The following is a 269,054-nucleotide window of genomic DNA, read 5'->3' as shown; positions in this document are numbered from 1 at the left end:
TCTGCTATATATCTTGGCTAAGAAAAGGTTCTAAAGACTATGTACTCTGGTATTATTGTTTCACATTATTCTTCATGGATTGCTAGGCATTGTGAGGAACTGAAAATTTAGCAATAGCTGCAGTGTTCTTAGATCAGGGGTAGAGAATAAGGTATATTTCATACATCTTTATTGCTCTTTATTTTATTTTCATTGTCTTGATGCAAAGCAACTTATAGGATAGTGTCACAGATGTTTGTGTCTGTTATTTTTGCAAACAAATCAAGGTTTTTTTTTACTACATAGATATATATTTATATTGAAATGGTGTTATGATTACTATGAATCTAGACAATGTTGTAAGGCAATTTCCACTATCGCTGCAAACTTAAGGCTCCCTTAGGCAAACATACTAATACAACTTTAAACTGCTAAGGAAATTTTTATATTGTCCTATAGTAGTTTAGGACAATGAAAAAAGCTTATAAAATGAATTTATCTTTGTAAGGTCTGTGATTACATATCTATAATAAAGTTATTTGATGAGGTAACAGCTTTACTACATGCATATTATCCCTGTACTGCTTATACAGTAATACATATGCCTATGTATGTAGAAACTGTCAAAAGAAATTCTTAATAATGTGATCCTGTTACACCCTATTTTTGGAATTTACAGATAATTATATATGTGTAAGATAGTGATTCAGTGTATTAAATTTGTTTTAGAAATCAGCTATATTTACTGTGTTTTATAATGTTAGAAATATAAGCCTTGCTGACAATTATATATCCATACACATTTCATGAATAAACTCTGAAGATTTGAGTAGCAGGCAAGTCATCAAAACCGTGCCTTTATTTTAATCAACTTGCAATTAGATGCACAACAGATAATGCATGAAAATAGGAAATAATAATTATTAATATTTCTTAAATAGGTAAAATGCATGGTCCCTATCATGTCTTTATAAAGACATGTTTATTTATAAAATTTATTGGCCATACACTCTGCCATTATATTTAGGATGGCTACTTTCTTATAGACTGTTTTTGAATGCTGAAATGCTCATTTATAGATTCTGGTGTATTTTTGTATTTTATTAGTGAATTTTTCTGTTTGTGGTTGTTAGTTAATAACAGATGTGAACTGCTAATGATAGACATTTTAAGCCAGATACCATATCTCCTTGTGATAATTGAAATTCAGCTGAAAGATCCCTAAATGGTCTTGAAATGTTTTGTTCAACTAAAATTTGTGGGTCAAAAATACAACTGATTTAAATTTAGATCTGGTATGTATCCTATGTTTATTAATTTTGAAGATCATTTGAGATGTTCTTTGTGGTCTGGAAGATTTTTGTCAACAATTTCTCTGAATGAAAGAAATGAACACTGTATTTAAAACGGTGAGTACAGTTTTTCCCTCTAATTTGGCTGAGGAACTTTTGGTCCTCCTAATGTTGCTGAATTCCCAGTATCCCTCAACATTGTCTATTACTGCTAGGAATTGTGGTTCATTAGTATCTGGAAGGAGGATTGTCCACTTCTCCTAGAATAATTTCTAGTACACAAGAAGTTTCATTAAATTTTGCATTAGACCAGATGTGTGTTTCTATTTGGCTGAGTAGGAAAGTTTTGTTTTTATTAAGAACTACATTAAAGTAAGATTTTTAAAACAATCATCTCCTGCATAGGAGAGGAAAAGAATTATTTTACCCTTCTATCACAGGTAACTATCGGGTGGGATGGGGGCAATAAAATATGCATCATAGTATAAAATGTGATTTATCTCCATGTATCAGGTTGGGAAACAAGAACATAATGACAGAATTTACATCAAGATATCATTACTTGAACTGTGCTATCCTTTTTTAACAATCTGAGTTTGTTGTGGATGTTTATGTCCTTAATTTTGAAAACAAATTCCTTTCTTTTATATGTACCCAAAAGGCATAAACAAAAAATGGAAGCAATCAAGAATCAGCTGGGAAATTTAGCTCTATTTAGCTTCTTGACCTACCTTGATTGTCATAGAATAAGCTATCCATTTTAATATTTATAAATTAGCATAAGCTAATTATTAATCCATGTGATCTATGATTAAGACTAGTTAACTTAAGGACCAAGATGATTCTCCTTAATCAACTTAGTCTTTTAAATATTTGAATCAGTATTAAAATCAGGTTATAACATCACGTGGAAGAGGACATGGAGTGCCTATGAATCTACTGTCTAAAGCACCTTGTGAGTAGATCTGTTATAGTGATTAATGCCAGGAGTTAATCAAATTATACTCAAAATTGTTCCAGCATTCTTGAATGAGATCTTGAGGCAGGTTTCCTGAAATTTCAAAAGATTTGTTCTTCTTGGCATATTTGAAGCAAGTGAGGAGGCACTTAGTACTTGTGAGAGGTTTGCATGCTGAACTTAGTGCCAGAAAAAAGTAACACTAAGATTCCTAAACTGTGCTTAACAATGTTGTACATGGAAACATATACTACAAGAAAGCTGTTTTGGCTTTGAGATAGTAATAAATTTAGACTAATATAAAACAGAATTATTGATGAAATATTGGCTGATAAGAGTATGAACTTTAAAGATAAAGGAAACTTTTTGGGAAATTCATTGTAACTATAAATAATTTGCTTCATGATGAAATGTTTTCACATTATTAACATCCGTACTTTAACAGCATTTTATCCAGACAAGTTTTAACTGTATTATTCTCAAAGCAAATCTTACGTTTTAGAAGAAAATAACATCAAAAAATTGTTAACTTTCCTGGCTATAAAAAAAGCCTCCAAATCTTTCTCTCCATCTTCTTATCACTCCCTGAAAAAATAATTTCAGATGCTGTTGTTATCAAAACAGACAACTCTAGATCTTGTAGAGTATTACCTTTTAAAAAAAAGCAAAGAAAAGGAGTAACATTACAAAAACATTCAAAGAACTGAACATAACCATTAGGCATGTAATTTTAACAGCTGCTTGGAAAAGGGAAAATCAAATAGCATCAGCTGGCAGCCTTCCCCTAAGAATTGACAATCCACTGTAATGTTGAGCCAAACAGCCAAGAGAAGAATAGCAACTTGGGTAAATAAATAGCAATCATAGCCATATTGGCCAGGGTAAAATGAAAAAATCTATACTTGGGTGATGCCTTCAATAGTTTCTCCAAAATTGCACAAAATGATATGTTAGCAAGCTTTTGAGCTCGCCAAACATCTGTGTTAGGCAAAAACACACGTGTGATACAAGGAATTCTTTTGTATCAGAAGTAGACCAAATATAGCCCCAGGGTTTTTAAAGTTCTAAGAATGTCTTTAAGTATGACTGCTAAAAATCAGTGGCATGGTTTCCCACTATTTTGGAGTTAATGTACAAATTACTAATGTAATGCTTAAAATAGATTCAGAACAGTTTAAGAAAAGGGATTGCCTTAAACCTAAAAAAAATGGATTTTTTTCTCTTTATATAAAATATGTCACAACTCACAACTTTATGGTTTCCTGCTATCAAATTGTTGGTCACCCTTGCTCTGTAACTTATTTTTTTCTATCCTAAGGTAACATATCATGATACAGGTAGTTCTCGAGTTGAAACAGTTTGTTTAGTAACAATTCAAAGTTACAATGGCACTGGAAAAAGTGACAGGACCGTTACACTGTTGCATCATTCCCGTGGTTACTTGATCAAAATTCAGACACTTGGCAATTGTCTCATGTATAACTCTTGCAGTGTCCCAGGGTTATGTGATCACCTTTCACAATCTTCTGACAAGCAAAGTCAGTGGGGAAGCCAGATTCACTTGACAACTGTGTCACTAACTTACCAATTGCAGTGATTGTCTTAATGGTGGAAAGAAGGGTTATAAAATAGGGCAAAACTCACTTAACAAATGTTTCACTTAGCAACAGAAATTTTGGGCTTAATTGTGGTCACAAGTCGAGGAGTACCTGTACATGTCTTAAAGACAGATTCTTCACCTACTAATGCACTCCTATTTGCATTAGATAGGAAGATAGAGGTATATATTGAATATATAGGCTATGATATAGATATTCAAAGACAGCAAGAGCTATGATTTAAAAAATGTGAGGCTTTCCAATGCAAACTTGATCCATTTGAAGTTATATTTTTGAATTCTTATATTACATTTTATGTATTAGGTGTATTATTTGCATTGAGGCTCACTCTAGAGAAAGCAGGTAAAGAATTTCTGGCTTAGTATTCAAGTTAGATTGTAGCACTCTACTCTTTACTTTGGAGCAAGCCAGTAAAATCTGCTTCTGAGTAGTTGTGTTTGGTAAACATTTTGGTTGTCACTGAGCTCAACATAGCTTAACCGTAAATGGCAAATCACATTGATTGAATGGGTCCTACGTTTATTTTAGTTGGGATAACTAATCATTTATTTTGGTTATCAATTCAAAATAGTAAATATGCAGTAAATTTAAACACTTGATTTCTGAAAACTGGAATGGGCAGTATGTAAAGTTACCACTTACCAAATTAAATCAAGCAAAACGTGGCAAATTGCTGGTTCCCTGGTATCAGTTAATGGTTTGTATCTGACAGCTTTCATTAAATTGCTAAGATCATCTCCCAATGGAGATCATGTCATTTAATATGAAAATATTAATGGCATTACATTGTTAGCCAGCTGAGAGTATGAGTTTGGGTGTATATTGAACCCTTCTGATTTAGATAGATTATGGATATTTGGATTAAGTCAACATCACACTGTGTCTATCCCACCCCAAAAAAAGTAAGGCATTTGTAGTATTTTAAGCTATCTTTTTGTTAGGAAAAGCAGATTGTGCTTTTGTTAGATAATGCATATCACTAAAGAACAGCATGGAGACAGAAAAGCCCTATGGCAGGGGTAGGCAACCTTGGCTCTTTTATGACTCGTGGACTTCAACTCCCAGAATTCCTGAGACAGCTGTGCTAGCTCAGGAATTCTGGGAGTTGAAGTCCACGAGTCATAAAAGAGCCAAGGTTGCCTGCCCCTGCCCTATGGAGTGTTGAGCCTAGCACGATGTTACAAAGTGTTACTTCACAGGTATACTGGAAGCTTGGAACCAACTTCCAGTGGAGGTAATGGATCAATCATCAGTAACTGAATTTAAACATGTTGGGATAAACATTTGTCCATTATCTGACAAAAAAATTAAAAAATAAAAATAATAATTAAAAATAAAAAAGAAATATATTAAAAAGAAATCAAAACCAAGGGAAAAAAACCTCAAAAAGCAGTCGCAATGAATTACTAGATCTTTTTCTGCCATCAGATTTCTATGTTTCTACAGTATTGTGAAATAAATTTTGAACTATTTTCAGAATTGCTCAGAATAAGGGAATACAGATAGTCCTCAACTTATGAATGTAATTTGTCCTGGTAATGACAGTTGTAATTTGTGTCTATTGTTAAGTGGGTCAGCATGTGACCACACTCAATTTTGTGAGGTTTTTTTTTTTTTCAAATATCACAGTCTATTCAGAATTGGCCTCCTTCCCCCCCCAAAACCTGAAGTAAATGCTGATTTCTGGCAAAACATGTCATAAATTGCAGCCATATAACCCCATGGGATATTGCAAATGGCTGTAAATGTGGATTGGTTGCTGAGCATCCAAAATGATCGCATGGGAGGATTTTGGAATTTTGAACCTGGGTTTTTGGAGGTCTGTCATAACTTTAGATGGCCACTAAGTGATAAATCATAAGTCGAGGACTACCTATATATACACATATATCCAGACATTTTGAATGTAACTGTTTTAGAATATAACAACAATCATGTTTATATAAAGGTGTTGAAAACTTTTATTAAAAAATACTGCCATAACTGATGTCTGATGTGGAGGAATCAGGCGGTCTTGAGCACGTTATCTGGACTGAGTTCGACCCTGTTTCCCCTGATGATGTGGACAGGATCATGGGGAGACTGAGCACCACCACCTGTTTGTTGGATCCGTGCCCCTCCTGGCTAGCTTATGCGGCTCGGGAGGGAACACGAGGCTGGTTCCATGCAGTAATAACTGCTTCTTTGAAGGAGGGTGTCTTCCCTGCCGCCTTGAAGGAGGCGGTGGTGAGACCCCTTCTCAAGAAGCCTGCTTTGGACCCGGCTGCTTTAAACAACTATCGTCCAGTCTCCAACCTTCGCTTTCTGGCGAAGGTTGTTGAGAGTGTGGTGGCGCATCAGCTCCCTCTGTTCCTGGAGAAAACTGATTATCTGGACCCGTACCAATCGGGCTTCAGGCCCGGACACAGCACGGAGACGGCATTGGTCGCGCTGGTGAATGATCTCTGGAGGGCAAGGGACAGGGGTTGCTCCTCTGTCCTGGTCCTATTAGATCTCTCAGCGGCTTTCGATACCATCGACCATGGTATCCTGCTGCGGCGTCTCAGGGGGTTGGGAGTGGGAGGCACCGTTCTACGGTGGTTCTCCTCCTACCTTCAGGGCCGCTCGCAGTCGGTGTTGACAGGAGGGCAGAGATCCGCCCCGAGGCCTCTCATTTGTGGAGTTCCTCAGGGGTCGATTCTCTCGCCTCTCCTGTTCAACATCTATATGAAGCCGCTGGGCGAGATCATTCGTGGTTTCGGGGTGGGGTATCACCAGTACGCTGATGATACCCAACTTTTTCTTTCCACCCCGAACCAACCCAGTGATGCCCTCTCAGTGATGTCCCGGTGCCTGGAGGCGGTTCAGGTCTGGATGGGGAGAAACAGGCTTCGTCTCAATCCCGCCAAGACTGAGTGGCTGTGCATATCGGCATCTCGGGTTAACCAAGTTATTCCACCTCTAACGATGGGGGGTGAGGTGTTACCCCCCGTTGATAGGGCTCGCAACTTGGGCGTCCTCCTGGATTCACGGCTCAATTTTGAAGATCACATAGGAGCCGTGACCAGGGGGGCTTTTGCACAGGTTCGCCTGGTGCGCCAGTTGCGTCCCTATCTGGACCGAGACGCCCTACGCACAGTTACTCATGCGCTTGTGACCTCCCGTTTGGACTACTGTAACGCTCTCTAGATGGGGCTGCCCTTGAAGACCACTCGGAGGCTTCAACTGGTGCAGAATGCGGCCGCGCGAGTTGTAATGGGGGTTTCCCGATACTCCCATGTAACACCTCTACTCCGCGAGCTGCATTGGCTTCCGGTTGCCCTCCGGGTGAAATTCAAGGTGCTGGTTATTACCTATAAAGCCCTACATGGCCTGGGTCCGGGGTACTTGAGGGAACACCTGCTGCCGGCTTCAAACGCCCTTCGCCCAGTGCGCTCCCACAGGGAGGGTCTGCTCAGGGTTCCGCCGGTAAGAGATTGCCGGCGGGTGACACCAAGGGATAGGGCCTTCTCAGTGGGAGCGCCTGCCTCTGGAACCAGCTGCCGGTGGAGCTGAGGACTGCCCCCGACCTCCGATCATTCCGCCGGGGCCTGAAGACCTGGCTCTTTGAGCTCTCGGGCCCAGGCTGAGGAGAAAATTATTTTAATTGGGGTTTTTAATAGCACAGGGTTGATTTAATATTTTTTTAACTTGGCTTTTAACTTTTGTATGTTTGATTTTTAACTCCCTGTAAACCGCCCTGAGTCCTCAGGGAAAGGGCGGTATATAAATGCAATAAAATAAATAAAATAAATAAATAAATAAATAATATGGATCAGACATGTCAAACAAAAGGCCCGGGGCCCGGATCCGGCCCGCAAAGTGGTTTCATGTGGCCCGCGAAGCCATCCTGGAAACAGTGAGGGAACGGCCCCCACTGCCTTGGCCCTGGCCCAGAGACCCTCCTTCCACCAGAGACCCTCAAATCTGTCCCACTCCTGCCCAGGCCCCCATAGGCACCCTTGATGCGAACGATGTAGAGCTGGCCACGCCCACCCAGTAGGCCATATGTACTCTAGCCATGCCCACCCAGTAGGCCACGCCCACCGTGGCCATATCCACCCAGCCCCCTGAGGGCAACCACAATGCTGATGCGGCCCTCAATGAAATTGAGTTTGACACCCCTGATATGGATAGTCAACAGCATCTCTGATGTAAACACACACACACCCGCTACAGTGCCGGAATAGCCATATAATTTTAATTTAGAATTTTTTACATTTGAAATTTTTCAGGTATTCATTCATTCATTCATTCAATTATATTCTGCCCATCTTGTCAGGGAGTGACTATAGGCACCTTACAATCATTAAAAATCAATTTAAAACATTAATGCAATAAATAGTAATACTAAATTAGTTTAAATTTGACAAAAGATGGGGAGGAAAGGAACAAGATATACGTCGAGGGGAAACAATGTCTTATTTCAATCCATTAACCACATCCAGAATGATATGCCCCCATTGGGGCCCTAGTCTAGTTGACGGAGCCAGGTCTCCAGACCTTTTGGAAGGCCAAAAGGGTGGGTGCGGATCTAATCTCGTGAAACGTGAGCAGAAGCCATGGTAGAATTTAAAATGCATGCAAGCCACATATAACTCTATATGTAGATACAGCAAAAATGTAGATATTTCAAAATGGGGTATTCTTTTATAGTTTTGAGATTTTTTAAAAATTTGCAGGCTTTGAGTGCTTATTTTCTCTCGAACTTCATGTATTCTGTGATATCTTTTAGAAGCGTACAGATAGTCCTTTATTTACAACTAATAGTTTAGAGTTGTTCAAAATTACAACAGTGCATATTAGACTCATGACCTATGGCCACAATTATGGTATTACATCACCCCCATGGTCTTGTAATGAAAATTCAGGCACTTGGCAGTCCCCAAGGTTTGCTACAAACTCCCCTCACCTGCCTGTCTGTCACCCACCCAGTCCACCACAAAGCTGCCACTCTGCCCATCCAGGCCTAAGCGGCCTTGGCCAGTTATAAGGCCCACCAGCATACGCAAAGCACCTCACTTAACTTTGCTCTTTTTCTGAACTTGCTGACAGGTGATTTCTGTCTGCTGACAGGCAGCTTCTGCAAGTGGGTTTCATTCTCCTGATCATTCAGAAGGCACCTTCTGGCCTTTTGAATGATTGCAAGAATGTTACCGGTATATTCTAAGAAAAAAGCCTCCGAAGAAGAGCGGGCACCATTCTCCCAATCCTTTATTATAAATCTAATTAAGTTTAGATTTAATATACATTTTAAAAATAACTATATAACAAATATTTCATGGGAAGCAGCAGTAAGTATTCAGGCAATAGTAAATTATTCTACACATTTTAAAATTACTTTTACAAACTTTCCACTTTTTTCAGTATGTGTTGCTTCTCCCATTTGTGTAAGACATAAGGGCAAAGCATTTTAGTTAAACACTGGGTTTTTTGCATGACAATCCTTTGTGTAGAAAGCTCTATTACACATCATCTGTAGATCTCCTAAGTTTCTGTGGAAACCATTATTACCAACACTAACTTCTTTGTGTTTTGCAAATGGACTAAACCTCTGAAAACAAGCTGGCGTCCTTTTTTGTAATATATTTTCTTAATTGGGACTTCACAGACCTTCAATTAATGTCATTCAAATTGTACAGTACTTCCTTAAAGAGTCGCAGCTAAAGCAAATTTAAAAATACCACATTCTTTCATTTTTATTTTATGTATTAAAAGTTCAACTTGAAGCCTTCTTCCAAGAAAAGTGTAAATCTGTAGATTGCATCATAATTAATTTGCAACATGGTGCTCTGAAAAGCTTTGTGCTTGTATTTTCTCATCTCAAACAATAAATTTTGAATGATAAAAGTAATGTTAGTTATGTGACTGTTGGAAATAATGTATTTTTTAAAATTTTCAGCCCAATATGACTTAGTTGTCATTTGAAGATTGCTTTTTAAAGATAAAATATTTTACATGGGAATAAGCAAGCTATTTGAAACACTTATCTTGATATTTATCTTCTGTGGGAAGTCAGCTCCCCAGAGAAGGAAATATTAAAAGGGCAGGAAAATACATTTCCTAAAAAGAAGTTAAAGAGCCAGAAAAGCATGCCCAGTTTTTCTTAATAGCCCCAGGTCTCCCTCCCCCAAGCAGAAACCAACTGCCAGCGTCAACGTCCCTCCGTCCAGTGCGCTCCCACAGAGAGGGCCTCCTCAGGGTGCCGCCGTTCGGAGAATGCCGTCTGGTGGCTCCCAGGGGGAGGGCCTTCTCTGTGGGCGCGCCTGACCTATGGAACCGTTTACCGGTTGAGCTCCGGATGGCTCCCGACCTTCGCTCCTTCCGACGCGACCTAAAAACACATCTGTTTAAGCAATCTGGTCTGGTCTGATGGGTTCTTTTGTAATTATTATCTTAAGGTAACTATCTTCTACATTTGGGCTAAATTAGGGTTTACGGTAATTTATTTTCAATATCTATATTTGTACATTCTATTATTTATGTCACTGTTCACCGCCCTGAGTCCTTAGGGAGAAGGGCGGTATACAAATCAAATAAATAAATAAATAAACTCTATAGAAATGCAGATGTGATAATCTTGTCAGGAGACTGGGATTAGGAAGAAAGATCTCTAGAGTCAACATCAGCCACAGCCACAGGGAAGCAGGGGACATAATAGGACATACAACCAGCAAGAATCCTAGAGGGGCACACCTAGGCTCAAGACAGAATACGTGACAAAGGAAATACAAAGCTTGAAACAGGAAATAACTCCAGACAATAGAGTCCAGGGGGTATAAAAACCCACTAACCACATGTGCTCAGCCCTTCTTTTTCTGCTGGATCCATCTTTCTGTCTGGCTTTCCTCTGCAATAAACTACAGCCTTCTTCCCAAAGCAGTTGCCATGTTTATTCCCCGCTTGGAGGAACCATGATGAAGACTTTTCTTCCTACACTTCTAAAAAGTATTAAAAAACAACCAAACAAGATAAGCATCATTGTTTCTTTCATTGGTTTTGCCTAATTTTCATTGCAGCAGCACAAAATTTGGCTACTGAAGAAATGATGGATTTAAGTCCTGCGAAAGATGGGGTCATGTAAAAATTGTCTGATTTCCCCAGAAATCTCTCTATTAAAGGGAGGGTGTATATTATAATATTTTTGTATTATTTGCAGTGTGATAAAACATAGATGTTTCAATCTTCTTATTGGCACATGTACATATTTGCTCTGCTGCAGGTTTTTATTACACTTGCCTTGCAGGAATGGGAGAATGTTAAATATGGTTCTAAAAAGTGCTGTTCTGATCTTTGGTAAGGCTATGACTTTCAGATATCTTGCTGCACCCCATGTTATTCAATTTCTACTATGTGGTGTTATCCTATTGACTTCTAATTGCAATTCCATATCTTTTATTCTGTTGAAAAACAGTTGCTTGGCTTGCTCATAGCCTAATTAGATTAAAAACAATGGAGAGGGCCCATATAATACCAGCTTATGCTCTGTTGCCTGTTTCCAGGGACAATAGAAGGTTTCTATCAGAACTAAAGGAGGCAAACCAACCAGGAAGAATTGAATATTCAGCCAGTTTATCATCATCTTCCAGGACTTAACCTGATTTTGAGACATTCCTGTCTCAATTTTCAACTGTGCATTTGCTGTTCCGCTAGGTGCAACTAAGATTGAATGCAGGAATTTCATTTGCATGATTTCCTGTGACTCTTCCTTCAAAAAACAATCCTTGTTTATGACTCATAAAAAATTGTGTCATTATTTTTGTCCTCAAAAGATTTTAAGGCTGCAGGGGCTAATTGACTTCCTCCTGTATAAATTTTTTTAATGCCATTTGAGGGTTAAAGAAAAGTGTTTTGCAGCCATAAAGTCTGCTTATATTGAAGTATATTTGAAAGTAGACTCCTCACTGGAATGCTTATGTTGTAATCTAATAAGCGATATTAATCAGAGGTTTCAAATTCTTCTGGGATTAACAGTGTCTAGTCAACACTTTAAGGAAAGAATTCTGACACTTTATGCAGATTACTCTTTACAATACAGATAAACTATATGGGAATAAATTAAGTCTTCTCCTTGAGAGATTTTGAAGCAAAAATAGTCATATGATATGTTAATGAAGTTTCAAGAGACACCACCATAACTTTCACAGCTCTTTTCTAGATGGCTTGGATAATGGAATCTATGAGAGATCCAAAATGAGAGAAATAGATAATTAAGGACAAGCCTAACATTAGATATAGCAACAGAGTTTAACACATAAGGATCATAATTGATGGTAGCCCATAAGTCTTTTTTAAAATTCTGTCTGGATTTAACAACTTAGTATCCTTTTACATGATATTTTTCTCCTAAAGACAACAGTGCCCACAAGATATTTGCAATGGTACCACATATTTTAATGTCTTTGGCATATAACTCTTGTATGACTGTCCACCTATTTCCTTGAGTTTACCAAATGAACCCATCTCAGAAAAATCTGTAAACGTAAATATTTTGCTCTACCAATGAGGAACAATGGGGAACAATGACCCTTTTATGACTTGTGGACTTCAACTCCAGAATTTCTTAGCCATGTTGGTTCAGGAATTCTGGGAGTTGAAGTCCATAAGTCATAAAGGGGCCATCATTCCCGACCTCTGCTCTACAGTGTCTCAGAATTTACTTAACCCAGGCACTATATGTAGTTCTAAAGTTATTTAATGGGTAAAAAAGTTATAGATTCCATTGGTTTAAAAAGTAAAAGTTATCTTTATATTTTCTTTTACTGCATATCCCAGATTATCTCAAAAGTAAATAATGCAGCTTGATCTCAGCTAGTATTCTAAATATTTATTCCACTGACTTTTAGATTTTTTTGTTTTTGCAGTGCTATATATTTCTTCCCACAGAATTCCAGCATAGAAAATAATGTAGAAACAGACAATATATTTCACATAGTTGGATCTTTTTGATATACTTTTATTAAAATAGTCTTTTAGAGTATTGGTCTGTGAGATATCTCTTAAGAATGTTTTCTTTTATTTGAATTGATTTTATTTGAATTCTTATAAAAAAAATATAAATACTAATTCTGGAATCCAATGAAAAGATCAGCAGTCCTTAACCGTTATAGCTCCATCGACCGGCAGCAGCAATGGGGGAAGAGATGTTTTGCATTTGCAGCCTAGCTCCTATGCATGTACAAATGAAGCTTTGCGTGCTCACCCGCTACTTCTGCGGTTCAATTCCTAATGGGCCGTGGACTAGTACATTCTGCAGCCGGGTAGTTGGGGATTCCTGTTCTAAAATAAGATAAAAACGTAGGGAGTCAAGGATATTTTAACATATCATTGCACCCTATCCCTAATTTGCCTACTTAACTGAAATGTCTTTCAGAACATTACTCTCTTGGAAAATTGAAAAATATATTTCTTCCTTATTTTCAATTTGAAAGGTGTCTGTTTCCATTTGGAAATAATTGACCCTGTTGGAATGAAATATAAGGAAAATCTTCCTTAATACAGTACTGAGTGCAGTAGCAGTTTATTAATAAAATGGCTCAGGATGGGAAGGCATTTGCAACTGTAAAAATACTTTTTTTATAGTAGGCAAATATTGATATAAATGTTCTTTTGAAACTGGAACGTGATAGAGAAGCAGTCATCGCTAAACTATATTTTGCTCTTTGGGCAGCCAGCCAGGACAGAAATGAAGGAGCGTACTTACTATTCTTGATTTGCAAGGTCTCCCAAAACAGCATATCTAGTTAACTCTCTAGGTTTCTAATGTGTAAAATCTCTTTGCTCTTTCTACTCAGCCTCTTAAAGCAAACCATTAATTGACAGGAGAATAAAGTGAAGAGAAAAGAACTCTTAAAATACCTGTTCAAAAGTTGACAAAAGCCCAGTATGTTTCAGATAATTTCAGATTAAAAGACTGCAGGTTACTGGGATGATTGTCATCTCAAGGTGAACTAATGAGAGCTTTAATAAACATAAGGAAAGCTTATATTTGAGACTGTAACATAGTTTTGTAAAGTTTTAAGATTCATTGTGGTTTGTAACTAAATGTGATGAATCCATTTGGAGTATTCAAAATACATGTCTTAAATTTGGTGACAATGTAAAATGATTCCTATTAGAACAAACCAAATCTTAAAATTTAAATTCCCCTTTCAAGCTATGATATTTTTATTAAACTTTACTAAACTATACATTACTTCAAAGTGTTTAAAATGACCTGATGCAAGAATATTATATGCTTTTTATTCCAAAGCCATTTGATTTTTGGCTAAATAAGTTTGGGAACATGCTTTGATGTCTAGAAAACTTTATATACTAAAAGTAAATCTGACTCAAAATTCAAACTAAACGAAATTATTTGTAGATTAAGACTTAATCCATGAATTTGTACCACATCTAAAATTTGGGTGTATTGTGCATAGATTCTAATTAGGGCATTTAAGATGCTGGGCCTGTAAGCTAGAAAGCCAGTGGCCCAGATTTGAGACCCGAGCGCCATGCAACTGGATTAGCTCACGTCCTCGCACCAGCTCCTGCCAATTTAGCAGTTTGAAAACAAATGTGAATAGATAAATAGGTACCACTTAAGTGGGAAGACAACAGGGCTCCATGATGTCATGCTGGCCAATGACAGTGCTGGTTCAATGGCCTTGAAACGAAGATGAGCACCATCTCCTATAGTCAGCAATGACTAGTGGAGTAAAATCCACAGGAACTCCTTTACCTTTTTTTATGCATAGAGTCTATATTTCAGTTTTAAGGATTTCTAAGTTACAAAGTATTCTCAGTAATATGGATTAAATTTACTGTAGCTCAGGGGTGTCAAACTCAATTTCATTGAGGGCCGCATCAGCATTGCGGTTGCCCTCTGGGGGCCGGGTGGGTATGGCCTACTGGGTGGGCGTGGCCAGCTCTACATCGTTCTCATCAAGGGTGCCTATGGGGGCCTGGGCAGGAGTGGGACACATCTTAGGGTCTCTGGCAGAAGGAGGGTCTCTGGGCCAGGGCCAAGGCAGTGGGGGCCATTCCGTCACTGTTTCCAGGATGGCTTCACGGGCCACATGAAACCACTTCGCAGGCCGGATCTGGCCCCCGGGCCTTGTGTTTGACATATCTGCTATAGCTGATACTTAGTGAATTATAATATGTTGAACACTCTTGTTATTTATATTTTAACTTAGAATCAGATAGGGACTTTTAGTCATTAAAACAATATAGTCATTAATGATGCAGTATTCATAACATTTTAAAATCCTTGTCCACTCACTTATATTTTACTTTTTACTCTCATTCTCTGTAAGTTTTTATATACCTTCTGAAAACATTGTTTGTAAAAATACAAAAGAAACAGACACAAACGGGAAAGAAAGTACATATCTGTTTACTAATATAAAGTTTGATAATAGCAATACATTACTTCAGTGTGAAAAAAATCAGTCCCATGAAAACGTGTATATAACTCACTATTTCTGTTGATTAAGATTGTTAGGTATGTCTGTGGCCTAACTGGTTGGGTTGGCAATATATATGAATTACGATTGTATCATTGTTATAGAACTGTAATGTATCACTTTAACTATGTAATGCATTGCATCATAACTTCTAATGATTGGCCAGCGTTGTTTCGTACAGCCATAAGAGGGAACTAGAGACATAGCTTCTCTCTGTCTGTTACGTTCACTCTCGCTTGCTGTTACTTGCTGTTTGTCGTGGTTTGTGGGTTTGCTACTGTTTTGCTAAACCTGTAGAACTGTGTTTGACTTACGGACTGGTAAGAAGACTCTGTATCGGATAATCCTTGGACTGTTGTTATCTGCTGTCTTTTTTATTACTCGTGTATGACCTGGACTGTTTTTTCCCTGGACTGTGCTATTGTCTTATCCCACAAGTAAACTTTTTTTTTGTACACACCTCAGTGTATCTGTGTGGTTGCTGTGTAAACCTAACTACTCTCAGTATCCTCTTTTTTGTGCAAGCTCTCTTTCGCTCAAGGTTGCTCTGCTCATCCTTGTCAAAGATATTAAAGTATTCTTAAAGGCCCCTATTGAACTGCATCTTTCCTTTGCTTTGGATTGATGCTTCTGGCAAGATAATTCCATTTTGGTTTGGTTATTGAAAAAGGAGTCCCCTTGGGCCCTCTGATGGAAATAGTGTTCCAAGCTGTGATTAATAATAGTTGCTTCATAATTTACACTGTAAAAATATTCAAGCATAACAAGATTGTTTTTTCATGAACAATGGAATGTTAACTGTTCTTTTCCTTCTTACTGATCTGATTTAAACATTAGGAAGTTTCTGTAAGATTGAAATTAAATTTTCGATTGGCAAGATAACACTCGAGTTAATAGAGGAAGCTCCACTTTAAAGGAGAAGATTTGTGTTCAAAAGATGAATATAATGTATAAAAGAAAAAGCTATCTACAGGGGCATTTGGTTTATATGCTGTGTGTTTTTTGTGTCAGAAAAAATTAAAGGCAACTGCCACAACCTGATAGTTTAAATCAGACATGTTAAACTGGCGACATCACATGATGTCGTGAGATGTATCAGGACTGTTTTGCCATTGCCGCCAATGGGGTGGGCGTGGCTTCCGGATGACGTGTCTGGCTCATGGGCCGGCAGTTTGACACCCCTGGTTTAAGTCCTTCCCCTTTTTTATATGACACACCTCTGCTTAGCTGGCCTTAAAATGAAATTTCCCTGAGTAGCTTAATTGTTCTAGCTGACAGAAATTCAAAGCAGAATGAAATGGCCAGCAGATAATATCATGTTTTTGATCACATACATAAGTCAACATTCCAAAAAATTGCAATTTGCTGTTGCATATATCAGTAGAACATTGGGAAAAGAAACTTGCATGGCTTGGCAAATATGGTCATCGTAGATCTGTGACCGTTGGCAATTCCTCAGGATCATATTTCAGTTTTCATTTATGCTAACACTAGTCCACAATGTTTAAAATTTGCAAATGCTTAAAGATTTCAGCAGAATTACAGCCCTAAAATAGAATGATAAATAAGTTATGACATTTGTGATGTAATTTAAAAATATTTAAAATCTCATTAAAGAATATCTTAGTGGTTCTTGGGGAAAACTATTGAATATATTTACAATTATACTGTCTTTTAATGGTTAGAAATAAAGAAACTAGTTCATCATTTTCAACTTTTGATCTGGAAGTAAGATTTTTTAAATAACGCCAACTAGACAACATTCTTTTGTACCTTGACCTATGATTATTATATCTCTATTTCTGGTGGGAGGACTGCAATGATGATAACTGATGGATAAAGTTCTTTCTTGAGTGAGAAACAGGAAGAAATTTTCCAACATAGATGACAGCAAGAACTGAAGCAGCTGTCCCCTGAAGTTCTAAAAGTTAGGTAAACAAAGCTTAATTTATTTCTGCTGAGCAGCTTAAAATAGATGGTTTGGATATCATGTGAACATTCCAAATTAGACATCTGTTGTTAATATAAAAAAACCTGAAAGATGGAAAGGCCTTTTTCCCTTGCAGCTCTAAAGTTCTTTATTGTAGCAAATAATCCATTCATAAAATGTGTGCTTCTAACTTTGTTTTAATGTTCTTTACTTGCATTGCAACAAAACAGAAAAACCATCTTTGCAAATAAAATCTGTTTGATGTGATCATCTGTAAAACATTATATTTAGTCCTTTATTTCATTGTATTTATCTAGACAACTGGACACCAGGAAGCCAGTTCTAGCAGATTTTTTTTCATATGACAAGCATTGAGGAACAGGTTACTCTTAACCTATGGGCAGTTAGATGAAGCTGTTGTTTTAGTTATTTAAGAGAGAAGAGATTTTAGCACAGCACTCTGATTTTCATAACAGGCTTGTCTGTATCATGCTTAGCTTCACTTTGTCTTTATCATGCTTATCTCAACTGTATCTATATCTATATGAATTTGCCCATGTCTTAATTGACCATATCTAGCAGCCTTCTTTATGTACCTCCCCACATGTAAAATGGCAGTTCAAATCTACATTGAGCATTGGATTAGATTATATGATCTCTAAGGCAACGATGATTCTGTAGAGACAAAGCTCTTTTCTCTTTGGTTTTAAAAACCAACTCTTGCTGATTGACAGCTCTTGAATGAGAATGTAAGATATGAATATCAGTTTGTTTTTAGCTGAATTGAATTATTTAGTAATTGTCACCAATGTATTCTTGAATAATATTAGTCATTGTTATCTAATATTGGCTTTGGTATTTTGATTTAAATGCTGATGTTTATAACTTTTAGAAAATGAACTACTTTAAGAGGACATTCTGCATAGAAAAAGTGGCATTTAAAACCATTAAAACACATGTATGATATTACTTATCTGAACTGGTCCACTGAGACCATCTGGAGAAACAGGAAGCACATTGTGTTTTCCACATATGCTAAAAGCTGAAACTTTATATGTGATATGAGCCATGTAATATTTGAGGATATGGGTCAAAAAAGGTCATTATAGTGCTGGAGGAAAGTTCAAATATTTGCACAGTAACTTGTCCTCTGACTAACGTGTCATGAGAAAAATAAATCCTGGGGTATTTTGAACTTTTTTTCTTTCTGAATTCTATCTTAGCTTTTAAATGTACAATAATGCTGATCTTCTAGTAACAAATTGCAGCTAGGTATACTTACATAAAAGAGCATGCATTTATTCAAGTTCATCAATTTAGGGAGTTCTCTTATAGTCAAAATTGATTCTTTATACATTTAAGATGAATAATGTACTCAAATACAATTCTTTCTATTTTATCTTGTTCTCCAAGAACTGAATTTACTGTATTTGTATCTTGCAAATGCATTAAACTAAAGTCACAGTTGTCCTGAGCTACTATAAACTTGGAGTCTGGAAGTGATGGGACTGATATATCTGAGAATTGCCAACTTGCAGCAGGCTCTGCCAAAGATTTTTGTTTCTCAGTTCTTATCTAAATTGAAATCATTGATTTTAATTACCGTAAAGGTTTGACAGTTGTACTAGGCAAACTTTACTCCTTGAAGTATGGGTGGTCACATTCTCACCATATTTTATTTGTGAAGATATTCTTTCAGCAGGCTAACTGTCTGGTATTACATTTAACACATATGCTTATGTTTTCTTTCTCTGTGGTCTTCATTGTGCTTTTATGGAATATATTTTTGTATGATATTTAATCAAGTATTGTAAATTAAGTAGTATAAAAGGATAGGATAGAAATCCCTTTATGAATTTGATAAAAATTATTTCACAGTACATGTATTTAAAACTGAATGAATAGTATTATCACAGAAGAATGGGAGAACCTCTAATATAATAGTAAATCCAGACTGGCAGGCTTCCCTGTCTGGTTTCAGTGGTCATTGTAACTTGAGGATTACTTGTAAAGTAGTTCTCAGATGTACAATATAAGAATAGAAGTTTAACATATTAAACAATGGCAAAAGATATTTATTTTGGCTGTTCAAAAAATAGACAAGATAAAGACCAAATAGAGTTCCCAAGGAGGTACATTCCATAACCAATAACCCTCTGAGAACAGAAGCATACTCAGAAGGATCTCCTTCGAAGAATTGTAATCAGAATTGATTCAAAATAGAAGAGGTAGGTTTTCTGGTAGGTTTTAAGACAGCAGCCCCCAACCTTTTGGGCACCAGGGACCGGTTCCGTGGAGAGAGGTTTTTTCGTGGACCGGAAGTGGCATTCCACCAATGGAGCTCCACATATTTGTGCAGCCTGATTCTTGCCATGCCGCGGCCCAGTGCTGATCCAAAGACTGGGGATTGGGGACCCCTGTTTTAAGACATTTAGGATTTTAAAGGGTTAATATCAGCACCATAAATTATATCTGGAAATTCATGCATTGGGAGGAACATTAGGCTTCTTTTTTCTTGTACTGGGTAAAAGTGTAGTTTCAGAACTCTTTTTAAGGAGAGTCCCACATGGAATATATTGCTCCTGGCTCATTAATTATGCAATAAATTATCCATACATTCATCATTTCCTTCCAATGTAATTATTCCATTCTTTCGTTTCTTTACTTGCATCTATGTTATAATTCTTGAATAGTTGTATTAAGGTTACAAAAAGAGAGATCTGATGATCTTGATCTCATGGATGTATGACAAAAGGAGAAAAAGTATCCATTATTTCTCTATAGCAGGGATGTCAAACTGCCAGCCCACGGGTCGGACGTTTCATGAAACTGCGCCCACCCCATTGCTGGCAGTGGGGAAAAAGTTAATCCCGTGATGTCATGTGACGTCACGAGTTTGACATATCTGCTCTATAGTGTCTGAAATATTTATTTCATTGACAGCCTTTTGGTCACTGTCTTGGGGTGTTTTTTTCCTTGTTAAGTCAAAGACAATACATTCTAGATTATGTTTCAGGATATTTTATTCACATATGGTATATATATAATATGAAGGTTTTTAACAATAATTGACTAGAAAACAAGTTTGTGTTTCATATTAGAGTGGATTATTTTTTATGCAAGAAATAAAAAAATAGCCCTCTCCACATTACCACATGATATTTGCCTCTCCTCAGTATTCTGTCTTAGGGAACATGAAATGCAATGGAAATATCTCCAATCTCACCGTAAGAATGCCTGCTTTCTTCCTTCCCATGTTGACATTTTCATACCTCACTTTAGTTTTAAACTATATCTCATGTCACTGTCATTCATATAAACCATACATTTAGCGACTAACATAGGTTTTAACTTGATTTCTTCTTTGAGAAAAAATGAAGAATTTATATAAAAGAAAAGGAGAAAAAAGATTGAAGCAGGAGTTTCATGGGATTGGATGGCAAGTCATCCACATTAATCAGTATTGAGTTGAGATGAACAATAGAGAGCAGCATTTTTAGACCTTGGGTCATAAAAAGGGAGTTTTTTTAATTAAGGTAGAGTGCAAGATTAATTTCAGTATGTATTGTATTTTTCTTCCTCTGTTTTCTAAGATGCTTTGGGAAAGTGAGGGGAGATGAGCAGAGCCCTGATGCTGGTGGAGTGAGGCAGTGGTGGCCAGAGTAGACCCTTCCCCATCTCCCCTCGCTTCCCCAAGGCATCCCTTCACTAATCTCTGTCTGAGTGGAAAGAAGTGGAGGCACAGAGCGGGATTGCTGTCAATAAGATCGGTGCATATGAACGAGCAGCACACCCGTGTCTTCTTGCGAGCAACCCTCTGCACCTCCTCTTTCGGACGGGATGGAGAAACTGAAGTGGATGCTGCTGCTTGAGTGGGAAAGATGACAAGGAGAACAGCAGTCAGGATTTGTGTCACTGGCCAGTCAGGCAAGGAGTAGGTTAGGTGGGGTGGGTGGTTGGCTGGGAAGGGGAGATCTTGGCCACTCAGGTGGCCGTTGCCATTGCTGCCAGCAGCTTGGACGCAGGTAGAAGGATTCTTCCTGTGATGCCTCCTCGCTCAGTTGAAGGCTTCATTCCTGCCCTCAAACTAAGGCCAGCGTATGCAAGTGAGCATACCCGGGCCATGGATGGCTTTGGTTCCTGTGCCCAGCCGACTCTGATTCTACACTTTGCCCCTTAGGTATGCAAACGAAGCAAACACTCCCCCCCCCCAAGAATGGAAGCTTCCAGGGGCCATGATCTCTTTTGCAGAGAATTTGTGTTTGAACTCACACAATATTATGGCACCCAGGAGCTTCCATTGTCAGTGCAAAAAGCTTTCCAATCCGACTCTTCTCTCCCTCAAATGGAAAGAAACCGCAGCAGAGGGGAGACAGATTTTGCAAGGTAAGTGACATGGCAGGAGGGGAGGGGAAAACAGTTGTGGGGAGTAGGGGGAATAGAGTGAATGTTGCAGAGCCTCTGCGATCACTCGTAAGGGCGAACGACTGCCGTGATATTGCAATATTTGTAATTTTGGGACTTGCTCATATACACTAGGGAGTGCTGATCACATAACTTTGAATGAGTGTTAAATGAACGCTCGTAACTCGGGGATTACCTGTATTTGTAGCCCAACAGGAAAACAATTTGTTAAAGTAATCAAACATTTTTTGAGATTTATGTACAAGCCTGAAACAGAAATACTCCTGATTTAAAAAAAAATCCATTCATTAACATTAAGCTGATTTGTGGAAAAGACCAAAAGCAACTCATAGTTATTGCAGAATATGCAGTGCAAGCAAAATTGCTTAGCTTACTGTCTTAATATTAATTAATCTTACCTTGTATTTTAATGAATTGATTAAAAGTTAAATGCAGAATCATAAAATAAACCCCAAATTGTCCATAGAACTGCAAACTTAATTATGCATCCCTGCTTACATATCACTGTTGGCAATCATCAAGCAATTGAATAGACTATGATTTCAGATAACGGTTAATAAGCCTTGGTTTGTTCACTCTTTTTTATGAACTATCAAGCATAGCATATTATATTTTAATAAAAAGTATGGCCCCTGCTTTTCTCTCTTATGGATTATTTTTTGAAGATATTTGTGTGAACTGAGTGTGCATGTCACTGATAGAAAGCTGGTTGTACAGGCTAAATAGCTTTAGAATAATAGTTCATTGTTTTTAGAAGTAATACTAAAGGTTTGAAACCTAGATTTAAACCCCATTTGCCACAAAAATGCAAATGGACAAACATAGCTTTATTTTCATTTTTATTTATAGTTTTCATTAGTTCAGATTTAGTATAACTCATATTTTACCGAAGGTAAGAAAATTGGTTTATCATGCAATTTAACCTTCAAAAGCAATTTAACACACAAGACCAGTGTAAAAAGCCTAATCCATTAAAATAACACAGTGCAAAGAAGAAATACATTTGTTACCACATCATGACTCCATATATATTTCATTCCCCTAACATCCTGGCTTAATGCTGTAGAGCAGGCATGTCAAACTCACGACGTCGCGCGACGTATCGGAACTTTTCCCCATTGCCGAAAATGGGATGGGCGCGGTTTCTCCGTGATGCTCCGGCCCACAGGCTGGCAGTTTGACACCCCTGCTGTAGAGGAAGGTTTGATGGTCTTCAAGGGGAATAATGTTCTTTCTATACAGCCGGCATTGCAGCAGAAAAGGCATGCTTCCTTGGTCCCAGAGAATGGCATTGTTTGACAGTGGGGATCTTCAATTTGTACATGTATCAGATCTAGTGAAATGGGGAAAAAACCCTTCAAGACAGTCAGTTCTGCAAGTAATCTGGCTCTGTGATGTGTGGGGTTTAAAGGTTTTAACCACTACCTTGCGTTGCACCCAGAACATGCTGGAAGCCCATGCAGCTTGCATAACAATGGAATTGCATGGGTGAACTTTGAAGCACCAAATATTGCATCCCTCCTGCCACTCTGCAACAGTTGAAGCTTCTGAATGCCCATCAAGGGCAACCTATATGTTAGGTCCATTGCAGTAATTTGACTGGGAAGTAATTAAAGCATGAGTGACAGAGAGTCACTTCTTGAATAAGTTGATTAAATAAAGTTCTTGAATTAATTTACATACTACACCCAGATTGATTGATACGTTTTTCCTGTATAAATTCACTCCAGTTAATTTCCTCTCCAGATCTTGCTTTAATTGATTGTCCTGTTTGCATTTTCAAAAACTATTCTCCACTGAGAGCGTACGAATGATGATGGGTTGAATTACTGCTGAATTTAGAGCTTGCTAAATATTTAAAAACTGGAGATTATATAATCAAAGGTGTGAGGTACAATAAATTACCATTGTCATAGCCTAATTTGGTGGAACCTGGAGACTATGTCTCCCTATCTGAGACAAAACCAGTTGGGTAAACCTGAGCCCATTCCTCGGTGCTGGGAAAGAGGGTATGGCAAGCTATCCTGTCCCCCAAAAAACAACCTATCTGATTTTGCCAAGAAAACTGCAAAGTCTAGTCCAGGTAATTGCTAGAAATTTTTTAAAAAGCCTGAGAAAAAAAAGAGTCCGCTAAGGAAAGTAGTATATCACTGTTTTTTATACGATTTGTGTGATGAAGTCATTATTAATTTATATGAATGGATGCAAATAGCATAATCATAAATTATATTGTGCAGTTTGGTTATTTAGAATTTAAATTGCAATGGAATCTGCTGCATTGCTCTGGAAAAATCAGAGTTCCACTTTGCTACAATTTCTTTCTTTTTGATGCTGTTAACCTTTCTGCCTTGGTTGAGATAGCATTCTGTATGGCAGAATTGGGATTGCAGAGTTAGTAGTAATGTGTGAGATTTAGAAAAGGATCTTTTGAGAGGATATCCTCAAGATTGCAAAGGATGAAAACTCATGGCTTAAACACTCAGCAAAAGTGAAGCCAATAGACATCTATAATCTTTTTCGCCTTCTACTATTCAAAGGCATGCTATGAGACACCTGTGTGTATCCTTGGGAAATACAGAATGACATTTGTCCCCTTTCTCCTTTTTGACTCAACCCTGATGGTCCACAGAGCTATTATTAGCTTCTATCAGTAAAAAGCAATCCATGGCAGACTGGCTGTGATTGAAGCACTTGAGATTGGCTAGGACTGTATAACTGGAAAATATATACAAAGCAAAAATTTATATTATTTTGGCAGAATCCAGAGCTTTGGGGAACAAACTTAGAAAGCAAGAGAGAACTGTGTAATCACTGCCTAGAATAGTAAATAACCTCCAATAGGTGTACTTCAGATTTGGGAAGAAAAACACATTTTTTTAAGGAAGCTTAGAGGTTGTAGCTGAGCTATAAAGCTACTTTTGAAGGGCTCAGAGTGACATAATAATAAGGCATTCAGTCACTTTTCAAGTGTATGTAACTATTGTTCTATTGTTTAAAAAAATCACTTAAAAAGAAAGTGATGAATTACTGTGTGTATATATGTAAACCAAAATTATATGATTTATGTTTTACTCCAATCCCTTGTGCTAGAATTGTTGTAAAGAAGGTATATATGGACAATTTTTAAAATTTAAAAAGAAATGTAATCCATATATATATTAGGTTTTTAAACTAAAACTAAAAACTAAAGTTTTAAAATATTATAGTTTTGGCTTCTGCTGTTTTGATAGCATTATTTTCTTTATTTTGTTTTGTAATCTTCTGTTGGGTGCCCATAGTCTAATTTTACAAGTTGGAGAGCCATATAAATCAATTAAACAAATTAACAAATCAACCAAAACATTGTAGTCTTAATGAGCATAAACAGTTGATTACATTAACTAGTTAATTATCATTATGTTTATATGATGCAAAATTGTGCTTTAGGTTAGTAAATATTGTAGTTCTTCAGGTTCTCTCAGTATCATAAAAAATAGAGGTAAATTAATCTACCTGATTAATACCTGAGCACCAAAGAATTGAGGCCTTTGAACTATGGTGCTGGAGAAGACTCCTGCAAGTCCCTTGGACTGCAAGGCATTCAAACTGGTCAGTCCTAGAGGAGATCAACCCTGACTGCTCTTTAGAAGGCCAGATCCTGAAGTTGAAACTCAAAATACTTTGGCCACCTAATAAGAAGGAAGGACTCACTGGAGAAGAGCCTAATGTTTGGAAAGGTTGAGGGCAAGAGAAGAAAGGGACGACAGAGAATGAGGTGGCTGGATGGAGTCACTGAAGCGGTAGGCGTGAGCCTAAATGGACTCCAGAAGATGGTAGAGGACAGGAAGGCCTCGAGGAACGTTGTCTATGGGGTCACAATGGGTTGGACATGACTTCGCAACTAACAACAGCATATCTACCTGAAATTCTGAGACGTGGAAAAATGTGCAAAAATAAAAATGCCCAGAGTATATAACAATACCATCCAGTGTATGCTCAAACTGGCATCTTAGGACAGGGCTTTTCAGCCAGTGGTACGGGTACCACCTGTGGTACATTGGCATCTGGCAGGTGGTACGCGACCATCCTAGAAAAGTAGTGGGGGAGGGGAATGAGCTGAACCGAGAGATGGCTGGAGCTGCAGGGCTGTCAAGACTCAACGGAAGCGCCAGGATCAGCACTTCTTCGGGGCTGTCAGGGCTCAGCGGAAGTGCCAGGATCAACGCCAGTCTCCAGCTGGAGCTTGGCACTGATCCTGGCACTTCTGAGCCCAAAGGAAGCACCAAACAGTTGGAATGTTATAGCATCTCTACAGTCTTGTGATTTACATTCAGATGCTTGGCAACTGGTTCATATTTATGACGGTCACAGTGTCTCAGGGTCATGTGAAGTGACCAAAACCTTCTGTAACCACCCAGCAGATGGGGGGGAATAAAAACAAAACCCCACCCCCGCTGCCAATCCTCAACAGAAATGCTCACAACAATGAAAACCTCGGACAGGAGGAAGAGCGCCACCAGGCGGGCAGGCAAGTATCTTGCTCAGCTGTGGCTTGGGGGGCACTTTTTTCAGTGCCATTGTAACTTCGAACAGTCACTAAGTGAACTGTTGTAAGTTGAGGACTACCTGTACTTCATCACTTTTTTCCTTTTTTTTTTGTCATCAAGTTTTTGACACCTTGCTAGGCGACTTGTGGTAACTCCATCATTTAAAAAAATCTGGACTATTTTTATGGAAGTGATACTTTCCCTACTATACAAATCCTTGCATGGAGAACATGAGACCTTTATAGCATATAGTCAAAGTTCATTTGAAATGAATATAAAAGCAAGCCAAAATTTGACAGCTGCTGCTAAAAATAAATAATAAAGCCAGCCAGCCAGTAGTCTGAAGGCACCATTTCTAAATTAGATTGCTTGACCTTTGTAAGAGATCATTAATATACTTCTCACCATTGTGATAAAAGTATTCTGCAAGTATCAGTCATTACCTAGGGTCCTAGGGCATATTTAGCCTAAAATATTTTTGCCCTAAATGCATCTAATTTACATGTCTATGAAGATTCTCAATAATCCAAATGTTCCAAAGGTGCTGTTCAAAAGGCAACTGGATTTTTTTAAAAATTTGAAAACGTTTCACTTCTCATCCATGAACTGAAGAAGTTTCTTGGATGAGAAGTGAAATATTTTCAAACAAAAAACCAAGAAAGTCTACTTGCCTTTTGAACAACACCTTTGGGACATCCAATTTACAGTCTGATAAAGTAACTTCTAGGAATAAAGCCATATAAACTTTTTTTTCTTTTTTGTAGCGTACAAACGGTGGATAAAAAACAGTAGTCTTTGGTGACTTTTTACTCGAGGTTTATATAATGCCAGCAAACTATCATGCATAATCTATAGTAACACTTCTGTTGTAGAAAATTATTCATACTGACATTTAGCTATGTTCTGTCTAAAGCTTTGTCTCATTTTTGTTTAATCTTATAGCACAATAGTTTTATGGTATTTCATTGTTCTATTGTTTCAAAGAGAAACAGTCTTGTCTCTTTTCTCCAGTGATGGTAGCCTCTGCTGGCTATGAATTTCAGGTATTGTATCAACAAGTCTAAAGTGCAACAGATTGAGTACACTTGTCTGACCTTGACTGCATATCTTTTGGTTTCCTTCCCAATGACTGGTAGGCATTCTACCCACCTGATTTTTTAAAAAATGTAGTTGAAATCCTGAGCTTTATTTGGAAACATACTTCCCAGAAGGAGGCTATATGTAAGCAATGTAGGAGGGAGTGTCCTACAGGAGAATAAGCTAGGGAAGATGATAACATTGTGGTAAGTGTGATTTTTAACTAATTACACTCCCTACAGCAGAATTTTGTAAATACAACATACCATGGTCTACTTTTTACATGTGCCCACTTGCTCAAAAAATTGGAGACTCTGGCTCTAAATTCCCATAAATTAAATTGCTGCATTTTATGTGGAATGTACAAGCATCTACATGATTGGAAGGCATTTTGACCCTTCAGATATTCAGCTGCTTTGAAGGTGCCTAGAATTTTGAATCAAGAACTGATTCTAATAAAACAAAAAGAGGAAGTAGCTGCAACTGGCCAATTTAATATCATGTGAGTATTGCACAAGAAGGAGTTATTTATAGCATTGCTGGAAGAATCTAAATGAGGCAGGAGATGTGACACAGATGTTACAGAGAATATCCTTTATCATTGAAGGTCATGAAGAAGACTGTCTTTTTGGAAAGTATATTGGTACATTTATACTGTAACCCTTTTAGCTTCATATTTTAGGCACATCTACACTATGTTGTGGTTTGGCTATATATGTTAACATTCTGTTTATTTGAAGCTAAACTATCTTGCAAGGTCTCTGAAAGCAATTATATAACATGCTTTAAGAGCTCTCTCAGAATGTTTTTCTTCTATTGAATGTAAACTTTTTTGTTTCTTGATACAATTTTCTCCACTCAATTATTAGCTATAGTAAGAAAAAAAATCATAAGAATCTAATCCATGCATCTCCCAAGCCCTAATCCATTGCTTACAAATCAGAGTAGCAACATTATATCAGACATTATATTCATTTATAAGGATTTGTGCAATATATGAATATAATAAACTATAATAATATTAATAGGGAGAGATTAAAAGTGTTCAGTGTGTGGCTTTGTTATTGAGAGCCATATTTCTCCAGGAATTGGGAACCATCTGATATGTAGATGGGAAGTGATAGAGGAGATTGGAAGTTCATAGTGAGGATAGCTGTCCTCTTGGCCATTTTACTTTTTTTTTCCCTCTTACATTTTTTTTCTCCCCTGTAGTTTACAGGAAAGGACTAGATAAACCTTAGTGGTGGTTGAAATGAAATTCTTGATTTGAATCAAACAGATAATTGCTAATAGTCTAAGGTTGCAGGTTGCATATCCCATATTGTGAAAATCTTTCAAAAACCTCAGTGATTGTAGGCCACTCTCAATTTACCATACAGTCTTATTTTGTTTTCCTTGATCTTTGAAATTAAGTATGGCAATAAAATAGTTCAAATTATTTTTTTCATTGCTGTTTTGTGTAAATATTAGGGATAGTCCTCCATTTACAACCACAAATGGATCCAGAATCTTGGTTGTTGAGTGAAGTGGTCATTAAGTGAGATATCACATGACTGTTTTGCTCTAAAACTGTAATCCTGGCTCTGTCAATTGAGGTCTGTTCTACTAGTGCATTGAGGGATTTCCCTTTGCTTGGCATGCTGGAGAAACAGACCTCCAAATCTGGCAAATACTAGAGCAGGAGGGAGGGGAAATCTCTCAGCACACTGGGGAAGTGGACCTCAAGTCCAAAATAACCTCCATTAGGTTTTTTAGGAAGCCAGCCAAGAAGATTGCAGAATGGTGATCCCATGATTGGAGGGGATTTGACAACTAGTTGTAAGATTGCCCCCATCCAAAATGACATTCTGTGACCAAGGGGATGGGGCTTTGTGTAATATTTTATGATGGTTAGAAGTGCTTTGTAAGCTGTAAAGAACTAGCTCCAAAACTTGTGAGTGGACAGTCATTGAATGAAGTCATAAGCTGAAAACTACCTATATTCCACATAGAAAGTAATAAAAACCTTCTTATTCTAGCACTACATTTGTATTATTTTTTAAATTGTTTTACTTGAATCTGAGTATAGCTTCAGACATTAACCAGTAACAATATACTTTTTGAATACCATAGATAATAAGAGAATAATCTAGATAGAAAATTTATCAGTTAGAACTTGAATATCTCTGTTCCATCATGAGGTTATTAATGGCTTCAAAACTTGATGTTACATCAAATATGTTGAAACAAAGACTGCAGGCTCAAATTCTAGTTCCTAGGAAAAATAGTTGAAAAAAATCTCTATAGGTAGTTCTTGCTTAATAACTATTCGGTTAGTGGTTGTTAAAAATCCTGGTGGCATTAAACAAATAATACTTATACCCACTTCCTAAATTTAAGTGGCTGTTAAAGTGCCCATGAGATCAAAATTCAGGCAGTCTACCTGCACTTACACTGTAAGGGTGTTTTAACTCCCCCACCCACCTAACTCCTCCCAATCTCTGTCCTTTTGGCTGCCCTGCAGGCAGCATTCCTCAATAGCAGCGATGGTTTTGGGACTGAAGTAGAGGGCTCAGAAGCTTTCCAAAGCATGAGAATGATGAGCGCAATTTGGAGAATGGTAGGTTCAGCCTTCTCGCAAGGTTTCAAAAGGCCACAATAGCGTTCCAAAGCATTGCAAGAACAGCACACACTATTTGGAGAAGAGTGTGAATCACCTCAGGAAGACGATCTGGCATGGCCAGCAGCTGCCTCACATAGGGCCAGGTCATCAGCAGCAGCAGGTGGGAAAGGGACAAAGGTCCACTGTGCATGGCAGTTCCTGCAAGGGCAAGGTAGCGGGCATGGCTGGGACTCTGTGCTAGGATAGCTGGTTGCAGTACAGATCTTGAGGTGGCATTCCTTGGTAAGAGTGCTACTGATTCTGACTAGAGGTCCAGGGCAGTAGTGGCTGACTGAATCTGCTCAGATTCTGTTGCTGCTACTGCTAGGAGTACCACTGTGCAGGGTGCCAGATTGACAGAGTTGAGGGAAATAGATGGATAGGGAAAGATCAAGAAGAGGAAGCATCCTTACAGGCTTGCATCTGGAAAGGACCAAGTCTGAAATGGAATGAATCAGGATGGCTTTTTTGCCTAATGACTGGTAGAATTCAGTTAATGACAACAGCATTGACTGCCGGGATTATCATAGCTAAGCAATAAGGTATCAAGATTTATCATTTTATCACTTAGCAATGAACATTCCATAGTTAGTTACCATTGTAAGTCAAGGAGTATATGTTCTTATTAGACTCTTCTCTATCTGTATCATCTGATTGGCCTCTGTGATACTGTATGAATTCAAAAGATGGGCCGTAGCCAGATCCATCATGATTATTCTATTCTATGACAAGAGTTCTCTTTTAGGTTACAGACCATTGTGTCCACTTCTATTGTGCTACAATTCTTTGGCATATCACCATTGACTCTCATAAGATGTAGCATAATGGTGGGGTATTGGAATAGGATTTTGGAGCCAGAGGGAGTTCTAGATTCAAGCTTACCCTGAGTCATGGAACAAACTGGGCTTCTTTGGATCAGTTACTCTCTTTTGGTCCAACCTACTTGACAGGATTATTATCTGGTAAATTGGCCTGGGGAAAAAATAAAGGCTAATCCCCCTGTAAGCTTCCTACAGCTTCTGAAAAACAGTGGATATAAGTCAGATAAAAACAAAGTAAATAATATTGATTAAGGTTGACATAAGGAAGATCCTAGCATGGTACTGCCAATGGGATTTTGTGGGCAAATATAATTGTAACGGAGTGACAATGCAAGAATTGCCATTTTTATGCAGTAATTTTGAAAATTCTTATCTTCAACACTATTCCAAGTACATTGCTTAGTTATACTATAGCCCGTTAGAAATACTGTGGGCAGAAGTTTATCTGAGCAATGACTGTTAAAAGGATTTAAATAGCATTCCCAATACATGAAATTTGATCAGTTGGAGATTGCATTTAACGGTTTAAGGATATTATGTCGAAGTGTATACAGTGTATACAGTAAATAAAGTATTGCAAAGTGTAGACTATAAAATGTCTAGAATTATTGTGGAATGTTGTAGACACAAGTGTTATTTTTAACACAAAAAACAGTAATCTTAGTTTATCTAGCTACATATGGAATGCCTGATAAAAATGAGATGAGTAATGAGTATGCTTCAACTATTTGAATAACTTAGAAAACTGATATGTTTTTAAATTGAACATAATTTTTTAGCTTGGCATCTGTGTTTTAAACTTGATTTATATTACATTTTAGCATAATTTTTAGTTAGCAGGTTTATAGTCTTGCAGTGAATCGTGGATGGTTAGGTGAAACTGATGGAAGTAGTTCCATTGGTCCCCTTGTCAGTAGAATTAATATTGTTGTAGAAAAATGTATCGTTAATATTTATAGTTCCTAAATTCTCTTCATATCCTAGTTATTTTTGTTTGAAATTGTGAACTGATGACCTCCAGAAATTCTGGCAGTATTCCCAGTTTTTATCCTTTTGAATTTGTTTATATGTACAGGTCTTAAAAGATACTTAGAAGTAAAATAGAGACTATTTTATGTTGCTTCTCAGTTGCCTGTGACATTTAGAAAATGTACCTTGGGATTACTACTAAAGAGCGAACACTTTTAGAAATTTGTTTTGTTTACTTAGATTTTCTTTCTTTTGTTTATGTATTATAGATCCATCAAGGAAACCAACAGAGGGAAGTTTGCATCGCCAATCTCAGTCAGACCCAGTCTCCTGCTTTGGCCCTCTGATGGCAGTTGGCATTTCGCTGTGAAACTTGCCAAGCTGGACGCCACAGTTTTGAACGACTACTCTTTGGCAGCTGTTGTGCCCTCTCCTGAGACAACTAATCATGCAGTCCTAGCCTGTAGTACAGGCATTCATGAAGAGCACTATGTAAGTGAAGCTGTGGAAAACAATGTGTCAGACTGCAGGGAATACAGAGATGCTGGCACCATTACTGGTATGTAATAATTTTGACCTTTCTGTCTTAGTATTGACAACCTGTCATCTGCAATGTCATTTGGGAGGAGTTTAAACCTTTGAGTCCCAAAGAAGCGAACAGAGACTTTGGTACTGTGGATACAGCCACTTATATTTTAGATCTGTGCCCCTTTTGGGTAGTTAAAACCTCCAGAGAGGAGGCATTGAGTGGATCTATCAGTGGTAAATGCCAGTTGGATATTACAGAGGGAGGGGTTCCTTTGCCTCTGAAAGGCCCCCCCACATCAAGAGACGATTTCTATATCCCTCTGACCTGCAAAAATATATGAATATCCAACCTTCCTATGCCCCAGATTTTCTCATTTCAATATTGCCATCTCATGGGGCAGGGAAAGCATAACGTTTTGGTCGCTGCTCTCTGGAACAACTTTCCCACAAATATATCATTTAAAAGATCTGGCTCTTTCCAGAGTAGTTTGGGTCTAGAGTTCCTTGTTGGCTGCTTTAAATCATTTCATTCAGGACTTTGTTTTGCTCATCTGGGATCTGTGTGTGTGTCTGTGTGTGTGTGTGTGTGTGTGTGTGTGTGTGTGTGTGTGTGTGTGTTATATAAAATTGTATTTTTCCTTAAATGTTTTACACTGCCTAGAATCACCTTGGTTGATAAGGCAGATAAATACATGCGTGACATAAAGTGGGCAATACAGCACTAATTATTATACTATATTTTGTAAATATAAAATGAACCGTATTAATTTTTAAACTGACACAAGAAGATCTTTTCTTGTAGTCTTAAGATATAAGGTTGTCCTTATGATCTGAGAACATCTCATGAACACTTAGATATAAATTTTAGGTTTAGCTGGAGGACTAATATAAGCAAAATCTGTCATTAGCTGGTATACTCATACCATAGAAACCTATGTAGATCAGCTTTTATATTACATGTTGAAAATACATGCTTAGTATATGGGAAACAGTGAGCAGTTTCAAGGATAGTGATTAGAATGTGCTGCTGATAATAATATCTGTAATGAAAATATTTTTAAATCCATAATCTGTATAATATTGGTAGAATCCATATGTAAGTATTTTGTGGTACTTCAGGTCCAAGAAACTAGCACAACACAGGTAGTTGATCAGGATGGTGTGTTTATTGCTACTTGCCTGTTGACAAGAATCTTGCCAGACTAATTTACTCAGTAAGGAAACCACTAGTCAAATTCTGCCAGTTTTAGGGAGGATTTGCTTTCCGTTGCTTCCTCCCTCTTAATGATTCCAGGATAATCATTCTTTTCATTCCACCCTCACTTCAGCTCCAGATTCCACCATACAATGCAATTCAATGACTAAAGGTCAGATATAACATAAAAATAAGGCAAATGGGTATAAACACAGGTATTGGGTTTTCCTAATAGCCAAACTTTTGCAAAAAAAGTAGTTCTTTTTCAAAGGCATGTCTAATGCAGATCTATCAAAAATGGAACATTGCTGGCATATATGCCACTTTTTTTACTCTACTTCCTGAAGGAAATATTGCAGAAGTTGTCATTTTGCAAGAACTGACAAGAATGTAAGAAGCCCCAAAATGTTAGGGAGTATTTAGGAATTTATAGCAAAAATGTAAAAAGCATAGAGAATGGACTTGAAAGGAGGAAGAGCTGCTGTTAAAGCAGTGATCAAGCCAAGAAAATAAGTTGAAAAGATTTATCAGATAAACTCTCCCCTAGTTCACGTAATTGTTCCATTGATTAATTGTTCTTACTATCTTAGTCCATTTTGTTAAGCTGCCTAAAGTTTATATTTGGGTAGGTATGAGATTATGCAGGTATGTCTGGTCTGATAAAATTATGTTCAGAATTGATAGAGATTGGGTATGTATATCTCCATTTAATACGATAGTGTTCTTTTCCTTTAAATTATATTTTATCTTGACAGATAGCAACATATAGATATACTTTTTACTGCCAACAGCCCCATCCCCCCAAAAATTGAATAGGCAGCATTAAAAAGATATGTATTTAATACATTAATAAGCAGGAAAAAATATTGATTATCCTGATGAATAGAAAGCAAATTATTTTTTACTTTTTAGATTCAACTTCCCAAATTTGGAAGCAATAAGTTTCAAAGAAATAGAACTGAATGAGAATAAATTAAGATCCATTTATTTGTACAAGGTATCAGATCATCAGAAACAGCATAAATAACAAATCACATTATCTTTACAAAAATTACATATCAATATAAAAGACACTAACCCAATCCCAGTTTGTATATGGTAGTTTTTCAATGGCATTTTCCTATTAAATATGTTCCTTTCTTGATAAAATGTAATTGTTGTTTTAACCTTTAACCATTTACTCGTGTCCAACTCTTGTTGAATTTATAGGCAAGTGCTCTCCATGCTACCCTGTATAAGTTGGATGTTCAACTTTGTATTTGATGTTATCAAGCCAGCGTATTCTTTGCTTGCCCCTTCTTCTTGTTCCTAGCATCATTGCCTTCTCCAATGAATTTGCACACATACATAGCCAAAATAAATTAGATGTAATCTTATGATTTTAGCTTCTAGTGATGTGTCTAATTTTACGCAATTTCCATGTTAATAAGCAATAATTTATGCCAGTACCACAGTTCAGAGGCATCAATTTTTCTTCAATTAGCCATTGTTAAAGTCCAACTCTCATATCCATATATCATTATAGGAAAAAAACTATTGTTCTAACTAACTTACTATTTGTATTCATATCAATACCTTTGCTTTTCAAGATCTTATTCATGTTAATCATGAATATCCTGCATTTGATTTCAGGACTACCTTCATGAACAGCTTTGGATCCAAAGAAGATAAAGTCTCAAACTAATTCAATTTCCTCCTTGTTGATTTTAAAACATCTCATGTCTATCTGCAGCTGCTGTCATTATCTTTGTTTTCATGTTAAGACTCAATCCTACTTTTTCACCTTGGGCCTTAATTTTCCAGGTCATTTGTTCCAAGTCTTCCTTATTTTCAGCTATTTTCAGCTACAAAAATATAATTACAGTTTGCATAATTTACATTGTATACATTGTATGAAATCAGTCATAATCCTACAGTTCTGAATGCCATTGTTAAGGCATAGAATTATATACAGGTGAAACTCGAAAAATTAAAATATCGTGCAAAAGTTCATTTATTTCAGTAATGCAACTTAAAAGGGGAAACTAATATATGAGATAGACTCATTACATGCAAAGCAAGATAGTTCAAGCCGTGATTTGTCACAATTGTGATGATTATGGCATACAGCTCATGAAAACCCCAAATCCACAATCTCAGAAAATTAGAATAGTGTAAAAAGGTGCAATATTCTAGGCTCAAAGTGTCCCACTCTAATCAGCTAATTAAGCCATAACACCTGCAAAAGGTTCCTGAGCCTTTAAATGGTCTCTCAGTCTGGTTCAGTAGGAATCACAATCATGGGGAAGACTGCTGACCTGACAGTTGTGCAGAAAACCATCATTGACACCCTCCATAAGGAGGGAAAGCCTCAAAAGGTAATTGCAAAAGAAGTTGGATGTTCCCAAAGTGCTGTATCAAAGCACATTAATAGAAAGTTATGTGGAAGGAAAAAGTGTGGAAGAAAAAGGTGCACAAGCAGCAGGGATGACCGCAGCCTGGAAAGGATTGTCAGGAAAAGGCCATTCAAAAGTGTTGGGGACTTTCACAAGGAGTGGACTGAGGCTGGAATTAGTGCTTCAAGAGCCACCACACACAGACGGATCCTGGACATGGGCCTCAAATGTCGTATTCGTCTTGTCAAGCTGCTCCTGAACAACAAACAACGGCAGAAGCGTCTTACCTGGGCTAAAGAAAAACAGACCTGGTCTGTTGCTCAGTGGTCCGAAGTTCTCTTTTCTGATGAGAGCAACTTTTGCATCTCATTTGGAAACCAAGGACCCAGAGTCTGGAGGAAGAATGGAGAGGTACACACTGCAAGATGCTTGAAGTCCAGTGTGAAGTTTCCACAGTCTGTGTTGATTTGGGGAGCCATGTCATCGGCTGGTGTTGGTCCACTGTGCTTCATTAAGTCCAGGGTCAACGCAGCCGTCTACCAGGAGATTTTGGAGCACTTCATGCTTCCTTCCGCAGACGAGCTTTATGGGGATGCTGACTTCTTTTTCCAGCAGGACCTGGCACCTGCCCACACTGCCAAAAGCACCAAAACCTGGTTCAATGACCATGGGATTACTGTGCTTGATTGGCCAGCAAACTCGCCTGACCTGAACCCCATAGAGAATCTGTGGGGCATTGCCAAGAGAAAGATGAGAGACATGAGACCGAACAATGCAGAAGAGCTGAAGGCCGCTATTGAAGCATCCTGGTCTTTCATAACACCTCAGCAGTGCCACAGGCTGATAGCTTCCATGCCACGCTGCATTGAGGCAGTAATTGCTGCAAAAGGGGCCCAAACCAAGTACTGAGTACATATGCATGCTTATACTTTTCAGAGGTCCGATATTGTTCTATGTACACTCCTTGTTTTATTGATTGGATGTAATATTCTAATTTTCTGAGATTGTGGATTTGGGGTTTTCATGAGCTGTACGCCATAATCATCACAATTATGACAAATCACGGCTTGAACTATCTTGCTTTGCATGTAATGAGTATCGCATATATTAGTTTCCCCTTTTAAGTTGCATTACTGAAATAAATGAACTTTTGCACGATATTCTAATTTTTCGAGTTTCACCTGTGTGTATATATATATATTTATAATAGCAGTTGCAAAGTGTACAAGACTTTCATTTTCTTGTTCTTTTAAGATTGCACAGGAAGTTGAATGGTATAGCAGCTTATACTCATAAAAAGTCTGGAAGTGAGTACTACTAGTGTGTTTTGTTGAAAGCACAGAGATATGGGATTATTTATGTATGTTTGTCGTATTCGTATTTATTTTGCTTGTGAAACATTAAATAGTAGTAGATGGTTTCCCACAAACATTAAAGCTGTGCAGAGGCCTGGATTTAAATGGTGGTGCACATGCAGCCCTAGTCAGAAATATCTGAGATCTTCTGAGAGATGTGCATTCTCCTGAGATCATGGGGCTGCTGCAGAGAACAGCTACTCGGGAGAAAGCTGAGACTACTTTAAAGATAAAGAAACTGAATTTGTCATTCTCACAAGAAATTATATATGCTCTGGGCATGTTGTAACAAAACTGTTCTTGTGAGTCATTTTTTTAAAAAAAATTTCCTTGAGGTCAGGAAAAAATTAACTTCAACTGTTCCGGTTTGTGTGCAAGAACAGCTCAGCTCTTCAAATATGATCTCTTAATAATGTTCCATAGAATGAAATGTAGGTATCTTCCTTATTTCATGCTCTAACAATTGAAGAATAAGAAATTGTTCCTATAACATATATCCATAAATACACTTTTTTCTTCTACAAAATAGGCAACAAATCCATAAAAGGTACAAAAAACCCCCACTTATTTAGGGCCATTATATAGAATGGGATATTTGTAGCAAATAAGCCAGAGGGATAGATTTTAGATGTTTAACATAAAGATCTTGTTAAATAATTGAAATCTGTTTCTGTATGAAGTTACTCTTCCCCCCCCCCCATATTCAGGTAATATTCTATATTATTTATTTGCAAAATCTGAAGAGAGAAACTTTTATACCTGCTGCAAAAATCCTAACTCAATCAATCTGATTGTTACTGGCTTTCCTTATGTGCTATTTCCCCCTTCTATCAGTTCAATATTTTGTTTTTTTTTCCTTCTACATACTGCTATTATTGTCTTCACAGTTTTTGAACTAACCTCCTTGCTGTCCTCAAATCAGTCAGTTTTGTCCTCTTGAACATGCTGCCTCGCAATCAGTAGTTCCACATGAATAAAACTGTTAATAGATATTACCACTTCGTATTGCTGAAGGTCAAACTCTGTGATTGTTGCCATTTTGGTTAGTATTTGCTTGCACGAATTTCACTTTCTTTTTTTTTTTTTTCAAAATCAAAATTTCATTAATTGCTTTCTGTCTTTTTAGAAAACTTTTCCTATCTTATTACCTTAGTAGAGCTTCCTTTGCCCCATATCTCTGCTTCATATTATAGAATTAGAATCAAATTTAAGAAAATGATTGTTAACTGTATTTATAATAGGTAAGGGAAATCTGCATACCTTTTTCTTGTTATTCAGAGAATCTTATTTTTTCAGCTGCTTATTAATTTTCTGTGGTTTGGAATTCCTTCTGTGGAACTTCTTAGAGCAGAGGTCCCAAACCTATGGGCTGTGGCCTACTACCTGGCTGTGGCCTCTTGGCTACCGGGCTTCATGAGTGGCTGGTTAGTGCACCCCCTGCCCTTGCGTCAGCACTAGCCGAACTGTGAGCTTCTGTGTTAGAGCATCTTCTAGGTAACGTCTTTTATCACGTGGCAAGCGTTTGAGGTTATAGTTTAATAACAGTTGGGACCAGAATTTCCAGTGCTAAACAAGTCAAGTGAGTTATGCCTGATTTACAGTATGGGTTTTTTTAAACCACAATTGTTAAGCAAATCAATGCAGTTAAGCCAATCCAGCTTCCTCCCATTGACTTTGCTTGTTGAAAGTGGAATGGAAAGGTCTCAAATGGTGATCAGATGAATCCAGGAGACTCCAACCATCATAAATACATACTGGTTGCCAAGCACTGGAAATTTCATCATGTGATTATAGGGATACTGCGATGGTCATAAGTGTGAGAACTAGTTATAAGTCACTTTCTTCAGTGCTGTTGTAACTTTGAAGAATGGTTTTAAGTCAAGGTACCTATAAATATCTACCCCAGGTAAATGCTCTTAAAAATTAAAACAAAGCAGGAACAAAGAAATATCAAATATATGCAGCCAGGGTGTTACAGTATTTGGGTAAGAGTTTATAGGAGCTCTGCTGAAAAGCTACTGCTTCTTTTCCATCTTCTAAGGTTGGAAAGTAAATGACAGAGAGCATATGTCCCTTGACATAACCTTCCAACTCATTTAGACAGATACAAGTTTCTTACTAATTTAGGAGCAGAATATGGATTACCGTATATACTTGAGTATAAGCCGAATTTTTCAGCCCACTTTTTGGGCTGAAAAATTCCACTTCGGCTTATACTCCAGTCAACAAAAAAACTTACCGAGGACTTGTGCGCGGCCGAGGCTTTGGTGCTTCCGGGATCGCGCGCACCTCTCCCAAGCCACCGCCGTCCGAGACCTGCCGAAGTTTGGGGAGGTTTGGGGAGGTGCGCGCGCACCTCCCCAAACCTCCCCAAACGTCGGCAGGTCTCCGTTCCTCCGCGCCCTGCCTGCCTGCTTCTTTCCGCAGCGGAAAGAAGCAGGCAGGCAGGGCGCGGAGGAACGGAGACCTGCCGACGTTTGGGGAGGTTTGGGCGCCTCCCCAAACCTCCCCAGGTCTCCGTTCCTCCGCGCAGACCTGCCGACGTTTGGGGAGGTTTGGGCGCCTCCCCAAACCTCCCCAAACGTCGGCAGGTCTCCGTTCCTCCTGCCGACGTTTGGGGAGGTTTGGGCACCTCCCCAAACCTCCCCAGGTCTCCGTTCCTCCGCGCAGACCTGCCGACGTTTGGGGAGGTTTGGGCGCCTCCCCAAACCTCCCCAGGTCTCCGTTCCTCCGCGCAGACCTGCCGACGTTTGGGGAGGTTTGGGCGCCTCCCCAAACCTCCCCAGGTCTCCGTTCCTCCGCGCAGACCTGCCGACGTTTGGGGAGGTTTGGGCGCCTCCCCAAACCTCCCCAAACGTCGGCAGGTCTCCGTTCCTCCTGCCGACGTTTGGGGAGGTTTGGTCGCCTCCCCAAACCTCCCCAGGTCTCCGTTCCTCCGCGCAGACCTGCCGACGTTTGGGGAGGTTTGGTCGCCTCCCCAAACCTCCCCAGGTCTCCGTTCCTCCGCGCAGACCTGCCGACGTTTGGGGAGGTTTGGGCACCTCCCCAAACCTCCCCAAACGTCGGCAGGTCTCCGTTCCTCCTGCCGACGTTTGGGGAGGTTTGGGCGCCTCCCCAAACCTCCCCAGGTCTCTGTTCCTCCGCGCAGACCTGCCGACGTTTGGGGAGGTTTGGGAACCTCCCCAAACCTCCCCAGGTCTCCGTTCCTCCTGCCGACGTTTGGGGAGGTTTGGGCGCCTCCCCAAACCTCCCCAGGTCTCCGTTCCTCCGCGCAGACCTGCCGACGTTTGGGGAGGTTTGGGCGCCTCCCCAAACCTCCCCAAACGTCGGCAGGTCTCCGTTCCTCCTGCCGACGTTTGGGGAGGTTTGGGCACCTCCCCAAACCTCCCCAGGTCTCCGTTCCTCCGCGCAGACCTGCCGACGTTTGGGGAGGTTTGGGCACCTCCCCAAACCTCCCCAAACGTCGGCAGGTCTCCGTTCCTCCTGCCGACGTTTGGGGAGGTTTGGGCGCCTCCCCAAACCTCCCCAGGTCTCCGTTCCTCCGCGCAGACCTGCCGACGTTTGGGGAGGCGCCCAAACCTCCCCAAACGTCGGCAGGTCTGCGCGGAGGAACGGAGACCTGGGGAGGTTTGGGGAGGCACCCAAACCTCCCCAAACGTCGGCAGGTCTGCGCGGAGGAACGGAGACCTGGGGAGGTTTGGGGAGGTGCCCAAACCTCCCCTAACGTCGGCAGGAGGAACGGAGACCTGCCGACGTTTGGGGAGGCGCCCAAACCTCCCCAAACGTCGGCAGGTCTGCGCGGAGGAACGGAGACCTGGGGAGGCGCCCAAACCTCCCCAAACGTCGGCAGGAGGAACAGAGACCTGCCGACGTTTGGGGAGGTTTGGGGAGGCGCCCAAACCTCCCCAAACGTCGGCAGGTCTGCGCGGAGGAACGGAGACCTGGGGAGGTTTGGGGAGGCGCCCAAACCTCCCCTAACGTCGGCAGGAGGAACGGAGACCTGCCGACGTTTGGGGAGGCGCCCAAACCTCCCCAAACGTCGGCAGGTCTGCGCGGAGGAACGGAGACCTGGGGAGGTTTGGGGAGGCGCCCAAACCTCCCCAAACGTCGGCAGGAGGAACAGAGACCTGGGGAGGTTTGGGGAGGCGCCCAAACCTCCCCAAACGTCGGCAGGAGGAACGGAGACCTGCCGACGTTTGGGGAGGTTTGGGGAGGTGCGCGCGCACCTCCCCAAACTTCGGCAGGTCTCCGGACGGCGGCGGCTTGGGAGAGGTGCGCGCGATCCTGGAAGCACCGAAGCCTCGGCCGCGCACAAGTCCTCGGTAAGCTCCGGGCGGTCACTTGCTTCGCGTCTCCTGAGGGAAGGGGGGGCGACTGGAGCGGGCGTGTTTCCTCGCCTGCTGGGCGCCGCGATTTGCCCGGGGAACGCGCGGGCCCCGAATGGCAGCGTGGAGCGAGGAAGCGGACAGCCAGGGCTTCCCCGAGAGCCGCGGCCACACAGGGTATTCCTGTGTATTCAGGCTTGCAAAATGGCGGATCGAGCCTCTGCTGGCGGCAGAGGCTTGTAGAGCGCGGATCCAGCCTCCGCCGGCGGCGGAGGCTTGCAGAACAGCGGATCGGCTTATACTCGAGTCAACAACTTTTCCCAGTTTTTGGGGGTGAAATTGGGGGTCTCGGCTTATACTCGAGTCGGCTTATACTCAAGTATATACGGTATACTAACAAGCGGCAGCTTCGGAGACGGGCCGCTACAGCTTCCTCAAAGAGCGGCACCTCTACCCGTTCGCGCGGAGGTACGCGCGCACCTCTCCAAAGGTTTGGGGAGGTGCGCGCGCACCTCCGGTCGTTCGGAGAGGTGCGCGCGCACCTCTCAGAATGGGCAGGGGCGCTGCTCTTTGAGGAAGCTGCCACGGCCCGTCTGCAAAGCTGCTGAAAGCGGCAGCTTTGCAGACAGGCCGTCGCCGTCGGGCAACCGGGAACCGGTTCCATCTCACTTTTTTTAAAAAATGGCAACCGCGTGAGTCCGCGCATGCGCAAAAAACCGTTTTGCGCATGCACAAAACTTTTTTTGCGCATGCGCGTGCATGGACACACACACGCGGCTCCCACTTTTTTTAATTTGTGATGGAACCGGTTCCCAGTGGCTCTTTTCCTTTTTTAGGTTGCCGACCCCTGATTATATATTACTGTGGTCTGATTACTTTGTGATCAAATTGTATCTTAGACCTCTGCAAGGGATGAGACCCTATTAAAATGGTCTGCTTCCAGAACCAAATAGACCAGGGTTTCTTAATAACTTGATGAGCAGTATTGTTGCACATCTGGGCAGTCTCCAGAACACAGAGCAAGCTATGTTGCTAGATGAAATCGCCTTTGGAAGGTTTTTACTCTGACCCTAATCCTAAGCAACTCTTTTTTTTTCCTGAGGGGGAGTATGAAGAATCAGAAAAGATGCTAGTTGGGAAGATGAGTAGGACAGTATCTTGAGTTTCAATTTATCCTGAGCTTGCAAAACAGGGAAAACAGGGTATCATCGTCTTTACTACTGGAGACGATGCTACCTGTGAATTAGATTTCTGACGTACTCACCTCCTTCAAGTTGCTAGATAAGTCATTTGCTGCTGGATACTATAGATGGTGAATGCTTCTTTTCAGATGCTCTGCAACCAGCCTTGATGAGGGTGGTTTTACCCCCTCTCTTTAAGAGGCCATATCCTGCTCTGACAGTATTTGATAAATTTCATCCAGTCTTCCTTCTTCTTTAGGAAAAGTTGTTGAGAAGGTAATTAGGACGTAATTGCAGAAGATTCTAGAGGAAACAAATAACCTTGACCTCTTTCAATCAGTATTCAGACTTGGACATGGATGGAAATAGCATTGGTTGCTTAGTGGATTGCCTTTATTTAGCCTTGATAAGGAGGCAAGAGAAATGAAATACTTTCTGAGTGCTGGAAAAGGCAAAAGAAAGGGGGGGGGGAGAAAAGAAAGAAAAAGGCTGAGAAGTGTCCCATCGTTGTCTTTAAAAAGAGATAGTGGTTTTGGGCAGACCTTAAGATTCTGTCAATATACCCTACATAATAAAGTAGCATTCCTGAAATTTCTACAATGTCTTGTTTTTTTACCTGATGTATCTTGAAGGATTCATTGTATGGGGAGAGTATGTGAGATAATAGGAGATCTATTCAGCATCATGGTGGCATTTTGTACTATAGTATGCTTCTGGATTACCTACAAGGATTAGCCACTGGGAGAATTATTTTGCAGTAATTTTATTCCAATCTGGGTAAGTACTTCCAGATTCTAATTATGGGATATGAATGTCAAGTCTTTAATTGCTTCAGTCAAGGTTCCACTGATTCCTTTTCTGCACAATATGATCACAGAGATCATGGTTCCCAAAAAATCCTCCATCAGGGAGGTGAATGACTTTTGACTAGATGTTATGACATCTGTAGTTATGAAGACCTTTGAGAAGTTAGCGCTGACCCACCTGAAAATCATCACAGATCCACTGTTTGAACCCTTGCAGTTTACCTACCGAGCAATAGATTGGCTGATAATGCTGTGAACATGGCACTGCACTACATTTTGCAACATCTTGAATCTCCAGGGTATGCACGGGTCCTTTCTATAGACTTCCACTTGGCATTCAGTACCATCATTCCAAAAACTCTTCACTCTAAACTGATTCATCTAGCTGTGCCTGTCCATACTTGTAGGTAGATTACTAGCTTTTTGACAGACAGGAAGCAACAAGTGAAGCTAGGGAAAATCACATAGAGCATCCAGACAATTAGCACAGTTGCCTGTCAGGATTGTCTGCTCTCTCCATTTCTCTTCTTTCTATATACCAATGACTGCATCTCTAAGGATTCTTCTGTTAAAGTACTGAAATTTCCAGATTATAAGTCATTGGTCTCATTTGAGACAGTGATGAGTCTGTGTATAGATGGGAGGTTGAACAATAGGCTCTGTGATGCAGCTGGAACAGTCTAGAGCTGAACATGTTTAGAACTGTGTAGAGATGAGAGTGGATTTTAGGAGGATCCCTTTCTATTCTACCATCTCTTACTAAATTTGGGGTTCTATAATCTCCCATAATTTGAAATGGTCACCTAACATTAGAACCATCATCAAAAAGGAACAATAAAGAATGTTCTTCCTGTGTTAACCTAGAAAGTTCAGACTGCCCCAGAAGCTTTTGATACAGTTCTACAGAGGAATTATTGAATCTGTCATTTGTACTTCTATAACTGTTTGGTTTGATATAGCAACCAAATTGGACAGGTACAGACTCCAAGGACAGTTAGGATGCAGACAAAACAATTGCAACCAGCCTGCCTTCTCTAGAAGATTTGTATGGAATAAAACTATTATGGTTCATCAGACAGTCAGACAGATGTTCAGACTGGTTTTGGCATTTTTGTCCATCTATTGAGTCATTTCCAAGGACCCGAGAAAAGCAGATCTGGATGTTTGTATGATATTGTTGCAGCTGCCTTTTGCAATTAACTGATGGTAAATTTTTCGATGCCAATGGTGTTCAAGTGGTGCTCCAGTTCTTTTGGGATTGCACCCAAGGTGCCTATTGCAATTGATACTACTTTTGCTTGCTTTTACCACATAGTTTCTTTTTGTATGTTTTTGCATTTTGTTATCTTCTCCAGTTCTTTCTCTTCTCTTCTATTATCTCCAGGTACTGCCACATCCACTATCTCAATTTTTTTGTCTTTCTTATCAACAATTGTTAAGTTGGGGTGTTATGTGGCAGGTGCCTGTCTGTTTGAATTCTAAAGTCCCAGAGCAATTTAGCTTCTTCATTTTCTATGGCTTTCTCTATTTTATGATGCCACCAGTTCTTGCTTGTAGACAAATGATATTTCTTGCAGATCTTCCAGTGCACCATTGTTGCTACTTTGTCATGCTGTTGCTTGTAGTCAGTCTGTGTGATCTTTTTGCAGCAGCTTACCAGATGATATACTGTCTCTTCAGCTTCTTTGCAGAGGTAATACTTACTGTCTGTTGCTGTCTTCTCCATTCTGGCTTTGTATGTGTTTGTTTTTAATGCTTGTCTTGTGCAGCCAGAATTAGTCCCTTGGTTTCTTTCTTCAACTTTCCTGCTCTTAGCTATTGCCAGGTCTTGTTATTATTTGTTTTCCTGCTTTTTTTAATGTACTGACCATGTAGTGCTTTGTCTTCCCATGTCTCCATTTGGCTTTATAGGCCAGTTTGATCTCTCCAGTAGTCAGTAAGCTTTCCTGGCATACTAACATCAGTGCATCTTCTTCATTGTCCTTCAGATATTCTTCCAAAGCCCTTTTTTTCTTCTTCAACCATATGATGTACATTCCATGCTCACCTATTTTCCTTGGTAGGTAGAGTCTGTAAATGTTGTTGCAGGGATGAAGGGCATGATTTATTATCATTATTTTTCTAGTTTTCCTATCCATGGCTTTTAGTTCTGCTTGAGTCCAGTCCACTATTCCAGCTGTGTATTTAATGAGTGGAATTGTCCAGGTGTTGATTACCTTGATGGTATTTCTTCCATTGAGTTTGGGCTCTGCTTCACTCTCTTTATGTATTCATCTCTAGGTTTTTTTTCTTGACTTCAGTGTGCTTGATGTTGTCAGCTTGAAGGATATCCAGGTATTTGTAGTAATTATCTTCATCCAGACTCTTGAGATTGTTTTCATAGGGCATCTTGATTCCTTCAGTTTTCACTATTTTCCCCTGTTTGATGGTGAATGTGGAATTTGTCCAATCCAAACTCCATTGCAATATCTTGGCTGACTATACGGCAGCATTTTTATTTCAGATGGTGTTTTTCCCTATAGTTTCAGTTTGTCCATGTAAAGGAGGTGGGACCCAGATTGTTGGGGGCAATTAAGCTGACTTTGTAATAATGCCGCTTGGGGTGTGTGTGAAAGCCCTAGTAAGCAGGCATATACATAGAATGAAGGCTACTGCTAAGTTTGTAAGCCGCCCTGAGTCTTTGGAGAAGGACGGGATATAAATGGAATTAAAATAAAAATAAAATAAAAATAATCTGGCAATTGTTTTTGATGTTTGATAGCCATGGCCCGAGTTATTCAGTATGGTTAACAGAGGAGTCAGTGCAAGGACAAATAGTGTTGATAGTGAATCTCTTTGAAATATTGCTCTCGATATTAACCCCTCTCAGTATCTCACCATTGTCCTGCAACTGTGTCTTCCATTGTGCCATCAGTCTTTGTACAAAGCTTCTGATATTTCTTCTGACTCCTGTTATTTCTAGGCACTTGATTATCCAGCCATGTGGCAGGGAGTCGAATGTCCTTTTGCAGTCATTCTATGCTACATTCAGGTTGGTCTTCCTTCTCTTTCAGTTTTCCAAAATCATCTTGTCAAATAGGACTTGATCTTTTGTTCCTTTGAAATTGGGGCAGTTTCCTTTCTGCTCAAATGGAAAGAACTTGTTTTCAACTATATGCATTTGGACTATATCATCTACCTTACCACTTAGCAATTTGATTAGATAGGTTCTACCAGATGTTAGCCACTCTTTAACTTCATCTCCTTGTACTATGTTGTTAAACTGCTTGACAACGAGTGGGTATAGAACAGTTAGATGTTTTAACCAAAATCCATGCAGTTCATCTTCACTTGGTCCTCATCAATTCTTGATCTTCCGTACTCTTTTCTCTACAGTTTCTGCTGTTATTACTAGTTTTTTCATTTCAACTGCTTTTTTATTTTTATCCATGTCTTTTAACCAAGCTGTGTCTTTGTTGTATTTCTTTGGGTTATCCCATGTCTGCTTGGATTGAAACTGCAGATTCTGCCTATAATTTGCAATTCAAGCTTTGTATCTGCTGATCTTCTTGGCTATAACTGTTATTTGCTGCTTTATTATTTCCAGCGTTTCCTTGATCTTCCTTATTTTTAAGTGGTATTTCTTGATTATTCTGTGGTCTTCTTGTTCTTCAGCTTTTATTTTTCATCTGTTCTAGCTTGCTTGCATCTGATCTCAATTTGCCGTTCTTATTTTACAGTCTAATCTTCCATTTTGGTGGCACACTTTGTTTTTGTTTGGCTTTTTTTCTTAGGTATTCAGTTATAACTGCAGCTATGCTGTAGATTAGTTGGTTTGTTTCTTACAGTGAGTTAATGCTTCTATTTGATATTACAGTATTTGCATCTTTTTATGTTTGTGCTAGTTGTTTCTTTGGAACAAGCTTCAATGTAGGCTGCCTTATTCTGATGTTTTTGTGTTTTTCTAGATGCTCAATTATTCTTTGTTTCAATTCATTTACTTCTTTAGTTAGAGGGTTTTGTTCTTTCTGAGGCAGAGGAGAGGGTGCCTGGTTTCCAAATGAAAACAATTAATTCCATTTATATTGTATATCTTTGTATATCTCTGCTGTATATCTCTGCTGGATTCTTCTACTGCCAACTCCCCCTGGTTTGCAACTACATTCTGAGTTAATTCTGGCAAGGCTTTGATTTCTTTGCCCTAGGTAGATTTTTGTAGTTCTTCCAGTTCTGCTTCTGTGAATATTTATTTCATATTATAAATCAACATTGATCTGCTAGCCTCTGTTCTATTATTTCTAATTCTGGATGTTGTTCTGTTCAGAATTGGTGCATTTGTTTCAGATAATCCTCTTCTTGTTGGACTTAATTTGTAAAAACAGATCATTATTTCTTCTTTTCAATCCAGTGTGGACCTTGTTGATCCAGGTGATGTCCGAGAGTGGTGTGGCTTTCTGAAATTTACGTCTCAACATATTTTTTATGGGAGAGAAACTCTTTGTCTGACCCCTCCGATAAGACTTGTCCAGTGTGGTTGGACCTCTAGCATAGCTCTCATCTTCCTCAGAGCACACAAGCTCCACAACCACATCAAGATAGTGCCTCACTGGGGGAATGATGATGATGATATATTGTGGAAATAATCAATTTTTGGTTGATCTTCTGGTATATTGTCCAGAGCTGGTTTGATTGGGCCAGTATAATAATAGCATAGAGTAAACAAACTAGGAACTTTGGTTTTGTTTTCAGAATTTTTTTCTGTTTTATTCAGAAAGCTTGTTGAAGAACAGTATTCATGCAATTAATAATGGCATACATAATAAGTAACAAAACAAATTGGAAATACAACATACTCATTATCATGTTGTAGTCATTTGTTAAATATTACCCTCAAAATTTGGGCTGTCTGGTTTATTCCCAAAACAAAATGCTACTTTTATATGTCCCTAATTATGCCTTTCCTTAGCTTAGTGATGTCATGAAATAGCAATCCTCTTTCTTACAAAGAAACTATATCTGACTTCTCTTTATTTCTTTTAGCTTCTTTCTCTTCTTTTTTTCAACTAATCACACACAAGCATAAGGACAATATATGTGACAAGTAGTATTTAACAATACATTGCTAATTTTAGCAGGTTCAGCTAAAACTTTATGTGTATTTTTGTGGGATTTGTGTGTATTTTTCAAAAAAAAATATAGAATATAGAAATGTGAAGTATTTTTGTTTTTTAAAGCTTAGAGCTGACTCCTAATTTAAAATTAGATACTAAAACCTTTTCCGAAGAAATTATTAAAGTTATGGTTCTTACAAAAAGAGATATATTTATCAGTGCGTTTAAATTTGTTCTGCCAGCAACAAGATCTGACTGGTGGCCCAACGACGGATTCTATTGCAAATCAGGGCTGTTTCCAAAGGAGGCAGAGGAGGAGAGGTCCTGGGGCTTATGGATGAGACAAACTGGATGAGGCTGTCAGCAGGCCCAGAGGAAGGGAGAGAGGCTTTTGGAGGAGATGGTGGCAGGGGCAGCATGCTCCAGGGGTGAAAAGAAGCAAGGTCTCTTTAAGGAAAAGGTGGAAGAGTCAGGATCAGAAAAAGGAAAGGAGGCGAGGTTATCGTGCAGGAATACAAGCTAATTTGAGGGCTAATCCACATGGAGCTCCTTTTCCATTTGTCCTGTTTGACATCGTTCGCTCCCTAGAGATTAAAATGATTGATCTGAAACGAGCTGGCCATGAACAAGGAGTGGCCCTTTGAGACCTGTATGCAACGAAATTTCATTTTGATGTATGCTGATTGGTGTATATTCAAAGTGACAATAAAGTTGTTATTATTATTACAATCTAGTTGTTAGTTATATACATAGATCCTAATATATCTAAATACCAATTATTGAGGAAAGGTAGTAGTAGAAAATTATTGTCTTGTATATTGGTAATGAGCTTTAATACCTGTCTGGTTAAGAATTCTTACATCTTTTTGGAAGAAGTAAACAGAAGACAAAGCAAAAAAGAAAAGTATGTTTTTGAATGAAAATATGGAGAATGGAGAATATAAAGTGATTTTGGAGAAAATCCAAAATATTAGGGATACTTCAAACTAGTGCAAATTTAGGTACAGTGTAATCCAGTGCCCATTTAGCCAGGAATAAGCACCATTGAAGTCACTGAGATCTACTTTATAACTTCATTTGGAAATTACCTAGATTTATGTGCAAGAATTAAAAATAGCATCATTGTCCTAATTTGTACTTTTCCAGAGAGCGAACTTTATTCATCTGTTGTATTAACAGATTTATGGAAGAGAAATGTACTTTGGCAATGTGAGGAATTATGATTTATGAAATGATTAATTGAAGAAAGGCTGATAAACCTGCCCCCTGCTGATAGAAGTAGTCTGTCAAATCATTGGGATTGCATAATTCTGTGGGAAGTCACACCCCCCCAGAAGGAAATATTAAAAAGGGCAGAATATTATATTTTCTCAAAGGATCTTAAAAGAGGCAGAAAAGCATGCCCAGTTCTTCTTAATAACCGCAAGTCTCCCTCCCCCAAGCAGAAACCAGCTCTGTAGAAATGCAGATGTAAATAATCCATTCAGGAAGGTTGTAGCCCTCCAGCTAGAAGCTTAGGAAGACAAAGACATCCAAAATCTACATACCCCACCCAAACTCTAGGACAGGACATAATAGGATTAACCCACAGATGCCAAAGAGGCACACTCAAACTCAGGTCAAAGTACATGACACAGGAAATACAAAGCCTCAAACAGGAACAGGAAACAACTCCAAACAAAAGCCCAAGAGGGTATAAAACCCACTCCCTACTACGTGTGCTTACTCTTTTCTTCCAGAGCCATCTTTCTGTCTGGCTCTCCTCTTCAATAAACTGTAACCTTTCTAAAGCAGTTGCCATGTTGTTTATTCCCGGCTTGGACTGAGCCATGATGAAAACTTTTCCTTCAACAATTCCAATAGCTTTTTCTTAACAAAATAAAATGGGTTTTGTTTTTGAGAGTTCCTTGATCTCAACAACAAACACCTTCCTGTTGACAGCAAGGAATTGTTTTATAACTAGACTACACTTTTCAAAAGAATATGGCTCATAGAAATAAAGTAGGAATTCTACTGAGCAAACAAAAATGAAGAGTTTTCATGAAAGTAAAATTCTGCTAGCATGATAGGACTTTGAGAGGAGTTCTGTTTGCATCATCATTGTCATAATTATCTGCAAACCTCATAACTGAGATTGTATATTAATACAGTCATACAATATTCAGCCTTATGTTTAATGTTTTGTGACAAAATGACATTAAATTTATCTAAAAAGTAATTTTTTCCTTAGTATGGAAAATAGAAAGAAATGAAACTTCTTTTAATCTGGTTCTTTCCTACTTCTTTTATGTCATGGTTTAGAACTTCTCAGATCTCATTATTACATTGAGGGACAATCAAGTTAGAGATAAGGATATAGCACCGTGGTGGCAAACCTATGGCACAAGTGCCACACGTGGCATGCAGAGCCCTCTCTGTGGGCACGCACGCTGTCGCCCCAGTCCTAGACCTTCAGCTGGGTTTTATAAAACATTTTCGCTTTAGGCCTCCACCGCTGTGTGCCCCCCCCAAAAGGTTCAATCAATCAATTTCAACTTCTTGCAGGGAAAAAAAAGATTCACAAAGTTGGAATTGATTGATTGAACTTTTTAGTCTCACCCAGTCTGCCGTTACCACCGCAGCCACACCCACCCAATGGGCCACGTCCACCCGGCACCTGACAATACATAAGTGGATTTTGGGTTGCAGTTTGGGCTCTAAAAGGTTCACCATCACTGATATAGCACCATCTAGTGTTCTTTGGTTCTTGGTGGGATTATACAGTTGTAGCAGAAAGATTGACAAGTTTTCATTTGTGTAAATGTATCCACAAATCACCAAAAAAATAAAAGCATTCTCTATCAATACAGTATGTGATAATCATGCTTATTTCATCTTGACATTCTTGAAGATCATCTTTATAATGGGATCAAACAAATTGTTAGGCATTCAGAGCTATATTTTAACATTTACATCAGGCTTTATATCATAATACATTTGTGGATTTTTGAAAGATCAGCTTTTACCTGGAGATTAATTTTAGTTTCTTCCCTTTGTGAAGACATTTAATCTTTTTCATACACCTTCAATGTTGTTTTGCAATTTGATTTCACTGTTTAGTTAGGCCACAGGTCTGCAACCTGCGGCTCCGGAGCCGCATGCGGCTCTTTCAGCCGTCTCCTGTGGCTCCCAGTCCTCTGCCATGTGCATTCCCCCCCCCAAAAAAAAAAGTGGGACTAAAAACGTTCAACCAATCAATTCAAATATGCAGGGTAGGTGCATATCTCGCCTTGGCTCCACTCTTCAGTCAAACCCTGTTCTGCGCATGCGCGCATGTATGTGCATGTGCACACATTTTTTTGCGGCTCCCAGTTTTTCCTTTTGTGAGGGAACCGTTTCCGAGTGGCTCTTTCACTGTTTCAGGTTGCTGACCCCTGAGTTAGGCAGTTGAATAGATTCATTGTTACACTTACATGCTTTCTTTTTATGAACAGCGTATTTGCTTTTTCAGCAATTCCACCATCTGCCTGGACAGCGTGGGCTGTAGAACCAGTGATGGAAAACAAAAGGCTTTAGTCTTTGGTAGTATTGCAATTTATTTTGTTTTGTTTTTCAGCGGATGGTGAATATGAAAAACATATTCTTTTTGCCACAGAGAAATGGTGCTCAGAAAAGTCTTCCATTCCTTTTCTGAATATGATATTTTATTATATTTCTTTCTGATCAGAGTAAAATTAAGTGTACAGTAGTACTCCAAGCAAAACTCTGATCTGCCATAACTCACCTGTTTCATTTTCTGGAAGTGTTTATGGGGTCCCTATGATGATCAGACATTTCTAAAATTAATGTTAATTGGAGCCTGGCATTTGGCTTTGTAGCATGGCAGCTCCCCATTTAATTTAAGAGGCAGAGATCATGGCAGGCACCAATTAAAGTATATCAGGACTTAGGGACACCACTCTAGGGACACTTTTTTAATATATTAAAAAGCAACATGCTTCTTCCTTTTCTTAAGTTCTCCATCATAAAGTGCATCATGACAGTGCATTATCAGTAAATCATGCTAAGAAAGAATTGTCAAAGCATCCAAAATCCCAGACTTGTAACATTGGTTAGCTATGTACCAGTGGAGCTTAAAAAATCTTATTATATAGATGAAACAATTTATTTGGGCAGTATATTATGGGTTCAGTGCTACCCCGTCTTCCTCAGTTTCCTGATAATGAGAGTGGCTATGTCATCATTTAAAACAAGATGGACGCATCAAGTTTCAAATACATTGAAAGAGAAGCTAACTACTGATGGTATAATTTGTTCCTGCATCTTTATTAGCAAACCTGAGAGTTTTTGCTTCACTACTAAAATAACTAGGTTGGTTTGGGGTGCAGTACACCTTGGTATAGTGAGATAGAAGAGCACAAATTTTATAATTGTTTATCACTGAAGTGGTTTGAACTGGTCCTGTCTCAGATTGTATCTGTATCTACTATTTATGGAGGTTTTGGCCACTTTGTTGTTGTTAGCTGCGAAGTCGTGTCCGACCCATCGCGACCCTATGGACAACATTCCTCCAGGCCTTCCTGTCCTCTACCATCTTCTGGAGTCCATTTAAGCTCACGCCTACTGCTTCAGTGACTCCATCCAGCCACCTCATTCTCTGTCGTCCCCTTCTTCTATTGCCCTCGATCTTTCCCAGCATTAGGCTCTTCTCCAATGAGTCCTTCCTTCTCATTAGGTGGCCAAAGTACTTGAGTTTTAGCTTCAGGATCTGGCCTTCTAAAGAGCAGTCAGGATTGATCTCCTCTAGGACTGACCGGTTTGATCGCCTTGCGGTCCAAGGGACTCGCAGGAGTCTTCTCCAGCACCACAGTTCAAAGGCCTCAATTCTTTGGCGCTCAGCCTTTCTTATGGGCCAACTTTCACTGCCATACGTTGCAACTGGGAAGACCATAGCCTTGACTATACGCACTTTTGTTGACAGGGTGATGTCTCTGCTTTTTAGTGTGCTGTCTAGATTTGCCATGGCTTTCCTCCCCAGGAGCAAGCGTCTTTTAATTTCTTGGCTACAGTCCCCATCTGCAGTGATCTTGGAGCCCAGGAAAATAAAATCTGTCACTACCTCCATTTCTTCCCCATCTATTTGCCAGGAATTGAGAGGGCCAGATGCCATGATCTTGGTTTTCTTAATGTTAAGTTTCAACCCAAGTTTTGCACTCTCCTTCTTCACCTGCAACAAGAGGCTCTTTAGTTCTTCTTCACTTTCTGCCATTAGAGTGGTATCATCTGCGTATCTTAGGTTGTTGATATTTCTTCCGGCAATCTTAATTCCAACTTTTGATTCATCTAGCCCTGCCTTTCTCATGATGTGCTCTGCATATAAGTTAAATAGGCAGGGCGACAGTATACAGCCTTGCCGGACTCCTTTCCCAATTTTGAACCAATCAGTGGTTCCGTGTCCAGTTCTCACTGTTGCTTCTTGACCCGCATATAGGTTTCTCAAGAGACAAATAAGATGGTCTGGTACTCCCATCTCTTTAAGAACTTGCCACAGTTTGTTATGATCCACACAATCAAAGGCTTTAGCATAGTCAATGAAGCAGAAGTAGATGTTTTTCTGGAACTCCCTAGCTTTCTCCATGATCCAGCGTATGTTGGCAATTTGATCTCTAGTTCCTCTGCCTCTTCGAAATCCTGCCTGCACTTCTGGTAGTTCTCGATCCACATACTGCTGAAGTCTAGCTTGTAGGATTTTAAGCATGACTTTACTAGCATGAGAAATGAGTGCAATGGTGCGATAGTTTGAACATTCTTTGGCACTGCCTTTCTTTGGAATTGGAATGTAAACTGATCTTTTCCAATCCTGTGGCCATTGTTGAGTTTTCCAAATTTGCTGGCAAATTGAGTGTAGCACTTTTACTGCATTGTCTTTTAAGATTTTGAATAGCTCAGCTGGAATACTGTCACTTCCACTAGCTTTGTTGTTGCTCAGCTTTTCTAAGGCCCACTTCACTTCACATTCTAGGATGTCTGGCTCGAGGTCAGTGACCACCTCATTGTGATTATCAGGGACGTTAAGCTCATTCTTGTATAGTTCTTCTGTGTAATTTTGCCACCTCTTCTTAATCTCTTCTGCCTCTGTTAGGTCCCTGCCATTTTGGTCCTTTATCATGCCCATTTTTGCATTAAACGTTCCCTTCATTTCTCCAATTTTCTTGAAAAGATCTCTGGTCCTCCCTATTCTATTATTTTCTTCTATTTCTTTGCACTGTTCATTTAAGAAGGCATTCTTATCTCTTCTAGCTATTCTCTGGAATTCTGCATTCAATTGGGTGTATCTTTCTTTTTCTCCCTTGCCTTTCGCTTCCCTCCTTTCCTCAGCTATTTGCAAAGCTTCCTCAGACAGCCATTTTGCTTTCTTGCATTTCTTTTTCTTTGGGATGGTTTTGGTTGCTACCTGTTGTACAATGTCGCGAACCTCTGTCCATAGTTCTTCAGGCACTCTGTCTATCAGATCTAATTCCTTAAATCTATTTGTCACCTCTACTGTATATTCAACAGGGATATGATTTAATTCATACCTGAGTGGCCTAGTGCTTTTCCCTACTTTCTTTAATTTAAGCCTAAACTTTGCAACAAGAAGCTCATGGTCTGAGCCACAGTCAGCTCCTGGTCTTGTTTTTACTGACTGTATAGAGCTTCTCCATCTTTGGCTGCAGAGCATATAGTCAATCTGATTTCTGTGTTGACCATCTGGTGATGTCCATGTGTAGAGCCGTCTCTTGGGTTGTTGGAAAAGAGTGTTTGCTATGACCATTGTATTCTCTTGACAGAATTCTATCAGCCTGTGCCCTGCTTCATTTTGCACTCCAAGGCCAAACTTGCCTGTTATTCCAGTTATCTTTTGGCTTCCTACTTTAGCATTCCAATCCCCCATGATGATAAGAACATCATTTTTTGGTGTTAGTTCTATAAGGTGCTGTAGTGCTTCATAGAACTGGTCAATTTCATCCTCTTCAGCACTGGTGGTTGGGGCATAGACCTGGACTACTGTGATATTGAATGGTTTGCCTTGGATTCGAACTGAGATCATTCTGTCATTTTGAGGATTGTATCCCAGTATTGCTTTTCCTACTCTTTTATTGACTATGAAGGCTACTCCATTTCTTCTGAAGGATTCTTGCCCACAGTAGTATACCTGATGGTCACCCATTCCTGTCCATTTTAGTTCGCTGTTTGGCCACTAGGAGGAGCCAAAAACAGGCAATCACTTTGCAAGGATTTATTCTAGCTGTTTTTGGGCAATCTCTTTGCAAGTTGTGCTTTGCTTGCCTTTTCACATTCTGAGTTCTTTCGTAGTTTTCTTTACCTCATGGTTTCTCTTTTTTCTTCCTTCCTGAGTTTTAATCTCTCTTCCCTTTTTGTTCTGCTTGTCCCCAAAGCTTGTAGTTCTTGTTTTCATTATTCTCTATTCTCCATCCTCTTTCCTCCAAGTTATTGCCAGATCAGTAGATCAGTGTGTCAAATATCCAAGATATGCAGAGCAGTATAGATCTACTCAGAGGTAAGTCCTAATCAGCGGGGTTTACTCCCAGATAAGTAGATATGGCATTAGAGCTGAAGAAATGAAGAGGTAGGCAAGAACTGGATTAGCATTATGAGTGGTCTAACAGGATTGCTTAAATTCTTGGCTGGGTAGGTGGCATCTAGACTTTCCCTGAGACAGCAAAATGCCTGTCAAAATAGCATTGCTTTCTTCTGCCTAATGAGAAGAAGTTGTTTTACCTCGAAGCAAGATGATTTCTAGGAATTGTTTGTCTTGGTCATTTGCACCAAAAAGGTATCTTGAGATAGTACCTTAATTCATGCTTGCCCCCTCTGGCATTTAGAATACAATTTTATCCTAGACAGCTACTTTTTATTTGATTTGGATGATAACAAAGTTCCTGAGCTCCGGATGGCACTAATTAGTTCTCCTGAATTAATATTAATAGAAAGAGATCTTCAGTGGGAAGGTAAGATTTTCTTCAAAATATTTTTTTTTTTCTAAAACTGCTCGTTCTTTGTTAAGATGACTTAATAATTTCTGAAATATTTAAGGTATTGTTGAATAATTTTCAACTCTTCATGACTTGGTAGATATCATTTCACCAGGATTACCTGCCAGTAATTCCTTCTTTGAATTATTGCAAGCCTATTTGTATCACCAATGATCATATTTTGTGTTTTATGAAATGACATCCATTTGCCCTCAATTCAGTTTTCCCAGTCAGTGATTCTTGCTTACATGGTGCTTCCAGAATATTTAAGTTTTAATTTCATTATTAGTGTTTCCAATAGGCAATCTGATTTTATATAATATGAAAGAATATGTTCTTGTGGCCTTCTGTTAAGTTATTTGTAATGGTCTTCTCTAATACTACAATTTAATTACATCCACTATTGCAATATTTTATAACGTAGAAAGGTTAGAATGCTATTTATAGTTATACTTACTGTAAACTTATATTTTACTGTTTCCAAACAATTATTTGTATAGGATTTTCCAATGATATTCCACTTTCTGTGCAACAACATTAAATACTGAATTGGGAGTAAGCTTTGTGTTGATAAACTAACGTTTTCCTTGTCAGACAACTTAGAACAATTATAATGTAATAATAATGGAATGACCATAATATCTTTATTATGGCAGATGTTATGGATAGCAATTGTCATACGCCTTAGCCTATATAGCAGGCATGTCAAACTCGTGACGGTGCGTGACGTATTGCGACTTTTTCCCCATTGCTGGCAAAAGGGTGGGTGTGGTTTCAGTATGATGTATCTGGCCCATGGGCCGACAGTTTGACATGCCTGCTGTATAGTGAATTCTCACAACTTATCCAAAACATCCAGAGGGTACCTGCCTCTGCGGATGTTTTCTGCCTCTGTTTTAGATATTCTTCAATTAATATTCAGATTTTACTAAATATTGGAGGAGATAAACCCTTTCAACTTGGATTTTTGGTATAAATTCTTAATTTAATGGAAACTATCCTTCTATTAGCATTTTTCTAGCAGGGAAAAAGTATGAATGATAATTTCATTTAAAATGTGTATGATTATTATTGAGAATTAATCTGCCTCAGAACAGTAGCAACCCAGGCAGATTGTTTTGTCACATCTCATAAAATTTGGTTGTTATTAGAAGGCCATAATTTTGTACCTTGGTTTTTTTTTCTTCACAAAGACACAGAATGTATTGTTTATATTTATGTGCAATATTTAATAATATTCCCTCCAGTTGCCTTTTAGTTGTTGAAACTAAGGGATCAGTAAATTAATTGCCACCCATACAGAAACAATCTATAAGAAATCTTATCTTCAGTGTACTGGACCTGTTAGTGCTAAGGTGCCTTTTTGTAATGGTATTGGATCCCAAAATACATTGTTTTTAATAGTTTAAATTACAGTAATTGTTTTTTCTTCTTCTTCGTTTCCTTGCAAAGCCTGGTACAGTAATAGTATTTCTACACTAGAAGCCTGATCTGTTTCTCAAAACTGTTCATCTACTTTGGGGTGTTTTTTTTTTTAAAGATACAGTCTTAGTTCTTTGGAAGTGCCAAAGATAGTATCAAAGAGTGTACGCCAAATTCACTAAAAATTTCTATTATACTCTAGTGAAAATCATGTGGGAATTTTAATGCTCAACTTATGACCATAGTTGGGATCAGAATTTAAGTTGCTGCATCATGAAGTTAGTAACCATGTGATTAAATCCAAGTTTATGATCATTTTTACATGGCCATTAAGTGAATCACCCAGTCTTTGAATCTGCTTATCCTATTGACTTCGCTTATTAGAAGCCCTCAGGGAAAGTTGCAAATAACGATCAGTTGATCATAGGCCAAGTACCCAAATTGCGATCACGAAACCATGGGGTGATATGATGGTAACTTTAAGGATAAGTTTAAGTCACTTTTTTGAGACCATTGTAATTTTGAGCCACTGTTAAACTAATAGTCATCAGTCCTGGCCCACCTGTACATATAGCTTCAAGCATGATGGAAAATATAGGACTGGATTTGGTTCATAGAATTGAAAGTATATTTTTTTGTAAAAATTACATCAATATCCAAAATTGGTTCCTAAAGTTATTCAATAGTTCTCTTTCTGCATTTCCAGCTTAAACAATTGAGACTTTAGACAACCAGTCACACATTTGGTCATTTTTCTTTCACACGTAATATAGGCTTGCACTATTTTCTCTTCCTCATGATCTTCAGGTAAAGGCTCCTCCTCCTCCTCCTCCTTCTTCTCCTTGGCCCTCTCCTCTCCTCTCCTCTTCTCTCCTCTCCTCTCCTCTCCTCTCCTCTCCTCTCCTCTCCTCTCCTCTCCTCTCCTCTCCTCTCCTCTCCTCTCCTCTCCTCTCCTCTCAGAAGCTGGCAGGAAATTGCAAGTTCAAGCCAATGGGCAAGTGAATGAGTATGGGGTCAATGAAAATCAGGAAGGATGTGCAGGAAGTTCTGTGTGATTCAGGAAGGGCAAATGGGAGTGTAGGTCATGAAGGGTACACAAAGATGTGGCATGGGTAAGAAAAGGTGGACAGGGTCCATGAAAGATACCATGTGAGTTGGGAAGAAGGTGTGAGGGTGTAACACAAGTCCAGAAGGGTGGCAGGGGTGTGAAAGAAACATGGTAGAGGAAGACTTATGTAACTAGGTTGGGCTAGCCCAGTAGCACAAGGATGCAAGAAAGATTCTGCATTGATTAGGACGGGCATACAGGGGATGCTGCAGGGGTGCACAAAACATCAGCGTGATGTGAGCACAGAGAAGTTTAATAGATAATGTTGGTGGAGGAGACTTACCTGAACAACTTGGAATCTTCCATACTGGCTTCCCCAATGTTGACACTCGTTACCAGCTTCCGCAATGAAGTCCTTTTTTGAAAAAAACGTATAGGATGTTGATAGTGAGTTTCGGCAATCACAATCAAGTTTAGATTTGCTACCAGCTTCCCCATTGACCTGTAGGAAACTGGTGGGGAACATTATAAATGAAGATCATGGAATCATGACAGTCCTGAAACAGCAGTGGTGCTGAAATGGCCACAACTTTCCAAAATTTCAATCCCAATGAAGTAATGGGTCCCATATTTTGGACACACTCTGTTACCTTATGATGTACTGTTTCACTCAATTGAAAGTTACAAACTAGCAGACACAATAGGTTTAGTACTACATAGGTAGAAGGAAAACCTGTATGGAATTAGTTTGAATTACAGCTAGTCCTCAATTTACGACCACAATTAAAAGTAAAAATTTAGTTGCCAAGTGATGTAGTCATTAAGTAAATCATTTGACCAGACCTGATTTTATAATCATTTTTATCAATGTTCATTAACTGAGTCACATGGTCATTAAGCAAATCCAGCTTCCCCCATCAAGTTTGCCCTTTGGAAGCCAACTGGAAAGATTGTAAATGTGATCACATAACCTGAAGATGCTGTGGCCATCATAAATGTGAGTCATTTGCCAAGAGCCTGAATTTTGATTACATAACCATTGTAAGTCACTTTTTTCAAAGTTGTAACTTTGGATTGTCCTTAAATAAATAATTGTACATTGAGGGCTACCTGTACTTTCAGTAGAATTTCTAATAGTTAATATAACAAAGCTAATGAGTAAAATGTCTTGGCACATCACAGTTATGATAAAACCTTTCCTTTTTGAGGTATATCTGACTCACATGATGGCAAGGTTACTAATGACAAACAGCATTGCTTTGTCATAAAGGATGAAACTGACACTGCCCTAACATACTTAGTGTTGATAAGAGCCATGAATTGGGATAAAGATGCAACTAAGCATCAAAAGGTAAGAATTTTATTGGGGCATTTTACATTAATGTTTGATTTATGCAACCAAAAATAGAACAATATTTATCTTTTTATCCTTTGTAAGTGAAATAGATTGCAAAATTTAAGGACAAAATTTTTATCACAGGATAATTGTAAAGCACAATGTAGTAAGAAAAAGTGTACATACAAATTATACTACAGCATGTAAAAAGGTACAAGTTCAGGATTATAATCACCATAATCCCCAGCCATCATAGCCAGTGGTTGATTTAATTGGCGTTATAGCCTAGCACACCTGGAAGGCAGCATGTTTCCTATCTCTAGTTTCCATTCTCAGAATTATTGTGATATATTTTATCATATATATGCTTTCATATCTGTGTGGCCAAGAACATTAGGGGTTTCCCAATATTTTTCTGTAATTCATATGAAGTCTGTTCTGGATGTCTTGGTTGATGTTTTCTCAACCCTAATTTTCAATAATGGTTAGGCTTGTGGTTTCTAGTTTTTAGATATTCATTCTGGGTCAGCTGGAAATATAATTGTGATTTGCAGATCAATAATAATTGGCTTTGATAGCCAGGTGTGGTTAGTTATTTTTTTTTTCCTAGCAAAAAACAAGATTTGACATTTGGTACTGGTAAAATGAAACTATTTGATATAAATTCAAGCATGTTTATATTTTAAACAAGTGTTTCACGTTTATTGCTAAGACAATAGAAAAGTTAAAAAAAACATAGCAATTATTTCAACTTTTGATTTTACTACATTGTTTATCCTAAAAACAAAGCAGGAAGTTTTGTGACCATTAAGAATTAATACAAGTTATAGTTAATGTAATTAAATGTAGTTTTTCACTGAAATATTTCAAATGAACACAGTGCAAGATTTCAGGCTGTGTCTGATTTTCATAATAGACTTCTTCATATGAACCTTATTCCAAGTGTGTGTGTGTGTGTGTGTGTGTATGGATGGATGGATGGATGGATAGATAATTGGCATTGTAACAAGTTGAGTTCACAAGAATAAATTTATGTGTGAGTACATTGCAAGCATATTTTCATAAAATGTATTACTTTCTATGTTTTTTCTAAAGATACTAGAATTTATTGAATAAAACATTACTTAGTTGGATTGTACTAAATTTAAAATGCACTTTTTAAAAATATAACACATTTGTGTCTTGTTTTTCCCCTCCTCTTAGATGTGTGCAATAGTACTGATCTTCCCGAAGTTGAAATCATTAGTCTGCTGGAAGAGCAGCTCCCCCATTACAAGCTAAGAGCTGATACAATCTATGGTTATGACTATGACGATTGGCTTCATACTCCTCTCATTTCTCCTGATGTGAATATTGACTTAACAACTGAGCAGATAGAAGAGACATTGAAATACTTCCGTAAGTCCAGATATGTTCATTAGTATTCAAATAATTCAGTTATCTTTGAATAATCTTTTTTCCCCAGATTCTGTGCAAGGATTACATTATAAGTAGAACCATTTAAAATGTGCCTTTTTTAACAGCATTTTGTTGCAAGTGGCATAATTTCCATCTAATAAAAATAATTAGAATGTATCTTGCATATTTCAATTTTTAATCTAGGTGTTTTTTTTGAAATCAAGTTTTAATAAGATAAATACTATCACCATCCTGTATGACAAGATCTGAAATCAAATAATTTCTTCTGATATTATTATCTTCCTTGTTTTTATACTTAAAATGTATGATAAGGCTGTGTAAAACATTTGAAAGAAGTACTTTCTAGAGTACATTAGGATGAACAAAACCCAGCTCGTTGAAATACTCAGACATACTCTTTGGAAGTTTTGCAGTCAGGGGCACAATTCATAAAACATTCATAGGTGGAGATAGGTGCTTCTCATCGCTTTGCTGATTTAAGGACCCAGAAATAGGAAAAAATCAAAGAGCATCCTTCATAATTACTCCTTCACAGGTTAATTTAGCACCAAAAATTAACTGGTACAACAGCTATTTATTTTATTCAGACTGTATGTATGACTCTATGCTATTAAATCAGTGGAACACATAATTCTTATATAAAGATTAATCACAAGTACTTTGGGGCTGTTAGTTTTAACCAGGAACAACCTATGACTTTACTGACAAATCTTCATCTACTTACTCTCGTATAAGTATAACATTTTGAGTGCCTTATGCACTATATTAAGCAATCTAAGTGAACGAAGAGGGTATAGCAAATGTGCATTCTTGTTCCACTCCTTTTTTTAAAATTTGTGTATTGACTCTAGTTGAACATTTAATGATTTGGCACACTAATCCCCAAGGCTGATAAAAGTCTTGTAGTGCAGATTTATGTGGCAGAATACTTTTAGGTGAATATTCTGAAGACATTCCATGTCTGAAGATGAATCTTACGCATGATTCATCAAATCTCCTCAACTCTTTTCATGGAAGAGATTGGTTATCTTGACTTATTAAATAACATACAAAGTTCAGCTCCTGCTATAAAACTTTACAGTTGCTGTAGATCAGAATTCCCTAACCTTTTTGACTTTGCAGACCAGCTGGGCAGGTGAGGGGATGGTTCCATGCATGTGATGGACAACCCCGCCTGCATATATCTCCATTTGCACAATTGCTCATGTAAATGGAGCACATTTGCCTGCTGCTCGCGCAGGTAGGGATGCTCACGTGTGTGCATGCCTGCCACTTCCATGGCTTTGTTCTGAAAGAATCAAAACCCAGTAGTGAGTTGCAGGCTGGGGGTTGGGGATCCCTGCTGTAGATAGGTGAGAAAATTATCTATGAATATTCAACAGCCAATGCACACAACAACTTTAAAAGGCAAATAGATAAATATAATATAATATAGGTGGTCCTCGACCAACAACAGTTTGTTTAGTGATTATTCCAAGTTAGAGTTTAACTGTTTTTACACTTAGGGCCTTTGCATCATCACCATGTCATATGACCAAAATTCAGATGCTTGGCAACTGGTTCCTATTTATGATGGCTACAGTGTCCAGAGGTCATGTTATCACCTTTTCTGACCTTCTGAGAATGAAAGTCAGTGGAGAAGCCAGATTAATTTAACAACTTTGTTACTAACTTTACAACTGCAGTAATTAATTTAACAATTCTGGCAAGAAAAGTCATAAAATGGGGCAAAACAATTATCTGATTTAGCAACAGAGGTTTTGAGCTCAATTGTAGTCATAAGTCGAGGACTATCTGTATAGAATTTTGGCTGTAAATCATGACAGTTGTAAGTCAAGGTAGCCACACAACTGCACCTAATTTTATAATCATTTTTACACTAGTATTAAGTCCAAATCTATTACCCTAAATGGGTGTTTTTTGCCAGAAATTGGCAAAACACTAACAAATTGTGGTTGTATGACCGTAGGGCATTACAACTAGTAGTTGATGGTTGCCAGGTATCTGAAATGCAGTAATGTGGGGTGGGGGCAGTGCAACATTTTGGGATAGCTAGAAGTGCTTTATGGCTCATAAAGGCTATTGCAACTTTTAAATGACCCTTTATAAGTTGAGCACTACCTATAGTAAATTTTCAAGAGTGGATATATTTGCCTCCTCAAAATTGTTACTTCATATTTTAGCAATGTATAAAATGTATTTACAAAACCAGGTTGTATTATTTATTGAATTTATTTGCAGCCCATCTTGTAGCAAATGACTGGGTAGATTAGACTATTGCTAGGAGTATCACTTTCTATTACAAACAATTTCTTTGCATAATAATAATAATAATAATAATAATAATAATAATAATAATAATAATAATAATAATAATAATAATAATAATAATAATAATAATAATAATAATAAAGTTGGAAGGACCTTGGAGGTCATCTAGTCCAACCCCCTGCTCAGGCAGGAAACCTTATACCATTTCAGGCAAATGGCTGTCCAGTCTCTTCTTAAAAACCTCCAGTGTTGGAGCATTCACCACCTCTGGAGGCAGGTTGTTCCACTGGTTAATTGTTCTAACTGTCAGGAAGTTTCTCCTTAGTTCTAGGTTGCTTCTCTCCTTGACTAGTTTCCATCCGTTGCTTCTTGTCCTGCTTTCAGGTGCTTTGGAGAATAGCTTGACTCCCTCTTTGTGGTAGCCCCTGAGATATTGGAACACTGCTATCATGTCACCCCTCACCCTTCTCTTCATTAAACTACACATACCCAATTCCAGCAACTGTTCCCTATATGTTTTAGCCTCCAGCCCCCTAATCATCTTTGTTGCTCTTCTCTGTACCCTTTCTAGAGTCTCGACATCTTTTTTACATCGTGGTGACCAAAACTGGATGCAGTATTCCAGGTGTGGCCTTACCAAAGCATTGTAAAGTGGTATTAGTACTTCACGTGATCTTGATTCTATCCCTCTGTTAATGCAGCCTAGCACTGTGTTGGCTTTTTTGGCAGCTGCAGCACACTGCTGGCTCATATTGAAGTGATTTATTTTTTTATTTTTTTATTTTAATAATATTTCTATACCGCTCTTCTCCCGCAGGACTCAGGGCGGTGAACAGGGCAAGAATAAAAATACAAATTACAAAAGTTAAAACTAAATTAAATAAATGCCCACATACTAAAATAGATATTTAAAACCTAATAAATAGCCCCCGATCCCCCCATCAGGCCAGGCCAGCTTGTTCAAAAAAGTATGTTTTTAGCTCGCGGCGAAAGGAGCGAAGGTCGGGCGCCGTCCGGAGCTCAACCGGGAGCTGATTCCATAGCTCCGGGGCGCCCACAGAGAAGGATCTCCCCCTGGGGGCCACCAGTCGACATTCTCTGACCGGTGGCACCCTGAGGAGGCCCTCTCTGTGGGAACGCACAGGGCGGAGGGAAGTCGATGCCGGCAGCAGGTGTTCCCTCAGGTACTCCGGCCCCCTGCCATGGAGGGCTTTGAATACCATTACTAATACCTTGAATCTCACCCGGAAGGCAACCGGCAACCAATGCAGCTCACGGAGCAGAGGTGTAACGTGGGAGTATCGGGAGACTCCCAACACAACTCTCGCGGCTGCATTCTGTACCAGTTGGAGCTTCCGGGTGGTCCTCAAGGGCAGCCCCATGTAGAGAGCGTTGCAGTAGTCAAGTCGAGAGGTCACGAGCGCATGAGTGACCGTGCATAAATCATCCCGGGTTAGATAGGGCCGCAACTGGCGCACCAGGCGAACCTGGGCGAAAGCCCCCCTAGTCACAGCTCCTATATGGTCTTCCAGGGTGAGCCGTGAATCTAGGAGGACTCCCAAGTTGCGAGCCCTATCTACGGGGGGTAATAATTCACCCCCCATAGTAAGAGGTGGAATGTCCGAATAAACCCGGGATGAAGGTATGCAAAGCCACTCGGTCTTGTCGGGGTTGAGTTGAAGTCTGTTCCTCCCCATCCAGACCCGAACCGCCTCCAGGCAACGGGACATCACGTTGAGGGCATCACTGGGGTGGTTTGGGGTCGAAAGGAAAAGCTGGGTATCATCAGCATACTGATGATACCCAACTCCAAAACCACGAATGATCTCACCCAGCGGTTTCATATAGATGTTGAACAGGAGAGGCGAGAGGACCGACCCCTGAGGAACTCCACAAATGAGAGACCTCGCGGTCGACCTCTGCCCTCCTGCCAACACCGACTGCGAACGTCCCTGGAGATAGGAGGAGAACCACTGTAAAACCGTGCCTCCCACTCCCAATCCCCTGAGACGCCGCAGCAAGATACCATGGTCGATGGTATCGAAAGCCGCTGAGAGGTCTAACAGGACCAGAACAGAGGAATGCCCCCTGTCCCGAGCCCTCCAGAGATCATTCACCAGCGCGACCAATGCCGTCTCCGTGCTGTACCCGGGCCTGAAACCCGATTGGTACGGGTCTAGATAATCCGCTTCATCCAGGACCAGAGGGAGCTGATGCGCCACCACACTCTCAACCTTCGCAAGAAAGCGAAGGTTGGAGACAGGACGAAAGTTGTTCAATACAGCTGGGTCCAAGACAGGCTTCTTGAGGAGAGGCCTCACCACCGCCTCTTTCAAGACAGCGGGGAAGCTACCCTCACTCAGAGAAGCCGATATAACTGCCTGGAACCAGCTGCGTGTCCTCTCCCGGGCTGCATAGACCAGCCAGGAAGGGCACGGGTCCAATAAACATGTGGTGGTGCTCAGCCTCCCCATGATCCTGTCCACTTCCTCCGGAGTCACAGAATCAAACTCCTCCCAGGTGATATCGACAAGACCGCCCGCGTCCTGCTCGACAGACTCTGCCCAGTCAGAGTCCAAACCGGTCCGAATCCGAGCGATTTTGTCCGACAGATGCTGGTTAAACTCCTCGGCACGACCCTGCAAGGGATCCTCCCTCACCTCCTGATTCAGGAGGGAGCGAGTCACCCTAAACAGGGCGGCCGGGCGATTATCTGCGGACGCGATAAGGGTGGCGAAGTGGTTAGACCTCGCCTCCCTTATCGCAGCGAGATAAGACCTAGTGTAGGTTCTTAGTCGCAATCGGTCGGGTTCGGATCGGCTGGATCTCCAACCGCTCTCTAGGCCCCGTCTCCGACGCTTCATCTCCCGGAGCTCCGCGGAAAACCATGGAGCTCGACGGGATCTGCACCGGGTCAGGGGCCGCAGGGGTACAACTCGGTCAAGGGCCTCAGTGGCTGCCCTTTCCCAGGCTTCCACTAAGGCATCTGCCAAGCTGTGAGCAAGGGAGGCAGGTGGGGACCCCAGCGCCGCCTGGAACCTCTGGGGATCCATTAAGCGTCTGGGGCGGTACCATTTAATTGGTGCCACACTCCCACGGCGGGGGGTGGCAAAATGGAAGACCAGCCGCAGGAGATGATGATCGGTCCATGACAGGGGCATAACAATTGGGGAGCCCCCACCAAGATCATCTAACCACCGTCCAGATAAGAAAACTAAGTCAAGAGTGTGGCCTCCCTCATGAGTGGGTCCCGTAATTACTTGCGTCAGGTCCATGGCCGTCATGGAAGCCATGAACTCCCGAGCCAACTCAGATGATCCTCCCAGCGATGGTAGATTGAAGTCCCCCAAAACTATAAGTTTCGGGAACTCAATCACCAACCCAGAGAGGACATCGAGAAGCTCAGGCAGGGCTGCTGCTATGTGACTAGGCGAAAGGTACACCAGCAGCAAGCCCAACTGCGCACCAGGGCCGCATCTCAAAAAGAGAGACTCACACCCGACTATCTGGGGAACGGTGGCCTCCCGCGGACATAAGGTCTCCCTCATGACAACAGCCACACCCCCACCCCTACCCTGAGCCCGAGGCCGGTGTAGCACCCGGAAACCTGGTGGGCAAAGATCAACCAGAGGAGTCCCTCCCTCTGGGCCCAACCAAGTCTCCGTGATGCAAGCCAGGTCCGTCAGCTCACCCTCGACCACATCACGGACGAGAGGAGCTTTATTAGCGACAGACCTGGCATTCAAGTACACCAGCCGGAGCTCAGGGGGCTGCACTTCCTCACTCCCAGAGCCCTGGGGCGGAGCCAGAGGGTCGGAGTGCCCCACCGCTCTTAAGCAGCGGAGAGGCCTTCCCTGAGGACGATACGGCCCTCTGCTCCTACACCTGCTGCCATTCCCTAATGTCGTGGGAATAGGTATTCCCACGACCAGCCCTGGAGCCCCGGAGGCAACCGGCCCCCGCCCCTCCCCCCCGCGAACTACCTTGGCACTGGCCTGAACAGAGGTTGTTGGACTGCCCCCCTTGTCCAAACAACCAAAAAGAGTACCCTCCCCCCTCCCTAGCCCCCTAAAAAATTTGGAAAGAAAACTAATCAGGGGCCTCCTATTGGGTTTCCGTCGAAGGCCCCTACCCGTGCCCAGCCATCTCTCGGGGTCCCAATAAATGGGCCCTTCCTCGAGATCGTAAGCGACTAGAAAGGCGGGTCGCACCCAGGAAGGGGGAGCACCCCTGAGGGCGAGCAAGTCCATGCAAGAATATTTAAGGGAAGGCATAAGGCGTAGTCCAAGTAGAAGGCAGTCCACAGTTGATGGTCAGTCAGTAAGGAGGATCTAACAGAGGTGAATAGGTGTCCCAGACCTCCACCCAGCTGCTGCCACTCAGCTGGGTAAACTCCCCCGAGCAGGCCGACCACCGTCCTCTCACAACGGCTGCCAAGCCAATTCCCGGGGAAAAGGTGGTGGTCTGAAACAACCACTCCGGATATGGCATGCCTCCTAGAGCTCTCACCTCTAGGGGCAGCAGATGTAAATTCAAGCCACCCTCTCACGGTGGCTAATATCCAGGCACCTCTGAGTCCTTTGGGGATAATGTGTAAAAGGCAAGCCATCATCATAGTTATCATAGTCTGGTCAGCTAATGGCGGGATCCCCCGCTGCTCCGCCATTCCAGAAAGATGTACCTGACCACAACTCCATGGGCCCTCAGTTCTATAGTCATTGGGGCCTTCCAGAGTGTGATCAATGAAGACTGATCCCCCCAAGTCTACTGATGTCCCCCGCGTCCTCACAAAATCCAACAGCACCAACCAGGTCACAACAGGTGCATTGGAGGGCGTAGATCTTCCAGGATCCTCCAAAATAACCAGGATCCACTGGGCTCCACTGGGTTCCACCGGGGTTAACCGGCTAACCCAGGAACGTTCGGGGGCACCAGGAACAGTGGGGGTGCCAGACCATCTGGAGCATGCGGAACAGCCAGAGGAGAAGACAGGTCGGGCAATACCCCCGCCGAGCCATCGGGGCCGCTGCCATTGCCGGGGCGCCGCTGCAGACGCCGCCGCCGCCATCATCGCTGCCACCAAGGCGCCGCCGAAGCCACAGACGGTCCCGAAGAAGCCATCGTCGCCGCCGATGTAAAACGGGCCGAGAAGGTCCAGGCGGCCGCGGGACAAACAATCCAGGCAGAACAGGCGAAACCGAAGCAGTCGATGACCAGGCGGCCCAGAACGGCCTGAAAGCAATGCCGCCGCCGCCACCGCCGCCATTAAAACGGGCCGAAGCACCGTCGCCGACGAAATTGGGAACAGGGCCGAAACGATCGAAAAACGGCCCAAAAAGTTCACAGAATATCTCCGGCGAGGCCAGCAACAGTCGGGAGCCATCCAGGGACGCCAGCTCCGTCACTGTCAAGAACCCCGCAGGCGGCCGCCAACAACGCCAAACGGCGCCGGAGAAAGCTCGGAAATCCCCGCCGCCGCGATGGAACGCCGCAAAAATCCAGCCCGGCTAGATTTTTGCGGCGTAGACAATCCGATTGTCTACTAAGACTCCGAGATCCCTCTCACAGTTAGTACTATTGAGCAAGGTACCACCTATACTATACCTATGCATTTGATTTTTCCTGCCTAAATGTAGAACCTTACTTTTTTCACCATTGAATTTCATTTTGTTAGATAGTGCCCAGTGTTCGAGTCTGTCCAGATCCTTCTGTAACTTAAGCCTATCTTCTGGAGTATTGGCTATTCCTGCCAGCTTGGTGTCGTCTGCAAATTTGATGAGTTCCCCATCTATCCCCTCATCCAAATCATTAATGAAGATATTGAAGAGCACTTGGCCCAGAACAGAGCCCTGGGGCACCCCACTACACACTTCCTTCCATGTAGATGCGGTTCCATTGAGGACCACACGCTGAGTACGGCCTGTCAGCCAGCTACGAATCCATCTGGTGGTAATGCTATCTAACCCACATTTTTCTATCTTATCAAGTAGTAGGTTGTGATCTACTTTATCACATGCCTTACTGAAGTCGCAACTTGGGCGTCCTCCTGGATTTACGACTCAATTTTGAAGACCATATAGGAGCCGTGACCAGGGGGGCTTTTACCAGGTTCGCCTGGTGCGCCAGTTGCGACCCTATCTGGACCGAGATGCCCTACGCACAGTCACTCATGCGCTCGTGACCTCCCGTTTAGACTACTGCAACGCTCTCTACATGGGGCTGCCCTTGAGGACCACTCAGAGGCTTCAGCTGGTGCAGAATGCGGCCGCGCGAGTTGTGATGGGGGTTTCCCGATACTCCCTCTACTCCGCGAGCTGCATTGGCTCCCGGTTGCCCTCCGGGTGAGATTCAAGGTGCTGGTGATGACCTATAAAGCCCTAAATGGCTTGGGTCCGGGATATCTGAGGGAACACCTGCCGCCGGCATCAAGCTCCCTTCGTCCAGTGCGCTCCCACAGGGAGGGTCTTCTCAGGGTGCCACCGGTAAGAGATTGCCGGCGGACGACACCCAGGGATAGGGCCTTCTCAGTGGGCCTGCCCTTTGGAACCAGCTGCCAGTGGAGCTGAGGACTGCCCCCGACCTCCGTTCATTCCGACGGGACCTGAAGACCTGGCTCTTCGAGCTCTCTGGCCCAGGCTGAGAATTCTAATTTTAGCTTTAATCTTATTTTAACTGGGGTTTTACTTATGCAGGGACGAATATAATTTTTTTAAATCTGTTTTTAACTTTTGTATCTCTGTTTTTTAATCACCCTGTAAACCGCCCTGAGTCCTTCGGGAAAGGGCGGTATATAAATGTGATAAATAAATAAATAAATAAATAAATAAATAAATAAATAAATAAATAAATAAATAAATAAATAAATAAATAAAAAATGAATGAATGAATGAATGAATGAATGAATGAATGAATGAATAAATAAAATTATATCTACAGCATTCCTCTGGTCCACTAGTTTTTTCACTTGGTCAAAGAATGTAATAAGATTTGTCTGGCAAGATCTGTTTTTGACAAACCCATGTTGACTTTTAGTGATGACTTTGTTTGCATCAAGGTGTTCGCTGATTTGTTATTGATTATCTTTTCCAGAATCTTCCCAGGTATTGAGGTCAGGCTGATAGGTCTGTAGTTTCCTGGATCTATTGTTTTTTCCTTTTTGAAGATGGGAACTACATCAGCTCTCTTCCAGTCCTCTGGTAGTTCCCCAGTGCTCCAGGATCTTTGAAAAATATAGTTCAGTGGTTCTGAGATCACGTCTGCCAGTTCCTTGAGAACCTTGGGGTGTAATCCATCTGGTCCTGGTGATTTGAACTCGTCTAGGATGGACAGGTGCTCACTTACCATTTTCTTGCCTATCTTAACTTGCGTTTCTATTCTGTTTTTTATGGCACTGGTTTGGGTAGGTTGGACTGTTGTTTCCCTTTGTGTAAAGACAGATGCAAAAAACGAATTAAATAGTTCTGCTTTCTCCCTATTGCTTGTCACTTTCTTGCCACTTTCCCCCACTAATGGACCAATCATTTCCTTAACTTTTTTCTTGTTTTTTATATGTTGAAAGAAGCATTTTTTGTTATTTTTGACTTTGGTCGCAAGCCTTAGTTCATTTTGAGCCTTAGCTTTCCTCACTTCATCTTTGCAGGCACGGGCTATTTGCTGATATTCTGACTTAGTTATGTGCCCCTCTTTCCAATTGTTATACTTGTCCTTTTTATCTTTCAATTTATCAGAGAGTTCTTTATGCAGCCATGCTGGTTTCTTTTGAGAGCTGTTATTTTTCTTCTTTGTTGGTATTGTACTAGACTGAGCCTTTATTATCTCACTTTTCAAAATTTCCCAAGCTTTTTGAGTTGTTTTCCCCTTTAGGATTCTCATCCATGGAATTCTTCCCATGGTCTCTCTAAGTTTATTTAAATTAGCTCTTTTAAAGTCCAAGACTCTAGTTTGGCTGTGTTCTATTGCTTGTGCCTCCAGAATGTTGAATTCCAATATTGCATGATCACTTCCCCCCAAGGTTCCTGTGGCTTCGACACCTTCTATAATTTCATCTCTGTTTGTGAGAATTAAATCCAATATGGCTAATCCCCTAGTTCCCTTCTCTACTTTTTGGGAGAGAAAGTTGTCTGCTAGGTTTGACAGGAATCTGTTTGATCTTCCACCTGGTGCAGAGTTTGTCTCCCAGTTGATATCAGGGTAATTAAAGTCCCCCATTACTATTGTGATGTGCTTCTTACATACCTTAGTTAGCTGACTAAAAAGTTCATCTATTTCCTCTGCTTGGTTGGGCAGCCTACAGTATAGTTTACACCTATGGCAATGTCATTTCTTCCTAATCAAAACACATAAAAGGTTTTCTTAGCAATGTTGTTGTTGTTGTTGCGAAGTCGTGTCCGACCCATCGTGACCCCATGGACAATGTTCCTCTAGGCCTTCCTGTCCTCTACCATCTTCTGGAGTCCATTTAAGCTCACGCCTACTGCTTCAGTGACTCCATCCAGCCACCTCATTCTTTGTCGTCCCCTTCTTCTCTTGCCCTCAACCTTTCCCAGCATTAGGCTCTTCTCCAGTGAGTCCTTCCTTCTCATTAGGTGTTACTTAGCAATATTCTTGCTTAAAAGGTCTTTGCATCATAATCTGGCTTAACACTGAATAAGTAATGATCAATTGTGAAAAAACCTTATAGTTAATAGTATAACATCATAAAGGTATAGAGGCTGTGGAGAACTGAACACAACACTATTAATATTAAAGTATCATATTTTAGTTACGAAAAGTAGAATATTTAATTATGAGACATCAATTTGATCATGTGAAAAAATAGTGTATTGTATGGATTGAAAATCTCTTGAATGTGCTTGTTAAAAAAAAGGGAGATTCACTTTCTTGGTAGGTGCTACTATTTTTATTTCTTTAATTGTATAAATGTGCATATCCTAGATCATTCTTTGTAAAATAAAATTAAAGAAAAATGCAAGCTTAGCTATTGTACAGTCAAAATGATCTTAGAATGGAACATCCAGATTCAATGCTTTATTTAAAAGAAAGGTATAAAGTATTTCCAAGATGCTGGGAAGATTGCCAAAAATGTATTCATATAGCTGTTTCTAGAACATTTTGAAGTTTCATCCAAATAAACATATGTATGTGCAAAACATTCTATGCACTGACTGTCATGTACAAGACTTCATCATGCAATTGACCTGATTTTATGACATTTTTGTGGCATTTATTAAGCAAATCATCATGGTATTAAGTAAAGCCATGGTCACCATTGAACATTATTTTTATTTTGCTGGAAACCAGGGGTAAGATGCCTGTTTTTAGCAAAAAAATAAAATAAAATCATAAATTGCAATCATGTAACTATGGAATGCTGCAAACAGCCATAAATGTGGGGTAGTGTCAGAATCCATTTATATCACATTCATATATGCAGGGCTTTTTTTCTCATAGAACGCTCAGAACGGAGTTCCGGCACCTTTTTTGGATGGAACCTTGTAGGGTAGGCAAGGCGGGTTGTATGACATGTGTGAGTTCCGGCACCTTTTTCTTTTACAAAAAAGCACTGCATATATGTATGTTTAAAACATCTCCCCCTATGGATTCTGTCATCTCCCGAGGAAGGAGGAGCGTATGTGGATTCAGCCTGCCTTAGGTTATTTCAAAGGCCAAGGGAACCTTTTGAACTGGGGGGAACAAAAGGGAGGGTTAGAGAAGAAGGCATCTGGCTTGTGTCTTCTTTTAGTTCTAGAGAGGAAGAAAGCAATAACCATAAAGATTCGAAGTTCCTTTTTTCCCCCACGAAAGGGATGACATGAAGTAGAAGGATGGGGGCTGACCAAATGGGGTTGAGGGAAGGGGGGTTGAACCGGGTACCCTTTATAAAATTTCAATTTGTAAAACAATACTAAGTCCTGTCTTGTATTCCCACAACCAAGCATGTCCTAGTAAAGATTCCTTTTGCACTAGAACTGACTCCAAGAGTTTTTGTTTTTCTAAGACGTGGATTGGTGTGGGTCCTGACAGGTAGTTCCTGAATACCCAAAATGAGATCACATGTCTGTGGGGAGGGAGTCTGCATCAGAACTTTGGATCCAAGTTGTAAGTAGTCCTTGGGCAGCCCATTGTAACTTTAGTGGTTGCTAATCAGCCAGTCATAACTTGAGCTCTACCTGCAGTGGTGCGTGATGGGGCTAAGAAAAGAAAGCTGAAGAAAGGACCTGGAAAGGGAGGGATGAGCAAGACAGTTGAATCCTAAAGATACTAACAAAATTTTCTCACTTCCTATATTCAGATATAGAAAATCACGTATTATAAAAGGTCTAGAGTTAGCAAGTGGTCTGTATTAGTAATTTACCTATAATAAATAGCAAAAATTTTGTATTCTAGAAATTAATATGTATGCATGCTGAGAAATTATTTTACCGAATGTGTTTTAGTTTAAGAAGATTTTATTTAAAAAAATTGTGCCTGAGAATGACTCACAAAATGACAGGTGAAGGTAGGTAAATATAAATACTAATTTATATAAATTCAATATAATATAAATTATAAATTTATGTACAGTTTATAAATAAATATAAATTTAAATATATAAATTCCTCTTATGTCAATATAAATTCCTTGTTAATAGCACATTATAGCCCAATAGCCTTTTAAAGAAAAATTATATATATATATATATATATATATATATATATATATATATATATATATATATATATATATATATATATATATATATATATATATATATATATAAATAATGTGGCAAATAGCAATTATTTATAGAAATATGGATGTCACAGGTTTATTTCAGATTAATTCTTTGTGTCATCTATACAGTTTTTAAAAGTTGTGTGTATTTGTAGAAGATCTATTCTTCTTTAGTAAATATGAACTACTCTTTAAAATCAACTATGCTTATTTTAACTGCACTGAAGTTGATTGTGACATGGCTTTAAGAATACCTCACACTTATTTTTAAGATGCTATAATGATATTGGATACCAAAATAAAGTATAATTTATCACGACTTCCCTAAATGGATTAACTTTAGATGTGCAGATCAGAATATACTTCTACAATCAATACATGCATATTTAAAAGTGATTTTGATGAGATTGACTTTCTGATGTTCCTCAATATAAGCTTCTCTTTATATTTGTATATGTAATTTTTCCAATAATACTAACCTATTAGTATAGTAGCTTACATTGTCTTTTTTTCTAAAGAATATATAGAAAAGTCAAGGTAATATTTGACAATACTCATGTTTTATTATTTTAGTTATAGGAGATTCCAGTGTAAAATTTGAGGTAATTATGATTGGAAAACATACATTCATTGAAGTTTAAGCTTAGATTTAGAATTTTGTGAACATAGGAAATGAGCATGTTTATTCATTTCCCATGTGTACAAAATTCTAAATGATAATTGTTTGTTAAATTCCAATCTCTTTTCTATAAAATCAATACAAATTTGTATATTTAGCAGGATTTAGAAAGAATGATGGCAAGCAGTATGGAGAGAGATCAATGTTTTAAGTTATACAAAATGGCTGTGGCTTGCTGCAAACATTTCTATGCTTGTCATAGAGGTCAGATATTTGGAAGGTGGATCATTGGTTTGCAGAATAAGCACATAAGCGCTTAAGCATTAAAGAGCTTAAAGGGGTTATATTAATTTTTCTTAAGAATGTAGACATTTAGATGTAACAAGGCATTTGCAGAGTTTTGTTCATCTAATTTGGGCTGTGGGGGTTATATTAGGGCTGCATTTTAATCATATCTTATAAATTATCAATATTTATGCTGCTGCTTAATGTAAGAATATTTTTCTTATGGAAATGAAAGGCGTTTTTCTGGGTATTGCTCTCTTTAGTTAAATATCCTTTGCTAGCAGTCACAAGCAGCAGTGTGTATTTCCACCCTCCATCTCTGCATCTCGTTCAGAATCAGCCAGTCTCCATGGCAACCTATTAGACTGAAAGAGATGTGAGGAGCAGAATGGAAAAGAAATGAGTTAGAAACCCCAAGTGGTGGTGTGTGCTTCCAACATCAGCGTCTAAGCCTTCTGATTGGATGATTTTGTTAGTTCCCACCCCCACAGCTTCTCTATAGAGCTTCTGTATTAGAATAACCTGGTGCAGCAGCTTCAACAGCCTCTCCCTTTTGAAGTTACATTTTCTTTTAATTTTTAATTTCGACATTGATTCCTCTTTCTGGTAGAGGATGTTTGTCATATTGTTAGTAATCCCAGAGTTCCTTTCCAACATGGTGATCGGTAAAAGCAAGCAGGCATGGCTGTATTTCACTTGACCTCTGTGATATTCCTGTAAAACCTCTTTCAATGGTGCCTAAGGAGAAGAGACTATGCAGAAATTCATTGAAGCAGACTACTACGAGCTGGACTGGTATTATGAAGAATGTACAGATGGTAATTACATAATTTTGTAATAATTCTGTTTTATACTTGTGATCTAAGCTTATCTATCATTGTAGCAGGAGAACTGAAAGAAATAGTGAAGTGATATTGTAGTTAAAGTTGACAGATTTTAGCATTTCTTGGCATAAGTTTGAAAGATGCTATAGGAAATTGTAATTAGGACTTTTGGCCAGTGGGAGTGGCAGCAGAAGATTGGTACTAGACAGTCTTTTGGGGAGAAGGAAATTGCTTCTGAAATACTTATTGTGTATGGCTGTTGGTAGAGCTTATACTTAAATCCGTTTCTTTTGCTGAGAAGAGTATATTTTAAGAAAACTGGCTAATCATCACATATTATTGTGTAAAATGGAAATCTCTCTCTCTCTCTCTCTCTCTCTCTCTCTCTCTCTCTCTCTCTGTGTGTGTGTGTGTGTGTGTGTGTGTGTGTGTGTGTGCTCGCGCATCTGAATATATAGACTGGGAGTTAACATCTCAGTTTGGGATTAAAAACTTTATTGAAGGAAATAGAACAGTTCCAGCTAAATTATCAGAAGGTTAAATTTGAGAAGTCTGTCTCTGTCACAAGCATCTCTCGAACTTTCTGTTTTCTGCCACATTGTTAATTCTGCTTTCTGGTAAAGCAGGATGTGATCACCAGTCTCATGATAAAGCAGAGTGCAAGGAGGATTAACGAAAACTGCGGCACATGTCTTGCGGGAAATTCAAATCTTCTAATTTGGCCTCAGAAAAGAAACCCAAAATGAATCATAATTCTGAATAATATTTCCTGTCATAGCTTTATTCAATTCAAGTGTTCCTCTTTATAAATAAGAGAGATGAATTTATAGGGGAGCAAAAGAGATGTAGCCATTATTATGAATTTAGCATAAAATATAAATTTTAATATTAGGATTTAGAAGGATTAGGATAAAATGGAAAATAAATACAGAAATGATACACTCTTTGAATACTCTTCTGAATTTGACAGTGTTTATTACATGCAAGGATAACAGTGGTGACTGACATGTAATTTGGGAAATGCTTATTTAAGATAACAGTTGTTTATTGTATGATTTTCTGGTTTATCAGAATGATCTATTTCTGGCTTAATTGAATGATATAGCACTTTAGGTTGGATGGTCCAATGTAGAATATAAAGAAAAAGACTACTTCCTTATTTAGCTTTCAGTTTCATAAGCTGATCTTCAAGAAGTTTCTAAAATTGTTAATTCTAAGCCACACATCGAAAAATAACATTGATAGTGAAGAAATTTTAGTAGGATTCCATATTGCTTGTGTTAATCTGATAAAGAAATCAAATGTTTACTTCTTGACTAGATTTTTCTTTAAGCAACATTTACCATTTTAATTGCTGATATGCTGGACATTTTAGATTTTTTTGATGCTTTAATACTTTGTATACTTCTGTTTTTTCTGTATTCAATACTGCTTGGCCTTCTTGTGAAAGAAAATAGGACAGAATGTTAAACAAAAAAAGATATTTGCATCCAAATCTGTTATTAAGTATTCAAAATTAGAGAGAACATCACTGATTGTATTAGTTTTCTGATAAAAGAAATACACCCAGACATCATGCAACTTTTAACCAATAAATAGTAGCTTAACTCTGGGAAGAAAAAGGATTGATATTGACCATTAACAAAAAAAAGAAAGAAAAGAACCAACTGCTGTAAGAAGTCAAGCAAGGTGAGCAAAACAGGGAAGTATTACTTCTTGACTAGATTTTTCTTTAAGCAACATAAATCCTCTATGGAATTTAGTAGCTGATACAGAGCAGTGAGGAATTGTTCCAGCCAGAGGAAGTTGTGCCATCCTGGACATGAAAGGCAAAATAGAAGGAAGGAACAAAAAGTACATGAAGTCTTAACATAGTATATGGGTTGGTAGTCTCCAGCCATCTCAATTTCAGCCATATACGTATGTACACAGCTGTCATGAAGTATGTAGCCCCTAAACTATTTGTATCTGTAAATATGTTATATATTGGAAGTAGACTTATAATGAATAAAGTTACAGTATATAAAAGGTTATTTTAGATCAGTTACCAAAGTTTGTCTTTCCCCAAAGAGAGCGATCTTTGATCTGGCATGTATAAAACCTCCATACATAGCTTTTTAAAACAATACTGCTTTTTTCTTAGGTTCTCCCCCGCCCCCTAGCAACTCCAAAATACTATTTTGGAGTCAAATCCAAAAGAATACAAAAGTCTAACACTGATTCTAAAGTATGTATAAATATACCGTGGATGAAAATTTTACCATTATCTATAATAAAAAAATATCTCAGTCATGTTTATAATAAAGGCATAAATCGCATGTTTCTAAAATAGGATCCTGACAAATCCTAGTTAACTCTGAATTTTCAATGGGAACGTATAGTGGGAAAAGGTGGTAAGGTAAGATGTTAAGGGAAAAAGAATACATATTAATTTATTACTGGGTTCCTAGGTTGAAAATTTAAAGCAAACATTCATAGCCAATATTCTCAGCCTATGAGTAAACCTGAAATTCCCAAATTTCACATTTTCCTGGTTCCATTTGTTTCTGTCTATTAGCAATCAGTACTATAAAGATTATGCAATAGATTGCAAAATAATTTCACGCCTCACTTCAAGGTATAGCATTCTTTGTACCTATGTTTACTTCCTGGTATAGTTGCTATGAAACCTATAGGAAACTACCATTTTTATCTATAGTAGGGAGGATTCTAACAATTTAACTTTTAAATTTTTAAAAAATCTGCTTTAAAGGGACAAAATTTTTAAGTTCAATTCTATTATGAGAAACATTCAAAGAAAGAGGATTATAATTTGCTGCTATTTATATTATATGGATAATCTCTAGTAATGAATAAGATATTCTTATGATCTTCCTCCTCCCCTGTTCTGTATTTTGCCTCTCCTTTCATGATGATCATAGCATACAGGTTATCCAGCCATACCACTTGAAGAATGTTAAACAAGAAGATTGATTTCTTCTGTATGGAAACCTCATTTGGTTGTACTGCAGATATTGGGATGTTTACCTATTTTATAACATTATTTTACAAGATCTTACTTGATGATGATTTTTAGCAATGTCACTGAAAGAATCCATATATCAGGATGACAGCTTTGATTCCAGTTGTAACAATGAATGTAAACACAGAAGTTATGAGAACCTTGATTTCTTGGAAGAAGGTATTTTGCCTTGTCTATTATTTTCATAAGAATGCATAAAAATCAGTTGTGTGGTAGTAAGACACCATTGATAGATGCCACTGGTTTGTCATTTTAATGGTTTAGCATAGTAAATTTAAATAATATTTTCACTTTTCTTCATTTGATAACTTAAAAGTTCATTCTATCAGTGAAATGCTACTTTATTCTCTTGCAACACAGGGTTAATGTCAGATTTAAGAAAAAATATATAATTTATATACATATGTTTAGTATTAATAGGAAATATCCCAAAGTAGACCAAAACCATTGTAATAACCAGCTACTATATTCTTTATAGTTCCTTGAACTTGAGATGCAGAAGGAAAAAAGAGAAATAAGGAACTATAGAAGCATATCAGAAAGTTCCTTTTCCCTTGAGGAGGTGCAAAATGAGATGGAATTTATACTCTTCTTAGAATACACTTTTTTAGTAAGCTCTGATCATTTTGATGTTGTTGCTTCCCAGCAAAGATATGACTTTGTAGTTGTGGGTTGTAGTTCTGCTCAGTGATATTCCCTTAGCAATGTTGTTTAAGTTGCCATCAGATTGTTCTAAAGAGCTACTCTTGAAAGTTTTTTGCCTGTGTGACTTTGTAATTAACACTGCAAAAGGACAATTAAATTCTGTAATGCATAGCTGTTTCAGCAAATAACCATTCTGTGGCAGAATTGTTTCCCCAGCTAAACAAAATAATGACTTGAAACTGCAAAATTTAAATAAGTAAGGAACATTAAAGCAAATTTCTAAAGAACTGTTATTTGTTTTTATAATAGCGTATGGCATTTAAAAAAGTTATTCCATAGTCTGCTATTGTTGGAAATCGATAATTGATAAATAATCTGATTTTTTTTCCTGAACACTTTTTTGGGTAAATAGTTACTTCTAATTAATGACTGAGATGAGTGTTATCTTCCTTGCACATTCTTGTGGATTTTGGGCACTTTTTAAAGCTTTGATTGTGCTTTCAGCTCAGTTTGGAAAGATCTGAAAAATATACTGCTGGAAGACTCTTCTAAGGATATTACATCTTGTTTCTCTTCTTCTTGTTCCCCATCTGTGAATTTCATAGCTAATATTTTCTTCCTATATTTCTTTTAGGGTTGTTTTTTTCTATTTCTGCAGGTTAGGTTTCTCCTCTGACTGCAGTCTCCCTAAATTGTCTGGATAGCCTGTTATTACTACATAAAAATTGAACCTTAGAGGTTAAATGTGTTTGTTATATTATACGATTGACACTATATGATAAAATAGAGCTTCTTATGTTTTAGAAAAAAACTTCCTCACTGGTCTTAAAGGAAAGAAAGGGACCATTTTTTAAAATCTAAATGGTCAGAGCTATTGTTGTGATTCAGGGTCAGCCTGTGGGTTCGGCAGTTGGGTCAGACGATTCAGAGGAGGAGGAGGAGGGGGGTGTTGGAGAGGTTGCTGAGGGGGTTGGAGAGCTTGCTGATGAGAGCCCTCAGCCAGGCCCCTCCCACCTGGTCACGACACAGACCCAGCTGTGTGAGCCTGACAGCGTGGATGAAGATGACCCACAGCTGGCCCTGTTCAAGGACGCCCGACGCAGGAGGCAGTCAATCAGGAGTAAACAGAGGAAGGCAATGGGGCACCTCGGAAGGAGGGAGAGAGAAGCCACGCCCTGAACTGTATAAAAGGGGAATGCGTGGGAGGGCTGGTTTGCTGAAGGCAACCGCTTGAATAGCTCCTGTTTCATGGTTCGTGTCTTGTTCTGTTTGCTTTTGTGTCCATAAATTTGGCAGGCTTAGTTCCAGCCTCTTGCCTTCTTGTAAAAGGGGTTGTCCCTGCCTTTTCTGCAGGGCTGGTAGCAGGCTGGTACAGAACAGCTATAGCTTCCCCACCTCCATAAACAAACACACCAACAAACAAATAAATGCAAAACTAACTCAAGCTGGACAAGTTTGCTTGGTACTTTATTATGAAAATTAATAAAATTATGTGAGAGGCCATTAAAATACTTTCTAAAACAAAAAGACTGATAGTCCTTAGTTCAATCATTATACCCTCTTATAAATATATTTTGTTGGTATGTCTAATTGGTTAGATAAAGAGCTTGTTGGCAAATCCATGCTTTTAAGCCCTAAAGTCTTTGATATTGTATTAGGACTAGGTAAGGTAAAGGTTCCCCTGCACATGTGTGCTAATCGTTTCCGACTCTAGGGGCCGGTGCTCATCTCCGTTTCAAAGCCGAAGAGCCAGCATTTGTCCAAGGACGTTTCCGTGGTCATGTGGCCGGCATGACTAAATGCCAAAGGCGCACGGAACGCTGTTACCTTCCCACTGTAGTGGTCCCTATTTTTCTACTTGCATTTTTATGTGCTTTCGAACTGCTAGGTTGGCAGAAGCTGGGACGAGTAACAGGCGCTCACTCTGTTACGCGGCCCTCGGGATTCGGCCTGCCAAACTGCCGACCTTCTGATCGACAAGCTCAACGTCCTAACCCACTGAGCCACCGCGTCCCTAGTGCATTACGACTAGCCTGTTGAAATCCCCTTTTTTGCCTAGTAAACATGTTAAAATAATGTTTTGATTCCTAATCTAAAAAGCTTTTGTTGAATAGAGCATATTTCTATATTCTTTTAAACTGTTTTACCCTGAGAGTTTTTCCTCATTGACTTGTCAAAGACTCCAGAGGGTCACAAATGAAATTTTTATCTGTGAGAGACATGTAATATATAAACTGAGGTGTATAATGGTTGATACAAGAACTTTGTTGGGCTTAAATGGCTCATATGCCTTAGAATCCTGCCCAGCTTTCTTGCTGGAATGGCTGTTGGTATTGCCAGAGTAGGTAACCATGTTATCTTCCTGAAAAGAAGCCAGTAGACAGTACTTAGAAATAGTCCTCAACTTACAACTGGTTGCTTAATGAGTGTTTAAAGTTAGAACAGACTAGAGCTATTTATGTCCCATTTTGGGAGTTACAACCTTCAGCCCCTCCCCCACCCACATCATGGTCATGTGATCACGTTTTGAGAATTTGGCAACTAACCTTTATGGCCATTTGCAGCATCTTGCGGTCACGTGATGGCAATTTATGGGGTTTTTTTGCCACTTTCAGCATTTACTTTTGATTTTCAGTAAAAAAAATGCCTGTTTGGGGAAAGCAGCTTCACTTAACAATTGCTGTGTTCATTTAATGATTATGGTGTTTGAATTAATCATGTGATACTTCAACTTATCGTTGCAATGGCTTACAACTGTAATTCCTGGCTCAGTTATAAGTCAAGGACTACTTATATTGACTATAAATTAATTGTCTATTAAATGCTACATCATAGCTAATTGGCTATTAAATGATCATCATAGCTAATTAGTAAAACATTTAAGTACATTAGTTAAGGAAAAAAATCAATGTATAAACCAGGTCACTCTGAAATCATGGGGAGAGATATTAGTCAATAATTACAGGTAGTTCTCAACCTACAATCACTTGCTTAGCAACTATTTGAAGTTACAACAACACTAAAAAATGACTTTCAACCTGTCTGTGCACTTGTAAACTATCATAGCACTCCCCAAGATCATGCAATCAGAATTAGGATGTTTGGCAACTGGCATGCATTTATAATGGATAAAATGTTCCAGGGTCATATGTGATTGCCATTTGTGACCTTCCAAGCCAGCTTCCAACAAGCAAAGTCAGTGGAAGCTGGATTCACTTAATGACTACTTGATTCACTTAATAACCATAGCAAAAAAGACCATCAAATTGGACATGATGCACTTAACTCCCTTGCTCAGCAGTGAAAATTCTGGTCCCATTTGTGGTTGTAAGTTGAGGGCTACTTGTGAAGTCCTCATTGCTTACATGTTAAAACCCTGGTGTAAGAAGACCTCAGTAAACTCTACTGACTCTACTTTTCAGAATTTAGTTTTATGTGCTTACAGTGTATGTTTTAATGAGACTATACATTAATGGGTAAGGTTTGTTTTTTTTCAGAAGTACTTAATCTCTCCAAACCCAAGTTAGTATCCTTTTAACTACCTCAAGCATGCTTTCTTTCCCATGTAAGTAATATTTTTCTAATAACTCAGTGTCCAGAGATCATTTCTTGCTGTCTGTTCTCCAATACTTGTTTTAATATAAAAATCTCAGACCAAAGAGAAAAACAGCAGTTCTGTCTAGAAGAGCAATGTAAGAGAAGCAAACGGCAGAAATATGTTCTTAACTATTTCTAAATAGATATCTGTCATGACTATTACATAGGCATGGCTCTTTTATTGAACTCCTGCTTTTAGATCTTTTGGTGCCCAGGCAGCTCAGGTGTATTCTTCTTTCAAATCCAAAAATAGTAAAATGCCAAGTCAATCAAAAGATTGATGCTGGGAACTTGGGAGAAAAGGCATTTTGCTGAATGAATGCTTGCTAGGGGTTCGTGAGCTTTGGCATTGTGCTCCTGGGGTGGAAGCATTTGCTGAAGAAAGTCCCTAGGATAGGATGCTGGCCCCAAGTCTGAAAAGGAGATAGCAAAGGCAATGAGGCACTGCTTTGGTTACATCACTTGGCATGAAAGGTGAAAGGTCAGTGTGAGGGACAGGGAGAGAAGGCACTGGGTGAACAATTGCTTGCTGGCACAGACTGGGCTGGCTGTGGCTTCCTGCAGCATGGAAAACAGCCCCAGCGCTAGGCACTTCTGAGGCTGCTTGCTGACTCATAAGGCAGGATGCAGAATAGCTAAAAGGCAGACATGGCAAGATGGGGGGAATTGAGGCAATCCCTTATCAGGGCTGGGGGGACAACCAAGCCCAGAATGGCTTGAATTGGGGTGTACATTCATTTAACCACCCACGACTTGGTAAACTACCACAACAGGGAGTGCTGGGAGCCATTGTATGTTGATGCAGTCATGTGACACCTCACTTTATAACCTTATTAACTTCCCTATTATGGTTGCAAGTCAGGTTTGTGTGAAGAGCAAATATTTACTCCCCAATCCTTCTTCTAATTATTACCACTAAAGTTTGTCTTGTTCTCTGAGATTTCCTAAACAAGTTGACTATCATGCCAGATAAGCTGTGTGTAGCTGGCCCCTCATGTTTTACTGATCTTCTAAATTCTCCTGAGATTGTGAAAAGGATATCTAATCTTGGCTCCTCCCTGTATGCAAACTGTAGAGACACTCAGTCAATAAAACAGTAATGGCAACATTCTTTTAAGATAAGGTGGCAAGCAAAGCCAGCTACAGTCTACAAATAGCAATTGTTCTGTCTTTGTGGTGAGCTTTTATAAGTTACATAATTACTTTGAACAAGAAGGTGGTGTTTCCATGGAATTAATTTCATCATCCATTTATCTGCATTGTGATTCTGATGCATGTGTTTATATACTTATATGATGGGACTAGAGCCAAAATTACATTGAAGTACTAGGAAAAAATGCCTAATGGCGGTGAACCTTCTTTGAGATGGCAGAAAGTACTTCAATTCACATGTTTTGTATATGTAATATGCAGACTGACTTATAATTAAACTAAATATTTTTCCCTGAAAATGGTAGACATTAACAATGGTAGTTTTATTTACAGTGTCAAAAAAACATTAATTTTGCAAGTAATATTTATATAAGAATCAGGGTTAGGGAAACCAGATTTATTTGGCAACATATACTTTGTATTGATTAGTTTGCTTCTTCAAGATGGCATTTTACTGTTGCCAGATGTCTTTTAGGAATGTGCAGTATTATAAAATGTTATTAGCCAGTTGCTTTCTAAGTAGAAGACTGCTGTAAGGTAGATAGTTCTTCATATTGAATTTATCTTTTACAGAATTTTCACTAACAGAAAATAGAATTAAGTGGAGTGAGCAAAGGGCAAATAAGTAAGCCTTGGTGTAATATTTGAAATATTCCACAGTACAAGTATTGCATGGTACATATGCCCTCTTGAGTCTAGTAGAACTCAAATCTAGCCAAGCCAGCTAGACTAGTTGAATAATATGCATGGTTATGTGAATGTATGAGAGAGTGAAGTTCCAAAATAAAAAATAGTAAAAGTTGAAATTTGCAATTGTTTCAGTATGAGTCAATGGATAAGTAACAAATACTACTGGATGTATCATAAAGATACAAGTAATCCCCGAGTTACGAGGATTCACATAGCGCCCATTTGAAATTATGCGACATGTGCCCCCTAGTTCTTACGAGCAAGTCCCCAAATCACAAATCTTGCAGCACCACGGCAGGCACTCACCCTTACAAACAACTGTAGAGGCTCTGCAACATTCACCCTATTTCCCCCTCCTTACAACTGCCTTCCCCTCCCTTGCTGCTGCTCCGGACTCACTCACCTTGCAAAAATTGCTGCGGTTTCTTTCCCTTTGCGGAGAGGAGAGTTGGCTTGGAAATGCTTTTCGTGCTGAGAATGGAAGTTTCTGGAGTCCGTGATCTCACACAAGTGTTTGAAGTTGCGCCAAATCACGGACCTCAGAAACTTTAATTCTCTATGCAAAAGGAGTTTGTGATACCTGTCTCCTGCTTTTGCTCCCAACTCCTTTTTGCCTGAGGGCAGGCCTGAAGCCTTCAACTGAGGGAGAAGGCCAGTCCTCTCGCACCTGCATCCAGACTGCTAGAGCTCGCCACAGCGGGGGAGAAAGTGACCCCATTGACCCTGGAGCCCTCCTCCAAGCCACCCGGAATGGAGGCTGGGGAAGGCTTCTGCTTACCTCTGGAGGTCAGATCCAGTCCTCGGAGGATTGCTCTAAGCCGTTTGCGCCCGAAATGGAGATCGGGGGAGGCTTCTGCATGCCTCTGGAGGTTGGATCCAGGCCTGCCCCACCCTGAGATACTTCATGTGCACTTAAACGAGCCACATGCGTCTTAACGATCAGGGAGTGATCTCGTTCAAGGTACGAGATTCACTTCCACGAATTTTTGAGTTACGAATGGAATGGGCAGGCTCCATTACATTTGTAACTCGAGGACTACCTGTAATCTTTAGGACTTCTAATATGTCAGTTGATCTAGGCCAGGGGTATCAAACTGCCGGCGCGTGGGCCAGATGCATCACATGGAAGCTGCACCCACCCTATTGCCGGCAATGGCAAAGCAGTCCCGATATGTCACATAATGTCACGAGTTTGGCATGTCTGATTTAGGCAGACCAGATCACCAAATCAATTCTATAGGAAGACTAAAACTATTTGTATTGTGTTTGGCTGTAATAGCAGAATCTTGCAAGTTTGATTGTTCTGTACGTCCTCCTCCTTAAATATTAGAGCAGGGTGTCAAACTGCCAGCCTGCGGGCCGGACACATCATCCAGAAGCCGTACCTACCCCATTGCCGGCAATGGCAAAACCAGCCCAATACGTTGCGCGACATCACGTGATGTCGCAAGTTTGACATGTCTGCATTAGAGAATTTGGGAAGCATCTGTTTGAATTGCTTCTGAATGTTATTGTTCTAGACTTTAAAATGTTTCAATAGTCTTTGCTTAGGAAATAGTTTCTGCATATTTTTAAGACCATTTCTTTATGTCTGTACAATATGACATCACTATAATGTATTGTGTATGTAGACCATGAACCATGTCATGATGTTTATGACCAATCTGCTACTTCACCAATTATGTTATGGTTTGCTTATCTAGAAATCCTAAAGAATCTTTTCCCAGGTCAGTGCTCCACAGATGTAGTTCTATAGCCCATCCATTTGGCTGAAACATTTTAAGATTTGCAGTTGAATACATTATCACTTTGGGGAAAACATATTAAAGCTATGATTCGCTGAACATTGAAAAACTTCTTAATAGTTCATTCATAGTATAATTACTGACTGAAATACTTTTTATCTTTATCTTTTGTTTTGTTTTTGTTGTTGTTGTTCATTTGGATGTGTGTATATTTCCTGTGTAGAAAAAAAAAGTTCACCTGAGTTTTACTATTAACCCTGGAATGCACAGAATCATAGGGTCAAGGCATATCATAAATATTTTCATAGGTTATAATGTGTCGTTCTTCTGATAATAATTGAAAGAAATGGTATTTTTTTTGAAAAAGGACATTGAAAGTGTTATATTCAAAACAAAAGTTGTCTAACCAAGGACACATTAATGTAAATACAAGTTTTCCAACCTAGTTATTGCCCTAATACACTTGGGACTATGCTTTCTTGGCAGAATTTTACAGATTTTATTGAATCTGCAAAATTGCATTTATGTTAATTATCATCTCTTCTGAAACAAACATGCAAATTCTATTATAAATCTCAAAAAGGAACAAAATTGCAATATTTCATAGTGGTAATCCAAACAATTAAGCACACTGCTGGCATAACTCTCATAGGCACTGAAAGGTCAAATTTAAGAAAAGATATAAGACGTATGTTTTGTTAGATTTTTATGAATTAAAAAAATGCTTTTGGAATATTTACATGTAAGATTAAGTATCAATATGCAACAAAGGTCTTTTACTGAGATAAAGAAATAAAAGGAAGTAACAATGTGGCTTTAGTACTTACTGACAAAGCCACTTTCTTTAATTGTTTCTATATTTATTGAAAATATTTGCCAGGCCACCTATCTTAGAGCATAATTCTGTGTGGTTCACAATACCAATAAAATTACAAAACAAAAATTGAAAACCTAGCTCCTCAGTCATTTTCCTAGGATGCCCAACAACCATCCATAGTTTTGATGTCCAGTCTGTAGGATAGGCAGATCACTCAGTTTTAATAACATGTGCCACTCTATCCTAGGACCAGTTTCATTGGTGAAATTAAAGATAAACATGAACATCACATATGCTTTTGTTTCTTGTTTATATATATATAACTTTAGTTACAAGATTTTGTAAGTCTTCAGGTGCTGTAAATCCAACATCCTTTAATGCTGCTTTATTGATAACAAAGTGGTGTTTAATCTAGTACAAACTTTGGTCTATGTAGCAAACAGTGACAATTTTGAAGATATAAATTAATTTCATGCATGATTTCAACATGATGGAGATAATAACATAAAATTTAAATGTTAAAAAACATACTTGTATTATACTGTTTGAAATATGAAAATACTTCTCCTTTTGCTTTTTCCATTATACTGATGAGAAATAGAATAAAAACAAACCTTTATTGGATCAAAATGGTTGAGGAATATAGAAACTGGTCTTAGTGGAAATTCTCTCTGGAATATTGGTCATCTGTTTCTAAAATTGCAGGTCCTAAATTATGTGCAACAGTAAACTCAGTGGTATGCCACGGAATATTTTGCTACTTAATGAAATTGTTAGTGAGTTCATTATGGTGCCCCGAGGCATATTAAAGCATAGTTTGAGAATTGCTATGTGCACCTTGCCCCGATAAAGTTTGGGAACCTCTGAACTAATATATATATATTTTAAATATTGTATACTAAGTTACATTTACCCTATGTATATCATTTTGTGGTCAGTCATATGCAAATCCCAATATTTTAGTGGGATAATAGAAGTGAGATATTAATTTCAAGATTTTGAAATCTTGTTAGAACTCTTGGAATTACTGGGAACATAAGGTGCTTTCTAAAATGCCCCATCGAATATAATATTAGATTAAGTGAAGCACACTCCACAATTTAACATGATTTATACCTGTATATGAATGAACTCATACAGAATTGATTATCTGAAAAAATAATTTTGTCTTTTTGGTATATTAGATTTAAATTTATTTTTGTATAGTAGGTAAAACATTACTGTTTTATTTCAGTTTTATGTGCTGAACGAGTGGGCCAGATGACTAAAACATACAATGATATTGATGCTGTTACACGTCTTCTTGAGGAAGTAAGTACCCTATGTTCATATGGTATGGTAACATGGTTGTAACACAGTAGTCAACGTTTGAATCTTTTCAGGCTTCATGAGGTATGCAGGATATTGAAATAATCACCACATATTTGATGCTTCTTTAATTTAGCTCCTGGTAGAAGTATTACTGGAAAACTGCTCAATGCTTAATTCCCAACATGCTATTTATTTATTCAATTCTATTTCAGTTCAATATAATTTATTACTCTGGTGATGTCCATAAGGCTTAATATTAATAGGACTCTTTTGATTACAGGATTTCCTTAAAATAGTCCTATTGAACAGCTGCAAGTAACTATTGCTAGAATTCAGAAAACGTAATTAGAAGATGCAAGGCCACTGCTTCTGTTCATAACTTTTATTATAGCTGTTTCTTATTTTAAAAAAAGCTGTCATAAGATTAAAAGTATGTTTTGATCTTTCTGAGCATAGTACTGACTTAGGCTCAGACCTTAAGATTTAATTGCTTCTTGATAGAGGTCAAAGTAGGAAACTATAAACCAATCTAAATCACAGTTATCAGGATTCTGCTAGAAATTTGTGCCAAACTGATCCGCTGCCCTTTTTTTCACTATGTTAAAGGTCCAACCTTCACCTTTTATCTCCACTGAGAAAATCAACATTATGATTGCTATATTGGAACCAATGCTTTGTTTGTGTTCAAATGCATTATTGAAAGAACATTGCTTTAGCTCAATTAAGTATTAGTTGTTGGACTCCAAACCTTCAGTATCTTCTGAAAGTGAGAGGACCACACCCATGATTGTACCTTGTAGATTAAAAGAAAGTAAATTATATTAAAGCAAAATAAAACTTCTTTCAACTTACATAAAGTCTCTTTCAGTTCACATAAAATTGCCTACAATATCTGTTGATGGATGTGTCCATCTAACTTTTTTCTATTTGAAGTTTGCCATCACCATCTTCTGAGATGTTTTTTTCAATTTCCTAATTAGCCTACACGTCCTTGTATTCCCTATACAGTAAATCTCCCACCAATTATTGAAAAGGTAAAGGTTTCTCCTCTCTAGTCATTTCTAACTCTAGGGGCCGGTGTTCATCTCAGTTTCTTAGATTAGGTAGCCAATGTTGTCTGAAGACATTTCCGTGGTCATGCGCTTAGCATGACTACACACTGAGATGCTTAGAACTCTGTTACCTTCCCACCAAAATGGTAACTATTTATCTACTCGCATTTGCATGCTTTTGAACTGCTAAGTGGGCAGAGTTGGGGCAAGCCTGAAGCTGCTTCACTTTTAAGATCAATTCTGATCAGTCAAATCCTATATAGCAAACGTATAATTTTACTTTAAATTAACTTTTATTATATGCAAATTAAATCAAATTTAGTCTTTGTTCTGGCACTGTTCATTTTTTTGCCCTAACCTTTTCTAGTTTTTGGAGTATACGCTCCAGCATACCAGTCAAAGCCTAAGGGCATCATACAGATAAAACTATGTTGCCAGTCCTTGTCTACTAAGTTTATTCAGGGCCCCAAGCTTTGGTGGTTTCTTAATTTAAAAAACAAAAAACAAATTCAAGCATGTTTGAATTATTGGAAGTATCCCTTGAATGAAAAGAACAGTTTGTCATGTTGCTATGTCAGAAATGTTACTATATCTTTTTGCATAACCATCCAGAAGTTCATTTATTAGAAACTTTACCAGAAATATTTGGTTCCTATAGATATCATTGAAAATAACTGCCTCAAATATATGTTCAAAAATATTTATTTGTATCCTGCCTTGATTATTCTTAAAAATAACTCAAGGTGGTGAACTTTCTTCCCCAAACAAAACCCTGTGGGGTGACTTGGGCTGCGAGAGAGTGACTGGCCCAAAGTCTCCCATCCCAGCTGGTTTTCATTTAAGGCAGACTAGAACTCGCCATCTCCTGCTTTCTAGTTTGGTGCCTTAACTGCTAGACCAAACTGGCTCTCAAATGTAATACAGTGTGCTATAAATATAAAACAAAGACAACTTCTTAAATGACAATACTTACCAGAAACATTGATTCTCTAAAGCAGGGGTGTCAAACTGGCAGCCTGCGGGCTGTATGTGTCATGGTGAAACCGCACACACCCCATTGCCGGCAATGGGGAAAAAGTCACAATATGTTGCGACACATCACATGACGTTGCGAGTTTGACACCCCTGCTCTAAAGCTACTGAAACACCTAGATTCTTCCATAGTTCTTCCAATTCACTAATTTTCTTGTAACTATCGATATAAGACATATTCTAGCATATGGCTTTTACTATTGCCTGAACATAGCCATTGCACCACCTGCACTACAAACGAAAAGACTTATAGGATTATAAGGACTTAATCTATGTTGTTTAACCTTAAGTCCCTTTTCAGTGCTGAGATATTACTTTGCCTTTTGTCATAGGCAGGTATTGAATATAGAATGTAGATTTTACACTTTGACCTCTAACAAAAAATACATAATTTTGTTATATCTTCTATAAATGCAGTGGTATCTAAGAATTTGTGAACATCCATTTGCCACACAGAAATCTGAAGCTTTGGATCATTTTTCCCAATGGTATAAATTATATCCCTCAAATTAAGTGGGTGTCTCCAGCAGAACACAAAATTAAAGAGAAATGACAGGCTGGTTTCAAAAATAGACAAAACAAAACTGATTTTCTAGTTTTTCTTTAGAACATAGATTCAACCTAATTGTACTTTCCAATGATGGTCATTTCCTTTGTGAGCCATAACTCAGATTTCCTTCCTTCCTTCCTTCCTTCCTTCCTTCCTTCCTTCCTTCCTTCCTTCCTTCCTTCCTTCCTTCCTTCCTTCCTTCCTTCCTCCCTCCCTCCCTCCCTCCCTCCCTCCCTCCCTCCCTCCAACAGAAAGAACGAGATTTAGAATTAGCTGCTCGAATTGGACAGTCATTGCTAAAGAAGAATAAAACTCTTACTGAGAGAAATGAACTTCTTGAAGAACAAGTAGAGCATATCAGGGAAGAGGTAAGAATAGTCACGTATGCATTACACAGAATATTTTTCCTTGTTCCTGCTTCAAATGTAACCTGCTTGGCTTTACTTGCTGGTATATAAGTTTTGATTTAAGCAGGTAGTAACAATAGATCCAGGAACTGTTTGACTTTCCAACATTATTTATTTATTTATATCCCATTTTATTGTTTTTATAAATACAGTTGCAAGAAAAAGTATGTGAACCCTTTGGGATTACGTGGAGTTTTGCATGAATTGGCCATAAAATGTGCTCTAAACGTCATGTAAGTCACAACAATAGAAAAACACAGTCGGCTTAAAATAATACTACACAAACATTAGCTCTTGTCATGTTTTAATTGAACATAAGATGGAAACATTCACAGTGCAGGGTGGAAAAAGTATGTGAACCCCTAGCCTAATGACTTCTCTAAGAGCTAATTGGAGGCAGGAGTGAGCCAACCTTGACTCCAATCAGTGTGATGATATTGGATGTGTTGCTGACAGCTGTCCTGCCCTTTAAAAACACACACCTGTTTTGGGTTTACTGGTCTCAAGAAGCACTGTGATGTGAACCATGCCTCGCAGAAAAGAGCTCTCAGAAGACCTACGATCAAGAATTGTTGACTTGCATGAAGCTGGAAAGGGTTACAAAAGTATCTCCAAAAGCCTTGAAGTTCATGTGTCCACGGTAAGACAGACATTCTACAAATGGAGAAAGTTTAGCACTGTTGCTACTCTCCCTAGGCATGGTTGTCCTGTAAAAATGACTGCAAGAGCACAGCGCATAATGCTTAATGAGGTAAAGAAGAATCCTACAGTGTCAGCTAAAGACCTACAGAAATCTCTGGCACATGCTAACATTTTTGTTGACACATCTACAATAAGGAAAACATTAAACAAGAATGGAGTACATGGGAGGACACCACAGAGGAAGCCATTGCTGTCCAAAAAAAATATTGCAGCACGTTTGAAGTTTGCAAAAGAGCACCTGGATGTTCCACAGCACTACTGGCAAAATATACTGTGGACAGATGAAACAAAAATTGAATTGTTTGGGAAGAACACACAACACTATGTGTGGAGAAAAAAAGGCACAGCACACCAACATCAAAACCTCATCCCCACTGTAAAACATGGCGGAGGGAGCATCATGGTTTGGGGCTGCTTTGCTGCCTCAGGGCCTGGACGGATTGTTGTCATTGATGGGAAAATGAATTCCAGAGTTTATCAGGACATTTTGCAGGAAAACGTACGACCATCTGTCCGCCAACTGAAGCTCCGCAGAGGATGGGTGATGCAACAGGACAATGACCCAAAGCATACAAGTAATTCAACAAAACAATGGCTTCAACAGAACAGAATACGCCTTCTGGAGTGGCCCAGTCAGAGTCCTGACCTCAACCCGATTGAAATGCTGTGGCATGACCTTAAGAGAGCGATTCACACCAGACATCCCAAGAATATTGCTACACTGAAACAGTTTTGTGTAGAGGAGTGGTCCAAAATTACTCCAGATCGTTGTGCAGGTCTGATCTGCAACTACAGGTTGAGGTTATTGCTGCCAAAGGAGGGTCAACCAGTTATTAAGTCCAAAGGTTCACATACTTTTTCCACCCTGCACTGTGAATGTTTCCATCTTATGTTCAATTAAAATATGAGAACAGCTAATGTTTGTGTAGTATTATTTTAAGCAGACTGTGTTTTTCTATTGTGACTTACATGACGTTTAGAGCGCATTTTATGGCCAATTCATGCAAAACTCCACGTAATCCCAAAGGGTTCACATACTTTTTCTTGCAACTGTACTTCAAGACAACAAATGTACCTAATACTCCTTCCTCTTCTTATTTTACCCACAACAACAAACCTTTGAGATGAGTTGGGCTGAAAGAGAGTGACTGGCCCAAAGTTCCCCAATCGGCTATCATGTTTAATTAAGCAGGGACTAAACCTCACGGTCTCCTGGTTTCTAGCCCGATGCCTTAACCACTACACCAAAATGGCCGTTTAACTCTTGGATATGTTTTCCTTCCTCATTATCAAACTGTTATTGTAATCCCTGCCACACCTTTGTGGACTCACAGGTTTAACTCCTTTTTCTACCAGCTTCTTCTGAGTCATACACGTATGTCAGAGCTTAGGAGGGAAAGGAAATATTCTGAATAGCAGGATTTTTTGAGCTCATTCTGATTCTTCAGCTCTTCTCCATTTACTTTTTATGTCCTATATACTATATGTACTTTTTATAAGGTATGCTGCAATATTAATTAAGATTACAGGTAGTCCTCAAGACACAATCAGTCATTTAATGGCCATTCAGTGTTACAACAGACTCCCAAACGTACAATTCTATTTCGAATTTAGAGTGGCTGCAGCACCCCGACAATCATTCGCCCTGACGACAGACCATAGGAATGCTGCAATTATCTTGACATATTTATATTTTTTTACTTAGTTTTTAAACATCTGGCTTTTGTTTTCTTTCATATCATACCACACGTTTATGAATATAATTCAAACTCTTATTTCTTTTCTTCTGTCTCAAAAAGAGGATTGTTTCCTTTCCCAGCTTTAAATAATTGTATTTGTTACTTTACACAACTCTTTCCCATGGTATTAATTATTAAAATTGAAACATACATTTTCTAAGGTTAAAAAAAGAATGTATGTACCAGAGAGTATATTTTATTACCATGTACTTCAAATATAATCTATGGTTTGTGAATTGTAAATTGATTCTATCAATTGTAAATTTACTTTTTGTTTATCATCTCACAAAGCACTATTGCTAATACAGATATAATGTATTCTTTCCTTGCACAAAGGGCCTAATTCTGTTTCAATCAGCAAGTATGGCCCAGCATTTTAAAATTTTATTATTTTGATTTATTATAGAAGATGTTTTACAGAGGATTTTCTGCTTCTTTATGTGAAATTGCTCTAAAGGTAGATCTTGACTTTTAATTTTAATTGAGCCTGGAATTATAAGTCATAAGTTGAGGCATTACATGAATGGACCTAATTTTTCAACATTTTTTTGCAATGGTTGCAAAGCAAATGACATGGTTATTAAGCTAATGCTGCAGTCATCAAGCAAATCCATTTTCTCCAATGGATGTTTTTTGTAAGTGATAAGTCATAAGTTGAGGACCACCCATACACAAATACTTTAACTTTCATCTTCTTTTGTAAGTTGCCCAGAGTTGATCCAATAATGAGATGGGTGGCATATAAATTTAATAAATAAATAAATTTCTGTAGCAACTCCTTGTATACACTTAATGCTATAAAATAGACATTCTGCATATCAATTAAAGCACTAAGGCTTTGTGAAATTTCAGTCATAAAGTAAATTCACTTCACAGGCTTTATATTTGTTCAAAATGGATTTGGTCCTGGTTCTTTGCTTCTCATGATTAAAACAAAACAAAATCTTTTTAAAAGTACAGTAGGACATAACACAGTCTCTACAGTGCTACAGAAAGGTCTAGGCCTTCAGAAAGCTGTGGAAACCACATTAGGGAAGCAAAATAGAGTACTTTGTTCCTTATTTGTGCGGCAGCCTTGTGGAAGTGGACGGCATTTTGAACCATCCACAAGTGGAATGCATTAGGGCTGTTAAATGGAGTGTTTATTCCTTTAGCCATATGGCCAATTCCAGAATTGTGCCATGCTGCTACGTGACAAGGCAACCAATCCCTGTGCTATGGAAGGCTTTGTTCAAAAGTAAGTGAGGAGGAGTTTGTGACAGCGGATGGAGTGTGAAGCAGGCATAATGCCAGTGGGGAGCCATTGGGAGATGGAAACGCTTGCAAGGACCTGGTGCAAGGGGAAAAGTCCAGTAGAGAGCAGTTGGGGGACGGTAAGGGCCTCTGGGAACCCAAGGGGTTGGAAGTAGAGCATGGGATGTCAGAGGAAGTGGGGGAGAGCCAGGGCAGGTGGGTCTGACCAGTTCTGGGCCTCCCCCACTTCTGAAGCATCCTATGCTTTGCTTAATAATGTGTGTTCATTAATGGCTGCATCAGGGAGATAAGTGGATGGTGTGGTTAAGTGAGGCCATTTCACTTAATGGCTAACACCACATACGACCATAATGGGCAGGCTCCATTACAATGATCTCTTGAGGAGTGCCTGTCCTTTGCTAAAGCTAAGTTGGTGGATCAGTGGCCCTCCAGATGTTACTATTAGTAGTAAAATAGTCTGTAGTGAGAGATGCTATGACTTGAGGCATGGTAACAGTAGAGGTACAGGTTTTCTGTTCCTGTGCTAAAGCAAACACTAAAGAAACCTTTTTAAAGATTTGGGTGATTTGGCATTTTGAAGCCCATTCTATTAATGTTACTGGGCAGGTATCATACTTGGTTTATGTAATCTAGTTTGAGGAGATGAATAGATTTTATGATTAGAGTTACTCTGAGATAAGATGAGCAACCAATAAAATTTTATAAATAAATAATTAAAATAAAACTGCTAGTGCTTTGTACATAGATATTGTACAGTAGCAATAAGAAGTCTTATATTGTGATTTGGCACCAAACTATGGCAAGGTTCAGTTGGTGTACTATAACCTAAATAGCTACAAGTATACAGGTAGTCCTTGATTTATAAGCCGATCACTGAGTTATGACCTATTTGAGAAAGGGGTCTTATGGCCTGGATGCAAAGTTGCCCTCTGCAGTCACATGACCACATTTCAGGTGCTTGGCAACGTGTCTGCATTTATGACCATTTGAATGCCCCACATTTTACAATGGTTTTACAATAGTTTTGTTGAAAACTGGAATTTCACAACTCAACAAAACCGCACACATAGTAAATAATGGGTAGCATTTACCACCATTACATTTGCTTAATGACAACTACCAAAAACTTATAAAATTGGACCAGTCAGATGCAGGCTCCATTACAATTATAACTTAATTGTATAGATAAAACACGGTGATGAATTAACTGCTTTGAATGAAAAGTTGTGGTAACACTGTAAGTATAGTCTTGGAATTCCTGATCTAAACTTTTTTTCCTGATTTGGAACAGTTTTCTGTTTCTACTTAAATGTAATCGCTTATTGGTATTTTTCCCTTTAATTTGTTTAGGTTTCTCAACTGCGTCATGAGTTGTCCATGAAAGATGAGCTGCTTCAGTTTTATACCAGCGCTGCTGAAGAGAGTGAGCCAGATTCCATCTGTTCAACTCCGTAAGTCTAGGATAGGAAACTTAGGTTACTTAGGTTGTGTAAAACTGTTTCAAGTATGAAATTTCATACAAAGCTCAAAACACTTTCAAAATGTTTGAAACAACTTTATATTTAGTATAGGATGCTTCAGAAGATTCGTTGCCCAAAACAGTTTGAAACGTTTATTCTTATATATATTTGTGCTATCTCCTTCATTTCTTTATATTTGCTCTATTATACGAATATTGTTTTTAAAGATTTTATGAATTCTTTTTTATAATTTCATGTAGTAAGCAGAAATTGATTTTTTTGCTATTTTATAACTTACAGTTCCACATTAAAGGTGTGTAGGAAAAAGGAAATGATATAAATTTACCGTATTTTCCGGCGTATAAGACGACTGGGCGTATAAGATGACCCCCTACATTTCCTGTTAAATTATATGGTTTGGGCTATACTCGCCGTATAAGACTACCCCTCTTCCAACGCACACCAAATAAAAATTAAAAAACATCAGATTTGATTTTAATATGGTAATTTTAATTCAAATGCTTATGACATGCAGGTGCTTAGTAGGAAAACTGTCACTTATAAACATAAGGCTGTTTGTCATCAAACATGTAAACATAAAACAGTGCAAGTGGATTAAACTATAATATAATAATAATAATAATAATAATAATAATAATAAGAAGAAGAAGAAGAAGAAGAAGAAAAGAAGAAGAAGAAGAAGAAGAAGAAGAAGAAGAAGAAGAAGAAGAAGAAGAAGAAGAAGAAGAAGAAGAAGAAGAAGAAGAAGAAGTAGTTGGAGGGGACCTTGGAGGTCATCTAGTCCAACCCCCTGCTAAGGCAGGAAACCCTATACCATTTCAGACAAATGGCTGTCCAGTCTCTTCTTAAAAACTTCCAGTGTTGGAGCATTCATCACTTCTGGAGGCAGGTTGTTCCACTGGTTAATTGTTCTAACTGTCAGGAAGTTTCTCCTTAGTTCTAGGTTGCTTCTCTCCTTGATTAGTTTCCATCCATTACTTCTTGTCCTGCTTTCAGGTGCTTTGGAGAATAGCTTGACTCCCTCTTCTTTGTGGCAGCCCCTGATTCCAGCAACCATTCCCTATTTTCCTAATTCACTTTTTCACTTTTCCTAATTCACTCTAAAGCTTTCCCTGCGCAGAGCCTTAAGTAACACCAGCTGCCTGCAATTAGTGCAGGTTCGCATCCCACCAGGCTCAAGGTTGACTCAGCTTTCCATCCTTCCAAGGTAGGTAAAATGAGGACCCAGATTGTTGGGGGCAATAAGCTGACTTTGTAATAATGCTGCTTGGGGTGTGTGTGAAAGCCCTAATAAACAGGCATATACACAGAATGAAGGCTATTGCTAAGCACATTGATTTGTGCTTTAAATTGTAAGCCACCCTGAGTCTTCGAAGAAGGGCAGGATATAAATGGGATTTTTTTTAAAAAAAAAAAGACCAAATGGGAGATCCGCTCCAGGTTTTCCAGCTAACCCGCCCAGTTCCTGAGTCAAATGTGTCCTTAGAGCTAAGCCGCTGCTCTGGCTGCTGGCTTCCCCACCTGCCTTTCAAGTTGGGATATACTACAGCTGGTCTTCAACTTTAGAAGAAAAGACGCCCAAACCCCAGCCTGTAAAAAATCACAGACTGCAGCTTCTTCTCCAATTGGTCCCGCTTTCCCTGCGCAGACTAAATGGGACATCCGCTCCAGGTTTTCCAGCCAGCCCTGTCCCTAAATGTTCAGCACCCAGCGTATAAGACGACCCCTGACTTTTGAGAAGATTTTCATGGGTTAAAAAGTAGTCTTATACGCCGGAAACTACGGTAGTTAATCTACCAAAATTCTATGAAACTCTTGAATTTTAAGCAGTATTATTATTGAAAAGTTATTGTGCAACTCTACAGGAATTATAGAGACTATATATAAATGCTTTAAAATATATATTTTACTAGATTGAAGAGGAATGAATCATCTTCATCCGTCCAGAATTATTTTCATTTTGATTCTCTTCAAAAGAAGCTGAAGGATCTTGAAGAGGAGAATGTTGTCCTTAGATCAGAGGTAAGTTTCATTGCTCTTTAGCAATTATAAATTTGTCTTCGGTTTTCCTGTACATATTAGCAGCTTGACAAAAAGACATAACTGATTCTTTAATAATACATGTCAACATCCTTATGTATATATTGTCTTCTATTTCTTTTTACAGATGCAACTGTTATAGTTAGGGAAATCAAAATGTTGTTGAATAACAGACTACAGAGGGATGTGTATTATTTATAGCAGAATTATGGGATTTTTCTCCAGATTTAGAATGGGCCAAATATGTGCTGCATAATAGAGAACATAAACTCACAGTTGAAATGCTGGAGGAAAAAGATACTGAAGAGAAAGAGATTTGGAAAGTATGATTAGAAGGATAAGTCTGAAATAGAAACCTGTCTTCTAGCTATCTGAATTATAAGATTAAGAATAGTTATTTATTGTCAGGGAAGGCGAATATAATTTGCTAAGAATCTTCTTGTTTTAAGAGCTAGGAGAATAGTCTAAAACATGGATGATCAACCTTTTGACTTTCCTGGGCTGCACTGAGTGAAAAGCAATTGTCTTGGGCTACATATAAAATATATAATATACACTTTAATAACATTAAAATTTATGATCTTGTGTGGCTGCATTACTAGCTGCCTAGGGTCACATGCATCCTATAAGCCACAGGTTAGTCACACCTGCACTATTTATCTAAGTTGTAATCTTAGGAGAACCTTTAATAAAAGTTAATTTGATTCTTTTTTCAAATATAAAAAAGAGAGAGAGGACCAATGACTATGTTGTTCCTTATTGTCTACATTCTACCAACTTACATTACCTGATATAAATATAAACATAGATACAGATACAAATATATCAATACAGATATAGGTATATATCAATAAGAACCAATGATAATAATAATTAAATGGTAGTGTGTAAAGTACTGAACTAAAAGCAATGAAATCTGTGTTTCTTGTTTTCCCTTAAGCATAGAAGATAGTTTGGAGACTTTGGACCAGTCATTATTTCTTAACTGTAGACTGGGAAATTGAAAATAATCAATCTATTAGCCTATACTGCATTGATGTGATAGATTATAACTGATACCATTTATTGAAGAGGCTTTCATTCTGCAGTGGATTGATTCAGGTTCATTTCACACATGCATGTGCATGCGTGCACATGTGCGCGAGAGCACATATACATGCACACATACAAAATTTTCAAATCAGGAAATGGCTTGATGGTCGCAGTTAAAGGAATAGATCCCTTAAAACTCTCCCTACCATCATTTAATTATGAACAATAAATGGTAGAAAGATAGCTACAATATTTAGGATATAAATCTCTCTGCTTTGAGATTTACCTTTCTTCACAATGCAGGTAATCCTTGACACAATTGGAACTAAAATTTTGGTTATTGAGCAAAGCAGTTGTTAAATGAGATGTCACTGACCACTTTGCTCAACATCTACTATCCTGGCACTTCTGATTGTTATGAGTCAGAGTCCAATGTAACAAATCTGGGGGTGCCTCAGGGGAGTGAGGGAGGTCCTTGGAGATCCAGTGCAAGCTACAGGGCCCACTGGTTGCCAAAAACCTGCCATGGCCTAGGAGGTCTAGGCTCACTATCCATACCACCATAACCAGGAGGCCTTGGCCAGATACAAATGTCCCATTTGCATCTTAAAACAAATTGTCTCGCTTACCTTGTGGTTTTTCTGCAACCTTTGACAGCACACCCTGCATATTATGAGGCATGATCTTCTGACTTAGATTGTCATGTGCCATTATGCAAGTGAACACTATTCTTGTGATTGTTTGGAAGGCTCCTCCTCCAAATTGTGTGAATTGGAGAAGGAACCTTCTGAGTAACTGTGAGAATGATGCCTGCTCTCATGGTGCTTTTGAAGCCTTCTTCTGAAAAACAGTTGCTATTCTTGTGATCATTTGGTAGGCTAAAAAGAACATAAAAAGAACCTTCTGAATGATCACAAGAACGGTGCCCACTTGCAAAATGGTTCAAACCTATCTTAATAGGAAGCCCATACCTTGCAATAGTCAGAAGCATTGCAAACATTGTAAGTGGGGCAATTTGTGCTTGCAGGTGGGCCCTGTAACCCTGGGCATAATGGGATGGGGAACAGGCTGTGACCTCCAGGGTTCCTGCAGCTTTGTGCAACTATTGGTTGGTCTGGATGGGTAGCTGAAATGGCAGGAAAGACAGGCGGGTGGGGGGATTGAAGTGCCTCTGCAGTCTTGAGTGCAGGCAAACTTCCAAGCACCTGAATTTTCATCAGGGGACTGCAGGGGCCCTCCAGTGGCTGTAATTTTAGGCACAAATTGTAAGTCACTTCGTTCAGCACATTAGTAATTTCAGACAGTCACTGAACAAATGATCATAAGTCAAGGACTACCTGTATCATTGCATTGACTGATATTGAGCAGTACATTTAATTATCATTACTATTTTATTGCTATATTGTAGGAAAAGTGTTGCTTTGTTCCTATGGTAAGCTTTAAAATGATTTGGTCAGTCTAGAATGATCATGTGATGATCACTTTACAAAATTGTGTAATTCACTTTATATAATTAAATCATCTTGAGGTTTATTATAATTTACATCCAGTATAACTAAAACATAACCATTTAAATGATTCTTGAACATGTTGGCATTTTTTCAGGTTTGTTAGTGAGCATATTTTTCCCTTTAAGAATTTGTGAAATCACTTTAATCTCCATTAAAGTTTCTTCATCAAATAGATTACATTTTTATATTTCAATTATCCCTGATGTCGAAATTATTTTTATATATTTCTCTTTTTAACATTAGTGACAGTTTGTTATTAATTCACAATATTTGCAGAGGAAAAGGGGAAGAATGAAAGTTTTGGCTGTCCATGAATATTCTGTACTGTTATGAAAAACCTATTTTTTAAAAATCAAATAGCAGTGCAACAATAGCAAGATGTTAATTGAGTTTTTCATTTCTTGATATTGTAAACAGGCCTGCCAGCTGAAGACTGAAACCATTACTTATGAAGAGAAAGAACAGCAACTTGTAAATGATTGTGTAAAGGAGCTCAGTATGTTTTCTTCTTTGCTTTCTGGCAGAGTGGATAGACTTTCAGATAATGGGGTTTTGCCCGAGGTGGTGGATTCTATGCCATTTAGTTATGTATCTTTTAAAAAGCGATGTGATTAATCTAGTGTATATTGCCTACAGTTTATCTTCTGGCTGTGAGGGAGGGAGGGGTAATGGATGGACAGATAGATGTAGATAGATAAATAGATAAGATGGATGGATGGATGGATAGATATTTGATTATTTAGTACTTCCAGATTTGTATTTTAAACATGATTCATACTTTGCTTACTTATCTTTTAAGCTCCACAACCTTAAGTTTTGTTGGAGAGGAAAAATTAAGTGCATTCTAATTTAAATACATTTTAAAATAGTTAAATGGCCTCATGCAAATTAAATGGCGGTGGAAATTCCAGGAGCGTCCGGACTATGTTGTATCAAATATAATTTGCAGTGTTAACTTGAAAATGTATTTTTCTTATAGATTTGACTCATTCTTGATTTATAATAGTTCATGTTCACAGTTGTTTAAATGGCATAATTAAATGAGTGCATCTGTGGATTATGTCAGGTATTATTTTATCAGTAATTAGTACAAATGTAGTGAATGTAATTAAAATATTTTGTTGTGGTTATAACATGGAAATTCTTGGAATCTAATGTTACTTTATTAAGTGAAGCAAAAACTATTTCATAATACTTAAAATCAAACTGTATCTTCAAAATACCATGTTTGCTTTAAATTTTAACATCTGCAGTTAAGTGATTGGAACTATGTGTGATTTGAAAATCATTGGTATAAACTGTACTAGACATAGATTTCTTTGTTCAAATGATCCAACTTTCTCTCAATATAATTTAATCAAAATATTAATATGGTATGAACTTATTTTTTAAAGATCTGCAGTTCATCTTTTTTGGAATTATGCAAAGACTAATTTATAATAGTTTTATAGTGGGCAAAAACTAAGTTTGGTCCAGTGAAATAACACTTCTACTTTATTAAATAATTGTTCAATAAAGTGTCCCTGATTAAAATATTTCAAAATATAGTTTAAGTACACAAAATCTGCTTCTAATGGAATAGTTTTGCCAAACAAATTATGTCTGGATTCAGAGAAAGTTACTCATGTATCTTATTTTCTGCTTAATACAAAATTGCATATTTTAATTTAGGTATAAAATTAGGGATTGTATAAAATATTTTCCAAATTGCTATATCTTATTTTCTTGATAGACCATAAATAACCAGGTTGACTTTTTTTGTTTTTGTTTTTGTAGTCTGGGATTAGGATCCCTGTAAGTTAATTCTTACTTTATTTTTTAAATCAGTGGAATTTTATTTGAAATATGATAAAAAAGTAAAATTCTGCTCCATTTTTTTTATTTTACTGACTTCGTGAAAGAGTGATAGAAAAACATCCCATCCAATTATACTATTGTAGGAAAAGAGCCTAATAAATAGCAGCCTTGTATTTAAACATAACTACTTTAGGAATTCAGAAAATGCATTCAGCGGAGCACCCACCATCTTTTGAAGGCAAATGAATAGGCTGACTGAGAAACTAGGGCTAGAATTTAAGCAGGCTACACAAAGTGGAAAGTAATTTCATTCCCAGCACAAAAATTGATTGGACTGTTTCAGGAAGCACAAAACTTTCTGATTCTTATTAGTTTCTTTATATGGCTAAGTTACAGTAATGTTTACTTTATCAGTATTTTTATCCATGACCGGTTCCATTTGGTTAAAAAGTGATATTGTTATTTCTTTAAGGAGATGCAAATCTTCAGATTGCCAGTATTTCGGAAGAGTTAGCTAAGAAGACTGAAGATGCTGCCCGACAACAGGAAGAAATCACCCATCTTCTGTCTCAGATAGTGGATTTGCAGAAAAAGGCAAAAGCTGTAAGTTGGTGATGTTTAGCCACAATATGATACAATATTCTTTTTCTATTACTTACTTTTGAATAAGGTCCTTTAAATCTTGAAATAGAAAATTCATGGAATGATGACCATGTTCTAATGCTTTTGCTGCTGATCCTTTTTCAGTGTACAGTGGAAAATGAAGAACTTGTCCAACATTTGGGAGCAGCTAAAGATGCCCAAAGGCAACTCACAGCTGAAGTGAGTAATAATCAGGATTTAAAAATAGGACCTTTTTTTGCTTAGTTACATTTTATTTTCATATCAGAATAATAATTTTTATTAAAAAGTAATATTTATATGTTTTTTGCATTCAGATTTTCTTGATTCCACACTGGAATGAAAACCTTTATTGTGAGCATGCCATGCCATATTTGTTTTGCCCTTATCTCTTTATTTTTTTCTTTTTCTCCCTGACTTTGGATATATTCAGAGAGATTATTTTATTTGGCAGGGTGTGCAAGTTTTACAGCTGCCAGTTGAGAGCCAATTAGACCTTTAGGATTCAAAGGCAGTAGAGTAGAACCAGTGTAAAAAGATTTTATTAAATAAATGTTAAGATAGTTAACAGAAAAGGGTATGGCAATCCACATTCCTTCAGCATGTTGTAAACATCTGGAACTTTTGCTACGTTTGATTTTTTTTAACAAATAAGAATATAAACAATAACAGCTGGGCATCATAACAATGATGCAGCCTTTAAACCTCACTTATTATGGAGGAATACAAAATTTGTCCCAGCTAGCTAAATAATCATTTTGGACTTTGTATGTTTTGTATGTATGTAGAAAGGGGAAAAGAAGACCACACCACCAACTTCTTGCCAAATGTTCATTTTGTCAATACAAAGGGACAGTGATTTTTGGAATGAATAGCAGCTTTCAAGTAATGAATAATTTTCTTGGGAACCAACTACTTTATTTAATTGATTTGATATATATACTACCTATCTACTTTTCTCTCATTGTTTAGCTAATGCACTACTTAATAGTGCAGTAGCACTAAGAATTTGCTTTCTGAACAAGAAATAATTATGAAAAACAATTATTATGTGTTGAAGAGGATGGGGGAATAAGGATCCTTCTTTCATTTATTGTGTTCTTATAACAATATACAGAAAATCTATTCCAGTCTTTATGTAGAAAAGAGAATTTACAAATAAAAACTAAAACAAAAAACAAAATGAAGGATATATATTCTATGGAGTTGTTTAAGAACTTAATATCCTTCTCAGAGTCCAAATACAAGATTTTGCTACATTAAATACTTCATAAATCTTTTAAAAAAATAAAATTTAATTGGTATAAACATTGGATTTTTTTTCACATGTGTGTGTCTCTGTGTATATCATCTGAAAATTATTTTAATTTAACTGTGGGCTGTTGTTTATAAGATGAATGTATTCAAACATCAAATAATTAAACATAATATTTTGTATTAATGGAACATGTTATACTGAAGAAGAGTGAGATTTATTTTAAAAGTCAGCATGTCTAGAATTGTGTTACCATTAAAATAGAGATGGCTCTTGTCTGATATTAGGTCGGCCGCTGCCCTTTCTTTCCCAGCTTGGTCGGATTGGGAGAAAAGATGTTAACGGTTGGTAATATAAAAGCTCTCCTTGAGGAACCAAGGCGCAGTTGGCAGCTAGTTTAAGCTTCAGCAGTCGGTAGCTCTCCTCTGCTTTTTCTTGGGGGGGAAATTAAAGCCGCCGTTGCAAATTTGCTTTCGGAAGAAGAAAATCCCCATTCTTTTCTGACGCCAAAGGAAAAATTATTTTTATATTACATACTCTTGATTCGTTCTTCCTGGCAAGTGTTTGCGTCCGTGTACCGACGAATAAATATGTTCAGGGTTGCCGCCCTCCTCATTCCATCTTGAGGAGTGAAGCCAGAAACCCCCTTTTGGGAGGCTTTGTTCTGACGAATGAAGGCAAATATACGTGTCTCACGATAACGTTGCAGGATCCAATCTGGGTGGGTCACCGTGGCCAAAGGTTTAATCCTCTTCTTTAGTTACACACATTCTGGTGAGAGGGAAGTTCCCTGAGGATGGGCTCCATCATGAGTCCAAAAGAGCCTTGGTGGAGCAGTGGGCTGATGCCTCCTTAAGTAACACCAGCTGCCTGCAATTAGTGCAGGTTCGCATCCCACTAGGCTCAAGGTTGACTCAGCCTTCCATCCTTCCGAGGTAGGTAAAATGAGGACCCAGATTGTTGGGGGCAATTAAGCTGACTTTGTAATAATGCCGCTTGGGGAGGGCGGTGTGAAAGCCCTAATAAGCAGGCACATACATAGAATGAAGGCTACTGCTAAGCTTGTAAGCCGCTCTGAGTCTTCGGAGAAGGGCGGGATATAAATGGAATTAAAATAAAATAAAATAAATAAATAAATTTGCTTTCTTGCAAAAGTCGTTGAGAGCGTGGTGGCATGGCAACTCCCTTTGGTCCTGGAGGAAACTGAGTATCTGGATCCGTACCAATTGGGTTTCAGGCCCGGATATAGCACGGAGACGGCATTGGTCGCGCTGGTGAATGATCTCTGGCGGGCCCGAGATAGGGGTTACTCCTCTATCCTGGTCTTATTAGATCTCTCAGCGGCTTTTGATACCATCGACCATGGTATCTTGCTGCGTCGTCTTGAGGGGCTGGGAGTGGGAGGCACCATTCTACGATGGTTCTCCTCCTACCTCTCGGGCTGTTCGCAGACGGTGTTGGCAGGAGGGCAGAGGTCAACCCCAAGGCCCCTTAGTTGTGGGGTGCCTCAGGGATCGGTGCTCTCGCCCCTCCTGTTCAACATCTATATGAAGCCGCTGGGTGAAATCATTCGTGGTTTTGGGGTGAGGTATCACCAATATGCGGATGATACCCAGTTGTTCATCTCCACCCCAAACCAACCCAGTGATGCCCTCGATGTGATGTCCCGTTGCCTGGAAGCGGTACAGATTTGGATGGGAAAGAACAGGCTCCGGCTCAACCCGGCCAAAACTGAGTGGCTCTACGTACCGACATCTCGTTTAGTTCAAGAGGTTCCATCTTTGATTATAGGAGGAGAGATATTACCTCCCGTTGATAGAGCACGCAACCTGGGCGTCCTCCTGGATTCACGACTCAGTTTTGAAGATCATACTGGAGTCGTGGCCAGTGGGGCATTTGCCCAGATTCGCCTGGTACACCAGTTGCGCCCCTTTCTAGACCGAGATGCCCTACGTACAGTCACCCACGCACTTGTTACCTCCCGTATAGACTACTGTAATGCTCTCTACATGGGGCTGCTGTTGAAGACCACCCGGATGCTTCAGCTGGTGCAGAGTGCAGCTGCACGGGTAGTGATGGGAGCACCCCGATACTCCCATATTACACCCCTCCTGCGTGAGCTGCATTGGCTACCGGTTGCCCTCCGAGTGAGATTTAAGGTGCTGGTTCTTACCTTTAAAACCCTACATGGCTTAGGCCCAGGATACTTGCAGGACCATCTGCTGCCGGGAACGAATTCCCATCGCCCAGTACGCTCACACAGAGAAGGCCTCCTCAGGGTACCGTCGGCTAGACAATGTCGGCTTGCAACCCCCAGGGGAAGAGCCTTCTCTGTGGGAGCGCCAGCCCTGTGGAACCAGCTCCCCCCTGAGCTTCGGATGGCCCAAGATCTCCAGTCCTTTCGCCGCGGCCTCAAAACACTCCTTTTCCACCTGGCTGACCTAAACTGACAGGGATTTTAATTATATTTACAATTCTAACTTTATTCTTTAATTTATTTTAATTTATTTCAAATTTTATTTTTTAATTTACTGTACAGAGAACTTTAAGTTTTGTTGTTGTTAGCCGCCCTGAGTCCCTCGGGAGATAGGGCGGGATATAAATCCCATTAATAAATAAATAAATAAATAAATAAATTAGGGCTTCACTCTTTGACATTGCTTCTCTTAAAGATTTCTAAATCACGTGTTGTATAAATTATTGATGTTTCTGAATACAGTATGTAAGAATCAAATCTTATTGGCAAAGCCTTATAAATTCAGAAGGCAATAAAAATGGAGAGCCTTTATGATAGATGTTTCATCTACTGTGTAGAACTTACATCTCTCCATTCTCTACAGATAAGAATAAATGTAATATAAAAGCATATATATATGCTCTATATGGTATTTGTGTATGTATCTTTGTATATATTTCAACTTACAAAATTCTGTCATATCAAGTCTAAATAGGGTTTACTACATTCATCAATAATGACAGTTGAATTACAGGTAATGACTCCGGTACTAAAACTGCCAGTAGATGGATGTGCTAAACGTTTTGATGTGCTTTTTAAAATCTGTTCTTCAGTTGATGAGAAGTAGCTGTCAGAAAGATTGTGTTATTCTATTTGAAAGGGAAGCCTGTAGTGAATACTTATTTGGGCACTTTAAGCAAAATACTGTGATTGGATGACTGAAATACCTCCAGTTGAAATTCAACTGTCAAGCACAGGAAATCAAGAGTTCAGTCAGTTCAAATGAATATATAGTTTTATTGTATGCTAAAGCTCTCTACAAGAATCTGAACTACTAACAGTGAAAGCGAATTGGCGGCAGATAAGAGTCAACACCCCTTCATGGATTACTGCCTTGTCGTGGCGAAGGGGCTTGCGTAATTCAATGAAGCTATGAGCTATGCCGTGCAGGGCCACCCAAGACGGAAAGGTCATAGCAGAGAGTTCTGACAAAACGTGATCCACTGGAGAAGGAAATGGCAAACCACTCCAGTATCTTTGCCATGAAAACCCTATGGACAGTACCAAAAGGCAAAACGATATGATGCTGGAAGATGAGCCCCTCAGGTCGGAAGGCGTCCAATATGCTACTGGGGAAGAGCAGAGGGCTAGTACTAGTAGCGCCAGAAAGAATGAAGCGACTGGGCCAAAGCCGAAAGGACGCTCAGCTGTGGATATGTCTGGTGGTGAAAGGAAAGTCCGATGCTGTAAAGATTTTTTCTCCATAGGAACCTGGAATGTAAGATCCATGAATCAAGGAAAGCTGGACGTGGAGAAACAAGAGATGACAAGACTAAACATTGACATCTTAGGTATCAGCGAACTAAAATGGACAGGAATGGGTGAATTTAATTCAGATGACCATCAGGTATACTACTGCGGGCAAGAATCCCTCAGAAGAAATGGAGTAGCCTTCATAGTCAATAAAAAAATAGGAAAAGCAATACTGGGATACAATCCTCATAATGACAGAATGATCTCAGTTCGAATCCAAGGCAAACCATTCAATATCACAGTAGTCCAAGTCTATGCCCCAACCACCGGTGCTGAAGAGGATGAAATTGACCGGTTCTATGAAGCCCTACAGCACCTTATAGAACTAACACCCAAAAATGATGTCCTTGTCATCATGGGGGATTGGAATGCTAAAGTAGGAAGCCAAAAGATAACTGGAATAACAGGCAAGTTTGGCCTTGGAGTACAAAATGAAGCAGGGCACAGGCTGATAGAATTTTGTCAAGAGAATACAATGGTCATAGCAAACACTCTTTTCCAACAACCCAAGAAACGGCTTTACACATGGACATCACCAGACGGTCAACACAGAAATCAGATTGACTATATGCTCTGCAGCCAAAGATGGAGAAGCTCTATACAGTCAGTAAAAACAAGACCAGGAGCTGACTGTGGCTCAGACCATGAGCTTCTCCTTGCAAAGTTTAGGCTTAAATTAAAGAAAGTAGGGAAAAGCGCTAGGCCAGTCAGGTATGAATTAAATCATATCCCTGTTGAATATACAGTAGAGGTGACAAAGAGATTTAAGGAATTAGATCTGATAGACAGAGTGCCTGAAGAACTATGGACAGAGGTTCGCAACATTGTACAACAGGTAGCAACCAAAACCATCCCAAAGAAAAAGAAATGCAAGAAAGCAAAATGGCTGTCTGAGGGAGCTTTGCAAATAGCTGAGGAAAGGACGGAAGCGAAAGGCAAAGGAGAAAAAGAAAGATATGCCCAATTAAATGCAGAATTCCAAAGAATAGCTAGAAGAGATAAGAATGCCTTCTTAAATGAACAATGCAAAGAAATAGAAGAAAACAATAGAATAGGGAGGACCAGAGATCTTTTCAAGAAAATTGGAGAGATGAAAGGAACATTTCATGCAAAAATGGGCATGATAAAGGACCAAAATGGCAGGGACCTAACAGAGGCAGAAGAGATTAAGAAGAGGTGGCAAAATTACATAGAAGAACTATACAAGAATGAGCTTAACGTCCCTGATAATCACAATGAGGTGGTCACTGACCTCGAGCCAGACATCCTAGAATGTGAAGTGAAGTGGGCCTTAGAAAAGCTGAGCAACAACAAAGCTAGTGGAGGTGACAGTATTCCAGCTGAGCTATTCAAAATCTTAAAAGACGATGCAGTAAAAGTGCTACACTCAATTTGCCAGCAAATTTGGAAAACTCAACAATGGCCACAGGATTGGAAAAGATCAGTTTACATTCCAATTCCAAAGAAAGGCAGTGCCAAAGAATGTTCAAACTATCGCACCATTGCACTCATTTCTCATGCTAGTAAAGTTATGCTTAAAATTCTACAAGCTAGACTCCAGCAGTATGTGGATCGAGAACTACCAGAAGTACAGGCAGGATTTTGAAGAGGCAGAGGAACTAGAGATCAAATTGCTAACATACGCTGGATCATGGAGAAAGCTAGAGAGTTCCAGAAAAACATCTACTTCTGCTTCATTGACTATGCTAAAGCCTTTGATTGTGTGGATCATAACAAACTCTGGCAAGAGATGGGCATACCAGACCATCTTATTTGTCTCTTGAGAAATCTATATGCGGGCCAAGAAGCAACAGTGAAAACTGGACACGGAACCACTGATTGGTTCAAAATTGGGAAAGGAGTCCGGCAAGGCTGTATACTGTCGCCTTGCCTATTTAACTTATATGCAGAGCACATCATGAGAAAGGCAGGGCTAGATGAATCAAAAATTGGAATTAAGATTGCCGGAAGAAATATCAACAACCTAGGATATGCAGATGATACCACTCTAATGACAGAAAGTGAAGAAGAACTAAAGAGCCTCTTGTTGCGGGTGAAGAAGGAGAGTGCAAAACATGGGTTGAAACTAAACATTAAGAAAACCAAGATCATGGCATCTGGCCCTCTCAATTCCTGGCAAATAGATGGGGAAGAAATGGAGGTAGTGACAGATTTTATTTTCCTGGGCTCCAAGATCACTGCAGATGGGGACTGTAGCCAAGAAATTAAAAGGCGCTTGCTCCTTGGGAGGAAAGCCACGGCAAATCTAGACAGCGCACTAAAAAGCAGAGACATCACCCTGTCAACAAAAGTGCGTATAGTCAAGGCTATTATTATTATTATTATTATTATTATTATTATTATTATTATTATTATTATTATTATTATTATTATTATTATTATTTAATTAATTAAATTTGTATACCGCCCTTCTCCCGAGGGACTCAGGGCGGTGAACAGGGCACATATAAATAGAGGATACAAAAATTAAAAAAGAATTAAATAATCGCCCAGATAAAACAGTAACAATATAAAAACCCAATTAAAAACCCTAACTTCCCCCATCAGGCCAGGCCAGCTTGTTCAAATAAATGGGTCTTCAGACCGCGTCGGAAAGAGCAAAGGTCCGGTGCCGTCCAGAGCTCAACCGGCAGCTGGTTCCATAAAGCCGGAGCGCCCACAGAGAAGGCCCTCCCCCTGGGGACCACCAGCCAACATTCTCTGACCGGGGGCACCCTGAGGAGGCCCTCTCTGTGGGAACGCACAGGGCGGAGGGAAGTTGACGCCGGCAGCAGGTGGTCCCCGAGGTACTCCGGACCCATGGTCTTCCCAGTTGCAATGTATGGCAGTGAAAGCTGGACCATAAGAAAGGCTGAGCGCCAAAGAATTGAAGCCTTTGAACTATGGTGCTGGAGAAGACTCCTGCGAGTTCCTTGGACTGCAAGGCGATCAAACCAGTCAGTCCTAGAGGAGATCAACCCTGACTGCTCTTTAGAAGGCCAGATCCTGAAGCTAAAACTCAAATACTTTGGCCACCTAATGAGAAGGAAGGACTCACTGGAGAAGAGCCTAATGCTGGGAAAGATGGAGGGCAAGAGAAGAAGGGGATAACAGAAAATGAGGTGGCTGGATGGAGTCACTGAAGCAGTAGGCGTGAGCTTAGATGGACTCCAGAAGATGGTAGAGGACAGGAAGGCCTGGAGGAACATTGTCCATAGGGTCACGATGGGTCGGACACGACTTCGCAACTAACAACAACAACAAGAGTCAACAGAATTCAAGGTGGGCTGGACTTAAATCTCTTGTGGGCATGAGGGGACTAGAGACTGATGACATGTTTGACCCCTCCCTGGGGCTCAGCCTGATCATCTCCTACATCAACACTGAATACACTTTATTTGTGGTGGTGACTAATTAAGTAAGTAATATGCATTGTTGGGCCAAAAAAAATTAAAAAATGGTGAGCCACAAAGAGCTGGTTTGTTTGATCAGGAGTTAAATGGGCAACCTTTGACCAGTGAGTTTCACATGGTGAAGTTCGTTGAAATGATTAAAGACAATCACCAAAGCACTTAAAGAGAACTTATTATCAAGCTTGGCATTTCACAAGAAAATGTGAATCATTAGTAATGTTCTTTAGTATCAGATGGTTTGTGCCAGAAAAGTTCCTTGCACGCTGACAGCAGAGATAAAAGCATCTAGAATTGAAATTTTGTCAGCATTTGTTGCCATGCTTATGAGAAGGAAGGTGAAACATTTCTTCATAACATTGTGACAGCCAACAAAACATGGTCTCATTATTAAAACCAGACATGAAGCACCAATTCATGAAGCTTCACTACAAAATAAAAAAATAAAGATCAAGATTTGGCAGGAAAACCTTTCAGTTACATGTTTTTGGAATGCAAATTGCATTTCAACTCAGAGTACTACATTGCAGCACTCAAAACTTTGAAATAATAATTAAGCAGAATTTAGAAGCACATTTTTCCCTAGAGCATGATAGCACTAAGCTTTATCTCATGAATCACTCAAGAGACAGTTCCAAAGTTGAATATTTCCTCTTACCTAATTAACACGCAATGCAGACTGGGTGCCATGTGACTTCCACCTTGCCCCAAAATTAAGTAAATACCTTTGTAGGCATCAATTTGACTGAAATGAGGAAATGAAAAGGACTTTGAGGACTTTGAGGTTAAAGAAATAAAGTGTGCATGTCAAGGTTGAATCACTAAGAACCCTGCTAAAACTTCTATTGCTACTCAACTTGCCATAGAAAGAGGGCAGGGGTAGGAAGCATAGGGAGGAAATGAGATTCCAAGAAGTTGCCCCAGACCATGAGAGCCTACAAGAATGCCAAGGTCACTAACACAGGTGTGTGACAGAGAGGTGGACTGTTCTCATAAGAAACAAAAGATATATGATTGGGCAACATGGGGGTATTAGGGAAGCTATTGTTAACTAGGCAGATTTTCACATAGGAAAACCAGAACTGGTTTTGCTTCTTCAGTTCCAAGATGTGTATTGAATAAAGTTTATCTTTTATAGCACTTCAAAGCCTTGAAGATTCCTTGATTTTGAGTTCACTAGTCAGACAGTTGAGAGTGGAGCTTTTTCATGACAGATTTAAGAGGCTTTCCCTTTTGGTCAGTAATGTGTAGTGAATAAGCAAATACAAATAACAGAACTCATTTCACATATTATGTCCCTGTTTTAATTAATTAAATACCCATATTTAAATTAACATTACAGAGCTGATGGGATTTCTTTTCAGTACTTTTCATTACTTTCAATTCTCATAGGTGTTAGGTTTCTTAGATATCAATACTGTAATTCAAAGCAAAATAACACAAGGTTTTCTTTCGCCCAATCTATAATCCAGAGGGAAGAGATAATTGTGGTTTGTATCATTTCATCAACATTCTTATTACTCATTCATCCCAGATACATATTAAACAAATATAAGCCTACAACAAGTTGTATAATTCATCTATTTAGAATATATATTTTCCTTTTATAAAAAGTATTTTTTCTTCATTTTAATAAAGGCTACGATGAAGAAAAACATTTTTAGTTATCATTTTAATTTTTTCTTCATTACAGTTACGAGAGCTGGAAGATAAATATGCAGAATGTATGGAAATGCTTCATGAGGCACAAGAAGAACTGAAGAATCTTAGGAATAAGACAATGCCAAATGCTATATCACGCCGTTACCATTCATTAGGCCTTTTTCCAATGGTGAGAAATCTCATTTGAAATAGTTCTCAAAAATTCATTTTGTGCCAACACTTAATGCAACTTTGATTAACTGAAGACAATAGTTTTAGGGTTTATTTCAATATATATATCAAAGAGGTATCTGAATTCTTGGGTTGAACAGACAGTCTTTAGTGTGCTACTGAAGTTATATTGTTGCTGTTCCTTTGGAATATATTATAGTGAGCACTTTGTGTTCAGCGTTTATTAGTAGCATAATATTTCTTTATGTAGATGTCTAAAAGAATTGGCACTGTCATTATCAGGCAAATATTCTGATTCATTTCAATTGTATAATGGCATAACTTCAAAAAATATTGCCAAAAATGAATTTGTACTTAAGGGGGGGTGTATGATTTACTATGATTAACAAATATCAAGTTGAATATCCAATGTCCAAGATGAGTAAAGAAAAAAGATATAAAAATACAGACTAAAATTGGTAGAGACAGGAACTCTGCACATACAAATTCGCCATATATATGAAATCACATTGTACTTTATTGCTATTGAGATAAACTATAAAATCCATCTATAAGCATAAAATTCATCCAAATTTGATAGAATTTTATTTCCTGCTTCATTATTTTAATTGATTTTTTTTCTAATGTAGCAATTGAAGAAGGCACATCTCAATTGTTATCAGTAGTTGGAGATTTCTAATGTTGGGCAATTTATTTTAGCTACATTTTAGCTAAAATTGTAGATAATAAGTTCCTTATTTTTAAGTATCAGATTTGGATCTGTAAATACAGGTAGATTCTACTTACTGTATAACCATAATGGTTATCCACCTCTTGCTGTCCTGATGTATTAAACAACTATGCGGGTGGAGGAGGGAGGCCCTGAGAGGCTTAGTGCGGGCCCACATGGCCCAGGCTTACCAAAGCTTTCCCTATTCCCTGAGACACCTTGTGCTCCATTCCCACCCTTCGGAGTCCCCATAGCCATTGGGCCTGTTTCCACTCCCTCTTCACCCCAAGATCCCTGCAGGCCTTTCTCCCACCACTTCTGCCAGGTCCCCACAGCCCTTGGGCCTCCTCCCCACGCCCTGTAACCCACTTACCTTTTAAAGATCTCTGCAGCACTGCAGAGTCCTTGAGGAAGCAAAACAGATTGCTTCGTTGTAAGCCATGTGGCTTGATTCCAGAAGTGGCTGCCATTTTCCAAATGACTACAATTCAATGCAGCCACTTGGACAAAGATAGCAGTTTTTGGAATTATTCTGCATGGCCGTACAACAAAATGAGCTGTTATGAATCCCTAAGCCTAGCTCCAGAGCTTCAGAGATCTTTGAAATTTAAGTGAGAAGGAGGGTGTGGGACCTGATGGAATGGAAAGGCCCGCAGGGATCTGGTGGAGAAAGTTGTGGGGGGAGATAGCCAGGGATCTCTGAAGAATCTTTTGGTCAGTTATAAGGACAAATGACATTGAGAGCACTGCAGTGGCTGTAACTTCAGAACTGGATATATTAGTAAAGAGGTTTCTTGGAATCTGCCATAACTTCCCTCTTGTGACAATTTTTTCCAAAAAAAATTATGCCAGAAATACCCACCATAAATGAAAGACTCTCCCTTCCTTTTTTGGCAACCTCTCCAACGTTGGAAAAATAATGCTGATTATTATATATGTGCTTGTGAGGCAAAAGAAATCAGGAGCCACAGCAGTTCAAATGAATACAAGGGTAGCACTTTTTACAACAACCTGAGTTACTAACAGTCAAAGCAAAATGGTGATAGATAAGAGTCAAAGGAATTCAAGTTTGTCTGGACTTAGATCTGTTGCGGGTACAAAGAGACTTGAGACTGATGGACGTGCTTGACTCCTTACTGTGCCTTGCAATGAACCTGAAGTGCATCCATATGTCGAGGATTTTCTATACCAAATTCTCAAAATTGGTATTAGGCTAAATTGCTAAATCTCTAGAATTCCAGTTGCTAAAGCATTTGAGTTTACAATAGAATAACCATGGTAATTTAACATCAATAAACTTCTTTATTGGAAAGTTCCCTGTTGCTATAAAAATCTTTTAGTCTGCAAAGATATATTGTCTCAAAAGTTTCATTTTAGCCAGATCATAGTGATTATCCTCATATATAAATTCTTTACTGAACTAAAAAAGAAATATCCTTTATCAAAGCTATATGTTATTCTTTCAAATTCAGCATATCATTTAGTGAAAACAGTTTCCATCTTAGTTATTATAGAAAAGCATTTTTGATGAACCTGTCATTATACAATTATTTAGCTCTAAAATAGTTTTAGTTTGAATCATATTTCTGTACTTCTTGCTAATATAGTATCAAATTGGGTATGACCCAGCTTCCCTGTTTCTATGATGTATGTAAAATCTTTTTTTATTCTTAGTTGTGTTAAAACCCATTTTAGGCTTTCCATTAGGAGGCACTGAAATAGAAATTGAACCTTGCAAGGAGTTTCTTTTCCACAGCTGCAGTTCACCTAAAACATTGAAATGTTTTGAATCCCAGTTTTTCATTTCTTTGCTTAATTTCTTTCAAGTTGGTATATAATTATTAATAAAAAATATTAATACTTTGATAATAGTAATGCTTAAATATTTTAAAGAGTTAAATACTATTGGAATTCCTAAAATACCTGTCCAGTTTCTAATAATATTTTTTCAAATCTAAAGAATTTTTGCCTAATGTTTTAATCAATTTGTATAAGTTTAGTGTTCTTTTTTATGCATTATTTTTCTCATCCTCTTCTCCCTCCTATATTTGATCGCCTTATAATAATAATATTAGAATAACAGAATCGGAAGGGGCCTTGGAGGTCTTCTAGTCCAAACCCGCGCTCAAGCAGGAGTTTGACATGTCTGCCCTATACCATTTTGGACAAATGGCTATCCAGTCTCTTCTTGAAAAGCTCCAGTGATAGAAACTCACAAGATCTGGAACAAGCCATTGCCCTAATTGTTTTCTTTGATGAGAAATTTCTCCTTAGTTCTAGATTGGATCTCTCCCTGATAAATTTCCATCCATTACTTCTTGTCCTACCCTCAGGTGCTTTGGAGAATAGATTGACCTGCCCTCTTGTCTATGACAATCCCTCGAATATTGGAAGATGCTATTAGGTTAACTGTAGCCCATTTCCCCTCCCCCCCATGTGTGCTACATCTCCATGTTTAGCTCCTAATCCTACAATCCCACTTAGACTGAACCTTCCCCCCCCCACCCAAGGATCCTTTAAAGATCCATTTCATGGTCTACCCAGGGGGTGACATACTGAGATGCCTTCTTCCCCATTGCAGTCAGTAATCCCCTGAAATTAATTTATGTATTTCCTTAACTGTAATTTAATTTACATTCTTTTATTTATTTTTTCTTATTTATTGAATTTTTTTCTGTTTTCCTTTAAATCAAACAGGTCAAAAAGAATTAATAGAATCAGTATAATTTCTTTTACTCCGCAGCTCAGCTTGTGTTTGCACCTACTTTCCACAGCTCCAAGGACAAATGATATGTTGATTCTTTCACCCTTTGAAGAGAGCTCTACCAGAATTACAAGTCAAAACAGAAATTGGTTATGCACTGTTATAGCTTGGAATATACACTTTGAATATAATTACACTCAATAAACTTTTCATTACCAACATATATAGAGTTTGCATGTGGGATTAAAATAACTGTATATTTCTACATTGTTGAGTTGAAGGTATGCATATTTAATTCAGTGAGAATTTTAACCATTGATAAGAAACTGTCTTGAATTTCTTTAGATAGATTGTTGTTGTTAGTTGCGAAGTCGTGTCCGACCCATCGCGACCCTATGGACAATGTTCCTCCAGGCTTTCCTGTCCTCTACCATCTTCTGGAGTCCATTTAAGCTCACGCCTACTGCTTCAGTGACTCCATCCAGCCACCTCATTCTCTGTCGTCCCCTTCTTCTATTGCCCTCAATCTTTCCCAGCATTAGACTCTTCTCCAGTGAGTCCTTCCTCCTCATTAGGTGGCCAAAGTATTTGAGTTTTAGCTTCAGGATCTGGCCTTCTAAAGAGCAGTCAGGGTTGATCTCCTCTAGGACTGACCGGTTTGATCGCCTTGCAGTCCAAGGGACTCGCAGGAGTCTTCTCCAGCACCAGAGTTCAAAGGCCTCAATTCTTTTGCGCTCAGCCTTTCTTATGGTCCAACTTTCACTGCCATACATTGCAACTGGGAAGACCATAGCCTTGACTATACGCACTTTTGTTGACAGGGTGATGTCTCTGCTTTTTAGTGTGCTGTCTAGATTTGCCATGGCTTTCCTCCCGAGGAGCAAGCGTCTTTTAATTTCTTGACTACAGTCCCCATCTGCAGTGATCTTGGAGCCCAGGAAAATAAAATCTGTCACTACCTCCATTTCTTCCCCATCTATTTGCCAGGAATTGAGAGGGCCGGATGCCATGATCTTGGTTTTCTTAATGTTTAGTTTCAACCCAACTTTTGCACTCTCCTTCTTCACTCGCAACAAGAGACTCTTCAGTTCCTCTTCACTTTCTGCCATTAGATAGATAGATATCTATAAGAATGCACTATAAATGGTTTCCTGAAAAACAAGGAAAAATATTTAAGTATGTAAATGGTAACTCTTGGTAGCTCTTGTACACAAACCTAAATTCAAAAATCCCCTATAATAAAAATCTCAAATTGATGTTCCACCAAAAATTAAATCCACTGAATATCCATGGCATGGAAGCTTAGAGGCTACCTTCTCCATTCCTTGTTATCCTCCCTTTGCTTAATTTCTTATATTGGATTGTGTCATGGGTGAGTTACCTCTTTGCTTTCTCTTAAAGTCTTTATATATACTTTGATTTTGCATTTTAAGAGAGGAAACGTCAGATTTAATTATACCTCCTAAACAGAAGATGAAGTCTCATTTTCTTTGGCAGGTGAGGACATTTCAGGTCCCACCCCCATAGCAGAATTAGTGGTAATGGTGTAATTGTGAAATGAATCTGTTTCTACACCTGAGATTCTTGATATTTAGCTGCTATGACTTCTTATACAGTACAAGATTTTGGCTTCTTCCAAAGAGGAGCCCATTTTGCTATGATCTAGTTGCAGTTTGAATAATCTTATGGAGGCTAATGATGACAAATTATATTCTCAGATGAAATCAGATTGTGGCAGAATAGGAACAAGATTGGCTCTATGCAAACTAACCATAAAGTTATTTATATGCTGAATAGGATTATAATTACTTTGGGTTGTCATGTTATGAATGCTTGTCAGTTAAATTGGGCCATAGGCACAAGGTGCAGATCCTACATGTGTACCCACTGCCTTCCTATCCAACAGCATCTTTTCTTGGATGTTTGAACTTGGGGATGCCATTTCAAGTTAAGCCCCAGATGACATGATTTCTGTGGCAACCATAGGTTTGCCTATTCTTATTTTGGGCCGCATATACATAAGCAAAACCACTTTGGATCTTGCCTTTCCTTTGGAGCAGTTGCAGTGTGATCTGGATGTGGGGGAAGGTATTGCCACCAAGCCTTTAACATGGTCAGATCACTTCTTGGTGCAGATGCTGCAGTGGATTGCCACCCAAAGGTTCTGTGGAACCTATTTAAATAATCGTCCCCAGGAGTCTAATGGATCCAGGTGACTATTGGTGGACACTTAGGAAATTTGCTGAACAGATAAATTCTTTGAAGGTCTGGTTTGCTGTTGGTATTAGGTCTTGATTAAATGTATTTTGGGTGATCATTTCCTTATTGGGAAGAGCCAACATCACATATACTGGGTTGCTGTGATCAGTTAGCACAATATTTTACTGATGAAGTCATCAGATTTAATTAAGTCCTGACTTGCTTTAGGCAGTATCCAGGAGGGTTATGGGGTAAACATCTTGTTTACTTACCTGGAATTCCTTTCAATCTGGTCTATAAATAGCAAACTTTCTAAAGGGTCATGTGCCACCTATGGGCTTGATCTCTGTCTTTCTTGATTCTTTCAGGCAGCTAAGAGAGCAGTAATTTCCTGCATCACAGATTGTTAATGTCTTGTTGCAACAGAGGATGCCACCAATGATCTTGAAGGAAACTGTGGTCCATTGCCTGGCTCTAACCTTCCCTTTTGAGGGAAATTTTATTAAGTCATAGATGGACAGTCATCTATAGATCACACAAAGAAATTGATAATCTGGATTCTCTGATGATTCAGGCTTGGATATGGAATGCCAATGGCATTGCTTGTACAAATGGATATGGAATGCCAGTGGCATTGCTTGTACAAATGGATGACCTTTTTGGGATTTGGATGGAGTAATCGTGTCTTTTGAATCTCGCAACAATCCTCAATACCATCAACAATGATATCCTGGACTGTTTTCAGAAGTTGGGAATTAGTAGCACTGTATCGTAGTAGTTCTACTCATTCTTTGATAGTGGGTTCCAGTCAGCAGAGGTGGGGCAGCTGAGATTGCCTTAATGGTTATTTTCTTGTGGGAGACTGCAAGAGTTGATTCTCTCCCATTTCTATTTAACATTTATATGAAGCTGCTGAAAGAGATTATCCAAAGGTTTAGAGTTGGTATTATAAACAGGTTGATGATAACCAACTGTACCTCATTATCACCATTAGATTGGTGGTATCATTTAAGTCCTGTTTAAGCACATGGAGGCCTTAGGGTCTAAATGGGTGAGAACAAGCTTAAATTAAACCTTTAATAAAATAGAATTATTGTTGTGTATTGGAATTATATATCTGCTTCAGATGTTTTCCCCTGAAGGTGTAGGTTTGTGATTTTTTTTTTGGGGGGGGGGGATTTCTTCTGGAATCATGGCTTCTGGTAGACCAGTAGGTCATGCATAAGGTTATCGGAGTTTCAACCATTCTGGACAGGTCTCATCAGAGGAGCCAGACAAAGAATGCCTCTCTCATAAACAATAAGGTGAAATGTAATTTACAGAAACCATACCAGATTGGTCAGTGCCCAGGTTAAAAAGGATAGTGCTAGATGTTGAAGTTCCTGGACTCAGTGATTATTGGATGAACAACCAAGGCCAGCAGTTTCAGAACTATTGGAATAAATATGAAATAAAATGTTCACAAAAGCGGAATTGGAACAACTGCAATTATCTATCCAGGGCAAAGACATTGAAGCCATGCCAGAAATAGCTCAGATAGTAAAGGCAAAGCAGGGGAAGTGAGCAGTAGAGGAAGCCAACTTAGTTACTGAATAGTTTTAATTCCCATACTAGGCTGGCTTTCCTCTGCCTTATCCTCAGAACAAAGTTCTACTAGAGAAGAACTAAAGTAAAGAATAACTGATCATCTAGAACAGCAAAGGGACAAGAATAATGTTGCCTGAATTGAAACATGTTCCAAAGAAACAGCTAGCACAAGGATTACAAGATGCCAAAACTGTAATATCAAATATAAGCACTGGCTCACTGCAAGAAACAAGCTAACTAATGTACAGCATGGCTACATTATAACCAAATACCTGGATGCAAAATCAGCAAAGAAAAGAAAGAGTGCATCACCAAAATAGAAGATCAGGCTGGAAAACAAGATTAGCAGACTAAGATGCAAGCAAGCTAGATTAGACGAAAGGAAAAAAAAATAGTTGAAGGAGAAGAAGACCAAAGAATACCTGTTCAAGAAATATCACCTAGAAACAAAAACTAAGGAAGCATTATAAGCATTATAATAAAGCAGCATATAATAGCTACAGCCAAGATGATCCACAAATACAAAGCTTGCACACTATAGATAGAATCTCAAATTTCAGTCAGATAAAAAATATTACCATGAAGAGGCTGCAGTGGATCAGTCAACACCTGACACAGAAACAGTGCTGTTCTGGGTATAGCTAGGGATAACCTATGACATATACAACAAGAAAGCAACAAGAAGAGGTGGATAAGGATAAAAAAATAAATAATGGAGAAAAGGGCAAGTTTTGGCAACTATAAGCCAATTTCCTGCTTACCAACAACTTGCTAATTGCTGATGTCTAACAGCATCTATTTGAAAACAAGCTCTTTCCACCTGAGCAGGAAAGAAGCTGCCTTAACAACAGGGAATCGATTCCAACTTGACAAGATTATTCTGAAAAACTGCAAGAGAAGGAAGAACAACTTGAATGTAACATGTAGCATGGATTGATCACAAGAAGGCAATGGGCACCATGCCACATGAATAATCAAATGCTTAGAAATAATAGGAGTCAATAAAAACGTGGTCATACAATGGAAGACATAGTTGCTGGTCAACAGTGATAGTTCATAGAGAAGTTAATAACGAGAGAATGTTTCAAGAAGGCTCATCTCATGATTACTGTTTGTGATTGTACTGATTCCTTTATCAACATTACAGATAATCCTTGATTTATGACCACAGTTGAGTCCAAAATTTCTATTGCTAAACAAAAAAGTATGAGTTTGCTTCATTTTATGGGCTTTCTGGCCACAATTGTTAAATGAATCATTGCAGTTGTTAAGTTAGTAACGTGGTTATTAAGTGAATCTGGCTTCCCCATTAATTTTGCTAGTCAGAAGGTTGCAAAAGGTCATATGACCCTGGGACACTGCAACCATCATAAATACATGCCAGTTGCTAAGCATCTTAATTTTGATCAGTTGACCATGGGGATGCTGCAACAGTTACAAGTGTGAAAAATGGTCATAAGTTATTTTTTTCAACTTTGAATGGTTGCTAAACAAATGTTTGTAAGTTGAGGATTACTTGCATAAACAATTCAGGCCCTATCTGTCAAGCATCAAAAACATCTACCAGATTATCCCATCTCCTTTACATGAAGGATCAGAAGCTGTATAGAAAAACACATCTGAAATAGAATCACTATTCAGCATTGGCCATATATACAGCCAGGATATTGCAGTGAAATTTGAACTTGACAAATCTATATCCCTCACCATCAGCAGGATTAAAACAGAGAAAACTGAAGGATCAAGAAATAACTTCAAGAGTCTGGATGAGATCACTACAAATACTTGGGCATTCTTCAAACTGACATTGAGCACACCAAAGTCAAGAAGAAGGTTAGAAAAGGGTACATGAAAATGAAGGTTTTAATGTCCAAGTCAATGAAAGAATTACCATCAAAGTGATCACCACCTGAACAATTCCAGTTGTTAGATACATAGCTGAAATATAGTGGGCTGGATTCAAGCAAAACTAAAAGCCCTGAATGGGAAGACTAGAAAAATAATGAATCCACATAGTGATATTAACATATTCTACTTAACAAGGAAAATAGGTGGGCATGGAATATTATAAGTACACCAGACAGTTGAATAAGAAAAAAGGGTGCTGGAAAAATATCTGAAGAATACTGAAGAAGACACACCAAAGCTGGTATACCATGAACCTTATTGACCAAACTGTTCTATGAGAAAGATCAAAAGTAGAATATAAAAGACATGGTAAGGCAAAGTATTACATGGGCAGTACGTTTAAAAAAAAGCAAGCAAATAAGACCTGGAGTAAGAGTAGGAAAATTGAGGAAAGAGATAGATGGGTTAATTCTGGCTGCACAAGACCAAACCTTAAGAACAAATAGATACAAAGCCAGAAATGAAGCAGCAGACAGTAAACACTGTTTCGGCAAAGAAGCTGAAAAAACAATGGACCACTTAGTTAGTTGCTGCAAGATTGCCCAGACTTACTACAGCAATGCCATAACAAAGTAGCAACAATGATGCAAAAAAATCACAAACACATAGATCTGCAAGAAGAAATAGAATTAATATGGCAAAATAAATCTTAAAACAACTGGAGCACAAATTGAACAACATCAGCATTGACCCCACCAGTCAGTTGCAAAAGACAGCCTTTACTAGGACTAGCTTACATCCTACAATGATACTTTTAACATCGAACAGCATCTACTTATTACAGGTTCTTGGGAAAGACTAGTAGATTGATGAAAATGGCAGACTGTGCAATGAACCATAATAATACAATACAGCTAACTATTCCAGTTCAGTTACCTGATGACCAGAAGTTATTGTGTAGAAAATAGTTATGTCCACATAAAGATTTTTCTACTGTTTTTAATAATATTGCAGAGTTTGACTAGTGGTTCATTGATTAACTTTTTTATATGTATGGTACTTTGTTTGCTGTTGTAATTTAGTTTCTTTTTCAAAAATTATTTTTCTAGAGCCAATTATTAACATTATTTGAGATAATACTTTTTTCAAAAAAGATATGAATTAAAGCTGCATAGGTGTTAGAGGTTTCTATCATAATACTTCTTTCCCAAGAATGTCTGTAAATTTTAATATTGAAAAACATCTAGATTCATTTATTTACATCTAATGTGTGTTTTTGGTGCAGATGCTGTAGCAGCATCTAGAAATATTTCTAAATAATTACAGCATTTTCCAAAAATGGTAAATTGACTTCTTCTACCCCACCTTTTTGTATATTGCAAAGAAAGACAGATAAAGACAATAATGTGCTCTCACACCATTCAAAATTGTTTCAACAGGATTCCTTAGCTGCGGAAATTGAAGGATCAATGCGAAAAGAGCTGCATCTGGATGATACTGACTGCTCTGATTTAAAGTATGACCAATATATTGTAATACTTTGGAGAAAAGCTGATTTAACAGTAATAATCAGTAACCTTTGTGGTACATGTAAAATATTTAGACAATCCACTTTAATGAGCTTTTAAGAATTTCAAATCTTCATTTAAATTATTAAATATAAGAATACAATTAGATATAAGAAAATGTTGGGAACATTGGAAGGTTTTTATGGTGTTGCATGTAGAATCTTAGCTTTTTATTTGTGGAGGGTTGGTGGAGGGAAGATATGCTACTTCTCAATTAAAATAGAAAAATAACCTTTTTGAGAATAACAAAACTGAAATGGAATTATGCATCAGGAAAACATCATTAAAATAATAGAGGCATATCTATTTTCTGCATGTGAAAAAAATATTCTCTCTCCATTCCACCAGATGTTTTGCATTTCATATGTTGGTAGGCAAATGATGTCCTTCAGAAATTCTGGACTACAACTCTCATAGTTTACTGACAGTATTATGGCTACTGAGATTTGTGGACTAAAACATCTGGAGTCATCAGATACTTATCTATACCATTTTAACATTGCTGAATATGGTAATATAGGACAAATATATGTTCCATAGCTTAAACTTACCTAGACAAGTTTGTAGTAAGATTAGGTCAACTTAGCTAAAGATAAACAAGTGTGGGTTTGAGTTTGAGTCTTATCTGGAATTCTTTTTATATTGTTTTGCAACTTCTGGAAGAAAGGCAGTATATAAATGGAAGAAATACAACACTAAAATGGGGGACAGGTTTAAATAGTTCATTATTTTAATCTGTGTACCAGCTTACCATAATTATTAGATTTTTTTCCATTCAATCATATTACTCTATATTCTAGCACAATACTTATGAAGGATCTTATATAGCATACATAAATTGCCTGATCCTTATCAAAAAAGGAGAATGTTTGTAGCTCAGGGTATAAAGGGCCCTTGGTACTTTCTGAGCTTGCTTGTTTTCTTGCAAGTGTTTTCTTGTAGATGTTTCATTACCCTAACTAGGTAACATCATCAATGCTAGTAAGGAGTGCTGTTTGCTTTCAGTTTATATTCTCGTGTCTTGCCTGAGTGGGTAGGGGCGGTCTTAGGGATTCTTTGGTTGGGCTGTTTACTAAGGGCTCTTGGCAGTTTCTGGATTGGGGCATTGCTTACTTGATTGTTGGTTTGACGTTGACTACGAAAGCAATAACCCAACCTCCCACAAGAGAAGCTGTACAAGGACTTTATTTAAATGAGCCCAAACACACTGCAGCAACCCAGAACAGCAAAAAAAGGAAATGGAGCATCTATACAAAACATTCCAACAAAATGGATACCCAGGCAACTTCATCAAAAAGTCCTTGATCACTCAACCCAATACAGCACAATCAACACAAAACCTAAAAAAAAATACACTGCCATACATCAAGAATGTCTCAGAAACCGTAAATAGACTGCTACAACCACATGGAATGAGCATAGCACACAAGCCAGCTGAAGCCCTTTAAAAATCCTAAGCAAACCAAAAGACCCAGCAACCCCAGAAGAAAAAACAGGAGTTCTCTGCAACATACAGTATAAGAACTGCAGCCAACCTCTATGTAGGACAAACAGGCAGAAGATTGACATAACGCATCCATGAACACCAGCTGGCAGTCAAAAGGCATTATCATAATTTCACAACATATAGACAGATTTAACCATAGTTTCAATTGAGAAAATGTGACAATCCTAGCCCAGGCCATATCCAAAAATGCCAGGGAATTTCTAGAAGCCTGGCACTCTGAAAAATCAGCCATCAATAGACACATAGACATTAACAACATCTATAGATTATGCAAAAGAGACAATCAACCAGTCCCAAAGAGAAAAAGACTCCAGCACCTCTCCACCAGTAATCAGCACTCAGATCAGCATAGATTAACTCCAAGGTCAGCTTCATAACAACAACAACAACAACAACAAAGTCTGGATAGTGGATGTGGCAGTGCCTGGAGACAGCAGAATAGACGAGAAAGAACTGGAGAAGATAAAATATGAAGACCTACAAATAGAAATATAAAGACTGTGGCAAAGGCAAGCAAGGGTAGTGCCAATAGTAATAGGCACCTTGGGTGCAATCCCAAAACAACTGGAGCACCACTTGAACACCATTGGCATTGACAAATTCACCATTAGTCAATTGCAAAAGGCGGCCTTACTAGGAATTGCTTCCATCCTGCGACGATATCTATAATACCATCAAACATTCACATCTGCCTATACCAGGTCCTTGATAAGGACTTGATAGGTAAACAAAAATGCCAAATCCAGTCTGTACATCTGGCTGATCAATAATAATAATAAGGTTGGAAGGGACCTTAGAGGTCATCCAGTCCAACTCCCTGCTCAGGCAGGAAACCCTATAGCATTTCAGACAAATGGCTGTCCAGTCTCTTCTTAAAAACTTCCAGTGTTGGAGCATTCACAGCTACTGGAGATAGGTTGTTCCACTGATTACTTTTTGTAACTATCAGAGAACTTTTCCTTAGTTCTAGGTTGCTTCTCTCCTTAATTAGTTTCCATCCGTTGCTCCTTGTCCTGCTTTCAGGTGCTCTGGAGAATAGCTTGACTCCCTCTTCTTTGTGGCAACCCCTGAGATATTGGAACACTGCTATCATGTCACCCGTAGTCCTTCTCTTCGATAGACTAGAGAATCAAATAAGCAATATCCTAGTCAAGAAACAGTCTGACTAAAGAATCCCTAAGACCGCCCTACCCACCCAAACAGGCAAAACACCAAAATGTAAACTGAAAGCAAACTGCACTCCTTACTAGTACTGATGATGTTACCTAGTTAGGGTAATGAAATGTCTACAAGAAAATAAGCAAGCACAGAGAGTACCAAGGACCCCTGATCCTTATCCTTTAACTATTGTTAAACTACAGTTAAGTGACAGTTGTAACTTAAGTTCTCACATATCAGTCCTTTTATTTTTGTCCAGAGCCAATAAGAATAATCATTTTGTCCGCCATTTCAATATTTTCAGTATAAACCTGTTTACTGAACTTGTAATACTTTTAGGACAGATATTCAGATGACATCATTATTTCTGCAAAACGGGGGAAAATATATTAATACTACATTTTGCTATGTTTCTCTAACCATTTTGCAAAGTATGGCATCCTATGTTCAATGTAGGAACTTCTGATTCAGTTCTTCTTTTCTGTTGTGGGCAGGGGGAAGGTAGTGTTAACATTTGAGCCTGAAAACTATTGCTAGTCATCTTGGGATATTGTCTAGGCAAGTAACCAGGACAATTATATTAAAACTTGGTAGCATTTATGAAAAAGGTACTGTTATATGCCTCTTCCCTTTTCCATACATATAAATAACTTATAAATGTGTACTTCAGTGTTAAGATGTAACATATCTATTCTTCTCTAAGGCTGTTTTTAAAATATAAAAGCATTATTAAAGGAGTTCCTGCAGCTTTTACTCTGCTAATCATTGTTGATTATAGAGGCAGTGCTCATCTCCGTTTCAAGACCATTAGGCCAACTCTGTCCAAAGACATTTCTGTGATCATGTGGCCAGCATGATGTCAAAAAGCATTATTAGTTATATTAAAATATAATTACAGAAAATTTAAACCAGGCTGTCATAATATGCTACCTTCAGATATGTATTGAAATTCATAGAATTAGCTGATGAAGGCTTGTTTGAATATTTACTATAATGTGGTTTATATATTATTTGGAAGGATACTAATTATATGTGTCTTTGTCAGCCATCACAAGCGAGTGTTTGACACTGTACGAAACATCAATCAGGTAGTAAAGCAGAGATCCCTAACTCCATCTCCAATGAACATCCCAGGATCTAACCAGTCTTCCACAATGAATTCAGTCATTTCTAGCTGTGTCAGCACACCACGATCTAGTTTCTATGGAGGAGACATTTCCAATATTGAGCTAGACAATAAGACGAATAGTATCATCCTAGAAACTGAATCCACTGACTCTAGGTTAGTAATCATAGCTAATTTTAAAGTGTATCTTCTTAACAAAAACAGTTTTGTCCTAATTATTTTCTTCTACCTTCTGCTATTATATCCATTGGTTAAATCAGTGTACTACACAACATTATCTCTATATTTAGAAGGAATCTAATTTTAATTCAAGCTGTGCTTATCTTTTTTCATATTGTTGTAATTTAAGATTAATTCTTTTTATTTTAAATTATCAGATACTTTAAAAATATAGATCTAGGTTCTTCCTTAACTATATTTGACTTATAAATCATCAGAGTAATGTACAGGTAATCCCCATGTTACCAGCGTTCACTTAAGGCTCACTCAAAGTTACATGATGAGTGCCCCCTAGTGCTTATAAGCAAGTGCCAAAGTTAAAAATATTGCAGCACCACGGCAGTCATTCACCCTTACGAGCAACAACAGTGGCTCTGTAAGATTCACCCTGGTTATTCCCTCCCTCCCCACTCCCACCCCAGGTCTTCTTAGGCACCGGGCCTTCAATACTCACCCTGCAAAGATCGAGATCCTTCGCTTTGTTGTCCTTTGCTCCAGGCCTTTGGTGCATTTGTAGAGAACAGAAGCCTAAAGTAACAGAAGATCACATGAGATCAGTGGGGCGAGATATCACGCTACTGATCTTGCATAATCTCATGGTACTTTAGGCCTCTGTTCACTGCAACAAAGAATGGAATCGAAGCTGGAGGACCCTTCCATATGCCTCTGGAGGCTGGATCCAGGCTTCAGAGGCCTTTTCCAGGCCACTGCCACCCAGTTCTGAGACCGGGGAATGCTTCCTTGCTTCCCCGTGGCCCAATCCAGACTCGAGGTGTTTTCTAGGCCGCTGCCACCCAGATCTGAGGCTGGGGAATGCTTTTGCACCCCCCCCCCATGGCCTGATCCAGGCTCCGGAGGCCTTTTCCAGGCCTGATCAGGCCACCGGGGGCTGCGGAAGCGTCCCTCGCCCTCAGATCCGGGCGGCAGCAGGAACCGTGGCAAAGAGGAGACAGGTCTTTTCTAGGTGAGTCCGGCGCACCAAGAAGGGAGGGGGAAGCATGCAGTATCTTAGTGGGTCGGGGAGGCCTTGGGGCCTGTTCCATCACTAGGTCCTACATGGCCTTTCCTACCATGAGATACCTCATGTTCACTTAACGAGCTGTGTGCATTTTAACGATCAAGGGAGTGATCTCGTTCAAGGTATGAGATTCTACGAGTTTTTGAGTTAGGCGTGGAATGGGCAGGCTCCACTCGTAACTCGGGGACTACCTGTACGCCAAGCAAATAATTCTAGTTGCTGATATGAAATTAACTTTGAATAATTAAAATTTAATTTTATTCAACTAACAATCACACTGCATTTTCCTGGCATGATGATTGTTTGAATCAGTTTATGGATTTGGAATTTTCCTGAGTCATTAAATTATAATTCCCATAGTGATTTCACGTCAATTAAACAAAGCATCTTTTTCTAAATAAATACCATGATGTTTTAAATAGCTGCTATTGGGTTGACAATTTTTTCTAACTAATTATTCTACTATAAACTCATTATTTCTGTTATTTGGTAAAATTAAGGACAAAAACTTTATTGTTGTCACTAAAGATTATAGAAAATAATAATTTACCATTTCTGGTTGTAGTGCAGGCCTGCACAAATCATCAGGGGAAAGGTCCACATTGAAAACTTAAAAATTCTCATGGGCTGCAAATAATAGAAGTATTTGCCAGTCAGCTGTTCCTTGGCTAGCAGAGTGGCAGAAGTTGTAGTGGCGGGCAGCAGTGGCTCAATATTCGCTACTTTTAAAAAAATATGGGCATAAGGCTGCTTGGAGGGCCACATATTGTGTAGACCAGTTTTTATGTGTACCATTTATTAAAACTATATTAAATCAGCTATATTTCTCCTCTATGGTACATAGTAGTTTTTTTCTTTAAATGAGCAGCATGAGTATAAATCATAAACCTCAGTAAGATAAAGAAAATTCCTATTTGCCTCTATACCCCTTCTAATCTATCTAGTTATTTCTCAGATTGAAAGTGTACGTTACATTGATTGAACTGAAATTTAAAAATATTTATATTTTGTGGGAGGGAGGTCCTTACTTTCTTCTTGTCACCTATATTAATGTGTGTTTGCTCTTTGTTTTAGAAATGAAGAGAAGAACAAGAAACCAGGAATGCCAGGAACACCAGGTTCTTGTGACCTGGAAAAAGCTCTTCGAAGGTTGTCCCTTCGGAGGGAGAATTATCTGTCAGAAAGGAGGTTTTTTGAAGAAGAACAGGAAAGAAAGTTGAGAGAATTAGCAGAGAAAGGGGAATTTCATAGTGGTTCCATTACTCCAACAGAGAGTATTATGTCATTTAGAACACACTCCGGGTTTTCTGAATTTACTGGCTATTCAGGAATATCTATCAGCAGTCGTTCATATCTCCCAGAGAAGCTTCAGATTGTGAAGCCCTTAGAAGGTGATAATAAAGCTCCTCGGCCTTTATCTATTTTCCTTTGTGACTATCTGTGGTCTCTTCTCCATCAGCAAGAAAGAGGAAATCTTTGTAATACATACTCATTTTACTTTAGAGGTAGCCGTCCTCGGTGTTGGTTTGAACTCTTCTGAGGATAGAAATTATCCTTTTTTTAAAAAAAAGTAATATATGCTATGTTTCTAATATATTCAGTAGAATATTTATAGTTTTTAGGGATTCATTTTGATTTCCTATATTAATTTAGATATTCCTATATCATTCAAACAGCAAGAAATGTAAACCTAAATTCCACTGATAGGATGCAGTGATAGTGCATTGAATTTCAACATTATAGGACTATTCACTTTCATGCACTTCTGTGCAAACTAAAACTCTTGCTACATTGCAGTGTTACAGTCTGAAAGTGGTCCTTTGTTGCAAGAAAATTCAAGATAGCACTCAGTTCAAAAGCTCAAGTTGCTTTGTCTTGATCTGACAGGCCATTTGCTTCACCAGAAATAGGCGTCCATATACAAATCTTCTTTTTAGTATTAGGGTGTCATTTCAAATCAATGCTATTCTTTCATCATCTGAATAAAAAAATATCTGCAGCCAGATTTCTCTATTACTCTAATAATACATACTTATATTGTTCCGAAGCCACACACAGCATTTCATTGATTAAAATGTAAGATTATGATAACATAACCTATTTTTCAAAAGAATTGACACACGTTAAAAAAAATGTTGCAATAAATGTCACTCAAATGCTTAATTTTGGGTTTGGGGTTACATTTTTGGCATTTTATAATATGGATCTATCAAATCCACCTTACTTTTTATCTGTAAGCTATTTTAATATGTTGCAATTTGCATCAAAATTGGAAGATTCCACCAGCATAGCTGAACCAATATAAATAATCTCTTTGGCTTTTACAGAGTGCTTATTAAAAAAATTAAAATAGTTTAGAGAAGAGATAGCAGATAATCAACTTTCATCTCTTGATTGCTAGTATTGTATAGGTTTCTGTCATCCAATTTGTTTTCTTCAATAAACTTTCAGTTTCCATTTTTTCTGTTTCTCTTGATTTTTCACTTTAGCTTCTTTATGTATGTAACTTTTTCTTCTTGCATTTTGTGTTACTGATCATCTTTAAAATTTTACTATGTATATGTTATGCAGGAGATAATTTCAGAATCCTTACATTTTTTAAAGAATGCTCAATTTAAATAATGTTTATGAAATTTGCAAGCGAACTTGGGGAGTAGATAACAGTAAAATATATTTGTATCTGCTATCTAGCTGTTCTCTATTTTTCACTTTGCCTATTTTGTTAAAAAATATATAATTCCAAAGGCACATAATTTCATTACAGCATTTTATTAAAACACTTCTAATTGTAGATTAGTAATAGATAATTTGATTTATAGATGATTGTTTATTATTGTATTTTATTTAATTTATAATGGAAAATGAAATTATTTATTACATCTTAAGAATAAATTATTTATTACATCTTAAGAATAAAGGAGAGGAGAGGAGGGAAGAGGAAAGGGATAATAGACACACACAAAAAACATATGTCTAGATCTTCCAATAATATGAAGAGAGAAACCTAACCTATCCTATCCTAGCACACATTTTAGGTTATATCTCTGCTTAATCTGCACCATGGGTCCTGGTGCATGTATAGTAGACCTCTGCTTCTGTGGATCTGGTGCTTAGTGCCTGCTTTTGTGCTGCTATGGTCAATGCCTTTTAGTCTTTTAGGTCAATGTCTTTTAGTCCGGGGTGAACAAAAAGTAAGCTACTAGATTTGTTTTTGGTAAAATCAAGAGTGGGAGGTAGGCCCAATCCATAAGAATATTCCATATTACTCTTGGTGTAGTAGTTAAGGCACAGGGTTACTCATCGTCTAGTGGTCAAACCAAGATCCTGGGAGTTTTAATTCTCCCTTAAGCATGAAAGTCACCTGGATGACATTGCACAATCCCTCTCAGCCCCATCCACCTCAGAATGTTGTTCTTGGGAAAATAGAAAGAGGAAGGAGTTTTAGGTGTGTTCGTTACCTTGAGTTATTTATAAAAAATAGTAAGGGTGGAATATTTTTAAGATGGTAAAACTGACATTTTTACTTTATTGTTTAGTTGTAAGAAATGATGCTCTTTTCCCCATCTGTCTATCTAGCTAAGGTAACTTAGAAATTAAGGAATAGAACTTTTCAGCGCCCTTTCTCATCCACTTTCCTGTCTACATTAAAAAAGGCAGAAATGTCACAAAACATTTTTGAACTCAGTTCAATTTTTAAAAAATTTAAAAAACAGAACACAAGCCCATGTTCTTTGTATGGATAATTAGTCAATATCTTTCTATGTAGGGTTGATAATCATTTTTATTACATTGAAGTAAATTGGATATATTTCTTAGTCAACATATCAGAATCATTGATTGAGATGGAGGCCATAAAAATTGAATAAGCAAACAAATAAAGGATGCATTGTGAATTTGGTCTGAGCAAGTTTATGCCTTCAAGTTGGTCTTGACTCCTGGTGATTGCCTGGACAAATCCCTACAGTTTTTTGGCAAGATTTCAGAAGTGGATTACAATTCTCTGCTTGCTAGAGCTGAGAGAGTGATTGGACCAAGCTCACCCAGCTGGCTTTGTGCTTACAGCAGAACTAGAACTCACTGTTCCCTGGTTTCTAGCCTGGTACCTTAACTAGTACACCAAACTGACTTCTCAAAAACACTATTTCTATTTTGTCCTTAGTAACAAAAGTGATCTAAAACAATATTTGATACTTGCAACTGAAGCTACATTTTTATGAGGTTTACCACTATGATGATTTCTTGCAGAACAGTTTGAAGCAGTTGTGACACTTCATCTGAAATTAAGAAGTAACTACATATAATGAGGATTATAAGCATAATTCAAATTTCCATACTGACCTGTTTGTTCTATTGTTTTCCAAGGTTCTGCCACACTGCATCATTGGCAACAGCTTGCTCAGCCTCATCTAGGAGGCATCCTAGATCCAAGGCCTGGGGTTGTTACTAAGGGCTTCCGTACTCTTGATCTTGATCTGGATGAAGTGTATTGCCTTAATGATTTTGAAGAAGATGAGTCAGGTGAAATTACATACAAAGGCTTAACTACCTCGACACCGATTCAGCACACAGAGACCTCAGGTGAGAGGTCTCAGGCACAAGTGACTGTTTCAGACAGCAAGAATTACCCAAGTCGCTCTCAGGCTTTCCCAGAGGAGATGCAGGAACCTGCAACTGACGATGATGAGGGGTCTGGTGAGGGAACCTCATTAAGTCCAGCACAAGTGCCATGTTTGCAGGATGTTGATAATTGGGCCATTCTCACATCTCTCCAGAGCAGCATCCATAATGTTGCTTCATGTTTAACTTCTTCATGACAGTGCACACAAGAATTAACATTAGCCAATTTCTGAACTGTGATTTCTAACTATTACTGTTGGTTGTTGTTTTTTCAACTCAAAAGAAGTGCATGATCCCTATTTTCTTTAGTTTGATGAGAGAAGGCTGCTAAAAGGATGCAATTCATTGGTGTTCTCAGAAAAAAAGAAGCCAGTTCTTCGTTCTGGGTTTGCATGAGGAGGTTACAGTTTTGCAGATTGCCATTATTGGTGTGTTGTAATGCTTATATTCTAAGATTGTTATTTAATGTTTATCTAAAAACAGGGTAATTGAGAGTAGGTGGCAGAATTCCAGCATTGTTACCTGTAATAATAGGAATTCCTTGAAATCAACCACCTTGGTTCTTAGGATGAAATTACATATTGACTTAAATGGTGTCAGTTTTTTAAGACTATATTTGATAATTGTGGAGGGAAGACTGAGGCTAGAAGGCTTGCTGTTAAAAAAGAAATATCCAGAATACCTGATAAAAAACCTCTCCTGGGATCAACTGTAAACTGCTAAGACTTTATATATCAGTTCTTTCTTGCTAATATCTAGCTGTGAACTGTTTAAGGCCAAACAATGGAATCATTATATATTTTTCCTGCCAATTATTCTGACTTTTTGGGTCAGTCTCAGAACTATTTTTATATATTTTTCTAAAAGTTAGAATTTTTCTTTATATTCTGTATGCTAAGCAAGGTTATCTGAAGGATAAGGGTTAATTGTGTTGTCAGAATTCACAAGAAATCATGTCCAGGTTGTTGCCTTAATTTTAGCAAATGTAGCAAATGAAAAGGCAGCATAGTTGAACACCTGAGGTTTTTTCCCCCAAATCTTTGCACATTGATGACAAAAGAGTGGATGCTAAAGATACAGAGATCAAATGTATATATTGTTTTTAAGCTTTCTCAAATGAGCTTTCTAGTAGTAGTTATATTCCAATGTTTCAGTATTTTGAGGGCACTGAAATTCAGCACTTTACAAATTTGGGCATTTATAGGACAGAAGGTAAGTATATATTTGTATTCAGGAAGCCATATTTTTCATTCTTAATTCAGTAGCAAGCTACCTCTGTGTTGCCAGATATCACTCCTTGGAAGTCATCTGGCAGGTGCAGATTATGCAAGAGCAGGTTGAAATTTTCTCTACAAGGCCTAAACAGAAATGAATCAGAATAAGAAATGTTTCATTTCATTTCTCAGCAGATCTGTAGGCTACTTTATGGCTTAGAAAAACAGCAACCTAGTATTGATTGATCTATAAAATCCAATACATGGGCAATTACCTGCATAAGTGCTTGATGACTTGGGAATAGGGGTAATACTGTATGATATTTGAATTAACTGATAGAATTTAAAATATTGCAGCATTTCAACTTCTTCATCATTCTGTCTTCTGATTTACATTAGCCCATGTTCAGATGTCCTGTTTGAAAAATCTGCTGATACATTAAATAGAGAACTATGTTTGTTTCCCTTGGTGGTATAGTTGACTGCAAAAGGATAAAAAGACAAATTATGAATCAACAGTATAACACATAAGCTGTGACTTTTGCACTTGGATCCAATATTGAGACCCACGTATGAAGGGATATGTTTATATGCCCGACAGCACTTTTTGTCATGGCTGTGGATTCCTATCTTTGGTAATTGAAAAAGATGCCAGTTTCCTCTTTAAAGAAATAATCTAAAGTGAAACATTTTTCAACACTGGATATAACATGTTCCTAATTCTGAATGGTTACCATTCAAGAGCTGTATTTTTACCTATATTTCAGTAAATGTAATAATGAAAATGATTTTCATAGGTGTTCTTTTGGCTTTTTTACATACACTTTATACATAGAATTGAGAACTCTTATGAAAATGCAGTTATAGAATGGGAAATTCTTACTGAAATCTAAAATAAACTATTACTATAATTGTATTTTGGTAAGTTCAGTAAATCTTCAGTATGTGAATGAAAGGAGATCATTTTATTTTATTTAATATCACTGTGATTTTCTGCAAAAGAAAGTAATTTGAGAAATCATTTGTTGGCTGGAGAAAAGGACAGTCCTTTCAACATATACTTAAGGGTTTTCCCCCCAAAATAAATAATAGCAAAACCTCATTGTCGATCACAATGTTATCCTTTTTTATATGTTGGACCAAAGAACTTATTGAGTATTTGTTGGAGATTGTATTGGAATTAAAACCTGACATTCTTTTCATTTTTGAATTGTTTGAGATACTGATCACTTACAGGCAGCTCACGGTTTCCTGGCAGAGAATACTGCAGCCATATGAAAAGCTGATTACTGGAGGATGCTGTCCAGGTTTCTCTGAGTGGTATCTTTGCAGGATTAGTCTTTCTAAATGTTAAAAAATTATTTCTCTTTCATAGTCAAGAAAGCTCACCCACTAGGCTCAATTGCTACTTTTAGCAGCCTTTTCCTATCTTGTATATTAATAATAATGAGCTGGGTCTACTTCGCTTATTGCAACAGGTTTCTGCTAATAAAATTCCTTAGTGAAAGAAAATCAGTGTTTTTATGAAATGGGTAATGCAGACATGGAGATAGGTGAAAACGTTTATCCATTCTTTAAATAATTGTTTAATCTAAAAATTTCATACTCCTTTATTCTGCTGTCATTTGTTATCTAACACTGCACTGCTTTTTTCTCTCTTAAATTTAGCTTTTCTGTCCATATAATCTTTTTCCATTATTGATTATTTGAGATTTTCTCAAATATTTTAACCTGGTTACACTTGCACAGGGAATCATGATTGCCATAACCCTTAAATATCAATTAAATGCATTGTTTGCACTAACCCTTGAAGCAACAGTATCATGCATTCTTAAGGCGATATAAATAATTTTTGAACATTGATGCTGTATTAGGGTATTAGTCATTGGAAAAGGCAGAATATCTGAAAGTGGCTTACAGAAATGGAACATTTTTTTTATTTTGAGCCACCTCATTTTATTAATACTTTCTCTTTAAAAAATCTCCCTATTGCATATGCAATAACACTTTTTACATAATTATCTTCATTATATGTTTATTTTGCTACCGGTTTTATAGGAAATATAGCCACAATAAGCATGTATTTTTCTCAACCTTTCTGTAAATTTAAAAAGATTTTGTGATAAGATATCAGGTTATTGTATATATATCCTATCATATAAACAGTATTTTAGAATGTAGTCATGTCAGAAGAGGCTAAACAATCACAGATATGTTTCTTGTGCATTTTTAATCATGATAACGTATTGAAGGTTTTTAAACTCATCTGCACTCATGATGACTTTGCAATTGTACTGGATTGCTTCTATGACTGTTGATGGATGCATGACCTTTTCAGTTTGTGAATTGCTTTGCAACCAAGGGTTATCCATAAAGTATGTCATGTTAGAAGTGAAAAAATTGGCAATAAGCAATTTATGACACTGAAAACAAAGAGTAATGTTGACAAAAACATGGTGCCTTCCCATATTTGCTTTCTTGCTCTAGTCCTATGATCCCAAGAGGTCAGCAGGTGCTTTTCATTTTTTGTGTCTGCTTGCAATTTACACAGGAACATCCATTTTCCTTAATAATCCTTCATTTCCCAATACTCATAAGTGTTCTTGATAGGTACAGTAGTTGTAGTTATCCTTACTGTATGCAGTGCTTATGGGTTGTTTTTTTTAGAGATTTGCACTAATTAAAATTATACTAATTATACTAAAATAAATTAGAACTTTAAAGCATTATAGCTTGAAGGAATGATGTAGATCAGTTAGTAGCAATAAAAACAGTATGAAATAATAATACTGATACTCCTGACTTATGAACGTAATAGAACCTGTGCATTATGCTCTTAAGTCATGGTCGTAAATAGATCAGTCACATGACTAATCTGATTTTACAACCTTTTTTGCAACATCATTAAGTAAATACCATGATTGTTAAGTGAAACAATGGTTTGCTATGGGCGCAGTTTTGCCAAAAACTGGAAATAAATGCCGTTTTTCAGCAAAAACATTGTAAAACACATCACATGATCATGGGACATTGCAAAGGGCTGTAAATGTATGCTGCATGCTGACGTACAGTCACATGATTATGAGGGGCTGACCATTGTAACTTCAGATATGTGTCATAAATAGCCCCAAGATAGGTCTTTTTTAAATTTTGAATGGTCACTAAGCAACTATTCATAACTCTATGATTACCTGTATTGATAAAAGTGATCATATGGCCCAAGTTAAAGAGCCTGGAAAAATAAAGAAGTTTTATGAAGTTAACAAAACTATGTGCCAGACGAGCCAATGGGAAAACTTTAAGTTAGCCTGCTTTCATTCCTTGTGGCCTGCTATGCTTCAAATAGATTGTCAGTGAAATTGTTTTGATATTCAATCACAGAAGACAGGCTAACATATTTGTAGATAGTTAGGTAATCAGTTGTGATGCACACCATGAAGTGCTTTAATATCAAATGTACCAACTACCAAAAAATGGTAACTGAGGCCATAATTACTAATTTTAAATAGTACAGTATAACGACCCATGAAAGAGCTTCTCTGGAGTGGTGCCTGCTGTATGGAATAGCCTCTGTCCAGAGGGCCCCTATCTTCTTAGCCTTTTAGGAGGCAGTGAACACTGAGCTGGTCCCCTAAATGCAGGGCCAGGATATGAGTTGAACCCAGCACCTGTGTTGTTATATACTTAGGGTTATCATGGCACTTTGGCTGGAGTGTGATAGATTTTTAATTGGCAGTTTTTATTTTCACTATTGTTATAAGGAGCTTGATGATTGTTAGCTACCGGGATTATATATTTTTTTGCCATGGTTATTAAGCCAATCATGTGGTCATTAAGTGAATCATATGGTTGTAAAATAAATGCTGCTTTCCCCATTGATTTTGCTTGTCAGAAGTGTCCTGGGAAGGTTTCAAATAATGATCACATCGCAAATCAGGAGACCATGAGTTCAAGTCCTGCCTTCACCATGAAAGCCAGCTGGGTGAGTTTGAGCCATCACTATCTCTCAGCCCAACCCACTCACAGTGGTGTTGTTGTGAGGAAAATAGGAGGAGGAAGTTATGTTGGATATGATCTCTGGCTTGAATTATTTGTAAAAATAATAAAGGCAGGATAGAAATAAATAAATGACTGAAAATACACACCAGTTGCCAAACTCCTGAAATTTAATCATATGACAATGGGGACACTGCTATAGTCATAACTGGAAAGAGTGGTCATAAGTCATTTTTTCAGCATCATCATTCCTGAAACAGTTGTTAGATAAATAGTTTTTAAGTTGAGAGCTACCTTTACATGCTTGCATGAATCACTCAATTGTAAGAAAGCATAGCATGAATCCAAAATACATTCCCGTGAAAAGGAAGATTTCTGGCATTCACAAGATACTTGGCTCTGCCAAAAAGTTTCACGAAGACGAACACATGTTGGCAGAAAAGGATAGATTTTTACTGAGTATTGGTTGTCTCCTACACTACTTTCTATGCTCTTTTGGATGATTTCCAAGCGTTGTAGAGATGATTTTCAAGAACATAATGAATTACATTATATTCTTTTCAGCACTTCTCACGAGAATATATAGAATTTTAAAATTGAGGAGGTGACTTGTTTAAGATGACATACTTTATGGTCTGTTTAACTGCATTTGCACCCTATAGCAATTTGTAAATACAAATTTGGTTTTTTTATGGTTCTATAACCTGTCTTGTTGCAATACCACAAACATAAGCTATTTGTCTTATATTCAGATTGATTTAATTGCTATCTGGTACAGCAGCAGGTGTTTTGTTTCCATTTCAGATGGAGGTGGAAAATGCTGCAGATGGGCAGTAGTGGATCCATGATAATTATGCTGGACACAAAAATAATACATAAACAGTGATCCAAAGCTACTTATTTGTATGTAGCAAAGGTATATGAACCTCTAGATTATCAGTTCGTTTGAAGGGGAAATTATAGTCATGTCTTTCAATCAAAGAGATGATAATCAGATATGTCGGTGTGTCATAACTTGAACAAAGGAGATATCTAAGGACCTCTGAAAAACAGTTATTAATGTTCACCAGGTTAGAAAAGATTATAATACTATTTCTAAAGGGTTTAAATACCAGTCCACTGTCAGGCAGATTGTGTACAAATGGAGGCAATTCAACCCTATAGTTGCCGTCCCCAGGGGTGGTTTGGCAACCAAGATCACACCAAGGAAAAGGTATGAAATATTCTAAGAGGTCACAAAGAACCCCAGGGTAATATCTAAGGAACATAAGTTTTCTCCTACACTGAGAATGTCAGCGTTGATGAGAACAGCATAAGGAGAACACTGAACAGCAATAGTGTGCATCGCACTGTTGCAAGGAGAAGGCCACTACTCTTCAAAAAGATCATTGCTGTTCATCTATAGTTTGCAATATATATATATATATATGTGGATAAGCCTGAAGGCTATTGGAAGAATAGCCTCCAGCATTATCTTTGGCAAAGGGCAAATCCTGCATTCTGACAAGAATTTTAACCCATCTGTGAAATATAGACTAATATCATTTGTGCCTATTTTGCTGCCTCTGGATGAGGATGTTTTGTCACCATTGATGCAACTATAAATGCTGAATTGCACTAGCAAATTCTACAGAAAATATCTGCCCATAAACTCAAGAGAAATAGGTATATAGCGAAACCATAACTTCAAATATATAAATTATTTAACCAAAGAATGGTTAGAACAGGAAAGTTAGTATTTTGGAATGATCAAATTAAAGAGTCTTAGTCCTTGAAGTGGGCAGTTCATGTAAGGAAGCCCATCAACAACCCTAATTTGAAGCTAAGCTGAATGTCCTGCAAGCTGATGTGTAGGACTGATCAATAGTTATCAGAAACATTTAATTGATATTAACACTGCCCAAGAACAATACACCAGTTACTGAAAAGTTCACATAGTTTTGCCACATAAAAATACGTAACTTTGGATCATTTTCCTCAATAAATTGATGTAAATTGATGAACCAAGTATGTTTTTGGCTCCCTTGTTAATTGGGTTCTCTTGACCTAGTTTTAGGGCTTGCCTGGAAAACTGATTATGTTTCAAATCATATTTATGCAGAAATATTAAAAATTCAAAAAGATTCACAAACTTTTAAGCACCGTTGTATGCACTATTATTTTTGTATCCTAAATTTTTTTAGTGTCCCTGGGTCCATTACTGAATCAAAGTGATGAGATACATTTGCCTGGATCAGTGTAAAAGAAACTGAAATATACGAGTTCTAGATATTGCACATTTTTATTAAGAGTCAATTATATGTGGCCCATAGAATAAAACCGGCTAATATAGATTAAGATATTATATTTACTTTTTACAGAATTAGCACATAACTTCTTTGTCCCCATTCAGTACTTCTAATAATACAGCAATAAGATCAAATGGGTAGAATTTAAATTGTTTAGAATTGGGGCAATTTAGCATGATAAATAACTACATTGTTGCCTTTCCTAAGTGATATGTTCTACTATTGGGAATTACCATACCAGAGTAATAAGTGGGAAGCAATACTTTCTGTTAGTGGCCACCCTAAAACATTCGTATCTGCTGAGAGTCCTTACAGTAAGGACTGTCCCTGTAAAACAAAAGATGTGGCAAGTTAACAAGACTCCTCTCACAGATATTAATGTATCAGAGGAGCTAGAAAATAAAATGATTTAGATATGTCAGATATTTATTGCACAGATCACAAGTAAAGTATCATATCACTTTTCCATCTGTTAATCTGAATATATAAAAGTTCTTTTAATATATAAATGCAAATAATGTTCTCTCTTTTTAATGTAGTACATCATCCTGGGAAGTGCATGTCACAAACCAACTCCACATTTACGTTTACCACTTGCCGTATTCTACATCCTTCCAACGAGCTCACACGAGTCACCCCAAGGTAAGGGTTTTCAGAGAGGTGTTTTAGTTTCTAAAAATGCAGAAATGTTAAATAAGCAAGATACATTTAACAATTGTGTTTGACACTGTCTCAATTTAACTTACACGTATATAGCCATCCAGAATCTGTCAGCTGGTTTCAGTTGATGTACACCCGGTACAAGTAAAAAAATTAGGATGCCACTCTTAATCCATGATATTCTAACCAAAACATTTTTTAAAAATGTATTTCCATGTCATTGCAATTCTCGTTGGCAGAGTAATAGAAATTGCCTCTTTCCCACTCTGGTTTACACTCTCTTTCTGCTTCTGTTACCTTTTCTTTTCTAGCTGCCTTCCTGCTGCCTCATGTCCCTATTTGCAGGATAAAAATTGCAACTTCTCCAAACACTCCCTGGTGCATGTTAGAACGGCTGACTTCATTACATACATACAGTATGAGAAACTGGACCAATCCGATACTGCTTTTTGTTATACTTTTTAGAATAGAAAAGATTCATGACCCCCTCCTGCTTTGCTGCTCAGGTTGTCTCACTGATCTTGAGCTATAGACCCAAAGAGAGGGCTTGATTGGTTCACCTTTCTGCCACTCTTCCTCTTTAGCACTTAGAAGCAGCGATATATCTTTAAACAAAAACGCAATCTCCAGTACCATGGGATTACTACCTATCAGTATAATGAAATGAAGCCAATGAAGAATTTTCACAGTTCAGACCAAAACACTATTTTAAAAATGTGAAAACAGTGTCCCTTGTGCTCCATAAGGGAGCTCGTGAGTGGTACTTGATGAAAACAGGATGACGCACCAGTCCCTCTGACCTTCTTAATGCCACAGGAGGCTATCAGATGATGCTGTAATAGCACTGAAAAGGGTGTGTTGAAATGTTTTGCTATTTTTTTTTCACCTTTCAGGAGAGTTAAAAAATGAAGATGGGAGCAGGAATGCTTTTATTTATTAATTCTTTATGCCACCCATTTTCTCTGTATGGTGACCCTGTGCAGCTGTTCCCAACAATAAACTCCCTTTATATCCTTAAACCACTGTCTCCCAAATTTAGCCAGTTCTGTTAAATGGAAACAGCAAAATCTCAGCATGTGAAGAGGACATAAATGGAAGGCTGGGAGGATAACACCTGAGCGTAGACTTGGGCTCCTTACTTTTGTCTTGTTTATTAAAACTTAACTATGTTTTGTGCGATGTTCTCTATTAAGTGGAGACATATTACTAATTTTAATTCATTTTTATACTCTCATAGGTTTGTAACTGATGGTCATCTGTATTATTATTATTATTATTTCTGTATTATTGATTCAGAACCACAGTATTATCATGCAACTGCTGGAGAAGAGAATCTCCTTAAACTATGAATGATGCTTCTTCACAGGTCATGTGAGGAAGACGATGAAACAGCTTTATGTCACCTTATGCTGAGAGGAGATGTAGGGCACACAATATGACCAGCGTGAGAGGGGGTGAGCAGCACAGTCAGCAACCTCTATGCTGGCGGAGTCTCATAAGAGGAATGCTAGTGTTCGTGGCATCAGCTAACTCGAAGACTTCTTATCAAACTCATTCTCCCCCTTTCCATTTTAACATTTAACATGAAGTGACCTAACAAAAATTTCATAGTGCTGATTTTATAGAATCTAACAATAATTGGGGATGTAAAGGAAGGCCTTCATTTTCTTTCTTTTTTAAGAAAATATTCTGGACATTTCTTCTTTCTTGAATCCTTCCTCCTCCTCCTCCTCCTCCTCCTCCTCCTCCTCCTCCTCCTCCTCCTCCTCCTCCTCTGTATATTAGTAAAAGGACTGTTATCAACCAAGATAATATGTATGTTTGCAGGTATGCTTGACTTAAAACTGTAATGGAGAGTACCCATTGCAGTTGTAAATTGTAGTGGTCATTAAGCAAAGTGCCTACATGATCACCTCACGTGATCCCTGCCACAATCCCTGCTCTTCCCATTGTGGTCACTAAGCAGAGCATGGGGTGCCACAGGAGTGGAGAAAGCTCTGGGTGGTCTTGCCCAGGCCTTCACTGCAGCACCTCTCCATCTCATACATGCCATTGGGCTGTCCAGGAAGTGGGTGCAATTTGGGAGTGGTCACAATTCATTGGCGCCTGTTTCTAGGACGGCGCCAGACGACCTCTGTGTAAGAAGGCTGTCTGAAGACTTGGCTGCTTCCTAAAGAAGATCTATGGAAAAACTAAATGGATTGAGTTGTGACAGAGGATGGGGTGGAGCATTTGGAACCCAGCAGAGCAGAGAAGATAGGTGGAGAGCTCCTGTGGTAGTCATAAGATCAGGGGGATTGTCAAGTGCCCAAATTTTGTTTCTTGTGACCATGTGGATGCTGCATTGTAAATCCCTTTGTTAAGTGCCATTATAATTTTGAACAATAGTTGAACAAATAATTGTCAGTTGAGGACTATTCATAATGAACCAGGTTAGGAATACTTGCTACAATACCTTATGTAGCAGTATCGATGCATTTGGCATTTTAGAAAGCTGAGAATTAATCTAGCACTAAAGAGTTTAAATTTTAAATTAGCTTAGAGATTGTTGTTATTATGGGAAGGATTGCAAGAAATACTGGTGTATTAAGGTGATGTTCAACTGGGAAACATGTACACACACTTTGATTAAAAGTACAGCTGTTAAATTTTTAGTAAATACTCTGAAACAGAAAGTTTATTCACATTGGTTCTCCATCCATGGGTGACTTCTTAATGGCAATATTTGTGTACAATTATTATTTGAAAGACCTTGAAAAGTTGATTATAGGTCATTGTTGACAAATGCTTGAGGGGATTTGTGTCATGAAATGGCTTAGGCCGCAGTTCAGGCACAAGACACATAATAAAAAATAGGGAGAGAGAGAGAGAGAGAGAGAGAGAGAGAGAGAGAGAGAAATAAACTGGAATCTTTGAAAAGTGTAGGTCACATTGTGGGACCTGATAGTAAGAGGAATGGCTGAAACTTGGCAATAAACACATTCAACAGTGAATTATAATAAAGAAATGGATAGCATATTGACACAAAATTGTAATTGTCAGTTGCTCAGGACATATACAGGTGGTCCTTGACAATTGATCCCAGAATTTATGTTGCTAATTGAGAAATTTGTTAAGTGAGTTTTGCCCCATTTTACGAGGTTTTATTGCTATGTTTGTTAAATGAATTACTGCAGTTGTTAAATTAGTAACATAATTGTTAAGTGAAATTAGCTTCCCCATTGACTTTGCTTGTCAGAAAGTTGCAAAGGGGGATCATGTGACCCAGGGATACTGCAACCGTCCTAAATACGCACCAGTTGCCAAGTATCTGAATGTAAATCACATGACCATGGGGATGCTGCAATGATTATAAGTGTGAAAAATGATCATACATCACTCTTTCCAGTGCCATTGTAACTTCAAATGGTCACTAAACAAACTGTTCTAAGTTGAGGGCTACCTGTACTTCTATAATTCCAGCGAAGCTAAATCTTAAATCCTTGACCTATACTCTCTCCATTCAGAATTCACATCAGACGCCAGGACACATAGCTACCTCCCTCTAATTTGCATTTTCAATAAGAGCAGCGATTTCTTGGAATGTTTCAACTATGACTTGGTAAAATATTGTGATAAATTCCACATTGTAATTTCTCAAAGACATTTCATATAGTAGTAACTGTGAGAGGGACCTTAGAGCCCTAGTGGACAATCACTTAAATATGAGCCAGCAGCCTTCTGCAACTGCCAAAAAAGCCAACACAGTTCTAGGCTGCATTAACAGAGAGATAGAATCAAGATCACATGAAGTATTAATACCACTTTACAATGCCTTGGTAAGGCCACACTTGGAATACAGCATCCAGTTTTGGTCACCACAATGTAAAAAAGATGTTGAGACTCTAGAAAGAGTATAGAGAAAAGCAACAAAGATGATCAGGGGACGAGGCTAAAACATAGAAGGAACGATTGCTGGAATTGGGTATGTCTAGTTTAATGAAAGGGACGCGGTGGCTCAGTGGGTTAAGACACTGAGCTTGTCGATCAGAAGGTCAGCAGTTTGGCGGGTCGAATCCCGAGTGCTGCGTAACAGAGTGAGCATCTGTTACTCGTCCCAGCTTCTGCTAACCTAGCAGTTCGAAAGCATGTAAAAGTGCAAATAGAAAAATAGGGAACACTACGGTGGGAAGGTAACAGCGTTCCGTGCGCCTTTGGCATCTAGTCATGCCAGCCACATGACCACGGAGATGTCCTCGTACAAGCGCTGGCTCTTCGGCTTTGAAACAGAGATGAGCATTGGCCCCTAGAGTCGGAAACGACTAGCACACATGTGCGGGGGAACCTTTACCTTTACTTTATAGTTTAATGAAGAGAAGGGTGAGGGGGGACATGATAGCAGTGTTCCAATATCTCAGGGGCTGCCACAAAGAAGAGGGAGTCAAGCTATTCTCCAAAGCGCCTGAAGGCAGGACAAGGAGCAATGGCTGGAAACTAATCAAGGAGAGAAGCAACCTAGAACTAAGGAGAAGTTCTCTGATAGTTAGAAAAAGTTATCAGTGGAACAACCTATCTCCAGAAGCTGTGAATGCTCCAACACTGGAAGTTTTTAAGAAGAGACTGGACAGCCATTTGTCTGAAATGGTATAGGGTTTTCTGCCTGAGCAAGGGGTTGGACTAGAAGACCTCCAAGGTCCCTTCCAACAATATCATCATCACCACCACCACCATCATCACCACCACCACCACCACCACCATCATCATCATCATCATCATCATCATCATCATCATCATCATCATCATCATTATTATTATTATTATTATTATTATTATTATTATTATTATTATTATTATTATTATTATTATTATTATTATTTCCTTTTGGCTTCTGGTACTCCACAGACCCTGTTGCCCAAGCTAACCTTCACCATCTTTTTGCTCCCACTGCTGATGAAGCATGAGCAGCCTGACCCTTTGCAAAGCAGCTGCTGGCCAAATGGGGTTTTATTCCCCAGGTCGTGCCTGGTGATTTCCACAGCCATGATGCACCAAGAAGCCCCTTTGGACCATGCTGCTAGCTGGGACTGGGCTTTTGATGCACTGTAGTTCAGGGGCTTCCTGCACTTCCAGAGCTATGGCATGAGAAGAAACCTCTTTGCACTGCACTGCTGGGCTGGGCTTCTTGCTGTGAAGAGCCTTATGTTGTGTTGCAGTCCGAGAGCCACAGTGTATCTATCAAGAAGCACCTGCATCACAGCATAGCTAGCGGTCCCAGGGCTATGCAGTTTATTGCCCCACAAGGCAGAATGCAGGATGGCCAAAAGGGCAGAGATGGGAGGGAGATAGATAGGGACAGGGGAGTTGAAGCCAGTCTCTTTACCTTATCAAGGCTTGGGACTAAGAGACACTATACCTGAATAGCTTGGATTGGGTTTCTTAGCTAACAATCAATGGAATTTGGTTAATTGGGAGTTGTTGGGATTGCTACTGCAATGCAGTCTTATGAAGTTGCGCTTTATTACTGCATCATTTAGCAACATGATATAAATTTTGGTCCCAGTAGGGGCTATAAGTCAGGGACGTCCTGTACTACCTCATTCATAAGATATTTGAGAATTTATGTTGAACTTGACCCAACTTGGGGTCTTTTTATGTCTGGTTTGAGTAGTAATTTCAGTAGTTGCTCAGGCCTATTTTGAATGCACATATTTGGAGTGCAGTCACAAAGAATAAAAGCTTTTTATTTCTACCAGGGCTTGCTAGTAGTGGAGGGGGGGGTCACTTTGTATACAAAACCCTGCTTCAGGAACAGTAAAAACTAAAGGCAAGATGAAAACTGGATGACAGTTACAATTTGTGTGTGTATCGAGCCACATTTCACAATGGTATATCATTTATTATGACTTAACATAGTTTGATTTTCCACAACATAACAAAACAACTACACTTTTGTATTTTGAGAGTGTCTGGTATAAAGAAAACTGCTTCACTTTTCCACTTTTCTCCAAATACAGTGGTGCAGTGAATACCTTTACCACTGCTCCCACAGGAGAACCAAATAAAAGAAACATCCTTTCAGAAATCTCTGCCATGAGACTTGATTGTATTGACAACTACAATTGGAATTACCTGCCAAGAATTAACAGAGGGAAATGTGCAGTGTGGTGGCTTTGTTTTTGTCACCCAAGTTCGTCATACTCTGCAACTCACAAAACCAATTCAGCATGCTTATGAGCACCAATGCCAGTTCCCATGACCCATCACATTGTTTTGAAAACTTCCCCAGATACATCATTACAGATTACAGATGAATTGAACCCTCCACACAGCCATGGCTAAAACATCATGATGAAACTCAAAACCATCCCATGATATCAGTGTCACAGCTGCAGCCTTCTATAAATGCTGCCTAGCATTTAGGAGTTTTATTTTGATGGACAGTGTATTCTATAACACAGTTCTTGATACTCCTGTACAATATTAAGCCAGGAATTTTTTTGGTATTATATTACAGAGTCCTTGACTTAAACCAAAATTGAGTTCAAAATTTCCATTGCTAAACAAGACAAGTGAGATTTGCCCCCTTTTATGATTTTTCTTGCCAGTTGTTAAGTGAATAGTCACGTTGTTAAATGAATCTGGCTTCCCCATTGACTTTGCTTGTCGAGGGTCACAAAAGACGATCACATGACCAGGGACACTGCGACCATCATAAATAAATGCTAGTTGCTAAATGTCTCAATTTTGATTACATGACTGCGGGAAAGCTGCAGTGGTTGTAAGTCTGAAAAATGGTCATAAGTCACTTTTTTCTTTGCTATTATAACCAAACAGTCGCTAAATGAATGGTTGTACGTCTAGGACTATGTATGCTGCATAAGCCATTATAATTTGATATTATATAAGACTAGACCATAATAGTTGGATTTAACATCAGCGTCCCTCCCCAAAATTATAAGAAAATTTTATTGCTTTTCTAGTTTTATATTTAAATATTGGAAAAGAAGTGTGGCAGCTGAGTTGGTCAATAATTCAATAGCATACAAATTTCTTTAATACAGATCTCAAACTATTATATTAAATGTTTCCCCTCTTTTCCCCTTAGTATTTACTGTCTCATCTTTAAATTAATACAATTCTTATTATATCGATTAAATCAAAAATAACTTTCTTGCATTTATCAATAATTTTTAGTTTATACATATCCTAGTTATTTTAATGTTCAATCTTTTTAGACAATCAATGTCCTGGTTAATTTTTTCCAATTTTTGGTTTCCCATTAATATTTATATTTAACATTTAATAGTTATAATTTCCAAGTTTTAAATAATCCCAATTCCCTTTATCACAATTTATCAGAAGATCTAATGTTCATTCCGCCGGGACCTGAAGACCTGGCTCTTCGAGCTCTCCGGCCCAGGCTGAGAATTTTAATTCTAATTTTAATTGGGGTTTTTTACTTTTTCAGGGACTGTTATAATCTTTTTAATTGTTTTTAATTTTTGTATTTCTTGTTTTAATTACCCTGTTAACCGCCCTGAGTCCTTCGGGAAAGGGCGGTATACAAATCCAATAAAATAAAATAAAATAAATAAATAAATAAATGTTCAGAATACACGTCTTATCTATTTGAGTTCTCACCGTCTTACATCTACTAATTAGTAATACAATATAATATTCTTATTTTCTGGTAATTTTTAGATATCTTAAATGTAGTAATCAAAATTCCTCTTATTTCAACATTTAATGCTTCCTGTCTTTTTCTCTTAATATCTACTATCTCATAAGTAAACTAATAATTCCTATTATTACCGCTAAGTAGAAAATATTTATTACATTCATTGATTGATTTTTAGCTTATATATATATATATATTAATTACCTTTACATTTAACCTTTATCAGCAAATGAGTGTTCAAATTTAACTATTAATATTTATACTTCTAAGTTATAAATAACCAAAGTTTTCTTTATCTCATCTCATAACTATTAATTTCAAAGTACACATCTTATCTATTTGAATATATTCTATTTTAATTTGCAAAGTAAGTCAAAACCCCAATTTTCTTCAGTCATATTCTAGCTTGATTTCTTTGCCAAATTGTCTTCCATGTCTGTGCTTTAGAGTCATCAAACAAATCTCCCTGTAGTGTTATATAGATTGTTTGATGTAGAAAAAACCATCTGGTCGCCATTTTTTTGAGAGGACTAACAAATCATCTCTTTATTTTTCCATCTTGACGTAGTTGTCCTGGACTGTTTATCTTCTCTTCAATTTGTTCTCCTTGATCCTCAGGTTCTTTCTGATTTATGTAGAAAGTCTTTTCCTTTTTCCATACTGTCAATCCCTTTTCTGGGTTTTTCATTAACTGTATTTGTTGAACAGTTGAACCTTCTGTAATAATCTGTTCCACCTTTTCTGTTATAGTCTGTGTAGTTAATTTTTCAGATGTTATCAAAGTTTGAGTTTGTATATCTGGGCTGACTTCTTGTTCTTTTCTGTAACCTCTTATTTCATCAGTAGCTGTAAGAATAGTTTGATGAATTGCTTTCAACATAGAGAGAATCTGTTCCTGATCTTCATCCATATTTTCTTAGTAATGTATTAGGTTAAAAGCTTTACAATCCGAAAATGCAAAAAAAAAAAGATTTTGTCACTGAATAAGGAACACAGCTGGACTTCTCTCAGCTGATGTTCAAGGTTGCATAAGTCTTATTGTCTGGGCTGCTGGCCAAGTCTCTTTTAAACAATAACCAATTGTAGTGTCAGGTTTAGCCACAAGATGTCGCCCCTACCCTTAAAAGTTTTCTTTTAAATCTGAAGTTTTTATAATCTTTTCAGTTTTGCTTCTTTCTTGTAAGTAAAAACCCCAATCTTCAATAAGCATAGAAAATCTTCTAGTACACAAAATTTAAAAAATAGAATTCCAATTAGGATCAAGTTATTCTTTCAATGTTTTAAACTCCCTGGGTAGTCAGTCACCGCTGTTTCTAGGGGGAGGGGTAAAATCTCCCCTCTCCACAGGGGGAAAAGTACTTAAGGCATCTTATGCAGCTAAAGAAAATAGGATTTAAGAGAGGTAGATCTCACCCAGTCTCATCTGAGCTGCTTTAAAATTGCCTGGTGGTATGTGTGACTTCAGCTGTCTGCAGCCTAGTGATGAGCCATATTGTTATGGCTGGTCTTTCGTCCGCCGGTTTGGAGGATCAAGCGGAAGAGCTACCGCCCAACTGCGATCCAACTGGGATCCCCTTCTTGCTGGTCGCACCTACAGGGTGACTTTAGACCCTTTCCAGGGTCCCCCAGCGAAGTGAAACTGAATGTGGAAGATGGAGTTTGCCTTCCAGACATCCATGGTGGCTACCTTGGCAAACCAGAAGCCCCTGCCCCAAATTATAAATTTAAAGTTTAGTCCAAAGTGCAGACATGTACATATCTGTGCCTGTGTTACAAGTTGCCTGTGTGCATCTTGTAATCCTTGGCTATTTTTAAGTGCAATTAAAATTAGTTTTTAATTGGAATACACAGAACTGCTTTTTCAATGGAAGTTGTGAAACTTTTATTTTTTAAAATATTTTTTATTAATTTTCTAATATTGCAATTAACATTTGAAAAGCAACATGGCAGCTAGGTACAATAATTCCATTACATTTAAGTATCATCAATACAAATCTCAAAATATTACAACAACTATTTCCCTCTTTTTCCCCCTTTATTTATACTTTCTCATATTCAAGCCAACAAAGTTCTTGTTCTATCAATCAAACAGCTTTCTAATATTCATAAAAAATCTTCAATTTATTTATATCTTAATTAATTTAACATTTCATCTTTTAGACAGTCAATGACCTAATAATTTTTCTTAATTTTTCCCCATTAATATTTTAAAATTAACGTTTATTCTTCATCATTTCCAAGTTTTAAGTGACCCCAATTTTTATCACAATTCCCCCACAGTTTGAAGTTCTGAATACACTTCTTATCTATACAAACTTCTCACCGTCTAATTAATCAATTAATAATACAGATGCTATTCTTATTTTTAGTAGTTCTCAGGTTTCTTAAAATCTCCAATTTAATTGCCAAGATTACTTTTTCCACACCTATTTCATCACAATACCTTATATTCAAATCTTAATTGTTTTTAACATTCAATCTTTTAACTCATCAGTAACCTAACAAGCCTTTCACAGTTTTAATTTTTCCTTGGTATTTAAATTTAATATTTATTTTTTCCAGATTTTTAATTATCCATAATTCCTTTATCTCCGTTCCTCACAAAATCTAGTATTTACGATACACATCTAATATATAGGTTATTATCATCTACCTTAACAAATTGATAAAACAACATAAAATTCTTATTTTAATATTTATACTTCTGAAATTTGCATAACCAAAATTTTCTTTATCTCACACCCTTACAATGTTTTATGAATACATATTTTATCTATTTGTATATATTCTAATTTAGATCTCATGTGTAAATCAAAACCCTATTTCTTTTCAGTCTTATTCTAGCTTTTTTTCTTCACCAAATCATCTTCCGTGCTTTTGCTTTTAAGTCATCAAGCAGATCTATTTGTGTTGTTGTAGCTATTGTTTGGCATTGAAAGGACCATCCACTTGCCATTTTTTTAAGAGGCCTAGCTGATCTGGCAGGTCGTCTCCTTGTTTTCCCATCTGGATGTAGTTGTCCAAAAGTATTTATCTTCTCTTTCATTGTTTTTCTTTTAAATCTTCAAATTCCTTCAGATTTATAAGAAAAGTCCTTTCCTTTTTCTCTATTATCAATTTCTTTTCTGTATCTTCCATTATCTGTATTTGTTGAATAGTTGAATCTTTTGTCGTAGCATTTAATTGTTCCACTTTTTCTTTAGACTTCTGTATAGATGATTCTTTAGTTGAAATCATGGTTTGAGTTTCCAAGCTGTTTTCTTGTTTTTTCCTGCCGTTTCTTATTTCATCTCCAGCTGTGAGGAGAGTTTGGATAATCGCTTTTAGGATACAAAGAGTTTGTTGCTGCTCTTCCTCTGTGGGAGAGGTCCATTCCTGTTTTTCTTCCTTTACAGTATATCAAAACTGAAAGCTTACAGTCAGAAAGTCTACTAAATGAAAAACAGAGTTGAATTTCTTCCAGTTGGTGTTTCAAGGTCGAATATATCTTATCTCTTCTATAAGCTGTCAACAAGTCCCTCTTAACCAATAACAGGTTAAAATCTCAAATTCATCCATCAGATGTCACCCCAGAGTTATTTTGATCTTTTCAGTTTTTTTCTTCTTTTTTAAAGGAAAAAAACCCCAAAACTTCAGTAAAAATAGGAATAAAAATCACAGAGCAGTAAAAAATAGAAAATTAAAAATCTTATAATCCACCAATTTTAGGAAATAGAGTTCCAATTAGGATCCTAGTATTTTTTCAACGTTTTAAACTCCCCTGGGTAATTGATTGCCACTATTTCTGGAGGGAGGGCTAAAATCCCCCTTCCCTCACCACGGGGGGGGGGGGAAATACTTTAGTAGCTTATGAAGGTAAATAAGTAATTAGGATACAAGAGGGCTAGTTCTCACCCAGTCTCTTTCACACTGCTTTAAGAATGCCAGATGGTAGCTGTGACTTTGGCTGTCTGCAGTCTTGTGGCGAACCATATCTCTATGGTCAGCCTTTCGTCTGCTGGTTTGGAGGGATTTCACTGGCTCTAGCAGGAGAGTTGCTGCTCTCCCACGATCCAGCAATGGCCCCTCCTTGCTGGTTGCCTTTTCAGGGTCCCCCAGCAATCCAAAACTGGATGGGGGAGACGGAGCTCATCTCCCAGGCATCCATGGCAGCTGCGCAGCAAACCAGAAGTCTGTCAGACTTACTTTTAATGATCTAGATTAGTTCATAATCTCGATTCCTAGATTGTAGATGCTAACAGAGCCAAGAATTCTGCTGATATGTATACTATGTCCCCATGTTTATATGTTTTCCTCTGCCCTCATGAAGGCAACTGGTAAAGGTGATAATTTTATACTTAAATATAGCAGCCCAGTTTTTATACATAACTTGTTGTGAATTAGGAAGATTCTTGCTGCGAGAAATCATCAAAAAGGTATTGAAGCAAGTCATTTAGTGATTTAAAAATTGGATATGCACAGAACATTTTATCCTGTCAAATATTAACCACATACTGTAGGTAACTTGACAAAAATTGGGAATACTTTCACATAGAAATTTCCATTTAACTTTGTTGTTGTTGTTAGTTGCGAAGTCGTGTCCGACCCATCGCGACCCTATGGACAATGTTCCTCCAGGCTTTCCTGTCCTCTACCATCTTCTGGAGTCCATTTAAGCTCACGCCTACTGCTTCAGTGACTCCATCCAGCCACCTCATTCTCTGTCGTCCCCTTCTTCTATTGCCCTCAATCTTTCCCAGCATTAGGCTCTTCTCCAGTGAGTCCTTCCTCCTCATTAGGTGGCCAAAGTATTTGAGTTTTAGCTTCAGGATCTGGCCTTCTAAAGAGCAGTCAGGGTTGATCTCCTCTAGGACTGACCGGTTTGATCGCCTTGCAGTCCAAGGGACTCGCAGGAGTCTTCTCCAGCACCAGAGTTCAAAGGCCTCAATTCTTTTGCGCTCAGCCTTTCTTATGGTCCAACTTTCACTGCCATACATTGCAACTGGGAAGACCATAGCCTTGACTATACACACTTTTGTTGACAGGGTGATGTCTCTGCTTTTTAGTGTGCTGTCTAGATTTGCCATGGCTTTCCTCCCGAGGAGCAAGCGTCTTTTAATTTCTTGACTACAGTCCCCATCTGCAGTGATCTTGGAGCCCAGGAAAATAAAATCTGTCACTACCTCCATTTCTTCCCCATCTATTTGCCAGGAATTGAGAGGGCCGGATGCCATGATCTTGGTTTTCTTAATGTTTAGTTTCAACCCAACTTTTGCACTCTCCTTCTTCACTCGCAACAAGAGACTCTTCAGTTCCTCTTCACTTTCTGCCATTAGAGTGGTATCATCTGCATATCTTAGGTTGTTGATATTTCTTCCAGCAATCTTAATTCCAACTTTTGATTCATCTAGCCCTGCCTTTCTCATGATGTGCTCTGCATATAAGTTAAATAGGTAAGGCGACAGTATACAGCCTTGCCGGACTCCTTTCCCAATTTGGAACCAATCAGTGGTTCCGTGTCCAGTTCTCACTGTTGCTTCTTGGCCCGCATATAGGTTTCTCAAGAGACAAATAAGATGGTCTGGTACTCCCATCTCTTTAAGAACTTGCCACAGTTTGTTATGATCCACACAATCAAAGGCTTTAGCATAGTCAATGAAGCAGAAGTAGATGTTTTTCTGGAACTCTCTAGCTTTCTCCATGATCCAGCGTATGTTGGCTATTTGATCTCTAGTTCCTCTGCCTCTTCGAAATCCTGCCTGTACTTCTGGTAGTTCTCGATCCACATACTGCTGGAGTCTAGCTTGTAGGATTTTAAGCATAACTTTACTAGCATGAGAAATGAGTGCAATGGTGCGATAGTTTGAACATTCTTTGGCACTGCCTTTCTTTGGAATTGGAATGTAAACTGATCTTTTCCAATCCTGTGGCCACTGTTGAGTTTTCCAAATTTGCTGGCAAATTGAGTGTAGCACTTTTACTGCATCGTCTTTTAAGATTTTGAATAGCTCAGCTGGAATACTGTCACCTCCACTAGCTTTGTTGTTGCTCAGCTTTTCTAAGGCCCACTTCACTTCACATTCTAGGATGTCTGGCTCGAGGTCAGTGACCACCTCATTGTGATTATCAGGGACGTTAAGCTCATTCTTGTATAGTTCTTCTGTGTAATTTTGCCATCTCTTCTTAATCTCTTCTGCCTCTGTTAGGTCCCTGCCATTTTGGTCCTTTATCATGCCCATTTTTGCATTGAACGTTCCCTTCATCTCTCCAATTTTCTTGAAAAGATCTCTGGTCCTCCCTATTCTATTGTTTTCTTCTATTTCTTTGCACTGTTCATTTAAGAAGGCATTCTTATCTCTTCTAGCTATTCTCTGGAATTCTGCATTCAATTGGGCGTATCTTTCTTTTTCTCCCTTGCCTTTTGCTTCCCTCCTTTCCTCAGCTATTTGCAAAGCTTCCTCAGAAAGCCATTTTGCTTTCTTGCATTTCTTTTTCTTTGGGATGGTTTTGGTTGCTACCTCTTGTACAATGTTGCGAACCTCTGTCCATAGTTCTTCAGGCACCCTGTCTATCAGATCTAATTCCTTAAATCTATTTGTCACCTCTACTGTATATTCAACGGGGATATGATTTAATTCATACCTGACTGGCCTGGTGCTTTTCCCAACTTTCTTCAGTTTAAGCCTAAACTTTGCAACAAGAAGCTCATGGTCTGAGCCACAGTCAGCTCCTGGTCTTGTTTTTACTGACTGTATAGAGCTTCTCCATCTTTGGCTGCAGAGCATATAGTCAATCTGATTTCTGTGTTGACCGTCTGGTGATGTCCATGTGTAGAGCCGTCTCTTGGGTTGTTGGAAAAGAGTGTTTGCTATGACCATCGTATTCTCTTGACAAAATTCTATCAGCCTGTGCCCTGCTTCATTTTGTACTCCAAGGCCAAACTTGCCTGTTATTCCAGTTATCTTTTGGCTTCCTACTTTAGCATTCCAATCCCCCATGATGATAAGGACATCATTTTTTGGTGTTAGTTCTATAAGGTGCTGTAGGGCTTCATAGAACCGATCAATTTCATCCTCTTCAGCACCGGTGGTTGGGGCATAGACTTGGACTACTGTGATATTGAATGGTTTGCCTTGGATTCGAACTGAGATCATTCTGTCATTTTGAGGATTGTATCCCAGTATTGCTTTTCCTACTCTTTTATTGACTATGAAGGCTACTCCATTTCTTCTGAGGGATTCTTGCCCGCAGTAGTATACCTGATGGTCATCTGAATTAAATTCACCCATTCCTGTCCATTTTAGTTCGCTGATACCTAAGATGTCGATGTTCAGTCTTGTCATCTGTTGTTTGACCACGTCCAGCTTGCCTTGATTCATGGATCTTACATTCCAGGTTCCTATGGAGAAAAAATCTTTACAGCATCGGACTTTCCTTTCACCACCAGACATATCCACAGCTGAGCGTCCTTTCGGCTTTGGCCCAGTCGCTTCATTCTTTCTGGTGCTACTAGTACTAGCCCTCTGCTCTTCCCCAGTAGCATATTGGACGCCTTCCGACCTGAGGGGCTCATCTTCCAGCGTCATATCGTTTTGCCTTTTGGTACTGTCCATAGGGTTTTCATGGCAAAGATACTGGAGTGGGTTGCCATTTCCTTCTCCAGTGGATCACGTTTTGTCAGAACTCTCTGCTATGACCTGTCCGTCTTGGGTGGCCCTGCACGGCATAGCTCATAGCTTCATTGAATTACGCAAGCCCCTTCGCCACGACAAGGCAGTAAGGGTTAATTTTATCTATATTTTGAGTATCTGCCTCCTTTCGGGCCATAATAATGGTGAATTATATTATCTGCCACTGTTATTCAAACTCCAGGAGTTTTTGATTTGTAGGAAGTTTTGCACAGGCTGATAACATAAATGTTTTTGTACAAAAAAACCTGCCTGTCTATCTGTCTGTCTATCTATTTGTCATCTGTTTCTGGGTCTTTCTATCAATTATTTTATTGTCCAAGATAAATGCTCACCAGTGGATTTAATATCAAAAAGTTTCAATTCAATTGCATTTTTGTTTTGTTAAATTTGAAATATGGCCCCATTTGGAATTTACTTGGATAGGGAGAATCTGACTTTTCTTTTGCATTGTATCCATTCTGAAGGATTACATGATTCGTAACCATTAAGATATGAGAAAGGTTTATATTTCATTCTGTGCCAGAGAAGAACTGCTGTTACTCTTATCCCAAAGGAACTTTTAAAAAAGCAACTGGACTTTTTTGTGTTTTTTCTCTTGAAGACATTTCACTTCTCATTCAAGAAGCATCTTCAGTTCTGACTGAATGGTGAACACTGAAGACGCTTCTTGGATGAGAAGTGAAACGTCTTCAAGAGAAAACACAGAAAGTCCAGATGCCTTTTGAAAAAGTACCTTTGGAACAACCATGACCTGAATGACAGAATCTCCATAGACCAGTGATGGTGAACCTTTTAGAGACCAAGTGCCCAAAAAACAGCCCCTCCCTGGCCCCCACTCTGCCCCTCCATCCCACCCACTTTGCCCCCACGTGTCCCCGCTCCCCTCCGCCCACCCGCAGGGCCACTCACTGTCTCCACGGCCAGCCGCAGATTGCCCATGGGACACAGTAGCGCCATGGCAGCCATGCCCTCTGCCCGAGCCCTGCAGCATCAACCGCACAATGGAGCATGAGGGCAGAGTCTTGTCCCCACTTCCCAGCTGCCATATCCTTGGCTGCGCTGCTCCACATGGGCCGTGCCCGGGTGTGACTCCTCTGGGGGGGCTGTTGGGGAGGAGGGGCCCATGGGGGAGGCGGGGCTGGGGTGACAGTGCATGTACCCGCAGAGGTCTCTGAGTGCCGCCTTTGGCACATGTGCCATAGGTTCACCACCGCTGTCATAGACTTGTGTTGCTCTTGTCATCACTCTTATTGGAATTTACTGGTGATAGAAATCTCATTATACTATACTTGAAAGAAAAATAAATCAGAAGTGTGGAGAAAGGAAAACAACTGGAACAATAAAACAAGTCTCTAGATAACCTGCATGCAACTTAATGTGTGCATTGTGTGTTTTGCATTATTTAATAGAACTTATTTCTGGATGGCATTTTCTAACTTACTGCATGGATTTGTTTTTAAAAAATGAGAAGTAAAGAAGTTGGCTCTGAATTGAGATGAATGTCCACTAAGCACGACAATTTTAGACTGTCACCATAACATGAACTTTGCTTTTATTATATGTGGAGAAAATCATTCTCAACATTATATAACATATATAAAAAATAGAGCATAACCTCTAGGACTAAAAAACTTCTTTTTTAAATTTGTAGACATGAAAACATAATTCAGCCCTTTTCATCTTTATATTCAGGTTTTGCTTATATTTTTTTTAAATTATGTGTTAAATAACTTAATGAAATAAATGAACTTTGTAGAAAGAAATATTAAATCTTATATATCTTGAATATTTACCCTGTGACCTCACTTTCTCTTGATCGAAGCCATCTCACAGATTTGCTGTTGTGAGGGGAAGGAAGTGGCAATGTTTATTTATTTATTTTATTTTAATTCCATTTATATCCCGCCCTTCTCCGAAGACTCAGGGCGGCTTACAAGCTTAGCAGTAGCCTTCATTCTATGTATATGCCTGCTATTGAGAATGTCTTGAGTTGATTAAGATAAAGAGTTGGACGGCTATTATTCACAGAGGAATATGTCCATTCTTCAGATAGTATGTTAGCTATACTGAGATAAAATGTGTGCAATTATAGTCTACTTTGCTATATTAACAGTCCTCAGTTATGTGCACAAAAGATTAAATTGTACTTTTTAAGATCATACTATGGATGTGGCCTATTTGCATGGAGCTTATATTTAAAAACCTCTTTTGATACTATAATTTTATCTTTTGTAAACCTTTCTTCAAGTTTTCTTCATTGTTTTTATTTCAGCTGGTAAGTTGTGTTTACATGTGCCTCATTAGTTAATTATTGTGAAGCAGAAACTGATTTAGACTTAATTATTTGCTGTATCTGGGATATGCTTGTCATATCCATCTTTTCGTATTAGCCAAAAAGAGTTCAAAGAACCTGATAGGAGAGTGAATTGAATTCAAAGTGTGCCTGAAAATGGCTATTGAGAAGTTATTAATTATGTAACATGAGATAAACATGGTCTCAAAAGCCTGCAGTCCTAGGCCTGTTGTTAGATTGTAAGTATTGAAAAGGTTTTTTTAGTAGTAATACAAGTTTTCCATACTGTTTTCCATATTAATATCTGCAAAGACATTAACTTAAGTTTTGCTTTTTCCTTAGCCTTAATGCAGCACCTACTCCAGCTTGTAGCAGTGTTGGCAATTTGAAAGGCACTCCAGTGGCCACCCCATGTACTCCTCGACGCCTGAGTTTGGTAGAATCCTTCACTAATGTTCGTGAATCCACAACTACAATGAGTACATCCTTAGGACTTGTATGGTTACTCAAGGAACGTGGGATATCAGCAGCAGTGTATAACCCACAAAGTTGGGACAGAGTGGGCAGGAGCACTCTTCTGAGCAAATATTCTCCAAGAATGGCTGCCATTCCTTCCACTCCTCCAAACTCACCTATGCAGACACCTCCTTCTTCCCCACCATCTTTTGAGTTCAAATGTTCCAGTCCTCCTTATGACAGCTTCCTGGCTTCCAAACCAGCTAGTTCAATTCTGAAGGAAGTAAGGGACAAAAGGAACATCAGAAACAGTGAGAGCCAGACTGATGTGTCTGTCTCCAACCTTAACCTAGTAGACAAAGTAAAAAGATTTGGAATTGCCAAGGTAGTAAGTTCAGGGCAAACACAAGCTCTTAAATTAACTGATGAACAAGGACCTCTTTTCTGTGGATCACAAAAGCCTGGAGGCCTGCTGCCTGAGAGTTTGCCTTTGGGTTGCCCAACTGCTGTGACAACTGCTATTGGAAGCATTCAATTGAACACTGGCATTAGAAGGAATCGAAGTTTCCCAACTATGGTTGGTTCGAGCATGCAGATGAAAGGTCCATCAACTCTAACCCCTGGAATCCTAATGGGAGCAAAACTTCCCAAGCAAACTAGCTTACGATAAATGGCTTAATGTATTTCAAGCTCCTCCTTCAAACACTTTCCCCCCCTTTCATTTGCTATTAAGTTTGACAAATCAACTTTGTGCCTAATTGGAGAAAGTGTAAAATTTGTACAGGATGTAAATATGTATTAGATGTATTATAAATGAATCAGGTCAGTGTTTTGAACATTTAACATGCTAAAATTTTGTTTTGTTTTGTTTTTGCACTGAAGAAAGTGATCCTTGCATAGGGAAAAAAGAATGATCAGTTCTCCAGTTAGCCTGACTCAACACTGAGACAGGATCATTTGGCAAGGATTACTATTCATGCTGTCAGAATTGCAGGATTTCAGGATGGGTGGTGAACTCTATGAGGAGTCTTCATTTTTCATGAAGTGTTTATCATAGCAGTAGCGTAACATTTTCACCATTTTCTTTGGCCTTTGTAGTAAAGAGAGGACATTATACTTCAGGGTTCACATTTCTAAGTGATTTGATTTTTTTCCTTATGAAATAAACTTGAAATAATACGTATTGAGAAGCATTGCTAAGCGTGCTCTGTGCCTCTACTGTTGTTTTGTAGCCTGATCGTATTCCATATTATTTTATGCAAAGCTGCCCTGGTTAGAAAGTAAGAAAGTATTTAAATAAACTTTTGCTGCAGACACTGAAAAATCATGATGACACACACAAAATGAAAGTAATAGCCTTAAAATTATTCTTTGCTTTAATGAGGATAAAAACACTAAAATAAATATCTCTTTCTTTGGGAGCCAAAGTTATTGAACAAGTTGATAGTAGGCCTCTTTAAAAACCAAATTTAAATCTATAATACGAACATGCCAAAATAGCAAGTGCTTAATGTAAAAGAAATGACATTTGCAGCCACTTCCCACCTCTCTAGCTTTTGAGTTCTTGAAAGCTAATAGTTTTATAAACAAAATATAGAACATTATTAGTTTAACTGATGTACTCACCCTTTCTACCAAGGGTGTAGTTACCAAAAATTGGAGTAATTCTAATTTTTGTCCTAGGATTTTAATAGCTTTAGATTTTAAATAGTTCTTTTCTCAAGGATAATGACTTTTTGTTATTGCTAACTTATAGTTAGCTCAATAAGCCCAAATCAAACTCTGATTTCCAATTATTTGCTACTAATTACAATTGAATTAACTTGTTCTCCAGCCTTTGGAGAAAGCATAAAAGTTCTGCTTGACTGAAGAGCATAAATCTGTATTTCTTACTTTTCAACTGTGTTGCGTGGTTTATGATCCCAGGTTTCATTCATACAATGCTTAAAGCAGTCCAGTATGTGGAAATTGGGGGGGGGGGACTTAAACAGAATGGAGTACAAAAAGAACTTCACAATCTAAGAGACTCGATGTCATCAGATGCCTCTTAATTTTAGAGGAGGTTATATAGGAAGCACACAAAAGTGATTATGTAAATCACGGATATTTTAGAGTTATTTGGAAGCAATTGGTATATATGGGTTGTATGAATACCAGTGTTTTTTGGCTTTAAAAAAATCAGTTTCTGTTTATTTATTTAATGCCAGTGCATCAGTCTCCACATTATTGCTATGTATTTCAGTTGTGCCAGACTTAATTAAAATGCGCACACATACACACTTGGTAGATCATTCATTTCAGTACCACAATGACGTGAGCATGTAGATGTAGAAGAATGAAAGAAGGTAAGGTACATGCCACCAATTTTTGCATGTGTTTTCAGAGTTCTGTTTATTCCACAAACTTCACCATATTGTTATTGGCTCTACTTTCCCTTTGTGTATGGGCATTTAATTGCAAAAATGTGACATCTTTTTATCTGGATGTATCAGAAAAAGAACTAATAAATTGATAATTTTAAATAAATAAAAAATCATGAATGTCTGAAGTAATTTTCATGTATTCTCAGCCCATAATATCATTTGTGAATTAAAAGAAATAAAAAGCAAGTAAATCAGGAAGCATTATTTATGGAATAAATAAATGAGACAGTCTTATTTATCACTTATTCATAGAAGACAGCCAACTATGGGAAGATGAAGTAGTGCAGAGTTCCCCAACATTTCCAGTTTTGTGGACTGGTGAGGGGGCGGGAGAGGAGATGATGTTGTGCGACCATGCGCAAGCAGCTCCATTTGCGTGAGTGGCATGCATGCAGGCCTGCTACTCACACAAATGGAGTGCACTTGCTCGCCTGCTTGCACAGGTGATGCACATGTGCGCACCCTCACCGGCCATTTCCATGGTCCAGTTGTAATTGCCCCATAGCCCACAGGTTGGGGACCCCTGAAGTAGTGCATTAAATATATTTGTATTTTATTTAGAATGAAATAGCGGACTAATGAAGTATATATCTTTCTTGCTTTTGCTTTGTGACTACTTTTTCTAATGTCAAAAAATATGTAAAATTACACAAGAGTACTTTAACATAATTCAGCAATCTGTTTAGGCAAGAAAACATTTCCGGGAATATTTTACACCAGATATTTTATTTCATTGCTGGCTTTTGATGATTTTTGAAGTCAATTTCTAAAGTTGGCTTTGATGTATTTCCTAACAATTTGCCAAAAAACTAGTGATAAATACCCAATCATTTGTTTTTATGATATTAAATGAAAAATAATCTATGAGTTTATATATCATCAAGTATCGTGTAATTATGTCTATATTGATTCCTAGAGAATTAAATATATTCAGACTGTAGGAATATTTTGTTAAGATCCCAAATTTGCATCTAGTGCTAAACTAATTTGTTTAGTAGGAGTTTATCAAATAGAATGCTTGAGTTCGTTTAATGCATTAAGCCAAAATTAAATAACCCATAATATGGTTTGCATGATAGCTAGGGAATATCTGAGAAATGGGGAAAAAGTCTGATCAATTGTAGACTATTATTTTAACTGCAGACATTTATGAGATAGCAACTGAAGAAGCTGTGTGATGATTTCTCAGACTACATATTCTAAGTATATAATTCTGAATCCCATCTGCTCCACACATATCCAGGAAATCTTTGGAAATTGAACTGGAGTTAGCATAAATATGATCAGATTGCTACTGTTGCCAGTAAAATGTCATAGAATAAAATATCAGTTGATGTCTACTGATTGAGGATCTAATGGTTGCTCCCAGAATGGAAATGTCTTCTCTTAATGATTCATAGAAACACTGTAGGCCTTTTCTGTTGGGCTGATTTTGAATTGTTAAATTAAAACTACTGTTTTTAAAATAAGCACAATTCATTAACAACCTTCTGGAAAAATGACACCATTTCCTTCATTTATGTCATTTTTGTGCTACAGCAACAACACCAAAGACAGCATATAATTTACAATAATAATGGAAAAATGCTAAACACTACAAGAAATAAAACTTTGACTAGTAATTTACTAAGGATCTAATGAAAGAGTTATCCCTTATAAATTCCTAAAGCCACAGGGAGGTGGTTGGCCAAACAACTGAAAGAATGCACTCCAGGACTTGAAAGCGATTGCATCTCCATGTATGGCAAGTATTTTAAAATGCTTTTTCTGAGCTGGCTTCTGTGTGCAACGAAAGTGCATGGAGCTAATCTTTGCTAGCCAATTGTGAAACTTATATGAACTGAACAAGTGGGATAGTTTGGTCAATATAAATTGGGGGGGGGGAAAGAGGTAATGAGAAAGTCTTTGTAAGTGAATGGATTCATAGCGCTTTCTAAAGGCACCAGGTGCTTTTATCTACATATTTCCCCTGTTTTGTATTCATTCACATATCTGTCACTGTATTTGGGGTAGAGAATATTGTTGACACGGAATTAGGGGAAAACAGAATTGTGAATATGTGCAGATGGCCCCGCTGTCTTTGGGCACTTGCAGGGTCATGAAAGGATAGCAAGGAAAACACCCAATGTCTCAACCCACCTGAGAACATACAATGTCTTTAGGGAAACACTCAAAAGGAACATTTTTAGCTACTTCTGCTTTCTCCCTTCTTATCTATGGTGTGCCAGCCTTTCTGGGTGAAGTCTTTATGTATGTCAGGCTTTGCTGGATGTATTGCTTATATAATCAAAAAGTATAAATATAGGTATTTTCTGTAATTCAGGGCTTCTCTCTTTGAGAAGGGCCCATCTTTGTTCAGCTGAATAAAAACGTAAAGCTCTAAGGCAACTTGGTTTCCCATATTTCTTTATCAAGCAACACCTCAGAGCCTGCACAACAATATAACATTCAAATGGATAAGAAAGACATTTGCTACAATGGCTATATGGCTTTTCCCATTCTTTAATTCTATGACTAAGGAAAAGCAAATTAGAGTTAAATTCTGATTTTCTTCCACGAAAAATGAAATAGTGGATTCCCTTTAAAACCTTATAGATAATATATAGTGGATTGGTTATATTGTATATTTTATGAATTATGCAGTTCATTGCTTATTCCAGAGAAATTTGTGCAATATTTACAATATTTTTCTACTTAATAAATTATTTCAAATATTTTTCAAGAACAAACTTCATGCTGATTGTATATGTCAGTGGGATATTTCAGTCAATTCCAGATTCCTGTGATATATTAAAAGATTCAAGCATAAATTTGTCAGTGGTCATTTATAAATTTTATTTTTCAAAAGAATCTATTTCGAAAACTTTTACTTTGTCCATTCTTCTGCCATTATTGTGTCAGGAGAGGGCGCTCTAAAACCAACACAAAAAGAAGAGCAACTAGCAATATTATTAGCTCAGTAGATAACCATCCTGCCAAAAATATAGCTCAAATAAAGCTGTTGGTCTGCTTGAGACTAAATAAATCTATTTTCTTTGCATTCTGCCTCAGAATTCAGTACCAGTAAGTACAAAAATAAATATAAATAAATATCTTTCATGATCAATCCTAAAATAATAAATAAATAATGAATGAGAATCTCAATGCCCATGCATGAATGTTGTCTTTTTGTCGTGAATAGAACAATTTATTGGAAACATTTACTGAGACACATTGGACAAAAGTCTTAGTGAATTTGTATCTCATGCCGAGGATTAAACCTTCAAGATTATTCATGGAAGCTGGACAAGAGAATCAGACTCTTCCCCACAATGACAAGCCAACTTACTGCCACAGTCAGTTATCTATACCAGAGGTCCCCAATCATTTGGGCACTAGGGAGGTGTGGTTTTTTAATGATGATGATGATGATGATGATGATGATAGTAATAATAGTAATAATAGTAATAATAATAATATCATCCCAGGTCCTTGGTAAGGACTCGATAGGTAGACAAAAATGCCAAATCCAGTCTGAACATCTGGCTGACTGTGCGATGATCAACAACAACAACAACAACAACAACAACAAACAACAAACAATAATAATAATAATAATAATAATAATAATAATAATAATAATAATAATAATAATAATAATAATAATAATATAAAGTTGGAAGGGACCTTGGAGGTCATCTAGTCCGACCCCCTGCTCAGGCAGGAAACCCTATACCATTTCAGACAAATGGCTGTCCAGTCTCTTCTTAAAAACTTCCAGTGTTGGAGCATTCACCACTTCTGGAGGCAGGTTGTTCCACTGATGAATTGTTCTAGCTGTCAGGAAGTTTCTCCTTAGTTCTAGGTTGCTTCTCTCCTTGACTAGTTTCCATCCGTTGCTTCTTGTCCTCCTTTCAGGTGCTTTGGAGAATAGCTTGATTCCCTCTTCTTTCTAGCAGCCCCTGAGATATTGGAACACTGCTATCATGTCACCCCTCACCCTTCTCTTCGTTAAACTACACATACCCAAATCCAGCAACCGTTCCCTATATGTTTTAGCCTCCAGTCCCCCGATCATCTTTGTTGCTCTTCTCTGTACTCTTTCTAGAGTCTCGACATCTTTTTTACATCGTGGTGACCAAAACTGGATGCAGTATTCCAAGAGTGACCCTATCAAGGCATTGTAAAGTGGTATTAATATTTCATGTGATCTTGATTCTATCTCTCAGTTAATGCAGCCTAGCACTGTTTTGGCTTTTTTGGCAGCTGCAGCACACTGCTGGCTCATATTTAAGTAATTGTCCACTAGGACTCCAAGATCCCTCTCACAGGCACTACTATTGAGCAAGGTAGCACCTATACTATACCTGCGCATTTGGTTTTTCTTGCCTAAATGTAAACCTTACTTTTTTCACCATTGAATTTCATTTTGTTAGCGCCCAGTGTTCATGTCTGTCCAGATCCTCCTGTATCTTAAGCCTATCTTCTGGAGTGTTGGCTATTCTAGCCAGCTTGGTGTCGTCTGAAAATTTGATGAGTTCCCCATCTATCCCCTCATCCAAATCGTTGATGAAGATGTTGAAGAGCACTGGGCCCAGAATAGAGCCCAAGGCACTACACACTTCCTTCCTTGTAGATGCAGTTCCATTGAGGACCACACGCTGAGTACGGCTGGTCAGCCAGCTACGAATCCATCTGGTGGTGATGCTGTCTAACCCACATTTTTCTATCTTATCAAGTAGTAGGTTGTGATCCACTTTATCAAATGCCTTACTGAAGTCCAAGTAAATTATATCCATACTTCTGGCATCCCAAGGATGGAGTTTTGCTTGTTTGTGTGGCCCCTTGCTGGCATACTATGGACTGGTGCCGGTGCACGGACCGGGGGTTGGGGATCCCTGATCTACACATTGAACAGGATTGTTTATAAATGCAGCCTGCTTTTCATGTGCTACATTTGCATCACTTAGAGATTACAGTCTCTTTCTTCACGTTTTAGATTGTTCATTGATTTTTAACAAGGACAGTTTCTGGATCCATGACTGAATATTCCCAAGGAAATATCCTCTTGGGGATATCTGTTTTCACTATTTCACAATACAATAATTTAAGTTAATTATAATGAAAAAAGGAAGGTTTTTTTGCAGCAAAACTGTAACGTGTATCTTTTTTTATTTCTCATCCGAATACGTTTCTCTTATGAAGTCTATGCAAGACACTTGCCTATCATTCTGAAAATGTTTTTATCTCTTGTTCATTTTTGTTTTTGTGTTACTGTTAAAATTTCATGCCTGAAAAGATTTTGCCCACCGAGGCCATAATTGATAGATGTAATATCCTTGTTGTTATTAATCTGTGGGTATATAAATTTATAGGAGTAATTGTCAACCATTGATTGAGACCTTAAATCTAACTGAAATAAACAGAGGTATGTGCAAAATTCACTAGGAAGCAAAAATATTTGGTGGGCAAAAAAGAAAGAAGAACCAAATGATTTTCTCAAAACATTTGGTTCTACAAAACAGCACATTATTTGGTAAATATTGCAAGGAACTGGTAAGCAAGGAAGGATGATTAGAAAATAGGTGTGTATGGGAGTTCCCTAGTAACCTGAGAAAATAAAAGAGATTAGCCTTTTTTATAATAGATTATGTATTATATATTCCTGCATCTTTAAGTATATATCATTTAAGACTGTCAAAATAGCATCTGAAAAACTTTCTAAACTTGGGTTTCGGCTCTCTAACAAAACTGTTTTTTTAATGAGTTCAGCTGAAATAATCAAGGTCAACCTACACAAGCAACATTATTTAATAGTAGCCCCAATTGTTTACCACAATTTCTGTAAGGTTTTGTGTTAATTATTCAGGAAGCAGCTATTTGCTACTCTGTTAATTATTTTTGAAGCATATTTCAGAAAGTAACTTCAGCTCTCAATGAGTTAGTGCGAAACCCTTTCATCAACTTGGCATATTCATTATTCACTTTAAAGAACATTGTCTGATTTGGAAATAAACAAAAAATCTGGCTAACAACTGATCAGTAGCTTGTCTGTTATAGCTGAAAACCTATGCTATTCAATACTTTAAAACAGGGGTGTCAAACTCACAACGTCACGTGATGTGTTGCAATGTATAGTGACTTCTTTTCCATTGCCAGCAATGGGGTGGGTGCAATTTTGGCAGGACGCATCTGGCCCATGAGCCAGCAATCTGACACCCCTGCTTTAAAACCAAACAGATTGGGAGATTAATCTTTAAGTTAGGTTACACCATAAACCATAATCTAATCCTAATAAGGCCATTCATTGATTATATGGCAGAAAGGTTTTTTTGACTCTTAGTGACCATATAAATAGATTTTCTCCATGATGATCTGTTTCTAACCTGGTCTTTCAGATCTCCCTCAGTGCATCATCACAGATGATTGTTTTGTTTTGTTTTTTGCTGCCCATGATATTCTCCAGAGTTTCCTCCAATAAAGGTAAAGGTAAGGTAAAGGTTCCCCCGCACATGCGTGCTAGTCGTTTCCGACTCTAGGGGCCGGTGCTCGTCTCCGTTTCAAAGCCGAAGAGCCAGCGCTTGTCCGAGGACGTCTCCGTGGTCATGTGGCCGGCATGACTAGACGCAAAAGGCGCATGGAACGCTGTTACCGTCCCACCGGAGTGGTCCCTATTTCTCTACTTGCATTTTTACGTGCTTTCGAACTGCTAGGTTGGCAGAAGCTGGGACGAGTAACAGGCACTCACTCTGTTACGCGGCACTCGAGATTCGACCCGCCAAACTGCCGTCCTTCTGATCGACAAGCTCAGCGTCCTAACCCACCGAGCCACCGTGTCCCTATTCCTCCAATACCAATGTTTAAAAGTGTCAATGCTCTGCTTATTCTGCTTCTTAAAAGTCCAGCTTTTGCTTTCTTAGGGTATCCAATGGAATATCATTGCTGATCTTTATAGTTTTTATGTAGGTAGATGCATGTATAGCAACATCACGGTATTTGCATATATTTTCTAAAACATTATTTTTAAACACCCCCCCCCAAAAAAGCCCCAACCTCCTGACTTTCCTGTACTTAAAGTTTGCTTTTGCAGGGATCAGTTTGCCACAGATAGCAATAGATCCATTTTCTGAAGTATCCATTTTCCTAATTAAGAATATATTGGGGGAGAGTTGTGTTAGATCGCGGAGGAATGAGACGTGTAGTTGATGGCTGGATCATAACCTTTATTGGATGGCAAGGTTGTAGAACAAAGACTGGGGAACTGGGGTTACCTGGGTCCTCTTATACCTGTCCAGGTGGGCACTGACCAATAGGTTCAAACCTTGGTTTCCCGCCTGGTGGTCAGCCAATAGTCTTTCGTGGTTTTCCCTCCAGTGCTGCTCCTTACCAGAGCTGTCCAGCAACAGCGCCTCCTGTAGTTCTTTTACTGTAACTTGACCCATACATTACACCCCTTCCCCCATAAGAACAGACAATGCCAATCCACTTTAAAGTACCCCCCCAACATAACTATTTACACTTGTATTTTCACGACCGCACATAGTCCGTGAGGTAGGCTGGGGGCCTGTGCTCCCATCCTGACCGCCTTAGTGTTCCCCCTGAGTCCAGTGTGGTGTTATCTGCATTGCTGTTTTGCCTCGGTGTGTGGGGAAACCCTGGAACCACGTTTGTTTCTGGCGCCTGGTTCCCCTGGCCCTGTTGATGCCCTGACTGTGTTGGTCTTATTGTCCACAGGTCAGTGTCCCCGCTGGACTCTTCTGTGTGTGGTTGGTCAGGTTCTCTGTGTGGTTGCTGATACGCTTGTGCAAGGTCGAGTTTGGCAAAGATGGCACCGCCCTGCAACAACACGAGGATGCTGCTGACCATTGGGACCGGGTAAGCATGCTGATTTAATGCTCTATTTATAGTACATTTATAATCAGCACAGATCCTCACCTCACCGTTTGCCTTGAGTGGGGTGACTATAGGAGTCTCCCACTCGGCTCCCTCGACCGGTTTCAGGACTCCCTGCGTGACCAGTTTGTCCAATTCCCTCTCTATTTTTTGTTTAAGTGCAAACGGTACCCTCCGGGGTTTGATTTTTATGGGTGGAACATTGGGGTTTAATTTAAATGTGATTGGTGGTCCTGTGTACTTTCCTAGTGTCTCATCGAATACGTCTGCAAAAGCATTGCAGACGGATTCAATGTTGTGGGCCCGGGTCATATGTATCCCTGTGATACTAATGCCTAGGGCCTTGAACCAGTTTAACCCTATGAGACTAGTCCTCTGCCCCTCGACTACAAGGACATCCAATTGCCCCGGAATCCCCCATACCGCACTGAAATTGTTGCCTCCCCCTTAATTTTGATGGGTGTTTGCTGGAAGTCTGTTAGCATCCGCTGGGTTGACCGGTTGAGTGCGGTTGCCTCTGCGGCAGTCGCTGGGTTGACCGGTTGCGTTCGGCTGCTTCCACTGGGTTGACTGGTTGTGCACGGCTGCTTCCGCTGGGTTGACCGGTTGTGCGCAGCTGCTTCTGCGGTTGTTGCTTGGTCAACCGGTTGCTCGTGGCTGCTTCAGCAGTTGTCTAGCAGCTACTGAAACAGGATCCCACCTTCGTCGCCACTGTTAGATCATGGAGGAATGAGACGCGTAGGCGATGGCTGGATCATAACCTTTATTGGATGGCAAGGTTGTAGAATAAAGACTGGGGAACTGGGCTCACCTGAGTCCTCTTATACCTGTCCAGGTGGGCACTAACCAATAGGTTCAAACCTTGGTTTCCAGCCTGGTGGTCAGCCAATAGTCTTTCATGGTTTTCCCGCCAGTGCTGCTCCTTACAGGAGCTGTCCAGCAACAGTGCCTCCTGTAGTTCTTTTACTGTAACTTGACCCATACATTACAAGTTGTAGTTTTTTAAATGAAAAAGAAGAGGACAGCTCAAGTCCTGGAGACCATTTTCCTATCTTTAATTTTTTTCCCTTTCCCAAGCCATCTAGGTTTGCTTCTAATGCCAGATTTAATTAGAGGAAACCAGGTTTTGTAGAAGAGATTGGGGCAGAGTGATCAAGAGAATTAATTAGCCAAAATTGTCACAGATAATTAAAAAGCCAATTTTATGTAAAGAAGCAAGAGTATATGGTTTGCCTTTCCATATATAATTGCTCTCTGGTTATAAACTAAGAGATTATGGAAATCAGAGTTCACATCTGGAAATCACAAGGTTAGGTATATATAGGCAAATATATGTAACAGGTCGCAATGACCATCACTACATCGAGTATTGCCTCATTCATGTAAAAGAAAATTCATCATATTTTCCTACAGGTAAGGAGAGTGTGAAATGACTTATAAAAGAACTTCTATTGTGCTTTGCAGTCCTTTATGAGTAAAATATTTACAAAATCAAGATACTCTTATTGAATTGTGAAAGATTAAGCTACCATAAATTAAAATCCACCCATCATAGAGAAATATAGTTCCGTCAGTTTTTTCTCTCTCTCCATGACATAGAAACTGCAGTGGACACAGGTAGCTTTTATCTGGTTAGGGAGTTAAAGATTCTTGCATGTTAGTTGAAGCATAGTAAAGCTCAGTTGTGTTTTGCGTCCATGTCCTGCCTCAAGTTCCACTTTGGCTGTGGGCACAGCATTATCAAAATGTTTAGTTAATCAATGAAAGACCAGCAATGAGAGATGAGACAGACTTTGGAATTGTGTGGGTGCATCTGATAGAAACAAACGATTGAGAAAGCACTATACTGATAATCATGGTGGTGATTTAGCCTGAGCTTCCTCCCTAATGGCTCAACATGGTTAAGAATTGTCTTTAAAAATGCAATAAACATGTCGACAATGCCCTGAATTTTAATAGATTTAAATTCTCCTATCTATTTAACCTTTGCTTTCAAAAATCCATTGTGAATGTGTATTGTGCACTACACGATACTATCAATAAGCTCGGAAATTCAGAGATCTATCTCTCACGCTCACTTACCTGATCTAAAATGCTGCTTTGTTCAATGTATCTCTAATGATATGTGGGAATGACCTTGGGAGACAGGAAGAAGATTCACAACCCAGGCAGCACTCTGATAAAACAAGATTTGAGATCAACAAAGGAGGGGTGATGAAAGCATTTCAGAAGGGATCCTGCCTAGTTTTTGGGAGAATAAAAGCAAGGAACAGGAACAGTCCTTTCAGACTTGCAAGAATTTGTTAATGTAACCTTACAAAAGAGATAGAGGTAATCAGTGCTTTTTTTGTAAAAGAAAAAGGTGCCGGAACTCACACATGTCATACAACCCGCCTTGCTTACCCTACAAGGTTCCATCCAAAAAAGGTGCCGGAACTCCATTCTGAGCGTTCTATGACAAAAAAAAGCCCTGGAGGTAATACTGCTGGGCATGCTTCTGGTCTGGACTGGACTGCCTCTCAAGATGGACAGTCCCTTCAGTACATGTTCTGGGCACTGTAGGAAATGCCTAGGCAGCCTTATTTGTAAAAGAACGAATACAACTGAACTAAAAAGAAAACAAGTGTTTTTGAGATGAGCTGAATATGTAGATTTCTGCTTCTCTTTCTCTGTAGCTTTGTTGCATTTATCTGGAAACCAACTTTGCACTACAGTATATAGCAGGAACAGGCAGACTCTTCTGGAAGATGTTTGGGAGATTTGAAGCATATTCATGGTGATTCTTAAACTTCCCACGGCAGCATCGAAAAGAAGGCATCTCCTAATTTCTGAAATTCATTCTTTTATGAAGTTCTATGATACTGCAGCTGTGCCAATGATTAGAAATTGCTTCATAATTTGGATATCAGTGGAAAAAAAAATCTTGACCAGGCTCACTATCTCTGCCAATACTCTCTCACACAGAATAACTCAGTTATTGTCCTCATATTCAAATATTTCTTTTTTTATTTTGTCATTCTCATATCACTTCTGGTTGATCATATGAGTCTATCATTTATTATTTATTTATTCCTAAATAATATTCTGTTTAATGTGCATAAGATATGTTTGGTCTGAGATGATAGATAGATAGATAGATAGATAGATAGATAGATAGATAGATAGATAGATAGATAGATAGATAGATAGATAGATAGATAGATAGATCTAAGTTGTCAGGTAGGTAGATAGGTGGGTAGATAAATAGGTGGGTAGGGAGAGAGAGAGAGAGAGAGAGAGATATTTAAATAACATTTAAATTTAAATAAGTGTCTATGTTATTTAAATTAGGCACCAAATGATCCATAAGTATCATCCTTGAACTTGGGCCACCCTTGATTTTTTCAATATCTTTATAGTGCTAACCTGGCAGCTCATCCCTAATCTTCCTGGCACTTTTCCAGGGCTACTGCCAATATTGTCACTATCTTCCTTTCCATCATTTTCCCATTAATTGGCAATCCACCCCCTCTTCAACTATATGTTTTATAGTTATGAAATATTGCCTTTTCTTCAAGTTAATGCAGAGTTGGGGGAAAAAACCTTTAAAAATTTAACAGTGTAACATCATTTTCAGATTTTAAACAGTGTTCTAATCCCTTCTAGTTATAGGAACATATCCTTATGCTTAACTTTGTGATCAGGAGGAGAGAAAGACATAAGTGCAATTTTGCACTGCAAAGCAAATACAGAGCCACAAAGCAAGGAAAGTTCTGTTTATTCTAGTGTGAATAATTTTATCAGAATTTTCACATTTACTGCACAAAATCAAATAACCAGAGGCCATAACATGCCTAGAAAATTATTTGACCAAATTTTGAATGTATTGGCATAATGACTTTTCTATAGTGTTAATATCTAAATAAATAGAATCAAATCAAAGTTTAATCATATGTAGAGAGGATTCATTGTAGGCAATTCAGTTGATCATGACAAATTTAAAGTCTCATTGATTACAATAATGCTACTTTTGAGTGTATTTGAATCTGACTCATGGGTTGATATTTTCTAACACATAAATAGTTCAAATTAGCAAATTGCTTATGTGTTAAATTGCAAACAATTTTTTTAGAAAGAGATAGCAATATTTGCAATGACAAAATTATCAAGAAATTAACAAAATACATTCTTGAAAACTGCATATGTTTGCAAAATACATATTGTATAGTTTTGCAGACAAATTTACATCAAATACAGATATTTTAAACACCAATTTGTAAAGGATGCCAACATATTTTTTTTGTACGGAAAATTGTATTTCTGTACAAGGATTTTGATTTTCATTTCTTTTAAGCAAAGTTGGACAATCTTTAAGAGGAGTATTCATATTCTTCAGCACTGCGACGTCCAAAATCCATCCAGCCCATGTAGTCTCTGTCCCTTATCCTGTGGGTAGGGTCAAAATTCTGTAAACCCATCACGGAGACCTTTCCAGTAGAACCTAAATATTGGACAGCGACATACAAATAAACAGACTCATTTTTAATAATATGAATTATTTTATATCTTAAACTAATTATAGAACATTAAATATTGTAAAATCAATATCCTGTGATGGTGGACATTATCATCTAAGACAGGAGTGTCAAACTGGTGGCCCACGGGCTGGATGCGTCACGTGGAAGCTGCACCCACCCGATTGCTGGCAATGGAGAAAAAGCTCCAATACGTCATGCGATGTCACGTGATGCTGTGAGTTTGACATGTCTGATCCAAGATCATATGAAACCTGCATTTTTACTCCTGCTAACATTTATTGTGCTATACCACTAATTTTAAAGTCAGTTTAAACATTTTAAAGTAACAGTTTATTAGTGTATGTATGTACATATATACATACATACATACATATATATCAGTAAAATTGCTGATGCATGTCCATAATTACAGTGCCAGAAGGATGTGTTTTTGTAAAGCATCATTAGGAAACGGTATTAGCAAAATGCATTCTAAAATGAGGACCCAGATTGTTGGGGGCAATTAAGCTGACTTTGTAATAATGCCGCTTGGGGTGTGTGTGAAAGCCCTAATAAGCAGGCATATACATAGAATGAAGGCTACTGCTAAGCTTGTAAGCCGCCCTGAGTCTTCGGAGAAGGGCGGGATATAAATGGAATTAAAATTAAAAAATTAAAAAAATTAAAAATTAAAATAAAATTAAAGCACAGAATCAAGATGCACTGGTGACTGTATAATTTTAAAATTTTAGTTTCTCAGCAGTAGCAACAATGGATATATTCATTATCTTGTCCTCTCTACATTCACAAAAAAGAAAGGGGAAAAAAATCCAAGAGTGTACTGAAACAAATCACATTGGGCAGAAAACAAAAAGGCAGTTTGTTTGAGATGGTTCTTGTAAGCTTGGTTCTGGTGCTGATCAAAAAATTAATGGCTAAATATATAGCACGTTTTTCCTTTAAAACTTCATTACCCCACCTTGAACCATTATTTTGTCTCTATCTCTTACTAGTTTGATATCATGTTCCAAGTTGGCACACAGACACACAAAAACACAGACAAAGAGCAGATTCTGAAGCGTCCTGATTCCCTCATTAAACCTGTATAAAAACATACTGGTCCATTGCTAACCAACTGGAGTTTTATCTGTACAGATCTCTTGTCAAGGCTGAAGAAAATAGGGTAGTCCTGTTGATGTGCTGCCTGATTGATTTTTAAAAAACAGTTTTTTCTACCATTATTAATTCAATTTGATAAATGAGTAGTATTTGCTTTCAAAATTTCTTCTCTGCCAAAGGAAAAGAACATTTATTTCCAAGAAATTGTCTTGAACTGAGAGATGGCTGAGAGGTACATGTGAATAACATAGAACAGACATGTCAAACTCATGACGTCATGTGACATTGTGCGACGTATCGGGACAGTTTTGCCATTGCCAACAATGGGGTGGGCACAGCTTCCATGTGACGCGTCCGGCCCGTGGGCCAGCAGTTTGACACCCCTGACCTAGAATGATCTCTCCATTGGGTCTGCAGCCTCCCTGGCACCCTAATAAAAGAACACTTTCCATCTGGCTCTTTAGTAGCTGTTGGGAGTGATTGCCCTGAAGAAATTTACTGAGAATTTCTCTTTCCCAAGAGAAAGAGACTTTTGATCCATTTTTTTTCAAACATCACAAAACTTCAAAAGGTCATTGTATGCTTCATTCCATATCAGATTCCATTTCCCCAGTCATAATCAGCTAATTCAGGAAATAGTCTAGGAATGGGCAACCTATAGTCTTCCATATGTTGATGGATTACACTCTTCTTTCTCTTGAACATTGGCTATTCTGCCTAGGAGACTAGATCTTAATAAAGTTGGTAGATAGTAACCTCAATCTCTGTTAAAAGATTTTTTCAGTGATCCTTTTAATTATTCAATATTATCTTTATCTTTGAGAAATTTATCAAACACTATTTTTATCAGCTATATTATTTGGTCACCAAGGCTTACCAAGTCCTTGCTGCCACAGAGATACTGAAAGTAGATTTTGATATATGTTTTAAAGGGCTTGTTCTAGAGGAGATCTCCATCACCTTAGTACCGAGCAAATGGTTTAAAAAAACACACACAAGGCAGCTACTGAGAGGAAAATTGCCTTAAGCAAAAAAGGGTCCTAGATTACAAAATGATTGCTCTAAAATCAAACTGAGTACTTCTGTTTTATCCTTCACCTACTAATTTAATCTGCAATTGGAAAGGTATTTATTTGGAAAAAGGTTCGACTAAACACAGTTAATAACAATTCAGTTTGTTTTCAATTAGGGTTTTGGATGTATGGCTTTTCCACCCTTACCCTATCTCCAACTGGGAACTAACCTACTCCAAGGAAGATATCCTTCAAGTGAGCCTCATCAAGAATTTACAATCAAACTACATTTTATATATAGTTAGTTGCTTTATTCTTGGGTGGACTTTTCTAGTGAGGGGAATCTGTCAAACATACAAATGCATGTGCTGGGATCTTGATAATCTTTATTCCAAGAGAACTATATACTTATTTTTGTGGGGAGCAATTGATTCTAGAGAAAATTATCTGTTCAAAATAATCTTTGTTAGCAGTTGAAAGCTCTGTAGAACCACAATTCAGAAAAGGCTGAAGAATGTCTTTCTTACTATCACTTTTTACCCAAATGGCCTTTAAAAACCCCAAGTACAAGCATGTACATCAGTTCAGACATTTCAGCTAATTTGCTATGAATGTCCACTTAGATCCTAAGATCGTATTTTCTCAAGTCTCCTTAATGATTTTAATGGGAAAATCTAATCCATTGCAGTTCAGGCTTCCTAACTTATTGCCCTCTAGATATTTTATAAGGGACGCGGTGGCTCAGTGGGTTAGGACGCTGAGCTTGTCGATCTGAAGGTCGGCAGTTTGGCGGGTCGAATCCCGAGTGCCGTGTAGCAGAGTGAGCGCCTGTTACTCGTCCCAGCTTCTGCCAACCTAGCAGTTCGAAAGCACGTAAAAATGCAAGTAGAAAAATAGGGACCACTGCGGTGGGAAGGTAACAGCGTTCCGTGCGCCTTTGGCGTCTAGTCATGCCGGCCACATGACCATGGAGACGTCCTCGGACAAGCGCTGGCTCTTCGGCTTTGAAACGGAGATGACTAGCATGCATGTGCGGGGGAACCTTTACCCCTTTACCTTTACCTTTAGATATTTTATATTAATGAAGAATTATAATTCTCAAATATATTTAATAAAGTTGACTTGGAATTATGGGAGTTCTAGTTCCAACTTGTCTGGAGAACGTTGGGTGAAGGAAGATTGCCCATATTATGACATTAATTTGAGACATTTTCATTATTGTACCAATTATTTTCTTACCTTATGATAAGTCATTATTTTGTCCTGGTAATAATAAAAATTTCAAATGAACATCAACAATGGAACAAACATTGTTTTAGACAATCCTAAAAATTAACCCCAAGCAGGTATACATTTAAATATAATAAGAATTATACAAACATTTAAACCAGGTGATATATATGGACAAACATGATAAAAAATAGGGCAAACAGATGAGTAACCCAGCACTACTTGAAAGCATGTAGCTTGCATCCCAGACTCACAAACTATATCTTTATGAATGAGAGATGTATACTGTCTCAGAAGCATATTTCCCCAGCCTCTACTAATCATATACTGACTATGTAAGAAAAACATGTGATAGGTAGGAATTTTCATCCAGTTTTATTACTGTTTTTCATTTTCTTTATATTTTTGCATAAATTATAACTGGTCTGAATCTAAATCTTGATCTTCTGTGTGGTATTTATTTGCCCTCCAGGTAATTGATGATGCTGTATGAATTAAACAAAGTTACCCAGTTGATGATTCAGAAAAGACTGCAAGGTTCATTTAACTGGATTGGTGGGACATAGAATTCTCTTGACAAAAAACTCTTATGTAAGTGAAAGGCTTATTCTGTTGCCTCTGTGGAAATAAGATCCACAAGTGTGTCCCACTGATGTTCAATCAGCATTTAGTATTTAGATGGAAACAAACAATACACACACAGTTTCACCATGCTGTTTTCATGTAATCATATTAACACCTAAAATTACACCTTTCAGAGTGAAGAGCTACCCAGACTGTTATTTCCTTTCAGCTCTTCTTCCATAATGTGATTTTTCTTTTTTTCCTTCATGCAATTCAAAGTCATTAACTTATTTACTCTTCCCTAGTTATTCTCTGCTAACATGAAGGCCTACAGATGATAAGTTACAACCCATGTCTCATTATATAATGCAAATAGGGGAACAATCACATTGTCACTGATGCATCAATCATGTCATGATTTCTGATTCAATTTATATCATCCATGCCATTTGCATGATTATATTATGGTACATATAATGTCATAAGCACTTATAGCAGATGCTAATGCTTGCTTTCCTTCCTTCCTATTTGTAAAAAAAATGAAAGACTAAAGAAAACATTTAATGATAACAATTCTGCTTCCTAATCTGTTTCACATGGGCCCATCACTGATCTTTAGTCAGCCTTGCAATCAGCTTCCATAAATGGCTCTAAAGGCTTTCAGCATGGACAATCATCTCTTTCTTATTAACTACTGTGTCTTCTGGTGTGGGAAGATATACTACTGAACGTAAACTTCTCATTTCTTTATTATATCCACTGAAAGGGATTTATAGTGATATTGGTGGATAATTAAGGCAGTCACATTGGGAGAATGAAACTGAGAAAGATGTGATGATATGTGGAAGAGAAGAGGAAGTTTTACTAACCTTCTTCTGCTTTGGGGAAACAGTGATTCCTGTATGTATTTGAAGAGATTCACCTAAGCAAATTCCCATGTTGGCTTGGAATGTTGATATGTGTTGTCTCAACACTTTTGGATGATGCCAGCTTGGGATAACTGCGTTGATTGCTAATAAAAGACAACTTTAATGTCTCTGCCAGGTTCCCAAGCTAGTGTCTTCCAGAGGTGTTGGAAATGCCACATTTATTGTATTGATGTATTGAATTTTGAAAGGGGGTTTCTTTAAAACCAAAGAATGCCTGGAGCAGAAAATGACTAAAAGGTATACCTCTTCGGGCTTGCTGGAGATATTTGGCTAACAGAGCTCCAAGGTTGGCCTTTTGATCAATGCTGCCATCTACCAGCTGGGCAGGTTTTCCTGAGGTTGGAATACGGACATGTCGGTGATTTTCTAACAAACTCTGCTCAAGATTTGTCATTGTATGGTGGGATCCAGATGTTTGCTGTCCCAAGGAGTTCAGGGACAACATAGCCAGGAACAGGAAGATGCAAATCCCACTATACATAGCTAAAGAGGAATAAGAAGAAAAGATTCAAATATTCAGATTTGCAAAGATTGTGCTTTTAAAATACACTAAAATATTTATTCTAGTACTTTTGTGCTTGTTCTTTATCAGTGCATCCAATTTATAAACATTACATTATATGTTACATTCACATATGGTTCAGCAGTGGAATTTGCAGCAATACAACATTGCATTTCTTTTTTCATTATGTTTTTCAATTTTTATGGAATTCTCTGCTCCAATTCCAGATCCAAAAATGCATATGAAAATCACAAGATGAAAAATATAGCTCTTATAGGGTTTAATGCTTATTAGATGTTTAATTAGGAACAGTAATTAAAATTGGTGGCTGGGCTTTAAAAGGTGTGCCATAATCATGATTTCACCTTATTCTAAATTTGTGAGAGAAAGAAATGAAATTTGAATATTAGCTCTTAATTTGATATATTTTTTGAATATACTGTAATATAGCGTACAATTCCTAGGTATCAAAGTATGATCAATCTCCAGCTAAATGTATATAAGATCAGTTATTTTAGTGGAAGAATAGTTTATGTTTTACTGAAATAACAACAACAACAACAACAACAACAACAACAATAATAATAATAATAATAATAATAATAATAATAATAATAATAATAATAATAATAATAGTTGGAAGGGACCTTGGAGGTCATCTGTTCGAACCCCCTACTCAGGCAGGAAACCCTATACCATTTCAGACAAATGGCTGGCCACTGTCTTCTTAAAAACCTCCAGTGTTGGAGCATTCACAGCTTCTGGAGACAGGTTGTTCCACTGACTTCTAACTGTCAGAAAATTTCTCCTTAGTTCTACCTTGCTTCTCTCTTTGGTTAGTTGCTTCTTGTCCTACTTTCAGGTGCTTTGGAGAATAGCTTGATTCCCTCTTCTTTCTAGCAGCCCCTGAGATATTGGAACACTGCTATCATGTCACTCCTCACCCTTCTCTTCGTTACTACACATACCCAATTCCAGCAATTGTTCCTTACATGTTTTAGCCTCCAGTCCCCTGACCATCTTTGTTGCTCTTCTCTGTATTCTTTCTAGAGTCTCAACATCTTTTTTTACATTGTGGTGACTTAAAGGGCTTTAAGTTTTAAGTCTTTCACAAGCTTAATAATGATATGTCATAATTATTTTATTATTTATTTATTTTTATTTTAATTCCATTTATATCCCGCCCTTCTCCGAAGACTCAGGGCGGCTTACAAGCTTAGCAGTAGCCTTCATTCTATGTATATGCCTGCTTATTAAGGCTTTCACGCACACCCCAAGGGGCATTAATACAAAGTCAGCTTAATTGCCCCCAACAATCTGGGTCCTCATTTTACCTACCTCGGAAGGATGGAAAGCTGAGTCAACCTTGAGCCTGGTGGGACGCGAACCTGCACTAATTGCAGGCAGCTGGTGTTACTTAAGGAGGCATTAGCCCACTGCTCCACCAAGGCTCTTGGTGGAGCAGTGGGCTAATTACATACATTTTCTGTGGTCAGCATTGACTTTTAAGATAAAAGAAAAGTAATACAGTGCCAAATTTTGTTCTGTGTTCAATACTTCCCATAACCAAACCTTAGAAGTTAAAAGTTTATGATGATCATGCTTCTTTTAGACTACAATCCAAATATAGAAATGCATAGATAAAAATCCAAATGATGTAATTAAAAGACTGTAAATAATTAAAGCTTCCTTTATCTAGAGACTGAAGAATAACAATTACTCTTGGTGCAAGATGATTTGTATTTGAGCACAGGATTTACTGCACTGAAAAATTTGGTTGCAATCCATTGTTCCCTGACGGTATACTTTAGAATGCTCATGAAAATTCTTGCCTATCCTAACATGTAGCAAGCAATTTCATAGCCTCCTCCCCAAAAATCAAATACTGTTGCCCAGGGTAAATGTTATGAACTGTGTACAATTTGGCTAAGATTAAGAGATGCTTGTTAAGCAATCTTCCTCAATTTTGAATATTGCAGAATATTTCATTTGCAAAACTATGGAGAGAAATTCAAATGGCATAAACCATATAAAAATATTGGTCACCCTCTGCTGCTCTATTTTCCCCAATTAAAAGAGTCTTAGCAAAACGTTCCAATCTTACCTTCAAATCAAGTGCAGGTAGATCTGCTGACTAGCCAGGACAAGGAATGCTTTCCAGAATGTAGCAAAGCCATTCAGAGTTTCTCCTTAAATAGTCTGGTTAAGTACTTCAGAGGCTGTCATTTGTTTGCACAGATCTGACGCAATTAGGGAAGCACCATACATTTTTCTGTGGAGTGGAGCAAAGCCATTTGAAGGAGTGCTCACTGAGAGTTAAGTGTTGAATGGTGGCAGTGGAGGGATAGAACAGAAAATCTCCCACAGGGGGAAAAGCAGAATTTCTGCTGTTTAATCACATCCACAGCATTGGTATACTTCTTTGATGCTGTCTTCTGCTTTACAGGGACTTTAGAACCAACTCATTGGTTCATGTGCAGGCAATGAAATTCAAGCAGGGAATAACTCTGAAGCCCCAGTGACTGAATTTAGCAAAATGCTCTTCTTACAAAATAGGCATTGAATTAGACTACACAGAGTATGCATGCAATCTACATAAATATGATAGAACTGGAGTGGTGATTTTTTTAAAAAATGAAATGCTTTAAATCCTGACTTTCACTAATAAGAATGTACATCCAAATTCACACATATCTGCCACTCTGTAATCTTAAACAGATTCAATTGAAACAATAACCTATTAATATCTTGATCTGAGTACCACAGAATCTTAGCATCAGCGTTCTTAATCTGTTTTATAATTTCATGACTATTTAGCCCTTTTAGTTCACCATGAATGGCTGCTGATAGTGGATTACAGGTAGTCCTTGACTTACGACCACAATTGAGCCCAAAATTTGTGATGTTAAATAAGATATTTGTCAATTGAGTTTTGCCAAATTTTATGTCCTTTTTTGCCTCAGTTATCAATGCAGTTGATAAGTTACTAACACAGTTGTTAAGTGAATCTGGCTTTCCCATTGACTTTGCTTGTCAGGAGGCTGCAAAAGATGTTCACATGACTTTGGGACACAGCAAAGGTCATAAATATGAACCAGATGCCAAGCGTCTGAATTTTGATCACGTGATCATGTGGATGCTGCAAAGGTCATAACTGTGAAAAACGTTCACAAGTGACATTTTTCAATATTGTTGTAACTTTGAATGGTCACTAAATCAACTGTGGTAAGTCTAGGACTACCTGTATTTGGTGAATTACCAAACACACAAAGCATACATGCTTTTTTATGTGTGTGGAACAGATCCAGAGGAATATATGGACTGAATCCATAGTTACCTATGACTTAGATCTACACCTACTTATTTCAACTGAATTGAATTTCAATTGAATTGAACCTGAATTCTATTCTATATCACTCATCACAAAGTAAACTTTTTGCATTTTTTTGGATAAGAAACTTAAATGCTTTCAGAATAAGATATTGAGATCAGCAAGATTGTTATTTCCCATTCTTGTGACTTAAACATATAAAATGAGGGGTTATCATTCTTAAGTGGAAGCAGTGCCCATTGAAATCAATAGAAATTCCTAAAAGATTCATCAGCCAATAATCTTTTCTATTTCAAGAATGAATGTTTTTACTTTCAGCGCCCCGACCCAAAGTTCACATCTGTCAATATGTATTTATTGTGGACAAAAATAATAAATGAAAATGAGAAATATGGATCATATCTAGATACTGATTAGGACTAGACAATATTTTGTAAAATAATAACGATTAGAATTTTGCTTACATAGTTTCTCCTTCCAGATGTGTACCAACCAAGGGACTCCTTGGAGTGGGGCAAGGTGAAAAGTATCTGATGAAAACTAGGTTGAGTCTGTTGGCTGAGAGTAATGGAAACAAACAATAAACTGGACTCAGCTGGAAAACAGATGGATATGGCATTAGGAAACCAACCTTTTGGATCAGATTGCAAATCCTCTACTTCTAGGAAGGGGAACCTGGGGGCAAGGCAGTGCTCATATTAAGACAATTAGATCTTCTTGATGATTGATAAGCTTATTGCTTGGCTGAACTATAACATCCATTGCACTGTGTGCCATACTGGCTCATATTGATGTCTGTTATAGTCAAAAACATGTGGAGAGCACCGTTGGGTTGGGGGAGGCCATATTCCTAATATGCCTTCAGGACCTCAATGGAAATTTCCACTGTAAGTTCTTGGGGTAATATGGAGAGGTTTCTGTCAGCAAAGTAGGGGCGATAGGATGAACGAAAGCTCTTCGCTCTTCCGGTAAGGCAGGGCTCGACAGCCATTCGGTTTCTAGAAATCCGGCACAGATTTTGCGTAACAGCTGCAATGCTAAGACTTTTGATCGCGGGAGGCGAGAAGGCGGATCCTTGGCGGAAACCGGCAATCACAGTCGTCTCAGTTACAGCCGCACATTGATCAGCGTTGGCGCCGTCAGTCCATTGATCGGAAAGCTAAGCAACCACCCGTCTGGCTCACTCCTCCCGTCGCCGCCCGAAGCGGCATTGATTTGCTGGGTAGAGTAGGGTCTCTTTCGAGATCATCCCGATGGCTTGGAATTCTGAGAGTCGTAATCTACCCATAATGGTGGTCGCTATCTTAAAGTTTATCTAAAGGGACGGCCATCGCCGTCTTGGTCTATGGAAGATCGCCTTACCTTCCTCTGGGAAACTCTCAGACCCGGGTCATCCGGCTGGCGACCTTGGAGAGCAAATGACAGCCCCCCCCCCCCCACACCTGAATCTCAACTTTTCAACACAGAGAAACTTGAAGCGCTCCGCCGTAGCAGAGACGAAGTGGAAAACGGTGACCTGAAAGACGCAGCGGGCCTTTTTACTGGGCTTAATTTCAGGAAAGCTTCCAACCTATAACTGCCCAAAAATAGCCTGTAGCATCTTATAGTATAGCCCAGGGGTAGGCAACCTCGGCTCTTTTATGACTCATGGACTTCAGCTCCCAGAATTCCTGAGCCAGCTTGGCTGGCTCAGGAATTCTGGGAGTTGAAGTCCATGAGTCATAAATGAGCCGAGGTTGCCTACCCCTGGTATAGCCCAACAAGTTTAGTATGTGATGGAAACTAAGGAAGTGAGATGGAGGGGATCACAAATGAATAGAGAAGCAAACTATTCCAATGAGTTCTGTACATTATTGTTATGGATGACAAGGAAAAGTAACGTTTTCCACATGGTTTATATTATGACTCACCAATGTCTTGCACTGGTCTTACAGACTGGAGCTGAATTACTGGGAATTAAACATTTCTTCAGGGCACCAAGTTGTCTCTGCCTATGGTACAAGATTTTGAGCACAGTGACTGCATGGTAGGCTCAGAATTCATACATCTCCCCAGTAAAACTATCTCCTCTATTTGTCCCCTGGTAGTATACCTCCACTTAACCAAATTTAATAATGGGCTCCAATTTTGACAATTCCTCCCAGTCTTATCATTTCTATATGGCTCTTCTATTTGACTCTTTTATTGTTTATTACATTCTTTTTAAAAATCATTTTCAGTGAAAAATTAAAGTCTTCTTTATAATCTTTTTCTTCTCATTGTTAGATATAAGAATTAGTTAAAATAATATTTGAGTCATTTGGACTTTATACATCAAAATCCACCCAGGCAGCAGAATTCTGATTTCTTTCCTCACCTGAGCACTATTTTACTTATGAATTGGTTCACATTCCACATGAAATAAGACTGAATTTTCTGTAGCTTCAAATACAATGATATGTTAAATTTAAAGGACTGTTTCAATAAACAATTCACACAATTAAAAAAAAGAGATAACATTAAAATGTAAATACTTTTATGTACAAGTGAATTGCTAAAAACATGCCTATTGAAGTTTCCACTGAGCATCCTTAAATGTGCAAGAATGGAAAATGTTCGGTCTTCCAGACATTGCTGAAATTCAGATTTTTCATTGATGGTCATAATATCTTGAAAGTGTGCCATTGCCATTGTGGCATCTCTTTGGCACTATAATTTAAATTAAGAGAAATCTCAATGAACATATTGCTTCTGCATTAATCACCCACTGAAAAGAATTTCTGGAGAAGGTTATATACCATTGATTCATTTCATTTCAGCCATGGAAGTTTTACTTCCGACTAGATGACAATGATTTGATTTGCTGAAGTATTTGTCCCCATTTTCAGTTGACTGCAGAAAGATAGCCCTATCCCATTCATGTTCAGAAATTGTCCAGGCTGACAATTGAATTTACTTTTAACACAGGTAGATTATTGGAGAACAGCCAGATTACTTACGGACACAATGGACATCCTATAGCAAATATATATCTCCTCTTCAAAACTTCATTGCCATTTTCTGTTCCTAAAATCTATTTGGAATACTGTATACAGTTCTGATTAACATGATTAAAAAAAGGATATTGAGAGCCTAGAAAGTGTGCAGAGAAGAGCCACAAAGATGATAAAGAGTCCTGGAGACTAAATTGTATGATGAACGGTGGAGGGAGCTAGATATGTCTAGCTTATCAAAGAGAAAGATTATAGGGGACATGATAACTTGCTAGAAGAGGGGATTGACAATGACTTATTCTCCAAAACACTGGAGGACAATACAAGAAGTAATGAGTGGAAGCTTGTTAAAGAGAGATCTGACCTTGAAGTAAGGACAAATTTTATGACAATAACAATTAATCAACTTTAAAATAAATTGTCAAGAATATCTGATTCCTAACTGGGTAACAGTGATGGCAAGAAATGACTCTATAACATTATTTAGTATTGAATTATACTATGGAGATGAAGAAAGGTTAAAGTAACCAGTGGCAAATTTGTGTATGGAAGAACTGTGAGTTCCATTCATTCGATCATTAGAAATTCATTCTGGGTATCAGAATACTTTAATTCAAAATAAGTAGAGCTTGGAAGACTGGTAGAAAATTAATCTTCCTATCTTAAAGAAAATCATAGAAAGTTCAGTTTAAACCAGTTTGTGCTCTGAAGTTACAAGGACTGGTTTTTTCTGTCTCCTTTTCCCTGATCATTAAAAAATATATGAAAATCCCAGTTATTTAAATTTTGGGATACCAATCTTTTCTTTATCACCAAGGTAGGATCCCGAAAAATGTTTAAATTGGATGTTTTATCTATTACAGATAGGCAGTGCTTTTTTCCTAAAAAAAAGGTGCCGGAACTCTCTTGTTAATGTTTTATTTATATAATTTTATTTATATATTTATTTATATAATTAAAAATTATATATTCAATTCTTAACATAAATTTAATTTATTGTATTTAAGGCAAATGTTCATAGTAAATTCCAAAGTTTTGTCCAATTCTCATCCAGCAAATCTTTGAGATTTGAGCCAAATTTAATTCATAATTGCCTTTAGTTTTTTTATCTGTTTTTGGCTTAGATGAAGTAATGCATCTTTCAGGCATTCACCAAATAAACTAGAATTTGTTGTGAGCATCTCCTTAAATACAAATGGTTCATAAGGCGGACCTACCTATATTAGCAACCACATTATTGAAGGTTTGTATATATCGTTTTAAAGATACGATCACATTGGTTTAAGTGAATGAGATGCTCCTATAACCCAAAATGCATGATATTAATTCATCCCTGCCAAAATAGTTATTTTCATCAGACTTAGTTCATGATGAACTTAGAACTAAGTTCTGTTTTATCAAATTTATCATGAAGACAGCATAGTAGGTTGCCATAGGGGTGAAAAATTGTGGGATAGCTCCCCCATGTTTATATACTGCAGGTGGGTATAGTAAAGATGGAATATTATTTTTTGTCTACTTGGAAAATGATGTGTTGCACTTTAGCAAATAAATTGATATTAATACATAAGTTAAACATTTTGTTTCTATTTCTTTACAACTGCTGATAAAAAATGGCCTGGCTATGTTCAAATTATACACACAAGAGAACAGGCTTAGGTGAGGGGGAAAGTGTTACAATTCAATCTATTTATGAATATGAATGAATATATCCATAATTACCCAGTGTATTTTAACAATGATATAAAACTGTGCTATCAGGAGCTTACAATTTACATTTCTTATTCTTGGGGAATTAATGACAGAAAGAAAATGGATTTAAAAAAGTAGATGCAAAAGTAACATTAGATAAATATGAGAAAATATAGTTGCATATCCTTAAGTAATTTATGAAAAAAATGCTTAAGATTATGACTTCAGATAGACGTACAAAATCTGCAAGAATCCAGATAACCACTAAAATAGTACCCATGAGACACAGTTCCTGGCTGAGGGAGGTGACCCCCAGCCCCTCCAGGCCACAAGGGATGATGTGGTGAAACCAGGTTAAGTCAGTGCAGCAGTTCAGAGCCAATCCGTGTGAGGTGATGTGTCTCCCACAATGCACATTGATGGTGCAGAGCTTGCAGTCACCAAGCTGGACACCAGTGTGGGGCGGCAGGCGGCAGCTCCCGTCTCCTCTAGGTATCTTCAGGACTACCGTTAAAAAGAGGTGAAGAGAGAAATTGTGTCTGCCAGGCCTTGCCTCTCCATTGGGCCAAGGGTCTCGCAGAGGGCAGGGTGGACTTGACAAATGTGAGTTATTTGAGGAGGGGTTTTCTTTTCCACTGCATTTTCTCCTTCTGACTTGTGGTCAGCCTGGCTGACATGAGGTGAGCATGAGGCAGACGCACACATGTTTTCCATGCTTTGGTGCCAGGCTTTCCATGCTGCAGCATGGCATGGAGAGCCTGGCTGACACAGGTGAGCATGAGGCAGGAGTACACATGTACTCTGCTTTTTCAGCAGGGCAGAATTAAGTGCTGCTCCCCACCTCCCACTCCTGGTCCTCTCTTACTTACAATAGGAGATGGTGTAGTTGGGCAGTAGGGAGGGGTGCAAAGTTCCTGACAACTTGCCCTCGCTGCAGACAACTTGCATGTGCAACATTTGCCGGCCGGGTCTTTTGGCGTGCTCAACAGCAATTCCTATTGGCTTTCGAAAGCCAATAGAGGGAGTAGCACAGCTTGTGCCAAAGTTGAAAAAATCCATCAAAAAAAGGTGCCGGAACTCCGTTCTGAGCGTTCTATGAGGGAAAAAACCCTACAGATAGGAAAGCATTTGCTCATATGGTCACAGATAAAAGGATTATCCCTAAGTGCTTAAGTAATAAAACATGGATCAGGACTGCTACTTGCCTAGTGTTCCTTTGATAACAGCAATGTTTTTATAATACTTTATATAAAAGATCATAAAAATAAAATCTACAAACAACAGCTGTGTGTAAGATAAGCAAAGTTCTCTGGTGAATATTTAACTAAACTGCATTTCTAACAGAGGATATATAACAGCAAGTAAACATAGTTATTGGTAAACAGCGCTTTAAAAAATAATCAGGTCCTGAGGGGAAAGATGAACTACTTCAATAGATAAAGAAGGTAATGAAACCAAAGAAAGGCAAGGAAACATTTAGCTCAGATCAAGTTCAGTGTGCTGAGTCAACATTATTTTGCATTAATAAAACTATGCTTTAAGAATATTTTTTCAAGTAATACAAGGGAGGTCAATTCTAATATGTTGCTGCATATATTTAATGTATATTTTTAAGACAATTCCTCATGTTGGCAAAAATATCAAAAGCCATAGCAGAAGTTCTTACCACACTCAGTTACTTGAATGGCAAAACAGGTGAGCCCATTTAGGTATTCTACAATCAGATGTACACACTGTATTTGCAACCCTGTGTAGTATCTTAATTCTCTTTACAAAATGAACATTAAACAACTATTTTGTAAGAAAAAAAAGGTTGCATGAATCCATTTCTGCTTTTGACAATATTAGAATTTGAGTCCAAATATATACTCAGTAAATAGAGTCACATATGCTGATATACTGATCTATTTCCAAATGCATGTATGTAGGAGAGATATGCCTTTGAGAATAAACTAGATGTGGAGGTGTGGAGCTAGGGCATGGCACAATGAATAATCAGATTTTTACAGTTTTCCTATAAAGTTAATCCTTTGTATGATCTGATATTTTTGCAACTCATATGAGTCATATATTATTTGTTAAATGTAATACAACACGGTTAGAGTTCAATCAGTCACTAAGTTTAATTATAAACATATAATATGAACATATAAATTAGATAGAAATGATGAATCAAAGCAAACAGGAGTAAGAACATTTTTTCTAGCAACTGGTTCAGAATATGAATGAAACTATAATATTTACAGGCAATGAAACTAAATTCTTCATGCAGAGATTTTTTAATATAAATGATGAGCTTTATATTGGAAAATATGTATTCAGATGCTATAAAAATCAGACTACTGCAAGCAATGATATACCCTGTTGATAGTCTATGGGTGTGAAAGTTGAATTTTGAAGAAGCAGGATAGGGGAAGACTATTGATGCTTTTGAGTTTGGTGTCAGAAGGACTCCTAAGAATACTATGTATGTTAAAGTAAAATAAATGGATCATCCAACAAATTAATCCAGAATTTTCACTTGAGGCAAAATGACCAGACTCAAACTGTCCTGCTTTGAACACATTTCATAAAAACCTAGTTGTGTAGAGAAGTTTATTTCTGTTGGAAAGGAACAAGGAAAAGAGAAGACAACAGTGACCAGCAGTAAGATGGATGGACTCCATTACAGTGGCAACAGGCACACCATCCTAAGGACTAGGTTAGGGACAAATCTATGTGATTGCTAACAGGGACAAAAACTGGGTGGCACATGATTAGTCAGTCAATGATTGTTATCATTCTTACCATTTTTAGGTAAATAGGGTAAAGTTAATGTCCATTTTTAAGCAGCTTTAAAAAGAACAGAATATTTACCCCATCTTTATCCCTCCTCTTTTTATATGCACAAAGAGATATAAATATATATGTGTCATCAAAAGGAGGCAACTGTTGAAAGCCATCTGATACTCCAATGTTGTAAGGACTGAAATGGTATGAGAACATGTATGCAAGATACCCTTTATCAATAAATTATATGATTAATCTGGGATACATTTATGTTGTCTGTAAAATTCATTCCAACATGATTTAGAAATCATACTTCATGTACAAATTAACTTTGCTGGTAGAATTATATTTTTCCAGCACTAAAACTGTGTGGACTAGATGCTGTATTCCTTTGCTGAACTTTGCCCCCCCCCCGCCCAAAAAAAGGAGAGAAAGGTGAACCAAGTCCAAATACATCTTGTCTGGAAACTCATTTTGTACCATTTGAACTCCTGTAATATCTCTTTTACTTATAGTGGAAAAGTACTATATGAGCTTTACTCAGAAAGTTGCAGGAATTTGGTATTGTCACATGTAATCAAATTCCAAGTTTATGAAAGGATGTATCTTCAATTAAATTTGTTAACCAATTGGAGACAGAGTTTGGAAAATTGAATAAATCTTACTTAAAATAAGGATAGCACTGAGAACCTCATTTAGGGACTCATGTAAATTCTGGACAACATGAGGAAAAAATAGATTCCTCCTTTCTCCCTTCAACTATAATCTGAAAAGACACAATATATAGAAGGAAACAAATTAAAAAGAAAAGGGAAAAATAAGAGCCATATAGCTGAAATGCCAGGCCCTTAGACTCAAGTTGATGTTGGTGAACATCAAACCTACGTACAATAAGATTACATCAATCAATGACATACTGGTGGATGATTGTGCAGACTTGGTATGTTTTACTGAAACTTGGTTGAGTACTAATGGGAACCTGGCCATGTCAGAGATCTGCCTTTTTGGGTTTCAGGTTCTGCAACAGTTGTGATGCTGAAGCCAGAGAGAAGAGACTGCTGGAATCATCATGGAAATGATTTCACTAGCCAGAAGCTCTGCTCCACTATCTAATGGAGTGCAAGTATCTTTATGTGGAGTTGGTGATAGTAATGTATTAACTCTCATGCTGCCAGTGGTGTCCTAGATTGATTTCAAAATAGGTATTAGAAGGTCAGCAGTTCGGCGGGTCGAATCCCGAGTGCCGCATAACAGTGAGCGCCTGTTACTCGTCCCAGCTTCTGCCAACCTAGCAGTTCGAAAGCACGTAAAAATGCAAGTATAAAAATAGTGACCACTACGGTGGGAAGGTAACAGCGTTCCGTGCGGCTTTGGCGTCTAGTCATGCCGGCCACATGACCACGGAGACGTCCTCGGACAAGTGCTGGCTCTTTGGCTTTGAAACGGAGGTGAGCACCGGCCCCTACAGTTGGAAATGACTAGCACGCATGTGCTTTGAACCTTTACCTTTACCTTATTAGACTCTTTGTTCCTTTTGATCTTCAGTCTCCATTCCCTGGGAAAGGATTTCAAAGTGGCTCATGTTTTCATGATCTCTAACATGATTATGGACCTATTACAAAGGCCTAAAGACCTCTGACTATATTCAGGCATGTACTGAATATAATTTTGCTTTAGAGCAGATCATCTATGATCTAAAAATTGAGGACATTGTCATTATGATTTGCCTTAGATTACTTTCTGGTCAAATTGCAGATTGCAGTCTTGCCGATTGCATCTTTGTCAAGTAGATGGACACATTCAAATGGTCCACCCAATCACTTCATGGATAACAATGGTTTTCAGAGTATGCTTGGGGATTTTCCTGAAAACATGGTCCATGTGGCTCTTTTGCTTTGGATGCCAACTAGGCAGAGTCAAGTGAAGTGTAATGGTCTAAGTCTTATAATACAAGATGATATTCTTTTGAACTTGTGAAATCGGAGGAAGTGGACAAATACTTGTGGACAAATATTTCCATCTGAATTATATTCTTTGTTATCCAGTTTCTCACAATGTCCATACTGCTTCAAACTTCTGCAATCCCTAGCTTGCCTTGAAATCACAATGAACAATATCACCAATGTACTGATGATATGTTGTTGTTGTTAGTTGCGAAGTCGTGTCTGACCCATCGCGACCCTATGGACAATGTTCCTCCAGGCCTTCCTGTCCTCTGCCATCTTCTGGAGTCCATCTAAGCTCACGCCTACTGCTTCAGTGACTCCATCCAGCCACCTCATTCTCTGTCGTCCCCTTCTTCTAGTACCCTCAATCTTTCCCAGCATTAGGCTCTTCTCCAGTGAGTCCTTCCTTCTCATTAGGTGGCCAAAGTATTTGAGTTTTAGCTTCAGGATCTGGCCTTCTAAAAGCAGTCAGGGTTGATCTCCTCTAGGACTGACCGGTTTGATCGCCTTGCAGTCCAAGGAACTCGCAGGAGTCTTCTCCAGCACCATAGTTCAAAGGCTTCAATTCTTTGGCGCTCAGCCTTTCTTATGGTCCAGCTTTCACTGCCATACATTGCAACTGGGAAAACCATAGCCTTGACTATACGCACTTTTGTTGACAGGGTGATGTCTCTGCTTTTTAGTGTGCTGTCTAGATTTGCCATGGCTTTCCTCCCCAGGAGCAAGCATCTTTTAATTTCTTGGCTACAGTCCCCAACTGCAGTGATCTTGGAGCCCAGGAAAATAAAATCTGTCACTACCTCCATTTCTTCCCCATCTATTTGCCAGGAATTGAGAGGGCCAGATGCCATGATCTTGGTTTTCTTAATGTTTAGTTTCAACCCAAGTTTTGCACTCTCCTTCTTCACCCGCAACAAGAGGCTCTTTAGTTCTTCTTCACTTTCTGCCATTAGAGTGGTATCATCTGCGATGATATGTTACCTCTGTGGTAAAAAAACATACTCAAGAAAACAGCAACAATTGGAGAGGGTCAGGCACCTTTGTTTTTATTATTCCAAAGCAAGTAAGTTACATGGAGTTCACTGACCTTTTACATTCAGAAGAGACAAGATCAAGACTATAATCTTCAATAGATTTTATTTAGAATGCTGATCCAAAGGTAGTTTGAGCAGGCATACATTTTATACAAAACCCAAATACAAGGAATGTATACATATTTCCCTTCCACCCTCTAATAAAAGGAGCCACTAAATACTTTCTAGATTTAGCAATACACACATTGCTCAGATGCCTGAAGAATTCAAAAGAGGTGTGAAGGTGCCAGAATTCAGCCCGCAGAGCACCCCAAACACTTCCTCCAATTTCACAAGTTCAAAAGAATATCAACTTGTATTGAAAGACTTAGACCGTTACATTTCACTTGACTCTGCCTAGTTGGCATCCAAAGCAAAAGAGCCACATGGACCATGTTTTCAGGAAAATCCCCAAGCATACTCTGAAAACCATTGTTATCCATTAAGTGATTGGGTGGACCATTTGAATGTGTCTGGGGTGCTCTGCAGGCTGAATTCTGGCACCTTCACACCTCTTTTGACCCTCTCCAATTGTTGCTGTTTTCTTGGGTATGTTTTTTTTACCACAGAGGTAACATATCATCAGTACTTTGGTGATATTGTTCATTGTGATTTCAAGGCAAGCTAGGGATTGCAGAAGTTTGAAGCAGTATGGACATTGTGAGAAACTGGAAAATAAAGAATATAATTCAGATGGAAATATTTGTCCACAAGTACAGTATCTTAGGGATGTGGAGTTGTGGCTCCTGAGGAATAATAAGTAAAAAACATGGTGTTAGATACTGGGTTCGTTGCTTGATTGATGAGACGAGGCGAGTGAGTTCAGCAAAGATAATTGTTTATTTGATTGCAGGAACTGAACTGAGAAACAGGGCTGCGAAAGCAGCAATTTATACCCTGGCCTCTAGGCGGCGGCCAATAGGTTTAAAGCAACCTATTGCCACCCTAGAGGCAGCCAATGGCGGTGCTGGAGATGCGTTGTCTGAGGAGCTGGGAGCCGTTAGCCAGCTTCCCTGCTTGAGCAACCTTCCAGCAATTAACCCCACGTTATATTCCTTAGCAAGACAAAGCCCAATACATTACACATGGTTTGGGGGTTGATGGCTGTTTGGGATTATAAATCCAAAAGACTGATTCTTAAGTACTTAATGTTCTATGTTGGATGATAACTGTAAAGCCCTACATGTTAGAAATTGGTCTACATCATAGACTATCTTGTTAAATATGATGGGACAGTTTAGAGAGGGAATGCTGAAAATTTTATTCCTCAAGGGAATTAAGAAGGTTGTGAATTAGAAGGTGGCCTTTTTTTTGGTACTAGCCTTTCCATTGTGGAACTGATTACCAAGACTATTTTTTTTAACAATCCTTTGATCCAGGATAAAATTTGTGAAACAACATCTTATTTTTTATTTTTTAGATAATGTGCCATTTAGTGTCTATATGTTTGGGGATGGAAAATAAATAAATTAGTAAATGAAAGCAGAATTAATAATATTCTATGCAGTGCAAAATATTTTACCTTTGTCTCTATAGACTTAGCTAACAATGAAATCCTGCATTTGAGACTGAATCCTGAAGCAACTGTCCAGCCAAAATTTTTAAAGAGTTTTCATCTACTCCAAGAAACTGAATGTGAAAATTTCTCAGGTACAAATTCTGCTTGGAAAACTGCCGTACTTGTCCAACAAAAGTTATCAAAGAGTTTATTGTCATTTGCTCCAGTAAGTTCAATGTGAAAACTTCACAGGTACAAATTCTGCTCGGAAAACTGCCATACTTGTCAACAAAGTCAATTTGTCTATCTCTAACATTACTTCACCAGGAGCTTCCTGGGCTTATCTAACTTGACTAAGAAAAGTCATTCAGCATAACAATGTTTTTGCAAAAATTCTGACCTGCAATTTCTGAATCAGCCTAGGAGTTTGAATGACATTTTTAAAAGCTGGAATGTAGACAACAGTGACAGTCACAAAGGGAAAAAAGTCACAGTGGTCTATAGATTTCAATAGTTCCATCCTAAGAAGAAAAAAACAACCCAATTCAAAGAATTTACAAAAAGATGACTAATGTTCTGAAGTAATCTTCCCTAGTCAATTCTCCTCCAAATTACTCAGTTGGATACTCAAAAAGCCAGACAATGTTTGATTTTAAGACTATCCCTATTGGATTGAGAATATGAGGACAAATATGAGGACATGTCTTCCTTTTGCTGGGTTTTGGGTAGTCTCTGATGCAGGAGATTTGGAAGCTTCACTTGAACTGTATTTCTCCTCTGAGTCTTCTTTGGATGAGGCTGTAGCACATAGCAATTTTGGAGTCACTTGTTTGAACAGGAGACTTATTTTAAATTTCATAAGAACAAACTTCTTATTTAATTTAAGCTTTTCAACTCTCTTCCCTTTCAGATTTAGTGAGATTCTTTCCTCCTAAATTTTGGCTGGCTGTCTTCTTTCATAGATTCCTGAACTTCTTTCCCATATCATGATTTCTTCTTGAAATTTCCTCTGCTAACTCACTGCTATTCTACTAGTGATATTTTAATAGTAATAGTTTGTCAGATCTGTAAACAATGATTTATGGTTTAGCACAAAGAATTTTGATTAATTAAACCAACAATAGTTTTAAAAATAATGTTTCAGCAGGATGTGAAATTTAGCCACAGAGTGTATACTACTTCAGAAACATGCAATTTTTCTTGAGTTGAAAGTTTCACTTGCCTTTTGAATGATATGTTAGGGTAATGTTGTGTAGTGGGTTCGTTGGCACAGGAAAGAAGGCAAGACAAGTGAGTTCAGGCAAACTCATGGTTTATTGCTTGCAGACTGTGAACTGAGAACTGAGTTGTAAGTAGCCGCAATTTATAGTCTAGCCCCTAGGCGGCAGCCAATAGGTTTGAAACAACCATTGCTGCCTAGGGAAAGCCAATAGCAGCACTGGAGACTTGTAGTCTGGGTTGCTGGAGAGCTGTTAGCTGCTCCAGCTACCCACGTATTACATTTGAGCCCAATACATAACACCCCTCCCCTCTTAGATCAGACAATATTGTAGCACAAGGTAGTCTTAATACAACTATCAAGACTCATTATCAAAACTACCTTAAATAATAGTAATAAAAAACAATATAGGTTACACGTTAACTTATAGCATTTGAATGAATAGGCTTCATTGCCAGCACATTAGACAATTAACATCATAGCATCTGAATGAATAGGCCTTCATTGACAGCATACTAGACAGTTAACATCATAGCTCCAGTTTCTGTAGTACAGTGACAAGTTACAATACAACAACATTATAGCTCTTTATTTTACAACGTAATCAGCAAGATATGAAGGAGGCTTGTGTGCCCTAGTGGAACGCCTCGGAGTTCCAGTCATTTTATGGTCTACCAGCTTACCCAGTGGGCTGGGTAGACCCATGTCCCTTGATGCTCCTGAGTCAAGGGGATTAGATGCTCTCTCACTGGCTTCTCCAGGTTGGCCCACCCCAGAGTCAAACTGATCAGCAGAGTAGGCACAGCGGTTGCTGAAATTTGGTTGGCTTGCTCCTTCAGGGGATCCATGTTGCATTTCTGGACTCCCCACTTCTCCCTCTGGTTCCTCATTGGTTATGAAGGAAAACTCCTGAGAGTCCATGTGAGCACTGGCTTGGCCGCAATTTTGAGGACCTTGGGAGGGACTTATGATGTAGTCCTCACTTAGTGGCCATTCTGGAAACCATTTCCTGAGTTGATCAATGCGGTGTCTGACAACTTGCCCTCCCTCCAGCCCCACTTCTTAAGACAGAGGCCCGGATGCTTTGGTAATTTTACCAGGAACCCACAGATTCCCATGACCATAGTTCCTGGCCCAAACCCTATCACCCATTTGCAGCCCCCTAGTGGGTTTTGGTCAAGAGGCTTCTGCTGCCACTCTGTCTGGATGCAACCTGTCCAGTTTAGTGATCAGTCCCCTCACCCAACGCAATTCTGCAGGACTTTTCCCTGTAGCAGTGCAGGGCGTAGAATGCTGGCAGAGTAGAAAATCTGCCAATCTATGATGCCAGTCACCTGTTACAATGCGCTTGAGTGATTCCTTCATTGTCCTCACCATTCTTTCAGCTTGTCCATTAGAAGACGGGTGAAAAGGTGCAAACATTGCATGTCTGATGAGATTTGCTCTAAGGAAGGCCTGAAATTCAGCAGCAGTGAATTGGGCCCCATTGTCTGAAACCAAGACATCTGGCAACCCATGTGTGGCAAAGCGTTTTCTCAGCACCTGGATGGTCCTAGCAGTAGTCATGTTAGGAACTAGAATTACTTCCAGCCATTTGGAGTGGCTGTCCACCACTATGAGGAAGAGCTGTCCCTGAAAGGGCCCAGCATAGTCTATGTGAACTCTAGACCAGGGAATGTGCGTTTCCTCCCACCTATGAACTGGAGCCTGTGGCATTTCAGGCCTAGATTGCTGGCATGTATAACAACCATGGACTTGTGCCTCAATGTCCTTGTCAAGGCCAGGCCACCAAAGGTAGCTTCTTGCTAAAGCTGTCATTCTGACAATGCCTGGAAGGCCTTCATGTAATGACTGTAAGACCCTGTCTCTCAGGGAGGAGGGAATTATGACTCTGTTTCCCCATAAAATGCACCCTTTGTGGGCAGATAGCTCCTGCCTTCTGACAAAATAATTCTGAAATTCAGAAGCCGGGCTTTTATCCAACCATCCTGTATGTACCCATGAAAGTACTCTACTGAGTGTTTTATCTGTAGCTGTTTCAGCAGCAATGCAAGACATACAGGTTTAGACTCTTTGTAATGAGTTACAGTGGACTTTTCTGACAATAGTGCTTTTAAGTCCTGGAAGCTTTTATCATGTATGCCTGTCCATTTCCATGGAGCTTTCTTATCTAAGAGCCTGTGCAGAGGCTCTGCTAATGCGGCCTTGTTAGGTAAAAAGGTGTGATAGAAGTTGAGGAGGCCCAAGAATGCTTGTAGCTCTCCTTTGGATTTTGGCCTAGGAGCCATTTTAATGGCCTTCACTTTGGATTCAGCAGTGTGAATACTGTTAGCATCAATTCTGAATCCCAAGAATTCTGTTGAAGGGACCCCAATACTACACTTGCTCTTTTTTTAATTTGAGGCCTGCTTTGCGAAGCCTCTGAAGAACAGCCCTGAGCCTGCTGGCTAACATTTCTGGGGGTTCCCCAGCAACAAGAACATCATCAAAATAAAGGCAGACGCCCTGAATGCCTTTAAGTGTGCATTCCATGATCCCCTGGAAAATACCTGGGGCAACACTGACTCCAAACTGTAAACATTTTACCTTGAAAGCCCCCCTGTGAGTCACGATCATCTGAGCCGCAGATGTGGCCTCATCAACTGGCAATTGCTTATAGGCCTGTGCTAAATCTAGTTTAGCGAAAATAGTACCCCCTTGCATGGAGGCTAAAATATGGTTGACCACTGGGACTGGGTAAGCATGTTGCTTGAGTGCTTTATTGAGGGTGCATTTATAGTCTGCACAAATGCGAATTTCCCCATTGGCTTTAAGTGGGGTGATTATAGGAGTTTCCCACTCCCCCCATCAACTGGCTGTACAACGCCCTGTTCTACAAGCTTATCAATTTCTGAATCAATTTTATGTTTTAAGGCAAAGGGGACTGTTAAGTCATGGGCTCTGGTGAGCAGGAATGAAGACACAAGGCTGAATGCAGAGAAACTCATTCTTTATTCTCGCTGGAACTGTACTTGAGCTTAAGCCACACCCAGCCACAATATATATAGCCTAGCCCTACGGAAGCAGCCAATAGGATTAAACCCATGCTTGCCACCTGGGCTGACCAATTGCAGGACCAGAGACAGCCTGTCTAGGTAGCTGGGGAGCCATTAGCTCTCCAACAACACACATGGTGATGATACCACAAGCCCAATACATAACACCCCTCCCTCCTAAGATCAGACTATAATCCCCTGAATAAGTCTGACAACAGTCAAGACTTAAGAATCACTCCTAACAACCAAAATACATAATAACAAAAAATACAAAATAATAAGTAATCATGCTTTTAAGTTGAAGGTGGCTAGAATGACATTACGCGACCTTTACAGACGTGTCATTGTAGTAGGCTATAATAAGATTAAACAATGGCTAAATTGCTGGCTAATGCAGTAAGAACTACAATGAGATTGAACAACATCTCAATGGCTTGCCAATGCAGTGAGGATTACAATGAGATTAAACAACGTCTCAATGAACATGCTTACAAGCAGTACAGGCAGTTTCACAATGCCCCAATTTCTGTAGGTAGTGGTACATTATACATCACTTTATTTTACAATAAAATCTGAGAGATATGCCAGAGGTTTGTGTTGCCTGGCGGAATGCCTCGAGGTTCCCCTCACTTTGGGGTCTACCAGCTTACCCTGTGGGCTGGGTAGACCCATGTCCCCTTGTGCTCCATTGTCCAGGGGGATTGAAATGTTCTGGCTGGCCTCACCAGGTTGGCCCACCCCAGAGTCAGTCTGTTCTGCAGAGTAGGCACAGCGGTTGCTGAGATTCGGCTGGCTCGCCTGGTCAGGGTTCCCATGTTGCACTTCTGAGCTTCCTGGTTCTTCCTCAGAATCAACTACTGCTGAGAAGGTGAAACCCTGGTGGTTCTGGTGTGGGTTGGCTTGGGTACCAGTTTGAGGACCTCGGGAGGGACTTATGCCACTGTCCTCACTTAGTGACCATTCTGGAAACTGCTTTCTGAGCTGGTCAATGTGTCTTCTGACCAATCACCCTCCCTCCAACCCCACTTCATAAGACAGGGGTCTGGATGCTTTGGTTACTTGACCAGGAACCCATAAATTCCCTGGTCCTTAGTTTCTGGCCCAAACCAAATTGCCCATTTGCAGCCCCCTTGGGGGTTTTGGTCTAGAGGCTTCTGATGCCACTCTGTCTGGATGCAGCCTGTCCAGTTTAGTAATTAAACTTCTTCCCCAACGTAGCTCAGCAGGACTTTTACCTATAGCAGTGCAGGGCGTAGAATGCTGACCGAGCAAAAAATCTGCCAGTCTGTGATGCCAGTCACCTGTGATAATACACTTGAGTGCCTCCTTTGTTGTCCTCACCATGCGTTTGGCTTGTCCATTCGAAGAAGGATGAATGGTGCAGACGTAGCATGTCTGATGAGGTTAGCCCTCAGAAAAACCTGAAACTCAGCAGCAGTGAATTGAGCCCCATTATCAGAGACTAAAACGTCAGGCAACCCATGTGTTGCAAAGTTTTCTCAGCACCTGGATGGTCCTAGCAATAGTCATATTAGGAACTGGAACTACTTCCAGCCATTTTGAGTGGCTATCCACTACTTTCAGGAAAAGCTGTCCTTGAAAAGGCCCACCGTAGTCTATGTGAACCCTGGACCAGGGAGTATGCATTTCTTCTCAACTGTGAACTGGGGTCTGAGGCATTTCAGGCCTAGATTGCTGGCATGTATAGCAACCATGAACTTGATCCTCTACAGCCTTATCCAGGCCAGGCCACCAAAGGTAGCTTCTAGCTAAAGCTGGAATGCCTCGATGGCCTTCATGTAAAGAGTGTAAGACTCTGTCCCTCAATGAAGTGGGAATTATGACTCTGTTGCCCCATAAAATGCAGCCCTTGTGTGCAGACAACTTATGTCTCCTGACAAAATAACTTTGAAATTCAGAGCCTGGACCTTTTTTTCAACCAGCCCATGTATACCCATGACAACACTCTGCTCAGAATTTTATCTGTGGCAGTTTCAGCAGCAATATCACCTGCATGGAGGGGAAACTCAGGTAAATCCTGAATGGGCAATATTTTAGCAGCAGGAGCAGGGTCAGGATCCATTAGTGGCAGTGGTAGTCTGCTGAGGCCATCCGCATGGCCCATTTCCTTCCCTGGTTTATGGATTAACTTAAAATTGTATGCAGACAAAAATATAGACCATCTCAGCATTCTGGGGGAAAGTATGTGGAGAGTTTGTTTGTCTGTTGTGAACAACCCCAAAAGTGGTTTGTGATCAGTGTAGAGAGTAAAATCCCTGCCATATAAATAATCATGAAATTTCTTGACTCCAACCACTATGGCCAAGGCTTCTTTATCTATCTGTGCATAATTGCGTTCAGCAGAAGATAAAGTCCTAGAATAAAACACAATAGGAACCTGTTCCCCATTTTTCTCTATGTGGCTTGAAACTGCCCCCACTCCATAGGCAGATGCATCACATGCAAGACATACAGGTTTAGACTCAGTGTAATGAGTTACAGTGGACTTTTCTGAAAGAAGGGCTTTGAGATCCTGGAAACTTTTTCCATGTAAATTAGTCCATTTCCAAGAGGCTTTTTTTATCAAGCAGCCTGTGGAGGGGCTCTGCAATTGCAGCCTTATGAGGTAGGAATGTGTGATAAAAATTTAGGAGGCCCAGAAATGCCTGTAGATCTCCCTTTGTATTTGGCCTTGGAGCCAATTTGATGGCCTTCACTTTTGAATTAGCGGGGTGAATTCCATTAGCATTGATATGGAACCCCAAGAATGCCATTGATGAAACCCCAATACTACATTTGTTTTTCTTCAATTTGAGGCCCGCATCACGGAGCCTCTGCAAAACAGACCTGTGCCTATTGGCCTTCTGGGGATTCTCCCACAATGAGAACATCAAAATAGGGGCAGACACCCTGAATACCCTTAAGTGTACATTCCATAATCCCTTGGAAAATACCTGGTGCAACACTGACTCCAAACTGTAAGCGTTTGACTTTGAATGTCCCTCTGTGAGTTACTATTGTCTGAGCTGCGGCTGTAGCCTTATCAACCAGCAATTGCTGATACGCCTGTGCTAAATCAAGTTTAGCAAAAATGGTGCCCTCTTGCAATGAGGCTAAAATATGGTTGACTACAGGAACTGGGTAAGCATGTTGATTTAGGGCCTTATTCAACGTGCACTTATAATCTGCTCAAATGTGAACTTCTCCATTGGATTTCAGCAGGGTGACAATAGGAGTTTCCCACTCCCCCCCCCATCAACAGGCTGTAATACGCCCTGTTCTACAAGGTTATCGATTTTGGAATTGATTTTGTGTTTTAGGACAAAAGGAACCCTGCGAGGCTTAATTCTAATAAGCACAACGTTAGGATCTAACTTAAAAGAAATTGGTGAGCCAGTGTAAGTCCCCAGGGTTGACTCAAAAACATCCACGTATTCCTCACAAACAGTCATGAGGTCTGCTGTTTGTGTCCAATTAATGCCTGTAATTTGAATGCCTAAAGCATCAAACCAATCAAGTCCAATAAGACTCGTTCTTTGGCCCTCTACTACTATTACATCCAGGTGCCCCCAAAACCCTTTAAATTTTTACCAATAATGTGGCTTCCCCCTTAACTTTAACATGAGCGTTCTGAAAATCTGTTAAAATAATATCTGAGGGCCTTAGTTTAGCCCAATGGCTTCTGCGCCTGCATACAAAGTTGAATGTGTCTTGCGAAATGATCGATACTGCTGAGCTGGAGTCCAACTCCATCTTACAAGGAACTCCTTGTATCTCTACTGCGAGCTTGAGTTTAGGCCTGAGGGGGCAACGAGCCCCGTGCGGCAAACGCTTCTCCAGCTTCTGAAGAACCCCACACTAACTGGACCCTGGGCCCAGTACCTCTCCTAATCAGTTCCTCCGACTGGTGCTTGGGTGGTCTGTCTCTTTGGCGTGCTCTGCAAACCACCACCATGTGGCCAGTCCTTCCACAAGCTCTACACGTGGCCGAGTGAAATCTGCAATTGGCGCGAAGATGGTTGCCTCTGCACCCCTTACATCTAGGTAAGAGAACTGCCTTGTAATCGTTCTCTCATTGATGGTTTCCACAGTTTTACACGTTTGGTTGTCTTTGGAGCTTGTTGATTTCGGATTCTTCATCTTCTGATGATTCACCGACGCATTTGGTGACCTCAAAATGTGCGGAATCTTCAATTTTTGAAGATTTGGTGGGCTGCACTGTCTGCACTGCACCCCCGGCAGCTTTGTCAGCCATGACCTCATCCTGTGCCTCGGAGAATGTCAGGTTGGGTCTAGCAAACAGTCTCTGCTGAAGGGTTCTGTCTTGAAGGTCACAGACGAGCCGGTCTCTCAATCGTTCCTGTAAGTTCGAGAACTTGCAAAGGTGTGTGGACTGCCTTAGGCCCGTGATAAACTCTGAAACTGTCTCTCTGGGTAGCTGCACTCTTTGGTCGAATGCCATCTCCAACATCTTGGGTTGAAAATGCCCCGTAAACTTCTTCTTAAGATCTGCAAATGATAGTGCTTCAATGGGCATCGGCGCAAAAAGGTTTTCTGCTAGGTCGAAAGTTGCTGGTCCAAACATGCATAACAACATGGCGGCTTTTAGGCCTTCCTCTGCAATTTGGTTTGCTCGTAAAAAGTTCTCCACTTGCGAGAGGTAAGACGGCCAGTCTTCTGGATGTTTTACATCGAACTCTCTGAGTTTGCCGACCTTCGGCATCTTCCTTGATTCCTGCATTCTTGGATCCTGCTTCTTAGGCTCAGGAATGTGTCCACTGAGCACATGGCCGCTAGTGTGGCTTTACTAGCCAGCCTAGAGGGGGGGAATGCCTCTTCCCTCCAGCGTGTATTGCCAACAACCCCTCATTGACTTCAGCCCTTTTTAAGTGGTGAAGCAGGATCCCACCTTTGTCGCCACTGTTAAGTCATGGGCTCTGGTGAGCAGGAATGAAGACACAAGGCTGAGTACAGAGAAACTCATTCTTTATTCTCACTGGAACTGTACTTGAGCTTAAGCCACACCTGGCCACAATATATATAGCCTAGCCCTACGGAAGCAGCCAATAGGATTAAATCTGCGCTTGCCGCCTGGGCTGACCAATTGCAGGACCGTTAGCTCTCCAACAACGCACGTGGTGATGATACCACAAGCCCAATACATAACAAGGACCCTTTGAGGCTTAACCCTAATTGGAACTATGTTGGGATCTAGCTTAATTGAGATAGGCGGGCCTGTGTATGTTCTTAGAGCTGAATCAAAAACGTCTGCATATTCCTCGCATACTGAAGAAAGGTTTGCAGTTTGTGTCTGGTTGATACCAGTAATCTGAATACCTAAGGCATCAAACCAATTGAGTCCAATAAGACTCGTTCTCTGGCCCGCTACTACTATGACATCCAGGTGCCCAAAAAAAACCCCTTAAATTTTACAGTGAAGGTGGTTTCTCCCTTAACTTTAACTTGAGCATTTTGAAAGTCAGTTAGAATGATATCTGAGGGCCTTAGTTTGGCCAGTTGTTACTGCGCCTACACACGAAATTAAAAGAGTCTTGAGAAATAATGGAGACTGCCGAGCCAGAGTCCAATTCCATTTTACATGGAACTCCTTGTAGCTCTACCAGGAGTCTGAGTTTAGGTTTGAGGGGACGTCAGGCCCCAGTGCGGCACACACTTCTATGGCTTCTGAAAACCTCCACACTAACCAGGCCCTGGGCCCCAGTACCTCTCCTAGTCAGATCTTCTGACTGTTGTTTGGGTGGCTGGTTCCTCTGGCGGGCTCTGCAAACTGCTGCGATGTGGCCTGTCCTTCCGCTGGCCCTGCACATGGCTGACCGGAATCTGCAATTGGCGTGAAAATGGTTGCCGCTGCACCCTTTACATCTAGGTAAGAGAACTGCCTTGTAAGTGTTCTCTTGCTGCTGGCTGTTGCAGTGTTGCATGTTGGGCTGCTTTTGTAGTCTGTTGATTTCAGGCTCTTCTTCCTCGGAAGACTCCTCGGGGCGTTTGGCATCCTCATGGTTGACCGTTTCTAGATGCTTTTTCGTTTTGGCGGGCTGGACTGTTTGAACTGCACCCCTGGCAGCTTCGTCGGCCGTTACTTCATCTTGTGCTTCTGAAAATGTTAAATTCGGTCTGGCGAAGAGTCTTTGTTGAAGCATTCGGTTCTGTATGAGCCGGTCTTGTAGTCTCTCTGTATGAGCCGGTCTTGTAGTCTCTCTTCTAAATTCGAAAATTTGCACAGGCGTGCGGCCTGCCTCAGGGCTGCAATGAATTCTGAAGCTGATTCTCCGGGTTGCTGCACTCGCTGGTCAAACATGAAATGCCAGGCTATTTCAGACATCTTGGGCTGAAAATGTTTGGTTAGCTTCTTCTTGAGGTCTGTGTAGGAGATCGATTCTATCGGCATCGGAGCGAAGAGGTTCTCAGCCAAGTCAAAGGTTGCTGGGCTGCACAGGCAGAGTAGTGTTGTGGCCTTCAGTCCTTTTTCCGCAATTTGGTTTGCCCGGAGGTAGTTTTCTACCTGGGCCAAATAAGATGGCCATCCCTCTGGGTGCTTCACGTCAAATTCTCGAAGTCTCCCGACCTTTGGCATTCTGTCTTTGCTGGTTCCTGTGGTTTCTTCCGATCCTGCTTTCTGGGGCTCAGGGAATGAGTCCGCTGAGCACGAGATTGCTAGTGTAGCTTGCTAGCCGACCTTGAGGAAGGGGGGGAAATGCCTTTTCCCTCCGGCGTGCGCTGCCTTCCCCTTGTAGACTTCAGCTCTTTTCAGGAAAGCAGGATCCCACCTTCGTCGCCAGTGTTGTGTAGCGGCTTCTTTGGCGCAGGAAAGAAGGCAAGACAAGTGAGTTAAGGCAAACTCATGGTTTATTGCTTGCAGATTGTGAACTGAGAACTGAGCTGTAAGTAGCCACAATTTATAGTCTAGCCCCTAGGCGGCAGCCAATAGGTTTGAAGCAACCATTGCCGCCTAGGGACAGCCAATAGCAGCACTGGAGACTTGTAGTGTGGGTTGCTGGAGAGCCATTAGCTGCTCCAGCTACCCACATGGTATTACATTTGAGCCCAATACATAACAGTCATACTCCAAAAAAGGCAGGACGAGGCCTAGCTAATAGCATTCTCTTTATTTTAAATTAAAATTAAAATTTGGTAACAAATTCTAGAGTGCCACTCAAGATCTTGAGCTGTTGTTTTTATGAAATCTCTTGGAAGTGCTGTACAAACATAGAATCAGAAAATGGCTGCAATAAAATGACAAATGCCTCTGTGCATCCAGAGAATCACCAAGACTAATTGAGAGCTGGAACTTTTATTGTGAAACATGGTTGTCTCCATTTCTGAGCTCCGTATCACATATGTTCTTCAAACTGATTCCAAGCAGTGATGTCAACAAAGGCGTCAAAAAGGTTCAGAGGGTGATAGCCGTAGTACTTAGAAATTCACCTCTTTTTACATATACACAATATCAATTAACATACACAAAGTGCAATACTACAAGCACCATACTGACTTTATTTTTTTACCACCCCTACAGCTGCTGTTGCTCCCAAAGTAATACTTTCTGTTGTGTAATAAACAAGTTTGAAGTATTGTGTGACAAAGGGGACTAAAGAAGATAAAAAAGGTTTTTGATTAAATATAATTGCAAATAATTTTGGGACAATATATTTAGCCATTGTGGCTAATTATAATTAAACTGAATTATATTACTTTAATTATATTAAACTGAATTATATTACTTTTTGCAAAGTATGCCGCTCTTCTATTAAAACTTCAACTTCCCACTTCAAAGGCAGACAATAGAAACAACTATACAGTTTTGTCTCCATGAATTGTTCTCAGAACTACTAAAATTAATTGAAGATTCCCTCTCAGGGACGTCCACTATCTTTCAGGTCTAGATTTTATTTTTCTGTTCTAAACAGATTAACAACAAAAAAAACCCACAAAAAACAAGCCTGTGGTGTACCTTGTTGTGTAAGCAATTAACAGTCATTTTAAGAAGAAGGGGGAAATAGTTTTTCACTGATACTATCTCAGAATGGGATTTGAGAGTTCAATATTCATTTTGTTATAATATTTTTTTTTAAAAAAGAAAAAAAATGAATATTTTTTTTTATTAAAGAGTTTTACAAAAACAAAATTTTACAATATATCCCCAAATCCCTCCCACCCCAAACCCGCCCACTTCCCAGAGCTAAATACAGGATTATAGTTACAGGATTATTCTAAATAAAAATTATGCATAATATACAATTAACCAAATTCATAATGTGCTTTAACTCCCCTTTAACATAACTACAAACAAAGTACCAATAACAATATCCCACTAAAATCTACTCATAAGCTAAATGGAACTTTTTAGTCCCATATTTGTTCTGAATATAATTTATCCATCTCCTCCAAACTGAAATATATCTTTCCTGTGAATGATCTTTCAAATAAGCAGAAATCTTAGACATTTCTGCAAGATTCGAAACTTTAAACACCCATTCTTCTATAGTGGGCAAACTATCCTTCCAATATTGTCCCACCAGTAACCGTGCTGCTGTTATCATGTTCAACATCAAGTTAGTTTCTTTAACATCACAATCTACAACAATACCCAATAAAAACAATTGCGGAGAAAACTTTATCTTTCTCTTAAAAATCTTTTGAATGTTCCACCAAATTTTGATCCAAAAAGCTTTTATATTTCTACAAGTCCACCATATGTGAAAATAGGTAGCTTCTAAACTACCACATCTCCAACATTTAGACTGTAAATTAGGATACATATTAGACAACTTCTTGGGATCCAGATGCCATCTATAAAACATTTTATAAAAATTTTCTCTTAAGTTTTGAGCCTGAGTAAATTTAACATTTCTGACCCAAATTATCTCCCAGGTGTCCAACGAAATTGGTTCCTGAATATTTTGTGCCCACTTTATCATACAGTCTTATGTATAGAGAAAAAATGAATATTTTATACAGAGGAAATTACGACAGTTTTGGACTGCTCTCAAAATTTTAATTATCAGATGGTGACATGTTTTTTTTAAAAAAATGCAGAATAACTTTTTATCTCTAAATTCTTTGGGCTAATATTAACAGAAATTAATCACTATTTTAACTAATTTACTTTTGTTCTGGTGCATACCCTGTGGTTTTTGAGTTATTTGTAAGTTCAGTTCAAAGAGTTATCCGAAAGCAACTTTTTAAATAGAAAACACAAAGCCATGATGATGATAGTGGTGCAATTATAGCTACCCTAAAATATGAAAAATTCCTTAAAAAATACCCCAAAGCAGCTAAAATATGGAGAATACCCTAAAGATAGAAAGAATAAAAAAAGAATTCAGGCTACAAATGATAATCAGTTGTCTGCAGTGATCAGATCTTGGAACCACATTAGAATAACAAGAAATACACATGGGGCAATTAAATGTTGATGATAGAAAGCTGAATTTTGAATGAAAATTAGCCTGCCTCAACTTCCTGCTCTTCAGATATATTACCTGCTGTCTCAACAATTTTGATTTAGAGTGATTGAGGGTTTTATTAGTTGAACACAATGAAGTTCCAACATATCTGGAAGGCACCAGATCAACGAAAGCTTTTTTTGGATCTACCTGTAAGAGGTAAAAATATATATCAAATATATAGCTTAGTAATTGCTTAATGACATTTAATCTTAATAATCTTAACTAAAATTTAAGGGGTGAGTTTATCAATTATAAAATGGAGTAACTTAGGCTTTTAACTTTAGGGGCTTTGGCACATGCAAGATAAGCTGTTGTGGTTTATATAAGTAGGTTAACAGAAGCTAGGCATAACTGCAAGCAGGAAACACAAAAATAAAGATAGAGTTTATGCTAAGCTAAAGGTCATGGTTAAATGGTTAAACAATGCAGGTATAACAGGTGCAAGGGGCCTTTTTTCTGGGAGGGTATGAACAAAATTTATTATGTTTAAGCGCTTTGGATTAGCTGATGGGGGAAGCAGGTGGGCTTGAGTGCGATAGGGGAGTAGGGGAAAAACCAGCATCGTGAAAAGGGTATAAATATGTGATTTAACAATTATTGGTGTGGCTTGATCTGCTGCGAGAGACTAAGACCACCAACATTTGCAAAAGTTTTAAATCTCAGTAAAACTTTGTTCCTGGAATCCCAAGGGAGTATTTGAATTTATTTATTTTTAAAATTCTGAGCAAAATACTCCAAACATACCCTTAAGGGAAGAGGCAATAGCAAGTCTTGGTGGAGCAGTGGGCTAATGCCTCCTTAAGTAACACCAGCTGCCTGCAATTAGTGCAGGTTCGCATCCCACCAGGCTCAAGGTGGACTCAGCCTTCCATCCTTCCGAGGTAGGTAAAATGAGGACCCAGATTGTTGGGGGCAATAAGCTGACTTTGTAATAATGCCGCTGGGGGGGGGGGGCGAAAGCCCTAATAAGCAGGCATATACATAGAATGAAGGCTATTGCTAAGCACATTGATTTGTGCTTTAAATTGTAAGCCGCCCTGAGTCTTCGGAGAAGGGCGGGATATAAATGAGATTTTAAAAAAGTCTAAATTATTAAGTATTAGGAAGCTTCAGCTGATGCAAAATCCAGTGGCACCAGATTATATGTTTCACTGGATGGACACATATTATATCTCTTCTGTAGGAATTGCATTGGTTGCCAGTTTGTTTCTGGGTCCAGTTGTTGTTGTTGTTGTTGTTGTTAGCTGCGAAGTCGTGTCCGACCCATCGCGACCCTATGGACAACATTCCTCCAGGCCTTCCTGTCTTCTACCATCTTCTGGAGTCCATTTAAGCTCACGCCTACTGCTTCAGTGACTCCATCCAGCCACCTCATTCTCTGTCGTCCCCTTCTTCTATTGCCCTCGATCTTTCCCAGCATTAAGCTCTTCTCCAGTGAGTCCTTCCTTCTCATTAGGTGGCCAAAGTATTTGAGTTTTAGCTTCAGGATCTGGCCTTCTAAAGAGCAGTCAGGATTGATCTCCTCTAGGACTGACCGGTTTGATCGCCTTGCAGTCCAAGGGACTCACAGGAGTCTTCTCCAGCACCATAGTTCAAAGGCCTCAATTCTTTGGCGCTCAGCCTTTCTTATGGTCCAACTTTCACTGCCATACATTGCAACTGGGAAGAGTACAAGGGTCCAGTACAAGGTGCTATTTTTGATCTTTAAAACTCTATATGGCATGAGCCCAGGTTATCTGAGGGGCTGCCTCTTCCCAACCTATCAGGTCCGGCAAGAGAAGCATGCTATGGATCTTGGCAATGAAAGAGTGCCATCTGATAGGACCTAGCAGTCAATCTTTTCTGTCGTGGTATCTGTCCTCTGGAACATTATCCCTCCTGAGGTGAGGTTATTCCCAACCATTATAACCTCCTGTAATGCTCTCAAAACATGTTTTTTTCCCCCTAGCAAACCTGGGACCAATGAGAGCCTGAATACTGGTTGTACTGTATGTAAATATCTTCCCTCTTATGAACATGTTCTATTCATGTTTATTGTTATAATGGGTTTGCAAAATGTTTTAATTCTGGGTTTTATTGTACACTTTACAGAGTCACTTCAGATGAGACAAACAGTCATATATAAAATGTCTGCTGTGGATGTTGCCTTTGAATAAATAACTGTGCTACTGAACATGACCAGCCCCCCAAATTCTCTATACTTTCAAGGATTCTTTGAGATTTTTATAGGCACTGATGCAAATGAATATGATGATCAGGAATGGTATTTTATTTCCCGAATGTCAGTTTCCTATTTATTTCATAGGAATAGTTTTGTAAAAGGCAGGGCTGGAGCCTTGGTGAACCAAAGGAGAAGTATGTAGAACACATTGGTGCCCATGGGCATGATTTTGCCTACCTCTAGTTTAAGGCGCCATTGGAGACTGTTTTGCTTTCATTAGAAATGTGCCTCAGCAAAATGTTCTCAAATGTTTCCCACAAGGCCTTAGATGTTGTTTTCAAAAGATGTCACAACATTTCCTGCCAATTTTGCTGAACAGGTGTCTCCCAAATACTTGTTTTAAATATACATTCATGCAAAAAGACACACACGAGGAGGGGGGGAGGAGAAATGGACAGCAACAGCTTGTTACAGATATTTCATTAGTGTAAGATACTTCTAGAGGATCACTGTCAAAAAAGAGAATAAAATATATTAATGTGTTAATTTGTTTTTCTAATATTACTGTATGTGCTTCTTCTTGTTGTTTTCTTTCCTTTTTTTTAAAGAAAAGACTTAACTAGTTTGTATTCTAATTTAAGCCCTTGCAATAGAACTAAAAGCAATTCCTGAGATCATTGCATTCTTTCGTGAATTTATCTACCATTATTTCTACTCTCAGTTATTTCCTGCTTCTGCTTACCTTGGAACTGTAATGGTTTGTAACCTAGCTTTCTCATCCTTAGGACCTTTATTTATTGGCAAACACATCAGTTAAAACTTATATTAGAAAAGCAGGTCTTTGTCCTTCTATTTCCCCAATCTCCAGTGAGATTAGGTGATGGGCTGCCATTTTCTCCTTTCCTTTGCATTTTGCAAAAGAATTTTTTAAGACTACAAGATACTGATAGAAATAAGTGAAATAATAAGTCTTCAAAATGTAATATTGAAAGAGAAATTTAAAATTGAATTTGCTGCAGTGGAAACTTACTGAGTGGAGAAACAAGCTTATAATAGATGGGAACCAGGAAAGGATAGCATAAAGGAAGGATGTAAGAGGAACACATAGGGAAAATTGTTATCTGGGTCTTCAGAATGGGAAAAGGAGCTGTAAGAGAAGATAACTAGCAAAACAGGAAAAAAACCTATTTTTCTAAGAAGTCATAAAAAAGGGGGCCAGAACTCAGGCAACTGAGCACGTGCAATTAGTTGATTAATATTAACTGACACACCTTGCATAAATTATCTCTTAATTTTAATGTACATGGGATGTACCATTTAGTATGTAGTAGGAAATATGTAGGAGGCGGTTGGAAAGAGTGTAACCTCATAGTACCTCAGCCAATGGGGAAAGAGGAGGGATGTGCAGCCGGGACCAGGGATGTATAAAAATGGGAATATTTTGGGTTGAAACTTTGGAGAAAACCAAGTTTTGATAGCTTCTCTCCCCGCTTGTTACAATAAATGAAACAAAAGGCCTTCACTGTGTCTTGGATGGTTATTGGTCAGGTGAGTTTGTCTCTGGTCATGAAGGAAAGTAGCCAGGAGCACATAAGTGCAATCCAGTTTATTGCCATTCACCTTCCCATACTCCATATTTTTAGAAACTCAGTAAACATTTTCCAACAATCTTGGCACATGGGAGAAATAGTTGGTTCAGAGCACTAATAAAGCTAATAAAGCATCAGCTCTTCAGTCCAAATTTTAAATACAAATTTGTAACAAATGATTTTAAAATGGACATAGAGAAAAAGATGGCAAGGTACAGGAAAGTAAATTAAAATCTCATATCCCTAAATGTTTTGTCTATCTAGATTTATGCCAAAGTAACTACTCTGTCCCAGTATCTTTTCTCAATATGTTGATTTCTTGTCTTTGGACCCATTGGTCTTAATAGACTAATTACTCCAGGTAGTTGTGTATGCAAAAGAATAAAAAGGGTGGTAGGCATGAATTGCCTGACTGAAATTTCATTCCTTTGTATGTGCCTGTGGTGTCAATACTGATAAAAAAATGTAGGGATCCAGTTATGCAGTTACAATATCTTGACTTTTTGATCCTTCTGGGGATGTTTTTGACTCCAGGTATAATAGGAAGATGGACGCTGTGGCTCAGTGGGTTAGGACGCTGAGCAGTCGATCAGAAGGTCGGCAGTTTGGTGGGTCGAATCCTGAGTGCCATGTAACAGAGTGAGCGCCTGTTACTTGTCCCAGCTTCTGCCAACCTAGCAGTTCGAAAGCACGTAAAAATGCAAGTAGAAAAATAGGGACCACTACGGTGGGAAGGTAACAGCGTTCTGTGTGCCTTTGGTGTCTAGTCATGCCGGCCACATGACCACGGAGACGTCCTCGGACAAGCGCTGGCTCTTCGGCTTTGAAACGGAGATGAGCACCGGCCCCTACAGTTGGAAACGACTAGCATGCATGTGCGGGGGAACCTTTACCTTTATAATAGGAAGAGGAAGAAAATGAGGAATATTAGGAATTAAGCTTTATAGACTCAATTGAGATAACTTTTATGCACAGCTCCTCCTCTTCTGGCTAATGGGCAATAATACTGTAGGAAGTCAGCACCTCCCTCCTAAAGAAGGAAATATTTGGGGGGAGGATATTTAAAAAATGCAGGATATTATATTCCCCCAAAGGAATAATGGAGAGGGGGGAAAAATCTTAAAAGGCTTTTCTGCCTAAATTTTCTCAGGCAGAAAGTGAGAAGGCCAGCTCTGTAGAAATGCAAATTTGATAACCCTATTCAGAAAGACTGAGCCATCTATTCATAAGCAAAATGCCTTCAGCCACAACCCCAGAGAAGCAGAATATGACCTTTAGGACATAATAGGATTAACCCATGCCCATTAGAATACCAAAAGCTCAGGTCAAAGTACATGAGACAGGAACAACCTCAAAGAAGAACAACTCCAAACAGAAACCCCACAAAAGATATAAAAACTCACCCACTCCCAGCTCCATTTTGCCAGTCATCACAGAAACCTACTGTTTCACTGAGGTTTCTGGCAACTAAATAAACCAGACCTTCTTTCCTAAACAGTCTCCATTTTATTTATTCCCCGTTTGGACTGGACCTGATGATTTTTCTTTCAACAATACATTTAGACAGAGTCCTACTAATAGGCAATTATTTTCTCATTTTACCTGAGTTATAGGAAAATGAACTAGAAAGAGATCGCTAATAATTCTGGATATTGGCAGAGATGCTGGCTGGGAGGTGACTAGCAGATAATAAGGAAAGGAGATTAAAAAAAAAAAACTTTTCTCCCAGCAATGCAGAGAAGTTTTTTTTTGTTTTTTTAAAAGATAAAGCTGGAGAGATGCTCCCTGTCTCCCATCTGAGGATAAGAAAGCTTGTTATTAGGAATGAGAGCCAGTATTTACTCACTTTTCTAAGGCTTCAGTCAGTAACATATCCAGTCTTTGTTAATCAAAAGGAATGACTGAATACTATTTTTCCAGCTGCCAACATTTTGGCAATTCTCCTGTTTCAAACCAGAAGAAAAGGCATTATCCCCAATCCTGTCAGGTAACACGATTTTCCTCTTTTTCCCCTCATTTTTAGACTTCTATCCTTCATTTTTTCCAAGGTAGAATTAGTAGTACTTTTGCTTTAGAGCAGAAATAGCTTATAAAATGACAAGAAGAACTCCACCTCTCAAAGCTGTCCTTGTGCTTGTTTTGCTCAGATATGTTCTCCTCTTTGTCTTTCTCCATAACTGTGGTCACCCAAGACAACTACAGAGAGAGAAATCCAGCCCAGCCCAGCCCAGTTTCTGCTTCATGTGACAACTTTTTGTTTACTCTATTTGAATCTTCTGAAACCATGACCCTCCTTACTGGACTTGAGCCCAATCAATGCAAGACTCAAGTGGACGGAGACTTGTCATGGTCCTCCACTTAGCTAGATATAGCACAGGTCCAATGAAGTCATTGGATCAAATTGCTTTAGTACTTGACCTTCTTTGATTTTGGAAATATGTCCTGATTCCCTAGACCAGGGCTAGGCAACTTTGGCTCTTTTATGACTCATGGACTTCAACTCCCAGAATTCCTGAGTCAGCTATGCTGACTCAGAAATGCTGGGAGTTGAAGCCCATGAGCTATGCTGACTCAGAAATTCTGGGAGTTGAAGTCCATGAGTCATAAAAGAGCCAAGGTTGTTTACCCCTGCCCTAGACTAGAGCAAGCCTGCTGTGTTCAGAATTGGATTTTATTCAGAGCCATCAGCTTTTGAATACTGTTTGATTCTCATCTGCAATATCTGCTCACCATCCCTCCTTCCCTTTCTCTCTCTTTCTCAATATATATTGGCAATTCCCATTCCAAACCAACACTTAGCAAACATTTTCAGGGTGAAGTGAGTAACTGAGCAAGGTGATGGTGCTAGATCCAGACTCAGATGTAGGGGGATGGAAATTATTTTGAATTCTGGTCCATCAGCAGATGCCCTGACACATTAGTCTCTAATTTATATTACTGTAAACCACTGGTACTGAAAATGGTTTATTTAAATTGATCATACTGAGACAATATTTCATACTTAACAATGAACATAAACAAGTTTTATCTATTTATCATGAGATTTATTTGCCACCCATCTCATATCCAACAACTCTGGGCAGCTAAAAGGTTTAAACATTTTCTGGCCATTTTCTGGCCATAGACAAATACCCTACATCAGACATGTCAAACACAAGGCCCGGGGGCCAGATCCGTCCCACGAAGTGGTTTCATGTGGCCCGTGAAGCCATCCTGGAAACAGTAACGGAATGGCCCCCACTGCCTTGTCCCTGGCCCAGAGACCCTCCTTCTGCCAGAGACCCTCAGATCTGTCCCACTCCTGCCCAGGCCCCTATAGGCACCCTTGATGCGAACAATGTAGAGCTGGCCATGCCCACCCAGTAGGCCATTCGCACTCTAGCCACGCCTACCCAGTAGGCCATGCCCACCCTGGCCATACCTATCCAGCCCCCTGAGGGCAACCGCAATGCTGATGCGGCCCTCAATGAAATTGAGTTTGACACCCCTGCCCTACATGCATAACACATATTAGATCCATGGCAATCTTTATGGATTTATTTATGGAAAAGATGCCCACAGAAAACACTTCAACTTTTCTTGTCTTGGCAAAAAACAACAACAATAACAACAACAAAAACCCCACTTTTGGCAGAGGTACTGGTCACTATAATACAGAATTTTACTCAATGGTTTAGGACAATGGGAAATGTGTCATACAAAACAGCTGAGAATCCATCTGCTGCAGCTGCTTTAATAATGGGTAATTGTTTGATTAAATTTCTTTGCAATTTTAGCATCTAGAATCGAGAACAAAAAAATTGGAATTCCATGGAACTGTCCCAGCCTTATTCAAAACTGACATTTTCAGCTCAATAGACCCTCATGGACCTAACTGACAGAAAGTATTTTCCAGCATCATGGATATCACTAGAGTACGCAATTTTGTTTCAAAGAACAAAAGCAAAGGTTTTTCTTTTCCTTGCACAGTCCAGTGGATCAGCCCTAATTATAATGGCACTGCTACTCTCTTGTATTATAATATCACAGAACATTTAGTTTGCCCTTTTTCAGACTGAATATGCTTTGGATATTTAATCAAAGGGAAGGAAATCCATGGCCTTCTAGATATCAATAATCTTTACCTCTCATTTATCTGCAGACAGTGTGGCCAAAGATCAAACCTAAGGTAAATTAAGAAAGTTTGATGAAGTAACTGAAGATACAGTACTGAACTAAGGACAACCAAGGTTTGATTCCTCTGTTTTGTCAATGGAAACAAGTGGATGGTTCTTAGGTTAATAATAATGCACTGATAGGGGAGAAAGGGAATGCTTTGTTTTTCAACATGACTCCTAAAGGAGATGCGGTCTATAGAGCTAAGATATTGGGAAAGAAACATTAATTAGTCTATATAGATGACAGTAAGAACAGTAATAGAAGGGACGCGGTGGCTCAGTGGGTTAGGACGCTGAGCTTGTCGATCAGAAGGTCGGCAGTTTGGCGGGTCAAATCCCGAGTGCCGCGTAACAGAGTGAGCGCCTGTTACTCGTCCCAGCTTCTGCCCACCTAGCAGTTCGAAAGCACGTAAAAATGCAAGTAGAAAAATAGGGACCACTACGGTGGGAAGGTAACAGCGTTCCGTGCGCCTTTGGCGTCTAGTCATGCTGGCCACATGACCACGGAGACGTCCTCGGACAAACGCTGGCTCTTCGGCTATGAAACGGAGATGAGCACCGGCCCCTAGAGTCGGAAACGACTAGCACGCATGTGCGGGGGAACCTTTACCTTTACCTTTAAGAACAGTAATAGATTATATCACATTTATCAGCAAAGATTCCAATATTTCCACAGAGATAGTTATGATATAGTTTTATAAATTTCAGAATCACAATGAAAAAACTAATGTTCTTAGATTGGTAGATTGAGGTAAAGGGAAAAAATGTGCCACTTCTGAAGCTATCGTATCTATTCCTTCCCCTTCAGATGTTTCCTGACCCTTGGCATGTGGAATTTAATGTTTTCTTCCCCCTTGGATTTTCTTTCCTTGCCTTTTGGTGCAGTTCTCTCAAGCTGCAATTCTGCATAGTTGTGTGACAGTAAACCTCATTGCAGTAGGATTTGTTTCTCAGTAAACATCTATGCTGTAATTATTTAGCCCAGAGAAGCTGAATGGCCATTAAATGAACTGTTGTAAATTGAGGATTACCTGTATTGTGCAAAGGTCTTTGAGCTAAAAATGAAGCTAAGATTTTTTTGTACACAGCCCAGATATGAATGAATGAATAAGAACCACATGCATATCTTTCATTATGTACTTCAGTTTTTCCTTGCCGGTTATATATGGGGTAGTATTGGGCATGCTGGCTGAGGAATTCTGGGAGTTGAAGTCCACAAGTCATAAAAGGCCAAGTTTGAAGACCCTTGATCTAGAGGCTGGTTGGTCTGTTTCTGAGGCCACAGGAAACTAAGCAGGGATTGACTGCTCAGTTTGAATTGAACAAAATTCTGATTGAATCAGAAGTTCGGTAACCTGGCTAGAAAAACAGGAGCCCCCCTCAGTCGCTGCTCAGTTGCCTTTGAAATTGCCAGCCACAGTTACCAGTGAAACATCAGGAAATCTACATTGTAAATCCTGAGGCTGAACACTGTCCAATAGATTTCTTTGTTAGGCAATGGGCCTGATTAATTGACTGAAGTTCTAGTTGGCTCCAGATTTTTAATAGAAGCACTTATATCAATCAGTGATACTCACTTTCCCATGGATTTCAGTGTATCGCTCTCAAAATCATTGAGTTTCAGTTCAACATACAGATTTATTTATTTATTTATTGCTAAGAATTTCTGTTAATACTTCTGTGAACTTTTGCTCTTTGTAAACACATTGCATCTATATGGTGCTATTGCTGAAACTTCTATGTCAAATTGCTTAGAGAAAAAAGATGCTTACTAACTTGCAAACAGTATTGTATAAATCTATAGAATTATTGTGCTGCCTAGGGAAAGCAAAATAAAAATATAAATACCGGTAAGATGCTTTCTGGAATAAGTGTAGAAGCCATTTGTTTTTTGTTTTTTTAAAGTGATGCAGCACTGGTCTATGAAATAATTCTAGTAGTTGACAAAACTAGGAGGAATTATGCTTAGAATTATTTGTACATTACAGGAAAGTTTATGCCTTTTGGAGACATACTTTTTCTCCCATTTCCCAAACAATAGCGATTGCAATGCTAGAATCTTCCACATGAATCCATCTAGGCTTTATTATCTTCAGAAAAACTCTATTCTGTTATCCTTCCTCTGAATGCTTTAATTAATGGGAATGACAATTTTCAGCAGCTGCTCCCAGACTTTGGATACTTTACCAAGAGAAGTCCTATTCACATCCTTATTGTTACTGCAGCAGCCAAACATGGTCTTTTTTTAAAGGCAGGGCTCATTTGGCCTTGTAGCTATTTTGCTTGCTCTAGGGATAATTTAGGTGTTGTTCATTTCTTTTTATTGAAGTAGTTTATACTTCATTTTTATCTTTATTTTACTACTAGGAGAGCAAGTTTGGTGTATAGGTTAAGACATCAGGCTAAAAACTGAGAGACTGTGATTTCTAGTCATGCCTTAGGCATGAAGCCAATTGAATCACTCTGAGCCAGTCATTCACTCTCAAACCTGGGAAGGCAATGGCAAACCATTTCTGAAAATGCTGAAAAGAAAACATCAGGAACTAGTCCAAGCAGGTAATAATTTACTACTACTGATTCAATTTGTATGTCAGTAGTGGTACTCTTTTTTTAGAGGTTATATGTTGAAGTAAACATATATATCAGCAAGCAAGGAGAGAATGTTTTAAAAAAGGGTTGTCTGATTGTTTACTATGAACCCTGCACAATTAAACTACATTAGAACCTTGAATTTCCAGATGAAAGAAAAATTAGATTTCAACAGAAGTGATGGCAATTCTTACAACATATACTCTGAACTAGGTGTGTTAAACATTTCTCAATATCACCCCTATAAGAACTCAAGTCAAATTACAATGACTTGTAAAATATTTAACTTAAATGTGTAGTAGGAAAGCAATTCAGTAGCAATAAATGCTACCACTGTTGAGACAGTCCCTGTTATAGCAAAGTACACTAAAATCAGTCTTATGTTTATGCCTGAGTATTTCAGCATCCCATTAAGTAAAATGAATGCAAGGCCAGATATGAAAAAGACTTGATTAAAAAGAAAATGAGTTTACCATTCAACTACTGATTTTTATACCATTGACTGGAAGGTTCTAAATGAATAAATATATAGTAGATCCAACTGGTGTGATACATTACAGTTTACTTGTAGTGACCAAGAGAAACTCTACAGTAGTAATGAAAACAAAACAAGGTTACTTTTATTGTGGGTGTACTCATTGTCTAAAACAGATGTTACTGGGATCTTTTTCAGGGCTACTTTGGAAAAACATCAATTTTGTTTGAGAATGGAGAAATCAGAAAAAAATATTGGAATTTAACATGTTTCAGCCTGAAAAAAAATGACCCTACCGAAAATCTTCTTTTAAATAAAAAAATAGATCAAAAATTGGGTGAGATTTGAAGCAGTCACATGTACCAGATGTTCTTTTTAGCAATATTTTTTTCATGAAATATTGTTTGTTCAAGAATTATTGCCCTCACTGAATTGCTTTTATTTGATCCCAGTATTATTGCAACAACATTTGATCAAAAGCACAGAATCTGCCATCATCCTATTTACCATAGCAGTGTTTCTCAACCACAGCAACTTTAAGAGATGTGAACTTCAACTCCCAGAGTTCCCCAGTTGGTACAGCACCATAAGATTTGTAATTCAACTATTTTTTTTAAAAAAAGATGTTTATTATATTTTTTAAAAATAATGTTAGATCAAGAAAGTAGTTTCAGTTTGAATTGAACTCTATCAGATTTCCTTTTTTAAAAAAAATCAAAGGTACCGGTATTTTAGATATTGCGGGTTATTCCCAAAATTTAGTTAGCTGTACTCCAAAGATGGAATTAAAGCTCTTTTCTAATAATAGACATGCAAAGTTGTTGAAATTATTAAAACATATAATGCCAATACTTGGAAAGGATGTATGGTTTGCCAAAATTTAATAAAAGTATCTCAAATTGTAATGGGATTGCAATTTTCAAAATTTGTTTCATTCCACAATATTCTTGGGCTTTACAATTATTTATAAGACAGATTCTGGAATAAAATTCCTTCATTCTCATGTAACCTAAAGAGGAATTGCTCTATAACATTTTAAATTCCCATTCATGACATGAACCCAAGTTGGCTGAGATTCTGATGATTCATTTGGAAACCACAGTATATAGAAACTGCCTTGGAAATTACAAGAAATAGAAACAACAGGCAACAAATCTGAAAAATTAAATAAATTTTAGTCTTTTCTACTTCTGTATCTCCCAATACTTTCTAAATTCAACTAAACCTTTCTTACTGAAGTGATATATTATCTTTGGGTTAATAATGTTTCATGAAGTGATGGTAGCAACCAACCTTTTACATTACTTAAAGTTTTTAAAACAACAGAATAATTGAATAACAGAGTTGGATCTTGGAGATCTTCTAATACAACTCCCTACTCATGCAGGAAACCCAAATGGCTGTCCAATCTCTTCTTTAAAATGTCCAGTTTTGGAATACCCACAGCTTCTAGAAGCAAGTCACTCCACTGATTAATTGTTTTAACTGTCAGGAAATTTCTCCTTAGTTCCAGATTGCTATTCTCTTTGATTAGTTTCCATCCATTGCTTCTTGTTCTGCCTTCAGGTGCTTTGGAGAACACCCGAGATATTGGAACACTGCTATCATGTCACCCCTAGAATTACCCCTAAAAGTAAATTCTATTTTTGAGAGGACTTATACAATTGTGCTGAGAAGAAGGACCCACTGGGTTCAATGAGATGTGACTTCAGCAAAGAGTTTTGCATCGCTTCCAAATCCACACCAAATCCAAATCCATCTCAAGTTCAGACTTCTTCTCCCCAAATTCCCAACCAACTTCACCCAGAACTGCTATAAACTTAATTCCAAATACCTTTTTTTTAACCAGCATATTTTGCCTTAATCTTTCTGTGAAACTTGGCACATTCTGTTTTGTTTTAAATAATAAAAAAACAATGGTAGTTTTATTCTTTTTCATGCAAAAAGATACACAAACTGAAAGGACAGGACTGAAGGGATGCACTTCAACTCAAGCGTTAAGGGAGAAAAGTATTTGAAAGCAAATTAATTTTTTAAAACTTGCATTTTTGTGAAAAGCTCTCTGAAAACACACTAGGCAGTTTTGGACCTAATTAGGCTTATGGAATAAAGCAAGAACAGAAGAACTGGTGTTAAAAGATGAAAAGCAAGCAACACGATAATATTTATTAAGACTAACAAGGCTCCAGAATAAGCAAATATGGTCTGGGGATGTTTACGTTATGTGAGTAGTTCAGTTTTATTCAGGGCAGTTATTCACCAGGTTCATTCCAAAGTTATGAAAAAGACAGGGAAATCAATTCCCACTTTAAATCTGTGAAATAATCTTTGTTTGCATAACACAAATTGAACTGAATCAGTTAAAGTCCTTGCAGCTTTACTTGCAGAATCTACTAAGCTTGGTTAGCATTAATCACAATTTGGTAGTTTTGTAGCATATGTGTTTAGTGAACTCGGTCTATGCACTGAGTTTATAATTCATTGTGTTGTGCAAAACCAGAACATCAAGTAATTCAGTGATTACATAAAATGTATTGTGGGCACCAACCAGTTGGTGATAGAATCAGTGGCTGAATCAGTCTTAAATAAATTTAATGCTACTTCATATATCTAAATGAAAAGTCAGAAAGTCTAGAAAGGTGGTATGGGTTGCATTTCTGATCTCCAATATCTTCAATAAGTATGGATATCTGAAATGAGGGGCTCTTTACTTTAAAAGATATGCTTACATGAAAAGACTTTCTTGAGTTCTTAAATATTTACTGTAATACAGTACTGGGTTTCTGGGAAGTCTACATGTGGAAAGATTTATACATTGAAATTTCCCTGCCATAGTTGCTTATATTACTGTCAGGATTAATGAAAGAGAAGTCTCTTAGAAGGTCCTTACAGATCCTTTCTATATGGATTGTCCCCTGCACCAGATGCCAGAAGCTTTAGTGATTTTATGTGAATGCTAAATTTCCATACAATCCAAGGCACAAGTCATATTAACAACAACAACAACAATAATGGAAGGGACCTTGGAGGTCTTCTAGTCCAACCCCTTGCTCAGGCAGGAAACCCTATACCATTTCAGATGAATAGTTGTCCAGTCACTTCTTAAAAACTTCCAGTGTTGGAGCATTCACAACTTCTGGAGGCAGGTTGTTCCACTGATTAATTGTTCTAACTGTCAGAAAATTTCTCCTTAGTTCTAGGTTGCTTCTCTCCTTGTTTAGTTTCCATCCATTGCTCCTTGTCCTGCGTTCAGGTGCTTTGGAGAATAGCTTGACTCCCTCTTCTCTGTGGCAGCCCCTGAGATATTGGAACATGGCTATCATGTCCCGGCTCGTCCTTCTCTTCATTAAACTAGACATACCCAATTCCAGCAACCGTTCCTAATATGTTTTAGCCTCCAGTCCCCTAATCATCTTTGTTGCTCTTCTCTCTACTCTTTCTAGAGTCTCAACATCTTTTTTACTCTGTGATGACCAAAACTGGATGCAGTATTCCAAGTGTGGCCTTACCAAGGCATTGTAAAGTGCTATTAACAGGGCTTTTTTTCTCATAAAACACTCAGAACCGCGTTCTGGCACCTTTTTTGCAGGAAAAAAAAACCCCAGTTCCCTTATTGGCTTTCCTAAGCCTATTGCAGGGCTAGCAATCTTGGTTCTTTTTTATGACTCATGGACTTCAACTCCCAGAAATCCTGAGCCAGCCATGCTGAGGGGAAAGGGAGAGGTTTCCAAGCTGAGCCATGCTGGCTCAGGAATTCTGGGAGTTGAAGTTCTTGAGTCATAAAAGAGCCTGCACTAGAGGAGGACATTAAAATTATTTACAGGATTACTTCTTTAGGAACTAAACTTTTAGAATCTAAAACAGCTAATTCAAAAAAGCCAACAGGAAAGAACCTCACATTTTTCATCTGCTTCTGTCTTTTGGAAGGTAAAATTAGATAACAAAATAATCTATTTCTTATGTTAACATCTCTGCAATGAAATCAAAGGTAACAGGAAATGAGAAACATTTTTCTCAATGTAATATGTTTAATTTAGCTGATTCTAGAAAAAATAGTATCTTTTGTACACTTTTGAAAACTATTTTGAATCTAAAAAGTCTTAAGAATGAAATATTCTTAATTTGGACTTTACTTTATTGTTTGGACTGTTGTGTGTTTTGAAAAGTAGATTATTTAGAACCTAGTTATGTTGCACTTCAGTCTTTAAATAATTAACCTAGTATATACATAACGGGGATGCGGTGGCTCAGTGGGTTAGGACGCTGAGCTTGTCGATCAGAAGATCGGCAGTTTGGCGGGTCGAATCCCGAGTGACGCATAACAGAGTGAGCGCCTGTTACTCGTCCCAGCTTCTGCCAACCTAGCAGTTCGAAAGCACATAAAAATGCAAGTAGAAAAATAGGGACCACTATGGTGGGAAGGTAAGAGCGTTCCGTGCACCTTTGGCATCTAGTCATGCTGGCCACATGACCACAGAGACGTCCTCGGACAAGCGCTGGCTCTTCGGCTTTGAAATGGAGATGAGCACCGGCCCCTAGAGTTGGAAACGACTAGCACGCATGTGCGGGGGAACCTTTACCTTTATACATAACAATATATGATGTTTTCCCTGGTGAGCTAAACATCAATAACAACATTTATTAAAAAGGCTAAAATAATTTCTGGTGATATTATCTGTATATTAAAATTTTGGACAAGCAGTGATCATGTATCCTAGCAAAAGATGTTACATATGTGCATAAGTGTAGTCAGTAGCATATGCCTTTTAAAAAAATATCAAACATGCAAAGAAACAAAAATAAGTCCAAAATATCTGTATTACATCCAGAAATGCCAACTTTGCAACCAATATTTCTCATCCATAACTATGGCACCCTAAGGATACCTGCATACATGCAAATGCTTCTCTGGGATCAGTAACACAGCAGGGATTGCTTTTTCCTTCCAGTAACATATACCTAAAACCAGTTTATTGCATTTAGCAATTGTACTAAAAAAATCTCATTGTCAACCAATATAATTCATTTAATTTGAAATCAAGTGAAAACTTGATTTAAATTATTTTATTAAAACAAATTAATGGCAATTCTTTTATAAGAAGTTGCCTCAAACAAAATGAGTTTGACATGCCTGCTCTTGATAGTTGAATGCTCCAAAATAAATTCTAGACCAGGCCTGTACATGCAGCCTACCAAGCACCCTTGGACAGAGCACAGACTTTTTTAAAAAAGTAATAAAATCACCACCACTGCCCTGAAAGTCATGTTGCTTAGTGCCTCCACGGCTTACCATGACCACGAACTCCAACACTGTAGATGCTCCTCTAGTCACCAAATCATTGATTAGCCCACCAGCATTCCTTTGCAGACCACAAAGATTTTTAATTTATCAGTGTGGGCCTTTCCCTTCTACAAGTTGCACAGATCTCTTCTAGATTTTCCTCTTGCCTTTCCGAGTTAGCTCCTTGGTCTGTCATTGAGCAAGAATTGACTTTGTAGAGAAGAATATTATCATTTGATGTATATTTAACATATGTTCTACCTTTATTTACCAATTATATAATATTTGTATGCAATCCACATGGCGAGGTTTAATAATAATAATAATAAGTTGGAAGGGGCCTTGGAGGTCATCTAGTCCAACCCCCTGCTCAGGCAGGAAACCCTATACCATTTCAGACAAATGGCTGTCCAGTCTCTTCTTAAAAACTTCCAGTGTTGGAGCATTCACCACTTCTGGAGGCAGGTTGTTCCAATGGTTAATTGTTCTAATTATCAGGAAGTTTCTCTTTAGTTCTAGGTTGCTTCTTTCTTTGGTTAGTTTCCATCCATTGCTCCTTCTTCTTTGTGGCAGCCCCTGAGATATTGGAACATTACTATCATGTTACCCCTCGTCCTTCTCTTCATTAAACTACACATACCCAATTCCAGCAACCATTCCCTATATGTTTTAGCCTCGAGTCCCCCAATCATCTTTGTTGCTCTTCTATGTACTCTTTCTAGAGTCTTAACATCTTTTTTACATCGTGGTGACCAAACCTGGATGCAGTATTCCAGGTGTGGCCTTACCAAGGCATTGTAAAGTGGTATTAGTACTTCACGTTTTTGACAAACCCATGTTGGCTTTTAGTGATAGCTTTGTTTGCATCAAGGTGTTTGCTGATTTGTTGTTTGATTATCTTTTCCAGAATCTTCCCAGGTATTGAGGTCAGGCTGATAGGTCTGTAGTTTCCTGAATCTATTTTTTCCCCTTTTTGAATATGGAAACTACATATTGGGGCAATTTACAATAGAAAAATATATATATTTAAAATCATAAGATTAAAACATAAAAGCAGGGCTTTTTTCCTCATAGAACGCTCAGAATGGCGTTCTGGCACCTTTTTTTGCACACACACAAAAAAGCTTTTGCACAAGCTATGCTACTCCCTCTATTGGCTTTCAAAAGCCTATTGGCTTTCGAAAGCCAATAGGAATTGCTGCTGAGTGTGCCAAAAGACCTGGCTAGCAAACGTTGCACCAGCTAGTTGTCTGCAGTGAAAGCAAGTAGGCAGGAACTTTGCATCCCTCCCTGCTACCCAACTACACCATCTCAACTAGGTAAGTAAGAGAGGACAAGGAGTGGGAGGTGGGTTCTGCGGAGTCCATGTACAGTCCATCCTTGTGCTCACCCGTGTCAGCCAGGCTGGTTGCCTACCTGGTGTTGGACCTGCGCCACCATTGCCTTGCCCTGCATGCATAAGTGGCCATCCTGCATTGCCTGGCCCGCACCGCCTCCACTGCCTGCCCCGTGCAGCCCTGCCATATAGAGCGGGCCCTGCTGCTCCCACAGCACCAGCCATGCCGGCTCTGGCCCCAGGGGGGGAGCCTGACGCCAACACCCCTTGCACCTGTGACCACAGCAGTGCTGCCCCACCCCACCCACCCCCGCCTCCTGCGCCCACCAAGATGAGAGTTCCGGCACGTGTGTTTTTTTTAGAAAAAAAGCACTGGCTATTAATACTTCATGTGATCTTGATTCTATCCCTCTGTTAATGCAGCCTAGCACTGTGTTTACTATTTTTGGCAGCTGCAGCATTGCTGGCTCATATTTTAAGTGATTGTCCTCTAAGTCTCCCTCTCACAGTTACTAATATTGAGCAAAGTACCATCTATACCAGACATGTCAAACTCGTGACGTCATGTGACGTCATGAGACATATCGGGACTGTTTTGCCATTGCCGGCAATGCGGTGGGTGCGGCTTCCGGATGATGCGTCTGGCCCATGGACTGGCAGTTTGACACCCCTGATCTATACTATACATTTGCTTTTTCTTGCTTAAATGTATAACCTTACTTTTTTCATGCTTATTTATAATTACTTATTTTTGTTTAACTCAGAAAATGAAGAAATGGTTGAAAGGTCTAAATATCTTATTAATATATATTAAAAAGATATTTCCAGCTTTCTCAGATTTATTGTACCTTTCACATGGAGTTGAGTATCTTCCTATCTGAGTACAACCTCAGAGTAGAAAGCCTGCTTCTCTGACTATATGCCAAGCAAGACCAAAAGAAGAAGCATTCTATTTTTTCCTGCAGAAAAGAAGCTGAATGTAACAATGTGTGACTCTGAAAATAACCCGGCCAATGGTGACCATGCTTGTTTAATCTTACTATATTAATAAATAATCTTTAAGTGTGGGCTATAGATCTATTCTAAATAAAAAAAGGAGACTTACTGCCATTTCCTTGATGAACAATTAACCAATACAGCATTTTTTTCAAAAATTAAAATACTACTATTCTCATGTCTAGTGTTGGGGGCAAGGAATAGTGTGAGTTATTTATCTATTATTCATTATTTATTCAATCATTTGTCTTTTCACCCCAAATGACATTTAAAACTGTTGACAGTAATAAAATAAATAGCCAAAACTAACTAAACACAGTATAGAGTAAAATGTATTGTTTAATCATTGCCAAAAAAAAACACCTGGCATCAAAAATTGTTGACAATAATAAAAGAAACAAAACTAAAAAAAAAGCTCTGTTCATGCTTTTCATCAAATAAAACCAGACTTCTAATTCTCTAGTGCCATATAGATGCTCAATTGCCAATTTACCTGAGAACTTATAAATATTAATTTCTCAACTGATCTGGCTAAGATTTGAAACTGTTGAGACATAGTTATATAAAGCCAGCATTATAAAAATGTGGTTCTTTGGAAAGAAAACAAAGACAGGATTTTAAACTTTTCTTGGCAAGCTTTGTTGAACAAGATTTCCTTATAGATATTTTCTAATGTATACATATTATTTTATTTTATAGAATACTGTCTTTCAAGAGGGTTTACAGGTTGAGCCAAAATAACCCCAGTAGTTAAATTAGTAAATTTTCTGCAGAACAAAGTATTTCTGTAGGTTCTTCCTGAAAACAAGTGTGTTAAATTGCTACCATATTTTTTTCTAAATTTGAGAAAGAGTATTATCTTTCATCCATTTCAGCTAATGGTAAGGACATTTACCAATAATTCTTGTTAAATATAAATTACATTTTATGGGATGTTTAGGAAGTGAGAAAAATGAAGCAGGTGAAGGGAATAGATGTGTAGCAGGAGTAGCAGAACCTGAGGGTGGAGTTAAAAGTGGGATCAGCCCAGAATCCCTCCATAAGCAAATTAACTCCAATCCCCCTTGAATTCTGTTAATCTTCTTTCAGCTCCAGCCCCAGTTCTGCTTCTACACATGGATGAACATGACTAAAGAGATGACAATATTGTTTTCATAAATTTTGTAAAAAAAAGCTTGTGTACTAGAGTCATTTGTCCCTTCTATTGAGCAAATATTTGAGATACACTGCTGAGCATCATCTATATATTGATGATACCTGATTCCATGTTGTTGGATCACCTCATTCCATGGACCTATTTTAAAAAAGATGGAGAAAAAGATCCCACTATGAGGAAACTGACAAAGCAAGGGCCTTGAGCTCTATCTCTTTCCCACTACACATAGAGATGTAGAGGCGGCCACAAAAGAAAGGAGAATCACTGTCATGTTGTCCAAAATGGCATTGGTAAGAATGTGCTGCTTTTATCAAAGTAAGGGGAGCACTATGCAACACTTTGAAAGTTCCACCATTTTTATATGAGCATGCAAGAAAAGCTATGAAAGGTAATACTACAATGCTGCGTTCATTATTAGGATCCCATTGTCTCTCTGGGGATACGTTACCACCAGTCTCAGGGCTTCAGATTGTCCAGATATTCCATGATCAATGGTATCAAAAGCTGCTAAGAGATATAGGATCAGGAGGGTCATGCTGCCTCTTTCCTAGCCCTGCAGTGGTCATCTACAAGAATGATCAAGGCCATCTCAGTCCTTAATTGTGGCTGAAAAAGGATAGCGATAACCCACAGGGCTTAATGAAGCTTTAGCTGACTACATTCTCCACATAACCCAAAAAAGGGAGGTTGCAAACCAGTCAGAAATAATCCAACCCTGATGGGTCTAGTAGTGATAGCTTCTTGAGCAGAGAGATGTATCTCTGCCTCCTTCAAATCAAGTAGAATCAAAAATAAATTCACTCCAGTTGCATGTTACCATCCAAGCAGACTTGACCAGCCAGGAAGGGATGTGGGTCTAATATAAATGTGGCTCTTCTCCCAAAAACTTTGTCAACTTCTTGAGACTCACAGCTTCAAACTTTTCCCAGATAACAAGTCAAAAACCTACTTCAGCCTGCTCAATGGGATCTCTCCAGTCAGAGGCCAATACAAAATGGATTTGAGCAATATTATCCATTATATGTCTAAAATATTCATCACAGTGACAATTAAGATATTTTTCATTCTCCTCCTTCCCAAACTGGGACAAATTAACCATTCAAAAATGCCACTACCAGCAATTTGGAAATGCAATAAAAGCAGGCAAATGATTACATTCTGTTACTCTTATTGCCATAATGTACTGTAGATATTAATATAGACTTATGTTCATCTTCTGTTGGTCTCACTATTAATCTTCTACAATAATATGGCACAAATTAGCTTTTTGACAGGTTTTCTTTTCTCAGATTGTCCAAACAAAAATCAACACAAACACACAGATTTATACTATTTACAAACAGATTATAATTGAGTGGCATGATGGCCTAGTGATGAAGATGCTAACCTCTCACTCAAAAGGTTGAGAGTTCAATCCTAGGTAGCAGCTAATGTTTCTCTCCTAGAATAATAATAAAAAAAAATATCTGCTGTGAACTCCGCATAGTAGCAGGAAGGGCATCCAGCCAGTAAACACTCAGCTCCATCCAATCACCCCAATTCTACCTCGAATTAAGGGATTACAGGGTTGTTAAAAGTCAGTTATAAACAGATTATAATTGCCACTAGAGAAACCTTTGTTATGAGTTTTTCCCCACATAACCTCTCCAGCAGTTTTCAGCAATTTTAAAATGTGTGCATTTCAAATCCCAGAATCCTCCAGCCTGGCTGTTGCTGAAGTTGGCACTCCTCCACTATCTCTACTCTATGCATATATTCAATTACTTATAATTTTTTTAAATTAAAACTTTGATAAAGTGCTACAGTTCTATCATTCAAACAGCAGGAAGTTTTTGTGTTCAGTTTCAGAAACAATCTAGTATATACACAGCTTTTCTATGGTTCCTGGAATAATCAAAAGGGCAATAAGAGAAGCCATATAATGTTTTTGGTGTATTTAAGTATTGGAGAAGCTCATGCTGCAATTTCATAGAAAAACTCCAGATATGTGACTCTCAAATGCTTCAATCACCTGGAACAGAAGTGTCCATGGGATGGTGTAAAAAAAACCCCCCAACTGTTCAATTGAATCCTATCCTATCCCTGCAATCTCCCAGGTTTTTGCTGTGGCAATAGTGAGCAAGTTTCCAGGCCACAGGTGACAGCTCACCTTAGAATAGGAAACAAACCAAAGCAAAGAAAAAAAATCTCATTGGGTATTCTTAATACAAATACCCCATACAAAGAGCAAAGCTGCCCAAACTGCCAAAAAGTCTTGGTCCAGTCTCCTTCAGCTGCATTGGTTCCATTGATGACCTACTTATTAAGTTCCTTGGACCAGACCTCCTTGAAATATGGGAATATCCACAGCTGACACATATACAAAAACAGCAGAGATAACATGGTGCCTTGCCCATGATGTTGAGTTTTGATACACTGAACAGTGCTGCTGAATTGTTCTTTTATGATGCAGCTGCCCCAGATTTGCCTATTACCAGGGCTTTTTTTCTAATAGAACGCTCAGAACGGAGTTCCGGCACCTTTTTTGGATGGAACCTTGTAGGATAGGCAAGCCGGGTTGTATGAGATGTGTGAGTTCCGGCACCTTTTTCTTTTACAAAAAAAGCACTGCCTATTACTGATATGGAACAAAATAATAGAGGAGCCCCATATTTTCCTCCACCATTCTATAACCATGAGGAACAGTGGGGCAACTTCTAAATAGATGTTTGTACCACTCTGGAATCACTGTAGAATTTTCATACCACTTTATTGATTTGGCAGCCAAGGGACATTTGCAGGCTGTTGTTATTGCTGCTGTCATTGTTGGTGTATGTTAAAAAAACAAAACTAAAAAATTGTCTTGCATGTATCCTAACTTACAGCCCAAATGTTGGAGATGTGGTAGTTTGGATGCTACCTATTATCATATATGGTGGACTTGTAGAAATGTTAAAGCTTTTTGGATTAAAATTTGGTGGAATATTCAAAAGATTTTTAAGAGAAAGATAAAATTTTCTCCACAATTGTTTTTATTGGGTATTGTTATAGATTGTGATACTAAAGAAACAAATTTGATGTTGAATTTGATAACAGCAGCAAGGCTCTTAGTAGGTCAATATTGGAAGAAAGATAGCTTGCCTACTATAGAAGATTGGTCACTTAAGGTGTCAAATTTGGCAGAAATGGCTAAGATTTCTGCTTATTTGAAGGATTATTCACAAGAAAGATACATTTTGGTCTGGAGAAGATGGATAGATTATATTACAGATTTTAACATAAAATGAAAAAATACATTAACAGAAGGGCAGATTATAATTATATGCACTTAATAGTGGTTTCAGTCCACAAATAAGTACATAAACATATGTGTGCAATATGGCTGCATAGATAAAAGCAAAGTGAAATAAAAGTTTGGAATACGATGATTTTTCCCCACATTAAAAGTAAAGGAATAAAGGCAGAACATTAAAAATAGATTATAGCTATCTTTTTTTTTATCCAAGAGAAAGATCCTAAGATCATTCTGCTTCATCATTTCATTTCTTTCTGCTTATAATGTCACACAAGTTCATCAAAATTTGTCCCTATAAACTTTTTTTCCCCATTAGAAGGATGAAACCAATATTACAACTGCTCACACTAAAGTGGGGAATGTGACATCTGCTAGAGATCTTGCCTCTGGTCATCATTGCTCAGGTTCTTTGGATGCCATTGATAGGTGTATGATAATACTTTAAAAGTTGACTTGCTGGAAGAAAAAAATCAGAAGGAAAACTTGCTGTCTGTAGTGAATGAGATGATTTTTTTCTACTAGCACATTGCTTAGGTTGAAAAGATGTATACTGAAATGTGTTAAATATACAATTACCTGTAATGATGGCACTGACAGCAAGAGTAATAAACTTTTCTCAGATATTAGGAAAAATAGTAGCAATGTTGGAGGCTGCCACTTTTTAATGAATTTTAGAATATTATAAAGATGGAGATCTGAGGGTTAGACAAATCTATAGATAATAGTGTGTACATATTATTATTATTATTATTATTATTATTATTATTATTATTATTATTATTAATAATAATAATAATAATAATAATAATAATAATAATAATAATAATAATAATAATAATAATAATAATAATAATTTAATTTGTATACTGCCCTTCTCCCGAAGGACTCAGGGCGGTGAACAGGGCAATACATAATAAAAATAAGATACAAAAATTAAAAGGTAATTAAACAACAATGCCCGTAATAAATTAATACAAGTTAAAAAGTTAAGATCAATTTATAAAACCCGACCCCATCCCATCAGGCCAGGCCAGCTTGTTCAAAGAGGTAGGTGTTAAGATCGCGCTGGAAGGAGCGGAGATCAGGCGCCATCCGGAGCTCGACCGGAAGATGGTTCCATATTCAAATATGATACATCACACTACTAAGCTTATATTGGATCCAGCTCCAATTTCATGAATTAATACAATAAAAAAAATCTAGATTTGTCAAAGATAATGAAATGGCAATTGTTTTTATATTGTATGCATTTCTGCATTTAATTTCTCAATGGAGCTGTTAAAATTGTTTTTAATTAATTTTTCATTGTTTTTTCCTTGTTCCAGTTTCTGTCAGCCTTCCAAATCTTTGTGCTTTCTGGGCATTTTGGAACTATAACTGCTGGGAAAATTTGGTTGCTGTTTTTATGCTTGGATTTCAGGGTTAGTCAGGTGGAACATTAATTGGGGGAAAGGAGGAGGTGGAGGAAGAGGAGAAGAGGATGGGGAAGGAGGAAGAGGAGGGGAAAAGTGGGAGGAGGAGGAGAAATAGAAGAGAAGGAGGAGGGGAGGAGGAGGGGGAGGAGGAGGAGGAGGAGAAGAAGAAGAAGAAGAAGAAGAAGAAGAAGAAGAAGAAGAAGAAGAAGAAGAAGGAGGAGGAGGAGGAGGAGGAGGAGGAGGAGGAGGAGGAGGAGGAGGAGGAGAAGGAGGAGAAGAAGAAGAAGAAGAAGAAGAAGAAGAAGAAGAAGAAGAAGAAGAAGAAGAAGAAGAAGAAGAAGAAGAAGAGGAGGAGGAAGAAGAAGAAGAAGAAATCAGTTTTGACTACGGAAACAAGATTATGAGTAAATTTTGCAATATGAGTCCCAAGCTCTCTCTGATTTTGAACAGCTTTTGTGACAGTATTTAAAATGGCCTTATGTTATTCAGTGTATGATGTAGTACTGCAGTAATTTTGATATGCATGTAGATGAACATTGAGAAAACTCTTATTGCAGGGTTCTTTTATGAGAGGTACGTGAGGAGATTTTAAGGTCATACATATTCAGTTTAAAAAAACTGTACTTGGTTGGTCCAGCAAGCAATTTAAAATACAAACAACTTTTACCCTGGGAATGTAATAGTTGTATACAGAATGAAAGAACCTGATGTTCAGAGAGTTAGGACATGTTACAATATAAGACAAACAAGCAAAAAAAAATCAGGAAAAAGATATGTCAACTTCAAGCCCAATGTGTTTATTATTACGGCTCATGAGTGCAGGCATTTTTCATAATAAATAGCTCAGCAAAACTTCTAAGGAGTATAACTTCATATAACTTATATATTTTTTCCAGGTTGCCTTATCCTTCAAATATGATCCAACAGCACCTGGCAGTAGGAACAAGGGGAAGAGGGAAGTCATAGTTAATTTAAGAGTGTTTTTGTAATTCCAGATGAAAGAATCATCATTCCATGTTCGTAGCATATAGAAATCTCAAAATAAAGTACAAATGGGTAGTTTGGATACATGCCACATTAGCAATTATTTATATATCAGCATTCTGCATAAATCTGGATTTCCATCAGGTGTTAGTTTTAGGCTGTTCCTTGCAGCAATCTTCTGTATTGAATATCCAGATTTTGCAACACATTTATGGTTAATTTAGTAAGGACCCATGAGTAAAGTCAACACCATTGATAATAGCAGTTTAAGCCTTATTCAGCTCTATTTCTATGGTTTATCCCTGATCTAATCCAACAATTCCTCAGACTTAGAATCGAGGTCTCGTATTACTTTAAGTTGGGAAGGTAAGAAAAAGAGTCACACATTCCATAAACAGACTTTTATTATTCTGTACAAAACTAGTTCAAATAGCTTTTTTATATTGCCACAGCATTCTGCTATAATCTAGCAATTATATAGTTGCTTAATAGGACACACTAATGTTAAAAATTAATAAGGCAGGCTTCATTCATATATAATGTAGCACAGAAATGTCTTAAAACCTTTAAAATTTTAGTAGTTGGATTTCTTTGTGTGTATTGGGGTGGAGGTGATGAAAAAGTAAAATCTTTATTTTTCATTGCAAAGGATTTTAGGATCCTATGGAATAAAGGGTTTCCAGCTACTGTATTGCTATTGCAGAAATCTATGCTAAGCAAGATAAAAAAGGATCTGAATGAAGCACAGACCAAAAGGCCATGGCCATAATAATTGCACTTAAAATGTATAATTACTTTAAGCTTCAAGCTATTATTACAAATGTGTTTCAGAATGATGTGATTATCAGCTGGTGGTGTTGTGGCATAGTTATTTTAAAACTCAAGTTGTCTCAGTACTGTGAAGTATAAATGTAACACAATAAATCTGATTTTTACATCAAATTTACATTCTGAGTGTGTAGTCTCTGGGCCACACAGTACCTAGCTCTCTGTAAATTCCTAAATTTAACTGAACTAATTCATGATTTGTTTTCACCACCTGCACATGAAAATGTTCTCACTGACTGGGTTGGACTTCTCTATTGCCTCCTTCTTATCATGTAATCTATTTAATTCTGATGTTCACCTACTGAAGCTTATATTTAGAATCTAAATTTGTGTTACTTGAAGCAAAGCTTCAAGAATTAATCTTGCAGATCTGTTTTGACTGATCTTTTCCATTAGTATATTTATCTGATCGTCCTTTGAATCAAGATTGTTCTTAATATCTGCATTTCAAGAGAATTACCTTTTATTATTTAACCTATAACAACAGCCCTGTGAAATAGGGTTGGACTGAGAGAGACTAGTCCAAAAATCACCCAGTAATGTTCCATAAGTGAAGGTAAATTACTATACTAGTTAAGACAACATATGCATATTACAGGTGCAAATCACAGGTCTTAGGCATTTACATCAGAGATTAGGATGCATATATGTGATTGTACCAATTGCGTGATGGCAAAATGGCATATATGCTGTTTGGATGTTGAAGAACTGACAATTGCGCTATTCTGATTTTTAGTGTGAGTGAAATTGTGCTTGCATCAAGTGTAGGGCATGGAATATTCTGCCAAGCTGATTCAAATTCTGATTTCAATATTGTTTGCTAAAGAAAAGGAATATTTATTAGCAGTGTTGATGCTTGATGTCAGTTGTTTCCATGCAATTTGAAAAACATTTGATTACCTTCATCAACTTGTCATACTAGTGGCAATTTTTAAGATGACCGTTGAATGAAGTAGCACTCTTTTCATCAAATATTTTATCCAAATAGGTGATTAATTGGGAATCATGCTAGGTAGTCCTATCCTTTTCTATAGACTTACATTTCATTCACATATCTTCTGGTTATGTAGTTGGCAGCTATATAAAGCAAGGCTGATTCACTCTGAGGATTACCTGATTAAAGTGCAATCTTAGAGAATGAGCAGTGGTGGGTTCCAGAACATTCCAATCTTCCATGTATCACAATAAAACTAAAACGTAAAGCTAAAATCAGATTTAAACATAGTGAAAAAGATAACCCACTCTCGCCTAACTGCAAATGCACTTAATCCCCTCACAAAAATTATACATAAATCCTGGTGTATGTCCATATCTAAACTCAACTGGGTTACTTTAAAAAATTCCTTACATTGGTCTGAGCTGCAGTCTTGTAGGCAGGCAATATGAGCAGTATGCAGTAAATGAACTAATGGCAACAGGAGTTATCAAGTGTCTCCCAATCTTTCAATTGATATTTGTACTAAAGCCAATCATACGTAAATTGGTTTGCAGTATCAATGTGTGATGCCACAACCAATCTGACTTGGCTGTGTTACAATATGCTTCTTTTTTGACCCTGGGAAACTTGAGTGTCTCTGACACAAAGAAATATAACATTGGTTCTCTATCTGAATTGCCAAAATAGTTAAATATATATACATCATATCTTCAATCTGCTTTATCCTGTAACCATTTGCCTCTCCACCTGTCTTCATACTTCTGTCTGATTGACAGTACTTCAACAAGCCCTCAAACTCTTTAGTCTCTCCATCAGTTTCCATAGCCCTTTTTCATACACTTGAAGATTTCTCTCTTGGTTCTCTCAATGTTCAAAGTGAAGACAGCATCTGAAGTACCCATTCAAGCTTGGAAAAGAGTTACCGGTATTTACTTTAACTATTCAGAAACAGGGAGGTTTTATCCAAATGACCTCAGAAAACTACAGTTCCCCCCCCAAAAAAAATAATAACAAATAATGGGTGATTGTAGCCAAATTCTTTGGAGGTAACTCTGGAGGTAAGTCCCTCTCCAAATGTACAAAATAAAATAATGCAAAGATAAACAGGATAATTGGTTATGTTCTATTATGGTAACCATTTAATGATTAGTTAAATGGCTGTCTTTTTAGAGTAGTCTCAATGTCCTTCCAAAATTCCAAATATGCCCTTCAGCCCATTGGCACTCTATTTTATAACATTTGAAAATGCCCGTTAACTATAGTTCTTATTAAATTATCAGACCAGGGTATAAAAACCTTGGAAAATTATTATTATTTGCTTATTTGTTTTTTGGTTTTTAATTTGGCTGCTTTCAAGTAGGTATCTTGACTTCTTGACTGGATGGATCTCTTGTCACAGGGAATTTTAAAGAGTGTTTTGTGTCTTATCAACTTCTTATCAAAGAAAGAGTAGAGTTCAAGAAAGACTCTCTCCTTCCGATATGGAGGTATGAAGAAGACTCTGTAATAATATCAGCTGAAATATTGGGTAAGAAGGCAAAAAGTAAAGGCATGTGGTATAATTTTGGAATCAATTGATTCATTTTCTCTGTCTCTCTCTCTCCTTCTCTCTCTCTCTCCCCAAATGAGCTCACCAGCTACAAAAGTAGGTTACCTTAGTTTCCATACAATCAATCCATGGGCCACTTCTCTAAAAGTAGTAGGATCCTGCTAGATCCTTCAATCATTCATTTTCTTCCCAAATTCTAGAAGTCTTTTCTTAAATACGTCTGGTGAGACATTCATTTAATATTGTTTTCCATCCAAATGTGAAGATAAAAGGGAAGTAGCAATGTTTGTTGGATGTGCTGCCTGAGATACGCACGTCTATGTGACATCTATTTGGTTCACTATATATAGTGAAGCTATGTATAAGAAAATACTATATAAATACTTAGAAGTAATATCTATGGCTATAAATCTTATCAATTTTTGGAATCTAAAGAAGGCAACATTGAACATCCATTTTATTGTTCATCTTTTTCTTCATTGGCTTTACTGTTTAATTCTACTATAACATGAAGGCACAATAGAGGTGCTTGCTTTTTTATGCTTAGTCATAATCTCATTTTTATCACTTTTATACTAGTTTTATTTTATAGTGATTTGAGCCTGACAGAGCTTAAGAATTTAGGCACCAAGTAGTGCAACAATCATATGGAGGAAAGCCTTTCCTTTTCCTGCTGTTTCTATATTGGCCACATGGCACTGGGATTTGTGGTATAATATTGGATATAAGCAACTGGTTCAACTATGGATCTTTATAAGGAAAAAAACAAAGCCTTGTGGCAATTTCAAAATTGGTACTCTAGGTAAGATCCCAATTAATCAGATTTTAGATTATATAATCTCATACATGCTTTATAAATACAGGAAAGAGAAGAAAAAGAATCAGAAAAAGTCTTTCTCTCATTTGTTAATCCTATAAGTTGCTTTGGGCAGCACAGAATTAAATTACGGTAGCTGAAAGTAATAATCTGGAGTATATCTGGGCACCTCATATCACCTTTTACTAGGAGAAAATAGACAAGGCTTCATAACAGTACTAAGCCCTTCTTCATGGGTCATGAAGACAGCAGGAGGCTTGGCTTGACCAATACTGTGTTAGGGAAAGGTATTCTGGGCTGCCAAGCCTTGCCAATGAACTTGCTATAGAAATACCATTTTTTATCATTACATGTTTACATTGCTATAATGAAAGAACTGACATGGCTACTTCTTTTTTATTATTATTATTAAAGAGTTTTACAAAAACAAAGTTTTACAATATATCCCCAAATCCCTCCCACCCCAAACCCACCCACTCCCCCCCCCCACTTCCCAGAGCTAAATACAGGATTATAGTTACAATAATCATATTCTAAATAAAAATTATGCATAATATACAATTAACCAAATTCATAATGCGCTTTAACTCTCTTTTAACATAACTACAAACAACGTACCAATAACAATATCCCACTAAAATCTACTCATAAGCTAAATGGTACTTTTTGGTCCCATATTTGTTTTGAATATAATTTATCCATCTCCTCCAAACTGAAATATATCTTTCCTGTGAATGATCCTTCAGATAAGCAGAAATCTTAGACATTTCTGCAAGATTCGAAACTTTAAACACCCATTCTTCTACAGTGGGCAAACTATCCTTCTTCCAATATTGTCCCACCAGTAACCGTGCTGCCGTTATCATGTTCAACATCAAGTTAGTTTCTTTAACATCACGATCTACAACAATGCCCAATAAAAACAATTGCGGGGAGAACTTTATCTTTCTCTTAAAAATCTTTTGAATGTTCCACCAAATTTTAATCCAAAAAGCTTTTATATTTCTACAAGTCCACCACATGTGAAAATAGGTAGCTTCTAAACTACCACACCTCCAGCATTTAGACTGTACATTAGGATACATATTGGACAGCTTCTTGGGATCCAGGTGCCATCTATAAAACATTTTATAAAAATTTTCTCTTAAATTTTGAGCCTGGGTAAATTTAACATTTCTGACCCAAATTATCTCCCAGGTGTCCAGTGAAATTGGTTCCTGAATATTTTGTGCCCACTTTATCATGCAGTCTTTAACCACTTCCGTTTCCGAATCCAATTCAATTAAAGCATTATATATCCTCTTTATATGTGCACAATTTGAATCTCTAATTTGCTTTACTAAATTTTGATCTGTAGTTGTGATGCCAACCTTTTGATCTGACTTCCACCTAGCTTTCAATTGGGTATATTGAAACCAAGAGTAACTTATGTTTTCTTGTCTTAACTCCTCTACTGGTTTAAGTTGCCAATCATTCCCTTGGCTACTTCTTGTTGATTCTTTCCTTGACTAACTACGATTTCCAATAGCCTCTGAAACCAATGGAACTAATGCCAAAAAGGTGACACAATGGTATAATCATGCAAATGGCATGATTATGTACCTGTATTAGTAGGTCTGATACAAACATCTAAGTCACAACATTTCTGTGATTGTTGTCGTGTATGCTATTATTTGCCCTACTTGTTCTTCACCCATGATACCCATGACTATTTTCCTATTAATAATTTATACTGTCTGCATAACATCATCCAACTATGCTATAGGTCTCTACTGGGAAACTAACTTATCTACAGAAAATCAATTAGATGTTTGAATTTGGCTCAGTCAGTTTAACCACATGACTTGGGCTGTTTGGTTTAAACACCAGTCAATTAACTTGATCAATTAATCTCTTTCATTAACACACACTGGCATCCTTAATATGTGATGGGAATGCACCACTCATTCATGTGCAAATTGAATCAATACCATCAGAATTTACTTCTAAGCAGATATTCCTAAGTTTAGACTGTTAACTTAGAAAAACTTTATTATAATTCATTCTACTGGCATTAAAACACTGTTTACCATTTGCATCGCATATTTAATTCCAGACTGTTTACATTTTAATATGTATGTATGCACTTATAGGTTTCATTAAGGGAACAATGTGATCAATAAAGGAAATAATACAATAAATTAGTATATTTTCCATATGTTGTATTTAGAGTGTGTATAACTTAGGAAACTCAATTATTTCAATGTCCTCTTATTTCCTGGGCAACAAGGCCTCTGAGTCTAAGAAATGACCTCTTCTTTAAACAGTGCCATGGCAGGCCTAAAATGACAAAGATTATGTTTGTATATCTATGTCAACTGACAAATTATGTGTGATAGATTTTAGAAAAAGAAAAACAGAATCAATGCTGTTAGCCAAATTTGTTATTAGATTCTGTATCAGCTACCTCCAATTAATCAACTGAGAAGGAAGATAATTTAAATATAGTTTGCTGAAGCATTTCATTAAAGAAGGTTTTTCTATGCAAAAAAGGGAAGAAAAAATGAGAAATCACACTTTCACTTTTATACTAAGTATCTAGCAGTGAAAATACTGAGAGAAAGTTGATTAGATATATTGGAGCATCCAGCCCCTTTACATCAGAAATCAGTTACATGGAGTTAAAGAGGCTACGTGGTAATATCCTATAATATTAAGCATTTAAATGAGTTTTGAAAACTAGTAGGTGGGAAATTTAAGATGTTAATTAGAAAAAAGTCATAAAGTTAGTAGAGTCCATGGAGAGAACAACCAGATGTTACTGTCACTGAGTTTTTTGTCTTACAGTTGATAAGTTATAGGCATTCTGTCCCTTTGCTGTACTCGCCTAGGAAATGAAAGTAATTTATCTTATGATTAGATTGTAACAAGCCATAGAAAGTACAGATTCAATTATTGAGGGAAAACCTTTCTACATTCCAGCTTATATTTACAAGGTTATACATCAAAGGAAAGTAAAATACAGCAATTCAAGTACCATATTACTTACCAAGTACAACAGCACTACAAAATCCAGAGCCCATGGTGCTTGGCTCTCAGTCCTCAGGAACTACATGCCTCTTTCTTGATGGGCCTTGACAAACACAATTATTTAGTAATAGATTTGCTATCTCATCCTATTATATTTAATGTTGTTTGACAGCTTCTGAATTTTTACAAAGTGCACCCATGGGAAGAAATTTTTGTTTCAAAGATTGGAGCTGAAAAAAATATAGCAACTGCCAGGGGGATATTTTTCACCCACAAATTATTTCCTTTGCTAATTGGGGCAACTGTTCCACAAGCAAAATAGTCAGGTTTATTCCCCATCATTTCATATTTTGCTAAAGAAAGGAAAGAACATTTCCTCATCCAAACGTGTCTTAAGATTTGTCAGTTTAACAAGATGTTATACAAATAATTCCTAATTCTCAACTAGGTTTGCTCAATGAAAGCAGAGTCCCAGCTGAAATAAACCAGCACCAAGAAAAATACAAAATAAAATAGTAATTAAAAAGCAGTGAGTTTCTTAAATTTTTGAATTTCCACTTTCTTCAATGGTAATTTTCATAAGCAAGTGTATAGTAAAAACCTATCCTTTTGTTTCATAGTGCGACATTCTGTATAATATCTTCTTGCAAAATCAAAGCAGTTATCTATTGTTTTAAATCCACTGAATGATATGTCTATATTTCACAAGACTCTTTGGGTTAACTGCTTACTTTAAAATGTTGCAGTTTATTTTTCATCTGTTTGACAAATTAAGCAATTCTTTAAAGATCTATCTTTTACCCAATATTTCATCAAACTCTTTTTAGGACCACATGAGTTTTATTCAGGATTTGGGATGAGGTCAGGGCTTTAAAATGCTATTTTGCTTTATAGGTTTCCTTGGAAATATTGCTTCAGTAAGCAAAACAGAAAACTGTTTAGATGCTTCCCTGAACAGGACCACATTATTATTAATCAGATAATTAAAAAAGGAATGCTTTAGAGTTTACCTTTAATCATCTTCTTCCTTCTTTTCTATAGAAGATTTAATACAAGTAATAAAATCCAAAATATAGCGATCTTTTTACATTGGTTTGCTCCAACACATTGGAACAAGTTTTCTTAGAAACATGCACTGGTTAAAACAAAGTTTGTATATCTCACATTTTTCTTCTTTGGCACATTAGATGTACTGTCTATTTTTAAGAAACTCTGGTTAATTTCAATTTTTGTTCATTATGAATAATTCATGATCCAAATGTGCTTTTGGACTCTAGTTTGTTCACGCAAATAATTCATGCAAAGTTACCAGATCTGGGCTGCAAAAATCCTGATTGCCACTGTCACTAGTTAGCCACAAAGAGATGTGGAAAGCCCTTATTTGTTTGTTGCTGTCACATCATACCAGCCCTAATATGTTAGATGCCAGCAGCTAACAGGTTGATCCAAGTGCTACCAGGAAGGGGGGGGGAAGCAGTATTGGCTTTTCCCAACATACATTCTTGTAATAAAATACAAATTAAATACTTACTCGATTCTTCCTCCAATGCTAAATGGAACATATTGTTGCCTTGTGAAACAGAGAGCAGATGCAAAGAGAAGTCATAAATTGTTATTGTAAAACTCAATATTTCTGTTTAATTTTGCAAATTAAACAGATGATTATGGATAGATTCCCTTATAGGTAAGTGTCAGGAGGTTCTCTTCAAATGATACAGCTCTTAAACTTCTGTTGTTTTCTGATCTTTAATCTAGCTGTTAACTCTGCAGATTCCTGTTCGACATATTCCATCTGGGTTTTTTAAAGTCATTCTTATTTGTATGACCAGTATGTTATATACATTAGCCTTCAATTGCTAATTGCAACTGTTGCTACTACACTGTTATTATTTAAAATAATTGTGGTTTCCAATCTTCTTTGGCTTCGTCAGCCATTCTTTGGAAAGAAATCATATTGGAAAAGAAATGAAAAAGAAGGTACAAAAATAGGGTAGGAAATGGCGATGGAGATAATGAATTTCTTATTGGGATCACTACCTGCCACTCTAGTCTGAACAAAACATCTTAACTCAGCAGTAGGGAAAGGCTTTTGCATAGATACAAAGGCAACCCACAGAAGAAAGGTTGCACTGAGGAGTCTACAAGTATTACACAAGATCCCTGATTTTCTGCAAGGGTGAAGGGGAGATAACAAACCAGCAAGATGGTGGGTGCAACATTGTAATAGAAGCCTCACCTCATCTGTATGGCACATACATATGTACAAAAGGACGGAGCTTCAGTTGGAACACTGTTTTCTTCATTTGTAGGTATGATTTTGATTTATCTTCAAAGAGACCAGTCTATACAACTGCCACCCAGGCTTACATAGGTAAAGGCAGGGCTTTTTTTCTCATAGAACGCTCAGAACGGAGTTCCGGCACCTTTTTTGGATGGAACCTTGTAGGGTAGGCAAGGTGGGTTGTATGACATGTGTGAGTTCTGGCACCTTTTCTTTTACAAAAAAAGCACTGGGTAAAGGTAAAGGTTCCCATGCACATGTGTGCTAGTCGTTTCATACCTTACCCCAAAACTCTGGTTGCCCCAAAAACAGAATCGCTGCTAAATTGTCTATAGCTTCAAATCTGCCTGAAGGAGAAACCCCAGTCTTGTGAACCTCAAGTAATGTTGTGATTGCAACTTCCACAATACTCAATGAAATTAGAAAAAGACATAATATTTTAAAATTCCCACAACAATGTGTTCCACACAATTGTTCCCATACTAGGGAGAAAAGCAGATGATAGTAGGCATCTAAAAGGCAAATATATGAAGAAATCAAAAGGAAAACAAAGCTTAAGAAGTATGTGTGCCTCTGGGGGGAGAAGAAAGAAAATATGTTCAGTCTTCCAAGTTGCCAGAAGCAAAAACCACAATGAATTTTTACATAGTTTTTGAAGCTAAGGTTAGCTTTTTCTACCTTCCTCTATACTTATCAGTTCATGCTTTCAAAACCTCCTTTAAACCTTACTAAATTATGATACTAGGAGGTCATCCTCTTTTATATTTTGCTAGTAAATATTTTATTAGTTGGCTGGGATTTGAAGAGGAATGAAGATCAGCATTACTATTCCTCTGTGATAGTTGGTCTATATGTTTTCCATGACAGCAATATGGGGGGAAAAAATCTCCTAAATCTAGAAATACCTATTAGACCTATCTATTAGACTCATATATCTAAATAACTTCAATTTGTTCTGTAGGATGATTTAGGCTTGCAGACATTCCAGCAAGTTGCTTATGAGACCATATACTAGACCAACAATGTGGTCATTTTCTGTGGGAATACAGAGAGATGGAAAATATCTGTCTAGCACTGGAAAATGCCTCCAACAACAACAAAAAAAGCATCTTCTGCAAGGGTCCAATGGAAGCTCAGTGTTTTTCAAAGACCTTAAATAAGTTGATGAAAAATTGCTTATTAATTGCTGGTGAATGTTCTCTTTAAATAATCCTTCCACTCTCCCTCTCTAGAAACAGAACAATTATACCTTGATGGCCAGACAGTTTTCTTCTTGTATTAATATTTGTTTTTTCTGTAAATGTCCCAACACTGAGCAGTGAAAATTATTATATGTTGAAGCACTCTATTAGTTTGTGTGAACATTCTTGAGAGTAGCAATCTAACCTTGGCAATGATTAATAGAGCAGGTTTTATAACTATAACAGCAGTAAATAGTCATTTTGTGGTGAGAAGGGTGGCAAACAAATTTAATAAACAAATAACAAATAAAGAATATTGCAGGAATTGACATAGTCTAGTAATTAGTTAACTACATCCAACCAGAAGAAGAATCCAAGATGATATGCTCTGTTAGATAACTGGAAAAGAACTCAAAAGGAAATGATTTCAAATTAGTAAGAGAAGGTAAAATGATAGACAAAGTAAGGGCATAAGGTAAATCCTTTCTATCCACAGTTTACTACTCTCTTGATTCATGAAGTACTGAAAAGTCCTTCATTGATTCTTACCTCTAACAAAACATGAAGTGGGTGAAAGCTAGTGCTATAGTTTCCCCTCTTTTGGTATAGAGTGGGAGATCATTAAATGAAGATGGATTGCATTCTCATACAAATATTCATATAGGTCAGAGAACATTGATTGGCTTGTCCCAAAGGTGCTTTTTCAAGAGGCAACTGGATTTCCTTGTTTTTCTTTCAAGACATTTCGCTTCTCATCCAAGAAGCTTCTTCAGTTTTGACTGGTTAGTGGGGAATGGAAAGATTTATATTCCTTACAGATAGCTGGTCATTTGTATTCTTTTAGTGAGTCATTGAAGGTATGCGGTGGCTCGTGGGTTAGGACGCTGAACTTGTCGATTAGAAGGTCGGCAGTTTGGTGGGTTGAATCCTGAATGCTGCGTAACAGAGTGAGCACCTGTTACTCGTCCCAGCTTCTGCCAACCTAGCAGTTCGAAAGCACGTAAAAATGTAAGTAGAAAAGTAGGGACCACTACGGTGGGAAGGTAACAGCGTTCCGTGCGCCTTTGGCGTCTAGTCATGCCAGCCACATGACCACGGAGACATCCTCGGACAAACGCTGGCTCTTCGGCTTTGAAACGGAGATGAGCACCGGCGCCTAGAGTTGGAAACGACTAGCATGCATGTGCGAGGGAACCTTTACCTTTAGTGAGTCATTGAGGCCATTTGGAGGTTTATCTGTATCTTCACTGAGTAATGCAAATGGGTGTGGAGCTTTCTTGGAATTGTACAGTCCTTTCTGCAGTTCTAAGAAGGCTCCATGCCCATTTGCACTATTTTATACCCATTTGCAGTACCATGTTTATTACTAGGAGAGGCAGTGTGATTTGCTAGAAAAATCTGTGCTGTATTCCACATTATATAGATGAATATTTTCTGTCTCCTTATATGATATTGATTGATAGCTTGGATGCCATGATATTAGTGTCAACTCTAAGTGATCAGTAGATAGATTGTCTACAATAGAATTTATTCTCAAACTGATTCTTCAAGTCTTCCAGCAACTATTGCTGCTACAATTAAACCTTGCTGCAGGTTGTCTTCTTCTTTTTCCCTCCACTTTTCTCATTGTAGATTTCTTCAAAAAGCTAGTTCATTGCATAATGTGTCCAAAGTATACTTTGTCAGGCCATTCATATTTCAAATAAGCACTTTTGATCCATTTTTTATTTTCTTGACTATCAGTGATATTCTCAAGAGTTTTTTCCTTCCCTTCTTCAAAACCTTTTTCTATCCGACTTCCTCAAAGTCTAACATTTGCTTCCGCAAACTGTCCTGTGGAGAGCCACTGACTGCACAATTGTGATCTTTGTAAGTATAGACACATCCCAGTATCTGAATATCTTTTCCAAAGTCTTCATTGCTACTCCAGTAAGTAAGGGAGTATTTTTTGACTGCTGGTTGCTTTACTGTTGATAGTTGGTCCTAAAAGACCAAAGGTATCCACCACTTCAGTGGCTTCATTATCAGTTCCAAGGATGGTGGCTGTAGCTGTTTCATAACAAGTTTGTGTTTAATATTAGTCTAGTTTTTCATTGTACTCTTTGACTTTTACTACCAAAGCTTGCATTCATTTGTACATACAATTATCAGATAGTGTCAACAGCATAGTGCAAGTTATTGGTTTTAAACCACACTCAACTTCTAATCCACCTTCCCTTAAGATATACTTACCATCTAGGTTAAATAGTAAATGGAGAGTGGTGGAGCAATGGTTAGAGTGCAGAATTGCAGGCTAACTCATTGCTCACTCCAGGAGTTCGATCTGAGTGGCTCCAGGTTGACTCAGCCTTCCATCCTCCTGAGGTCATTAAAATGAGGACCCAGGTTGTTGGGGGCAATATGCTGACTCTGTAAACCGCTTAGAGAGGGCTATAAATCACTGTGAAGCAGTACATAAGTTTAAGTGCTAAGTGCAAATCTCTCATTCCATTATTGACTTGGAGCCAATCTGTTTTACCATGTTTTGTCTGCATTGTGACTTCCTAATCTGTATATTGGTTTTGCATTTTCTTAAAGTAATTCCATAGCTTAACATGATAAGTACAACTGAAGGGCTTTCTATAATCAATGAAGCAAATGCTTATTTATTTTTTGGTTTTCTCAATTACTCAACATGTATTGGCAATAATATCTTGTATTTCTTAGCTTTTTCTACAGCCAGCTTAAATAGCTGGCAACTCCTTTTCCATGTAGGACTCTAATGTGCATTAGATGATCCTAAGCATTATTTTACTAGCATGTGAAATAAAGATAAATTTATGGTAATTTGCATAACCTGTTAAATCTTCTTTCTTTTGTACTGATATATAGGCTGACCTCTTGCATTATCTGCCTTTTCATGTATCTTTTTCATGAAGATATATGAATATTCCAACAGTAATTTCTCCAATAGCTGGCAATATATTTTGGTAAAATTAAACTGTTATATTGACATCTCTAGCTCCCTTGGTTTAACTGCAAGGTTGTTTCTGCATGTAAATCAGTAAAGAGCTTTATAATGGGGTCATGTTATTTAAATAAGTGAAAATCAGCTTCTTTCAGAGCCCAATTGAGATTAAATGAGATTAAAAATGAGATTAAAAAGTATAGTAAATAAGTAGCACATAGTATCTTGGAAATTTTGCATTAAGGTGAAACAAAATGCAGCAATTGTCCTACTGCTCCTCAAAACATATAGCAAATAGCACTTTTCTAAACTGTGAACCACTAGGCAGAAATTTTAATATATATTTCATATATTACAGTTTTCATACTAAACCTTCTATAAGTCAATTCCTTGTTTAAAGCATAAGAATGATGATCCTAGGCTAGTCCAACACCAGTCAATCTATAGTAAGTTTATTATCTAGGATGGAGATCCAAGGAATAGGATGAGGGCCACATATTTCTCACAGATTCATGACATATTATTTATTATTTATTTAGCATATGGCATTGGTACATTAGAAGCCAGGAGTCCAAAGTATTATTACAGACTAGTAGTTTGGCTGCCTAAGATTGTTAGTTCATTCAGTTCACACTTGGTATATCACAGGGGGTGAACTAGCTCCACACACAAAGCAGCTAACAGCAATCTGTGGGACATTCTGGGATTTTTTCTCTGCTGGATTTTTCTTCACATTTGGTCAGGTGTGGTGCTGGTTAGTTTCTTACTTCTGCTATTAGTCCCACTGGAGTGGTACCTATTTATCTACTTCCATTTTCATGCTTTCAAACTTCTAGGTTGACAGGAGTGAAAAAGTGATGGGAGCTCACTCTTTCAAACAGTGCTAGGGCCTGAATTGCTGGAATGCATAGCATTCCGTTCCCATGCAATTCAACCACCCTCCTCCTGATTATTAACAAGTTGAGAGCAGAGAAGAAACTAGATGAAAAGTTAATCACTCTTGAAACTTGTTAAGAATTGTTGTGCAGAGGGCTCCTTGTGCTACCAAGGAGTTGCACAGACAAGGAAGGGTACTGAGAGCAGTAAGAGTCACACAGTAACCACAAGAGTACACTGAGTTGTAAAAGCAAAAAGTATTTTACTTTGAGGTGGTGTAAGAACAAAAATGCATGGTCAAAAATAAACAGTCCAGGTCATACACAATAGCAACAGTCCAAGGAGTAATCCAAAATACAAAGTCTTCTTACCGGTCCAGAGGTCAATACACAGTTGTACAGGTTTATCACAGTAGTAAACCAACAGTACAGCAAAACAGAGCAAAAACAGTAATAGTAGAGAGCAGTGAATTCAGAGAGAGAGAGAAGCTACGTTCCTAGCTTCCTCTTATGGCCATGAGAACATTTACAAACCCATTGGCCAATTAACATCTTAAAGTCACAACATCATAGTTTATATATTTTCAACGCAACTATGTAGGCTATCACCATATGCCTAACAAAACTGACCTTCTCTGGCTGACAGATCCAGCATCTTTAAGCCACTGAACCACCATTCCTCTTTATTTCTAATACATTCCTGAGATATGCTGTGAATTTTTATGAGGAACATCCTCTTTTAGCCTTTTTTGGGAGATGCATTTCCTTTTAAGAAGGAATGTAAAAGTGACCACTGAGCAGAATTCCTAGAAAGTCCAATTCTTGTAATTTTTGGGACTTTATTATAAAATAATGTAAAGCTTATAATTAGGGCATGCTTTTTATATACAGTTTTTAATATTTTTGCACAATATACTCTAATTGTTCAATTATCTTTAAACAGTAGTTCAGTCAAAAGAGACACTCCACTGAAGATTGCTGTTCAGTCAATTAGAGAAATATTATTTTATTCCAAGTCTTGAATTTTCTGCTTCCTGCTATAAAGTTTTATAGAGATGGATTGGTGATATTGATCTATATTGGTAAGAAGATGGAAATCAATGATTCCTGCATACTAATTGGTAGGAGTCAATTTCAGTTTAGTGTTTATCCTGGTATGGTCAACAAACTCTTTGGCCATGATGCACTTGCCTAATCTATAAGCTCCATGTGAAAATGCATTAATGTCATCATGTTTAAAATATTGTAGGTGCTTAATATAGTGTTATAAATGCTATCAAGTGCACTTCTTATTTGAGACCATCCATTCTGAAGATGATGTAAATGGAAATTAATGTTCATTGAATTTATGACCTGTCTGTAGGATCAGATGCCATATGCCTCTAAAAACCAATTGCTGTGGAACATCATGTTACATCTAGCATCTTTTCAACCTGCTAGTTTGGATTAAAGAAGACCAGGACTCCCACCCCATCATTGATTTATAGCATCATTTAGCCATGAAAATACGCTTTGTATTCCACAGTGATAATTGAATGATGCTATAAAGTGCTTACATGTCTAAATTAGTCATTAAAATGAGGTAGCAATATTCTAACATTTGCATTGGACAACTTCCTTACAAATGAATATGGAAAATTACTTGAAGTGGAAGAAATCATAGAATATAAGTAACATCAGGGAAACTGTTTTTTTTAAGAGAAAGACAGTTCTAATGTATTGTTTCAATACAGTTTCATTTAGTGTCATAGCTCTTGTTTTATACCAGTTCTCCCTAGATTTGGGATCCTTCAGATGGGTGATTTCAATTGATGGAATTTTTAGCCATAGCAAACTTAAAAATTCTATGATTTGAAGAGCACATAGTGCTGGATGGCCACAGATTATGTGAAGCTGTGTTTTATTTTATTGTGATTTATTAAAAGCCCCTTAGCTGGTTTTACATAGTATATTAATCCTCAAATCATGAACTACAAACTACAATAGTTGAATTCACACAGCATGTCAACCCAAACTTAAATAAATAAAACTATGACTCAGTGCAAAGGTCTGTTTTATCCACCCCCCTGAAGCTTTGCACCGGCTCGCCACAGGGCTGCGTGCTTAGCCCCTATCTGTACTCATTGTACACATATTATTGTGTATCATTGGACACATCTACTGCGATAATTAAGTTCGCAAATGATACCACTGCAGTGGGTCTTATTACAGGTGGAGATGAGACAACATACAGGGGCGGAGGTACAAAAAGTATCCATATGGTATTTCAACAACAACTTGCACCTGAGCATTGGCAAGATGAAAGAGATGGTGCTAGACTTCTGAAGGAAAAAAGAGGAACCTGCCCCACTTTACATCGGGGGGGGGGGGGGGCTGTGTGGAGAGAGTTTCCTCCTTTAAATTTCTGGGTGTCTACCTCTGTGAAGATCTTACCTGGAAAGTTAATACAACCAAGGTGGCCAGAAAGGCCCAACAGAGACTCAATTTCCTCAGGATCTTGCAAAAGAACAGAGTAGAACAACGGCTAATGACCCTCTTTTACTGGTCTACTATAGAGAGCGTCCTCTCATACTGTATTGTGGTTTGGTATGCTGGTCTGACAGCCGCGGATAGGAAAGCATTACAGAGGGTGGTGAGCACAGCACAAGACATTGTGGGCTGTCCCCTGACACCACTGGATGACATCGCCAGGGCTCGCTGCCTTGGAAGAGTGAGAAAAATTCTCAGGCATGACTCACACCCTGGACGGTATCTCTTTACTCTCCTACCATCGGGTAGGAGATATAGGAGTATAGCCAGCCGTACCAAGAGGCTGAAGAACAGCTTTTATCCATGGGCTGTTAGGCTCTTGAACAGGAAATAATTTTATAAACTTTATGTATGATTGACTTGCGAGGCTGGTGTGTTGTGCAATTAGCTCACATGGTGTAATAGGATGGAGGGTTTGTTGTCACTGTGAGTTGTGGGGGGGGGCACGAAGGGAGGCTCAGCCAATCTCAATATATACATGGTTGTACTTTGACAATAAAGGTTCATTCACTACCATCTGATAGTCTCCAGATTTCATGGAATAACAATTCCCAGAATTCACAGCCAGCAGAACCAAATTCTGAAAACTGAACTCCATCCATAATAATAACAGAACAAAGGGACCCAGATTGTTGGGGGCAATTAAGCTGACTTTGTAATAATACCGCTTGGGGGTGGTGGTGTGAAAGCCCTAATAAGCAGGCATATACATAGAATGAAGGCTACTGCTAAGCTTGTAAGCCACCCTGAGTCTTCGGAGAAGGGCGGGATATAAATGCAATTAAAATTAAAAAAAAAAGTTACTTCTCCAACCAAAAATACGTCCTTAAATATGCTAAGGGGAACATTGTTAGAATTTCTAAATCCTTCTCTTGGACATTTATTATTATTATTATTACAAACTATTACAAACTAATAGGTCCAACCATCCTGAAGTGGGTAGTGACATTAGAGAACCCCTGACAAATCAGGGAGTGCTCTGACTATCAAAAGGGACACCAAAAACTCCTCCAATTTTATCTCTCTCTCTCTCTCCTCTGTGTGTGTATGCGTGTGGTATGATATGTGTTTGACAAAGGTAAGAACACATGCTGAGATGTAGTTTAGTGCTTCAGACCTTTGAGTTATATTAAATACTATATTAGCTTCTTTTGTAAATATGGAAACATATCATATATTATTTGTTTTAATTCTACCAACATTATATTTATTTCTTGGATTGAGATGAACATTAATTGCCCTATGAGCTCAGCTGCTAAATTCAATGAAGGATACTCAAGAAGTTAAATGGGCACCAGTCAGTGGACAGATATATCAGCTGATAAACTTTCCTTCTCCCTGATCAGAGTAGCTGAAGACAAACAGTTCATTTCAATTTTGAGATATAGGAAAAAGAAAAAAATATTGCAGAAATTTATCAAAATTTATATCTACAGATTCAGATTAAGAAACAAACTTAAATCCAGTAATAATACATATGTGTATATGTTTATAGCCTTAAAAAAACTTTCAGACTTTGAGTTTCCTAAACTGATACAGTATTTGATCATAGGAACAAGCATAATACCATCTTTTTGTATGCCATTACATGTGACAATCATATAGGCATTCATGTAACTAAGTGCAGAAGCATTTCTTGGCTGGGATCTTCTTTAACAGCACGAGGGGAATCTGAGCTTGCCTGTTGGGATTTTGATTCCATTAGCCAATCCAGTTGTGCTTTATTGGAATTTACTTTCAGTCCATTCCCTGATTCACAACTGCTTCCCTATGTGTTGCATAGTTTCAGGAAAATGGGAGCCAAATTCCCAGAGGACTGCTACATGGTTGTCCTTATAACTTGACTCTGTGTCCAGGAAGGGCCTATATTAAATGCCTATATTAAATATCACAAGACATATAATGTGCACATAGTTCTGATAAGACAGCTGGAGTACGTGGAGACAAGAATTATGCTTTGTAAAATCCCCAGCCTTTGTGTCAAGGATATATATATATATTCCAATATACTTCAGATGAAAGAAGAAATTCATTTAAACTTTAGTGTCTCTTAATGTTTTTGCTCTTTTCTCCTTAAACGTTGCAGTGAATAAACATGCTTTGGGTCATATCATATGAAGGAGAAAAGAGCAGGAACATTAAGGGGCACTAAAGTTTAAACTAATTTTATAATTAAAATTAATTATTTCACCTGAATATATTGGAACAAAAGAAAGTATCATGAAAGAAATTCTGGGATCTATTCTCCCATAGATAACAATCTCATGTAGAATTAGGGGAGAAAAGAAAAAAAATAAAGAATTAAGATCTAGCATTTATCTTTGAGCTATAAATTTTAACAGGATTTTCTGTAAAAAGAAATAATGCTGGCTTCTTTTCTGTTGATATATTCATATGCTGGACACGACTAAATTACTTCCTGTGATAGGTAGTCCTAGCACACAGTATTTTTACTATTAACGTCATTTATGTTTTGTTGTTGTTGTTGTTAGTTGCGAAGTCGTGTCCGACCCATCGCGACCCTATGGACAATGTTCCTCCAGGCCTTCCTGTCCTCTACCATCTTCTGGAGTCCATCTAGGCTCACGCCTACTGCTTCAGTGACTCCATCCAGCCACCTCATTCTCTGTCGTCCCCTTCTTCTATTGCCCTCAATCTTTCCCAGCATTAGGCTCTTCTCCAGTGAGTCCTTCCTTCTCATTAGGTGGCCAAAGTATTTGAGTTTTAGCTTCAGGATCTGGCCTTCTAAAGAGCAGTCAGGGTTGATCTCCTCTAGGACTGACCGGTTTGATCGCCTTGCAGTCCAAGGAACTCGCAGGAGTCTTCTCCAGCACCATAGTTCAAAGGCTTCAATTCTTTGGCGCTCAGCCTTTCTTATGGTCCAGCTTTCACTGCCATACATTGCAACTGGGAAGACCATAGCCTTGACTATATGCACTTTTGTTGACAGGGTAATGTCTCTGCTTTTTAGTGTACTGTCTAGATTTGCCATGGCTTTCCTTCCAAGGAGCAAGCGTCTTTTAATTTCTTGGCTACAGTCCCCATCTGCAATGATCTTGGAGCCCAGGAAAATAAAATCTGTCACTACCTCCATTTCTTCCCCATCTATTTGCCAGGAATTGAGAGGGCCAGATGCCATGATCTTGGTTTTCTTAATGTTTAGTTTCAACCCAACTTTTGCACTCTCCTTCTTCACCCGCAACAAGAGGCTCTTTAGTTCTTCTTCACTTTCTGCCATTAGAGTGGTATCATCTGCGTATCTTAGGTTGTTGATGTTTCTTCCGGCAATCTTAATTCCAACTTTTGATTCATCTAGCCCTGCCTTTCTCATGATGTGCTCTGCATATAAGTTAAATAGGCAAGGCGACAGTATACAGCCTTGCCGGACTCCTTTCCCAATTTTGAACCAATCAGTGGTTCCGTGTCCAGTTCTCACTGTTGCTTCTTGGCCCGCATATAGATTTCTCAAGAGACAAATAAGATGGTCTGGTATGCCCATCTCTTTAAGGACTTGCCAGAGTTTGTTATGATCCACACAATCAAAGGCTTTAGCATAGTCAATGAAGCAGAAGTAGATGTTTTTCTGGAACTCTCTAGCTTTCTCCATGATCCAGCGTATGTTAGCAATTTGATCTCTAGTTCCTCTGCCTCTTCGAAATCCTGCCTGTACTTCTGGTAGTTCTCGATCCACATACTGCTGGAGTCTAGCTTGTAGAATTTTAAGCATAACTTTACTAGCATGTGAAATGAGTGCAATGGTGCGATAGTTTGAACATTCTTTGGCACTGCCTTTCTTTGGAATTGGAATGTAAACTGATCTTTTCCAATCCTGTGGCCACTGTTGAGTTTTCCAAATTTGCTGGCAAATTGAGTGTAGCACTTTTACTGCATCGTCTTTTAAGATTTTGAATAGCTCAGCTGGAATACTGTCACCTCCACTAGCTTTGTTGTTGCTCAGCTTTTCTAAGGCCCACTTCACTTCACATTCTAGGATGTCTGGCTTGAGGTCAGTGACCACCTCATTGTGATTATCAGGGACGTTAAGCTCATTCTTGTATAGTTCTTCTGTGTAATTTTGCCACCTCTTCTTAATCTCTTCTGCCTCTGTTAGGTCCCTGCCATTTTGGTCCTTTATCATGCCCATTTTTGCATGAAACGTTCCTTTCATCTCTCCAATTTTCTTGAAAAGATCTCTGGTCCTCCCTATTCTATTGTTTTCTTCTATTTCTTTGCATTGTTCATTTAAGAAGGCATTCTTATCTCTTCTAGCTATTCTCTGGAATTCTGCATTCAATTGGGCGTATCTTTCTTTTTCTCCCTTGCCTTTTGCTTCCCTCCTTTCCTCAGCTATTTGCAAAGCTTCCTCAGACAGCCATTTTGCTTTCTTGCATATCTTTTTCTTTGGGATGGTTTTGGTTGCTACCTCTTGTACAATGTTGCGAACCTCTGTCCATAGTTCTTCAGGCACCCTGTCTATCAGATCTAATTCCTTAAATCTATTTGTCACCTCTACTGTATATTCAACAGGGATATGATTTAATTCATACCTGACTGGCCTAGCGCTTTTCCCTACTTTCTTTAATTTAAGCCTAAACTTTGCAACAAGAAGCTCATGGTCTGAGCCACAGTCAGCTCCTGGTCTTGTTTTTACTGACTGTATAGAGCTTCTCCATCTTTGGCTGCAGAGCATATAGTCAATCTGATTTCTGTGTTGACCGTCTGGTGATGTCCATGTGTAGAGCCGTCTCTTGGGTTGTTGGAAAAGAGTGTTTGCTATGACCATCGTATTCTCTTGACAAAATTCTATCAGCCTGTGCCCTGCTTCATTTTGTACTCCAAGGCCAAACTTGCCTGTTATTCCAGTTATCTTTTGGCTTCCTACTTTAGCATTCCAATCCCCCATGATGATAAGGACATCATTTTTTGGTGTTAGTTCTATAAGGTGCTGTAGGGCTTCATAGAACCGGTCAATTTCATCCTCTTCAGCACCGGTGGTTGGGGCATAGACTTGGACTACTGTGATATTGAATGGTTTGCCTTGGATTCGAACTGAGATCATTCTGTCATTTTGAGGATTGTATCCCAGTATTGCTTTTCCTACTCTTTTATTGACTATGAAGGCTACTCCATTTCTTCTGAGGGATTCTTGCCCGCAGTAGTATACCTGATGGTCATCTGAATTAAATTCACCCATTCCTGTCCATTTTAGTTCACTGATACCTAAGATGTCGATGTTTAGTCTTGTCATCTCTTGTTTGACCACGTCCAGCTTTCCTTGATTCATGGATCTTACATTCCAGGTTCCTATGGAGAAAGAATCTTTACAGCATCGGACTTTCCTTTCACCACCAGACACATCCACAGCTGAGCGTCCTTTCGGCTTTGGCCCAGTCGCTTCATTCTTTCTGGCGCTACTAGTACTAGCCCTCTGCTCTTCCCCAGTAGCATATTGGACGCCTTCCGACCTGAGGGGCTCATCTTCCAGCGTCATATCGTTTTGCCTTTTGGTACTGTCCATAGGGTTTTCATGGCAAAGATACTGGAGTGGTTTGCCATTTCCTTCTCCAGTGGATCACGTTTTGTCAGAACTCTCTGCTATGACCTGTCCGTCTTGGGTGGCCCTGCACGGCATAGCTCATAGCTTCATTGAATTACGCAAGCCCCTTCGCCACGACAAGGCAGTAATCCATGAAGGGGTATTTATGTTTAGGCAATATAAATAGAAATGATTGAGTATTTGGACCTTGGAATATTTTAGATAAGTTTGATTTCTATTTCTTCCAATTTTTTAATATCTCTGCCATCTTGATATACAAAAATAATATCTATATATTAGTTAGTATGAAATCTTTGCACAGTGATTCACGGCAAGTTTCTCAGATAACAAAATAACAAAACTATAAATTTAGAAAGAAAATAGAGAATGGATGAAAATAATAAGTGTTCATTTTTGTGTGGGATTTACTTCACAATTTATTGGCTTATTCCATATTCAAAAATTACTTTTCACTAAAAGATTATGATTTATCAGGGGGGAAAAACTAAACAGTTTTTGTTCATTGACAACATTAATGAAAAAAAGAAAAGAGGATTTGTTTAAGTCAATGAGAGGTCACCCTGTAACATCTTAGTTTCCTTAGATGTGATATCAGAAAAAAGATTCTCTTTGCATTACACCCATTGCAGTTTGCGTCAGTCATCAGGAGGTAATGAATGAATGTATTAGGTGACAGCCATGTTCCTATAAATGCATATTTTTATCATTTATTGCTTCCAAAACAGCAATAATTGCATACATTTTTCTACCTATGTGCCTACATAAATTCTCACCCAGCAACATTATATCTTTTCTGCATTCTATCTAGCATATAAGATAATACAGTGATTTACCATTTAACTGATTCTGAATATTTCCCCCCCTCTGTTAAGACATCAAAAATGTGATTTTTCAAGCTATGTATGTTTTTATCCTAGGGATAACATTCTCTGGATTCACATAATACAGGGCTCCCCAACCCCTGGGTCATGGCCCAGTATTCAGAACTGGGCCATATGAGTGGCAGGCCAGTGCATGTGCACAAATGAGTACAACTCAACCTGTCCAAGTTGAGCTGCGTGTGCATGTGCATGCATGCCGGCCTGCTGCTCGCGCAAGTCGAGCTGCATGTGCACTGGCTCGCTGCTGACATGGCCCACCTCCCCTCTCCTCTACAGTTGGGCTGTCAAGCCATAAAAGTTGAGGACTACTGATATAATGCACCAAACATAACCTAGTTTATTTAGTTTTGGCAACCTAATATTTATACCCAACATTGGTAATCTGAATTAAGGGTTATTAAAGAAAAAAAATCATGTAATAGTTCTTCAGAATATTGTGTGAGCCAGCTGTTTATCTCATTGCTCTTCATGCCTTCAGGACATAATAGACATTATTTATTAGGAAAATTATGATTCCTAATTTTGACAGTGACCCTGGCACATAGACTGCAGTTAGACGATATTACCTTTGATGGTGAGTTATTTGCAGTGTTGTTTCACAGAAGAGTTGGCAAGCCTCAGGGAATATTGAAAGCAGGAAACTCTCAACTTTGGCACAAAGACAGCTGGGTGACTTTCGGCCGGTCACATGGTCTCAGGGCTGGAAAGAAGGCAATGGTAAACTATCTCTAAAATCTAAGAAAATTGCAGACTGTCCAGGGTGTCACTAGGAGTCAACACTAACTTGAAAGTATTCAATTACTTTCCCCACTCACATCAGAGACAGAAGGGGGGATTAGCAATTGGGGTCTCAGCAGATGCAGATAAAATATTTGATATTTGACTAAGTTTTAGTCAAATGTAGATTTCCTGGGTTTTTTTCTGGTATTTCATTGAACTCATCAAGGATGTGCTCTTATTTAATGTTGGCCTCTTTTATCAAGCAGTGTAATACCATTCTGGAGAAAAGGTTATTATACGCTGAATAAGTATTGTGTTTTATTGATAAGCAAAAATGTTGCATGTCAAAATACATTAAAGTATAATGTACATTAAAGTACAATGAATGATAAGTTTACCAGTCTGCCATTTGTTCATTTAATTGAAGTAAGTCTTATACATGTCTGTAGACTCTAATACACCAAGGAAAAAGTGTAAAATTTTAAGGGCATTGTTTCAAATATTTTCCAATAATTATACCAAGAAAAATATCTTGATATTTAGAAATCAATATTTCAAATTGTAGTAGATTAATAATTATATAAATATTTAACAATCATAGTGAATATATGGGGAAAGATGTTGATAAAGATCAATATTATTTCAAGTTTATATATTTAAAATAGTTGTCTCATTAATATCATTAACATATTTCAAGCAGATTCAAAACCTATTAATAAATTTTTGTGGAAAAGATTTAGATTTTTCCTGATCTAAATTACAGTAATCTTACAATGGGAATTTCAATTTTATGATTTTCAACTATGCAGGTACTGGAATCCAAATAATCAACTCCCCAAAACTATTATAAACACAATTAGAAAATTAATATATGATTTCTCTGCCTTCATTGCAAGCCCTTAGCTCTTTTTCTAGTGTGTTCTACTTTATTTCCAGCATTAAATGTTGTAAGGCACATTTGGGAAATGTCCCCTTGAATTGACAGAAGCTGGAGCCATGGGGCGCCAGCAACAGTCTTTGGAAAAGCAGGTGTGGATCGTTGAACCAGACACTGGGTTTCTTACTGCTGGGGCTCCACAGCAGCTGGTGGGCCCTTCTCCAATGGTGTCAGTGCAGGTGGAAGGTATTTACACTAAGGCCCTTTTGGATTCGGGTGTGCAAGTCACATTATTATATCGGGATTTTTACAACAAATATTTGATGTATATGCCCATACAGGAACTGGGTGATTTGAAGATCTGTGGTACTGGGACTGAGAAATTTCCCTATGATGGATATTTACCAATATGGTTAACATTTTGGCCTTCTATTGCTGGGTATATGAGATCTTTGATACTCTGGCTATTGTGTGCACTCGCCTCCTGGGAGTTAGTCAGGGTTCATTGATTGTGGGGACAAACACCAGTTTGGTTAGGCGGTTACTCATCCCAGTTGTTCCCTTGTGGGTTGACCCAATGGCAAGGGATGTTCACCCTGCACTGCAGACAGTATGTCAGAGTTTGGCATGGGAGCATCATGCCTCTGCAGAGGGGGTGGGCCAGTTTTGGAAATTGGATAAGAAAAAGAGGATAATACAATCCAGGGAAGTGGTGTGTCTGAGAGCCTCCATTAAGTTAGATTGGGAACAGCCTGGCCTGTATCTCATTCTTGAACCCGGCCCTAAGGGACAGAATGACGGAGAGGAATTAATTCCAGAGGTAGTCTCCATGCGGGTCTTACAGCAGGCAAAAGGGTGGATCTCGGTTGAGGTTTGGAATATTACGGGCCTCCCTGTATGGCTGAGGGATTGGATGTTGATGGGGCAGGTGAGCCCAGCTACTCCGATTGGGCCTCTGGATGGTAAGGGAGAGACTGAGGGGGAGGTTTTGATGCATCAGTTCTATCCCAAGAATATACAGCTTTCTCCTGAGTGGTGGGAGAGGCCAAGAGACCAGCTTTGGAATTGGAGACGTCTATTCTTGAGAGATGATTTTGATGTGGGCTGTGATAGGAGTGCAAAGCATGTAACCTGACTTAAGGAGGATAAACATTTTAGGGAGAGATCTCGGTGGATCCCCCTAAGCAGTGATCTTAGAGAGAATCTAGCAGAGCTGAAAAATTAGGGTCATTAGGGAACCCCTAATATGCTTCTCCCATAGTGGTAGTCTGGAAGAAGAATGGGTCCCTGAGGATGTGTATAGATTACCACACTCTTAACCAGAGGACTATCCCTGATCAGTATACAACTCTCCAGATAGAGGATGCCCTGCAGTGTTTGTCAGGGGTGAAGTGGTTTAGTGTGTTGGATTTAAGGAGTGGTTACCATCAGATCCCAATGCATCCAGAGGATAGGGAGAAAACTGCATTCATCTGCCCACTGAGGTTTTACAAATTTAATTGAATGCCCCAGGGGCTGTCAGGGGCTCCGTTGACTTTTCAAAGGCTCATGGAATGGACAGTGGGGAATGAACCTGATAGAGGTGTTGGTTTACCTAGATGATATTATTGTCTTTGGTGAGACCCTTGAACAGCACAAGAAGCGTTTGGAGAAGGTATTGACAAGGCTCCATGAAGAAGGGCTGAAACTGTCATTAGAGAAATGTCAATTCTACCAACCACTTGTCACTTATTTAGGTCATGTTATCTCGGCTGAGGCGGTGGCAATGGACCCCACCAAGCTTGAGGCAGTTGTTTCTTGGCCCATGTCCCAGAATGTAGCCGAGTTGTGATCAGTTTTGGGATTTTGTTCATATTACCAGAGGTTTGTTGAAGGGTTTGCAAAGATAGCTTGCCCACTTAATGAGTTGCTAAAGAATGAGGAAGTAGAGGAAGCGGTGGGTTGTTCGAATCTGGTCCATAAAACCAAGGGACCCAGGAAGTCTCAGGAATCTATTCAGGTAGAGTGGACTGAACGGTGTGAGCAAGCTTTTGGCCAATTGAAGTGGAGGCTTACAAACACCCCAGGCCTGGCTTATGCCAACCTTAATTGACCATATGAGTTACATGTGGATACCACTTGGGATGGCCTTGGGGGGTGTTATATCAGGAACACGGTCAACAGTTGAAGTCCATTGCATATATCAGTAGGGGTTTAACACCCAGGGAAAAGAATTATCCCACTCATAACCTGGAGTTTTTGGCACTCAAGTGGGTGGTTGTGGATAAGTTGAAGGATTATTTGTATGGGGCAGAGTTTGAGGTTAAGACAGATAATAATCCACTCACATACTTGCTCACAACCACTAAACTTGATGTCAGGAGGCATCGATGGTTGGCCATCCTTTCCAGATTTAGGTTCAGTTTGAGGAATACGGTTGCAGATGTTTTGTCAAGGAGGCCCCAGGATTCAGAGGCAGGTGTCAGTGAGTGTATATAATTGCCCCTTGATGGCATTAAAGCACTATATCGAGGGATGGAGCATTGAGCTAGGGGAGCAATTGGGGCTGAATTGATGGGAGTTACTATTGCAGGTGTTCCCAAATTATACTGTAATCCCATTCAGGTCAGAGGGGAGGGTAGGTTTGCCCTGACAAAGAAAGATCTGAGGAGGGACCAGGCAGAAGATCCCCTCTGTGGCCTGTTGAAAAAGCTTTGAGGAGGTTTTACTTGCCGATTTGCCGAGAGGAACCCGAATGCTGTATAAGGAGTGGGATCACTTACAGCTTCACGATGGAGTGGTTTATCAGAGGGGCCCTTTGGAAGGGCCTGAAGAGAGGTGGCAACTTTTGCTTCTGGAAAAACACAGGGAAGCAGTGTTGATTGCACTACATGACGAGCACAGGCATTTCAGGCCAGAAAAGACCTCTAAGTTAGTAATGGACCAATTCTACTGGCCCTGTATGAAGGTGGAAGTTGAGGACTATTGTAAATCTTGTCTGTGTTATGTTCAGAAGAAAACCCTACCTTCAAGAACTGTACTGATGGGCTATTTGCAAAGTTATGGGCCCTTGGATTTGGTTTGCATTGGTTTTCTTTGTCTGAAACTGGATGTAAGTGGCTGTGACTGATCATTTTACTTGCTATGCTCAGGCTTTCCTGACAAAAGATCAGCATGCTATCATGGTGGCCAAAGTATTGGTGGAGAAGTTTTTTTGTACACTATGGGCTGCCTCAGCACATACATTTTGATCAAGGGAGAGACTTTGAAAGCAGGCTTGTTAAGCAACTACTGGGCTTACTGGGCATTCGGAAGTCCTGCACCACCCCGTATCATCCACAAGGAGATCTGCAACCTGAGAGGTTTAATCGTACTCTTTTGGATATGTTGGGGACACTTACCGAAGAACAGAAGCCACACTGGACGCAACATGTTTCTACTGCTGTGCATGCATATACTAGCTTGAGGAATGATGCCACCGGGCATTCCCCATATTGGTTGATGTTTGATAGGGAAGCCCGCCTGCCAGTAGACATAGTCTTTGGCACCTCAATGGATGAGACCTCAGTTAGTTCACATTGCAATTATGTAGATTGATTGTGGAAGAATTTGAAGGGGGCTTATAAAAGGCCTGCAGAAGCTTTTGACACAAGAGAGATTATTAAATCTTGAGGGCCATGACTTGTTATTTGGCTGGCATGCATATTTGTTGTATGATAAGAAGGTAGATAATGTCTTTAAAGTGCATATTTTAAGACAGGCATTGTTGAGAGTTTGGAAGAAGTATAGACATAAGTTAGATTACAAGATGCCTTTGTGGGCAATTCCAAAACACGCAATAGAAAACATAAATGTTGGTTTCAAACATGATACGACTACGTATAAGGAGATTTTAAGCTTGGAAAGAAATGTTTGGTGTTTAAAACCGTATAACCTCTTGCGAGATGAGAAGATTGTTCAAACTTGGTTTCAATATACTCAGTTACGGGCCAGGTGGAAAGAAGATCAGAAAATTGGTTTTGCAATGACTGATGAAAATTTGATAAAGCAAATTAGAAATCAGGGTCCAGCACATATCAAACGGATATATCTTGCATTGATAGAAATTGATTCTGAAACAGAACTTGTTAAAGATTGTATGATAAAATGGGCCCAGAATATCCAAGAAGTTATTACAATGGATACGTGGGAAAAGATCTGGGTGAGGAACGTAAAATTTACACAAGCTCAAAACTTAAGAGAGAACTTTTATAAAATGTTTTATAGATGGCATTTAGATCCTAAAAAGCTTGCAAGTATGTATCCGAACTATCAGCCAAAATGTTGGAGGTGTGGTGGCGAAGATGCAACATATTTTCACATATGGTGGACCTGCAAAAAGGTTAAGGCTTTTTGGATAAAAATTTGGTGGAATATGCAGAAGATCTTCAAGCAAAGGATAACGTTTTGTCCGCAATTGTTTTTGTTGGGCATAATTACAGACGCTACTGTTGTGGACACTAAGCTGATGTTGAATTTAATTACAGCAGCAAGACTTTTAATAGGTCAATATTGGAAGAAGGAGGAACTGCCGACTATAGAGGAATGGACTCTAAAGGTTTCTGACCTGGCGGAAATGGCAAAGATCTCGGCTTATTTGAAAGATCATTCGCAAGAACGTTATATTATGGAGTGGAAAAAATGGATTGATTACATCCAGAACAAATATGGGACTAAAAAGTTTCATTTAGCATTTGAATAGGTCTTCCTTTCTTTGTTCTTTTTTCTTTCTTTTTATATGTAATATTAATATTGCTTGTAGTTATCTTATATGAGCTAGAGAGCGATAGATTTAAGAGTTTATTGTTGTTAGCATATGGATGTTTATGATTGTTCTTTGTTTTTATACCTTGTACTTAGCTCTGGGAAGTCGGGGGGGGGGGGAAATGGGGGAGGGGTAGGGAGGGATAGGTAGGGGTGGGGGGAGGGGGGATTGTTAAAGATAAAATGTACTCTAAAACTTTTCAATAAAAAAAAAAGGCCTGCAGAAGCTGCAGGGGTTCGGGAACGGCAGAATAAGAGGAACTATGACTTGAAAGTAAGAGTTCAGGATTTGCAGTCTGGTGATTAGGTGTTAAGGAATTTGGATACCTCTGGGAAGCACAAACTGGCAGTTTGGTGGGGCTCCTAGTTGTATATTGTTAATGAGAAGCTGCCAGGACTACCAGTGTATCAGGTACGACCAGAGGGAAGTTCAGGGCCTGTGAAAGTGTGACATCAGAACCATTTATTGCCCTTGAATGAGGCAGTGTGAGTCACCCAGCCAGCCATTGCAACTGAACCCCGTATGGTGGGAAGAAGGTTAGGAACTAGGGCGAAACCCGATCTGTCTGTAGGAAGGGAAACAGAAGACTCTGAAGAAGAAGAGGGTTGTATAGGTTGGTTGTGGTCATCTGGGAATATTGGGATCAAGCACCCCACTGTGGGTAGTGAGGTGGAATTAGATCAGTCTGGGCCTAACACTTCGGAACCCATGCCTAGAGCTTGCGAATGGGAGAGGACTCCTCAAAAATTTGAGGTAGATGATCAGCTTGGGGGATTATTGGGACAGGAGGGGTTGTTGACCCCAGAGATCACAGAGTGAGGGAGCCATTAGAGATAGATTGAGTCACTTCACATGGGCCACAGTCACCAGCATTAGAGGAGGAGCTGCCGGTCCCGGGTACCTCCAGGTCAGGTAGTTATGAGGGGACAATGATTGCGATATTGCTGAGCCTAAAGTGCAGAGACCAAGGCGGGTGATATGCCCGGTGAAGAGACTAACATACGATGCCCCAGGCCATAGCATAGAGAGAAATCGATGCATATTGTGTAATAAAGGTCGATTCGCTCCCGGATAATATAGATGTTTAGCAGAAAGTTCACTATTCTTTGGGGGACCAAAGAAACTGTTTAGGTGGGGGGAGTGTGTAGTGGGTTGGCTGAAAGGCTTTGTGGGAGCCAACCTGGGGAGACGGAAACTCAGACAGCTGCCACCGGTTTTGGGCACAGTGTACGTGGATCAGGCAGAAGGAAAGGAAAAGGAGGAAAGAAGTTGCTGTTGTTGGGAAGAGATCAGGTGAAATCGGAGAGGGATTTGAGGTTTTAGCTGATCCCTCGCTTTGAAGAAGAAAGGAGAGAGTGGGAGAGAGTGAGAAGGTGGGCTTTTATTGCTTTCTTTCGCAAGGGTGGGATACCCTGAGCGGAGGCAAGAGACAGAGAGGAGAGAGAAGGTTTCTGGGGTTGCTAAATTCAGATTTTAACAATAAAGAGAAGTGGGGAGGGGTTTTGACACCAACGAGACCTGGGACTGCGAGCAACAATAGAAGAGAAGGAGAGGCTGGTCGCTACTGCTTTGGAGACTAGCAGCCACCTGAACTTTGATTCCTGTTACTTGTGCACTGTGGGTATAGACTGTTATCGCAGAACGCTTACCTGAACTTTGATTCCTGTTACTTGTGCACTGTGGGTATAGACTGTTATCGCAGAACGCTGACCACCTTCGTTTGTGTTCCCAGCGCTGCCTGGAGCCGGGGTTTTCCCCACCCCTTTGTTTCTGAATGGTTGCTGTAAATGTTCTGAACCAGCCCTCTTCTCCCAACCCCTAATTAAGAGACGAGTCTGGAAAGCGTCCAAGGCTAAAAGGCTTCTGCCAAGGTTTAATTACGCAGATAACAAAACACAAGAGCTTGTCTTCTCAAACGAAAAAGTTGCTTTCAGCAACTAGCCCCTCCCCAAACACTTCTTTTATAGAGAGCTCAGGGCGTGGTCTCCCTGTGCCTCCTCCCGAGGAGTCCCATAGTCTTTCTTTGTTTGTCCCTGCTCGTCTGCCTCCTACGTCGGGCGTCCTTGAACAGGGCCAGCTGTGGGTCATCATCCTCCGCACTCTCGGGCTCACACAGCTGAGAAGAGGTCCCCGGCTGAGGACTCTGCAAAGCCTCCAAATCATCATCAGCCGGTTCGTTTCCCTCCTCCCCCACATCTGAGTCCTCCGATACATCGGACCCGGCTGTCGGACCCACCGGCTGGCCCTGAGTCACAACAGTAAAATCACTGACTATTGCTGCTGTGACTACTGGGGGCTGTTAAACACCGCCATGCATTGACTATTGGGGTTAGGGGCTGGTCATCTTCGCTCCTGAAAGCCCCCCCTTGATGACGAGAATCTTCCACCTCCTCGCTTCGCGTGAGCTCCCTCTGGAAAAGACACTTTATTAATGCCTCAAGAGCGCAGCTGCTGAGTGTGACAGAGGGGAGTGGGGCTGGGAGGGCCTGGGTTTTGGCGGCCTCTGAGTGGGTAATGCTACATACTTTATTGTTCACTTTTAACATTTCTATCTTTTATTTTTTCCCATTTTCCTTTTCCTTTTTTCTTTTCTTTTGTTTCTCTGTATTCCTGGATATTAAATTAAACAACATTTTTTAAAAAAATAATCCAAACACATGAATGTATGCAAAAATGTACAGTGCCACTTTATGGAGTCTGCTCATAGTTCAGATTCCTCTCACTTTGTCACAGAAAGTTGAATATCATGTTTCAATTCCTTGGTTAAACGTGTTACCACATTAGGAATCTCTGCACAAAAATCAAGAGGAAGACATGGTTGATTTTAATTACTTTTCTTACTCAACACAGTTGAACAAAAGACTTTTATATACTGTTAACTGTAATTCCACACCAGTAAAAATGTTTAAAATAAACTTTATATTTCACTCAAAAATGACTATATTAAATACAATAAAACTAATTACTTTTATATATTAGTTTCCTTGCTTATTTTTCATGTTTGTCTAAGTTGTATCCTACAACTTTTATCAAATGGTACTTACACCCTAGACCCAAAATGCCCCTTCAACATACTGCTCCTCCCATTTCCTCCTCCTTTATCTTTTCTTTTTGAAAGACACTATTGTCTTTCTCAAATGTTTAAAATAACATTTTTGTGAAGAAATGAAATAAGTATTTCTTCCTTTTTATTTGAAATTATAATCACTATTTCACCATCTAAATATTGGTCTCCAGTGAGCCACAT

The 269,054-nt window shown here is 38.6% G+C and overlaps 2 protein-coding genes across 6 annotated transcripts; one reads left to right on the top strand and one right to left on the bottom strand.

Annotated features, from left to right (window-relative positions):
• The first annotated feature begins 31,990 nt into the window (after positions 1–31,990).
• Positions 31,991–162,660, top strand: TRAK1 (trafficking kinesin protein 1). 5 transcript variants are annotated; one of them, XM_081343761.1, is made up of 17 exons: positions 31,991–32,264; positions 61,585–61,779; positions 89,415–89,491; positions 92,377–92,493; positions 97,578–97,678; positions 99,622–99,730; positions 102,709–102,787; positions 104,561–104,691; positions 104,836–104,910; positions 114,837–114,974; positions 125,463–125,539; positions 129,302–129,538; positions 131,694–132,010; positions 134,982–135,197; positions 143,274–143,376; positions 144,761–144,848; positions 161,357–161,485. In XM_081343761.1, the coding sequence occupies exons 3-16, from the start codon at positions 89,441–89,443 to the stop codon at positions 144,831–144,833; spliced, it is 1,824 nt and encodes a 607-aa protein (XP_081199887.1). In that variant the 5' UTR covers positions 31,991–32,264; positions 61,585–61,779; positions 89,415–89,440; the 3' UTR covers positions 144,834–144,848; positions 161,357–161,485. The 5 variants fall into 5 exon arrangements, with proteins under 5 accessions (XP_081199887.1, XP_081199886.1, XP_081199885.1 ...); XM_081343760.1 differs by lacking the exon at positions 144,761–144,848 and having other exon boundaries at positions 31,994–32,264; positions 161,357–162,660; XM_081343759.1 differs by lacking the exon at positions 144,761–144,848 and having other exon boundaries at positions 32,032–32,264; positions 134,982–135,311; positions 161,357–162,660.
• A 13,454-nt stretch (positions 162,661–176,114) lies between these two features.
• Positions 176,115–185,472, bottom strand: CCK (cholecystokinin; the record flags this gene model as incomplete). The annotated part of the gene is made up of 4 exons (XM_081342994.1): positions 185,414–185,472; positions 183,723–183,890; positions 181,360–181,599; positions 176,115–176,245 (listed from the first exon to the last, which is right to left on the bottom strand). Exons 3-4 carry the CDS (start codon positions 181,595–181,597, stop codon positions 176,115–176,117), a joined length of 369 nt encoding a protein of 122 aa, XP_081199120.1. The 5' UTR covers positions 181,598–181,599; positions 183,723–183,890; positions 185,414–185,472.
• Between the last annotated feature and the right edge of the window lie 83,582 nt (positions 185,473–269,054).

Source organism: Vipera berus (assembly GCF_964194415.1).
Source record: "Vipera berus genome assembly, chromosome: Z".
NCBI classification, from domain to species: domain Eukaryota; kingdom Metazoa; phylum Chordata; class Lepidosauria; order Squamata; family Viperidae; genus Vipera; species Vipera berus.
Note: the sequence above shows the minus strand (reverse complement) of the source record. Positions and strands in the feature narration are given on the sequence as shown.

What these genes read in the sequence shown, in the direction of transcription:
- TRAK1 (XM_081343757.1), top strand. Translation starts at nt 79,591, where the DNA reads ATGTCACTGAAAGAATCCATATATCAGGATGACAGCTTTGATTCCAGT. An exon ending in TAGAGCATATCAGGGAAGAG is followed by an intron (nt 92,494 to 97,577) that starts GTAAGAATAGTC and finishes TAATTTGTTTAG; the next exon opens with GTTTCTCAACTGCGTCATGA. An exon ending in GATTGTGAAGCCCTTAGAAG is followed by an intron (nt 132,011 to 134,981) that starts GTGATAATAAAG and finishes TTGTTTTCCAAG; the next exon opens with GTTCTGCCACACTGCATCAT.